The sequence below is a fragment of the Acartia tonsa genome, chromosome 1, assembly GCF_053477335.1.
Source record: "Acartia tonsa isolate MP-2025a chromosome 1, ASM5347733v1, whole genome shotgun sequence".
In the NCBI taxonomy this organism is placed as follows: domain Eukaryota; kingdom Metazoa; phylum Arthropoda; class Copepoda; order Calanoida; family Acartiidae; genus Acartia; species Acartia tonsa.
The window spans coordinates 3,570,590-3,858,947 of NC_137260.1; the positions used below are offsets into that span (position 1 = coordinate 3,570,590).

At 34.9% G+C, this 288,358-nt stretch overlaps 6 protein-coding genes and 2 long non-coding RNA genes across 17 annotated transcripts; 2 read left to right on the top strand and 6 right to left on the bottom strand.

Annotated features, from left to right (window-relative positions):
- The first annotated feature begins 1,231 nt into the window (after positions 1 to 1,231).
- Positions 1,232 to 70,557, top strand: LOC145331171 (protein NipSnap homolog 3B-like). 3 transcript variants are annotated; one of them, XM_080175893.1, is made up of 11 exons: positions 1,232 to 1,560; positions 24,825 to 24,926; positions 25,254 to 25,295; positions 25,888 to 25,933; positions 26,263 to 26,298; positions 27,033 to 27,107; positions 30,150 to 30,195; positions 67,540 to 67,677; positions 69,511 to 69,632; positions 69,890 to 69,976; positions 70,229 to 70,557. In XM_080175893.1, the coding sequence occupies exons 1-10, from the start codon at positions 1,522 to 1,524 to the stop codon at positions 69,964 to 69,966; spliced, it is 723 nt and encodes a 240-aa protein (XP_080032019.1). In that variant the 5' UTR covers positions 1,232 to 1,521; the 3' UTR covers positions 69,967 to 69,976; positions 70,229 to 70,557. The 3 variants fall into 3 exon arrangements, with proteins under 3 accessions (XP_080032019.1, XP_080032086.1, XP_080031951.1); XM_080175960.1 differs by lacking the exon at positions 70,229 to 70,557 and adding an exon at positions 68,846 to 68,892 and having other exon boundaries at positions 69,558 to 69,632; positions 69,890 to 70,221; XM_080175825.1 differs by lacking the exons at positions 30,150 to 30,195; positions 70,229 to 70,557 and adding an exon at positions 30,531 to 30,576 and having other exon boundaries at positions 69,890 to 70,221.
- Positions 3,131 to 23,483, bottom strand: LOC145331076 (uncharacterized). Its single transcript, XM_080175731.1, has 11 exons — positions 23,309 to 23,483; positions 22,511 to 22,605; positions 21,626 to 21,682; positions 19,032 to 19,123; positions 16,599 to 16,625; positions 16,001 to 16,061; positions 14,554 to 14,619; positions 13,661 to 13,736; positions 12,473 to 12,550; positions 3,796 to 3,868; positions 3,131 to 3,206 (listed from the first exon to the last, which is right to left on the bottom strand). Exons 1-11 carry the CDS (start codon positions 23,396 to 23,398, stop codon positions 3,178 to 3,180), a joined length of 744 nt encoding a protein of 247 aa, XP_080031857.1. The 5' UTR covers positions 23,399 to 23,483; the 3' UTR covers positions 3,131 to 3,177.
- Positions 41,329 to 54,726, bottom strand: LOC145330919 (uncharacterized). The gene is made up of 11 exons (XR_013883601.1): positions 54,462 to 54,726; positions 54,120 to 54,257; positions 53,117 to 53,302; positions 52,815 to 52,911; positions 52,351 to 52,480; positions 46,888 to 47,099; positions 45,109 to 45,178; positions 44,492 to 44,544; positions 43,341 to 43,414; positions 42,384 to 42,593; positions 41,329 to 41,390 (listed from the first exon to the last, which is right to left on the bottom strand). It is a non-coding gene; the product is annotated as an uncharacterized LOC145330919 (long non-coding RNA).
- Positions 54,902 to 57,639, bottom strand: LOC145331030 (uncharacterized). The gene is made up of 3 exons (XR_013883631.1): positions 57,204 to 57,639; positions 56,389 to 56,456; positions 54,902 to 55,484 (listed from the first exon to the last, which is right to left on the bottom strand). It is a non-coding gene; the product is annotated as an uncharacterized LOC145331030 (long non-coding RNA).
- Positions 70,558 to 82,145: 11,588 nt separating the features above from the next.
- Positions 82,146 to 149,544, top strand: LOC145331401 (4-trimethylaminobutyraldehyde dehydrogenase-like). 5 transcript variants are annotated; one of them, XM_080176220.1, is made up of 19 exons: positions 82,146 to 82,219; positions 85,981 to 86,052; positions 88,291 to 88,413; positions 90,482 to 90,511; positions 92,605 to 92,634; positions 93,914 to 93,967; positions 98,443 to 98,495; positions 99,011 to 99,118; positions 99,587 to 99,726; positions 113,253 to 113,292; positions 113,928 to 113,990; positions 122,580 to 122,737; positions 124,925 to 125,005; positions 127,600 to 127,661; positions 135,944 to 135,996; positions 136,716 to 136,821; positions 137,131 to 137,290; positions 148,508 to 148,573; positions 149,260 to 149,544. In XM_080176220.1, the coding sequence occupies exons 1-19, from the start codon at positions 82,188 to 82,190 to the stop codon at positions 149,371 to 149,373; spliced, it is 1,545 nt and encodes a 514-aa protein (XP_080032346.1). In that variant the 5' UTR covers positions 82,146 to 82,187; the 3' UTR covers positions 149,374 to 149,544. The 5 variants fall into 5 exon arrangements, with proteins under 5 accessions (XP_080032346.1, XP_080032272.1, XP_080032420.1 ...); XM_080176146.1 differs by lacking the exon at positions 113,253 to 113,292 and adding an exon at positions 113,345 to 113,384; XM_080176294.1 differs by lacking the exon at positions 113,253 to 113,292 and adding an exon at positions 113,705 to 113,744.
- Positions 149,545 to 153,700: 4,156 nt separating this feature from the next.
- LOC145331666 (GTP-binding protein GEM-like) lies at positions 153,701 to 204,294 on the bottom strand. 3 transcript variants are annotated; one of them, XM_080176626.1, is made up of 16 exons: positions 204,165 to 204,294; positions 201,495 to 201,608; positions 197,653 to 197,764; positions 196,618 to 196,670; positions 195,592 to 195,652; positions 194,187 to 194,252; positions 190,613 to 190,672; positions 189,927 to 189,992; positions 185,917 to 186,051; positions 176,532 to 176,623; positions 174,667 to 174,758; positions 163,883 to 163,993; positions 159,948 to 160,029; positions 158,829 to 158,872; positions 155,177 to 155,289; positions 153,701 to 154,373 (listed from the first exon to the last, which is right to left on the bottom strand). In XM_080176626.1, exons 2-16 carry the CDS (start codon positions 201,505 to 201,507, stop codon positions 154,277 to 154,279), a joined length of 1,197 nt encoding a protein of 398 aa, XP_080032752.1. In that variant the 5' UTR covers positions 201,508 to 201,608; positions 204,165 to 204,294; the 3' UTR covers positions 153,701 to 154,276. The 3 variants fall into 3 exon arrangements, with proteins under 3 accessions (XP_080032752.1, XP_080032616.1, XP_080032685.1); XM_080176490.1 differs by having other exon boundaries at positions 196,618 to 196,676; XM_080176559.1 differs by having other exon boundaries at positions 190,613 to 190,668; positions 194,186 to 194,252; positions 196,618 to 196,676.
- A 1,004-nt stretch (positions 204,295 to 205,298) lies between these two features.
- On the bottom strand, positions 205,299 to 231,772 carry LOC145321062 (uncharacterized). Its single transcript, XM_080162854.1, has 13 exons — positions 231,701 to 231,772; positions 231,036 to 231,129; positions 229,800 to 229,854; positions 227,801 to 227,859; positions 224,755 to 224,802; positions 222,828 to 222,878; positions 220,179 to 220,316; positions 219,640 to 219,773; positions 219,167 to 219,238; positions 216,564 to 216,621; positions 216,091 to 216,188; positions 205,851 to 205,898; positions 205,299 to 205,347 (listed from the first exon to the last, which is right to left on the bottom strand). Exons 1-13 carry the CDS (start codon positions 231,724 to 231,726, stop codon positions 205,299 to 205,301), a joined length of 930 nt encoding a protein of 309 aa, XP_080018980.1. The 5' UTR covers positions 231,727 to 231,772.
- Positions 231,773 to 263,418: 31,646 nt separating this feature from the next.
- LOC145331847 (uncharacterized) lies at positions 263,419 to 286,064 on the bottom strand. 2 transcript variants are annotated; one of them, XM_080176731.1, is made up of 19 exons: positions 285,909 to 286,064; positions 285,533 to 285,624; positions 284,604 to 284,682; positions 283,901 to 283,960; positions 283,084 to 283,125; positions 281,721 to 281,784; positions 281,049 to 281,106; positions 280,805 to 280,840; positions 280,570 to 280,647; positions 280,171 to 280,226; positions 279,746 to 279,823; positions 279,197 to 279,279; positions 278,856 to 278,934; positions 278,042 to 278,081; positions 276,102 to 276,181; positions 268,574 to 268,652; positions 267,067 to 267,195; positions 266,605 to 266,643; positions 263,419 to 266,212 (listed from the first exon to the last, which is right to left on the bottom strand). In XM_080176731.1, the coding sequence occupies exons 1-19, from the start codon at positions 286,027 to 286,029 to the stop codon at positions 266,150 to 266,152; spliced, it is 1,356 nt and encodes a 451-aa protein (XP_080032857.1). In that variant the 5' UTR covers positions 286,030 to 286,064; the 3' UTR covers positions 263,419 to 266,149. The 2 variants fall into 2 exon arrangements, with proteins under 2 accessions (XP_080032857.1, XP_080032927.1); XM_080176801.1 differs by lacking the exon at positions 281,721 to 281,784 and adding an exon at positions 281,835 to 281,877.
- Positions 286,065 to 288,358: the final 2,294 nt, after the last annotated feature.

The window sequence follows — 288,358 nt, forward strand, 5'->3', positions numbered from 1 at the left end:
ATCCAGCGGATATTAATCGATTTCGTAGCCGTACTGGAAATGTCATTCTTATCTTGAATATAATTTGCTGATATTATTTGTAGTTTTGTAAAAATACAACGACAAACGAAACAAGAAATTTTAGTTTTACCTTTGTGAGTTTAATCAGTGCTATAGTAATATACATATTACATATACACAGTTTTATTAATATCATCTGCTGTTATTTTCATTTTCATATATAATTTGGGATCATGAAAAGAAAACGTATTTTCAGAGTAGCCATTCTCCTATTTCTAGCCCCTTCGGAGCAATCAATAACATTTACCAAAACAAACCGCAAAGAAATCCGCTACTTCGTTTTCTTTCCATGATCCATAATTTGTAGTAATAACAAGGATGACAACATCCATAAAAGCGAAGCACTGAAACGGTAGGACAAACGGACGTTAACACTTGTATAGTTTCAGAACTGAATAATCCTAATATAAATGTATAAGAGTCAAAGCAAAATTGTGAGTAAATTTGTTAAAAAAATGCTTGATACAGGATAATGTTTATGGACATACTTACATTTTTAGGACTTGATTATAGAGTTGCTTCGGTTTTTACATTATACTTTGTTGTCCCAGGAATCAATATACCAGAAATCAGATCAATCGGATAATTAGATCACATAAAAATTTGATGTTAAAAAAGTAAAAAAATCATCATGTTTAAAATGGACGTACGGACATTTTGGTAATGATTATAGAGTTGCTACGCTTTCTAAATCGTACCTAACTGCTAAAGGAATCACCATGCAAAATTTGAAATCGATAGGATCGACAATTCTAACATGCCTAAATTAACGAAAAAAGCTATCTGTTACGGACGGACGGACCGGCCTTAATTATAGAAAAGCTTCGCTTTTAAAAATACTCAAAAATTTAAAAGTTTGTTTGTTTATAGTTTAAAAATAATATTAAACTAATGTTAGATGTTTGATTTTATTATCCCTGGATTTTTTAAAACATGTTCATTTGAAATATTTATTCATCATAAAGATAGGCTATCATTATTTTGTATTATTGTAGGGTTTAGAACTGTATTTGTATTTATCCTCTAAGGGAAGCTCTATATGGAGCATAAGCTTTAAACTTAAAAAATAAGTTAAAATAGTACCTTTAGCGGTTTCCATTAATGTGACTTCTCGAGCTCAGAACTTCCCCCCCCCTTTCTTTTTAAATAAATTGAAAAAATTGGTGGGGGGGGGGGGGGTGAAGTTAGTATTTTTCATGTTGGTGTAGGCCCCGTAGGTTTAGGACCCTCGGCATGATGGAGGCATGAATAGATATCCCACCCCAACTTTTTAAATTTCTTTTTCTCCAAATATAATAGATATAAAAAAGGTATTTAGTGTCATTCTGTCAAATTAAAGTATTTCATTGATTTTACTACTAAATTTCAACCATATCTTCTTGTATTATATATCATATTCAATAAATATAAATATAATTTCTTATTTATTATCAGTTTAGTTATCAAGTTATTTCAATAAAAATGTTAAGAAAATTGGTATCAAGCAACTTCTTAAAACAAGTAAGTTTTTAACAAGGATGATAACATGCATAAGTAGTAGCAAAGCACAAAGCAATCACGGATGGACAGACGGACAAATGAATTATATATGAAGTCTAGATACTAGCCAGCTTATACCAATAACGAAATTATTTCAGAAAAAATCACGAAACCCATACGTGTTTTTCAGCTGTCGTTGGGGGGCAACACATCGTAAAATTGACGACCTCTCCATTTGCCCCCCCAAATATTATTTTATATTTTTTTTCGCTTGTTGGTTATACCTTATACCTGGATACTAGCGGCTGCGTCGGAAGTATCTAATAGTTAGAAAGAGAAGAAAAGAAGCGAAAAAAAAACAGCCCAAAAAAATATAAAGCTTAGTCTTAAAATGGCCTTAACCTTTTACAGTCGGGCCCTTTGCCGCACATTAATCGGTCGGGGGGGGGGGGGGGGGGGCGTTCAACGCGCCCCCTATTTTCTAAGTTCCTATTAGAGCTAGAGGGCTAAATTTTTTTTGTGCAATTCCCTTGAACTTCCGACCTATTATAAGTCTAAGTCAATTTTCGCTTCCTTCACCCTTTTGTTTCAACCTTTGTTTTTAGGTCTTTTTTTACTTAAAGATTTCAAACGGCTGTAATTTTCTTATTTTTCAAGCTAGAAGAAAAATCTTTTTCCAGAAAATGTTTATCTTTATGTAAATTTTACATTAGAAATATCAAACTATAAATTTAAGCGGCCGCAGCTGTACTTGGCAGCTGCCAGAAGTTATGCTTCTTTAAAAAAAAACTTGAGTTATTCTCATGGAGATCCTAATGGAGAACAAACAAAAAATCTTACTATCGTATATGGAGTACTTTTGGGGGACAATTTTGCAATTTACAGCTTGCATAAAAGTAATCTTTATAATCCATATTTTTAACTGATCACAAATCTTATGTTGACAATGATGATAAAAAATATTTAGAACCTTTTAAAACGAAGCTTTTCTATAATAGGGTTTGGTCGTACATCTGGAACGGATGGCTCTTATTGTTAATTTAGGCATGTTAAAATTGTCCAATCGATTCCAAAAAGGCATATGGGTTTCTATGGTAGTGAGGTACGATTTATAAAGCGTAAGCAACTCTATAATCATTTCCAAAATGTCCGTACGTGAGTCCATTTTAAACACGTTGATTTTTAACTTTTTTAACAACACATTTTTAAGTGATAAAATTATCAGATTGGTCTGATATTTGGATTACTGATTTATAAAATACATTTAAATAAGCGAAGCATCTCTATAATTAAGCCCTAAAAGTGTAAGTATGTCCCTAAACAATATCCTGTATTAAAGCAGTTTTTCAACAGATTTACTTACAATTTTGTTTCGTTCGACATTTATACATTTATATTCTGATTATTCAGTTCTGACACTCTTCAAGTGTAAATGTTTGTTTGTTCTACCTTTTCAGAGCTTCGCTTTTATGGATGATGTCATCCTTGTTATTTATAGCTTTATCATAACAGTAACATAAGATATAATTTGTTGAAACATATCATTTATTTATGAATTTTAACATTCACATATATTACCGAAAAATTAATATAAGTTTAAAATTAATGTATAATCGCTCTTTTAACTAAGTTTTCTACCTAAAACTCCAATTGGGTTGGAACAGTAACTATAGATATTTTTTCATAAATCCTATTATTGAGTTCTCCGTTTAAGGGAAGCTTCACATTTGGTCCCAGGATGGTTTTAGGCTATTATTCTGCCCTTTTCTAACCCATTATAATACAGAGCCCTTAGAAGCAAAGGGCGTATTAGCTAATATTTCTTTTTATAATAATAATTTTTTTATCTTATCGGACATATGAATTTTAATGATCATATAGTGACAGCACTTTTTACATTATATTGCCTTATCTTCCAAGAAAACATCATTTTAAATCCCCCCTATTGAATGATTTTTATAGCTTGATAACTCGATGTACATATAATTACTTGGATGTTGCACTATATTTTCATTTGCCCAAATAATATGATACTCCCAGCTGGTAAAAAAACCATACCCCTCACTCAAAGTGCCTAGTCAAGCAGAAAATATGGGTTAGGGTACCGCAGGCATAAGGCCACGCAGGAGCTATGCACAAAGAAAAGAAACAACCGACCCTCTGCTCAGGGGGTTCTGTGCTCGCTAGGAATTTTAAGGGCAAGTACCGAATCTTCATTAAAGATTAATATAGATTTTTTTATGAAAAAAACTATTCCTTTGATAACCGAATCATCCTCTGGGCTGACCACTAGCTCCAAACAATCTATTTTGAACTCATTGAAGAACAACTGAAATAATGAGAATCTGGTAAGCCGAGCGTTCTCGGCCCACGGGGTAACGAGTTCGGATTCAACAAGCCCTAGCCTTTAAGTATTCTACCAAACAAACAAGCAGGATTCAATCATACAGAAATTATATATTTAAACTGAATAATATTTACAAGTTATGTTTACTATATATATACAACAAAATATAACAATGGTTAGGTTTGAAGGGGGTGTGGGGCGCTAGGGCTTAGCGCCCGACGGTAGACAGGCTGTGGGGGCAGCGGTGGTAAAAGGGGAGGCAGCGCCTCCCGATTATATAAGCGCGTGAGGGACTCGTGATAGTTGCATGTTCAAGTCCCCTCCCCACATTTAGGCAGGCTAGTTTGACCGCTGGGTGCGGGGTCAACAGCGGTCATGAGATGGATAGTGATATAATAGGATTAGTGCGGGGGGTTTGTTATCATAAGTCACAGCGAAGCAACTCTGTAAACGGCCTGTCCGTCTGGGTGTCGTATTACCACAACCTCCCCTTCAAGGGTTGCGTGGCTCCTGAGCCACCAGGCCTTGAACCTGGGGATACGACAGCCGGCTCCTGCGCCGGACAGGCAGTTCTTGGGGCACAGCTCGATGGAGTACAGCTCGGGCTACACAGGCTCCCTGGGACACTCGTTGCTCGGTCTGACTGTGGTTGGTGATCAGCATTGTCAGCTCCTGGTTGGCTTCTAGGCGTGGGTTGGCGACGGCCAGGCCTCGCCGCTGGAAATTTTGCCTCGTCTGCAGGATCAGTTCTGTCGCGGCTGGTAGCTGGACACGGAGGCCTAGGCAGACTCTGGTGGTTCCTAAGGGTGGAATGGTGATGGCAAAGGGTGCATAGAACTCCATGGGGGCGCCTGCTTGATTCAGGTTGCTTGGCCTCCTAGCTCCTACCCGGATGGGGATGGCTGTCATCAGCAGGGGGCACATGGCTTCTTCTTCTTCTTCTGGGGCGGCTTCTTCCATCGCAGTGGCTGGCTCTTCTCCTGCAGGCTCGCTGCTGGCTGGCAGGTTCTCCATGTCCGCGTCAGGGTTCCAGATGGCATCTCTGAGTGGCTCTGGAGCGGGCGGCGGCGGCGGTGGTTCGTTGGGCTGCTCCTGCAGGTTTTCCTCCACTGGGTCACGATCTTGGCCGCTAGGCTGTGGGGCGGCTGCAGCTGGCTGGTGCACTGGGAACTCTCCTGGGTTGCTAGCTGCGGGCGCCGCCACTCCAACTGGCAGCTCGGTGGCATCCTCGTCGCCGTCCATGTCAACTTGGATGTCTTCTGGGATCTGGTGGGCAGTCACATCTCCGGTGTATTTGCGCAGTCGGCCTACATGCGCGGTAACTTCTGAGATCCTGGCTACTGGAGAGGCAGGTTTAATGACATAATGGACTTCTGTAGCTTTCCTCACTACTTTCCAGGGGCCAGTCCATCTCTTGGTAATCTTGGCTGCCTTCCCTGGCACCAGGCGGGGGGCCAGGTACCAGACCAAGTCTCCAACCTCATACTTGGCCGTGCCTTCGTAAGCTGCCGCGCTCCTCCTGATGGCTCCCTCCTCCTTCTGCTGGATGGCATCATACACTGCATAGTAGCGCTGCAAGAGAGCTTGGACGTTGGCTGGAACTGAAGCATATTCGGTTTCTGGCAGCCGTAGCACCATGTCCACCGGAAGTTTGGCCTCTCTCCCAAAGAAGGCCAGGAACGGGGTCACACCAGTGGATCTGCAGGCCTTGGTGTTGTAGGCAAAGGCGATGGCAGGCAGGTGTGGCTCCCAGTTGTTATCGTCTCTGTCTAGGAACAGGCGCATGCCTGTGTTGAGCGTCCTATGAAACCTCTCCACTCGGTTGGACTGCGGGTTGTAGGGTGGTGGATGTGTTAGGCCAATCTCGAGCCTGGAGGCCAGTTCCTGGAATACCTGGCCGGTAAATTCCATTCCATTGTCGGAATGGATCTTCAGGGGGCATCCGAACGTGGCCAGGTGGCGGTGCAACAGGGCTTCAGCCACCGTGAGGGTGCGCTTGTTGGGGATGGCGTAGAGGCTGACAAACCGGCTGAATCCATCTTGGCAGGTGAGGATGTAGCGGTTCCCAGCTGGGGTTTCTGGCAGTGGCCCCACCAGGTCGATGAATAGGACTTGCTGTGGATACCCCTGGCGGGAGGGCACGTGGATCCCCTGCTTCAGCCTCTCCTTGGTAACTTTCTGGACACACTCAGGGCAGGTTTGTACCATCAGGCGGACGTCACGGGCCAGGTTGGGCCACCAGAAGTGCATGGCAACGCGGGCGATAGTTGCGTCCATCCCAAAGTGCCCAGCCATGGGGGTCCCATGGGCTAGAAAGAACGCGTCCTGCTGGAGGGCCGAAGGCAGCAGGTATCTTGTCCTCTCTCCTGTCAGAGTCTGGTCAGTGGTGGTGAGGCAGCCGTGCTCGTCAAGCCCCAGGGCTGGGAAGCGGCTGGCGTACTGCTGCTCGTCTCGTTCCTTGCCACGCAGCTCAGCCTTGGTTGGGGCCTTGCCATCAGCCACCCATTGGCGGACACGGAGCAGGAGGGGGTCCTGTGTCTGGGCTTCCAATACTCTAGCTGAATCCAGTCGGGCGGCAGGGGGCCGGCTAGCTGCGGCCTCCCCTAGCTGGCAAAGGTTGTGGATATACTCAGCCTGCTCTGCTAATTCTTCGGCGCTAGCCGTTGGCATGTTGGCATCTTCCCGGCGGCTGAGGGCGTCGGCGTTGGTATTCTGGGTGCCAGGCCTGTGGCAGACGGTAAAGTCTAAGGCCGCTAGCTCCTCCTGCCAGCGGGCCACCATCCCTGTGGATGTGTTCAGTGATTTCATCTGTAGCAGGGCAGAGGAATCAGTGTTGATCTGGAAGCTGCGGTAGGACAAGATGCCGTGGAATTTTCGGATCCCATAGATAATGGCGGCCATCTCTCCCTTCCAGGACGGGTAGCGCGTCTCAGGGTCGGTTGTCTTGCGCCCCACGGCGGCAATCAGCCTCTCCTTGCCCTCCTGGCATTGACTCAGTATGGCAGAGATGGCGCGGCTGCTGAAATCTGTGGTGAGCTGGAACACTGCTGGCAAATCAAACCTGGGCGGCGCTCGGATGGGGGCCTTGCGGAACTTGTCCTTGAGTTGCAGCAGCTGGGCTTCCATCTCAGGCGTCCAGGTTAGGGCCTTGGCCGTCTTCTGCCGATTCATCTCGTAGGTGAGGTCTGCATACTCTGGGATGAACAGGCGGTAGTATCCAAAGAAGCCCAGCAACGCCAGCAAATCCTTGGGGGTGCTAGGGGCTGGCCAGTCCAAGATGCGGTCAATATAGTCCTCTTGCATGGCTATCCCCTCACGGCTGAGGGTGTGACCCAGATAATCCACCTTGGACCGGAACAACTTGGTCTTGGCTGGCTTGAGGCGGATCCCTCCCCTACGGTGGGCTTCCAAGACCTCTCGGAGCCTGGCCAGGTGGGCCCAGGTATCCTGATGGAAGGTCAGGACGTCGTCAAGGTATGACTGGAGGTTGGCTGTGCCTAGTGGGTTTAGGACCCCTGCAATAAACCTGGAATAGACAGACGGTGCCGTAGCCAGGCCAAAGGGCATCCTTTTCCATTGATACAAGCCCCTGGGGGTGGTGAAGGCGGTGCAGGGCCGGCTATCCTCAGACACACGGATGGTGTAGTATGCGGCCACCGCGTCTAAAGCACTGTAGACACGGTGCCCGCCAGCTCGTTCCACCAACTGCTGGATCCTAGGCAGGGGGTAGCTGTCCAGCTCCAGACACTTGTTGAGGGCTCTGTAGTCGACGGCCCAGCGGGTGCTCCCGTCCTTCTTCTTGATGGGCACCAGGGGGCTGCTCCAGGCGGAGTCCGACGGCTCTATAACTCCTTCCTGTAGCCAGGTGTCCAGTTGTTTCTCCAGTTCAGCCTCTTGCCGCGGGTTCAGATCCCTAAATCTCTGGCGGATCGGCTGGGTCCCTGGCTTGAGGCGCAGCTGCAACTCAACCACATCTGTGCAGCCGGGGGTAGAATTGGAGAAGACGTCCCTGTACTCTGACAACGTAGTCCAGACCTCCTTCTTGAGCAAGGGGTCCTTGCGTAGGAACTCATTGTCTTCCATCTCCAGGGCCTCCCACAACTCCTGCATGTCTATAGGCTCAGCAGGTTCTTGGAACGAGTGGAGACGCGGGGGAGGCGTATCAGAGACCTCTAAAATGTCAGGTTTGACCAGCTCCCCTGCCACTGGGAGGCCAGCATCCAGCAAGAGGGGCACCTCCCCCTCATTGACCACCAGTACTCTAAACACAGTGGCAGAGCCAGGCCTGTGGGCATACAGGCCCTCTGGAATAACAAGGTCCTCCCCAAACCTCTGTTCTGGGGCAGCTAGTTGAATGGCATCCTTGGTGCGATGGCCTACTAGCTCAACAGGGACCGCCATAACCCCGCGGCCAGGCAGGACCACCCGCTTGGCTGTGCGGAGCTGGGGTGGTTGACCGTCAGTTGGAGTGACAGCGCTTAGCCTATACGTGGCTGGTGCGGGGTCAGCCTTGGCTCCGGAACCCACCGGCCGCGACTTGACGGGCTCGGCTTCTGGAGGGGCTGACGTGTCGGAGCCAGGCGTGGCTCCGGGGGCGTCCGGCCACGATTTGACGGGCTCGGCGCTGGGAGAGGCCAAAGTGCTGGGTCCAGCTTTGGCTCCGTGGGCGTCCGGCCGCGACTTGACGGGCACGGCGCCGGGAGAGGCTGGGGCCTGAGAGTTGAGTGTGGCTCCGGGTACATCAGACCGCGACTTGACGGGTCTGGACTCGGGCTTGGCTGGTGGACTGGCTGGAGGTCCCAGGTAGAGGGGGCCAGGTGGACACGGCTGGCCGTTGATAAAAATGTCGGCGGAGAAGATTGGTTCTGGAGGGCTGGCAATCTCAGGAAACGTTGTTGGCAGGCTCTCCCTTGGCACCTTGGGCACTGGGGGCAACCCCATGGCTAGCAGGTTAGCTCCCTTGTGTGCGTTGAGCTCAGCGTCCACCCAGTGTGTGCCTTTCTCAACCACACGCGGCTGCTCAGGCAGGGGGCCTGGCAGAGGCCCCTCATAGCTTAGCTCTCTCTCGGCTGTCTCCCGGTCAATGGGGACGCCACGGAGTGGGATAAACTCCCCACGCACCCACAAGCAAGGTGGTTGCATGTCGAAACAGAGCCTAGTTCCGAACTCCTTGAGAAAATACCCTCCTAGGTTCAGAGGGTGTGAGAGATTCCGGACCACAGTCACGTGGTATAGATGGAGTATAAGAGTGTGTGAAACTGCCATATATAACTCTTTTAATTTTCCGATTACCTGGAGGGGCTGGCCTTCCTCATTAGCAGTCAGGATCTGGGTGTTGTCCGGAATCAACATACGTTGCACACCCATCGCGTGCATGAGATGCTCAGAAATTACAGCAGACCCTGGTACACGGTTGCCAGAATCAATCATGGCATCAACCTGTACATGCTGGGCAGGGTCAGGAGTAGGAAACCTCACCCTGACATGGCAGGGGAAGTGGAGGTCCTGCCCTTGAGACAAGGGGGCCTCTCGTTCGGCTGGGGTTGGCAGAAACTTTGGTGGTGGCCGCACCGCAGCTATGGTGGTATCGCTTACCATGGTGGCTTAGACTGTAGCTTCGAATCACTAGAGCTTATTAATTATCACTTGGTCAACAATTTTATATTTATTTTTATCACTTGGTTGACATTTATACACAATGATGTGTTGTTATCACTAGGAGCTCTAGGTGTGATTCTGGAAGCACTGGCAGCAGGGAATGTCCGTCCTGCAAGGTTCAGAGGGGTGACGGCGGTAGGGAATGACCCGTCCTACAGCGCCGCTGGTTCGAATCCCGAAAAATGGCGGCAGGGAATGGCCCGTCCTGCAGCGCCTCGGGTTCGAATCCTGGGAGGCAGCGGCAGGGAATGTCCCGTCCTGCCGTGCCTGTGGCTCAAAATCTGCTATCCGTCGCAGTGGTAGGGCTTACTTGTGTGCTGAAGCTTCGCAGCCACACATTGCCTTCTTAGGGAGACCAGCACACAGCTGTCTGTCTCGTAGGTTTGGCCTGGGTGTCCTGGGGCTTGTCCCAGCTACACTTGCCAATTTAGACTCAGTTCTGTAGCCGTCTGAGCTAAATTATCCGATTGCCGTGGCTGCGCACCTAGCGCTACTCCTACACGACACGGAAAAAGCGTCTTAACTGGCGCTTTTAGCAGGCTAAATCTGCTTGCCGTAGGCCAGAGGCCCACATATTGCGTTCAAAATGATGGAAATTCGACCTAAAAAGGCCGTCTCACGGGTCAGTTGGCGGCTGATTGTCCCCTTACTTGCCAAAGGGTCCAATCAGAGGTAGAATAGGCTAGTTTCTGTAAGGCTCGATTGAAACACGCTGACACCAAGTTCTGGTAAGCCGAGCGTTCTCGGCCCACGGGGTAACGAGTTCGGATTCAACGAGCCCTAGCCTTTAAGTATTCTACCAAACAAACAAGCAGGATTCAATCATACAGAAATTATATATTTAAACTGAATAATATTTACAAGTTATGTTTACTATATATATACAACAAAATATAACAATGGTTAGGTTTGAAGGGGGTGTGGGGCGCTAGGGCTTAGCGCCCGACGGTAGACAGGCTGTGGGGGCAGCGGTGGTAAAAGGGGAGGCAGCGCCTCCCGATTATATAAGCGCGTGAGGGACTCGTGATAGTTGCATGTTCAAGTCCCCTCCCCACATTTAGGCAGGCTAGTTTGACCGCTGGGTGCGGGGTCAACAGCGGTCATGAGATGGATAGTGATATAATAGGATTAGTGCGGGGGGTTTGTTATCATAAGTCACAGCGAAGCAACTCTGTAAACGGCCTGTCCGTCTGGGTGTCGTATTACCACAAGAACGTTGTTCATTAGGATATATAAGTTGGAAGGAATTTTAATGTTAGAGGGAGATTTAAAATCTGCATAAAATTTTAAGGATTTTTTTTTATATAATTTTTTTTTGTATAATTATTTATCTAAAAGCGGAAATACAATTTAAGTTAATAAATTTTGATTAATAGGATAGGTGGATTGGAAACTACCTGCGCTCTAATTGGTTAAATGATGTGCGACACTTAAGCTTCTCCTATCAGAGCGAAGATAATTTTCAATTTAATTGTATTTCCGCTTTTAGACAAAGAATTATACAAAAAACGAATTTTATAAAAAATCCTTAAAATTTGATGCAGATTACAAATCTCCCTCTAACATTAAATTTCTTTCCAGCTTATATATCTTATTGTTCATGGATTTTTTATTACTTGGATCCTACACCAGATTACGATGTACTCTATTAAAGTAAAACTTATAGGTGGGTAAAATATCGGTTCCCCCCTTCCAACCCCTATACCCTATCCCCTCCCCTCCTACTCGATGAACGAACTGACCAATAATTGAAGTCCATATTAGCAAGCTAAATTGGCAACAAATTTTCTCCTGTCATAATATCCTCGTATATTTACCTGTATTATTTTGAATTAATAAGGAAAACTAATAGAAATCAGCTTCCTATTTACAGCTAGGTTAAAGTAAACTTTTGACAATATAATTATTTCAGTTGCTACTAATTGTCAGGGATCTAAAGGGATCAGAAAATGGCCGATAAATCAATTTACGTCCCCAATGATGATTCACAAAATTACTCATTTTGTAGATTACATTTAGTGGTTGAAACGTTTGAACACACAACTTAATGAATCAAACAATCAAAATTCAAGATAAGTCCTAAAGTTACTAAACCAACGAATAAGATAACTTTATTATAAAACTTTGGGGACTAACGTAATTAAAAGGCTAATGTCCCCTCCCTCCCTGATTAATTGCATTGTTCAAACTATTTAATTAATGTGTGTGTTTTTATAACAAAATGCATTTAAATATAAATTGAAATTTAATATTTCAACATAAACAAATATTGAAGGACAAGCCTTTTATTACTTGTTAAAGCAATGTACAAAATTTATGCAAAAAATTGATTAAATCTTAATGGTCATGAATTATTCATTATGCATTAGAAACATATAAAAAACCACGCTCATTGTTTTGTATAAACTTGCTTTTAGCTCCTTTATCTACAGAGGGACGGGGTGTAATTTTGTTTATCATAATTGGGAGTGGATATTAACTTTTTGTCCATTGTCTTATCCCTTAAGATCCCTGTGCTTTACATGAACCAATCACGCGTTTATGTATTGTTAAAGACAAAATTAAATGATTTTCTGATACAATAATATTATCATCATCGAATATTATACGTTTAATTATCTGAGAATTCGCTTGACGGAAAGGTTTGAGGCAAAATAGTTGTTATTTAGAGATCTAAAGGGATAAGACAATGGCCGATTATTTAATGTACATCCCCAATGATGATACACAAAATTACCCTTTCCGTAGATTACAATAAGCGGTTGAAACTTCTGGACACTTAACTTAATGAACCATCCAATCAAAATTATGTTCAGTTAACGAAAAACAAAAAAGGTTATTGTAAAACTTTGAGGAACCGTGTTATAAACAGCCCAATGTCCCCTCCCTCCCAGATTGTCAGTGGAGCCAGGGTTTCAATATTTTTACCTTTCCAACATCTTTAGCAGCAGGCCCTTGGACAGCTTTCAAACAGTCATAGAAGATTTTATCACACACACATAGATTCTAAAACAAAGATTTATTTAAAATGGAAGTTAAGTTTTGAAGATAATATTTTTAGATATCTAAAATACAAAGTAGAATGATGTATGTCCGTCTGTCCGTCTGAAGCTTAAAATCTCGGTAACCACTGAACCGATTGAATTATACTCTTCAGGGTATATACCTACTGGTCCTGTGGTGGTTTTAGGCTATTTTTTTTAGGGGATGGGACACCCCAAACCCCCCAAAAAAACAAAAAAATACCCCCCACCATTTTTTTTCAGAAGATTTCCTTGGTCTTTTTTTTGCAGAAGATTTCCTTGGCCCTTTTTTTCCTGAAGATTTCCCTGGTCCTTTTACGAATTTCACCTTATTTTTTTGATCACCTCTTGGGGAAAAAGCCCCTAGAGGCTAGGGGCGAAGCCGCTAGTATAATATATATCCCTTAATTTGTGTGTAAAATAAGGTTATTGTCCGTGTGTCTTGTCTGTTCGTACAATAATTTAACATTTTGACTGGTGTAGTGAGCCTTCTTATAAATACCAGAGATGGATTCTTAAAAAAATTTGTTTTCGTGAAAAATCCACCAAATTCACATTAAATATCTACAAAAATTAAACAAAATCATAGAAGGGTTATTACCATATGATTTTGTTTAATTTTTGTTTTAATGTGATATTGGTGGATTTTTCACGAAAACAATTTTGCCCCAATAAGCGATTAGTGGGGCAATTTTTTTAAGAATCCACCTAAGGACGTTTCTTTTTGTATTTGTTTCAAGGAGAAATTATCTACCCTAGGAATAGGTTTTCTATTACCTAAAGTAGTAAGGTTGTTTTTAACTGATGCCTAATACTTTAATAAAATAGTGAAATGACTAAGTTCTCCTTTTAAGGAAAGTTTGAGATAGGACCCGGGATGGTTTTAGGCTAATTTATTTTCAGATTTAAGCTTTATGAAATTTATAAAATACTACTTGGGTATAAGGAGTTGGATTTGCTCGACTAAAGGCCTTCAGCTCAATAGGACATAAATCATGTGTTACTAAATACTACCTGGGTATAAGGAGTTGGATTTGCTCGACTAAAGGCCTTCAGCTCAATAGGACAGAAATCATGTGTTACTAAATACTACCTGGGTATAAGGAGTTGGATTTGCTCGACTAAAGGCCTTCAGCTCAATAGGACAGAAATCATGCTGTCTACAACATCTAAAACATCAATCAAAGTTATTGCATACTTTAACCCACTTATCCTTCACATCGAATTTTATCATTAATATCCTATTTTCTTTATTTGCTAGGAGAGTTCTTTATCAGAAAATAATATTTCACAATGAAATTAAGCAATACTTTTGTTCCACTTAAGAAAATAAACTCTAGTTAAGACAATTATTGACGACAGAAACAAAAGTTAAAACAAGGGTTAATCTATTTCAATAGTACTTACAGAATAAAGTCTCACAATTGAAGTTCTGTATTTTATGAATCAACAAGGATGACAACATCCATAAAAGCGAAGCACTGAAGCGGTAGGACAAACGTACATTAACACTTATATAGTGTCAGAACTGAATAATCAGAATATAAATGTATAAGAGTCAAAGCAAAATTGTAAGTAAATTTGTTGAAAAACTGCTTGATACAGGATAATGGTTATGGACATACTTAAATTTTTAGGACTTTATTATAGAGTTGCTTCGCTTATAACATTATACTTTGTTGTCCCAGGAATCAATATACCAAAAATCAGATCAATTGGATGATTAGATCACATAAAAATTTATTGTTAAAAAAGAAAAATATCAACATGTTTAAAATGGACGTACGGACGTTCTGGTAAGGATTATAGAGTTGCTACGCTTTCTAAATCATACCTAGCTACTACAGGAATCACCATGCAAAGTTTGAAATCGATAGGGCAATTCTAACATGCCTAAATTAACGAATAAAAGCTATCTATCTCGAACGGACGGACCGACCCTAATTATAGAAAAGCTTCGCTTTTAAAAAGACATAAAATGCACACCTATCAACATGGTATAAAGGTCCTAAATCACTAAACATCTTGGCTTGATTTCCTCGACCACACCAACTAGATAAGTTGATACACAGTGCGTTCGAAGGTGCTTTGACTTTTGTGTCAGAACCTCAATTGGGACATAGTGCATTTCATTATCCTAGGTTAGGTAACTTAATTTCACTTTTCAATAAAATCTAAAATGAAGCCGTTTTTGAGAAAATTAGATTTGAAAATTTCAAGTTCATTTTTCATTCCCTAGGAGTTACCGCATAATAATTCCAAGAAAAGCAAAGATCATTTATTTAAAATTTTGAAAAACTTTGCTTTTATGGAGTCTTTAAAATCTAATTTTCTCAAAAACGGCTGCATTTTAGATTTTATTGAAAAGTGAAATTAAGTTACCTAACCTAGGGTAATGAAATGCACTATGTCCCAATTTAGGTTCTGATACAAAAGTCAAAGCACCTACGAACGCACTGTGGATAAGTTTTAAAAGTAAATATATGATTTCAATATTTGGGGGTTAATATTACCCCACGGGCCCACCCCATGTCAAACCCAAACCACTGAAACCAACTAAAAAAGAATGCTGGCCCTCCCCAAAATAAATAATAGTACTTATTTCTTTCATCATATTATAATTAGCTTTCCGCGGATATAGAATGTACAATTATAAGATTAAAACCAGTTTTTTAGCCCTGAGGTGCCGAAGGCACGGGCTAAAAACTGCTTTTAATCTTTTGATTGTACATTTTTATTTTCGTAGAAAGCTGGATATAATACGATGCAAGACATAGTTTTTTTTTGTATGGATGAGAACCGGTTCCTATCCACCGGATTCAAATGAATACGAGAGCTTCACTATAAATTAGAACCATATCAGTTTAGTGGTTAGCGAGATCCTTCGCTACAAACATAAAAGCTTACTACATATTATAAAAGGATAGCTTATTACAAGATGAACCTATGCTATGTTGTATTTCTATTAAGAAATCCTTATAATAAAGTAACAGGATGTTTGTGTGTTTGTCTGTGTGTTTGTACCGAAGGATCTCGCTAAACGCTGAATTGATCGGTTTCTCCTTAACAGGGTAGCATCTCATAGGTCCCGGTTTATAACTATTTTCTTGGGGGGGGGGGGGGACACCCCCAAACCCCCAAAAAATGAAAAATAAGCCCCCCAAATTTTTTTTTTACATTTTCAAACTAAAAAAAAATGAGGGGGGGGGGGTCCCAACCCAACCCCAACCCCCCAAAAAAAAAATTCCACTACCCAAATTTTTTTTTACTTTTTCTTTAAAAATCTAAAATAAGAAATTGGGTTATCAAATTCGACTCCCCCCTCCTCAAGTGCCCCTAGAGGCTTCTAGGGGCGTGATGCTAGTACAACATAAAGCATTCATTACATTCAAATGGAGAACTCAGAACACGCCTTTAAAAAAAATATACTGACAAAGTTCCCGGAACAATCATTTGACTGCCACTTCTTATAAAGTCCATGGAAAGCTTGTCCTCTACAATAAACTTTATACAAATAAATATAATAATTTAGATGTCTGTCCGTTCGTCCATCCGGATGAATGAATAGATCTCGCTTACAAGTTACGGTAAAATGAATGAAGAAGCAAACGGATAGTTGCACGAAATGCATTTGAACATGAACTTAGTGAACCGTATATTTTTCTATACATCTATAGGGCTTATATTTGAAAGAATTTTAATTTTCTACCACGTAGTATTAAAAATATCAAGATTTGAAAATGGTATTCTTGGGTTACATGCAATTTATATAGCTAACTTATTTTCACAAAAACAGCATGCGACCAATTTAGTGATGTCTAATTGTTTGTTATTTATTGTAATACAAAATTATATTTATTTGATGCTATATTTGTTTCTTATGATTGAAATAATTTTTTTGAAATGCACTTCATGCAACTATCCGTTTAAAATTTAGAGTGCAGTAACTTTTTAAATCAAGATTTTTAAGACATTAATCTTTGCCAAAAATAATATCTTCTTAAAATTTATAATTTATTTGTATAAATTTCCTATTGATGATTGCAGTCCAGTTGTATCTGTAGAAAAAAATCAAGTTTTTATTAAAATATTTATAGATAACCCGCGACCGTAGCGCATCCGCTCGTCGTCGGTGTGGTGTTAGGTTCGAATTTTGGCCTTACAAGGACGTTAAAAATGGTTCCTACTATGTCAGGTGCACGACATAAATATTTAGAATAGGGGGGAATACCTTGGCCCATAAACAGCCGCAACTCATTAGAATGCACAGTTGGAACTTCTCAGACAAAGGTTGTGCAATCAAAGGGTTGGTTGTCTGTTGGATGCTACTTAATTTAATATCCAATAGTGGGCGTTAGAGTATTGAATCCAATTACAAGGGGATGATGCCCTTGGGTTCTCTAAATAACATATCTATAGTATAGATGTATATACAGACAACTACCTCCCTTTCTTTTTCAAAGACCTCTTTCTTCGTCTGCTTCTAAATTATATTCTGCTTCTTGGCTGTGTTAATATAAGCAACACCATTGGTTGAACTTAAATGATCCAATAGAAGGGTTGCACAAGGTGGTTGCGATGGGGAGATACTGTTATTTAACCCTTTCTCCCTGATAGTTTTTTACTCTAATCTCTAGATAATCACATGAAATCGAAAGAGAATCCAATGAGGTAATAGATAGATAAAAACAATAATATAGATCTAAATATTAATTCGTGTTTTGGTTTGTTTCTTAAGAAATAAATACAATGCACGCAGACTAAAAGTTATTCTTATAAAATATTTATCAATTTTCTTCTATATTTAGTTCTGGTATAAATACTTGAAAATAAAAACATTTAGTGGAAAATGTGATTAAATATTTATTCTTTTTTTTAACAAACAATATGTTCTATAAAGATTTGGATCCCTCAAACTGTCTGTGCGTCTGTATGTCAGCTTTTATTTCATTCTAAATTGGATGTAGAATATACGTGGATATTATGACAGGGGAAAAATTGTTGTAAAAAATTTGCTTGCTATTTTCATTTATTGGTCAGGTCGTTCATCCAGTAGGAGGGGACCGGATGAGGTAAAGGGGTGATAGGGAAATTGTTTTTTTAGCCTGCTTCAAGTGTCCATTTATTAGAGTATGTGACAATAAGATGTAAGATCCAAAGTATAAAAAAACAATTCATCCAAATATCTTTTTGTTTATGGACAGAATATTTATATTATCTACTAGATCTGTTGGTCTGTAATGCAAAACATATTTAGAAATTAGACTGTAGATCCTGTATAAACTTCCAACAAGAGACCAGTAGTTTGCGGGTAAGTTCTGTAAAGGTTTGAGTTTTAAGGCTTAAAAACAGTATAAGAACGATAATATTCTCTAAATATGTGTATTCCTTATTGAATAGTACCATAGAAATTTTTTTTTTTTAAGTTAACGATGCCTGAAAATTGTAAAAAAAAACCCCTGAAATTTTTACCGAATGCTTTGTTAATGTCAAGCTGACAAACATAAATTTTAACATATAATACAAAGAATTACCATGGACAATCAAATAATGTTTTTTAAAAATTAATAACTTTTAAATAATTGGCATTATTTGTAATTTTTGATACTCTTTCCAATAATTTTTTTTATAAATGTCAATGCATTCAATGAATTTTCCATTTTTTAACAATTTTTTTTAACTTACACAATTTTTTTGACTTAAGTTCTTTTCAATAAGGAATATACATATTTAGTGAATATTATCTTTCTACTACTGTTTTTAAGCCTTAAAACTCACACCTTTACGGAATTTACCCGCAACCTACTGGTCTCTTTGTGGATCAAAGCAACTTTGTATAAATAATCAAATAATTTTAATTGCAGTCTTTGCATGTTAGGACAATTTTCGGTCTTGTTTTCTTTAAATAGAACTTTTTGTTGTCTGTAGTGTTTAATTGTTTTTTAACAATTAAAATGACAAAAATATAATTTTAAAACTATTCTTTTTTGTAGCAAAGCTATTCTGCAACTACCGTTTGTTTTTAATAAAGTTAATACAAAATATTGTTTAAAATAACAAAATAAGGACACAACATCCATAAAAGCGAAGCTCTAAAATCAGAAGGAAGGAAAAACAAACAATTTTTTTATGATTTCAAAATAGAGTAAAAATGCCTAGCTCATGATATTTTACTTTGTTGTCCTAGAAATCAATTTTCCAGAAATAACACGTTGTTGTCAAAAAAGTTAAAATCAGCATGTTTAATATGGACGTATAAACTTTCTGGTAACAATTTTATAAAGTTGCCACTCTTTCTAAGTCGTATCTAATTGTTATAGCAATCATCATGCAAAGTTTGAATGGACGGACGGACGGAACGAAAACAATTATAGTAAAGCTTCGCTTTATAAAAATCAAAGGCGATAAGAAACACACATGCAAATAGGAAAGGGTAACTGGAATTTTAAATAAAAACTTGATTCCTGTAGAAATTTTCTGGCTAGCCGGATGGTAATTACACTTCTGTATCATATCCAACATATCTTCCAATTTTAACTTAGTTATCACAACTGACCTAAATATATAAAAGTAACTTGATGTGTGTCTGTCTGTTTTTATGTTTTTACCGATAGATACTACTGGACGGATATGACTGTCCTATTCAGTGAAGCTTCTTATACCATAGGTCCCGGACCAGGTTTAATTTTGGATCTTTCGCCTCTGGAAACAAGTACCACGTTCCCTTTACTTTATTTCGTACTAAAAACGACAAATTAAAAATCATGATAAAAGGACAGCTAAATTACATAAAAATGCATGTCAAAACATCCAAATTAAAAACTTTTGAATGGAAGATGCACTTTTTTGCAACTAAAGGGTGTGCAAAAAAATGCGGACATTTTTAAAATTGAAATTGCGCGGCTTGTGTTAATAGTAGAAAAATGTTAATATAGAGCTGAACCTAACTATTTCAGGAATCAGAGTTCTAAATGAATAAGACAATTCTAAAATGCATTAACTAACGACCAGAGCTTGACTAAAAATAGGTTAAACTATACACAAACAAAAACTGTGGAAAGAAAAAAAACATTTTACGGGACAAGTGCAAGATCAACGCGTAAAACGTAAAAATAAAAAATTACCCTTTTCACTAAAAAAAGTATATTCTTATTAAAAACAACTTTACTTAAAATTACGTGTTCTCTTTTTCGGAGTCATAAATAGTTTGCTTATGACGACAAAATGTATTTTCAGTTTATTTTCTAATTTTCTAAGAGATCTTGAGTATATTTATAACATTCTAATTTATTCGGTAGATTAAAATTAAGTTTAAAGTACAAAATGCCAATTGAGCACTATTACCCCCACCCCCCCTTAGTTTTATATTACATTGAAAATAAGAAAGGGGGGCAACCCTTCGAGGTGTCTACCTTCAGTGCTCTGATCCCTAACCCTGTGAGGCTACAAAATCTAACCTCACCTAAAGTATTAACTAAAAAAAAACATCACTCCCCCCCCCCCACTAAATTTAAACTATTTCAGAAAAAAGGGTTGGGGAATTTAAGTGCTCACAAGAATACTTGAGTGAAAGTGTTATTTAGAAAAGCACTTAGTAAATATTATTAGGAATGATTTAATACTTTAATTTAAAAACCCACTCGCGTGTTTCAACTATCGCAGCCACTATATAACTTTAGTTTTTAAGATCGTATGTTTTAAAAGAACTTTATTTTCATTTTTGGTGGTTTTCAAAAGCTAATTTCTATAATACAAAGTAGCTTGATGTCTGTCCATCTGTCTGTCCGTCTGTCTGTCCCTTAAGATCTCAGTAACCACTGAACCGATCGGATTCTACTCTTCAGGGTATGTACCTACTGGTCCTGTGGTGGTTTTAAGCTATTTTCTTGGGGGGTGGGACACCCCCAACCCCCCCAAAAAACAAAAAATTCCCCCCCATTTTTTTAAAATAGAAAGTAGTGGGGGCACCTTAGTGGGGGTACTTAATTTTTTTTAATTACCTCTTGGGGCAAAGCCCCTAGAGGCTAGGGGCGAAGCCGCTAGTAGAAAAAATAGAACTAGCATCTGCGGCGCCCATAGCATCTACGGGCTCTGTTTTCGAAGGGAGAGGTTGGGGGCAGACAAATAGCCTGAAACCATCGCAAGATCTAGATTTACAAAAAAATAAGTCTAAAACCATATAAAGACTAAAAGTTGGAGAACTCAATCGGTTCTTGGTATATTTTTATGCTATTTCTTACTTCGAATACAGAATCTCTTTTTCTATCTATGTATTTATAATAGTGGATTCACCCGTAGAGGCCTCTAGGAGCACTCAAGTAAAGACAGATGATTCACCTTCCACTTGTATTTTCGTTTTAAAATGAACAAGTAAAAACTAAGGGGGGGGGGGGGGGGTTAATGCAACCATCTCGTTATCAGTGAGCAAATGGCACTTAGAATTCGAATTTCAATCTGAACTTTTGCATGGATAATCCTTGGTAGGTCTATTTTCCCTAAATCGAACAAAAAGTTGGAAAAGTAACGGCTGGCGGCTCAGCCGTTTAGCCGTTTTTTTAAAACATATTTTTGGTTTAATTCATATTAAATGATAGCAATAACCATTTTAAAAACTTCTAGTACCAACAGCTACCGTCTAGAATTGTTTGATAGCGTTTTGGAGTGGAAAAGAGTATTATGTGGAGAAAGGTTTCGTAACTGATTTACAATATAGATATTCAAAAATGGCAAAACGGCTGAGCCGCCAGCCGTTAGCTGTTACTTTTCCAACGTTTTGTTCGATTTAGAGAAAATAGACCTACCAAGGATTACTCATGCAAAATTTCAGATGGAAATTCGAATTCTAAGTGCCATTTGCTCACTGTTTACGAGATGGTTGCATTACCCCCCCCCCCCCCCCCCACTCTTATTAAACGTTCTCTGGACATATGAAAAGTTTCATTGTCATGGAGAACCATGTAAGTCAAGCAGTTAACAAGATCCTTCCGTACAAACACACAGACAACCATCCTGTTACTGTAAATAGTATATTTATGCCATGACCCGAAACATAACATACTCATCTAATTGATCGAATAAAGGTTGTTTTTCTTCCACCTCTTCGGTTTGCCACAATCTAAAACAAAGATTGTATTATGGACTGCTTTCCGCGGATTTTAAAATGAAAATTAAAGAGGATGAAGATTAAACCCAGTTTTTTTATTTTAACATTTGTGAAGAATTGATTGTCACACGCTGCTATAAAGGGTTTTTCATAATGGCCGAGAAACGGTTCTAATCCTGCGGATATTAGTCGGTTTAGAATACCATTCCACGTTTTATCTACTTTTAGGAATTTTTTTTTCAAACCCATATAGGGGGGAGGGGGCTATAGCCATACCTCCACAGGGTTACATCCATGCTGGTCTCTCTCCTACATTTTAATTGACCTTACCTAACTCAAAATGCTAATCTATAATACAAAGTAGAACGATGTCTGTTTGTTTGTTTGTTTGTCTGTCTGTCTGTTTGTAGCAAAGGATCTCACTAACCGCTGAACTGATCAGGTTCTCCTTTACAGGGTAGCTTCTCATATGTCTCGGGAAGGTTTATAACTATTTTCTTGGAGGTCTGGACACCCCCAACCTCCGCAAAAAAATTAAAAAATTACCCCCCCCCCAAATTTTTTTTTCTTTTTAAAAATAAAATTAAAATAGTGGGGTCGACTAGCCCCTCCCCCCAAAAATAAAAAAATTTCCAACTCCTAAAATTTTTTTTATATCTTTTTATTTTTCTTTTAAATCTACAATACGAAAAATTGGTTTGATTAAACCTCTTGGGGCAAAGCCCCTAGAGGCTAGGGGCGAAGCCGCTAGTAAAAGATAAAAGAAAATAATCTCATCCGTTCTTTATTCTTTTAATTGTTCAAAGTGTCTTATAGGTTTTCTTTTGTAATAAAACTAACCTACATAATACAATGTTGATAGGGTTGTTAATTTCAACCAAAACCTCCGCAATGGTCTGTCCGCAGTGGTAGATCTGCTTCTCCAATCCATCCAACTAAAATGATTAAGAGATAAGACAATGAAAAATAATTTTATATACATTCCCAATGCTCAATGAAATTACGAAATGTTTTACATATTAAGAACACAAGTTTCAAATGCAAACTGAAGGTAAACTTGGACGATTTTAACTTTAGTGTAGGATTCGCCGCCGTTTCTTCACAATTCCATATTGTACCCCAATAAATCAAAAACATAAACCTTTACGAAAGATAAGCTTAAAAAATGGCTCTCATTTTAAGGATATAACTCAGGTAACATTGAGATTTAAATTGCAATCTTATTGGAGGTCCTGATGAACTACGATCCCATTCTATAAAGCACTTGGTATTCTAATGTATATGTTTAAAATCTTGTTGAAATCATCTAACCTATGACTAACTTGAGGTTAAGGTATTGAGGGATCTAAAGGGATAGGACATTAGCCGATAAATTGATATACATTCCCAATAATTGTATACAAATTACCCCTTTAAACTTATTAAATCAGTGGTTGAAACGTTTCAACACTTGAACTAATGAACCAACCAATTAAAATTCAAAAATAAAAGTTAAGACAACGATTAAGAAATGTTATTATAACACTTTGGGGACTAGTGTAATAAACATTCCATTGTCCCCTCCCTCTCTCTGGGTTTAGATTCGCTACTTATAGATGTTGTCATCTTTGTTTACTAAATTTAACTAAACATACTTACGTCTAAAGCATTAATATTGCTACGAATATCTCTACTAATAACTGTTTCATAAAACAATAACATGCACACAATTCCTTGAATTCTAATCATACTAAAAATCACAAAATATTGATTAATTTTAGCGCAATATTTGTTTTGATTAGCTATACGTGAAGTGATAAAACAATAATAAACAAATGACAGCTGATTAATTTAAATTTTGTTTGCTTGGATAAAATGTTCAAAAAATAGACATAATACATTTAGATGTTACATCTGAGGTGGATTCTTAAAAAAACTTTGGCCTCACTAAAATTAGTGAGGCTCGCTAAAATTTTAGAGGGGATAATTTTGCCTAAAAAAGGGAAATTTTAGAAGAAAAAAAACTTTGTTTATCTTTTGTTATACACGGGGGACGCAGTTTTTTTGCGATATTATTTTTAGAAAGCTAACTTTATACTAAGAACTTTAACTAACTTATTATATGTTTTGTCATATGCTTCACATGGTATAATTTACCCAGGAAAAGCTATAACCTAAGCAATACAATTATTCATAGCTGACTCATTATGCAAACGAAATGACGGATTGCTTGTTCTCCGTTTCCCTATTGGCTGATTTAAAGAGTAAATATCTATTTTTTATCTATTTAAAAATTGGATTAACTGTACGAATTTAAATTTGTAAGCGCAGCTATTCAAAGATCTTGGTATTCTTCACTGTATGCATATTTTCGTCTAAAATTTAGGGATAAAGTATAGTAAAACATATGTTGATAAATATAAAAAAATTGAAGAATTTATTTTGTATAAATTTATATATTAAGATGCAAAGAGAAAACCAGTTAATTTTATTGTATTCTTTGCATATTGAAAAAATATTAATGTAAAGGGGTTTATAACCCCCTCAAAATTTGAAACAACTTATTTTAAGTTTAATCCATTCAAATAAAAAAAAATACATTAGATATCCTCCTTACAACTTTGAAACTATCCCCCCCCCCCTCAAAATAAAAAGCTTGGATGTCCCCCGCTCCAAGTCCTCAAATTATCAAATTAATTTACCTAATAGATTTATTATTACTTGGAGAATACACCAGATAATCATGTACTCTAATAAGTACAGCTTGTAGCTGGCTAGAATAAGGCTTTCCCACCTATCCACCCCATTTACCACATCTTTACCTTCATACTGGCTGAACAAATTGACCTTTAATTGATGTCCATGTCAGCAACCTAAATTGACAACAGTTTTTCCCCTGTCATAATATCCATGTATATTCTGTATACTTATTTATAGCATCGTATCATAAACAGCTTTCCGCGGATATACAAATGTACAATTATGAGATTTAAACCAATTTTGTTTGCCGAAGGCATTGGCTAACAAAACTGGTATTAATTTTATCTTTCATGAACTTTCAGTGTGGGTGAGAATCGGTTCTTATCCACCGGATATTAATAAATCAGTTTCGAGCCATACTGGAAATTATGCTGTATGCTAGGTCTGATGCCATACTGACAATTATTTTACCTAGAGCGGGTGCTGGAGGCAAGGGTTGCCTGTTGCTGGCATCTGTACAGAGGCCACAGACTCTAAGGTTTATGAACTCAGAACTTACAGCTTGGTTCCTCAAAAGGTAAAACTTAAAATAAAAGGTAATTTTCCTCAAAGTGCTTTGTTGAACACAGAAATTACCCCCCTCACCCTTATTTTTAAAATAAATTAAAAACAAGGGGAGGGGGGGGGGTATTTTTTCATTTGTGTGTTTCTTTAGGTAAGGTTAAGTTAGGTTAAACTGGGTATACTAGATAGGCACGCAGGGTTTAAAACAAGGGAGAAAAAAATACAACAAATGCTCTTTTTATCATTAAACTTATCATTAATTTTGCTTAAAATAGAAAAATCTTATTGATTTATACTTAAAATATTGTTTTTGTAAATTTTATATTTATTTGTTGTCAAGGTTGGAGAATTTATTAAGTTAAGCAATGAAAAATTTCATCTCAGGAAAGATTTTAATCCTTTTAGTAATAAATAGCGGCTGCGTCACTGGCGTCTAGGGACTTTGTAGTAGTAAGATTAATTAAGGAGAGGGCATATAGCCTTGAAAAACATAAATTTAGATTTTTAAATAAAATTGCAAAAACCAATGTCAAGTTGGCCTAAAGTGGTCAACTCAATTAGTTAAGTAGTTATTTGCCCAGTTCAAAATGACTTTTAGAGGTCGACTTATTTTTTCTGTAGGTCAACCTAAACAAGTACAACGAACCAATACCTGTATATAATCGATCAACCTAAAACTTCTAATGGTTGACCTAAAATTTCCATAGGTCGACCTGTGTCTTTTATGAACTAGGCAATGAAATCTTAAGTCTAAGACAAATAACCTTACTACTTTATATTTATAATCCTAACAAATTTCTAATGTAAAAACCTGGTCATTTTCCATTTTATTATTTTTGTTTTTATATCCGTAAAAATAGTCTATATGCATTACTTGATTTTTCAGTATGGCTAAGAACTGGTAATAGTACAGCGGCTATTAATCGGTTTCGAAGCAATACTGGAAAAAATAATTATGATCTTTAACTTTCAATAGAACACAGCATTCTATTCTACTTGGCTACTGGACAGCTGAATTAGGTAATATCACGTTCTGTAATTTGATGAATATAAATTTGGGGGGAAGGTTTTTATTTGACTTGTCTGTATATTTAAAGTAACTGTGTCTTTACCTTTCTAAACTACATAAAGGGTAATTTTGTTAATCATAATTTGTTAATGCTTGAGTGTAATATTGGGCTAAAGAATATTATATCTTACATAAACCTATCACTCCATCTATAATCAATATGCATCTTTATTGTGGATTCATGAAATAAATTTTAGAAAATTTTTCGCTTGAATTTACAAAACCTTTTATCTTTTTAGCAAATATTTTTAAAAATATGCACTTAAATTTCTATTTTTAGGAGGACTAAACCAAGTTGTGCACCTTTGGGAGTATGGTATGTTTTTTTCCATTATGGCATGGTTTTCATCCATACTGACAAATCATGTATAGACTCGTATTAAAAACAATTTCCTAAAATATTAAAATAAAAATCATACAATTTATACCAGTTTTGTTAACCAGGGCCTTCGGCCTCTCGAGGCTAACAAAACTGGTTTTAGTCTTAAAATTTTATAAATGCGATAATATAAATAACCACTATTGCATTGTTTTATGGAAAGTTTTCCGCGGAAGGGAAAATAAAAATATATAGTTCTCTCCTTTTTTTTGGTGGCCCCGATTTCGGAGCAAACTTGTAATTTAATCATAAGTCTTACTTCAAAACTAAAATCTAATTGAAAATCTAAAAATGTAATAACATATAATTAATATTTTCAAGAGGAAATCAACAACTTTTCAATAATAAAAATAAAGTAAAACTCAATCTGCTAGTGGTTTGCTTTAATCTTTTTAGAGTAAGTTTGGCTTAGGATTAGATTTTAGAAATCAACTGAGCCCTGGGACATCTAAGCTTTTTATTTTGAGGGGGGTAAATGAAGAGTTTCCAGGTTTATCTCTTGAACCCAACCCTTGGAAGTCTATGCCAGAGCTCAACCTGTGCCATTTAATATTTGCAAGAGTGCAAAACTTGGAATAAATCCTAGATATTTTAATATACTTGTTTAGTAGTGATCATTTAGTGGATCTAAATTGATATTAAACGAGTGAATAATTATTTATATCTTACAGGTAGTCTGAGTGAGCGGGCAGGAGTAAGGGCAAAACTTGGAGGGGATCCAGAATGGCAGGCTGAATACTTCCAGAAGGAAAAAAACATGCAACTACTTTTAATTCTTGATTGAATTTTTCTTCTTCTTGATTAAATTATCATGATGTCTGTCTGTGTGTTTGTACCTGAGGACCACGTCAACAACAGTACCTATATGATTCTTCTTTCCAGCGAAGCTTTACATAGGTCCAAGGAAAGTGTATAACTTTTTAAGGGAGAAATCGCCCCTGTTAAAAAATACACCATCTCCCATTCAAAAAATATTTTTTTACTTTTTCATTTTTAAACGTGGAGGTTCGTTCCCCCAAGTGCATCTATAGGCATATATGGGTATGATCAGTAGGCATTTTACCTGACAAGAAACGCAGGAGTCAGCGAGATCTTTACGTAGACAAACTGACAGACATTGTTGTACTTAGAAAAATGTATACTATTTTGTACAAAAGTATTTTGAAAAGCTAAGTAAGTTGATCTGTCCGTCTGTGACGGAAAGCTCTAATAATTAATTTGGGCGTAAAAGTAAGTAATCAAAGGTTTAAATAACGTTTTCTTATTCGTTGGCTCAACAACTTTGAGTTTTGATTGGTTGATTCATTAAGTTGAGTGTTCAAACGTTTCAACAACTATTTTTTTATCTATAGAAGGGCTAATTTTGTGTATCATTATTAAGGATGTACATCAATTTATCGACCATTGTCTTATCCCTTAAGATCCCTGAAATATGTAAAAGTGGCGGACAAACAAAGCTAATCCTTTAATGGATGAAGGGATAACAACCAGTGTTGTGGAGCCGGAGCCAGAAGCCGTGGAGCCGCCATATTTTGCTGGAGCCGAGCCGCAATTTTCGTAAAATAACGGCTCCGGCTCCGAACTAGATAAATAAAGATATTTTTTATAAATTATAATTTGGTAACTCTGTTTTGTCGTGTGCAAATGCCCCTATTAAGTTTTTCAAATCCATTTTTATCAAAAATTGAACTTTTAAAACCTTCAAAAGTCAAAAATAGACGTGGGAAAAAATATGTCGAGTTTTTTCTTGATTTTAGATCGGAGCCGCATCAAAATCAAACGGCTCCGCAACGCTGAGTTGTTATTAACAACAATGCATCTTTCATATCTCATGTACTTCGAATCTTTTCTACAAATTGGATATGTTAGTCTATAATTCTTCAATGAAGGTATAATCGTCCTATTGATTGTAAACATTTTATAGGGATTCATATAGCAATGAAGTAAGTTTGTTAGATTAATATCCAAAATTGAAGACTCCTAGTACAATAAGAAACAATTTTTTCAAGTCTTAAAAATAAAGTAAAATTATTATATATTCTAAGTAAACTCTTGTAGGTGGCTATTATTTATACTGTTTTGTTTTTTATACTTGAAGGAAAATTGAAAGTAATGTAGGATCAAAATTTAATTTGGTCGCTCGTATCATTGATATGCATCATATCTGACGGATTATTATGTTTGATTGACCATCTAGATTATTAAATTTATTCTATACACATTTATATTGTTGTCGTCATTATAGTGATGTAATAAAAATGGATATATAATAAGAGGAAAATTTGTAGTTGCTAATATGGACCTCATTTATTGGTTAGTTCGCACAGTTGGAGGGAAGGGTATGGGGTAAAAGGATGGATGGGGGAATTGTTATTTTAGCTAGCTGTGAGTATCAGTTTTTTAGAGTATATGAAAATCTGGTGCAACATTCAAGTAATAATATATCGATTTGCAATAAAAACATAGATTTGCATAAAAATTCTTTGAGCGCTCCTTACTCTAATTCATATTGTCCTTGTTATGTAAATGTAATAAATACATCAAATAGAAAGAAACTTTTTTATCTTTTTATTTATTCATGTCGTCATTATAGTGACGTCATACATATCCCCAATAATGATACACAGAATTATCCCCTCTGTAGATTGCAATAAGTGGTTTAAACGTTTGGACACTCAACTTAATAAATAAACCAATTAAAATTCACTAAAGGCCCCAAAATTGTTTAGCTAACAAATAAGAAAACGTTATTATAAAACTTTGCGGTCTAGTGTAATAAAGAGTCCAATGTCCCCTCCCTCCCTAAAAAAACGTGTATATCTTTTTATTTTTTCATATCGTCATTATAATGACGTCATAGAAATAGTTAAAGTTGGCAAGAATACTATTTGTTATTTTTTCAGGGAGGGTGGGGATATTGTACTGTAAATTATACTGGTACCCAAAGTTTTTAAAATTAACATTATCTTATTCGTGAGCTCAAAAATTTTGGGTACTTTTCTTGAATTTTAATTGGTTGGTTCATTGGAGTAATTTTGCTCATCATTATGGGAGATGAACATCAATTTATTGTCCATTGTCTTATCCCTTAAGGTATTTTTTTACTTCTTTGCTTTTTACTTTTGTATGATAAATTACAAACATTTTCTTTTTCTGTTTTTACTTGATAGTTAGGGTTGGGCCGGATATTGAAAATATTTGCCCAATATCCGGCAAATTACCGGATAACCGGATATCCGGCATTATAAATCAGCCGGATGTCCGACCAAACCGGACCAGATATCCGACCCAACACTATTGATATTAGTACATTGATTAGCTCAACAAACACATAACTTTATGGTGGGGTCCAAACTTTTGTAAAAGTTTTAGACTTTCAAATGATCTTTATACTGTTATTAATATTAGCGGCTTTGCCTCTAATGGCCTCTTGTGGCACTTGAGGAGGGGAAGGGGGGGGGGTGGGTTAGTTTAAAGTTTTTTGAGGGGGGTAGGTTGATTTTTTTCTAGGGGCGATTTCTCCTTGGAGGGTGTTGATACCCTCCCCCAAAAATGTTATAAACCTTGGCGGGACCTGCCTGGTTTAGGAGAACCTGATTGGTTCAGCGGTTAGCGAGATCCTTTGTTACAAATTAACGAACAAACAGAGAGACATCGTTCTACTTTGTATTATAGATATTGGCAGATTTCCATCTAAAATTTAACTTAATACTTTATTTTACTTGCTAATTATTAACACGGGCTTGTTTAACATATGAATTATAGTTGCAATGTTTAAACTTGTTGATAGATTCTACCCTGGCTACAACATCAAGATAATATTACTCTATCCAGGTAAATATATTTACATATTTACAGGAGGGAGGTGACACTGGAATATTTATTATACTAGTCCCCAAAGTTAAACTTGTTGTTATATTCTACCCTGACTACAACATCAAGATAATATTACTCTATCCAGGTAAATATATTTACATATTTACAGGAGGGAGGTGACACTGGAATATTTATTACACTAGTCCCCAAAGTTAATATTGTTGATAGATTCTACCCTGGCTATCATATCAAGATAATATTACTATATCAAGGTAAATATATTTACATATTTACAGGAGGGAGGTGACACTGGAATATTTATTACACTAGTCCCCAAATTTAATATTGTTGATAGATTCTACCCTGGCTACAACATCAAGATAATATTACTCTATCCAGGTAAATACATTTACATGGAGGGAGGTGACACTGGAATATTTATTACACTAGTCCCCAAAATATTTTGATAACATTGGAGCCTTTTTTGGGTTATGATTGGTTGATACATTAAGTGTCCAAACGTTTCAAACACTAAATGTAATCTACAGAAGACGTAATTTCGTGTATTATAATGTTATAAGCCTAAAATTTAAACCAGCTTGTGTGATAAAAAATTTCAAAAGGTTGGATTGTCTGTTTAAGAACAAAGGTATAAAGTGACAATTTCACTTGGTCTTACACGCGGCTTACGCGCAGCTGCCGAGCCCTGCTTTTTTGTTATCTATATAAGATGTATTCCAACTTTCAAATTTTCTGAATTATTATAAGAAAAAATGAAAATATTTAAAGTTTATGCATGAATACAAAAGATCAAAACTCTTCTAAATTCAAAATTTACATTTATATTTTATAGTTGAGTGGTTGAAAATAATTTAAATCTATTAATACATAATTTGATTGGTCCCTTTCGTGGCAACGCCTCTTAAAGGGCGTTTCGTCGTATTTTCACAGTAGCTTTTCCCTTATTTCTAGCCCATGTAACCAAAAATCTAGAAATTATTTCACAAGGATTTTTTTTGTGGGGAAGCCTCAATTTTTTTTGCTAAGGGCCAAAAAAGCAGCTGAAATAAAGAAATGTTGATTTCTATTTATTGTTCTTGGTTGTTATATTTATTCATAAAAACTGGCCTAAGAAAACTTGACCTTTTTCATTATGCCTTTAGTTGAACTGATTTATTTCTATATGATAGACTAGCGGCTACGCCCCTAGAGGCCTCTAGTGGCACTTTAAATGTTTTAGTTTGTTAAAGTTTACGATAATTCTTTATTTTACGGATACCTCTTAATGTTACGTTGAAGTCTCCCAGATTTTAAGAAAATTTTCAATTTTTTTGTCATTTCTTTTGGGAGGGTGGTAGTACCCTCCCCCAAAATAGTTAAAAACCTTCCCAGGACATATGAGAATCTACCCTGTTAAGGAGAACCCGATCGGTTCAGCGGTTAGCGAGATCCTTCGGTACACACAGACAGACACACAGACAGACAAACATCCTGTTACTTTAGTATAAGGATTACTGTTTCTGTTTGTATACTCCCTAGTATTAATTAGCTTTTGAGTTTCATTTTACAAATAAAATTATATTTGAATGGAGAGAAAAAACAGCAAAATAGTAATTAAAAGGCAAATACTAAAATTTTGAAATCTTTTTTTGAAGAGAAGATTTTATTTTTCAACATCCTAACTGTTTTATCTTTAAAGACATTATTTTTTCTCTCAATATGGAAGAAATTGTGTGATATTTTATACATTTTAATATATTAAATAAAATTTCTAGGTCTCAGCAGTTGCATAGTTAGAAAGCGGTTAAGTCGCAGTTGCAGATATTTCAAAATTGTGACGGCTTTTCTGTGTTAATATTTTATCTAAATGATGGGCTGCTTTTTATTTTCGGCATTCAGCTGCTATAAGCCACAATTTTATAGCTACTTTACTTTGTCAAAATTTATAGTTATTATGAAATCATAAGTCTTTTAAATAGGAACTTTGAACCATAGAGCAAAGAATCTTTTTTTAATGAGTTTCAGAGGTTATCTTTTTTAAGTGGGCGGGATGTAAAATATCCTATATTAATCCTTTTATCCCCTTCCTTGGACGTCCTATCAGCTATATCATCTTTTTATAAAAGCTATGTAGTCGACAATTTAAAGGTTAAGTCAGATATATAAATACATTGCAGTTTGTTATTGAACAGCGGCTGCTAAGCCCTAAAAATTTGTATACCTATATGTTATAAAAAAACTAATCCTTTGTAAGAACATTGTATCAAGGGATTATCCTCAAATATGAATAAAATATCAAAATAGGAAAATCACATAAGTTCGTCATAATAAAAGTTATTTATCGTATTATAGACAGCTTTCCGTGGATTTTAAAATGAAGAAAAGCTGTTTAATTAGCCCCGATGGACTAAATGCCCTAGCTTACAAAACTACTTTAATATTCGTGAAAAATTGTCTGTAATACAATGCTATAAGTAATTTTTTAGTATGGCTGAGAGTCGGTCCTAATCCAGCGGATAATCATCGGTTTCTAAGCCATACTGGAAAAGTACTTGCATACTATATTTGACTTTGGAAAAAAGATATTTGAATAAAATATGCAGCCTTTTATACTTTTAACATTTCCAGGTTTTATGTATGTAATAATATTTCCCTTAAAAGTGCAGATAATGTATCTACCACTGGCTAAAGCTTATTTGCCTCATATCTCAGTAAAGGAGGGGACATAGGGCTGTTTATTACACTAGTCATCCAAATTATATAATAACGTTTTCTTATTCATTAGCTTAACAACTTTGGGTACTTTTCTGAATTTTGATTGGTTTGTTCATAAAGTTGAGTTTCTAAACGTTTCAACCAATATCTATAAGATACAAAATGGGTAATTTTGTGCATAATAATTGGGGATGTACATCAATTTATCGGCTATTGCCTTATCCCTTTAGATCCGTGCATTTAAAATATTGTGAAATATTGTTAGTAGCGAAGCTACTCTATAATTTTAAATGTCCGTCTGTCCGTATGTTTTAGTTTAGTTTAATAACTTCAATTGATAGGATGAAAAAATGGAGATTCAAATTATTAATTAGGCAAAAAAATCCTTAGTTCTAGGAATGCCTCACTTTAAAACAAAAATGCCAGAGATCTAAATGGTCGGAAGATTTATGTACATCCCCAATGATGACACACACTATTACCATTTCTATAAATTGAAATTAGGGGTTGAAACGTTTGAACACTAAACTCAATAAACTAACTAAATTTGCTAAGTCAATGAAAAAGAAAACAATTATTTTAAAACTTTGGGGACTAGTGAAATAAACAGGCCATTGTCCCCTCTCTACTGCAAAATGCAGGATTATATAAATCATAGAACATGAATTGCGTGTAAAAATGCACAATTTTGACTGACTGCACAATAAATCTATAAATGTACAGCTACCTGGATCCGCCTGTTGGGGACCTTTTTCGTCTGCTAGCAACTTGCTGTCTGGTCGTTTGTAGCGAATTGGCTATGTTAACATTGCCGACGCTATTATTTTATTTTCAAAGACACAATTTAAAGTCGGTACAGGGTCCTCGGGGTGGGGACATACTGTTATTTAACCCCTTCCCCCTCTATTGTTTTACTCTAATGCCTGCACTGGCTATAGAAAGCAATTGAAGCCAAAAATATGACATCATGCATCTTTTTGTTGCATTACTCATCTTACAATAGTTGTTTATCGCATCGTATTATAGACAGGTTTCCGCGGATAGTAAAACGATAAATTTATAAATTAAAACCAGTTTTAATAGCCCCGCGGGGCCAAAGACCCAGGATAACAAAATTGATATTAATTCCATAAATTTTATTTTAATAATCATGGAAAATTATCTGTAATTAGAATCTATATATGATTTTTCAGTTGGGCTGAGAACTGGTTCTAATCCAGCGGATATTAATCGGTTTCGAAGCCATACTGGTAAAGCTTTTCTTTTTGCTCTCTCTCTTGCCTGATTACTGAGCATAAATCTTCAAACTTTTATCTGGAAAATAAATGAAAAGTCACAATAAAGGATCTGTTTTCTAGAAAATTAAAACTGAAGAATATTTTTAGATTAGAATCTCTTACTATCTAAAGGGATAAGACTATGGCCGATGAATAGATGTAAATCCTTAAACTGTTTTTAAACTATTTTTAAAAGGTATATTAAAAATATACTTTGACATCTGTAGAATCATACTGCAAAGCCAAAAATGAGAACAATTGCGCACATCAATTTTTATTAGGATTTTAAAGTTTAGTTTTTACTATGGATTAAATAATTTTTACTGAATCGTGATGTTTCTTCCCTTTGTAGGTAAAATACTCAGCTTTTAGAGTGTCTTGCTTCGTAAATATTGTATGATAGTATACAGTAAAGTTAGGTCTTTTGATTTTATCTATCAATACTAATTAAAAATTAATTCTTTACAATATATCAATGAATTAACATAAAAATGTTTCATGTTTATTATACATTAAAACACATAAAAATTGGCTGTAAAGGGTTAAATAAATTAAGATGACAACAAATGTTTATGCAATACAACAAATTTATTTTTGTCACATATACAAATATGATATAAAATAAGATTATTCAAACATATTTTTAAAAATATTTTTAAAAAGTATGTATCTTTTATGAGTAGGGTTTTCATTCTTTTCATTTTTATTAAATAAAATTATTTAACTACGTTTGAAATAAGTCACTTTGTGAAAACACTCTTTCGGAAATTCTAATTTCTAATTGGTTTAAATTCAGCATTATGTTTTTTATTGTATTATGTCAGATTTTTCAATGAAATTAATTGTTTTAGAAAAAAAATTATTTCCATTGAACAGAGTAATGTTTTTTTTATTGTATCAGTATAAAGTGAATTATATAAAATTGTTCAGTAAGTTACAATATTACACGAAGTAAAAAAAGACCCTTTGATCTGGTAAAAATGACCAGAGCAACAGTAAAAATTAATTTTTAAATCCCCCCCAAAAAGTTTATTGGGGACTTAATTCAAATTTGGGCTCTGCAGTCTGATTCTATAGGTGTCCTAGTATATTTTTGACCCCCCATTCAAAAATAGTTTAAAAACAGTTTAATCCGTAAACACAAAATTACCCCTTCTGTAGATTACAATTAGCGGTTAAAACGTTAGGACACTCAAATTAATGAACAAAATTCAATAAATGTCCCCAAAATTGTTAAGTCAATGAATAATAAAACGTTATTATAAAACTTTGGGGACCAGTGTTGTAAACAGCCCAATGTCCTCTATTTCTCTGGAAAAATGTGTTTTTTCCCCCAAACTTAAAATACAAAGAACCATTTGATTAGAAGACCATTTATTGTCAGTGTTAAAGGACGCCTGCAAGAAATAACACGCTTGAACTGCTGAAAGACTGCCACAAGAAGACCCAATACCCCAAATTATAAGCCTTCAGCTTCAATAACAAAAAAGTTCTAGGCATTTCAAAATAGCATTTTATGTACAATGGAATTTTTGAAAGATTTCCAATGCTCATAAAAGAAAAAACAATATTAAATTACGTTGCCTAGACATAAAATTATAACCTTATCTTTGTCAGAAACTCAGATTGCCTGTAACTGATTACACTTTTACAATAAAAACACCACATTTCATAGTCAAAATCTATGAAAAAAATTCGATTTAAATTGCATTTTTAAACGAAAATCATAGCGGAAACAAAGGGGTAAACTAATACAAGCTTTGCTGTGATTGGTTGTTAAGCTGATTCAGCCTTCTGATTGGCTACAGTACATTCGGTACAACGCAAGTAAAACTTAATTTTTTTTGATGATTTTGACTATAAAAATTGGTATTTTTATTGTAAAAATATAATTAGTTACTGGAAACCTAAATTTATGACAAAAATAAGCTTATAATTTTGTTTCTGGGCCACGTAGTTTAATTTTAAAGTTTTCAACATGAGCATTGCAATTCTTTCAAAATTTCCATTGTACATAAAATGTCATTTTAAAATGCCTAGAACTTTTTTGTTATAGAAGCTGAAGGCTTCAAATTTGGGGTATTTGGTCTACTTGTGGCAGTCTTTAAGCAGTTAAAGCGTGGTATTTCTTGCAGGATTCCTTTAAATGTTGATGGTAAGGAATCACGCCATGAAGGGGAGAGGTGTCCCACTACCATGAAAGTATGGATGGTTTTTTGGAGGATGGAGGTACCCGCCTCCAAAAATCAGATTTATTAAAAGCTTCACAATGCATATGTGGTATTTGGGGTGAAGCAGTTCAACCCTACTGAGCGAGTTCGATTCAAACGAGCCCCTAGCCTTAAAGATCCTACCAATAAATAACTACAAGGAGTTACTGATTAAAGGATATATTTTGAACTGGTTCATTACAAAAGATATACAGGTTTATATAGCAAATAGAAGTATAATAATAGATGATGAGGGGTAGCTGGTGATGGGTTCCTTTGAGCTGGGGGCTGTGTCCACAGGCGCAAAGGAAGGAGGGAAGGCTGCCTCCTTGGGGTAGGCAGGTGATGGCAGAGAAAGAGGAAGGTCCGGCTGCGGCTCACTCTAGAGGCTCCTAGAGGAGAGACAACGATGGTAGTAGGCGCGTAGAACTCCATGGGTGCGCCGGTCTTGTCCAGGTTGCTCGGCCTCTTAGCTCCTACCCGGATGGGGATGGCTGTCATCTGAAGGGGGCACATCGCTTCCGCTTCGTCCTCGGGGGCCGCTACTTCCATCTCAGTGGCTGCTTCTCGTCCTGGGGACTCGCGGTTGGCTGGCAGAGGCTCCATGTTGGCATCTGGGTTCCACATCGCGTCGGTGGGTAGCGCCGGAGGGACTGTTCCCAGTTCTGCAGGTTGGCTGGTCAGGTTCTCTTCTTCTCCTCCAGGGTGGTTGGTCCGGTCCTCAGGTATCTCAAACTCTAGTTCGTCTGTGGGATTACATATAGCGCCAGTTGGCGGTGCAGGCGCAGGTCCCAACTGCTCTCCTCCTCCTGTAGGGTTGCTGGTCAGACTCCTGTCCACAGCTGGCGGTGGCAGGACAGTGACTTCGGCTGGTTGGTACAGGGGCAGTTGGTCCGTGGTTCCAAGTTGACTGCTAGCTGGTAAGGTTGCCGCAACCGTTCCACCATTGGACTGGTCCAGGAGTATCCAGCTTCCAGGGTCTCGGACAACGCTGGCAGGTGGTGGTGGCAGTTTGGCGGCCACCTTGTCTCCCCTAGGGTTGTCGTGGACAGGGGCAGGTAGGAGTCTGGCAGTTAGATCTCCAGTGTAGGGGTAGGCCAGTTCTCTGTGTCGGGGATCAGGGCCGGTCTGGAGGTCCGGTGGGGATCTGGCCAGTATCTGGGCAGACAGCTCCCCAGTCCCTGCTGTGAGGGGACTAAAGGTATCGCATCCTGAGCTCTCTCCCCTAGCCGGGAGGTGATCTGGCACTCTGTCTCCCTCTGGGCTAGGACAAGGTCTTTGGCCGTTGGACTCGTTACTGGGTGCATCTCCTCTCTCTCCCCAGGCGGCTTCTTCCAGTTCGCTGGAGGTGGCTGATGTCAGTATTCCTGGTTCCCACACATTCTCAGCTGGAGGCGTAGGTTGTGGAAGGTCTCCCCTGGCTGGCAAGTTCTTCTTGGCTGGCCTTGGACAGGGGTGTCTGGCTAGAGGTGACCCCTCGTTGGCAGTCGAGGGTAGAATTTGTGAATCCTTCCCAGGAACAGGCAGGTTGGTTGCTACTGGGTCTGTGCAGAGGCAGGTGGCCAGTCGTCTCACAGGGGCCTCTAGGCCTCTTGGGGAGTGGTGTTCTGCTATCCCCTTGCACCTCTGACCCAGTCCACAGCTGGGGGTGGTGGCTTTAGCTAAAGTCTCCTTCGGTTCATCTGGCTGGGGCCCCAGCATCCCAGCAGGGTCTCCGACTTCCGGCAGAGCCCCATTGGCTGGTTTCCTGGGGGCAATGGTGGTCACTTCTTCTCTTGGCTCGTACGGTAGGTCTGGTCTCTCTGTGGCATCAACGTTCGTTGCCCTTCTCCTCCCCTTGGTGGTGACATGGGTCAGGGCAGGTTGAGATGCTGCAATGGCCGGCAGCTGCTTGGGGCCGGCCTGGTGCTCAACCTCTGGTGGCCTCTGGCCCGTCCTGGGGGTCTGGTACCTCTCTTGTAGGCAACCAATTCTCTGGCATGGGTTCGAACCCCCTGAGCCTTGGTCAGGGGATCTTCTGGGTCTCTGTGATGGCACCGGATATGGCAACGGGCTGGATGCCTGGACTCTCCTACGCTGCCATATACCTCCGCTGCTATACTCAATCGCTAACTTTCCAATCTGGGTGAACATTTTTAAGAATAATGAGAGATGTAGGGGTAAGAGCCAGGTACAACCACTCAACATTAACAATACGATGACCGGCAGCCAGTCGGTGGTCATTGATGCCAGGTGGTTGAGGGTCCCAAGCTGGCCATCCCTGACTTCTTGCTGCACGGTGGGACGTCTTGTTTGCCCAAGGCCGGCGATAAGCTGGGCCAGGTGACCAGGTAGTGGCAGGTCCGAGTGAAAGGACATGGTTGCAACGGGGCCTCCAGGGGCAACCCTACCGTACGGGGTTGATGTTACAGGTAGCTTCCCTGGCGGGCAGTCCTGAGGCTTGTAGTAGGGGTCCTCCCCATGCCTTGATCCTGTGGGGGCCTGGACTCTCCTCAGGGGGGTTGGCTCCCCCTTACTCCTAGTGCCGGGTGATGGCCTCTTCCTACGGCCCTGGGCTGTATCGGGCTGAAGCTTCCATCCTCCTGGGTTAAAAGGGTAGTTGATGTCCTGGCATTGTTCTGGAGCGCTTGGTCCCCCCATCTTGAGCATGGGGTCTGTCTCCCAGAATTCAGTCTTGTCCAGCTCCAGGTCCGCCTGGAGTCCTACAGGTTCTCCCCTGGCATGTAGGCGTTGGGGTAGATTGGTGGAAACCCCCAGAACATCAGGCTTGACTAGCTTCCTAGCCAGTTGGAGGTAGTGCTCCCCAACCTGCTGCGCTGGGGCAGCCAAGCGGATTTCGGCCTGAAGGTGTCAGCCAAGTAGTTGGACAGAGACCATCGTGAGGCTGCAGGCCGGTAGGGTGACTTGCTTGGCCGTGATCAGCGGGGCCGCTTGCCTGTGCAAGGGGAACACGGCGTTCAAGGTGTGCGTAGCCGGCCGCGACTTGACGGGTTTGGCTTGGTAGGAGCACTCAGGGATGGAACCGGGAGGACACGGTTGGCCGTCGATGACAGTATCCTCAGTCGGGGAGGCTTCTGGGAGGCAATCGTTCTCCGGGAAGGCTGTGGGTGATTCTACTGCGGCCGTGTCTGGTACAGGTAGAAGGGTCACAGCCGACAGGTTGGTTCCCTTGCTGGCAGTGAGGGCCGTGTCCACCCGGTGGGTTCCGCGCTCACCGACATGGGATGAGTCTGGGTTCAGGCCCGGCAGCGGCTCCTTGTGGCTCGGTTCATGTTCGGTGTCGTCACGGTTGGCCTACCGTAACTGGACGGGCTCGGCACCGGGAACATCTGGCCGTGACTTGGCAGACTCGGGCTCGGTGGTGGCCAGCCGCGACTTGACGGGCCTGGCACCAGGGGCATCCGGCCGCGATTTGATGGGCTCGGACTAGGCGGAGACCAACCGCTGCTTGGTGGGCTTGGTCTCAGTGGTGGCCAGCCGCGACTTGATGGGCCTGGCACCAGGGGCGTCCGGCCGCGATTTGATGGGCTCGGACTGGGCGGAGACCGGCCGTGGCTTGGTCTTGGGGTCAGCCGAACTTTGCTGGCCGAGCGCGGTACCAGGGGCCTCAGGCCGCGACTTGACGGGCCTGGTCCCGGACTTGGCTGACCGCGACTTGACAGGTTCGGTTCCGGGGGTGGCTGTACTCCGCTGGCCGAGCGCGGCACCAAGGGCATCAGGCCGTGACTTGACGGGCCCGGTCCCGGATTTAGCTGGGCCCCTCGTAGCTTAACTCGCTCTTGGCGGTCTCGCGGTCCACTGGGGCACCGTGGAGGGGGATAAACTCCCCACGCACCCACAGGCAGGGGGTCTGCATGTCGAAACAAAGCCTAGTTCCGAACTCACACAGAAAGACCCCCCCCTAAGCTCAGTTGGCGCGGGAGATTCCTGACCACAGTCACGCGGTACAAATGGAGGATGAGCGAGTGGCTCACCGCCATATAGAGCTTGCTTACATGTTGGAATCAGTAGCCTCTGCATGCCCATTGCGTGCATGAGGGACTCGGAAATTACTGCAGACCCGGGCATACGGTTGCCGGGATCTATCATTGCGTTGACCTGCACGTGCTGGGCAGGGTCGTGAGTGGGGAACCGCACCCTGATGTGGAAGGGTAATTCCTGGCCATGGATCGTCTTTTTCCCTTAAACCGATTCTATGAATAACTTGTAGAGTAGCTTTACTAGGGAAAAATCCAACCCATACTTTAAATTGTGTATTTCTTTCTAATGAAAATAAAAGACTATAAAAATATTATCAAAATTAGACAAATCTAAAACAATTTAATATAATTTTTAAGTAAAAAAGCATGTATAAAGACCTATTTATTAAAATGGGGAAGTAAGATTTATAAAACGAAGACCCTATAATGAAATGTTAGACAATAACCCTTTTAATAGAATGGTCATAATACAGCTAAAAAGTTATTAGCAAATTTTGTCAATAAAAATTAACATTAGTAAAACAATACAAGAATCATAAAATTAGAGGTTTCGTGATAAAAAACTATTAATAACAAAAAACTAAAAGGATGAAAATTTATAAAAATAAAAGAGGATTTTATAAAATCATTACTAGAAAAACTAATTTGAAACCAATAGTTTAATGTATTCTTGATGTAAAATAAAATAAAATGTGATCTTACTAATTTATGAAATGAATATTGTAATTTAGTTGAGATATACACACACTATTAAATGCAAAATCTTAATAATCAGGTCGCCAATTCCTAATAAAACATAAAAATCAACAAAAAAATGAAAGTCATCCTTTTTGTCTCTCTTTTTTCCTAAGGCTTCAGGCCTATAAAAGTAAACCTGGAAGAGAGAAACAATCAGTCGTTTTACGGAATTATTATATCACACAAACTCTTTTTAAAATTCTAAAAATTTAAGGGAAGACTCCCTTCTCTTGCTTTGGAATTTTCTTGAGGGTCCTGGCGGCTCAACTTAGGATTTTTCATTTAAAACACACCTAAAAAATAAAAAGTTTTTGTTAGATAAATTCATAATACTTTGTTAAATAAATTATAGAATATCATTTTGATGTTGGTCAATTGAGATAAATTTAAGGATAGGACCTTCTTAGGGCCTAAAGGCTTAGGCATCCGGACGGATAGTTATCTCCAAGTTTTCTTCTGAAGAGAACTCCTATAGCGCGGTACTAGGTACCAGCAAGTCGCAAGTCACTACGGGGCTAAATAGGAATAACACAGGGAAGATACGGTGGTGGCTCGGCTACCAACGGTTGATGATAGCTCGCTATCTGACGACCGATACTAACAACTGGATCCTCCCCCAGCTTCTGAAGTATAGGAAAGTTGGAGATCGTTATCTATTCGGACAATTTAACATTTTCGGATTAGAACTCTGAATAAGTTCACGTCTTAAAGGTAGTTTTACTTTGCTAATACTCTGGAAGATCGGTTCGGAGCTAGCCTAGTGATTTTCTTACCTGACAAAGGTACCTAACAAAGAACTTCACGCCTCACGGGGATACAGGCAGCAGAACGGAATATTGTAGTCATGTTCGCATGGCTCTAGTAATCACAATAGATACTTCCAGTCCCAAAAGTGTTGGCAAAGCTAGTTACCTAGGAATAAAAAAATTTTTCTTAGACTAAATAGCAGTATAAAGTTATCAGTAATGTTTTAATACAATTTTCGGAATAGGACTTATAGGAAAAAGACTATCCCTTAAGTATATTTGGGTTTAGGATCGGTGTAAAATAATTCCACCATTCTAAGGTTAAATATATTTGTCGAAACAGGGATTAATGCGTCGCTGATCTGGAAAGGAGACATTGGTGAGAGATTGTAGTCCTGTGATAAAGGATTACATTTGTCCCTGGAACCCGGAGGCGACCCATAAAATTGGTTCCGTTACCTACGGATAAACCCAGGTAAGATTTAACTTTTTTTTCTTTTTAGGTGGGATATTGGCTCAAGGCCACTAAATAAGTCTTACCAGTAAAGCATCCATAAAAGCACAGCTCTTCATTGACAAACAATCATTCCATGTGTAGTGCAGCAGAGCATAGGCCACGCACAATGGTGCTCCATTTATCTTTGATTTAGGCCTCATTCCATGTGTAGTACAGCAATGCATAGGCCACGCACAATGGTGCTCCATTTATCTTTGATTTAGGCCTCATTCCATGTGTAGTACAGCAATAACCTAAAATGGATGATATTATTATTGATCAATTAGAAGATGAAATATTAAATCCTCCACCTTATAATCCAGAATATGAACCTGGATTAAATAATGCAGTAAATCATTATCTAAGACTGGAGGAAATACCTAGTGTTCATGTTAGGCCTGAGATTCACTCAGCAACAGCAATGCTTGTCTTAGGCAATAGGCGACAAAATCGCATATTAAATAGGCCTCAAATACATTTACAAGACATTCCTCCCATACATGAACATGAGCCAAATATTCAAGTAATAAAACAAGAAAATAATGGCAATAAACCCCAAAATAAAAAAGTAGTCAAACCAACTTCAGATTTTTCGGGTTATGAGTCAGAATCTAGCTATTATAGTGAGGATTTTGACAGACAAAAAAGTAAAAAACATTCTAAAAAAAGGCCTGACAGAATGTATGATCCACTTAACCCATATGGCAATGAGGACCAAAGACGCCATGAACAACATCATGATAGACATGAAAATCGTTATAAACACGATAAAGACAAAACTAAGTCAAGTAAAGAAAGTCAAAATAAAAGAGACAATAGTGACAAAGAAGACAGGCATAAAGACAGACAGAACTTCTCTATGCCAAAGAGAATGAATAGACGTAGTAACAGTAGTGGCCCTAGCTCTAGTTCTAGCTCTTCAGACACGGAGTTAGATAGAAGGACTCCATCTACCAATAGAGATAACAGAAATAGAGAGACAAGACAAGAAAATAACTTACTTGGAAATATCTTATCTGAATCTCAAATGTGGCAACTTAAACTTCTCCTTCATGAAAACACATCCATCACTGACCTAAATACAGCAAAAATAATTAATCTCATACCAAATAATTTAGTGTGGGGCAGTTGTCAACACGAACGTATTCACAGACAAGTCAAAATATTGGGTAAAATCCCACCCCAATATGGAGAAAAAACTAACCCTTATACTTTTTTTAGCACTTTTAAATATTTGGAGGAATATGAGATTCCCTTTACTCATAGTTCCTACAACAATATTCTTATTCACTATTTTAATGAAGAATCAAGAAATAAACTAGATATGCTAGAAATAGATCCTAATGCCCTTAGTGCTCAGGATTTTGTAAAATCGATCCTAACTACCATAGGTGCAGAATTACTCAACGCACATGAATATGAGAAACAATTCTACACTTATAGATTCACTGCTGAAGATGAAGACAGACCAAATAAAATAATTATATATTTGGCAGCCATGTTGCAAAAAACAGGCAATAGTCATGAAAATCAAATGGCTAAACTTAGGGAAAAAATATGTACCTATTTGGTACCACCATTATTACAATCTGCATTTTTGACATCCACAAACGTTCCTAACTTCTCTAAAGAGACAATCTTAAGCTGGTTTAGCAATAACAGAAGCTTTTATAACTCAGCCATTGAGAGAAAAAGAAAATTAGACAGACAAAAAAATGCAAATGTAAACCAAGTAGAAAAGGAAAAAACTTGTGAGCATTGCCAAAAGCCTCACTATTCTAGATACTGTTTAAAACATCCAGATGAAGCAGTTAAAAAAGCAAATATGGAATGGTGGCATAAAAAGAATAAAGAAAAAGCTAACAGTATAGTTTGCCTATTGTGTAATTCTGACACCCATGGTAGTGGGGAATGTTTCACTTTCCCTAATGTCAATCCCTCCAAAGACCAATGCCCACGCTGCTTAAATTATGGTGTATCAAGACTATACCATCCATTGTCGGCGTGCAAATTCCCGCCAACAATGGAAAAAAACTAGTAGGGCAGCCGAGTATTTCTCAAGAAAGCAAAAACATACAATTACAGGTAAAAATACCACAAGTTACGGATTCTTGGGACATACCCGGCACCCCTATTCTAGAGAAAACCTCACCATTAAATCAAACTGGTCCCAAAATCAACATTTCTTTGTCCATTCAGATAAACCTGAAAAATTCGGATATTGATTATCAAAATGAAAATATAAAAATTAAGAATGTTGAAGTACTAGAATGTCCGACTATCCAAAATAATGTCAATAATAATACCCAAAATAGTGTAAATAGTAATGATACTAATAAGCTAATAGAAAATATATTAATGGAAAGTCAAACATCTAATACTTCAACATTAAACTGTTCGTCTATAAACAATGATTTAAAAATAATAGAAAACTCTATTGTTAATAATCCAATAGATAAAATTAATCCGCCAATAATTACCAATATAAAAGAAAATGTGCCTAACACAAAATTGGATAATATTAGTAAATCCCCTAATTACGCATCAAATCAAAAAATAAGTCAAAATATTGAAAAATTATCTACCAATAAAATTTCCGTTAATTCGACTAGGAAAATTTTTGAAAATTTCGAATATAATAGAAATAAACCTATAGAGGAACATTTAAATCAAACAATAGGCAAAGTCGATTTAGAAAATAGTTTGGGGCAAAAAGAGGAAATAGACGAACAGATAAACATCAGTAAAATAAAAAGCAAAGAAAATTACCCTGAGGATTTAGATGAGCAGAAAATTGACTACTGCAAAACTGTACAGTCTTCTTACAACACTGACATATCTGAAAACAATAGAATTAAAGAAAAATCAAATTTTAAAAGTGCATTGTGCATGAAAAATGGGGCCAGAAACACAAAGGCTTTATCATGGCTCCAATATCTTGAAGACTTTCCTTCTCAAAATAAATTCATGACAATCATGTTAGTTCTACTAACAAGTATGGTGATTGGTAGTACTCTTGCGTCATTTGGCTTATTATTTTTTATCATTGCATACATTAGTATGTCAAATGAGAGACTATTACTCATTGCCATGACTGAACGCGGAACCAACAGGATTGATATGAATAAGCATGAAACAAAGCCGGAGTTTAAGCCAATTAAATCGAGCAACCGTTTAATTAAAACCCTAAATAAAATAATTAATGTCTTAAATTATGTTAGGGTTTATCTAGCTAAAAAGATAAGGTATAAAATAGCCATTATCCAAACGTTTTAAGAATCTCCAGATCCCATTCTTAGAACTATACAATGAGACACAGAGTTTCATTAGTAAATTTATAGTATAAATGTATAAAGAGCATATTATCTGATTTCCAATTGCATAGACCTAGAGCGTTGCAGACGAAAAATAATTTCATTAAATTTTGCTTTCTTAGTTTAGCTGTTTAATGCTTTTTACTGCTTTTAGAAAAAGAAAGGGACAATTTTAGTGAAAAATTGTCATTCCTGTCTAAACTTATGTGAAGTATCTAAAACTGCCATTATACTCATAATCATCTTTTCTGATTTACAATACTGCATTTTTAAACCTAGTTATTTGTGATAAGACATTTTTCCAAATGATATGAATACTTTGTGGAAAATCAAAATTATCAAGTTTTTAGTGACATCTAGCGACAAATGTAGAACTAATATATTGCAGATGTTCCCAAATTTAATTTTTGCCTGTATTTACGTTGTTTTCGATTATTTTTCCATAAATGGTTGAGCTCTCCCTTGTGGGGATGACAAATTAACTATGTCCTTATTTCAAGTATTGGGTTATTTTCAGTTTCAAGAGATCAATAGATTAATTTCAAAATAATCTTTAACAAATGAACAGTATTTAAACAAAGCAAAAACGAAATTAACTAGGCAAAATGCAGAAATCATTATAACTGAAACATAGATGTCCAAGTAGAGGGGTAATGGTGTATTTATCCCTTACACCCCTTAAGTTTTTAAATATCTTACATTACTAACATATAGAAATCCTCATTTTACCCCCATGTTAAGTAAAAAGCTTGGGCGTCCTTGTGTTAACATTAGTTTGCAATTTGCTCTTGGTTCTTTTGCCAGCACCCGGCTGTATTTACATTTTTGAATGATTCAGCTTATTTCAAAGACCCAACCAAAAGTCGTGTAAAAGGTCTTTGAAAAGGGGTGGTTGTTACATATACTATTTATTGCTCTATTTACATTACTTTAATGTTTTATTTATAAAAGGCAAGAAAAAATAATAAAAAGTTTGAACAAGAATAGACATCATTATAATTATAAAGTAGGACAATTATGTGTGCTTAATAAAATAAATAAATTCAATAGAATATTAAAAAGCTCAACAGACGACAATTCTAGTTCTAGAGCAGATACGCTATCTAGTCTGTAACAAATACAGACATATCTAGTTTTGTAGCAAAAAAGAACATACAATCAAAATTATAAAATAACTCCCCACAAAACTGCAGAAAACACACAACTTAGTTATAGAATAATTTTGCTTAAAAACCTTCCTATACCTCCATTAGTATCCACAAGCCCTTCACACTTCTGCAGACAAATCCGGTACATCTGCATATTACAGGAGGCCCCAATGGAGAGTAAAACTGGTAGGAATTTCGCAATTTTCTCAGCTGCCACCAATGCCATCTTCTTTTCAGTTCACAGTTTCAGTTTTCTCAGCAAATTTCGAATCTCCAAATACAATTACAGACACAATACCTAAAAATAAAATACAAGAATTAATAACAATTAAATAGATAAAGCTATTAAGATTTTTTTTGCAGTAATAAGAAAACACCACACAATAATAAATTAATAGTTGACAAAATTTATGAACAGAAATGTGTCATCCAAAATTACAAGGCCTTATTAAATAAGCATGAACTTAATCCCAAAAGAAATAAAAATTTCCATAAGAAAAGTCTAACTAAATCCAATTTCCATAAATTATGTGTTTATGTAGCAAAATAGTCCAACAAATTTATCATCCATTGTCTTATCCCTTTAGATCCTTGTATAATTAAATCCAATTTTCATTAATTATGAGTTAATGTGTCTTAAACTTCCAACAAAATATCGTCCATTGTCTTATCCCTTAAGATCCCTGAAAATAAGCCTAATTTTAGCTAATAATTTTTATGAAAATGAATTTATAAATTCTGAGGTTTATGACCTAGTTCCGAACACATGTGTTGATTTTTAGACATGTGTGTTAAAAATCGCTCCAAAACATACATTTAATTCAACTTTTTACAAACTTTTAAATACATTAAATTGATTATCTTGAATTTTCAACTACAAATTATACAACATTATAAGACTGAACTGATTAGGCTCTCTATCTGGTATAAGTTTGATTTAAGTTTCACTTTAGACTTAAAGATTTTATCTTTTTTTTAGGCTTTACTATGATTTTAGGTTTCAGTTCTTTTATTGTATGTCCCCAGCGGGAATTTTGTAGTTTAGGCGAGCGCTAATTAACCCCTAAAAAGTTATCTCTATCCTATCTCTAAATTGATAATCTTGCAATTTTTAAATATTTTCTGCCTATACTTTTTCCTAAAAAATACAAAATAAATAATCTCCAAGTATCCTCAAACCTCATATAGTAATCTAGGAAAAAATATTATTCGTCGCATCGTATTATAGACAGTTTCCCGCTGACATTAAAATGAAAAATTGCTAAATTAATTTTTAATTAAGTATTGGTTGAAAATTATGTACAATTCGATGCTATATACTAGCTTTAACATGGCTGAGAACCGGTTAAAATCCATCGGGAAATAATTGGATTCAAAGCAATTTTTACATATCCTGCTATCCCTGAACCTATAAAATGCTAATTTTTTTTGTAGCATGTAGCTGAAAATGTTTAAATAAAGGCCTTTTTGTTATGTGTGGCAAAATAAAGGACTTTTATAGCCTTAAAACAAAGGATTTCTCATCGGATTATCAAACTTTAAAATCATCTCAACTATAATATCAAATATAGGGAAAAAAGATCTCTTGTTTCACTAAAAAACGAAATTTTCTGTTTTAATTTTAATAACCCCAAAATAGGATAACTTTTTCTAGATGTAAAGGACTTGAAACTAAAATGTCTTTTTTTTATACAAATGTAAGTAACTTAGAAATCCATAAAATAAACAATATTCAATTTCCAGTACAATAACAAAATCAAACAGGGTTTCAACAAAATATCCAAGTAACTTCAATTGGCCAATTTTTCTCCCATATAGATAAAATTGTTAAATAATAAAGGCGAAATATTTCAATTAAAACTGTCTGACAAAGACTCAAATTTAAATCTCCTACGTGGATTTCTATTGTTAAACAAAAAGTAAACTGTTTGACAGTTAATTTTTTTTTTCCTTAACTGTAAACCGATTTTAAAAACATAACCCTAGCTTTGATAAAAAGGACATTAGCATGCTACACTATCTCTGATTTTCATCTTTTATAGATAGAGGGGAAGTTTTGTCAATAATACGAAATTAAAATATGACATTTAAGATTTAAAACCCAATAAAAGTTAAAACAAATAAAATCTACAAAAGTTTTTCTATTTTTAATTCCTTTTTGCAAAGATATTTAAGACCAATTTGAATACAAGTTTTTATATTTTTGCAACTGATTTCTTGCTGATTTTTTTTTTTTTTTTCACAAAACCAAATGTCGTAGCCTTGTCAATACCTAAGCGGATAAATATGCCCAAGTTTGAGTTCCAGATTCATCATCTACTAGCACCTAACAAAGTAGCTGATTCTGATAAAAACAATCAGCCAACCATTGCTCTTGAGCTTGAAAATCAGTAGATCTACAGTCAAATACGTCAAGAAACCAGCCTTGCATCATACAGCACAAGTCATCAGACGTTTATCAGATGTGTATCCACAGTATCCTAGCAAGATCCCACCTGACTTGGACTGGAATATTCACCAACAGCCATAATACCAGAAATACCTAATAAGAAGCTACGGATCTCATAACCTGTTACAGCATTAACCTGAAGAAACTCACTGGTCTTAAACAGTAAACACCTTACTGTTGCTAACTCTACAACACCATCAAAATACATAATTTTAATGTAAATCATTACATTTTTGAGCTAAGGATTTTGACAACGGGGGTCACGCGCGCGAGGTAGAAAAATATCACAAGCAAAAGTATCAAACTCCTTGTTTACATTGTATTCAGATTTGTAAAAAATATCTTAATTTTATACTTTTTCCTAATTTTTCACACATTGATATCAGTAGTCTTATAGCAAATCTTGTCCAAATTTATACAATAGTTGGGTAGTGTTAGAGATAAAAATCATAGCTGTAGTCGATGTTAAAATAAGAGATAGCACTGTGGCAAGCTAAAATGATTAACTATTAACAACCTTTCGTTCTTCTATAAGCTAATTAAAATATTGTTCATACTTTTTACAGCACTAAGCATCTATGGCATTGTAAAAGGTTTTAAGAACCTAAATATGAGTTTAAGTTTTTCCCTAAGAATATTCTTATAGGGGCGCAGCCAATAGTTGTATCATTGTGTAAAGAATAGGGCCTTTATGCTTTGAAACATGTATTTCTTAGGATGTGTAGATAAAATGGCGAGTTTTTTTTGTATATTTCTGGCCTAAACAAAGAATATTTCTAAATGCAGTTTATTTTTTGAAATTAGTTGTTTATGGAAAGTAAATTGAATTTTTATAGTAAAATTTGAAAAACTTTATATGATAAAAACTTTTCTGAGGGTTCTAATATTATTAAACTGATAGATAGTAAATTAAGGAAATGCTTTGCTCCGAAATAATATAATTAAAATTTTTGTGTAAATGCATAAATATAGTGTTGAAAAAAATTGACACATGTCAAGATAGAAAACAGACCTCATCAAAATTATTTTAGTTTTTAATTTAAATAATGCGTATTTTGAAAGTACAACTTGCAATATTTAAACACACACACGCAAGCCTAATATAAATTAATAACAATTTCTAAGATTTAGGACAACTTAATCTTAAATTACTTTCTAACATTTCTTGAAAGCAGTTTTAAAATCGATTTGCCTTAAAAATAAATTTTTTTTCTTACTCTCTTTAAAATAGGAAGATAAAAACGCCGAATAATTTCTGTCAATTTTTGGCAAAATAATAGTCAATTATTGGAAAAATTCGTTTTCGTGCGCATAAAAACAATCAAAATTTTTGCGTAATAGAATAGGTTTTAAGCTATTTTTGTAATTTTTTCATTTCTTTACATATCCTCAGTGTTTATGGTACGATTTCCAGATTTTTTTTTAGTTGCAAAATAAAATTTCCTGTTGTTTAAAGAAAACAGACATGACGATCAGACTTCCTTTTTGCAGGTTTTTGGCTATTTCTATATTTTTTACATTTTCCCCCATATTTTTGGTATTTTTGGACCAGTCTTAAAACTCTTTAAGATATCATGATCAAAATAATTCTTCCTATAGTTATGAGCGTCCTTTATGTAAGTTACTTTGACCGACAACATTATATAAATAAAAACAAGTTTTAGTGTTTATTTTACCCAATAAATCAATTAATAAATACACTACAAATCTACTTGTAAATATTACCATCAATGACCTTTTTGTGTTTCGCTATTTATAGATGTTGTCATCCTTGTTTTGCTACATTTAAAATATTTACTTCACTTATAAATCCTCTTTCTTGTAAATTTATACATAAAAAGTTACAATTGCTAAGCCATAAAATTTTAAACTTTTAAAATGAACAAAAAAATATAAGGTCAGTTAAAAACAAATGGGAAACTACACATATATGTTTTAAAGCAGAAATTTTACACACCACAACCCAACTGTTTCCCAAGCCACCTAGGCGGAACACACACGCAGGCTATATAGCTCTAAAATACATTATTCAACATCTAATAATAGGCACACACACACACAGCCTAGTTAGCTGTAGAGTACACTTTGCTAGGCCACTAAACTACACGCACAACCAGTGCCACCTAGGCACACATACACACACAGCCTAGTTAGCTGTAGAGTACACTCTACCAGACTAAACAGCGACAAACACACATCTACCCACTTAGCTGAGAAAAAAGTACAATGAGAAAGCAGAAATCAGCTGCCTATTTTTCTTCTAACCAAATCGGTTACACACATACACTAGCCTGGATAGCTAGAAAGCTAACAGCTGAAATAAAACACAATTATTAAAACAAAACTTGCAAAAAACTCTAAATTAAGAAAATATAAAACAAACTGGATGACACATGCACATTTCACACAACATAAAAATAAAATCAACATAAATAAACTAAAACTTTACTTATCAATATTTTTTTTACACACACCTTGATTTTTCACCTTACACGACACTCCTTAATAAAAACAAAACACCAAAGCTATCAGTATAAAACAAAAAAGCGATATTAATTATTTCTCTCTTTCTGTCGACCCTTCTCTTTATCACTTTCTTTCACTCTTGTCTTAAATCTATAAGTCAAAAGGCCAATGTCTCTTATGTCAATTACTCTATAGAAAGACAGAAAATAATGCCTTATATGTTTTATACAGAATGATATTAACAAAATAAATTTAAGTTTTTAAAATATAAACCACCCTCCCAACTCCCAACAAAATGAACTGAAAAATAAAGCAGCCAATAAAAATCACTCTCAAATTTATCTCTAACTTATTTTAAAACCCCTCCAATTGAGCGAAATTTTTTTTTGCAAAGGGGGAGAAGTTATTTTGCTAAGCAAATAACTATCTAATTATAAATATATCAGTCACATATTCTGTTTACATTAATCAAAACCTAATCTTTTTGCTTCACCTAAAATAAGAATAAGCATGCATGTATCTTATCCCCCAAAAAATAATTAAGGGGTCTTTTTTTAGCTTCATGATCCTATAAAAAGGGATGGGAGCACCATAGGCCCTAAAGGACCAAAATAGAAGCAAAAGGAACACTTACCTAGAAAATCAGTGTACAGGCTACTCCGTCTGCAATCAAATATAGGGCGGTCTTTCACCAGTTACTTGATCAGCAATGCAATGTTGGAACCACAGTTGTTGTATTAAAACTGGGAGCCGAGTAGATATGACTGAAAAAACAGAAAAAATAAATATTAAATCAAGCTAAAAAATATTCTACAAAATATAAGCTGTAAATAAGATCATTTAAAAAAGAAAAGCACACAGAAAATAAGCCAAAAGAAATTCACACTTAAACATTACATCTAAAAATCTTAGGATCTAAATATCTGTACTATTCTACTCTTGTTCAGAATACTTTTTTTCTCATCATAAAATCCATTATAAATATAAACCAATTTTTTTATCATTCTATGAAAACTTATACAGCTCATAAATTACGAATAAATAAAATATTTTAAATTAATACCCATCTAAATTGAGTCTAAATGATAATATCATTACCTCATAACTGCTATCTTAAGTAAATTTTGTACACCAACAACAAAGCCCAATAAGTGAGAAAACGGCAGAACAAATAGCTAAACAGCTACATGATAATCTAAAACAAAGAAAAAATAATTGTAAAATGAGACAATAATGAATAAGACAATAGTAAAAAACCAAAAAACTTTGTAATTAAAACACCATTATTTTAAAATTAACAACAAGATAAAATTATTAGTTGTTTTGAAGAAACACAGTCTCTTATCCAATATTAAATATGAGTTCGATACTTAAAAATTCATCAAAGAATTATAACTTACCAAATAAAATAACAAAACCAAATTAGAAAGGATCTCCTACATCGTCATCCCACAAATAGCGGCAAACACCACGCTTCTTGGAACCTTGTTCCAGGACAGGAACACTCTGCTCCATGTAGGTTGTCTTGGCGGATAAATAGCGGCCCAAACAAATCCCAAAAAATCTCATCTTCTTTCTCAAAACAACTGAAAAATAAGAACAATTAAAAAATATTAAAATAGCTATACAATTTTAGAAAAATCAATCTTTTAAGTATCGGTCTAATACTCCATATATCTATTGTATCATTAAAAAAGCTATAATCTAAAAGTGAAAGAGGATGTTGCTCTTATGATGTAAAAAACTTGGCAAGGTGTCTAATCACGTTGTCGTCGGTGTGCAGTGCATAAATCTAAAAAACGTTTTATTCTTTGCTCAATAATCTTTAAAAATTGGAAGAAAAAACAGCTTTTTGGACCACAACACTACCACACCACCTCCTAAATTAAATCAAGATATCCATGTTTTTAAAAAAAAATGTAAAGCTAAGACAGATACACACTCTACTACTTTAATTGGAACAATAATAATATTTAATAATTTTATTTCAGGTTTCTAACTCTTTTATTATAGGATAACACCAGAAAAAAACAGCTAGTAATCATCAATTTCCTAGGATCCGAAAATGGAGAACCTTATCAGTCTCATACTTGAGACAAAAAACCAACGAATGACTGTTAAAAACTAAACTACTAAAGACTTCAAATATTTTGAAATGGTCCATTTTTATCTCTTCCTAACAAAAATATTCAAAAAAAAGAAGACGGCATTTAAAAGTTTCGATATTTTCAATCAACCTTTTTCTCCCCCTGCAAAGAATATTAAAAAACTTTCTTTTTTTCAACTATCAGGGAAATAGGGATAGGAAACTCAACAGAGAGCTGAAAAATTTAGGTGAAAAACACTCAAACAATATATATTTCCCATTCATAATTTACCCATTACATGCAATGATATACTTACTTTGTATGTGTATTACAACCCACTAGTTAGAGATGTAGCAATGCGGCAGGTGTCCCAGAATGAGCAGCTGCCGGTAGAACAATCAAAGAGGCTTCCAATACTCGTTTATTCAGGTGGAATACAGCGGTTCTAAACAACCTAAAATAAAATAACAAAATTAGGTTGTTATAAATGAACTACAAATAAAACAATAAAGTATAATACATAAATAAAATACTAAAGTTTGCATTGCTTTGTTAATTTCTTTTTAAAGTCTTTTTTCGATTTAGGGCTTTTCAGAATAGTGCATTTCATTAAAACAATCCAATGGTTCATTAGTCAAAGAATGAAAAACTTACTTACATAATTAGGTGATATTTGGATAGGCCGCAATCTACACTATAACTTTGATTCCAAATTTCATTAGGTAGCTAACCAATCAACAACATTTTACCTATGGTTCTTCGTGCTCAGGCTTTCCTTCTGATCCATCACGAGGGGCACCAACAAAGTCCTCCACTAGAGATGGGGAGGGCAGATCCACTCTTCTTAGGTTCAGCTAATTCCAGGCCTTAATAATATCAAATTAAGCCCAAACTTTTAATGGACTACAATGCTTTTAAAGTTAACTTGGAGGCTGTTACAGTACCCATTTATTGGTTCTTATTAAATAGGAACAGTGAATTCAATGGAATCATATCTTCAATTTTGGTTTAAATGAAATCTTTGCATGTACGGCTTCGCTGGGTAAATGAACTGACTATTTTTATATTTGTTTTACCTTGTATCTCCACAGAGACAGTTTAATATTACATTTTGAAAACTTTTTCACGATAGTTAATTTAACCAATCTTTTCTTAAAAGAAACAAAATAAGTTGTTGAAAACTACTAAAATTGGAAATAAAAAAAGTTCAAATTGTTTTTATAAATGCTTTGAATTGATTTAAATGCGTATTCTGTACTAAAAAATAACAATTTTCTTTAAGTTTTTATGTAGACTGTTTTCCCTTGCTTTTAGTAAAGATGGCCGACGGGCGACGTTAGACTGATACAACGAATATAGAGATTTGAACCTTTTGCGCGTCATAGGTTAATCACATATATAGATTGGATAATATTTTTCTCATTTTTATTTTCTACAAAATTAAATATTCTTTGCTAAAAATGAATTTGAAAATAAAAATGGCTTTTGCATTAAACAATTACATTTTAGTATAAATTTAAGTTTTGTAAGTAATTAACATTATTTCCGACACTTAATTTTTGCTCTGTGGTAAAGAAATAGGTTGCGTGACTTTACCTTGACATATTCTAAATTATTAAACTTTAGTCTTGTTAGGGAAGCCTTCTCTCAGTCTTCGTGGGGTGATTTGACTGGATTCCTCCTAAATATAAAACAGTATGGCTACCAGGGAAACTTATACTTGTATTAATAATAAAAGAATTAAGACTCTATGACAATCTCTCAATATTTAATGCCTATTTTGGGAACTTTCTGATGACTCATGACATCGAGAGATTGAAACTAATAAGTGAGAACAAAACTGGGAATATGATATTGCTTGAAATTTATGCAATAGCAACTAACTTTAGGGTCTTTTTGACTGTATAGTCGGGTTTTTAGCTATTTTTTTTATAAAAGGACTTTTTAAGAGTTTATTATTTATATCTGAAAGGATCTAAGTAATTTTTACAAAATTAGAACCGACTATGAGATAAATGTAAAATACTTCATATACCTACTAGCGGTTACGCCCTTAGAAGCCTCTAGGGGCAATTAATGTGTGAGGTCTTTTCACCCATAATAGTTTACAACCTTCCATAGACATATAAGAAGCTTCATTGTAAAGGTGAACCATATCGGTTCAGCGGTTAGCGAGATCTTTCGCTACAGACAAAAAAGGCCTACTACTTTATAAAATAGGATAAAATCAATAAAATATGTAGCTTTTGCTAACGCGTAAAAAGAACTATAACAGTTTAAATAAAACTACTCTATAACTAGCTAGATATGGAAATAAAATAAAATAACAAAAGTAATTGTTGGAAAAATATTTGGCCCATAACAAATAAACTGAAACAACCCAGCTGCTCTTTAAAACAATTTCCCAAGAAGTTGATGTGGACCTTATATTTTTTTCAACACACATAATGTTATATAATGTACAACTAGTAGAAAGGAGATGAATATGACGAGGCTATCATATTTGTCCACTTGACATTAGTTCAATATAGTAAAACTAGTGTTTTAAAGGTCAAAAATAAAAAAGTTACAAATTTGATACTTACCAAAAATTGAGAGCCCAAACTACGACTACAATCAAGAACAAAAAACAGCCAAACTACTGGAAAAGGGCCTGAAAAAATAAGAAATTCAATTTTTAGATCTAATCAAAAAAGAATAAATCCAATTTTTAAAACACATAAAATTCAATCATTGATAAATAATTATGTTCAGGTCATAATGCAGGAATATGATTGCAATTTTATGGAAAACAACATTTTAAAAATATTGTTTCTTTAAAAATACATATAAAATTTAGTCTAAAAAACATCTGTTTAGTGAGAGATAAAGGAAGGACTAAATATTATATAATAAAAACGTAGCATAAGATTAATGACCTTAAAAAACGAACTTTCGAATAAAACAGTAATAAAATGACCAAATTTGTATAAAAGATAATTAATTAATGGAATGTCTTTCTATTTTTTAACTCTTCCCGATAGGAGTGGATTAATATCTAAGAGATAAAAAATATATAGACAAATAATATAATGATGTAAGAATAATTTATCGCATCGTGTTATAGACAGGTTTTCTCTTACATTAAAATGAAAATATATAAGTGTAAAACCAGTTTTGTTGAACTCTAGGGGCTGAAGGTATTAATTTTTTTTAATATTCGTGGGAAGTTGTCTGTAATACGATGCATTTCATGACTTTTAGAATGGGTGAGAGCTGGTTCAAATACAGCGGATATTAATCGGTTTCGAAGCCGAATGTCCATTGTCTATGAAAACCTCTTGGTTTAACTTGCTAAATAGTCGACGCATGAAAAGACATTAAATTATAGCTTAAAAAACATAAACAAAATTTAGTTTACCAGTAATAGTGTGCTTATTTCTTCTTTAGTCAATTCTTTATCATTTCAAAACTAAGCACATTTTCACCATGGCAACACCCGACATAAAGCAAGATAAATCTAAAATATTCACAATGTTTATATTAAACTAAGATTTTCATATTTATCATATCACGAAGGCTCTTATTAAAATTTATCACCAATTTTTAGGGAAAATGACAAATTATAGCAACAAATGATCTAGCTTTTCTTATTACTATTTCTCACTTTAAAGTGAGCATAAAAAAGCAACTTTTAACTCGTATATTTCCTTATTTTATGGTTAAAAAATGTTTTTAGCTTGTAGTCTAAAACCTGTACAGTGTCGCCATGCGGTAAATAAGAACTACTCAAATTTTAGCGCGGCATCCATAAATTAGTGCGCTCACCAATGTAGGTAAGACGACATTAATGTTTTGGTATAAGTTTTTAAGAGCCTTCAACTTTTAATGTAGTACATAAAGATATTAATTGAAAAATAACTTAAAATCATGTCTTAAAGCCATAATATTATATAAAAAATTCGTCTGTGCCAAAAAACACAAAAAAATTATTAAAATAGTAAACAAATAATATTCTATGATTTAAAACACCTCAAAAACAAGGCTGTATGAAACACGGGTCATTTTTAGCCTCCTGAAACGTGTTATAATCGAGCTTTTCTTTTTGAGGGGGGTACATGGATCGTCTTTTTCCCTTAAACCGATTCTATGAATAACTTGTAGAGTAGCTTTACTAGGGAAAAATCCAACCCATACTTTAAATTGTGTATTTCTTTCTAATGAAAATAAAAGACTATAAAAATATTATCAAAATTAGACAAATCTAAAACAATTTAATATAATTTTTAAGTAAAAAAGCATGTATAAAGACCTATTTATTAAAATGGGGAAGTAAGATTTATAAAACGAAGACCCTATAATGAAATGTTAGACAATAACCCTTTTAATAGAATGGTCATAATACAGCTAAAAAGTTATTAGCAAATTTTGTCAATAAAAATTAACATTAGTAAAACAATACAAGAATCATAAAATTAGAGGTTTCGTGATAAAAAACTATTAATAACAAAAAACTAAAAGGATGAAAATTTATAAAAATAAAAGAGGATTTTATAAAATCATTACTAGAAAAACTAATTTGAAACCAATAGTTTAATGTATTCTTGATGTAAAATAAAATAAAATGTGATCTTACTAATTTATGAAATGAATATTGTAATTTAGTTGAGATATACACACACTATTAAATGCAAAATCTTAATAATCAGGTCGCCAATTCCTAATAAAACATAAAAATCAACAAAAAAATGAAAGTCATCCTTTTTGTCTCTCTTTTTTCCTAAGGCTTCAGGCCTATAAAAGTAAACCTGGAAGAGAGAAACAATCAGTCGTTTTACGGAATTATTATATCACACAAACTCTTTTTAAAATTCTAAAAATTTAAGGGAAGACTCCCTTCTCTTGCTTTGGAATTTTCTTGAGGGTCCTGGCGGCTCAACTTAGGATTTTTCATTTAAAACACACCTAAAAAATAAAAAGTTTTTGTTAGATAAATTCATAATACTTTGTTAAATAAATTATAGAATATCATTTTGATGTTGGTCAATTGAGATAAATTTAAGGATAGGACCTTCTTAGGGCCTAAAGGCTTAGGCATCCGGACGGATAGTTATCTCCAAGTTTTCTTCTGAAGAGAACTCCTATAGCGCGGTACTAGGTACCAGCAAGTCGCAAGTCACTACGGGGCTAAATAGGAATAACACAGGGAAGATACGGTGGTGGCTCGGCTACCAACGGTTGATGATAGCTCGCTATCTGACGGCCGATACTAACAACTGGATCCTCCCCCAGCTTCTGAAGTATAGGAAAGTTGGAGATCGTTATCTATTCGGACAATTTAACATTTTCGGATTAGAACTCTGAATAAGTTCACGTCTTAAAGGTAGTTTTACTTTGCTAATACTCTGGAAGATCGGTTCGGAGCTAGCCTAGTGATTTTCTTACCTGACAAAGGTACCTAACAAAGAACTTCACGCCTCACGGGGATACAGGCAGCAGAACGGAATATTGTAGTCATGTTCGCATGGCTCTAGTAATCACAATAGATACTTCCAGTCCCAAAAGTGTTGGCAAAGCTAGTTACCTAGGAATAAAAAAATTTTTCTTAGACTAAATAGCAGTATAAAGTTATCAGTAATGTTTTAATACAATTTTCGGAATAGGACTTATAGGAAAAAGACTATCCCTTAAGTATATTTGGGTTTAGGATCGGTGTAAAATAATTCCACCATTCTAAGGTTAAATATATTTGTCGAAACAGGGATTAATGCGTCGCTGATCTGGAAAGGAGACATTGGTGAGAGATTGTAGTCCTGTGATAAAGGATTACATTTGTCCCTGGAACCCGGAGGCGACCCAGCCACTAGACAGGGGGTTCTTGCATTCCGCTGGCGTCGGGCGGAATTTCCTCGGTGGCCGGGCCGCAGCTATGATGCCCTCTCTTTCCATGGTTGGGGCACAGAGCTCTAGAAGCTGATTCTTGAAGTGGTGGCAGCAGGGAATGTCGGTCCTGCAAGCGCCGGTAGGTTGTGTCCTGGGCTGGTTCCAGCGACAAAGTTGGGTTTTAGAAGCAGCGGCGGCAGGGAATACCCGTCTTGCTAGCGGCGGTGGTTCGTATCTGGAGTGGTGGCGGCAGGGAATGTCCCGTCCTGCAGCGCAGCGGGTTCGAATCCAGGTGGTGGCAGCAGGGAATGTCCCGTCCTGCAGCGCCGTGGGTTCGAATCCAGAGAGGTGGCAGCAGGGAATGTCCCGCCCTGCAGCGCCGTGGGTTCGAATCCAGAGAGGTGGCGGCAGGGAATGTCCCGTCCTGCCGCGCCTTGGGTTCGAATTCTGCTATCCGTTGCAGTGGTAGGCCTTACTTGTGTGCTGGAGCTTCGCAGCCACACATTGCCTTCTCAGGGAGACCAGCTACGCAGCTGTCCGTCTCGTAGGTTTGGCCTGGGTGTCCTGGGGCTTGTCCCAGCCGACACATTGCCAGTTCGCAGCTATTTGGCCGGCTTCGGCCAGTCAGTGGGCATGTTTCAGCCAGTCAGTGGGCATGTTTCAGCCGTCTAACACACGATTCTCCGTTAGAATTCGCCGCTCTCCGCGGTTCTCCGTTAGATTTTGCTGCTCTCCGCAGCTCTGGAGGCTGCTTGGTCTCGTAGATTCTCGGTGGGGTAAGACCAGTTACGCCGCACTCTATCTCATGGGTCTGGCCTACTCGTGCCCTGGGGCTTGTTCCCAGCTGCACGTGCCAAGTTAGAACCCGCTCTAATCGTATGGGCTAACACTTCCAATCACCGCGGCAGTGCCCCTATCGCAGCTACCCAGCGGTGTGGCAAATGTTGTACTAAGTGGTGTACAATTCCCCAGTAATTGCGGAAAAGTACGTGGACAACACTCCCAACACTGCGGTATCACCCCAATTGTGACTACCCAACAGTGTGGCAAATGATGGACACCTCTGTGATGCAATACTTATGCTCCTTCCTAAGCACAGTTGTTACACCCCGCAGAGGGTGCCCCACACTTCCGACAATGCGTTCATATTCTCCTTCCTAAGCGTAATCGCAAAACATTGCGGCAAATGTGGTCGTTTCTATTCAAGACTCCCCTCTAGGTTGTTTCTCGCAGGAGGCATTCTCCCTGCTTTTAGGAGTGTCGGCTAGTGTAACTGCTCGGGAATGAGGCTTTCAGCTACAGTTGTGTCTGGACCTTTAGTCCGTTGATACTCGTAGGAGGCGACTACAACTATGCTAGCATTCTCCAAGCTTTTAGGAGTGTCAGCTAGTGTAACTGCTCGGGGACGAGGCTTTCAGCTACAGTTGTGTCTAGACCTTTGGTCCTTTGAGCCCTAGAATCAGGTTGTCAGACACTTATCAAACCCGCAAAATTTGCGGAAGTGCCCCATTAGTGGGTCCTACCTTTGCTGGCCTAGACGATAAGGCGTTCAGCAAGCGTAGGATGAATCCGCAAAGCGGCTTGGACGGTCACTAAGGGTGCTGTGTGGTGCGTTCAGCAGGCAAAAATTTACCCGCAGTAGGTAAAAATACCTACGTGGTGCGTTCAAAAATGATAAAAAGTGGCCTAAAAAGGCCGTTTCTCGGGTCAGTTGGCTTCTTGACTTTTTGTTGGATGTCAGTTGACTGTCCCCTTACTTGCAAAAGGGTCCAATCTCTCGGCCAGGAGTGCTTCTAAGGTTGTCAGTTGACTGTCCCCTTACTTGCAAAAGGGTCCAATCCCTCGGCCAGAGGTAGAATCGGCTAGTTTTAGCAGGGCTCGATTGAACACGCTGACACCAAGTTGTGGTATTTGGGGTGAAGCAGTTCAACCCTACTGAGCGAGTTCGATTCAAACGAGCCCCTAGCCTTAAAGATCCTACCAATAAATAACTACAAGGAGTTACTGATTAAAGGATATATTTTGAACTGGTTCATTACAAAAGATATACAGGTTTATATAGCAAATAGAAGTATAATAATAGATGATGAGGGGTAGCTGGTGATGGGTTCCTTTGAGCTGGGGGCTGTGTCCACAGGCGCAAAGGTAGGAGGGAAGGCTGCCTCCTTGGGGTAGGCAGGTGATGGCAGAGAAAGGGGAAGGTCCGGCTGCGGCAAGGGGGGTGTAGGATGACGGGTAAATAAAATCTGAAATATAAATGACGCAATTGAGTACAAAATATATACGCATATTTTGGTCAATTTTGGTGTTTTTTAAAAAATGCTAAATATAATGATAACTATTAAAACAATTTTTAAGTATAACTTTTATCTTATTAGGATATTAATTAAAAAAGAAAAATATTTTTACTATATGCAATTCGTGTTCAAACACCTAATTGGAAAAAATAATGCAAGATATAGCTTTTATTTTAAGATAGACGAGGGGCAATGCCCCCTAGAAGCCTTTAGGTATTATTAAAGTGGGAGGGGGATAAGTCAACCGCCTTTCTACTTTTTAATTTGAGTTTTAATAAAAAATATTATAAAAAAAATTTAGGTAGGGGATTTGAAATAGGCGCATTTGTATAAACACCAGTTAATGCACAAAAATAAGGGGGGGGGGGAACAAAACAAGTTTTAAAAAATCCGAGATTTCGAACTACTGTCATCGGGTGTAGACATCTCCCGGCAAGGCAGGTAACTGGGGCTTGGGGTTGTAGAGGGGCCGCGCCCCTCCCACTATCAGAGATGTCCAATTTGACCGCTGCTTGTGATGTATCGGCAAGGCCCCGGAGGGGCAGGGTGAAATGGTGATAATAGGATTAGCGCTGGGTTGTAATTTGATAAGCCAAAGCATAGCAACTCTATGAAAGGCTTGTCCGTATGCTGCCGCCTTACCACACATACGACCAACGGGTAGCAAGATCATTTGGTACAAACGGACAGACAAACATCCTGCCCAATAATAATGTTTTCTTTTCTTATTCGTTAGCTTAACAACCTTGGGGGACTTTAATTGAATTTGGTTCATTTAGTTGAGTGTCCAAACGTTTTTACCACTAAATTTAATCCATAAAAGGGATAGTTTTGTGTATCATCATTGGGTATGTACATCAATTTATCGGCCATTGTCTTATCCCTTTAGATTCCTGCATCCTACACCACTTTCATTTAAGAATAAAGAGTAGATCTCCAAGAAATTTTGTCTCTCTCCACTGGTAAAAGTTATTAATCTAATAACAAGGAAATGATAAATGGTGGCAATTAGTTTTTCTTGTGAAGAATAGTTATTTCTCGCATCGTAACACAAACAGCTTTCCGAGGATATAAAATGTTCAATTATAAGATTAAAACCAGTTTTTTAAAGCCCCAAGATGCCGAAGGTATGCATGGCCTAAGGAAAACTTGTTTTAATCTATTTATTGTATTTTGTTATATTCGTAAAAAGCTGGACATAATACGATGTTAGACATAGTATTTTCGTTTGGACGAGAACCGGTTCTAATCCACCGGATATTAATCGGTTTCGAATGAATACGAGAAAAATTGTTCACAAACTAAGAATAGATTTATCTCTCTTAAAATTATGTTGACAAGGTTAAGAGGATGAAATTTCACATACTTTGAAAGTGGAGCACTAGGGACTTAAAAATTATCGGGACCGAGCTTTTAAACAACAAAAACGCCTTTTCTAAAAAAAAAATCATGGTATTTGAAAATGTATAAATCCTAATAATAAAGTATGAGGATGTTTGTTTGTTTGTCTGTACCGAAGGATCTCGCTAACCGCTGAACCGATCGAGCTCTCCTTAACAGGGTAGCTTCTCATAGGTTTATATCTATTTGGGGGGAGGGTACCACCACCCTCCCAAGATAAATCACAAAAAATCGAAATTTTTTAATATTCGATCGCTTTTACGTAGAGACTTAAACATAGACAAATTATTCTCAAATTAGATATTTGAAATAAAAAAACAAAAACATTTGAAGTGCCAATAGAGGCCTCTAGGGGCGTAGCCGCTAGTAAACAATAAAATATTAACAATTGTATAGATAATCTTTTGGAATGGAGTTAGTATTATAACTTGGATCTTACTCCAGAATATCATGTACTCATGTAATACTTGAAGCTGACTATAAGAACGATCTCACCTAATCACCCCCAAACCGCATCCCCTCCCCTCCAACTGGATGAACTAACTGACCTATAAATTATATACATATTAGCAACCTAAATTGACGACAATTTTTCCCTGTCAAATATCCATGTATGATTATATTTTATATCCATTAAGTGTAGCTAGGAGTTCATTTACGAATTAAGGGGTTATTCCAGTTTAAAATTAAATATTTTATGCAAATTTCACCAAATTTAAATATTTAACTTTTGTAAAGAAATGTCTGCTGAATGTAATTCGGGGATCTAAAGGGATAGCACAATGGACTATAAATTAATGTAGATCTTCAAAATTACCCTTCTGTAGATTACAATTAGTGGTTGAGCCGTTTGGGCACTTAATTTAATTAACCAACCAATCTAAAATCTAAAGTCCCCAAAGTTAACAAGCCAACAAATAATTATTCTCAAACTTTGGGGACTAGCAAAATAAACAGCCCAATGTCCTTTCCCCCCCCCCCCCCCCTGAATTTAATTAATTATGAACACAAAAGCCTAACCTTTCAAAAATCTAAGGTTTCTTTTGCGTTTTTTCGGTTTAATTTTACTGTTATTTTAACTAATCTTGGATACCAAATATGAGCTCTATTCCAGTGCAGTTCTAACAGTACGTACAATCATAAAATATTCTTTCAGTCATTGTATAGGATTGAAGATTTGGAAGCCGCATAATTGCATTTGCGGTTGCGGATCGTTAAAAATGCGGGTCACGGACCCATTATTTTGATCATCTTTTATATGTCCTCTGTTTTGCGGATTTACACAGTAAAATGTACGGCTCTTCTGCGGTTTCAAAGCCTTATTTGGCTCAATGGGAAGTGTGTAAAAAAAACCTGATGATTATTAAGTTCAATTAAACACTAATCATGGGTTAAAAATATAAATAATTAGCATAAATAAATAGTAAGGACCAACAATAGAATTCAAATTTTTGTCCATTTTTTTTGTTATTTGTTCATTTTTGTGACAATCAATGTTAAAGTAAAATAATAGAGGGGGCAGGGGTTAAATAACTATGACAACGGGTTGGGGACCATGTGCCGACTTTCAATTGGGTCTTTGAATATCAGGCAATAGCAAAGGTAATATGCACACAGCCAAGTCGTTACAAAAGAGCAGCAAACAATTTGCTAGCTGACGAAAAAGGTCCCCACCATTTGGGCCCGGTAGTTGTCTGGGTTATACATCTATACTTAAACTTAAACTTAAAGTTCCCAATTTTGAACATGAAAATAGTACGTTGTAATTTTTCTCATTGAATAATTTATAACATCGATTTAAACTTTTTTCACAGAAATAAAAACTTAGCATGAAGTTTGGAAAAAATAAGTTTCTTTGTACATAAAATTACTACGCATTTAGGCTTAATTTTTAAAAGTGAAGCTTTTCTATAATTAGGGTCTGTCCGTCCGTCCGTAACGGATAGCTATTTTCGTTGATTTAGGAATGTCAGAATTGTCCTATCGATTTCAAACTTTGTATGATGATTTCTGAAGTAGTTAGGTACGATTTAGATACCATAGCAACTATATAATCGTTACCAGAATATCCGTACATTCATTTTAAACATGTTGATTTTTTTACTTTTTTATCAACAAATTTTTATGAGATCTAATTATCCGATTGTTCTAATTTTTGGTATACTGATTCCTGGGACAACAAAGTACAATATCATAAGCTAAGCAACTCTATAATCAAGTCCTAAAAATGTAAGTATGTTATCCTGTATCAAGAAGTATTTCAACAAATTTACTCACAATTTTGCTTTGACTCTTATTCATTTATATTCTGACTAGCGGCTACGCCCCTAGAAGCATCTAGGGGCACTTGAGGAGGGAGGGTTGAATTCGACAACTCAATTTTTTATTTTAGTTTTAAAGAAATAATTTTTTGGGGGGTGGGTAATTTTTTTTCTAGGTGCGATTTCTCTTGAGAGGGTAATGGTAGTATAGTTACTTAAAAACCTCCCCAGGACCTATGAGAAGCTACCCTGTAAAGGAAAACCATATCAGTTCAGCAGTTAGCGGGATCCTTTGGTACAAACATACAAACACATCCTGTTACTTTATTATAAGGATTATTCAGTTCTGACACTACACAAGAGTTAATATCCGTTTGTCCTACCGTTTTAGTGCTTCGCTTTTAAGGGTGTTGTCATCCTTGTTTACATTATATTTTATAGTTTCCATTAAAGTATAACAGTAGACAACATCCCCCTCCCCTCTATTTTTGAAATACATTGAAAAATAGGGTTGAAGGCCGGGATACTTTTTGTAATATTAATTGTATCAGGTTAGGTTAAGTTATATTAGATACAGAACTAGCCCCGAAGGGTTAGGGGACCTTTAGGGGTTATAAAAAGTTATTTGTGGGAAAGCACCTATGTTGTATATTTCTTATCTGTAAATAAATTAAAACATTTTTTTCTCAAATTGTTTATCAAAGTTATCAGAAAGATTGATAAACTAACAGATAAATAGTTTTTAGTTAATAAATGTCTTTCAAAAGTATAATAGACAATTTTCCACGAGATTAAAAATCATGTTTTGGGACAAAGTGTCTCAAAAATCAGCTATGTGACGTCATACGAATGAGGGATATGGGAGGAGATATGCTACCATAAAATTAATAACAAAGTCACGTGCCAACCAAACTATTGGCTTTTATCTTATAATTCTTTATTTTACTAACCATGGAAAGCTGTCTATAATACGATGCGATAAATACCTATTCATTCAGGATGGCAAATGTGTCAGAACTTGACATGACGAAGCCATTGAGTGGGTATGAACTATGGCGACTGGACATGCCATGTTTAGCTGGTCATTGGTCACCAGTGGTCATGCAGCCTGCCTGTAAGCCAGTCGTTATGTCTTCCTATCCTTCCTATCTGTCATATTTATAAATTGGTTTACTTTCAGGATGGCAAATGTGTCAGAACTTGATATGACGAAGCCATTGGGCGGGTATGAGCTATGACAACTGGACATGCCATGTTTAGCTGGTCAATGGTCACCAGTGGTCATGCAGCCTGCCTGTAAGCCAGTCGTTCTGTCTTCCTATCCTTCCTATCTGTCATATTTATAAATTGGTTTACTTTCAGGATGGCAAATGTGTCAGAACTTGATATGACGAAGCCATTGGCCGGGTATGAGCTATGGCAACTGGACATGCCATGTTTACCTGACCAGAGGCCACCTTTGGTCATGCAAAGCCTCTGCACGCCACTTGTCTAAACCACTTTCAAATGATTTTTTTTGTGCCTAATTATTTTTACTTTCAGGATGGCAAATGTGTCAGAACTTGATATGACAAAGCCATTGGCCGGGTATGAGCTATGGCAACTGGACATGACAAGTTTACCTGGCCAGTGGTCACCTTTGGTCATTCAAAACCCCTCTGGCAAAATCCTTTGCACGCCACTTGTCTAAACCACTTTTAGATGTTAATTCTTTTTACTTTCAGGATGGAAAATGTGTCAGAACTTGATATGACGAAGCCATTGGGCGGTTATGAGCTCTGGCAACTGGACATGCCAAGTTTACCTGGCCAGTGGTCACCTCTGGTCATGCAAAACCTCCTAGCAAAATCCTCTGCACGCCACTTGTCTAAACCACTTTCAAATGTTTTTTGTGCCTAATTATTTTTACTTTCAGGATGGCAAATGTGTCAGAACTTGATATGACGAAACCATTGGGTGGGTATGAACTATGGCAACTGGACATGACATGTTTACCTGGCCAGTGGTCACCTCTGGTCATGCAGGCTGTCAATGCATTGGAGAACAGCGAGAGGTAATATCATAGTTTTATTAAAAGCAAAGCTTTTCTATAATTAGGGTCGGTCCGTCCGCACGTCCGTCCGTAACGGATAGCTTTTTTCGTTAATTTAGGCATATTAGAATTGTCCTATCGATTTCAAACTTTGCATGATGATTCCTGTAGTAGTTAGGTACGATTTCGAAAGCGTAGCAACTCTATAATCATTATCAAAATGTCCGTGCGTCCATTTTAAACATGTTGTTTTTAACTTTTTTAACAGCAATTTTTTATTGATATAATCATCTGATTGATCTGATTTTTGATAATGATTTCTATGACATCAAGGTACAATATTATAAGCGAAGCATCTCTATAATCAAGTCCTAAAAATGTCAATATGTCCTTAAACAGAATTCTGTATTTAAGAAGTTTAGCAACAAGTTTACGTATGATTTTGTCAAAACATATGTATTTTTATTTTGTATATTCAGTTCTGACTGTTCACAAGAGTTAATGTTCGTTTGTCATACCGTTTCAGAGCTTCGCTATTATGGACGTTGTCATCCTTGTTTTTAAAGACGTTTCATAATTTATTTATTTAATACTAGCGGCTATGCCCCAAGCATCTAGTGGCTCCTTATTTAAAGGGAAAGAAAAATAGCTTTGAATCATCCCACGACTTAAATATAAAAGCCTTAAACCATTACATAACCTATGTGAAGCCTACCTAAAACATAGAACTCAATCGGTTCAGTGGTTATCATTGTTAAACAACAAAACCTTACTATTCTGTACGATAGGATTTTTTATTTTAAACTTTGTATGATGTTTCTTTTAACAGTTAAATTAAATATTTTACGATATTAAAAGTGTGACAACTCAATATCCGTACGTCCATCTAAAGAATGTCGATCTTTAACCTATCTGACGACAATTTTTTATATGATATAATTATCCTATACATATGTTTTTATAATACTGATTACTGTTACAATGAGGAACAATGTTATAAGCATATATATAATCAAGTCCTAAAAATGTATTGTCCTTAAACAGGAGCCTCTATTAAAGCAGTTTTGTAAAAAAATTACTTACAATTCTTTTTCGACTTTCATACATTTATCTTCTGCTTATTCAGTTCTGACACTCTACAAAAGATTCGCCTTAATGGATATTTTCGTCCTTGTTTTCATTTGTTTAGACAAGTATGTGGAGTATACAAATCAGAGCTGGGTGATATGAATTCTGTTGTTGTAATATCCATAAGATCCAAGTAATAATAAATCCATTATTTAGGCAAGTATGTGGAGTCTACAAATCAGAGCTGGGTGATATGAACTCTGTTGTCGTAATATCCATAAGATCCAAGTAATAATAAATCCATTGTTTAGGCAAGTATGTGGAGTATACAAATCAGAATTGGGTGATATGAATTCTGTTGTTGTAATATCCATAAGATCCAAGTAATAATAAATCCATTGTTTAGGCAAGTATGTGGAGTATACAAATCAGAATTGGGTGATATGAATTCTGTTGTTGTAATATCCATAAGATCCAAGTAATAATAAATCCATTGTTTAGGCAAGTATGTGGAGTATACAAATCAGAATTGGGTGATATGAATTCTGTTGTTGTAATATCCATAAGATCCAAGTAATAATAAATCCATTGTTTAGGCAAGTATGTGGAGTATACAAATCAGAGTTGGGTGATATGAATTCTGTTGTTGTAATATCCATAAGATCCAAGTAATAATAAATCCATTGTTTAGGCAAGTATGTGGAGTATACAAATCAGAATTGGGTGATATGAATTCTGTTGTTGTAATATCCATAAGATCCAAGTAATAATAAATCCATTGTTTAGGCAAGTATGTGGAGTATACAAATCAGAATTGGGTGATATGAATTCTATTGTTGTAATATGGAGACACAATAATATAGATCAAGTTGCACAATTGAAATTGGATCTCTTCAACTCGAAAGAAGGTAAAACAATAGTCTTAGTCAATAATAACGTTTTCTTTGCAATCTTGAGGACTTTAATTGAAATTTGATTGGTAAGCTCCTATAGTCGAGTGTCCCAACATTTTAACCACTAATCGTCTGCTAGCATATTACTTTCTGTTCTTTTGTGGGGGCTTGGCTATGTTTATATTTTCGACTCTGTTCGCTAATTATTAAGACCCATTACAGAGTTACATATAGTTCATGTCCCCTCTATTTATTTTACTTTAATATTTCAGGAGTTGAGCTCTGGAGCCATGTCAAATCTTCCAAGTCTAAATTTCTGGCGCCAACTCAGTTTTCAAACTGGAAATAATTCCATAGTAGAATTTAGGGGTATAGTCCCTTTCGTAACATCGCACCTTATGGGGCGATTCTTCGTATTTTTCACAGTAGCTTTTCTCCTATTTCTAGCCCCTGCGGGGGGCTCTAACCCTGCGGGGCCAATTACCTAACCCTGTGGGGCAATCGCCTACCCCAATATAACCTAACCTAACCTAAAATAACCTATAAAAAGCCATTTTAAAAATATGATGAATTGCCCCTTATGGGGCGATGTTACGAAAGGGACTATTCCCGAATTTAGATTTGTTATTATTATTGATACATATGTATTAATTTGTATTAATGGTTTTCCAGTATGGCTTCGAAACCGATAAATATCCGCTGGATTCGAACCGGTTCCCAGCCATACTGAAAAATCATGTATAGCATTGTATTACAGACAATATATTAAAATACAATTTATAGAATTAAAACCTGCTTTGTTGGTCTAGGCCTTCGGCCTTTCAGGTCTAACAAAACTGGTTTTAAACTAAATTTTTCATTTTGTTATCCTAAGAAAGCTGTCTAACATACGATGCGATGAATAACCATGATTCTGTTTAAATAAACAATAAAATAATAATCTATGAATTCTTCGAAAAGGTTACTAATAGTTATTTCTCGCATCGTATTATAAACGGCTTTCCGCGGATATAGAATGTACAATTATGAGATTAAATCTAGTTTTTTTAGCCCCGAGGTGACGAAGTCACCGGCTAAAAAAACTAGTTTTAATCTTATGATTGTACATTTCTATATTCGTAGAAAGCTGGATATAATACGATGCTAGACATAGTTTTTTCGAATGGATGAGAACCGGTTCCTATACACCGGATTCGAATGAATACGAGAAAATTAGTTACAATATAAATAAAAGCATAGCTTTTCTATTTATGGGTCTGTCCGTTCGTATCGGATATCTTATAAGCTTCAATCTTTGTATTATAATTCCTGTTTCTCGTATTCATTCGAATCCGGTGAATTAGAACCGGTTCTCATCCATACGAAAAAACTATGTCTAGCATCGTATTATATCCAGTTTTCTACGAATATAGAAATGTACAATCATAAGATTAAAACCAGTTTTTTTAGCCGTGCCTTCGACACCTCGGGGCCAAAAAAACTAGTTTTAATCTTATAATTGTACATTCTATATCCGCGGAAAGCCGTTTATAATACGATACGAGAAATAACTATACTCTTAGGTATAATCATCACCAGAATAATTATGTCGGTTTCAAACAAGCACGTTGAGGCAAAATATGTATAATGTACATGATTATTGGATCATGTGAAAAAAAATGAACCCATTCCTAAAAAGAACAGAAATTGCCTTCCTGGGGAATAGGAAGAATATTTAATTTTCCTTTTAATAAGCGAAGCTTTTCTATAATTTGGGTCGGTCCGTCCGTCCGTCCGTACGTAACGGATAGCTTTTATTCGTTTGCATTGTGATTCCTGTAGTAGTTAGGTACGATTTAGAAAGCGTAGCAATTCTATAATCGTTACCAGAATGTCCGTACGTCCATTTTAAACATGTTGATTTTTTTTTACTTTTTTAATAACAAATTTTTATGTGATCTAATTATCCGTGTGATCTGATTTATGGTATATTGATTCTTGGGACAACAAAGAACAATATTATAAGCAAAGGAACTCTATAATAAAGTCCTAAATTTGTAGTATGTCCATAAACATTATCTTGTATCAAGCAGTTTTTCAACAAAGTTACTTACAATTTTGCTTCGACTTTAATACTTTTATGTTCTGATTTTTCAGTTCAGACACTATACAAGTGTCAATGTTCGTTTGTCCTACCGTTTCAGTGCTTCGTTTTTATGGATGTTGTCATCCTTGTTCTTACAAATTCTCAGTCAGGAAGTTGACTTCTGTCCACTATCTCTTTTATCAATTCTTATCCATATGAATCATTAAGGGTTCTTTGTGCTGCCACTTTTACCACTAGCAAAAATACAACCACTGTGTTTTTGACAAAAAGAAGGTGTGTTTTTGTCAATTTCGTTTTTAGCTGTATTTTTGGCAATATTTTTTTATCCACTGTCAAAATTACACCTTTACTACTGTCATATGCACAGTTTTATTGTCATTTTCACACCCATGAAATTCAACAAGGCTGTCAAATTCACAGCTTTGTATGTCCGTTATGATATCGTTAACTACTGAACCGATTTAGTTCTCAATTTTGAGGAAGCTTCGTATTGTTTTAGATTTAAGTGTCAGGATTTTTAAAGGTTAGTGACAAACAGACACACACACACACATACATACTGTTACTTTTATATAAGGATTTGTATTTTTAGTAGCGAAGTTGCTCTATAGTTCACTTTGTATGTTCGTCAGTCAGTCAGTCAGTCAGTCAATCCGTAACGCTATGGGGGAAATGGGATTTACTCAAATGGGATATTCAAATTTTTTTCAGTTATAGATATTAAAGCTAAATTTCCTGGTGCTTTAAGAAAAGAAACAATGGCGGACAGACTGCCCTTTATCAGGTTTTTTGGCTATTTTTGTATGTTTTACATATTTCCCCATATCTTTGGTATTTTTGGTCCGATTATCAATCTTTTTTTGCGATGACAGTATAACAATATTTTTTCCATTGTTACGCGCATCTAGTATGTAATTTACTTTAACCGTCGTTCTCATACAAAATAAAACAAGGTTTCGTGTTTATTTTTTCCAATAAATCTATTATTGATTTTAATAAATACACTTTGATAAATCTACTTGTATGTATTCCCATCGCTACACTTATGGATGCTGTCATCTGTGTTTTCTTAATAGATTATATTTACCATAACCATTCACAAAAATATGTTAACACATAGGAATTAGTGGATATATCCTTTTAACTATTAGTGGACCATAAACAGTATGTGAAAGAAAACCCTACTTTTATTTAGGTTAAGTAAGGTAAGAGTTAGAAGAGCCCCGCAAGGAAGATATCTCGTAGAGATAGGACTCATTAGGCTTATGTTTAAACAAGGATGTACTAAACATGTAATAAACATCAAAAGCAAAACTGCTTTAATAGAGAATACTTTTTAAGGACATACTTAAATTTTAAGACTTGATTATAGATTCCCTTATAACATGTATATTGTTGTCCTAGGAATAAGTATTCCAAAAATCAGATCAATCGGATTATTACATTACATAAAAATTTGCCGTCATAAAAGTTAAAAATCTACATACTTAAAATAGACGTACGGACGGACATTCTGGTAACGATTAGAGTTGCTATGCTTTCTAAATGTTACCTAACTATTATAGGAATCATCATGTAACGTTTGAAATCGATAGGACAATTCCAACATGTCTAAATCAACGAAAGAGCTAACTGTTACGGACTAATCTTTGCTTTTAATATGTGCAATACTTCAAAAATTAAATATTAGAGGGAGAGAAGTAATTCCTTGGTTCAATTACAGGCTGGAGTGAAGCTTCGGTTGGGTTAAGTAATTGTTAAAAACTTGTGAAGGGGGGGGGGGACCGGGGGTGTATGTGATCCACTGTTTAGTTAAAGGAATAATACCGAAATTTTTTTTTTTGGTCTGACTATGCAATACATAATATTTATAGGAAATGAAGCTACCATATAATTCATGTCCGTTTGATAGGTATTTACTTTGAATGAGAGGTTCGATTAGGTTTAGTAACATCCAACACACAACCAACCTTTGGATTGCACGACCTCTGTCTGAGATGTCCTAACTGTGCATGGTAATGAGTTGCGACTGTTTATGGGCCAAGGCATTCCCCCTACCATTTACTATTTTTGTCGCGCACCTGACAGAGCAGCAGTATGAAACATTTTTAATGTCTTGGTGTTGGTCCGAGATTCGAACCTATCACCTTCCAGACGACGAGCGGATGTACTACGTGTTGAGCCACGATCGCGGGTTAGTACGGGAACAGATCTATAGTATAGATGAAAACTACCACCCTTTCTTCAAAGACCTCTTTCGTCTGCTTCTAAATTATTTTCTGCTACTTGGCTGTGTTAATATAAGCGACACCATTGGTCAATTTTCAATGACCCAATAGAAAGGTTGCACAAGGAGGTTGCGATGGGGAGATACAGTTATTTAACCCTTTCTCCCTCTAGTGTTTTACTCTAATAGTACGGATATAACTTTAGAGCAATGCACTGTTGAATATTTGTAACTCTACCCATGAACACGATTATCCTTGTTTATTTTCCTTCAATGCCTACATAATTGTTTTTACCAGCGAAGCTATTCACAAGTTCTACATATTAGTCTACTAGAGGCGGCGTTCTAAAATTATCTCGCTAATGGCTAGATTGAATCTTAATCTTTTTCTTCCATTGGCCTATCTCTGAATATTAATCTTTTTCTTCCATTGTCCAATGACTGAATATTTATATATTTATAATTTTGTCTCTCTTTCTTTAAAATATTTTAGGATCCTAGAATTTTTTGTTTCAAATTATCGTCCTCAAAGGGTTAAAATATTTAGTTAAATGTTAAATTTTAGTTTAATATCTGAACACATTACAGACGCAGCGCTAGTATCTAATTATTTTAAAACTAAGTTTTCTTTGATTTACTATTTTATAAATTTAAATTTTCTATTTTATGAATAGAAATTTAATACTTTAGTATAATTCAAATAGCAACATGAAATTAAAAAAAGAATTTATTCTTTATAGAGTAAGATAATGGGTCTTATAGTTCTGGTCAATGAGAGTTTATTATGGATTTTTGGAGCACTATGAGTATTAAACACTCTACTATTGGAAGACTCGAGCTCATATATAGACGTTTGTTTCCTATATAGATCTGTCATGGATCTTGATGCAATAAAGCAAGCCGTTTTATAAAAAAAATCTGTCGAAAATAATTCATAAGGTAAAAAACAGAAAAAGTAATCGCTCATATAGGTATAGAATAAAAATTATTTATAAATATATGGCTAAGGGCAGGGATTTAAAGGGATAAGACAATAGCCGATAAATTAATGTACATATGATGATGCACAAAATTACCCCTTCTGTAGATTAAAATTAGTGGTTGAAACGATTGAACACGCAACTTATGAACCAACCAATCAAAATTCCCTGACTTTGGGGACTAGTGTAATAAATAGCCTTGTCCCCTCGCTCTATGGTTAAAGGTTAAAAAAATAATCGATAATAAAAACCAAATTTTGGCGAAAATCATCGGAGGAAAAGTTTAAACAATGGTACTGGACGTTTTAATTTTTAAACCTTTCCCCCAAACCTTTCTACTTATGGTAGAACTTATAAAGTTTGGGGGAAGGTTAATTATATTCTTTTCCTTAAAACTATAAGGTAATGTATTTAGATAATTTGTTTAAAAAGCTACGCGAAAAATGGACTTGATTTTTCTTGTTTCTTATGCAATAACCATACTTAATTGTTTTTTTCTTCTTATGTACTATGTTTTATATTGCATAATACAATTTATAGGTTATGTGAAAAGAATAAAAAGTATAGAAAAACCTATATAGCTATCAAAAATAAATAACTTTTTGGCATAATATACTTTTTTCCTCAATGTACAAAAATCACTCAACCCCTCCCCAACTTATGTTGAAATAGCAAGAAATAAGTTGTGGGGGGGGGGAGTGTTTAAGCACAGTAGGTATATGCCCGGCGAGGTTCAAACACCACCTAGGGGTTAAGCACTAGGAAGAAAACTATCCCACTCCCCTTATTTTAATTAATGTAAAAAGCAGTGAGATGGGGGTTAATGGAAAGCACCTACTTATACATAGTAAGAAGCCTTTATTTGCTGCAATTATTCGGACACCCAAAGATAATTTTAACAAAACAAGGATGACAACATACATAATAGCGAAGCACTGAAACGGTAGGGCAAACGGACATTACCGCTTATATAGTGTCAGAACTGAATAATCAAAATATAAATTTATAAGATTTGAAGCAAAATTGAAAGTGTAAGTTTGTTGAAAAACTGCTTGATACAGGATAATGTTTATGGACATACTTACATTTTTAGGACTTAATTATAGAGTTGATTTGCTTGAAATATTATACTTTGTTGTCCCAGGAATAAACATACCAATAATCAGATCAATCGGATGATTAGATCACAAAAAAATTGTTGTTAAAAAAGTTAAAAAAATCATCATGTTTAAAATGGACGTATGGACATTCTTGTAATGATTGTAGAGTTGCTACGCTTTCTAAATCGTACCTAACTACTAAAGGAATCACCATGCAAAGTTTGAAATCGATAGGACAATTCTAACATGCCTAAATTAACTAAAAAAGCTATCCGTTTGTGACGGACGGACGTACGGACCGACCCTAATTATAGAAAGGCTTCGCTTTTAAAAATTGGGTTGTTTATTACTCTAGCACTTAATATCTTCTAATAACGTTTTCTTATCCGTTAGCTTAACAACTTTAGGGAATTTTATTGTATTTTGATTGGTTGGTTTATTTTGTTGAGTGTACATGATCCAGAGTTGACCCCTGGTTGTTTCATACTAAATTATGCCCGCTTGGAGGAATCTACCCAGTAAATATTAGAAATCTTTTATGTCTTTTCCCAGCAAAAATTGAAATTAATGACCATAAATGATTAAATTGTACTATTTCTTTATAAAAATCATCCCACCAAATCTCTAAAGCTATCTATAGCATTCATAACATATAATTTATAAAAAAAGTCTTTTAGAATTTTTGTAGCAAAATAAAGATTGATGGATATTGGTTAATTTTATTTTCAACAAAAAATTCACAATTCATGGCCATAATGTTTAAAATGTACTATCTTTCTAAATAAAAATCATCCAATCAATTTTTGAAAAACTTGAAAACTATCTAAAACATTTATAATTTAAAATTTATATGAAACTTTTAGGATTTTTGTAGAAAAATAGAGATTGATGGGTATTGTTTGAAATATTTGATTAATTGTGATAAAATATCTGTCTTCGCTTCTATTCACTTCAAATTATTTTAAAGTTAAAAAGATACTTTTTTTGTCAAATATTGCTTCGATACCGCAGGATTAGAACTGTTTTTTTTTTAAATCATGTATCGCATCGTATTTTAGACAACCATCTAAGAATAGAATTGTTTTACTAAAGATTATAAAGGTAAAAAAGAATTTTTTTTTACAGAAGCGCATTACTTTATAAACAAGGATGACAACATCAATAAAAGCTAAGCTCTGGAACGGTATGGCAGACGAACAATAGCTCTTGTTGAGTCTCAGAACTGAATAATCAGAATATAAATGTATAAAAGTAGAAACAAAATTGTAAGTAAATTTGTAGAAAAACTACGTAACTACAGGATGTTGTTTAAGGACATACTTACATTTTAAGGACTTGATTATAGAGATGTTCGCTTATAACATAGTACTTTGTTGTCCTAGGAATCAGTATACCAAAAACCAAAACAATCGCATAATTAGGTCACTTACAAATTGTAAAAAAATCAACATAAACATCAGCCTAAATTAACGAAAAAAGCTATCTGTTACGGACGAACTGACGGCCCGACCCTAATTATAGAAAAGCTTCGCTTTTAAAAATCGTAAAATTGTTTTACTAAAGAAAAGAAAAGTTTACTTTATAAAAAAGTGTTTGTTTAGACTTTTAGATATTGTTAAACATTGAATTCGTTGTTACTTTTTTAAAACCGAAGCTTTTCTATAATTAGGGTCGGTCCGAACGTCCGTAACGATTAGCTCTTTCCGTTAATTTAGGCATATTATGATTGTTCTATCGATTTCAAACTTTGCATGGCGATTTCTTCAGTAGTTAGGTTCTTACGTCCATTTTAAATATGTTGATATTTAACTTTTTTAACAACTAATTTTTATGCATTATAATCATTCGATTGATCTGATTTTTGTAATACTGATTCCTTGGACAACAATGTACAATTTGATAAGCGAATCATATCTATAATTAAGAACTAAAAATGTAAGTATGTCCTTAAACATTATTCTGCATGTAAATTTTGTTTTTAAATATTGTTTCAAATTTTATACATTTATATTCTGATTAGGCAGTTCTGACACTCTACAATTGCTATAATCGTTCGTCTTGCCGTTTCAGAGCTTCGCTTTTATGGATGTTGTCATCCTTGTTTTGTTAATGTTCGTTTGTCAAACCATATGATTTTTTGAGTTTCGCTTATTTTATCAGAAGCAGCTTATAGTGCATAATAAAGAATGACGTCATACAATACAAATAATAAATGATAGGTCAGTAATAGTATATAATTCAGCATTGGTCATTATAAATGTATACTGGCCTATCATATTATTGGACATTTGTATTGTATGACGTTATTTTTTCTACTATCTCTATAATACAAAGTAGCTTGATGTCTGTCCGTCCGTCCGTCTGAAGCTTAAGATCTCGGTAACCACTGAACCGATCAGATTATACTCTTCAGGGAATATACCTTCTGCTCCTGTAGTGATTTTAGGCTATTTTCTCAACCCCCCTCCTTTTTTGTAGGAGATATTGTTGGTTCTTTTTTTTTTGTTGTTAAAGATTTCCTCGGTCCTTTTTTTTACGAATATTACCTTATTTTTTTTATCACCTCTTGGGGCAAAGCCCCTAGAGGCTAGGGGCGAAGCCGCTAGTGTACTATATAAGCTGCTTCATTTTATCAAGATCAGACGCCATCGAGACAATCAAAATGTTAAATTCCCTTTCATTAAACTATTTATATATTTTATTTCATAAGAATATTCCAATGTGAAACTGTTTTTAGTAGTGTAGCTACTATAAAATTAGGGTATATGTGATTGTACGATTCTTAGCCAATAGATTATGTTAGCTTTCTTTTCTATTCATTGTTAAAAGTAAATAAACTATTAAAGAAGAATAAACTATTTAATATAGTTACATTTTAAAATAGAAGTAATTTTAAAGATCTTTATATGTTGTTAGATTGTAATAGATGTGCTACAAATGGACAAAATAATGCCTTTTTCATTATGAAATTTCAGACAAATGAAAAACAAGGTTAAACCTCTAATGTCTTGCACCTCTAATGAATACTTTTATACTTGTTTTTATAAACATTTAATTTACTAAACATTCTTGTTGATTTTCAAAAGATTTATTTAATTAAAACACTTTTATTTGACATTTTTGCTTCTTTTTTTTATATAAAATACTAGACAATTATCTCCAATAATTACGTATAATATTTACGTATACGTATACTGATTACTTTCAAAGTAAAAAATATATATTGTATGTTATTGTTGCGCCACTAAAATGTATACTTTTATACTTGTTTTCTCACAGCTAAAGACGACAAGGATGACAAAATCCATAAAGCCATAAAATCGGACAGTCAATCTTTGACAGTTTTGCCCAATCGTCCTAGAAATCATCATAAATTTAGAAAACAAATTAATTTGATAGTAATTTCAAGTTTTAGCGTTGAATTGATTTTAGATATATCTCAAAATTTAATGTTTTGATTAATAACTATATGCTATTTGAATCATTATGACAAGTGTACAAACAGTGAAATGTTATTGAATAAATATGCGAGTTATCGAAATGGATATAAGATATACGGGATATATTGACAGGAGAAAATTTGCTTCCTATTATTGACTTCATCTATTGGTTAGTTCATTCATCCAGTAGATAGGGAGGGTATGAGGTAAATGGGGTGAATGAGGGGTATCGTCATTTTAGCCAGCTGCGAGTATCACTTTATTAGAGTACAAGAAAATCTGGTGCAACATCCAAGTAATAATATATCGAGTGTTATCCATTATGGGCGAATCGAGATACGCGAAATAATTGTAGAAAATCCTCGCTGTGAAAATCTTCACACATGCCTTAATATGAAAAGAATAATAAACAAGTTTAAATGATCACATTGCATTGTATTGTATCATATTAATCAGTTTCCAGTAAATACTTAAAAATTAAACAGTTACAAATACATAATAGTTATTTATCGCATCGTATTATAGACAGCTTTTCGCAGAAATGAAAATGAAAATTAGAAGATTAAAACTACTTTTGTTAGTTCCGAGGGGCTGAAGACTCAGGTTAACAAAACTGGTATTAATTTTATGATTTTTATTTTCTTATTTGTGGAAAAAAAACTGCCTATAATATGATGCTATATGATTTTTCAGTATGGCTGATTTCCAGTTCTAATCTAGCGGATATTAATCGGTTTCGAAGCCTTACTGGAAACAGTGTTACACATTATATATTTCAAATAAAGTATGTCAAAGTGACTATAAAGCGAGGATAATTTTTTTCATAAGTAGCGAAGCAATAACAATAATTCGTAAAAAATAAAATTATAAGATAAAATGATTTGTATTTTTTTTGTACGTACGAATAGCTTTTTATTAGTTTAAGCATTTTGTTATTGTCCACTTTAAACAGTTTTTAAAACTTTTTCTTAGCAACAATTGTATTCATAAAATTATTATTCATTTAAAATGTTTTTTGAAATAATAATTTCTGTGAATACAAGGTAAAGTGAAGCATTTTTATAATCACGTCCTAAATGAAAATATGATCTTAAGCATTCTGTATTTTAGCCGAAATGCTTAAGGCAGACATAGATCTTTCTGCTAGGACTCTAACTGATCTCTTTGATAAAATTTGGAGGCAAGAAAAGATACCAACGGACTGGTCTAAAGGTATAATCATAAAACTACCTAAGAAGGGAGATTTGAACAATTGTGATAATTGGAGAGGAATTATGCTGCTTTCTATCCCAAGCAAGGTCCTATGTAAAGTTATTTTAAACAGAATTGATGAGAAAATTGACAATAAACTAAGAGAAGAACAAGCTGGATTCCGTGCTGGAAAGGGCTGTGTTGACCAAATTTTCACCCTTAGGACGGTTATTGAACAATGTGTTGAATTTAACAAGCCACTCCATGTAAATTTTGTTGATTTCTCTAAGGCCTTTGACTCCATACACAGACAAACACTTTGGAAAATACTAAGAAGTTATGGTATACCTGAAAAGATGATAATTATGATAACTAAATTCTATGACAACTTCCAAGCCTGTGTTTCAGTTGGAAACAATAAGACATCTGATTTCTTTAGAATAAGCACTGGAGTTAGACAGGGATGCATTTTATCACCTATTCTATTTATATTGGTCATTGACTGGGTGATGAAGAAAACCACAGAGGACAAAAAACGTGGTCTCCAGCTGGGCATACTAGGACACCTAGAGGATCTGGACTTTGCTGATGACCTGGCACTGATTTCAGAAACAATCAAACATCTACAAGCTAAAACAGATAGACTAGTCAAATATGCAGGACAAGTCGGGCTCTTTGTCAATGTCAAGAAGACCGAAATTATGAATATACCTACAAACCCTGATCAAAATATAACAATAAATGGTGAACAATTGAAACAAAGCAACAAATTCACCTATCTGGGGAGTGTTATCAGCAGCGAAAATGGCTCAAAAGCTGATATTAAGACCAGGATTGATAAGGCTAGGGTTGCTTTCAACAGTCTACACAATGTTTGGAATTCAAAGAAACTTGCTCTGAAAACAAAAATCAGACTTTACAACAGTAATGTGAAATCAGTTCTTCTTTATGGAGCTGAATGCTGGAGAACTGTGAAAACTGAAACAAATCAACTTAATGCATTTCACAATAGCTGCCTAAGAAGAATTTGCAAAATATTCTGGCCAAACAAAATATCAAACATTGAGCTGCATGCTAAGACGAAGTGCAATAGTATTGAAGCAGAAGTGAAATATAAAAGACTAAGGTGGCTAGGACATGTGCTCAGAATGGAACAAAATAGGTTTCCAAAAAAGTGCTTAAAATGGAACCCCACCACTGGTAAACGTAAACGGGGACAACCAAAAATGACCTGGAGGCGAAGCACTGAAAAGGACCTCTTTGATTTGGAATTAACATGGGGAGAAGCTGAAGCACTTGCCAAAAAAAGAAATTCATGGAGGAACAAGGTGTCCGTATTCTCTGGACTCAACAGTCAAAAAGAGAGATGCGCCTGATGATGATGATGATTTTAGCAATTTCGCAACAAATAACATCCAATTTTGTTTAGACTTATAAGACATTTTTTAAACACGCCTCTTAGATGATAAAAGGCAAATATAAAACTTGTGTAATACACAATAATAATTTTCTTTTTAGACAAATATATTATTACATATAAATAAAAATGTTGAACACGAGACTAAGCTCAATAGTAAGGTAAGTCAGGGACAAGGGAGAACTATGATAGATTTTTTATTTATGTGGCACAGTTGTTGACCTTGGCGGCTTGATGTCGCTTTGGGTTATAGACCTCTCCACGCACCTCCAAACATACTCTGCGTCTTATAATTGCAGTGTAAAGCTTTCATTCATCCGATGGACAACCCTTTCGTTGCACAACCTTTGTCTGAAAGTCTAATCTGTGTATAGTAAAAAGTTGCGCCTGTTTAAGGTCCAAGGTATTCACCCTATCCTATTAATGTCATGCTTCAGATATAGCAGCAGTAGGTACTATTTATAGTGTCTATAGAATGACGCATTGTGGTCAAGTTTACAACCTAACAACTTCCCGACAGCAAGTTTGTCATTTCCTCTGTTTGTCCGTTAGATATGAATACAATACTTTATTGTAGGCAGGAGAAGTACATTAGGCTGTTTATTACAGTAGTCCACAAAGATTTATAATAATGTGTTTTATAATAGCACAACAACTTTTGGGACTCTTATTGAATTTTAAATTGGTTGGTTTATTAAGTTGAGTATATAAACGTTTCAACCACTAATTGTAATTTAGAGAAGGGGTGAATTTAAATCATTATTGTACATAAATTTATCAGCCATTGTCATATCTCTTTAGATCTTGACTTTATTACCCTAATGTCTAAAAGAAATTGCCCTCCTCAATATTACCACATTACCACTCCCTACTCCCTGTATAGGTGAATATAGATAACCCTAATGTTTACAACAAATTACCCCCCTCTTTATTACTACATTAACCCTCCCTACTCCCTGTATAGGTGAATATAGATAACCCTAATGTTTACAACAAATTACCCACCCTCTATATTACTACATTACCCCTACCTACTCCCTGTATAGGTGAATATAGATTACCCTAATTTTTATAACAAATTACCCACCCTCTATATTACTACATTACCCCCTCCCTACTTCCTGTATAGGTGAATATAGATTACCCTGATGTTTACAACAAATTACCCACCCTCTATATTACTAGATTACTCCTCCCTACTCCCTGTGTAGGTGAATGTAGATTACCCTAATGTTTACAACAAATTACCCACCCTATATATTACTACATTATCCCTTCCTACTCCCTGTATAGGTGAATATAGATTACCCTAATGTTTACAACAAATTACCCGTCCTCTATATTACTACATTACCCCTCTCTACTCCCTGTATAGGTGAATATAAATTACCCTAATGTTTACAACAAATTACCCCCCTCTATATTACTACATTACCCCTCCCTACTCCCTGTTAAGGTGAATATAGATTACCCTTTTATTTACAACAAATTACCCCCCTCTATATTACCACATTACCCCTCCCTACTCCCTGCATAGGTGAATATAGATTACTCTAATGTTTACAACAAATTACCCACCCGCTAACAAAAACTTTTTTCTTCAGTAATAAAGAGATACGGACATAATTTTACATAAAACATAATTTCCACGCATATACCTTTATACGCCATCTTAAATTTAAAAGAACGGTTTTATGCTATATTAGCTGCTGCGCTCTTAGAATCTAGGGGCTATGTAGTTGAAATAATAAGAAAGTAGGCAAACAGCCTAATACCAAACTTAGGTATAGCCTTAAACCAACCTGGGACCTATAAGAAGCTTCCATAAAATGGAGAACTCAATCAGTTTAGTAGTTATCGAAATCTTAAGCTTCAGAACCATTCTACTTTATATAATGGAATAGAAGATATTTGAAGAAAAAATGTATTTTTGAATATAAAATTTTCTTGAGTTTTATACAATGTACAGTTCATAATTGATCAAATCTGGCAACAAACAAAAAAGTTTTTATTTTACAAACTTACGGACATAAGAACAATCACATAAAGCCTAATTATAGAGTAGCTACGTTACTGCTATAATAAGGAATAATATTAGCAGTTTAAGTATCACTTAATTCCTGATATATTCTATTACGTCTTTATTTCTTTGGATATATATTTCTTTTTTCTTTTCTCATTTTCAGGAATTGGGATATGATCAAAAGTATAAATATAAATATTCATTATATAATATACTAATAAGACTTTGGGTAATGTCGCATAATGCCGTTATCTGTTTATTATTATGATTATTTTGCCAGAGAGAGAAGAGACAATGAACTGTTTATTACACCAGTCCCCAAAGTTTTATATTAACACTTTCTTATTTATTAGCTTAGCATCTTTGGTGTCTTTAGTGAATTTTGTATGATTGGTTCGTTTAGTTGAGTGTTCAAACGTTTCAACCACTAATCTTAATCTACAGAAGAACGGGTAATTTTGTGTATCATTATTGAAGATGTACAACAATTTATCGGCCGTTGTCTTATCCCTTTAGATCCCTGATTATTTTGCAATTTATGTTATTTATAGCTGGTCTATATTTCACTATCTACTCTATTATTGATAGTCAGCTAATTATTGAAGGCGAAGCTTTTCTATACTTGGGTTAGTTAGTCCGTACGTCTGTAAAAGTTAACTATATTTGTTAATTTAGACATGTTATAATTGTCCTATTGATTTCCAACTTTGCATGATGATTCCTGTAACAATTATGTATAATTTAGGAAGCATAGCAACTTAATAATTGTTACCAGAAAGTTCATTTGAAGCATACTGCTTTTTAACAGCTTTGACACCAAATTTTTGTATAATATAATTATCATATTCATCTGATTTTTGTAATTATAATTCCAAGGACAACAAGGTACAGTATTACAAGCGAGGCATCTAAATAATGAAATTCTAAAAACGAAAGTATGTCCTTTTTACTGTATGTTGAAAAATAAAAACTCACGAAACCTTCATTTATATATTTATTATTTACAAACTTAAGTCTTTTTTAGCATGACTGACTTACCAAGTAAATTATACACAAGATGCTAATTAGTATAGGGAATCTTTACAAAAAAGAGCAGTCTATCTTACACAGAAGTAGAGAAAATTTTATAAAAGTAGAGATGTATAACAAAGACAATTAATTGCCTGAATCCAGTATTGAGGCCATTTTTCGTCTGCTAGCAAATTGCTTTCTGCTCTTTATTTAGCGATTTGGCTGTGGTATCATTTCCAACGCTATTGGCTGATATACAAAGACCCATTTGAAAGTCGACATAAAGTCCCCTTTTCCCTCTATTGTTTTACTTTAATTTTCAGACAAGTATACAGACGAACATTTAGAGAGTAGATTCGCCACTAAAAAATATTAAACTAAATGTAATATATAACTAAATAAAACAAAATATGTATATTTCAAACTTGTCTGTAACCGGGTGAATTCAAAGGGCTTTCATTTGAAAATCTCAGCTGTTTTTTCTTCTTAGTTTAGCAGAAACCTTTTTATGGTTGTTTATTTTTGGCCGGTGGAATATAGTGATATTATTTCATTAAATAATAATTATTTATTGCATCGTATTATAGACAGCTTTCCGCGGATATTAAAATATTCTATATTAATTTTCTGTCTATGATATTTTATTATTATTAGTTATTTTATGATTATAGAAACTACAGCCGTAGTATGTCTACTTTTAATATCTGTATTAATTTTTCTTTCATTAACATATCTCTTATCTATGATATTCTATTATTATTTGTTATTTTATGATTATAGAACCTATAGCCGTAGTATGTCTATTCTTAATATCTGTATTAATTTTCTTCCATTAACATATCTCTTGTCTATGATATTCTATTACTATTTGTTATTTAATGATTATAGAAACTACAGCCGAAGTATGTCTACTACAGTTAATAACTGGATTAAACCACCTTACAACTGGATTAATGGAAGGTAAGTAATACAAGCATAAAATGCATCAATAATATAAGTAGAATGATGTCTGTTTGTCTGTCCATCATTTCTTCCTTTGAGGGTGATTTAGGGGTAGGGCTCCTCTGCCCGCTCGATAGAAATCGCCCCCAGAATATTTTATCCCCACCTAGATTGTTTTTAGTAGCGAAGCTACTCTATAATTCACAATGTCCGTCCGTCTGTCCGTCCGTCTGTCCGTCCGTCTGTCCGTCCGTCTGTCCGTCCGTCTGTCCGTCCGTAATTAATGAATTGGGGGAAACGTGATTTTTTCGGCTCATATAAAAGATAAAGAGCTGAAATTTTTTGACAACATTCCCATTATTAAGAGCACAATTAACTCTTAAACATCAATAGCGGTCTGACTGCTTTTTAGCAGGTTTTAGGCTATTTTTATATTTTCCAAATTTTACCCATATCTTTGGTGTTTATGGTCCGATTTTCAAAATTTTTTCAGTTAAAGATATCAAAATTAAATTTCCCGTCATTTTAAGAAAACAACGATGACGGCCAGACTGCCTTTTTTCAGGTTTTCGGCTATTTTTATATTTTTCACATTTTCCCCCATATCTTTGGTGTTTATGGTCCAATTTTCAAAAAGTTTTCAGTTAAAGAAATCAAAATTAAATTTCCTGTCGTTTGAAGAAAACAACAATGATGGTCAGACTGCCTTTTTGCAGGTTTTTGGCTATTTTTATATTTTTCAGATTTTCCCCCATATCTTTGGTGTTTATGGTCCAATTTTCAAAAAGTTTTCAGTTAAAGATATCAAAATTAAATTTCCTGTCGTTTGAAGAAAACAACAATGATGGTCAGACTGCCTTTTTGCAGGTTTTTGGCTATTTTTATATTTTTCAGATTTTCCCCCATATCTTTGGTGTTTATGGTCCAATTTTCAAAAAGTTTTCAGTTAAAGATATTAAAATCAAATTTCTGGCGTTTTAAGAAAAGAAACAATGGCAGCCAAACTGCCTTTTAGCAGGTTTTTGGCTATTTTTATATGTTTGACATATTTCCCCATATCTTTTTTAAATTCTAAAACTTTTTTGCATTAACAGTTTCAAAATATTTTTCCGATTGATATGTGCATCTAGTATGTAATTTACTTTAACCGTCTTCATCATACAAAATAAGACAAGGTTTCGTGTTTATTTTCTCCAATAAATCTATTCATGACTTTAATAAATACACTTTAAATCTACTTATACGTATTCATATCCTTAATTTTTTGTGCTTCGCTACTTATGGATGTTGTCATCCTTGTTTCTTTTTCTTTTTAATAGGGAAGCTTTTATATAATTAGGATATGTTCGTCTGTACGTTCGTCCGTTCGTTACAGTTAACCCTTTTCTTTAATTTAGACATGTTAGAATGTCCAATCGATTTCAAACTTTGCTGATTCCTATAACAGTTATGTTAGGAATCGTAACAACACCAAAATCGTTATAAGATTGTCCGTACGTTATTTTGATCTTTTTGAAAACAATTTCATGCTTCTAGATGCGTATACGCTAGTATAAATATAGTATATTACACCCTTATAAATTACTAGCGGCTACGCCCCTAGAAGCCTCTAGGGGCACTTAAGTTAGGAATTGGAAAAATCGACCTCATCCAATATTAAATTTGAGTTTCAAAAGAATATAAAAAAATATTTTTTGGGGGGAGGGGGGTGAAGACACCCTTCCCAAAAATAGTTTAAAACCTTCCCATGACCTATAAGAAGCTTCACTGTAAAAGAGAACAATATCGGTTCCACGGTTAGCGAGATCCTTCGGGACAGACAAAAAACGCTCACTACTTTATATAATACTAGCGGCTTCGCCCCTAGCCTCTATGGGCTTTGCCACAAGAGATGGTAAAAAAAGTGTAAGGTGAAATTTGTAAAAAAAATATTCCACAAAGGAAATCTTCTACAAAGAAAATCTTCCACAAAGGAAATTTTCTACAAAGGACCAAGGATATTTCTTACAAGAAAATAGCTTAAAACCACCACAGGACCAATAGGTATATACCCTGAAGAGTAGAATCCAATCGGTTCAGTGGTTACCGATATCTTAAGGAACAGACAGACGGACAGACATCAAGCTACTTTGTATTATAGATAATGCTTTTCTAACTTATATTTAGAAGCATAGCGTTTCTACATATTGTCTTCCTCTTAATGGATAAATAGCATTTATTTATGTGCAAAACTGTCATCCTTGTTTTTTTTTCCAGTCGCTGTGAGCCAGTGGATACTGTTGGACTATTTAAAAACCTGGAGCCCAGGACAGGACAGGTTCTGGCCACCATTCCAGCATCTGGCAAGCTGGAGGTTGACAGAGCGGTCAAATGTGCCAGGTACAACTTTTTTTTTGTCATGTACAGGAATACGCAGCAGGGATCTATAGAGATAAGACAATGGCCGATAAATTTATGTACATCCCCAATGATGATATAAAAAATTACCCAAAGAGAGAGAAGGCACATTGTGATGTTTGTTTATTACACTTTTGTGATAACGGTTTTTATTCGTTAGCTTAACAATTTCGGGAACTTGATTGAATTTTGATTGGTGGCTCTTTAAGTTGACTTTTCAAAAGTTTTAACCACTAATTATAATCTACAGAAAGGGATAATTTTGTGTACCATCATTCGGGGTATACATCAGTTTATCGGGCATTGTCCTGTTAACCCAATCCTCAAGCCCTTATGATCCCAGACTTGCTGAAACGATTAACTATTGCTTAGGTTTTACCTAACTTTTATAAAGCCCAACTAGCCCAAATTATCCTGATCTAAACCATTTGATGGTTTTTAAAATAAGAAATAGTGAGTTTTGCTGCTTTTAAAAACCAGACAATTTCATCAATTATCCAACAAAATGAAGAACAATAAAAGATTTCATTAGAGAGAATTGTTGAAAGAAAAATTCATTACATTAATGTACTTTTTTTTATCAATGGATATATTAACCCTTAACGGTCGGGGGTGGGGGGCGTTGAACGCCACCCCATCCGGTTTTTTCTATCTCATTTTCTGTGTGTGAAAGATAAAGAGCCCAAACTGCTTGACTTTTTAAGTATGGGTATGACACATAACTGAGAGTTGGAATTTTTGGAATATCTCCATCCTGGCGGGCACAGGATGCCAGCAAACCTGGCAGGGTCATCCAGGTAAAGAGCAAAAATATTTTTTTTGACTAAACCAAAGCATTTTATCATACAAAAATACTAAAAAATCCTCTAGTAGTACATCCTTATATAAAATTCAGGTGTTCAAGTCACTTTCAGGTTCCAGGTATGATCCTGCAGGTCCTGATCCTCCAGGTCTCCAGAAATCTTTAAAAGGCTCCTGTGGCCGCAATTTTTGACTCAGAGACTTCAAATTTTAAACTTAAGCTTTTCTTACATCTATGATACAAAGTAGAATGATGTCTGTCCGTCTGTGTCCGTCTGTTCCTTAAGATCTCGGTAACAACTGAACCGATCGGATTCTATTCTTCAGGGAATATACCTACTGGTCCTGTGGTGGTTTTAAGCTATTTTCTTGGGGGATGGGACACCCTCAACCCCCCAAAAAATTAAAATTTCCCCCACCCCCCAAAAAAATTCTGGGAAGACTATGGTGCGAAGCACCAGAATTTTTAATTTTTTTAAAAAAAGCCCCTAGAGGCTAGGGGCGAAACCGCTAGTGTCTACATAACGTATTAAAATTTCATGAAGATCCACCGCCGTTTTCCTGCCGACCGCCGACTGCGGCGGCTGGCAGCTGGCAGCTGAAATTTATATTTTGATATTTATAATGTAAAATTTACGTAAAGATAAATATTTTCTGGAAAAAAAATTTTCTTCTAGCTTCAAAAATAAGAAAATTACAGCCGTTTGAAATTTTTAAGTAAAAAAAGACCTAAAAACAAAGGTTGTTAAATAAAAGGGTGAAGGAAGCGAAAACTGACTTAGACTTATAACAGGTCGGAAATTCATTATCAAACAGGGGACTTGCACAAAAAAAATTAGCCCTCTAGCTCTAATAGGAACTGAGATAATAAGGGGGGGCGTTGAACGCCCCCCCCCCCCCCCCCGACCGATTAAGGTGCGGCAAGGGGCCCGACTGTAAGGTTTTGATTTAATCCAGGATGAGAGGGGACATTGCGCTGTTTATTTCACTATACATCCCCCCCCCCCAAAGTTTTTAAATAACGTTTTCTTTTTTGTTGACCCAACAACTTTGGGGAATTATCTTGAATTTTGATTGGTTGGTTCATAAGGTTGAGAGTCCAAACGTTTCAACCACTAATTGTAAACTACTTCTTTGTATCATCATTTGAGATGTACATAAATTTATTAGTTATTATCTTATCCCTTTAGATCCCTGAATTTTATCTCTATATTTTGAAATACAAAATTATATAATTATTTTTTTAAAGAGCAGCTTTTCCATCCTGGTCAAATCTCTCAGGAAAATAAATCCTATTGTTATCTTGGAATTATATTAATAACTTAATAATGTACTTTCATATATGTACAGTGTTAACTATAAAGTCGAAATAATAATTATTAATTAAGAATGACAACATCCATAAGGAGCGAACAAGACTGCCAGACTTAAATAAATTTCATAGTAAGTTGTATACTAAACGCTTTTCGGGAAAATATATCCTAAAAAAATCAGTTATCTATCTTAATTTGCAGTAGAGAAAATAAAAAATATGCGAAAAATATAAAAAGGTACTCGTACTTTAATCTATGAACACAAAAATCAACGCCCCTTAACTCCCCCCCCCCAAAAAAAAACCGACAGTTAGGGGTTAACATAATTTAGTAGTAGTATTAAGTAGCAAAAACCTATATCAGAATTGAGTAAAACTAACTTAAAAACATCCATGGCGGTCGGACTGCTTTTTAGCAGGTTTTTGGCTATTTTATATTTTCTCCCATATCTTTTGTTTTCTCCGAACTAAAATATAAATTGGTTCAATCTGCAAGAATTAGAAACGGATATCTGTATAATATCTAAGATAAAGAAAAATGACATTTTTAATATAAAACTGTCATACTCTAGTATTGATACATTTTCTCCTTTTTTTCAATAGTAAACTTTTATTTATAGCCCAAGCTTTGGGAGCAAAGTGTCGAAATACGATTTTAATGTCTTTCAATGTTTACTTAGACATTATGACCAGCATCATGTATCCCTATCAGAACTATTGGTATTGTTTCTTCAATATGCAATTTCAAGCATTTGACTTAAATAAGAATGGTCGTCGCTGTCATAATATAAACATTCTATATTTATATCGACCACATGGCAGATATTAATATTGATATTATGCAAACAAATGTTGACATAATAACGACACAATTTTTTCACATTGCATGGTATACATTTTTTTTGTTTTGGCGGGGTCATTTCTTATTGGTAAGGTGGAAATTTCCTCCTCCAAAATACTTTAAAAACATTCCCTAAGGATCTTGGACAAAGTATCTTCGGACAAAGTAGCTTCAGGACAAAGTAGCTTCAGGACAAAGTAGCTTCAGGACAAAGAAGCTTCGGACAAAGTAGCTTCGGGCAAAGAAGCCTCCACTGTTAATAAAGATCATGGCCGCAACGCTCGGCCCCCTGGCCTGCCTAGCCGCTGGCGCTCGGCCCTCTAGCCTATAACCTAACCTAACCTAACCTAAAATTTGTAAAAACATCAATTTAAAAATTGTAAAAACAATATTAAAAATTGTAAAAATCTACCAACTGCTTTTTGTAAAATCCACGAAATTCCAAACCACCTACTTTGTCCTGAAGCTACTTTGTCCGAAGCTACTTTGTCCAAGATCCTTCCCTAAACCTAAACCTATAAAAAGATTCACTGTAAAGAAGAACCATATCGGTTCAGCGGTTAGCGTGATTCTAAGCTACAGACAAAAAAGGGATTAAATGCTAGTGTATTGATGTCTTTGGTACCAGTCTTTTGTTGATTAAAAAAACTACATACGCATATAATGGTGTAAAAAACATGCTTTATTAACCCAAAGCATTATCAAGGAGCGTTTCTTTGATGTTTACTAAAGAAATGGAAGGGGCTAAGCATTAAGAGATATAAGTTTTCCGGAATTTTAATGTAGGGAGTAGATTTGAAATCTGCATCAAATTTTAAGGATTTTTTTTATAAAATTTGTTTTTTGTAAAATTCTTTATCTAAAAGCGAAAATACATTTTAAGTTAATTAATTTTGACCAATAGGATAGGTGGATTTTAAACTACCTGCGCTCTAATTGGTTGAATGATGTACAACATCCAATCAGAGCGCAGATTTTTTAAATACACTAATCACAGATGCCAAAATTAATTAACTTAATTTGTATTTCCGCTTTTAGATAAAGAATTATACAAAAAACGAATTTTATAAAAAATCCTTAAAATTTGATGCAGATTTCAAATCTACTCCCTACATTACAATTCCGGAAAACTTATATCTCTTACTAAGCATGGTCCACTAACAAAAATAAGGAATGTTCCCAAGTATTTCATGAAGGATTTATTATCGGTACTGTGGATAGGTATGGAGAGAGGCAGAATTTTAACCAGGTATAATATTATTTTTCTGGAAGATGAAGGAGACATTGGACTGTAAATTATACTTTCCCCCTAAGTTTTATAAACCTTTTCTGGGCCTTAAAGTTTAGGGACTTTTTGTTTAATCTTCACCCCTAGACTCTAGGAGCATAAATACAATTTTAGTACCTACCTCACAAATCAAAATTTTAAAAATATTTTATATATTTTCTATTAAAAATATTTTTATTTTCCTATGATATTAAATATCATGTCATCCAAATATTGGCAGTTTTCGTCATATTGCATCTGGACCTCAAAGCGCTTTATGCTTAGTTAAGGTTAGGTAAATGTTAAAAGAGCCTCGGAGGGATAGTACCCCGTAAGAATATCACCAAACAGCATTGGCTAGAATTAAGTCTTTGAAAAAAGAAATTTAGGGGGCGGGGGGTATTTCTGTGGTCAGGAAGTAAGTTTGAGTGAAAGTACCCAAATATTTGCATGTAAGGTAATCCTAAGATTTTAAAATTGGCTTTAATACATTTTTAACATTCTTTCAGAATTTAATCATTTTCCAAAGAAAATTATAAATAAATTTTTGTACAAAAACTGCGCAATTTGATATGAGCTACAGAATAGGACATACTCGAATTATTAAACAATTGTATCAGGGGAAAAAACGAAGTATCAGGTTTCGTCGTATTTTCACAGTTTATTTTAGGTTAGGTAAATGTTAATGATTTCCCCGCAGGGGCTAGAAATATGAGAAAGGCTACTTAGAAAATACAACGAAACACGCTACTTCGTTTTCTTTCCATGATCCCGAATCCGAACAATTTGATGTACCTCAAAATGCATAAGCTACAATCTTCTTCAATACTCTTCAAATATATATAACAAAGATAACAAGGATGACAACATCCATAAGTATCGAATAAAAAAAACAAAGAATGGACAAACGGACAAAGTAAGTTATAGAGCAGATATTTAATTGTAAAGACTAAGAAAAGAAAGAGTATTTACAAAATCTATCGCGAAACCTGTAATGTTTATTTCTTTTGAACGACAGACAGATGGCCAATCAATATATAGACTAGATGTGCATATGTTATAGTAATATTCACTATCTTCAATAGCAGCCGAAAAAGTAATATACACCCCCGATAGCATTACGGGCCGACTGACTGACATAAAGAGTGAATTATAGAGTAACCTCGCCTCTAGAAACCAAGTACATTTGATAATTTTTTATTATTGTAATTTTTTTTTAAATAGTAAGAAATTAAACATCCTCTGATTATAATTATTATAGAGCTGCACAATTGTTGAGAGAAAACACAGAAGATCTGGCAATATTGGATGTTAGGTAAGTCTCCAGAGTATAGAAGAGCAATGCTTCTGTAGATGTGAGATCTAAGTTTAAAATAAATTGAACAAACTTACAAGCTTTATACTTAAAAGCTATGCTCCTAAGATTTTATCAGTCTCAATTTAAATCCATGCAATTAACACAAATACATCGTCACGGACACACAAACATCGTGCAGTATCATAGCAAGAATCTTTTTAGCCTAAGACATTTTGTTATTACCATATCTTATTTAGGGAAGTAACTCTAATATCAAAGGATATAAAAGACAACCAACTCTTTATTTGCACGACATTTGTTTGCTGTTCATATTAATTGTTGCTTGTATTATGGGCAAAAACATACTTACACATACATACAAACATATTTAGAGCAGATTTGTTTTACGATCAGGGAAAAAATGGGGTAATTTTGTTTATCATAATTGATAATCAGGGGATACATTAATTTCACTTCCATCACCCAATCCCTTTAGATCTTAGAATGCGATTAACTGTGTGTTCTATGACATACAATGTTAAATTATCTGAGCTGGATCTTTAGACCATTTTAGTGGTGAGCCAGATCGGAGTGAGCCGAATTTCAGCCAATCACAGCGCGACAATTCATAAAATGCTGTGCTCTCATTGGTGGAAGTTGGCTCACCCCGATCTGGCTCACCACTAAAATGATTTAAAGATCCAGCTCTGGTTAGAAACACAGATATTTTTATTTCTTTTTTATGTGATTTTTGGCAAGATAAAAGTTTTATGTGATTTTCTGTAGGTTTGTTGAAGATTTAAAATAATATAAACAAACAACCATTAAAAATCTGAGATTTTTAGGATTAAAGGGACTGTGCACGAAAAAATTTCACATCAGATTATCAAACCTTAAACTCATCTAATTCATATAATCCCAAAGATAGGGCAAAACGGGCTCTCGTTTCCTTAATTAGCAATATTTCTTATTTAATATCAAATACAATAACAAAGCTAAAAAGAGATTTTTTATTAGTATCAAAGTAACTTCAGTTGGCCCATCTCTCATTACCTAATTACTACGTTATTAAATATGAATTGGCAATTTTATGTCATAAAATAAATCCTTAACAGAAGGTAAATTGTTTCAACTCTTTATGACAAGTTAAAAATCCCTGGAAACATTATAATAAACAAAAACATTAAGATTTTCCCTGTTTTTAATTTTTCCCTCCCAAAATACAACAAGAACATGGCATATTTTTGTTAATAGGACGTTTTTGGTTGATCAGTATTGTGAAAGGTGCTTAGAAAATGTTAGGATTTGATAATCAGATGAGAATTTTATTTTACATACACACTCCCTTTAAAGTGTAATAACTCAACCCACGCTTTTCAAAACTATTTGACAAGTTTTAGTACAAACTGTTTATTGGATGCTTTCCTTCAAATTCCTATGGGGCAACCCCCCCCGCCTCATTTATAAAAAAATATTTAAAAATAAGGTGGAGAGTATAATTTGAAATGTCTGTCTGTCCGTCTGAAACGTTTTTTGGGGAAACGTGATTTTCTCGGCCCCTTTTCAAGATAGACGCCTGGCATTTTCAAGGATTAAATAAGTTCCCATCCTCCATATTTTCACTTAGTTTCATCAAGATATGTCGATTAAGTGGGGTGCTAGATCGATTCCTAGACTTTGAAGTTTTCCTGATTTTCTCAAGTCGTATTCAAGATAGCAGTCTATAATTTTCAGGGATTAAATAAGTTTGAATTTTGCATACTTCTAAAAAGTTTCATTGAGATTTGCTTATTGTTAGGGGTGCTAGATCGATTCCTAGTTTTTTTAAGTGTTCAAGGTTTTATTCTATTCCAGATAGACGCCTGAAATTTTCAGGGATTGAATAAGTATACATTTTACATATTTCCACAAATTTTCATTAAGATATACCAATCGGTTGTGATGATATATCGATTCCTAGAATTCTACATTATAAATCATAAAAGGTTTCGTGATTTATTTTATTTAAATTTTTATTTTGTATTACACTGCTCTATAGTTCATGCCATATGTCCAACCTTAATTTTTGAGCTTCGCTACTTATGGATGTTGTCATCCTTGTTTCTTTATGCCTAACCCTTACGGGGGCCCTTACCCTGAAGGACTAATACTTGCAGCGCCCTAACCTAGTACACAATATAATCTAACCTGAGGCAAAATCACGCGAAAAATTACACCCTTTCACCCTCTCAGTTTCAATTTGTAACAAAATAAGTAGGGGGGGGGGGGGGGTGTTTCTTTGCTCAACTAAGCAGTTTTAGGAAAAACGCTGTTTATTGATGTACATTTCTATGTACAAAATGTATGGTACTTATACAATGCATTTTATGTTTCGTAAATCTACTCTACAAATTATTTGTATTGATATTTGTGTACAATCATTAGAGTAAAACACTAGTGGGAGAAAGGGTTAAATAACTGTATCTCCCCATCGCATCAACCTTGTGCAACCTTTTTATTGGGTCATTGAAAATCAACCAATGCTTGGTGTCGCTTATATTAACATAGCCAAGTAGCAGAATATAATTTAGAAGCAGACGAAAGAGGTCATTGAAAAAGAAAGAAAGGCAATTGTCTGTATATACATTTATAATAAAGATGTGTTATATTATCATAGCATAGTATGATTAAGGGTTTAAAAAATAAAAATAAACAGCCAGAAACCCATTGCATCTTTAAAATTATATTGCTTGTCGGTTTTTCCGTTTTTGGTCTGGTGCAGTTAACGGTAAAATGATCCCGGGATCAATGATCTCCAAAAATTAATGGATTTTAAAAGCTGCTAGCAGCCAAACAGCTGATGTTACATGTTTTGCCCGTACTTCGTTTTAAGCGGTATAAAAATACCTATAAATAATCCTGAAAAGATAATCATTCCTAGGATTCCAGATTCCTTATCTGGCTTATATTTTATTCTTTGCTACCCCTTCCACTTTCCATGTTTGTTTATTTACACTTATTTAGTTGCTGTATTTACTTTGCAATTAATGTTTTTTTTGTCCTCTGTGTTTGATTTTATTTGTTTTTAAAGAAATATTTGTTTAATGCATTGGGGAGATGATGTAAGAAAGAAAGAATCCTATACAAATAGGTGTTCATTCATTGACGCGACAACAGAGTAAGAAAATAGCAATTATTTTGTTCGTCACCTGTTTATTTTAGTGTACAATTTTCAGCCAAGAAAAAGAAGAATTTTAACTGTAGAAATTACTTTTTTTCTCTCGAAAAGTCGACCCCCAACTTTCAATTTTTGTTTTTAAAAGAATTTTTTAAAAGCTTCATTGTAAAAGAGAACAATATCAGTCCAATAGTTTGCAAGATTTTAAGCTGCACACACACAAATCTTGTTATTTTTATATATGGATTATACAGATATTTTCTTAGTTCTTTTGTCCAGTGCAGTGTAATTTGCGTAAATGATCGCACACAATACAAATAGGAAACCAAGAGTATTAATATTTTATTATGTTTTCTTACTTTAGTTATACAATACTTCCACCACCCAAGGGTGTCAAAGCTATTTTATTGGGGGGGGGGGGGGGGGGAGGGTAAAAATTTAAAAAAATTTGAGGCACCCACAACTTCATTTGGGGGGGTAATCTTTATATCAAATAGGCAAGGACGTCCAAGATTTTAATTTTTTTGGTGGGGGGTAATCAACCCTTTACCCCCCCATTGAACGTCCTTCCACCACCCACATATAAATTATGTATATGCACTACAAACTAAGTACTTACATGCATATAACATAATTGTATAATATCCGCACTTCTTGCTCTTGATTTAAGTTTTAATTACTTTTACTAGTAACATTTCGGTGTTAGTATATGCAGTGATAACTCACTACCCCCCCCCCCCCTTATTTTTAAAAATAAATTGAAAATAAGGCAAGCGTAGTTTTCCTGTTCCTAACCCATGTTGTGGGGGGGGGGTGGTCTTAACCCTGCAGGGTCTATACTTGCTTTGACCTAACCCTATGGGGCTACCCAGTACCTAATGCAACCTAACATAACAAGACAATAAATAACCTTAAAATAAAATATATCACAATTCTTTTAAAATCTGATTTGAAGGAATTCTATCGAAATACTTAAAAATCGATTTGGAAATATTAAATGGAAGCAAAACCTTTTAAAATCATTTTTATATTTTGCAATGCAACTGTGAGATCTATAATACTGTTAGTCTTGCTTATTAAAATCAAAATGTACTATAACACTCATTCATTCTGTTTGTAACTAGTAATAACTATACTAAATTATGTAATCAAATGGATATATAATACCTGGATATTATGACAGGGAAAATTTTGTGTTGCAACAAATTTACTTACAATTTTCCTTGGACTTTTACTTATATATTCTGCTTAAAAATTTATGATACTCTACAAGTTCGTTTTTCCTCCCGTTTCAGGGCTTCGATTTTATGAATGTTGTCATCCTCGTTTATTTTAGAGATAATGGAAAGCCAATTTGGGAAGCTAGAGCTGATATGGAAACTGTTATAGGTAAGCCAGTGATCTAGAGGGATAAGGTAATATTCGATAAATTGATTGCCATCCCCAATAATTTGATCATACACAAAATTATCCCTTCTGTAGATTACAATTAGTGATTGAAACGTTTTGACACTAAACTTAATGAACCAACCAATCAAAATTTAATTAAATGACATAGTTGGACACTATGTCATAATAATATCTTATTATTCAGCTTGTTTTGAGTATTATGGGGGGATAGCTGGTAGCATAGTTGGACACCATGGCATAATAATATCTTATTATTTCAGCTTGTTTTGAGTACTATGGACCGGGGATATCTGGTAGCATAGTTGGACACCATGGCATAAAAATATCTTATTATTTTAGCTTGTTTTGAGTATTATGGGGGGATAGCTGGTAGCATAGTTGGACACCATGGCATAATAATATCTTATCATTTCAGCTTGTTTTGAGTACTATGGGCCGGGGATATCTGGTAGCATAGTTGGACACCATGTCATAATAATATATTATTATTTCAGCTTGTTTTGAATATTATGGAGGGATAGCTGGTAGCATAGTCGGACACCATGTCAAGTTGCCTTCAGGATCTTGGGGATTTGCTTCTAGAGAACCGTTAGGGGTTGTAGGCAAGGATTTAATCTATGTTTCATATAAAGAATGATAAAGCCAATTTGACACTTTCAAAGAAAACAATTAATCGATATGACAGTATCTTTCATTTTATAAAGATACTAGCGGCTACGCCCCCTGGAGGCCTCTAGGGGCACTTGATGTGGGGAGTGAGAAAGACACTACATTTTCAACTTTAGTTTTTTTTAAAAGTAAAACTATTTTTATGGGGGGAATTATTAGGGGCTATTTCCTTTTGGAGGGTGGTGTATTCTCGCCACAAAAAAGTTATAAACCTTCCCAGGATTTATGAGAAGCTAAATTGTAAAGTGGTTCTGGGGTTAGGAACATTCGTAGTTGCAGACAGCCACACCGATGGACAGACATACATCCAGTTACTTTTAGATAAGGATAAAAAAATTTATTTTTGTGTGTGCACTTTTTACATTTATAAAAAGAAATAACAAGGATGTCCTTATTGTAAGGTGGTGTTGGAGCCTGGAATTATCCCCTGCAGACCTGCAGCTGGAAGGTTGCTCCTGCCCTGGCCTGTGGAAACACTTTTGTGTATAAGCCCAGTCCTCTAGCACCTTTGGCTGCTCTCGTTCTTGCTCAAATTCTAAAGGTAAATATTAGACTAATACAGGGTGTCCCACGTAAACTGGTTTTTTTGAAACAATTATTACTTCCTTAATATTTGAGCAATCTTAGTAAAATAAAAAGTATTTGGCAGCCTACTACTGACCATTTAATGATATAGTGATGAAAAATCCGCAAAGTTAACAGAAAAAAATCTACAAGGTAATACATAACAGGCTGATTTTAGTAAATATAAGACTAATTCACCAGAAAAATATGCCTTCGTTAACTTTAAAAGCAGCTGGTGGTCAAATGTTGGATCAAAAAGACTCACTCCAGACATTATAAGAACTGGCATTGTAGTCTAATTTAAAAATCTGGTATATTTCAGGTTCTTGCGTGCATTTGAAGCGAGCTCACATAAAAAATTAACAAAGAAAACCAATATTATGCCTATTTTCACATATTGTTCACTTATATTACACTTCAGAATCTTGAATATTGAGAATTTCTGGTATGCCATGTCAAGCCTGTTCAATTTTTGTGCTTAGAAAGTCTAAGCGACCAGCCGTTTGGACCCTAACTAATCTTAAACTTCACAAAGCAAATATTTTCTTGTGGGTTAGTCTAAATTCAATAAAATGAACCTCTTATGTAATACCTCGTAGATTTTTTCCTGTTTATTTTGTGGATTTTTCATCATTACCCCATAAAATGGTCAGTAGTAGACTGCCAAATACTTTTTATTTTACTAAGATAGCTCAAATATTAAGGGAGTAATAAGCGTTTCAAAAAAACCAGTTTACGAGGGACACCCTGTAGTTGATTACCCAAGATAAACTGAAAGCCACTAATATCATTAAAAAGTAATTTCTAGCAGACGAAAATTTTTGTTGATATTCAATCGCATTTAATTCATTGAAACAATATATCTATTATGTTAATTATTATCATTAATTTTTTTTTTCAATTTTAACCACCTGCACTTTAAACCATTTAACATTTTAACCATCTGCACTTAAAATACTAACATACTGACCGTTCACACACAATAAAGGTAAATGCAAAAGAAATTTATTATCAAAATTATGTAATCATAAGTATATATTTGCCATGATCATTTTATAATAGTGGTACATTGTCTACATAACCCCTTGAAATTTCATTGCATATCCATAAAAAACCGAACAGTTTTCAAATTATTTATCATGAGCTTTTAATACAGTACACAAAATTTAAAACTCACTTTTGCTAAAAATAAAAATCACCAATCAGAATAGTAATTAACTTAAAAATTCAACTCAAATATTCTTCCTTGATTAGTTTATTTTAGTTTGATAATAAATTTATCAATAGATATATAATTTACGTGGATATTATGACAAGATGATTATTGTCGTCAATTTAGGTTGCTATTTCCTCTGTCATTTATTAGTCAGTTCGTTCATACCATAGAAGGGAGGAGGGATTGTTATTTTAACTCACTACAAGTTATTTGAGTATATGGTAATCTAGTGTAAGATCCAATTAATAATAAATCCATAAAATTTAGCAGAGCTGGATCTTTAAATCGTTTAATGGTGCGCTGAATCGGGGCGATCCAGTTCGGCTCACCTAGATATTATTAGATTTCAATCTTTAAATTAAAATGGAATGGGCGAATCAGTGCGCCCAGTGGCTCGGTACTGGCGCGGCAATGACACTCAACGAGTGACATTGCCGCGCCAAACCGGGGTGAACTGGATCGCCCCGATTCAGCGCACCACTAAATGATTTAAAGATCCAGCTCAGTTGAAAAAAAAGAACAAAAATGAAAGTTGTTGTTTGTTGAATAAATTGAGATGATCTAGAGGTACACTCTCTAAATCAGCCAATATAAAAACAGTTGAAAACAATCCGGCCATATTAATGGTTGAAATATGTACACATTTTAATACAAAAGGGTATTTTTTTTACGTTTCATTTGCATTAACATTCGCATTTTGTTTTATGGATAAAGCTTTTCATTTGTGAATTATATTTTGTAAATATTTATTCCCATGTATAATGTTCAAATTTTAATTAATAGTTTATCACATACTAGCGGCCACGCCCCTAGAGGTCTCTAGTGGCACTATAGTGTTATTTTTTTGTGATTTCTCTTGGGAGGATGGTGGTACCCTCCCCCAAAATAGTTATAAACATTCCCGGGACCTATGAGAAACTACCCTGTTAAGGACAACTCGATCGGTTCAGCGGTTAGCGAAATCCTTCGGTACAAACAGACAGACAGCATCGTTCTACTTTGCATTATAGATAACAGCCGAAAAAAATTATATTTTCTTTAAAGATAAAAACCCCAAAGACAGACAGACGGACAGACAGACAAACGGTCAGACTATAAGACGCACATACAGACTGACAGACAGACGGACATACAGAAATACAGTCAAATGGTCAGACATTAAGAAGTATATGTAGACCGACGGACAGATAATCAGTCAAACAAACAAACACACGAATAAACAAACGTACAGACATTGATTAGTTGTAGAATATCGTAGCTTCGCTAGTAAAAATTTATAAGGGGAAAGGGTTAATATGTATGTGGCATTAAATTAAGAGACAGACAGAAGGACGGATAGACAGACGAACAGACATTGCCTAGTTATATAATAGCATAGCTTCGCTACTAAATATTGATAAGGAGAAAGAGGTAATATGCGTGTGGGATCAAAATAAGAGACAGACAGAAGGACGGACAGACAGACAGACAGATTTTGATTAGTTATAGAATAACATTGCTTCGCTAGTAAAAATGTATAAGGAGAAATAGTTAATATGAGTGTGGGATCAAATTAAGAGACAGACAGAAGGACGGATAGACAGACGTACATACATTGATTAGTTATAGAATAGCATAGCTTCGCTACTAAATATTGATAAGGAGAAATAGTTAATATGAGTGTGGGATCAAATTAGGAGACAGACAGAAGGACGGATAGACAGACGAACATACATTGGTTAGTTATAGAATAGCATAGCTTCGCTACTAAATATTGATAAGGAGAAATAGTTAATATGTGTGTGGGATCAAATTAGGAGACAGACAGAAGGACGGATAGACAGACAAACATACATTGGTTAGTTATAGAATAGCATAGCTTCGCTACTAAATATTGATAAGGAGAAATAGTTAATATGTATGTGGGATCAAATTAAGAGACAGACAGAAGGACGGATAGACAGACGTACAGACATTGATTAGTTATAGAATAGCATAGCTTCGCTACTAAATATTGATAAGGAGAAATAGTTAATATGAGTGTGGGATCAAATTAGGAGACAGACAGAAGGACGGATAGACAGACGAACATACATTGGTTAGTTATAGAATAGCATAGCTTCGCTACTAAATATTGATAAGGAGAAATAGTTAATATGTGTGTGGGATCAAATTAGGAGACAGACAGAAGGACGGATAGACAGACAAACATACATTGGTTAGTTATAGAATAGCATAGCTTCGCTACTAAATATTGATAAGGAGAAATAGTTAATATGTATGTGGGATCAAATTAAGAGACAGACAGAAGGACGGATAGACAGACGTACAGACATTGATTAGTTATACAATAACATTGCTTCGCTAGTAGAAATTTATAAGGGGAAAGGGTTAATATGTGTGCGAGATCAAATTAAGAGACAGACAGAAGGACGGATAGACAGACGTACAGACATTGATTAGTTATAGAATAGCACAGCTTCGCTACTAAATATTGATAAGGAGAAATAGTTAATATGTGTGTGGGATCAAATTAGGAGACAGACAGAAGGACGGAAAGACAGACGAACATACATTGATTAGTTATAGAATAGCATAGCTTCGCTAGTAAAAATTTATAAGGAGAAAGAGTTAATATGTGTGGGATCAAAGAATTGAGAAAATAAGCAATATTGGAAAAAAAATTACACGTTGTGGTTTTTGGAAAAAAAAATCATTCAATAGTTCATAATTGATTATATAAACAGCTTTCCGCGGATATTGAAATAAAAAACTATATGGTTAAAAACAATTTTGCATTTAAATTATTTCTGTTTTCTTACAGAGAAAAGAAACATTTTGTAGTAAAATTTTGTATTTTTCCATGAGAATCTGGGAAAAATAAAACAAAATATCTTTTAATCTTTATAACATTGGTTAATTAAAATGTATACTGGCCTATCATTTGTTATTTGAATTGTATGACGTCATTTTTTATAGGCATTATAAGTTGCTTAATATCTTTAGCTACACGGGTATTACAAAAATTGAAATTACATATAGCTTTAAATATCTATAATACAAAGTAGCTTGATGTCCGTCCGTCCGTCCGTCCGTCCGTCCGTCCGTCTGTCTGTCTGTCCTTCCGTCCGTCCGTCTGTCTGTCTGTCCTTCCGTCCGTCTGTCCCTTAAGATCTCGGTAACCGCTGAACCGTTCGGATTCTACTTTTCAGGGTATATACCTATTGGTCCTGTGGTGGTTTTAAGCTATTTCCTTGGGGGGTGGGAAAAATCCCCCCCAAAAAACCAATTTAGAGGCTAGGGGCGAAGCCGCTAGTTTTTAATATGTAATATAATTTAACTAAATTGATACGAAACATTAAAAGGATCTTTTGGAATAAGTCAATAGACGAACAAAAAAGTTACATTACCAATGAGGATAAACAAAACTGCCTCTTCTGTAAGTTCAAATTAATAGTTATAACGATTTGTCACTGATAGTTGAAACCAACCATATAATATTTAAGTCCCCAAAGTTTTTAAGTCAACGAATAAAGAAGTATTTCTAAAACTTTGGGTACCAGTACCAGTCCAATGACAATTTAACCAAAAGTCTAACTTATAATTTAGAGAGAGATGGTTCAATGGGCTGTTTATAACACTAGTAAACATATTATTTATAATAACGTTTTCTTGTCTTCTTTGTTGGCTAAAAAATTTGCTTTATTTAGTTGAGTGTCCAAAGATTCCAACCACTAATTGTAATGTACAGAAGGAGTAATTTGGGCATCATCATTGGAGATGTACATCAATTTTTCGGCCATTGTCTTATAATTCCTTTATATCACTGTAAAAGTGACACCTTACTATAAAGCTAGAGATCTGGTTTTATTATTATGAAAAAATAAGAGTATATAATATGTTTATTTTCTTGGAATTTTTATCTCAATTTTTTTGAGAAAAAATGTCGTATACAATTTATATTGTTTCTTTTACTAAATTAAATCCGAGTGCTACACAAATGTAGTCCTTAGAAATCTACATTTCAATTACATGCGAAAATAGGGATAGGCATTCAAAAAAAATATTAGAGTTGAACATCTCGTCAGGGATAAGGAAATAAGATTTTAAAAATTTCTAAATGAAAATTTCCCCATAGCTATCGTCCTTTATTTCTTTCTGTTCCAGATCCCGTTTGTTACATTAAAAAAATTTAATTGAGTATAGTCCCTTTCATGGCAACGCATCTTAAGTGGCGATTCATCGTATTTTCAATATGGCTTTTGATAATTTATTTTAGGTTAGGTTATATTAGGTGAGGTGATTGCCTCGCAGGGTTAGGCATATGGCCACGCAGGGTTAGATAATTGGCCCTGCTGGGTTAGAGCCCCCCGCAGGGGCTAAAAATAGGAGAAAATATAATGTTAAAATACGAAGAAACATTTAAATATTTAAATAGTTTTCCTTTAGATGAACCATCCTTTGATAATAAATAAACGCCTTTTTGGGGGCCAATGCACAGTATTTTTTCTAATGGAACAGAAGTATTGCTTAATTTAACCCATTTACCATTGACAGAAAATATGATATTCATTATCAATTTCTGTCAATGGTTAGGCGGATATATTAAGCAATACTTCTGTAAAAAAAACACACCGTATTTTCCATACTCCTACAATTGCTTCCATGTCCCTGTCCAAGGACGTCCAATTTGGGGGGGGGGGGTGGGGTAAAGGGGTGATTAACCCCCAAAAGTTTAAATTTCAAAAAAAAAATAAATTAAAAAGCTTGGACGTCCATTCCTATATGATATAAAGATTACCCCCCCAATAATTTTGAATTTTGAATTTTTACCCCCTCCCCCCCCCCCCAAAATGGAAAAGCTTTGACGTTCTTGTCCCTGTTATTATTTTCATTAATGCATTATATGGTTCAGACATTACATCTTATTTTTCAGAATTCATTTATTTCATACAAGTTTTCTAAGAAAAAAGAGAAATAAAAATGAAATATGTTTCTTGTACTTTTTAGAATTAATTTAAAAACAAACAAGACCTCTTTGCATAGAGAATCATGTATCTAAAGAGATAAGACAATGGCCGATAAATTGATGTACATCCCCAATGATGATACACAGATTACCCCTTCTGTAGATTATAATTAGAAGTTGAAGTGTTTGGACACTTAACCAAAAGAACCAACCAATTCAATAAAGTCCCCAAGGTTGATAAGCCATCGAATGATAAAACGATATTACAAAACTTTGAGGACTAGTTTAATAAACAGCCTATTGTCCCCTCCCTACCTGCATTTTGGTTCAGACATTACATTTAAAACTCAATAAGTCATTTTATTTTTCATAATTCATTTGTTTTACCTAAGTTTCTAAGAAAATAGAGAAATAAAAATTAAATATGTTTTTGTACTTTGCATTTGCATAAAAAATCATGTATCTAAAGGGACAATGGCCTATAAATTGACTTAAATCCCCAATGCCGATCCACAAAATTACCCCTTTTGTAGATTACAATTAGATAATAGGATAAGACAATGGCCGATAAATTGATTTACATCCCTTGTGATGATACACATAATTACCCCTTCTGTAGATTACAAAGTGATAAGAAAGTATAAAAAACAACCAATCAAATTCAATAAAAGTCCCCAAGATTGATATGTCAACGAATAAGAAATCGTTATTATAAGACATTAGGGACTAGTGTAATAAACAGCCTCTAGTTATAAAGAATTGTATTTTTGCGATGTATCATGTCTTTCATTTTGTGAGAAGGATTTCTAAAATAATCTAAATGATTTTCTTTCATAATCACACAACCTCAATTTAAAATAATTCCAACCTAATCCATATATTACAAACTTGTAACACAACTAATATTTCAACTAATTCGAACCTAGTAAAAGTATCTGACTCTGATTATGACGTAAAAAAAATTAGCCTATGAGAGGCCAGTATACACTGTAATTGATCAATGGTAAAATTTATAGTGGCCTCTCATTTAATTCAATTTGTCCGTCTCTCGGTATTAAAGGTATATAATATTTTACTTTCCCCGATTTTATTTTGATCTCCAAAGAGATAAATTTGTTTATCATAAATCATAGTCATATGACGTATCCCTTTTTCCCTGTAGAAATCAAATTTAAACAAATCAAATTTAAACATTAGATATAGTATAAATGTATAATCCAGACAGTTAACTGGCCCAAGTAGCGAAGACTCTTTACGTCTGCTAGCAATTGGAGTCTGTTCATTTATAGGGACTTTGATGATTTATATTTCCGACGCTATTAAAGACCCATTTCGGCACAAGATCCCCACCTGGTGGATAGAGTTACATATAGCTTGTGCCCCCTCTATTCTTTTACCCAAATGCTTTTCATAATTTGTTTTCCCCATATGGCTCTTCTTGATATATTAATATTTTTTATTTCTGTGATTATACTTTTGAACATTGTTATCCTTGTTTTAAACCTGAAAATTAGGTAGATCTACTTGTACCTTAAAGGAAAAAATTAATATTTTAATTGGATTATAAAAAAAGTTTTAAAAATTGTTCTAGTTTTAAAAACTTTTCCACAAAGATAACACTTATAGATTAGGGAGGGAGGGGACATTGGGCTGGGTTTTCAGTGGTCCCCAAGGTTTCATAATATCGTTTTCTTAACAACTTTTGGGACCTTTATTGAACTTTAATTTTGTTGGTTCATTAAGTTGAGTGTCAAAACGTTTCAACCACTAATTAAAATCTACATAGTGGGTAATTTTGTTTATCATTATTTGGGATGTACATTTAATTATCGGCCATTGTCTTATCCATTTAGACCCCTAAGTACCGTGTACTTTTTGTATCCAACTATTTCTTTCACAAGAAAAATAGAATGCAGAATCACATATATACATAAATATAGATCAGAAAAATATTGAATTTTTTTCATCATGCAACATATTACGTTATTAATATCATACAAAAAAGTATTAAATGCAGTGAAATTCTTACCAATCACCCCCCAAAAAATCATCACTTGAATAAAGTTTACATAAATACATGTATGTAATTTAAAGCAGCCATTTAATCTTCACCTACTTCTTCTATATGACTATTTTAATCATGTAGATATTTTGCAATACTGTTTTACGTAATTAATGTACGTAGCTGAGTTGTCCTATTAGAATGATTCATGAAATTGTGATTAAAGAATATATATATTGTCTAGTCTCAATACGTCGATATAAATCACCCTGACACATTACAATCTTTCCCGATTTTGTATTACTTTTGCGGAACATGATTCCAGTTACGTCATATTTTTCTTTCCCGAAAAAGGGAAGGGGGGAAGAAAAAAAGAGATGTGAGAAAAGGGGGTTTTCCCCATCTCTTTTGAAGAGACCTTCCCTTTTTCAGGAAAGAAAAATATGACGTAACTGGAATCATGTTCCGCAAAAGTAATACAAAATCGGAAAAGATTGTAATGTGTCAATCACCCTGTAATTAGGCTATTTAGAGAAATTTTCACATAATTTTTAGTAGCAAAGCTACTCTATAATTCACTATGTCCGTCCGTCCGTCCGTCAGTCAGTCAGTCCGTCCGTAACGCTATTGGGGAAACGTGATTTTCTCGGCTCCTATTCAAGATAGACAGCTGAAATTTTTAGTGAAGATTCATATGACATATGCCCATCTAATCTATACATTGTTTTGTCCGTCTGTCTGTTAATTGGGGTGCTAGATCGATTCCTAGATTTTTACGTTTTTGTAATTTTCTCGATTCCTGTTCAAGATAAATGGCTGGAATTTTCAGGGATTGAATAAATTTAGATTTTACATATTTCGATTAAGTTTTATTTAGATGCCTTTATTGGTTGGGGTGCTAGATCGATTTCTAGATTTTTAAGTTTTCATGATTTTTTCAATCCCTATACAAGATAGACAGTTGAAATTTTCAGGGATTGAACAAGTTTACTTCATACACAATTCCACCTATTTTTATTAAGATACCTTTATTGGTTAGGGTGCTAGATCGATTCCTAGTTTTTCAAGTTTTTGTGATTTTCTCAGCTCCTGTTCAAGATAAACGGTTGGATTTTTTAGTGATTAATTAAGTCAACATTCTTCATATTTTGACCAAGTTTTTTAAAGACTTACTTTTTTTTGGGGTGCTAAATCGAATTTTAGATTTTAACGTTTTTTCTTATTAGCTTAATGCTTCAAAAAAACATTATACAATATACATTTTAAAAGGTTTCGTGATTTTTGTTATTGAAGTTTTTTATTACATACTCTATAGATCATTTCCAGTTGTCTATTTATAGTTTTTGAGCTTCGCTACTTATGGATGTTGTCATCCTTGTTTTCCTCTTAATGTTTATTTGTCAATGTTAGTTTTTCGTTTGTAGAGCTTTTTTATGGATGTTGTAATCCGTTTTCTATAATATTGTCCATTCTTCGTCTCTTGTTACAATGGATGTAGAATATACATGGATATTATGACAGGGGAAAAAATGTTGTGAATTTAGGTTGCTTTTTCGCCTGTCATTTATGGGTTGAAGTTCATTACTTCAGTAGGAGGGGAGGCGATGGGGTTAAGGCAAGAAGGGGAAAATCGTTTAACCCACTTCACTTTATTAAAGAAAATGAAATTCTGGTGAATGATCAAAGTATTAATATATAATTGTTGTTAATTAGGCACTACACTGTTATAGAATGGCCATGCTTCTGGTAACAAATCAATACTTTTATATGACATGCACAAAATCTAACATCAGAGACTTCTAAAAAAATAATAAATATTTTACAAATATCGTAATGGTTTCTATTTGAACTTTTAAAACACCCACCTAACATAGATTTACCACTTTTTTCATCATAATATGTTTTGGTGAATTCATTTGGAAGTGTAAAATGTAATTGAACAAATACGTAAAATGAAAAATTGTGGTGTGCACTGGGTTTTGCAAGCTTCCTGATGCAAGGACGCCCAATGGGGGGGGGGGGATAAAGGGGTGATTTCCCTCTCCCCAAAAATTTTGAAGTTTGAATTTTTACACCCCCAACAATTTAAAAGCTTGGACGTCCTTGCTTATATGATATAAATATTATCTCCCTCCCCCCAAATGGAAAAGCCTGAACGTCCTTGTCCTGATGCTTTTTACAAGATGGTGTCCACTCTCCCACACAATTAATAAACTTAAAAGTTAAACGGACATTTTTATTGGTAAAATGACGCGCGAATGACACTTCTCATAAATTTATATGGGTTTTCACTTGATATGCCCCTTTGCAGTATTAGAGGTGTGTATACCCTTACCTAGAGTGTGTATGGGGGGGGGGGAGTGGTGGATACATAGGGAGGTTTTCCCACCTATCATAGTTTTGAAAGTAGAATATTTCGCACATAACCCAAATAAACCTTTTCCTTCTATAAAAAATAAATATGTCTTGAAATTATTGTACAAATAAAAAACCCAACCAAATCAACTTTTGGTTTTATAAATCTCTAGTTTCTGTGTTTACAAGAAACAGTTATTTTTTCCAGTCATAGATTTTTCCGTTTGAGAAATTGAGAGTGGTTAATACTAAAGTTCCATTTAAAATTAAGATAAACTTATCTTTTTAAAACAAACTTGGTAAAATTTCTTTTTTTGCTATAACAAAAACAACCCATTCACCCTACTTCTTTAATTAAGTATTGATTTTTAAGAGTGAACTAAGTAATGAAGAAAGGACTTAGGGCTCAAAGCATGTCTTAAAAATGCAATATAATGGGACACAGTGCGTTCGAAGGTGTTTTGACTTTTGTGTCAGAACCTAAATTGGGACATAGTGCATTGCATTACCCTAGGTTAGGTAACTTCATTTCACTTTTCAATAAAATCTAAAATGCAGCCGTTTGTAAGAAAATTAGATTTGAAAATTTCAAGTTCAATTTTCATCCCCAAGGAGTTACCACATAATCGTGACAAGAAAAGCAAAGATTATTTTTTTAAAATTTTTAACAACTTTGCTTTTATGAAGTATTTCATAAAACCTCTTTATATATTTATGATTTATTTAAGGCTGAATTTCCGTGACCTTAGCAAAGCAACTGATAAAAATAGCCATGAATCAACTTACTTCAGAAATGGTATTATGAAGAACTTTATAAAGCAAACTTGTTAAAAATTTTAAATTATTGCTTTTCTTGTCATGATTATGTGGTAACTCCTAGGGGGTGAAAATTGAAATTTTCAAATCTAATTTTCTAAAAAACGGCTGCATTTTAGATTTTATTAAAAAGTGAAATGAAGTTACCTAACCTAGGGTAATGAAATGCACTATGTCCCAATTTAGGTTTTGACACAAAAGTCAAAGCAACTTCGAATGCATTGTGGGGAGGGGGAATTATGTATCAACTGCTGAAAAAAAGAAATCCTCCAATAAAGTTTTGTGTATTGACATTAAGAGCTTGTAATTCATCTTTTTCACGAAATGTCAAATTTGCTACAAAAACTGACTTTCTACAAATCATATCTGTTATGTACAAATATTTTCTTTCTAATTGTATAATTATTTGCTGAATCTCGAATCAGTTTGTCCTAAAATAAAAACAGAAGCGCACATAAGGGGGGTGTAAGGGGACAAAGTGTCTCAAAAATCAGCCATGTGACGTCATAAAAAAATGAGGGAGATGAGAGGAGAAGTGGAAAAGAAAACCCCTAAAAAAAAGATGGATAATCCCTAATTTTTTGACGTCGCATGACTGATTTTTGAGACACTTTGTCCCCCTACGGATTGATACACCTCCTTATGTGTGCCTCTGTTTTCATTTTATGACAAACTATCATCCCTTTTACAAAATTAGGGAGCGGTTGACACCAGGAGGGGGGGGGGGGGAGTGTATACCCCACCTTACTCTTGAAATACACCCTCATTTTGGTTCAGGGGGATGTCAAAATTATTAGGGATGTCAAAATCCTCTACAAGCCACTTAATTAATGAAAACTTTTATGAAACTATTAAAAGGTGGAAACCTCCATGGAGTATGTGAATATTGAACTGTAAATTATGAACATGTTCTGTTATTCGTTGGTTCAAATTTTTGGATACTTTTTATCAAATCTTGATTAGTTGTCCAAACTTATTACAATTTAAGTCACTTTGAACTTAGCAAAGCATTTAATTTAATTATACCATTAATTAAAAGAATAAAATTTTTTTCAAAACTGTGTAGCTTCCTTACAATAGATATGTGCTTTTCATTAGCAAAGCAATCTTTACTTTAAAATGTCATCCTGTGTGCTACCTTGAGATAAAACTTAATTTTCACAGCTGCTATTTAAGATAGTTAATTTGAATATTTTGCTAGCAATTAATTATCTGTCCGTCAGACTATCAGTACTGCTCATTTACAGGAAAAATGTCTTTTTCTAAACTGTTCTTTATCAAAGATATACAGATCAAATTTTTAGTGAAGATTCATATGACAATTGCGCATCAACTCTGCGATTTATTATGTCTGTCTTTCTGTTTGTAATGATCAGTTTTTCTCCATCTAACTGTACTGTTCTTCTTTTATGTACAGCAACTTTTAAAGATCTTATAATTTTAAATTTATTTAATATAATTAATATTTAAAGTAATTTTAAGTATGGCTTCGAAATCGATTATCATCCACTGGATTAGAACTGGATCTCAGCCATGCTGAAAAATCATGTATAGCATTATAGACAATTTTTCACGAATTTTATAACATAAATTATTAAATTAATTTAAATTTCGGCCTTCAAGGGAAAAAAAACTGGATTAAGCTTTTAATTTTTATTTTGATATCCGCAAAAAAACTGTCTGTAAAAAGATGATAACTATTCTTAATAATTACCTAGGAAGCAGGGGTACCAGATGGTGTATACAATATTATCCAAGGTGAAGGAGAAACAGAGGTGCCATGTTATCTAATTTATTAATATTTAGGAAGCAGGGGTACCAGATGGTGTATACAATGTAATCCAAGGTTAAGGAGAAACAGAGGTGCCATGTTATCTAATTTATTAATATTATCCTAGGAAGCAGGGGTACCAGATGGTGTATACAATATCATCCAAGGTGAAGGAGAAACAGAGGTGCCATGTTATCTAATTTATTAATATTATCCTAAGAAGCAGGTGTACCAGATGGTGTATACAATGTTATCCAAGGTGAAGAAGAAACAGAGGTGCCATGTTATCTAATTTGTTGATATTTAGGAAGCAGGGGTACCAGATGGTGTATACAAGGTTATCCAAGTTGAAAAAGAAACAGAGGTGCCATATTATCTAATTTGTTAATATTTAGGAAGCAGGGGTACCAGATGGCGTATACAATGTTATCCAAGGTGAAGGAGAAACAGAGGTGCCATGTAATCTAATTTAATAATATTATCCTAGGAAGCAGGGGTACCAGATGGTGTATACAATGTTATCCAAGGTGAAGGAGAAACAGAGGTGCCATGTTATCTAATTTAATAATATTATCCTAGGAAGCAGGGGTACCAGATGGTATATACAATGTTATTCAAGGTGAAGGAGAAACAGAGGTGCCATGTCATCTAATTTATTAATATTTAGGAAGCAGGGGTATCAGATGGTGTATACAATGTTATCCAAGGTGAAGGAGAAACAGAGGTGCCATGCTATATAATTTATTAATATTTAGGAAGCAGGGGTACCAGATGATGTATACAATGTTATCCAAGGTGAAGGAGAAACAGAGGTGCCATGTTATCTAATTTATTGATACTATCCTAGGAAGCAGGGGTACCAGATGGTGTATACAATGTTATCCAAGGTAAAGGAGAAACAGAGAAGCATATTATCTAATTTATCAATTTCATCCTAGGAATCAGGGGTACCAGATGGTGTATACATTGTTATCCAAGTTGAAGGAGAAACAGAGGTGCCATATTATCTAATTTATTGATATTATCCTAGGAAGCAGGGGTACCAGATGGTGTATACAATGTTATTCAAGGTGAAGGTGAAACTGGTGCCCTGTTATCTAACCATCAGGATTGCGACAAATTGTCTTTTACAGGTATTATGTTCATTACTAGCGGATTCCAAGGATCTAAAGGTTCTAAGACAATGGCCGATAAATTGATGTTTATCCCCAAATGATGATAAACAATATTAACCCTTTTGTTGATTTCAATTAACACTCAACTTAATGAGCAAACAAATCAAAATTCACTGAAGTCCCAAAAGTTTTTAATCCAACGAATAAGAAAACGTTGTCGTAAAACTTGGGGACTAGTGTAAACAACAGGCCATACTGCCCTCTCTCTCTGATGTTTAATACTAGCAGATTCGCACCAAACATCTATGAACTGAATGAATGAAAAATAGCCTAAAGCAATGAAAAAAAAATCAATTATTTCAATGGTTAATAAGATCTGGGCGCAATAAGCCTTACTTCTTTAAATAGTAAAATTTTAATGAAATCAATTACTGTTGCCTTAAACTTGTTTGCAGTTTAAAGGCAATACAACAACTGAGCTGGATCTTTAAATCATTTCAATGGTGCGCTAAATCACTCCGCGCAGAATTTCAGCCAATCACAGCGTCCAATTTCGTGAAATGCGCCGCTGTGATTGGCTGAAATTCTGCGCGGGGTGATTTAGCGCACCATTGAAATGATTTAAAGATCCAGCTCTGAACATTATATTTAACTAAGAGACTCATAGCTTTAAATTAAGATAAAAATATAATGATTTTAAAATCATAATATTTCTCATTTCATTAAGGATATATTAAAATATTATAAATCTTCTATAATAAAACTAACCTCACCTTTATAAAGTTAACCAAGAAAATCTAGTGCTTTTGTGGTATCCACCGAGGATAAATGGCAGACACCGGAGTTCAATTAGATTACGGCAGTGTGACAGACGTGGACACCTTACTATAGAGAAGCTACGCTTCTCTAGCTTTCACTAGATAATGATCAACATCTATTTTCAGTTGTCACTTTATTGAAGGGTTAAGAGATACTGAAGCTATATACAACAAACAATAATTACATGGATAGGAATAAATAATCATAACATAAAAGCATAAATAATACATATACAATGGTCAGTTTGGGCAATAATGATTCCCCCATCCCTGGAAAGGGTGGGGGAGAATTAAGAATACAGTTAACCATAATAAACATGACAGATTCAATCATTAATTCTAAGCGTAGGGAGGGGGTCACTAGACCCCTTCCCCAGGACTCGGGGGAGGGCCATTGACCCTCCACCGAACCCCAGATCAGGGGTGCCATAGACATGGCTCACGGTTGCCGAATACCACAACTCTCCCCTCGGAAGGCTGGGAGGTGGTTTCCCTACCAGACTTCCGACAGTGGTTGAGGCCTTCGGCCCGCTCCTTAGGGCTAAAATATATACAAACGATAATGATTCAATGGAATCCTAGTGGTGAGTATCTTCTTAGGGTTGATGGGCTCCCAATGTGGGATAGAAGGCAGAGGCTGACTTGGGTTGGATACGTTGGTCAGCGCCGGCAGGTATCAGGTTTGCTGGTGGCACAGTTGTTGCTGGAACGGTCAGCAGTGGGGCCTGCTGGTTGTTGTTGGCAGCGGCTGGGGCACTGGCTGCCAGGTTGATTGTCTGAGCAGCGGCCTGTCCTCCTGAGGGGCCGCGGGGTCTGCCAGAGGGCGGTCCTGGCCTACCTGGGCGGTCATGCCCGCTGTCAGTTGATTTCATAGACACCATTTCCTCGGCTGCTTCCCTGCCGATGGGAATGGCATCCCAGTCCACTGAAAAGTCCCGGGACTTGGCATGGTTGAGCCTGGCTCTAGCCAGCGCTTTCCTATATAAAGCTGGATGGTACAGGAACACTTGTGATATCGCATTCAGGGCTGCCCGGACTCCTCCCTGTGCTGCTGCCAGAGAAATGATGGTTAGGTCCCCCAGCAGTTTGAGGATCAACAACAGCAAGCACAGTATGGCTGCGCCATCTCCCCACTCGTGGATGGCTTGTCTAAATCCTGCCCAGACATCCAGGGCTGCCTCTCCTTCCTCCGCCAGTCGGTCAATGTTGTAGGACACTATCCCATGGTCTCCTGTGGCCGAACAGCTGCCTTGCTGAACGCAGGAGCCATAGGATAGGCCGGTCAGCATGGCACTCTTGTATGCTGGGAACGCCAGCAGTTGTTGCCAGTCGTTCAACTCAGCCTGCGAATACAAACCACCTGAACTGAAGTCATCTAAGGGTTCTGTCAACAACTGCTTAGGCGTATCCAGCGGGGGTGGCCTCTTCTTGGGAGCAGGGGTTAACTCTATCCAGCCTTCCTCCGCGTGCACAGTCAGGGGGTAGGTGGAGGAGCAGGGAATCTTGGTGGCGTGCTCACTGTATACCCGTGTCACAGCGTCTACAAAACCTGTGGGCTCTACTGGCACTTTGTCCCAACACTCCTTGTGTTCGCGGACAACGTACTTGTGCCTTTGGCAGGTCAGCTGCAGCAGGATGTCTCCCCTCAGTACCGAGAACGTGCTCCCCTGGACACGCACCGGGTGGGCCGGATCTAGTTGCTGGAGCTTCCAGCAGTTGGCCGCTACTTCTTCTGCTGCAGTGCTTTTCATGCGCGTTTCCAGGGTAAACCCAATATAACCTGCATGGATCTGTGCTTGAAGGGGAACGTCAACATCCCTGGCCGACACTCTGGGCAGCGCAGCCGCGGCTGGGTCAGCTGCCACGAACAACGCTGGATGGTTGGTGGCATGGGCCTCGAAGTCGCAGTTCACAATCGAGGTGGGGTTGGTCATGTTGATGAAAAACTGGGCCTGATGGTCAACCAGATATGCATCCATCACCAGGCTGGGCTGGAGGCTGCGGATCAGCCTCAAGGGGCAATCTCTTCCCAGGTGGTCCCACACGTAGGTTGCTTCCCCAGTGATGCAGGACAGCTCAGAATGGGGACACTCTAGGGTCAGGTGGTCAGACTGGGACTCCACCCGTCCATCCTCCACCACATAGGTCTCCTCCTTGACCAGCAGCCGCCGCTCCTGGAGCACTAATTCGTTGCGGTAGAGCTGGCCCTCAAAGTGGACGTCCTCCCCCTCGCAACCCACCCCCTCGGGGCTGTTGACGAGGGCGCCCACCATGTCGATGGTGAAGAACAGGGGGTGGTTCAGCTGGAACGTCAGTGGCTGGGTCTTGCCTGGCAACGTGTACACTCGGTTCCTGGCCAGGTCTCGGCACGCTTCTGGGTCTATCTTGGTTGGCCTCATGAGGGTGGGGACCGAGGTCACCTTGAGGTGACCCCATACCCCACACCTGAATGTCCACTGGGACACGGTGAGCTGACAGCTGAACCCAGTGGTTTCCCTCACCTTGACTTGCTGCAGGACGTGTACTTCATGGCCCAGGGGCACCTCCTGGTGTAGGGGCTCCGTGGCACACATCTTTTCTTTATTGTAAGACGTGACATGGGTGGGGTTGGCACAGTCCCACCCCACCAGGACGTAGCTGGTTGTAGGCCACACGGCTGCCAGCAGGAGGCCCCACAGGACCATCCACCAATGGGAGAGGCTTCCAGGTAACCATCTTCCTCGTACACGCGGCTGGGGATCTTCAGCTCTGGTCACGGCTACTTCTTGGGGCTGGACACGGTTGGGCTGCTCCTGGCTAGATACAAATTTCCATTGAGCGTTATCTGTATGCGGCCGAGGCACCCCGATACCCTCCCCAATGACAGACTGGCAAGCGACTGGCACTTGCCTGGGTGTCGGCTCCCCTAGCCCTAAGTGCTCCCTTCCCTTGTCCAAGGCATGCCCAGCGGCATGGGGCTGAAGTGCATGTGGCACAGGCTCGCCCTTACTCACTGCCCTCCCCTGCCCTAGGAACTCAGGTGCATGTGGCACAGGCAAGTCCTTATTTCCCCAAATTTCAATCTCCCCAGCCTCAGGTGCAGGGGGCACAGGCAAGGCTGGGTGTTTACAATATTTTGGATACAACACATTTAACAAATTCAACTTATCCTGATGTTGAGCAGCTGGGTTCCCTTGGCTGGCAGGGGGCTCTGGATGGCATGTAGCTGGACTCTCCCTGCAGGCTGGTGGCGCTGGCTGACTGGGGGTGACGGGTGTCACCCCTTCCTCTGGGACCGCTGGCTCGTTCCAGGACTCAGGTCTCTCGGTGGCGGCGACGGTTGTCGCCCCAGACATCAGGTTGGAGGCTGGCTCGTTCCAGGATCCAGGTATCTCGGTGGCGGCGACGGTTGTCGCCCCAGGCACCAGGTGGGAGGCGCTGGATAGCACCCCCCCATCATCCCAGGTGGCGACGCCGGGTGGCGTCCCATACATCGATGCAGAGGTGCTGGCTAGCACCTCCTGCCTCTCTCGTTCAGCGGCTGCCAGGGCCTCCCCATACACCGTCTCAGGGACGCTGGGCAGCGCCCCTCCACTCTTGCTGGGTAGGCTCAGTCGGGCAGGTTCCATCATGTTGAGGCTGAAAGGCTGGGGCCTCAGCACCTCCGGCTCGGCTATGTTGTTGGGCTGTATCAGCTCTGGCCCCAGATGGTTAAGACTGAAGCCTAGGCCAACCCGGTTGGGTTCAGCCGCGCCGCCCAGTACGTTGATCCTAGCTGGGACAGTCCCAAACTGCGGCATCCCATCGGCTCGGTCCGCAGCTCTGGGGGCGGCTACTTGCTGTGGTGGTGCTGGGGGCGCGCTCCCTTCCATATGGGCCACTCTGCTGGGCTTCCCTGGAGGGGCACCCTTGTCGGCGGTGCGCCTGCGGCTGGCTACCTGAGCCCAGTCGGCTCTACAATCGGCCGCCGTGTGACCGTCATAGTGGCAACGCTCACACTTGGCAGAACGGTCACGGCGTGGCTGGGTGCGTCTCTCCTCTAGGCTAACTTCCACAGGCATTGGGCAGTCTCGAGCTCGGTGGCCTCTCCCCTGGCAGCGGTAGCAGCGGCCTGGAACCTTGTCATCTGGAGCGACCTTCCCCATCTGGTGGAGACCCGGAGCCAAGGAGCCAATCTCCATTGGCTCCGACTCGTCATATTGGGGCAACTGGATGCAGGCAGATCCAGTCAGCCCGTCGGTCGAGTCCACTAAGCACACACCTTCCTTCAGCTGCTTAGTAACCATGGTCACGGTGAACATGGCCTTACGAGTGTACTCAGGTACACTCGTAATTTCATGGTTCATCATGAGGCGTTTTACGTTGGCGTTACGAATTCCACGATTTAATTCGTCCACCAACAACTCAAGGTCCTCATGGTTGTAGGCGTCCCTATACAAGGCGCACTTAGTTGATATGTACGCTTGTATAGGTTCTGTCGAGTGTTGCTTGTAATCCCTAAACGCTTGTTTAAGCGTTTGGGATTCAAAAGCAGGGCGAAATAGCAACTCACACTCGGTCTTGACCTGTTCGTAGGTCAAGGCTTGGCCTGCCTCGCCAAACAGATGGGACGCCATTTCCGCCGCTTGCCCTACCAGTGACAGTAGTAGGGCGTTGCGGCGGTTGAGGGAATCATGAGGTGGGACGCGGTAAGCCGCCCATGACATCTCAAGTCTGCGGATATGTGCCGACCAGGATTGTTTGGGCGGCCCTCTAAACTCCGGCAGATTGCTCAGCATCAGCTTGCGGTACTCGGCTGGGGCCGGCTGAGGGTCATCCTGGAGCCATCCTGGGGCTTGGTCACCTCCTGGGGCTTGATGCTGGTCCATTGGGTCAACGGTGAAACGGCGGGCACAAAGTTATACAGTACTAAAATTGAATGGTTTGTCACTTGAGGCTTCCTAGCCTAACAGCCAACACTGTTTGTATCACTAGGTTGGGCGTTTAGTTACAAAGATATAACTTAGCTGTACTTATCACTAGTTAGGTGTTGAGGTTATAGGGTAGGCTGGTAGAGGTAGATAGATGTTGAGGGTCTGAACTGCTGTCAGGAACTGATTGGGTTTTCCATTATCACACTAGAGCTAGAAGGAAAGAAACTTGCAATTCTTTATTTGCTAAAAATACCCCTGTTAAATGCTATGGAGTAGCTCCGCTCTGGTGTGAGTGTGTGTGTGTGTGTGTGTGTGTGTGTGCGTGGAATCTCCTGTCCTTGTAACGCGCGTTCGCGCCGTCAAATCCGCGCACACGGGGAAAACGCGCTCTCACCCCTCAACTCGCTCTCTCATTGGTCCGCTTCGTCCGTTGGATTTATGATATTTTCCGCACTCTGTTGCGCTACCCGTGAATGGCGCTCTGTGTATCCGATCGCTAGTTCCACACTACAGACGGACTTAGTCTAGTGTGGGTAGGAAGGGGGAAGCGCGTGAGGGGACGGGGGTAACTCCGTCCGTTCCCCCTGTGAGGGAGGGGGGTAACTGTGTGCTGGTGTAATAGGGCCTTTTCTTCTTAATCTTAGGCTTATCTATTATATCACCCTGATTGTATTTGCCTTCAATGGAGAGGGGCCCCTCCCCTTCCCTTGGAATAAGGGGTGTATTGTTGTTGTGCTGTGGGCTTGAGATTGTTTTGATTATATTACATCTAGCTTCTATTTTTGTCCTTATCACAATTGCATAACAGATTTGTTTACCAACTCTGTTCTATTTTTAGCTGTTATCACAATACACAGTAATCCAAGCCTGTTCTATTCTTAGATTTATCACAACACAACAATTTGTTTGCCAAGCTTTGCTCATAAATCTATTGTTTGGCCATCACACTAGGGTGGTAATCCCTGCAAATGTGATATAATATCTGTTTTCTAGATGGGTGGCTGCGTTGTAGCTTCTCAGGATACTCGGGGTTGACGTAGTTTTTCTCTGTTCTGGTGCACTACACTCGTATGTTAGCTCGCAGCTTGCAGCTATGTGGCATGTTTCAGCCTATCGGCGGCAGGGAATGTCCCGTCCTGCTAGCGCCGCTGATCCAAATCCGGCTGATGGCGGCAGGGAATGTCCCGTCCTGCTAGCGCCACTGGTTCGGATCCTGCTATTTCTTGCAGTAAAGTTGGCCTATTTTCAGCCGTTTACACTTATTTGGCTTGTTTCAGCCGGTCCGCAGGCCTGTTTCAGCCCTTTTGGCGCTCAATTCTCCGTTAGATATCAGCGCTGCTCGCGGTTATTCGTCAGATTTCGCTGTCTCGCTTCCACAACTGCCGGATGCAGAGTTAAACTTTGCTGTCCAGGGTGGGTAATTCAGGTTGCTTGCGTCAGTTTTGCCAGATTCACTGCTGGGAGTACCTTAGCCTCAGATGCGCGTCTGCTCTACACTTGTGGTTCGCCGTAATCTCACACAGCTGTCACCAAAGTTGTGGTATCCACCGAGGATAAATGGCAGACACCGGAGTTCAATTAGATTACGGCAGTGTGACAGACGTGGACACCTTACTATAGAGAAGTTACGCTTGGTAAAATTATTTCAATGGTTAATAAGATCTGGGCGCAATAAGCCTTACTTCTTTAAATAGTAAAATTTTAATGAAATCAATTACTGTTGCCTTAAACTTGTTTGCAGTTTAAAGGCAATACAACAACTGAGCTGGATCTTTAAATCATTTCAATGGTGCGCTAAATCACTCCGCGCAGAATTTCAGCCAATCACAGCGTCCAATTTCGTGAAATGCGCCGCTGTGATTGGCTGAAATTCTGCGCGGGGTGATTTAGCGCACCATTGAAATGATTTAAAGATCCAGCTCTGAACATTATATTTAACTAAGAGACTCATAGCTTTAAATTAAGATAAAAATATAATGATTTTAAAATCATAATATTTCTCATTTCATTAAGGATATATTAAAATATTATAAATCTTCTATAATAAAACTAACCTCACCTTTATAAAGTTAACCAAGAAAATCTAGTGCTTTTGTGGTATCCACCGAGGATAAATGGCAGACACCGGAGTTCAATTAGATTACGGCAGTGTGACAGACGTGGACACCTTACTATAGAGAAGCTACGCTTCTCTAGCTTTCACTAGATAATGATCAACATCTATTTTCAGTTGTCACTTTATTGAAGGGTTAAGAGATACTGAAGCTATATACAACAAACAATAATTACATGGATAGGAATAAATAATCATAACATAAAAGCATAAATAATACATATACAATGGTCAGTTTGGGCAATAATGATTCCCCCATCCCTGGAAAGGGTGGGGGAGAATTAAGAATACAGTTAACCATAATAAACATGACAGATTCAATCATTAATTCTAAGCGTAGGGAGGGGGTCACTAGACCCCTTCCCCAGGACTCGGGGGAGGGCCATTGACCCTCCACCGAACCCCAGATCAGGGGTGCCATAGACATGGCTCACGGTTGCCGAATACCACACTTTCCCTTAGCGAGCACACAACACCCCACCCTCCGTTATCTTTAAAATAAATTTAAAATATATGGTATGGGTAATGTTTTCCGGAGCCTAACCCCTTCAGGAGACCCTAAGTCTTCAACTATTATGTTTGTGGTGCATAACACTGTTGAGCTACCCTGTGCCCAATTTAACCTAACCTAACCTTACCTTAAATAAACGTACTAAAAAATTACCCATACCCTCTATTTTCAATTTATTTCAAACTAGGAGGGGTGGGGGTGGTGGTATTATGTGCTCACCAGGCACTTTGATGGAAACTACCAAAAATTGTTATAAAAAATATTATGTGTCAGGAAGTGTGCAGACAGGCGTAAAAATCATGGAGGCCGGAGCTAAGGGAATTAAGAATGTCACCCTGGAATTGGGGGGGAAATCTCCCCTGATAGTGTTTGATGATGCTAATCTTAAAAATGCTGTCAAAGGAGCTTTGATGGCTAACTTTTTAACCCAGGTAAAACTTAGATAGAGATAGTTATTATGTTTAAAAAGTTTAAAGGTGAAACTACTGTTTTGATTAACTTATACAATCTTTTTTTTCAATCCTGATACATTTGTAATTTTTAAATGCATGTGTTTAAAAATATGAAACATTTCAAGCTATATTTTTTCTAAAAGTAACAGGAAGTTTGTGTTTGTCTGCTGTATAAAGCAAGGATCCAGTAAACCTCTTATCTGTCTCCTTTAGAGTGAAGCAAGCTCCTTTTGGGTCCAGGGAGGCCTATAACTATTAAGGGGAAGGGTACCTTCTCCCTCCGAAAAGAAATCTGCAGCCGCCAATGCAAACTTGATAGTAGTAAGTTTTTTTTTCTGAAGCTTAAGATCTCAATATTTAATGTTCTGGATTGGGTTCTCTATTTCATTTTCAGATTTAAGTCTTGGGATGGTTTTATGCTATTTTTTGAGGAGCCCCTTTCTGCACTTTGAATATAAAGCCCCTATGTGCTAGAGGCGACAGCGATAGTAAGTTTTAAAATGACATTAACATATTTGTATCACCAAAAGCCTATTGGTATGTTCTTAAATAACAATCTGTTAGTTTTTAGGCGTTTTTTATATACAAAGAAATATGCATTATTATAAAGAAAATACATTTATAAAAGAATATTTGGGAATAGTCCCTTTCGTGGCAACTCCCCTTAAGGAGCGATTCGTTGTACTTTTTAAATTGCTTTTTTTAGGTTGTTTTATGTTAGGTTAGGTTATATTGGGTTAGTTGATTGCCCCACAGGGTTAGAGCCCCCCGCAGGGGCTAGAAATAAAAGAAAACATGCTGTGAAAAATAAGAAGAATCGCCCCTTAAGGTGCGTTGCCACGAAAGGGACTTTACCCGAATATTTTAGTTTCTAGAAGGGTTAGAGTTGTAAAATATTTTGATATTTGGGAATTGAATTATTTATTTTTGTTTTAACCTAAACCAAGTGTTTGGTAATATAAACTTATGTTTATATATACATTCTACATATAAAAAAGCAAGAATATTATAGTACAAAATTAGCGCAACAAAGCTGTTAAGAGGGCCAATTAAACATGGATGCATATGTTTATTTAAAACGAAAAAAAAGCTTTAGAATTAACAATTAAGTATTTTTAAAAGCGAAGCTTTTCTATAATTATTAAAAGCGAAGCTTTTCTATAATTAGGGTCGGTCCGTCCGTACGTCCGTCCGTCCGTCCGTCCGTCACGGATAGCTTTTTTCGTTAATTTAGACATGTTAGAATTGTCCTATCGATTTCAAATTTTGCATGGTGATTCCTTTAGTAGTTAGGTACGATTTAGAAAGCGTAGCAACTCTATAATCATTACCAAAATGTCCGTACGTCCATTTTAAACATGTTGACTTTTTTACTTTTTTAAATAGCTTTTTTCGTTAATTTAGGCATGTTAGAATTGTCCTATCGATTTCAAATTTTGCATGGTGATTCCTGTAATATTGAGGTACGAGTTAGAAAGCGTAGCAACTTTATAATCACTACCAGAATGTCCGTACGTACATTTTAAACATGTTGATTTATTTTACATTTTTAACAACAAATTTGTATGTGACCTAATTATCCGATTGGTCTGATTTTTGGTATACTGATTCCTGGGACAACAAGGTACAATATTATAAGCGAAGCAACTCTATAATCAGGCCCTAAAAATGTAAGTATTTCCATAATCATTATCCTGTATCAAGCAGTTTTTTAACAAATTTACTTACAATTTTGCTTTGACTCTTATACATTCGCATTCTGATTATTCAGTTCTGACATTATACAAGTGTTAATGTCCGTTTGTCCTACTGTTTCAGAGCTTCGCTTTTATGGATGTTGTCATCCTTGTTTTATTCAAATCTAGGGGCATGCAACCATATTGCTAAAGTTATTCCCCATTGCAGTGGGGTTCTTTATAATATCTTTGATTTGAGGGGAATTTTGATAATGATATTTATTTAGTGACTATGTTCTAAAGTAGCATCGCTTTCAAAAGTACGAACGTCTACAATTCAAAATTGTAATGTAACATCTTAATCCCCTACTGTTTTTTTTTACAATGTACATGACTTAGAACCCAAATTCACACACACACACACTCACATACATACACACACACAGACACACATACATAAAATAGACTTAATGAACTGTTGATGTTTCAGGGGGAGGTGTGTTCGAATGGAACCCGTATATTTGTCCAGAGTGGAATCTATCAAGACTTTGTCAAATGCTTTGTGGATCAGGTTACAAAGTTTTTACATCTGCTTTTTCTCGTCGTCGTGGAGGTTATGGGATCGAATCTTGGCCCAAAATACGTCATAAGATGCTCGATATTAATTGTAAGAGTGAGAGGAATGCCTAGACCTAAAACAGGTGCAACTTTTTACCTTAAAGAGTCAGGACTTCCAGACAAAGGTTGTGCAATAAAATGGTTTGTTTTAACACATTTAATGCCAGATAACTGCTTAGAAAATTGTTTAAAACCTGCCAGGGAATAATTAATGCTTTCCTTAAAATTATACGTAGACATATAAATTGAATGGTTACCAAAATTGTACTAGACATAGACAGAGAGACAAGTATTCAGATTTTACCTTTTTTGGAATTAGTAAATCTAATAAAATGAAGGATTATTGTTTTTTTTCGCACTCACCATTAGAGCATATACTAGCGGTTGTGCACTTAGCGTCTTGGGGTATATTGATTTTTTGAAAAAAAATAGTTAAAACCCTGCCCAAGATCTTACATATATAAAGCATTCTGTTATGAATCAATTTAGTCATTATTGAGATACAAAATGAACTTTAATACTTAAATTTTATATATCTTATTACAAATAGATGTAATACGTTGGTAAATTAATACACCAAAGTTTATCTATATATATTTTAAAATCTGTTAAACATATTTTTTTACCATTTTACTTATCTGGATATAAAGAAAAATCAACATTACAGAATTTTTATTTCTTCCTCTTTATTTGAAGAATAACAAGGATGACAATATCCATAAAATCGAAGCTCAGCAATTAAAAGAAGGACAAACGGACAATTACTCTTGTAGAGTGTCAGAACAATAATAATCCAGACATTAATTTGCAAGTCTAAACAAAAATGAATTTGTTGCCAAAAAATCAGCATGTTTTAAATGAACGTACGAACTCTAGTAACAATTATAGAGTTTTTTAAAGCGTACCTAATTTCTACAGGAATCATCATGCAACGTTTGAATTCCATAGGACAATATTAACATGCCCAAATGAACGAACAGAGCTAACCGTTGTATAAGGACGTACAGGCCCTAATTATAGAAAAGCTTCGCTTTACCAAATGGAAAACAAATATAGCGGAAAGACGCAAACAAACAAATATTTGGGTAATTTCCCTTATACCTGATCAATACCTCTGGGGATAGTTGATACCAACAATGCCTGTTTTTGGCCAAGTCATTCCCCCCTAATTTTACAGTGTCGCACCTCTGACTTAGAAGCAGTGGGTACAATTTTTAACATCTTTATGACGCGGTTTGGCGGCAGTTTACAACTCTTTTAAAGGGACTTAAAGATAAATTAGGGGGTGGGGGCGGGGGGTGATTTTGTGGTTCCCTTGTTGGCTAAAGGGATATAATCTATTGTATTGGCAAAACAAATAAAGGTTCCTTGATTGGTTATTTATTGACAATTATAATTGCAATCTCATATATAGTCTACAATTTTTTTTTAGTAGCGCAGGTACTCTATTTTTGAGTATGTCTGTTCATCCGCCCGTACGGCCGTAAGCTATAACGTTATCAGGTTATCAGTGAAGCTATAACGTTAAAGTAATTTAGATTACTCGCCGTTTCAATCATTCTGCAATTTGTCGTTTTTTAACCAGTATTTTTCTTTTTATAGTGTATTAAGGTTTTTTTAACAGTTAATTGTTCTCATTTCATCAAAAATATTCTTCAATTATTTGGTTTTGATTGTCCTTGATAGTATAGAATGAATAATGTACTATGTGTTTCAAAATGAAATATAAACAAGGATGAGAGCATTCATAAAGCTCAACCCATAAAATCTATGAAATTTAGAGTGTCAACACTTTTGATATTAAGAAACAGAATTGTAATTTTTAACCTTATACATTGTTTCTTAGTGTTGCTTCGCTTCTTGAAAGTTGAGTAGAGCTCAACCATGATTGTAATCACCATTTAAGATCAATTCTAGACATAATTAAAATGTTATGTAGTTTTTACGGAAGTATGGTGCAAGGTTTAATATGAATAGGACGATTATAACAGGATTAAAATGAGCTGATTATTACCAAATCTAAATTTGATATTTATTTATCGCATCGTATTATAGACAGCTTTCCTAAGATGTTAAAATGAAAAATTATAAGATTAAGAACAGTTTTGTTAGCCCCGAGGGGCCGAAAGCCCTAACAAACTAAAGTAGTATTTATTTTAGGATTATTATTTTCATGTTTGTGGATAATTGTCTGTAATTCTATGCTATACATGAATTTAAAGTATGTCTGAGAAACGGTTCTAATCCGGCGTATATTAATTGGTTTCGAAGCCATGCAGGAATAGTTATTTCTTTCATCGTATTATAAACGGCTTTCCGCAGATAAAGAATGTACAAATATAAGATTAAAACTAGTTTTTTTTAGCCCCGAGGTGCCGAAGGAACCGGCTAAAAAACTGGTTTTAATCTTATGATTGTACATTTTTATAATCGTTGAAAGCTGGATATAATATGATGCTAGACATATTTTTTTTCATATGAATGAGAACCGGTTCCTATCCACCGGATTCGAATGAATACGAGAAATTGTATTATTGACTTTTGCAGGCTAAGAAAATGAAGGTAGGAGATCCTATGAATGAAGATACTACAGTAGGAGCTACTATAAGGTATTATCCTTATGTAAAAGTAACAGGATGTCTTATCTGTGTGTAACGAAAAAAAAACCTAGAAAAACCTCAAAATTTATTTATTTAAAACCAACCACCTAAAGTGCTTCCAGAGGCGGCATCTAGGGGCGTAGACACGAATTCATAACATGGATAGGCAATCTGATGAAAAATCAATCTTTCCCCCAGTTCAAAGTATTTTTCCGTCCTCCCTTGTTTTTTTTAATTTTTATTCGTTGGGTTTAAAAACTCTAAGAACTTCAATGAAATTCTAGTTGTAAAAAAAAGAAGTGTCCAAACTTTTTCATCAATATTTTAATCCACAGAAGTATTTTTCTTCTCGTCATTAAGATTGTGCACCATTTAATTGTCCAATGTCTTATCCCTTCAAATCCCTGGCTACATTAAAATGCATTTATCTTCGATTATTGTATTTTTGGTATTTCTAAACCAATACTGGCATTTATCATATTTTTATAATTTTCTTAAAGAGAAGTCATTAGATATTAATAGTCTTTGTAAAATATTTTTTTTTCAAAATCATTACTGCTCTATAATTCTCTCTGGCTGTCTGTCGGTCTGACTGGTTGTAAGAATCTGCGTGGGAGATATATGATATTCTCGGCAACTGTTAAAGATAGACGGCTGAGATTTTTAAAATAATTTCCCATATGCATCTATCTTCTTGAATCCGTTAGTCTTTAGGTAATTTTATATACATACAGGAGTCCTATATTAATATGACAATTACTCAGCTGATTTTAGAGATAAATAGCTGAAATTTTTTTCTTATAAAAGTTATCTATTATTAGCTGAAAATTAAAATTTCCATATCCATGAATATAAAATAACTCCTTTGAAGTTTCCAAGTTTAAAACCTGTGTTTATAAAATAGCGAGTATGAAAGTTGGAAAGAATATGGTAAAACTGTATGTATGTATATGTGGTAATACGACACCCATACGGACAGGCCGAATACAGAGTTGCTTCGCTGTGACTTATGATAACAAACCCACCGCACTAATCCTATTATATCACTATCCATCTCATGACCGCTGTTAACCCCGCACCCGGCGGTCAAACTAAGCCTGCCTAAATGTGGGGAGGGGACTTGAACATGCAACTATCACGAGTCCATCATGCACTTATATAATCGGGAGGCACTGCCTCCCCTTTTACCACCGCTGCCCCCACAGCCTGTCTACCGTCGGGCGCTAAGCCCTAGCGCCCCACACCCCCTTCAAACCTAACTATTGTCATATTTTTGTTGTATATATATAGTAAACATAACTTGTAAATATTATTCAGTTTAAATATATAATTCTGTATGATTGAATCCTGCTTGTTTGTTTGGTAGAATACTTAAAGGCTAGGGCCCGTTGAATCCGAACTCGTTACCCCGTGGGCCGAGTACGCTCGGCTTACCAGAACTTGGTGTCAGCGTGTTTCAATCGAGCCTTACAGAAACTAGCCTATTCTACCTCTGATTGGACCCTTTGGCAAGTAAGGGGACAATCAGCCGCCAACTGACCCGTGAGACGGCCTTTTTAGGTCGAATTTCCATCAATTTGAACGCAATATGTGGGCCTCTGGCCTACGGCAAGCAGATTTAGCCTGCTAAAAGCGCCAGTTAAGACGCTTTTTCCGTGTCGTGTAGGAGTAGCGCTAGGTGCGCAGCCACGGCAACCGGATAATTTAGCTCAGACGGCTACAAAACTGAGTCTAAATTGGCAAGTGTAGCTGGGACAAGCCCCAGGACACCCAGGCCAAACCTACGAGACAGACAGCTGTGTGCTGGTCTCCCTAAGAAGGCAATGTGTGGCTGCGAAGCTTCAGCACACAAGTAAGCCCTACCACTGCGACGGATAGCAGATTTTGAGCCACAGGCACGGCAGGACGGGACATTCCCTGCCGCTGCCCCCCAGGATTCGAACCCGAGGCGCTGTAGGACGGGCCATTCCCTGCCGCCATTTGTCGGGATTCGAACCAGCGGCGCTGTAGGACGGGTCATTCCCTACCGCCGTCACCCCTCTGAACCTTGCAGGACGGACATTCCCTGCTGCCAGTGCTTCCAGAATCACACCTAGAGCTCCTAGTGATAACAACACATCATTGTGTATAAAAAGTCAACCAAGTGATAAAAATAAATATAAAATTGTTGACCAAGTGATAATTAATAAGCTCTAGTGATTCGAAGCTACAGTCTAAGCCACCATGGTAAGCGATACCACCATAGCTGCGGTGCGACCACCACCAAAGTTTCTGCCAACCCCAGCCGAACGAGAGGCCCCCTTGTCTCAAGGGCAGGACCTCCACTTCCCCTGCCATATCAGGGTGAGGTTTCCTACTCCTGACCCTGCCCAGCATGTACAGGTTGATGCCATGGTTGATTCTGGCAACCGTGTACCAGGGTCTGCTGTAATTTCTGAGCACCTCATGCACGCGATGGGCGTGCAACGCATGTTGATTCCGGACAACACCCAGATCCTGACTGCTAATGAGGAAGGCCAGCCCCTCCAGGTAATTGGAAAATTAAAAGAGTTATATATGGCAGTTTCACACACTCTTATACTCCATCTATACCACGTGACTGTGGTCCGAAATCTCTCCCACCCTCTGAACTTAGGAGGGTATTTTCTCAAGGAGTTCGGAACTAGGCTCTGTTTCGACATGCAACCACCTTGCTTGTGGGCGCGTGGGGAGTTTATCCCACTCCGTGGCGTCCCCATTGACCGGGAGACAGCCGAGAGAGAGCTAAGCTATGAGGGGCCTCTGCCAGGCCCCCTGCCTGAGCAGCCGCGTGTGGTTGAGAAAGGCACACACTGGGTGGACGCTGAGCTCAACGCACACAAGGGCGCTAACCTGCTAGCCATGGGGTTGCCCCCAGTGCCCAAGGTGCCAAGGGAGAGCCTGCCAACAACGTTTCCTGAGATTGCCAGCCCTCCAGAACCAATCTTCTCCTCCGACATTTTTATCAACGGCCAGCCGTGTCCACCTGGCCCCCTCTACCTGGGACCTCCAGCCAGTCCACCAGCCAAGCCCGAGTCCAGACCCGTCAAGTCGCGGTCTGATGTACCCGGAGCCACACTCAACTCTCAGGCCCCAGCCTCTCCCGGCGCCGTGCCCGTCAAGTCGCGGCCGGACGCCCACGGAGCCAAAGCTGGACCCAGCATTTTGGCCTCTCCCAGCGCCGAGCCCGTCAAATCGTGGCCGGACGCCCCCGGAGCCAAGCCTGGCTCCGACCCGTCAGCCTCTCCAGAAGCCGAGCCCGTCAAGTCGCGGCCGGTGGGTCCCGGAGCCAAGGCTGACCCCTCACCAGCCACGTATAGGCTGAGCGCTGTCACTCCAACTGACGGTCAACCACCCCAGCTCCGCACAGCCAAGCGGGTGGTCCTGCCTGGCCGCGGGGTTATGGCAGTCCCTGTTGAGCTAGTAGGCCATCGCACCAAGGATGCCATTCAACTAGCTGCCCCAGAACAGAGGTTTGGGGAGGACCTTGTTATTCCAGAGGGCCTGTATGCCCACAGGCCTGGCTCTGCCACTGTGTTTAGAGTACTGGTGGTCAATGAGGGGGAGGTGCCCCTCTTGCTGGATGCTGGCCTCCCAGTGGCAGGGGAGCTGGTCAAACCTGACATTCTGGAGGTCTCTGATACGCCTCCCCCGCGTCTTCGCTCGGTCCAAGAACCTGCTGAGCCTATAGACATGCAAGAGTTGTGGGAGGCCTTGGAGATGGAAGACAATGAGTTCCTACGCAAGGACCCCTTGCTCAAGAAGGAGGTCTGGACTACGTTGTCAGAGTACAGGGACGTCTTCTCCAATTCTACCCCCGGCTGCACAGATGTGGTTGAATTGCAGCTGCGCCTCAAGCCAGGGACCCAGCCGATCCGCCAGAGATTTAGGGATCTGAACCCGCGGCAAGAGGCTGAACTGGAGAAACAACTGGACACTTGGCTGCAGGAAGGAGTCATAGAGCCGTCGGACTCCGCCTGGAGCAGCCCCCTGGTGCCCATCAAGAAGAAGGACGGGAGCACCCGCTGGGCCGTCGACTACAGGGCCCTCAACAAGTGTCTGGAGCTGGACAGCTACCCCCTGCCTAGGATCCAGCAATTGGTGGAACGAGCTGGCGGGCACCGTGTCTACAGTGCTCTAGACGCGGTGGCCGCATACTACACCATCCGTGTGTCCGAAGATAGCCGGCCCTGCACCGCCTTCACCACCCCCAGGGGCTTGTATCAATGGAAAAGGATGCCCTTTGGCCTGGCTACGGCACCGTCTGTCTATTCCAGGTTTATTGCAGGGGTCCTAAACCCACTAGGCACCGCCAACCTCCAGTCATACCTTGACGACGTCCTGACCTTCCACCAGGATACCTGGGCCCACCTGGCCAGGCTCCGAGAGGTCTTGGAAGCCCACCGCAGGGGAGGGATCCGCCTCAAGCCAGCCAAGACCAAGCTGTTCCGGTCCAAGGTGGATTATCTGGGTCACACCCTCAGCCGAGAGGGGATAGCCATGCAAGAGGACTATATTGACCGCATCTTGGACTGGCCAGCCCCTAGCACCCCCAAGGATTTGCTGGCGTTGCTGGGCTTCTTTGGATACTACCGCCTGTTCATCCCAGAGTATGCAGACCTCACCTACGAGATGAATCGGCAGAAGACGGCCAAGGCCCTAACCTGGACGCCTGAGATGGAAGCCCAGCTGCTGCAACTCAAGGACAAGTTCCGACAGGCCCCCATCCGAGCGCCGCCCAGGTTTGATTTACCAGCAGTGTTCCAGCTCACCACAGATTTCAGCAGCCGCGCCATCTCTGCCATACTGAGTCAGTGCCAGGAGGGCAAGGAGAGGCTGATTGCCGCCGTGGGGCGCAAGACAACCGACCCTGAGACGCGCTACCCGTCCTGGAAGGGAGAGATGGCCGCCATTATCTATGGGATCCGAAAATTCCACGGCATCTTGTCCTACCGCAGCTTCCAGATCAACACTGATTCCTCTGCCCTGCTACAGATGAAATCACTGAACACATCCACAGGGATGGTGGCCCGCTGGCAGGAGGAGCTAGCGGCCTTAGACTTTACCGTCTGCCACAGGCCTGGCACCCAGAATACCAACGCCGACGCCCTCAGCCGCCGGGAAGATGCCAACATGCCAACGGCTAGCGCCGAAGAATTAGCAGAGCAGGCTGAGTATATCCACAACCTGGCCCAGCTAGGGGAGCCCGCAGCTAGCCGGCCTCCTGCCGCCCGACTGGATTCAGCTAGAGTATTGGAAGCCCAGACACAGGACCCCCTCCTGCTCCGTGTCCGCCAATGGGTGGCTGATGGCAAGGCCCCAACCAAGGCTGAGCTGCGAGGCAAGGAACGAGACGAGCAGCAGTACGCCAGCCGCTTCTCAGCCCTGGGGCTCGACGAGCATGGCTGCCTCACCACCACTGACCAGACTCTGACAGGAGAGAGGACAAGATACCTGCTGCCTTCGGCCCTCCAGCAGGATGCGTTCTTTCTAGCCCATGGGACCCCCATGGCTGGGCACTTTGGGATGGACGCAACTATCGCCCGCGTTGCCATGCACTTCTGGTGGCCCAACCTGGCCCGTGACGTCCGCCTGATGGTACAAACCTGCCCTGAGTGTGTCCAGAAAGTTACCAAGGAGAGGCTGAAGCAGGGGATCCACGTGCCCTCCCGCCAGGGGTATCCACAGCAAGTCCTATTCATCGACCTGGTGGGGCCACTGCCAGAGACCCCAGCTGGGAACCGCTACATCCTCACCTGCCAAGATGGATTTAGCCGGTTTGTCAGCCTCTACGCCATCCCCAACAAGCGCACCCTCACGGTGGCTGAAGCCCTGTTGCACCGCCACCTGGCCACGTTCGGATGCCCCCTGAAGATCCATTCCGACAATGGAATGGAATTTACCGGCCAGGTATTCCAGGAACTGGCCTCCCGGCTCGAGATTGGCCTGACACATCCACCACCCTACAATCCGCAGTCCAACCGAGTGGAGAGGTTTCATAGGACGCTCAACACAGGCATGCGCCTGTTCCTAGATAGAGACGATAACAACTGGGAGCCCCACCTGCCTGCCATCGCCTTTGCCTACAACACCAAGGCCTGTAGATCCACTGGTGTGACCCCGTTCCTGGCCTTCTTTGGGAGAGAGGCCAAACTTCCGGTGGACATGGTGCTACGGCTGCCAGAGACCGAATATGCTTCAGTTCCAGCCAACGTCCAAGCTCTGTTGCAGCGCTACTATGCAGTTTATGATGCCATCCAGCAGAAGGAGGAGGGAGCCATCAGGAGGAGCGCGGCAGCTTACGAAGGCACGGCCAAGTATGAGGTTGGAGACTTGGTCTGGTACCTGGCCCCTCGCCTGGTGCCAGGAAAAGCAGCCAAGATTACCAAGAGATGGACTGGCCCCTGGAAAGTAGTGAGGAAAGCTACAGAAGTCCATTATGTCATCAAACCTGCCTCTCCAGTAGCCAGGATCTCAGAAGTTACCGCGCATGTAGGCCGACTGCGCAAATACACTGGAGATGTGACTGCCCACCAGATCCCAGAAGACATCCAAGTTGACGTGGACGGCGACGAGGATGCCACCGAGCTGCCAGTTGGAGCGGCGGCGCCCGCAGCTAGCAACCCAGGAGAGTTCCCAGTGCACCAGCCAGCCGCAGCCGCCCCACAGCCTAGCGGCCAAGATCGTGACCCAGTGGAGGAAAACCTGCAGGAGCAACCCAACGAACCACCGCCGCCGCCGCCCGCTCCAGAGCCACTCAGAGATGCCATCTGGAACCCTGACGCAGACATGGAGAACCTGCCAGCCAGCAGCGGACCTGTAGGAGAAGAGCCAGCCACTGCGATGGAAGAAGCCGCCCCAGAAGAAGAAGAAGAAGCCATGTGCCCCCTGCTGATGACAGCCATCCCCATCCGGGTAGGAGCTAGGAGGCCAAGCAACCTGAACCAAGCAGGCGCCCCCATGGAATTCTATGCGCCCTTTGCCATCACCATTCCACCCTTAGGAACCACCAGAATCTGCCTAGGCCTCCGTGTCCAGTTACCAGCCGAGACAGAACTGATCCTGCAGACGAGGCAAAATTTCCAGCGGCGAGGCCTGGCCGTGGCCAACCCACGCCTAGAAGCCAACCAGGAGCTGACAATGCTGATCACCAACCACAGTCAGACCGAGCAACGAGTGTCCCAAGGAGCCTGTGTAGCCCGAGCTGTCCTCCATCGAGCTGTGCCCCAGGAACTGCCTGTCCGGCGCAGGAGCCGGCTGTCGTATCCCCAGGTTCAAGGCCTGGTGGCTCAGGAGCCACGCAACCCTTGAAGGGGAGGTTGTGGTAATACGACACCCATACGGACAGGCCGAATACAGAGTTGCTTCGCTGTGACTTATGATAACAAACCCACCGCACTAATCCTATTATATCACTATCCATCTCATGACCGCTGTTAACCCCGCACCCGGCGGTCAAACTAAGCCTGCCTAAATGTGGGGAGGGGACTTGAACATGCAACTATCACGAGTCCATCATGCACTTATATAATCGGGAGGCACTGCCTCCCCTTTTACCACCGCTGCCCCCACAGCCTGTCTACCGTCGGGCGCTAAGCCCTAGCGCCCCACACCCCCTTCAAACCTAACTATTGTCATATTTTTGTTGTATATATATAGTAAACATAACTTGTAAATATTATTCAGTTTAAATATATAATTCTGTATGATTGAATCCTGCTTGTTTGTTTGGTAGAATACTTAAAGGCTAGGGCCCGTTGAATCCGAACTCGTTACCCCGTGGGCCGAGTACGCTCGGCTTACCAGATATACAGTGGATGTCAAATTAAACTTTTCTTAATTTTTGGAAGCACCGTTACTTTATAATTATAGCATGTCTGTCAGTACATATAATGAAAGTATTTAAAAACTCCAAGCTTCAGACTGAAACAATTACTCAATAAATAAAAACGGTTTAATTTTAAAACCGTACAAAGGAAGTTTGTATAGGTGTAATAATTATACACTAAAATTATTTAAATTAGATCATAATCTCATATCCTAATTGTATATATTAGGTAGAAGGAGGGGGGCTTTAGTTATGGGTGCAAAATATTTAAAAATTCGAAGAATCATTTATTGAACATACCGAAATAAAATACAAATATGAAGAATTATTATTATGAAAAGGAAGTCCAAGTTTTTTGTTTAGGGGAGGGGGAGGGGGAGGGGGGGGGGTTAATCTAATGTTTTTCAAAAATTATAAATGAATGCATAAATAAATATCCTTTTAGTGAGGATCATGCTAAGAAAGTTCTGGGCTATGTCTCATCTGCAGTTTCTGAAGGTAAATCATATTTTTTTAAATTCATAAGCAACAGTTTTCCCAAGTAGGAAGATGTTATTAGATTGTAGATAATAATAGTTTTCAAAGTTATGAGCCATTGAACACGCCCAGAGTCTTTAAAACTTTGAGTTGCGCTTTAAACTGGTCAACTGAATTTGAGTTGCCGATTGTGTACATAGTTTCCTCGGTGTTTCCTCATCCTATCTTAATATTTACTACTAGCTAAAAAAGCTTCAAACTTCCAAAAAAATAATATTTTAAACATTAAAATTTAGATTTTTTTTTTGAAGCTTGAAGTCCCCAAAGTTGTTAAGCCAACGAATAAGGAAACGTTATTTTAAAACTTTGGGGACTAGTGTAATAAACAGTCTATTGTACCCTCTCTCTTTATGGGAACCTAACATTATGATTTTTGTTATATATCAGAAGCCAAGAGTGTGGTGGAGAGAGAGTAATTATACCTGGAGACTGCCAGGATGGATGGTTCCTTACACCTGCAGTTATTATTATTTAATTATCAGGAGCCAAGCTGAAGTGTGGTGGAGAGAGAGGAATTATACCTGGAGACTGCCAGGATGGATGGTTCATTACCCCTGCAGTTATTATTATTTAATTATCAGGTGCCAAGCTGGAGTGTGGTAAAGAGAGAGTTATTGTACCTGGAGACTGCCAGGATGGATGGTTCCTTACCCCTGCAGTTATTATAATTTGATTATCAGGTGCCAAGCTGGAGTGTGGTGGAGAGAGAGTTATTGTACCTGGAGACTGCCAGGATGGATGGTTCCTTACCCCAGCAGTTATTACACAGTGCAATGATCAAATGAAGTAAGAATTTAAATTATTTGAAGACAACATAATTATTGGCGGTTTCCATTAAAGTGCCTAATCGAACATAGATCCCCTTAACCCTTATTTGAAATTAAAAACAAACAAGGGAGGAAGTGTAGTTTTTCGTGTGTCTGTGGTCTATTTTAGGTCAGGTTATGTTATATTGTGTTAGCCCCGCAGGGCAGGGTCAAGGCACCGCAGTATAGTCCATACAGGATTTGGGTATCTCGCAAAGAAAAAAATACTTCCCCACCTGATTTTAAAAAAAAATAAGATTCAATATTAAATAACATTTTCTCTCAACAGGGCAGTAAAAGAGGAAATCTTTGGGTCAGTGGCGGCCATTTTGAAATTTGACACGGAGGAAGAAGTGATTTCCCGCGCTAACGACACAGAGTTTGGTTTGGCAGGCGGTGTATTTACAAACGATCTTACAAGAGCTCACAGAGTGGTTGATAAATTGCAGGTAATTTAATTAATTGATTAGCATTAGATACTCCATTGATTGATTGATTTGTCATAAAGGGTGTGCAAAAAAAATGCGGACATTTTTAAAATTGAAATTGCGCGGCTTGTGTTAATAGTAGAAAAATGTTACGCATATCGTTAGAACCGTTAGGAGGTTTTTTTGGAAATATAAAAACGATTCCTGTGCTACGTATAGTTTAGGAGCGATGTGGTAAAATGTCCCAACTGCCTTAAAATTTGACTTGCGAGTAAATCATTAAAGATTAAAGTATATAAAAAAATATGTACCTTTTTAAAATTCAAATTGCTTGGCTTGTGTTAATAGTCGAAAAATGTTACGCATATTGTTAGAACCGTAAGGAAGTCTATTTTTTGGAAATATAAGAACGATTTCTCTGCTACGTATAGTTACGGAGCGATGTGGTAAAATGTCCCAACTGACTTAAAACTTGACTTGCGAGTAAATCATTAAAGATAAAAAAAGGTGTGCAAAAATGCGGACATTTTTAAAATTCAAACTGCTCGGCTTGTGTGAATAGTAGAAAAATGCTATGTATATCGTTAGAACCGTCATAAGCTCTATTTTTTGGAAATATATGCAAAACATTTTTCTACCATTAACACAAGCCGAGCAATTAGAATTTTAAAAATGTACGTATTTTTACTTGCATACCCTTTAATTTAATCTTTAATGATTTACTCGCAAGTCAAGTTTAACATCAGTTGGGACATTTTAACAATTAGCTCCGTAACTATACGTAGCAGAGGAATCGTTCTTATATTTCCAAAAAATAGACTTCCTAGCGGTTCTAACGATATGCGTAACATTTTTCTACTATTAACACAAGCCGCGCAATTTCAATTTTAAAAATGTCCGCATTTTTTTTTGCACACCCTTTAGTTTCTCAGTGTTTGGACCTATATCTTCAATTTTATATACCACTAGGGCTATCCAGCTCCACGTTAAAGCACATTATGACTTGACCCGTTATCTTACGAGAGCTACCATAATTTTTTTTTCCAATATGGCTTTGATTAGAATCGGTTCTCAGCCATAATGCAAAATCAAGCATCGTATTACAGATAAGTTTCCACAAATAATAAACGAATAACTGTCTATTTTACTAAAAGTTTTGCTTTTCAAGAGTAATTTTGATTAAATTAAATGTTCTAATCTTACTCTTTATTTGAAAATGAAAAAAATATGTTATGAAAAAAGTTGTAAAAAACTTGTAAAATATAAAGTTTAAATATTTGATGGATATATGTTCAGGCTACCAGGGTAACAAGGATACATAACGGGAAGGAAATTTGTTTCTGCTAGGTCTTACTTACTGTTACGGGGGGTTAGACTATAGCTTTCCCTAAAAGTGCCAAGCGAGCACAGAACCCCCCTTCCCCCCCCGTTTACAAATTTTGGAAATAGATTTTAAGAAGGAGAGAGGAGGTTAGGTTTTTTTCTTGTGGGGCCTATGCTGACGGGGTTACCTGCAGGACTACCCTGTACTCAACATAATCTAACTCAAAGTAAAACACAAACAAATGAAATCTAACTCTTCGCCCCTTTATTCTATTTTAGATGTTCGTCTATCTAATGATATAATATAAATGGTCTGTTTATTACACAAGTATCAAAGTTTTATAATATAATAACGTTTTCTTATTCGTTTCAACTTAGGGGATTTTAGTGAATTTTGATTGATTGATTCATTAGGTTGAGTGTTCAAACCTTTCAACCACTAATTTTAATCTACAGAAGGGATAATTTTGTGTATCATCATATGGGATGTACATTGTACATCAATTCATCGGCCAGTATCCTATCCCTTTAGATCACTGGGTTTAGTTCATCCTTGTACCAATGTACATGACACAGAATAAATACTATCTTTCATTTACCTATCTCTTCATCCCTGTGAGAAGATCCCAACTTTATTTAACCAAAATATCTCAGGGATTTACAACTTTATCATTTTAACTTTTACAAAAAAAAGTATGGTTGTACTCTGTATCTTCAACTAGCGGCTACGCCCCTAGAGGCCTCTAGGTACACTAGAGGAGGTGGAAGTTGAATTGGATAACCCAATTTCTTATTTTAGATTTTAAAAGAAAAAATTTTTTTTGGGTGGGGGGAAATTTTAAGGAGAACCCGATCGGTACAGCGATTAGCGAGATCCTTCGGTACAGACAGACAAACATCCTTTTACTTTATTATAAGTATGGATAAATAATAAACGTGGATATGACAGGGTTAAAATTGTAGTCAATTTAGGTTACTAACATAGACATCACTTATTGGTTAGTTCGTTCATACAGTAGGAGGGAAGAGGATGGGATAAAGGGGGTGGATGGGAGGGATAGTTATTTTAGCCAGCTACAAGTTTAACCATATTAGAGAACATGATAATCTGGTAAAAGATCCAAGTAATAATAAACCCATTGTACCTACATAAATTTGAAAAAGCTTTTTAAAGAAATTAGTACATTTTTTTCACCCATTAATTTTGCCAGGGGTGGAAATACCCACCTACACACTCCCCATCTGAACGCTTATGATTAGGAAAAAGTCTATGATTTTGTCAGTTTAATCAAAAGATTATACTTTTTATGTCAAATTCTTGTACAAATATTGATTTTTTAGAAACTTTTTCCATAAAACTTTAAGAATGTTAAAGGCATACTCTTAAGTCAAGTTTTCATAAAGTTTATCAAAGCAAATCTTGTCTTCATTTAGGGTTTGTCAGTTTAAACAGTCACCCATAACGGATAGCACTCATTGTTTAATTGATTTAAACCGTGGAAATCCTATTATTTAAAGTAGTAAGGTTTTTTTAGTCTGTAGGGAAGAATCTCGCACACCGCTGAACACATATGGTCCTCCTTTATATGGAAGCTTCCTATAGTCCCTGGATGGTTTTAGGCTATTACATTCTTATACTAAAAAAATCTCTGTATTCTTTTAGGCTATTTTTGTGCCCTTCCATTTTCCTAGATGCTGGGGGCGCAGCCGCTAGTATTTTAATATAGTAAAGATAATATTTTTATTACCAGAAAGTCGGACTTTTTTTAACATGTTTATATATTAGCGATATTTTAAAAATGCCCAAAATGGCGATTGCAAGGATGACAGGGAACAATGATACAACCTTAGAAGTTAGCATTTATATAATCATTTTAAAAAAAATGTAAATGTTTCCAAAGAAAGCGTATTTAATCATTCTTAAAACTGATTTTTCTATCGAAAAAACAAAATAAAAGTGTTGTCATTGTTGTTACTGGCGGCTACGCCCCTAGAATCCCTAAAAGCACTTTAGGGGAGGAAGGCCCTTTTTGAGGGTACTCACGTACCTCACCCCCCCCCCCACCATAAAAAAATAAACATCCAAGGGCCAATGAAAAGCTATATTATAAAGGAGAACCATATCAGTTCAGCGGTTGTAGATCCTGTTATTTTTATATAAGGCTTGTTCGGTTTTTGAGGTTCGCTACTTATGGATGTTGTCATCCTAGTTTATATTTTTAATTAATGAAGGAAAACAAAGACATTAAAAAGTTGAAATTTTAGTGATTAATAAAGTCAATATATATTATGAAAAATCATTGTGTATAAAGTGTTTAAAAGATTTATAAAGTAATTTTTAATTCGATTTAACTTTTTGTCTCTTTTGTCTTAAAGGCTTTGTTCTAAAATGATATTCAATTTGATCCATTACATTCAAGATTGTATATGATTAAACTTGCATAAAAAAAGCAAAGATAACGGATCTACTGCAGTTCACGGTAAAATATTGCTGGTAAGCAATATTTCCAAAAATCTATGAATTTTAAAGGCTGCTAGCTGCCAAACGGCTGAACGTACAGATCATGCCCGCACACTGTTTTAAGCGGCATAAGAAGGCCTACAAATAATCTGGAATGGCAATAAATCAATAATACATAACTATCTCGCAGTGCAGAGAAATGCGCAAAAAATTCCTATTTTACGCGTTTTTTCTTCAGTGAAGCTTTCCCTGTGCATAATTGGCTATTCCAGATTATTTGTAAGCCTTCTTATGTCGCCTTAAATGGTGTGCGGGTATGATCTGTACATTTAGCCGTTTGGCAGCTAGCAAACAAATAGATTTTTTGAAATATTTCTTACCAGCAATATTTTACCGTAAACTGCAGTAGATCCAAGATAACAAAAAGGATATATTAAAGATTGTTTGTCAATTGCATTGCTAAAGTCTAAGTAACATTATTTTGTTTCTAAATATTGTAAGCTCTACTTAAGATTAGAGGTGCTTAACCCTTAACAGTCGGGCCCCTTGCCGCATCTTAATCAGTCGGGGGGGGGATTTTTTAAGTCTAAGTCAATTTTCGCTTCCTTCACCCTTTTATTTAACAACCTTTTTTTTTAGGTCCTTTTTTACTTAAAAATTTCAAACGGCTGTAATTTTTTTTATTTTTAAAGCTAGAAGAACAATTTTTTTGCAAAAAATGTTTATTTTTATGTAAATTTTATATTTGAAATATCAAAATATAAATTTCAGCGGCCGCAGCTGTACTTGGCAGCTGCCAGCCGCCGCAGTCGGCGGTCGGCGGGAAAACGGCGGCGGATCTTTATGAAATTTTAATACATTATCTAGACATATAAGAAAAGCTTAAGTTTAAAATTTCAATCTCTAAGTCAAAAATTGCGGCCACAGAAGCCTTTTAAAGATTTCTGGAGACCTGGAGGATCAGGACCTGCAGGATCATACCTGGAACCTGAAATTGACTTGAACACCTGTATTTAAGATGAGGATGTACTACTAAAGGATATTTTAGTAATTTGGTAAGATAAAATGCTTTGTTTAAGTCAAAAAAATATTTTTGTTCTTTACCTGGATGACCCTGCCAGGTTTGCTGGCATTCTGTGCCCGCCAGGATGGAGATTTTCAAAAAATTCTAACTCTCAGTTATGTGTCATACCCATACTTAAAAAGTCAAGCAGTTTGGGCTCTTTATCTTTCACACACAGAAAATGAGATAGAAAAAACCGGATGGGGGGGCGTTCAACGCCCCCCCCCTCCGACCATTAAGGGTTAATTAATGTCATAATAAATGTGTTTCAAAAGTTATTTGTTATTCCTATTATGTGTAGTGAGTTCAACGTTGCCCCTGTTTCTAGACTATGATATTACTCATTTTTAAAAGCGAAGCTTTTCTATAATTAGGGTCGGTACGTCCGTCCGTCCTTAACGGATAGCTTTTTTCACTAATTTAGGCATGTTATAATTGTCCTATTGATTTCAAACTTTGCATGGTGATTCCTGTAGTAGTTAGGTACGATTTAGAAAGCGTAGCAACTCAATAATCATTACCAGAATGTCCGTACGTCCATTTTAAACATGTTGATTTTTTTACTTTTTTAACAAAAATTTTTTATGTGATCTAATAATCTGATTGATCTAATTTTTGGTATACTGATTCCTGGGACAACAATGGTAGTGCGAATGGGGCGCTTGTCCAATATTATGGTATGGAGATCGCTCTTCTATGAGTACTACTTAAAATCCTACTTTTACTGCAATACACATAGACATTCTCATCGTCGGCTCGTCAGTGTAGAATGCTTTTCCTTTTATTCCCAAAAGTATAATACGAATTTTGTTGAACCCTTGGTAGCTCAACAAATACCCAAGCAAAGTATTATATTGCTTTAATCTAAGAATAAATGGCTGGTTAAGATGTTCGATCTATATCATATAAGTATATTAAGTTCTTAAGAAGGAAGATGGTTTTATAAAGTGTATTTACATTACAAGTGAATCAGTTAAGTATGAAAATATTTACAGGATAGGTGATAATAAACATAAGTAGTGTAGGACAGAAAATGCCCTAAGTCCAAAGCATTTAATTGTACATAGTGTTAGATCTCTAGCATAAGACCTAGGCACAATTGATGCTAAGTACTAAGGGACCTAAATTTAAACTACAATGCATGCTAAAACAACTAAGTCATTACCTTTAAGCCAGGAGAACTTGATAGTTTGAGAGTTAATGAATAACTGAGATATTTAACAGGTGCAAGCTATAACAACAACTATTTACCAGGATCTAAGCCCTTGTCTGTTTAATAAAGTGTTTGTGTGTTAAACTTGTGACGTAAATGAAGCTATGGCTGTAGGCATACTTAGTAGTACAAAATGGTTACATGGTTACTTTAACAATAGATATAATGTTTTTTATAAGCATATAACAATATTCAATCACATACAGATTACCATGATTAGGATAGTATTACCCATATAAGGTATTATATTGGTAAGAATAGACTAATAAATACATAAAAACATATAAAAAGTGCCTAAGGGCTAGCCAGAGTAATTGTATCTTGTGCCTGAGTTACGTGCGATAATTACCATGGCCTGTCAATCATTATTTAGATCAGAGTTTTATATGGTGTAAAATTTATAGAGAATATAAGTAAGTGGACTAGATGCGAAGCATTTCTGTAAGAGTCTTGTACGTTCAAAGAATTTTGAAATTTGGAGGTCGCATCTCCAACAAAGTACAATATTATTAGCAAAGCAACTCTATAATCAAGTCCTAAAAATGTAAGTATGTCCATAAACATTATTCTGTATCAAGCAGTTTTTCAAAAATTTTACTTACAATTTTGCTTTGACATTTATACGGGGCTATAGCACTTACACATCCAGCAAATTTACAGTTGATGTATTTTTGGCAAAATGTTTTCTTCCTTTTTCTCATGCCATAAATACATCCAACACTGCCAAAAATACATCCAATATTTTAATACATATGTCAAAAATACATCTGACACTGGCATTTACACATCCATACTTTTTCAATTATATGTCATAAATACATCCAACACTGGCAAATATACATCTAGATTAAATTATATGAATATTTATTTACAATTGATTAGGTTTTGTACAGTATGTATAGGTTTTAATTTTTGCCCTATTTTAGTTACTCTCCCCCCCTATTTACTTCCCTTTTTCTCAAGATGCTCCCTACAAAACATCAATACATTGGCACAGGTGATCAAATTATTGTGGATAAAACCACTGAAGTACATTCCCATCTATTTAATTTTTAGGATTTTTGGGAAACATACAAAAGGAATAGAGATATCACTCTAGAGAGATATTGTCTAATGTGAAATTCTTCATAAGGATGACAGAACTTTAATGACTTGTCATTGGTTAAATTAAACTGAAATTTTCTAGTTTTACACATTAGAGTTATTTAGAGCTGTTCTTTGAACTTTTACTCGAATCAAGTCCATCACATGAAGTACTGCCTTCATATTGTGGTTTCACATCTATGTTTTATCTGTGCATTAATAATAAATATGCTTTATCTATTGCAATCGTTATAAAATAATAAAAATCCCCTTATGAATTTAAGTTAATAAAATCATAATTTTTTCTTGAGTTTCTATTAAAACAAAAAAATAATATCTCGGACTTCAAATGTACATGATTTATATTCTTTAATTGTAATTTGTATCTATTAAAAACATTTAAAATACATAAATTCATATTTTGTTTCATGTTTACCTCGAAATAAATTAAATAAAAATAAAATAACAACAAATAGCAATACAACATTACGTTCGTTACGTTTTCAACAGGACCTAGCGTTGTACTGTGTATACACTGTACACATATGGGTAAAGGGAAAGGCATTAATTTTTTCATTTTATTCATGTAAAGAGTCAGCTGTAAATAGTCGCATTTCTTAAGATAAAGCTTTTCTCACGTAAATTATATCAAGTACATATTTATTGTCTAGTAAAGTGTAAAGCATATTACAAATCTTTTAATAACTCAGCTATGAATGGTTGAATTCCTTAATATAAAGTTAGCTTTCTAGAAATTATATACTCGAAAATTTTAAGGTGTTTTGTCAGCTGGAGGAGTTTACATTTACAGCTTCTGTAGAAAGACAAAAACTCTTCTATCTGCTAGAAATGTTCCTTCATAGATTTGACGAGAAAAGGGTTCAGATTATTTTTCTATTCTAATATTTCTATTACAAAAGGTTTTAATCTTTTCCACCAATAAATATTCAATTATTTTCGATTGATTCATGTTTAAAAGTTTGTTTATGTTTACTTTAAATATCTACTACATCCTTCTTTCCTTTTTAGTTATAAAAACAAGATGAACAACTATATTGAAGTATTGTTCTTTATTAGGTTTAGCTTAAAGCATTTTAAGATTTAAATTTATCAAGTTATGCTTTTCTACATTATAAGTTCTTAGTTTCATTAAATTATAATTCAGTTAAATAACTAAAGATGAAATAACAGCTTTCATTGTTTCAATAAATAAAATACAAACATTTGATAAATTAAACCTTAATTAAAATGTTGTAGATACGACTAAGCCTTGTAAATTTTCTAGAAAAATTCTAAAATAGGGTTGTGAGACTTGGGTAGGGTAAGGTTTAAGAAAGGGATAAATAGTTTGGAAAACAAAAAAAAATATTATGTTTAGAAGAATATATGTATAATATATTAAAATATAACTCTGCAGTGTATTTTAAACACAAGGAGTAATAAATAATTGTTTAAATTGAGTTTATCCTATATTCCCGCTTATTTTGATTAGATTCAAAATGATGTGCTTTTTGAATGAGCCTTAATACACCCATTCCCCAATTACTCTTCCAATATTTTTCTCCTATCTCCAATTTTTCTATAAATTCAAACTATCTTAATTCTCTTAATTTAGAATCTACTCTTTAGTTTACAACTTTATCCATCTTTGTACATAGTTTATTTACTGGTTGATTTATTAACTGTTTATTTGTATTTAAAAAAAGATACCATAAAGAACATGTCCTTATAAAAAAAAGACAACCTGACATATATATTATAATTTAAATCTTTATGATGCTTTTTATTTTAACCTGACAAATAAATTATAACTCAAATAATATACAAGTTGTTTTCTTATTATTCTAAATTAAATTTCTATGGATGTATAAATGCCAGTGTTGGATGTATTTATGACATATAACTGAAAAAGTATGGATGTGTAAATTCCAGTGTCAGATGTATTTTTGACATATGCATAAAAATATTGGATGTATTTTTGCCAGTGTTGGATGTCAGGGAGTAAGGGAGGGGACAATGGATCAAATATTCAATCTTTAGGAGTCTCAGACTTTGGGGACTGGCTTAAAGGGAATGTGCAAGAATTTAGCAGTTTTTGACTGAGTTTGGGGACTTGCGCAAGAGATGCCGTTACTCGCTATGTTAGTTTTGAATATATATAGTTTTGCAGACAGAGAGTAGTTCAAATATAAATACATGGCCCCCCTCCCATACTATATTTCACTCCCTTCATCCCCACCTCCTTTTTAAAAGTAGACGAGAAAGGGAAATGGAGAAGGGAGGTGGGGGAAATAAACAGGATAAAAAGGGGCAGGAAAGCGTGCGGGTCATATACTTGCCCATCCAGCTACACGCCTGCCTGCCCCTTTTTTCCGTGTTCACATCACTTGCCCCCAAATCTCTTTTCTCTTTCCCTGTCATCTGAAGAGATCCAGGGAGATATTTCTAGTAATTAATTACAGAATGGTTATGTCAGTCTGTAATACTGGTAATCTTATTTTCAAATGATTGCTTTTTTTCTTGGAACTTTTTTCTTAGTTTATGGTTTTCTAGATTTAATTAACAATCACTTTACAATTTCCACCATATTTTCGGGATTATTCTGATTTTCATGGCCTTTCTTCAAAAACTCTTAAATTGAATTAATTGCCCATTGTCCCCTCCCTTACTCCCTGGTTGGATGTATTTATGGCATGAGAATCGATTTTACTGTCATTTATACAGTAAAAATTCAGTTTGTCATAAATACATCCATTGCACTGGCGAAAACACATCCACTGAAAATTTGCTGGATGTGAAAATGGCAGTCCCCCATTTATACATTTATATTCTGATTATTCAGTTCTGACACTATACACGTGTTAGTGTCTGTTTGTCCTACTGTTTCAGTGCTTCGCTTTTATGGATGTTGTCATCCTTGTTTTAATGTACACATCACACATAAGACATTACAGAAATAATAAAACTTTCTTTGGGTCCTGGAATATCAATGACTAAAGTAGAAAAAAAGAATTTCTTGAATAGAGAAACGGACAAAATTAGTCATAGAGCCGATGTTAGGTTGTCATAAAAGGAAAAAATTAATTTTTTCATAGAAAATAACAAAACCCTATTAAACATTAATGACACAGTTAAATGTTTTTCTTTAGCCAAATATTTTAAATATTATTATTAAGAAAACTTGATATCCTATTATATACAGTAATACATTTGTTTTGTCTGAAGCTTAAGATTTTAATTTCAACTACTGAAATATTTTTCATCTCCTTTACAGGAAAGCTTAAAATAGGTCCGATGATGGTTTTAGGCTACTCTAATTTTAGATCTGTTTTCCTGCCTCTTTCTTTCCCCTTTGGATGCATAACCATAGTTAAAATTTAGGCTAGAATTACTGGAAAAAATACATTTAATTTGTGATCAGACAGACTGACTGACGGCCTATGTTAATTAAAGAGTAGCTCCCTACCAAAAAAAATTAACATAAATTAAAATTTAGGCTGGAACTACCTGAATTAATACATTCAATTTGTGATCAGACGGACTGACGGACATCCAATGTGAATTATAGAGTAACTCCCTACTAAAAAAAGTATTAACATAAATTTAAATTTAGGCTGGAACTACCTGGATTAATACATTTGATTTGTCACCATACAGACAGACGGACGGACAAAGTGAATCATAGAGTAGCTCACTACTAAAAATACTATTAAAATAAATTAAAATTTAGGCTGGAACTACCTGGATTAATACATTTAATTTGTCACCAGACAGACTGACAGACGGACAATATGAATTATAGAGTAGTCCCTACTAAAAGTAATATTACCATAAATTAAAATTTAGGCTGGAACTACCTGGATTAATACATTTAATTTATCACTCTATATCCATACAGACAGACGGACGGACATAGTAAATTATAGAGTAGCTTCCCACTAAAAATACTATTAACATAAATTAAAATTTAGGCTGGAAATACCTGGATTGATACATTTAATTTGTCACCATATACCCATACAGACGGACGGACAGACATTGTGAATTATAGAGTAGCTCACTACTAAAATTCCATTAACATAAATTTAAATTTAGGCTGGAACAACCTGGATTAATACATTCAATTTGTCACCAGCAGAATTACCCTTTGGAGGATATAAGGTAAGAGAGAAGATTTTTGAAAATTACTAATAATAATAGAAATAATAGAAATGAAAACCTACATTTATTTGAATTTACTTATATAAAGTAATATGGGATATTGGACAAAATAGCCTCAGAAAAAAATAGCCGCAGGACATTTACTTTAGAAAAATACTCAACATAGGTGGTTTATAAATTTTACAAAAAGTGGTTGGTAGATTTTTACAATTTTTAGTATTGTTTTTACAATTTTTGGTTAGGTTAGATTATATGGCTAGGGTGCCAAGCGCCTGCGGCTAGGCAGGCCAGGGGGCCGAGCGCTGCGGCCATGATCATTATTATCAGTTGAGGCTATTTTCTTTGAGAGGCTATTTTGTCCTGAGGCTATATTATCCGCTATTGAGCATTACACTAGTACCCAAAAATTTATAATAAAGTTTTTTATTCGTTGGCATAACAACTTTGGGGTATTTTATTGAACTTTGATTGGTTGGTTCATTAAGTTGAGTGTCTAACCGTTTCACACACTAATTGTAATCTACATAAGGGGTAATTTTGTTTATCATCACACTTGTTGAACTTTTTGGTTGGTTCATTAAGTTGAGTGTCCAAATTTTTCAACCACTAATTGTTATCTACAGAAAGAGTATTTTTTTTTTTTGAAAAATCATCATAGTGTACATAAATATTGTTATTTTTTTCAGACAAGCGGAATAGGAAGAGAGAATGGATTGGCCGCGATTGAGCATTACACCCAGTACAAGACTGTCTATGTCGAGATGAATGACGTCGATTGTGGACCTTTATGGCAAGATTAATATGTTGTGAATCATTTTTTTAATGTAAATAAAACTAATTTTATTTGTTAATGTTATTATTTTAGAATTTCTTTATTTTATGTATAATTTATATTTTTATAAATCTTATTAATTTTAATTATGTATTATTATAAAATAATAAATTTGTTGATTAACTAGATGAAACAAAAATTTAACAGTTTAAAAAATACCCTTAAAAATCAATATTGGTATTATTATAATGTGCTATTTCAAAGGTTTAAAAATGGAAAAACTCAATCGGTTCAGTGGTTATAAAAAAAACATTAACAGACAATAAAAAAAACACAACGGGAAAAAAATGAAATCTAATTCTATTTTCATATTTAAACCAAAATCTTTGAAGTAATCTTTCATCTTAAACAGATTTAGAAATATACAGGGATCTCAAGGGATAAGACTATGGCCAATTAAATGTTGTACATACCCAATGTTAATAAACAAAATTATTACTTCTGTAGATTACAATTAGTGGTCTTGACTTTTAATGAAGCAACCAATCAAAATTCAGCAGAAGTTCCCAAAGTTGTTGAGCCAACGAATAAGACATAATTATCTTTAAACTTTGGGAACTAGTGTAATGAACAGCCCAATGTCCTCTCCCTCTCTGGAAATATATCAAAGAAATATTTTCTTAGATTTTTAATTTTTGAAGATATGATGTAAAACATTTTTTACATTTCATTCTTACGTGAGATATCTACATTATATTATAGATCTTTTAAAAAATATAAAATATGTACTTAAAAATACCTAATCCTATTAAAAATAGTATAGTGGTAGGGCTTTTTTAAAGTTTAAATCTTGCCGATTAAGTTCGATCTATATTGCAATGAGAAATTAAATGCAACCAGAGATGATGATGGATGATGTCATTTTAAATTGGTCTTGGTATGGATTTAAGCTATTTTCATGCCTCCTACATTTTTACAGAGACTGCTAAAGAATTAAAAAGGAAGGTTATTTGAATGTTTTCTAAAAACATGGGTGGGACAATTTTGGCGATAAGAATTATATATTTTATAATTCAGAAAGTATGTGGGTTTGTCTCGAAGGATCTCGTGAATAGCTGAACAGGTCACAATTGCCCCAAGAGGTAATTTAAAAAAAAGTATTACTGGTGCTGCCATTTTATGTTAAGTAACTGCCTAAAAACAATTTTTTTTTGGGGGGGGGGGTTTCATTTTTTTTAGGGGTTGGAGGTGTCCCAACCCTCAAGAAAATAGCTTAAAACAACCACAGGACCAGAAGGTATATTCCCTGAAGAGTAGAATACGATCGGTTCAAAGGTTACCGAAATCTCAAGGGACGGACGGACAGACAGACAGACAGACATTAAACTACTTTGTATTATAGATGACAAAAAGGTTTAACCCTTAACGTTCGGGCCATTCGCATATGTCATTTAGACATGTTAGGAAAGCATTTCAAAGATTTCTGGAGACTAGGAGGATCAGGACCTGGAGGATCATACCTGGAGCCTGGAATTTACGTAAACACATGTAGCAGCTGAAAAAATGTACTTTACTGTGAGTTTTTTTTAAAGAGATAAACATACGGAAATGCTCTTGCTATAGAGTAGCTTTAATATTAATTAAAACATTTATTTTATTTAATAATTATATATTTCACGTGATAACATGAAGATTTTGTTAAAAACTAAATTATAATTTTATTTTACAAAGGTATTTAATTACATATGGAATATAAAATAATAATAATATTAATAATAAGGGTATTCCGGTATTTTAGTAGGTATGCATCATCAGTTATTTATATTACATCTTTGCAAGGAAACAATCATTTTTTTGGAAGAATTTTTAACATAAATCTTAATGGATTTTTGTTTTTGCTAACATATTTTAAATGTTAGTTGGATTAAAGAATCTTCAACTAGTTTTTTTCATATTATTTAAAATTTTTTGCATATAATAAAGTTTTTAATCATATAATTTGAATTAAGGAATCTAGTATAGTTCACGATGTCACCTAATTCGAAAATCTATAAACTTCAAAGACTTCTGACGGCCAAACGGCGGCATGTATAGAATTCGTTCGCATATAATTTTAACTAAGAAAATAATCTGGAATAGTCATTACATAATAATGCACAGTTATCCTGCAGCGCAAATAAATGCGCGAAAAAAAAACATCATTTGATCTTGGCTGATTCAAATTATTTATAGGCCTTCTTATGGCGCTTAACACAGTATGCGGGCATAACGTCTCCGTTGAGCCGTTTAGAAGCCTTTAAAGTTCATTTGTTTTTTTGTATATAATCGTTACCGGGAAATTTTAACGTGAACTGCACTAGATGCAAATTAAGTCTTTAAATTAAGGCGAACACATACAATTTGAGGGCAAATCAACACAATAGAATATAAATATAATCTTATAAGCCTTTTTTCCTTATATTTTTGTGCTAAAAATGTATTATCTTATTCTTTATAATGCATTATTGAGATTCCAGTTCAATCAGAACATTTTTTAAAATATTTTTGAAAAATTATAAAAGCCGTCACAAAATAAGTGTTATTCTTTGATAGTAGATTCGTGTATGGGACATTAAAAATTGTCTTTTCCCTTAAAATACATCTAGTAATTTACATTTACATCTATAATCCAAAATTTTTTTAGTAATACCCCCCTAAAATAAGGAAACTTCCCCCCCCCCCCTCAAAAAAAATTTGCAAATTTTTTTTTCTCTTTCCCCCTAAAAAAATTTGAAACATGAATTACATTGTAACACTCTTCCCCTGCCCCCCCCCCCCCATCTTAAAAAAATAAGCTTCGACGTCCTTTATTCACAACCCTCTTAATTAATACTAGATAAAAGAAGTTAAAAAGAAGTAAAAATTTTCGGCACGCTTCGCGCCCACCCCTGAATATTATCATTTTAGTTTGAATTTGTGTAGTTTTGACTTTACAACAGTGTTTGATTAAACAAATTTCCCCCGTCGTTTTTGCCCTCGCTTCTTTACGATGACCCCAATCTGTCCTACTTTGAGAAAGACGATTCCAGTGACGTCATATACGTTTCGGGAAAGAAAAAGGGAAGGGGGGAAGAAAAATCTCTTCAAAAGAGATGGGAGAAAAGGGAAGAGATTTTCTTCCCCCCTTCCCTAAACGTATATGGGGTTCGTCTTCTTTACTTCCTATTCAATTGAAAAAGAAATTGAGTAAAATATAAACTTGTAAATATGCTAAAGTGAACTTACATAATTGCACTGAAAAGATCAAATAATGATTTAGCAAGAATAGATATTTTTAAAGGAGTATTTGTATTTGAATTTTAATTAAAAGATACCATACAATTTTAAAACAAATTTGCAGTAATTGAAGTTATAAAATGGTTATCAAATTATTTTGATTTTACACTACACTTCGAAGATCTTTAATAGTTAATTCTCGCACCGTACTACAAACAGCTTTCCGTGGATATAAAATGTACAATAACAAGATTAAATCTAGTTTTTTAGCCCCGAGATGATTAAGGCTCGGGCTTAAAAACTTGTTTTAATCTTATGTTTATACATTTCTATATTAGTAAAAAACTGGTTATAAAATAATGCTAGACATAGTTTTTTCGTATGGATGAGAACGGTTCTAATCCACTGGATAATAATTGGTTTCGAAAGAATACGAGAAAAAATAAAAGGTACAAAAATGATTTCTATAAAAATTGTATTTCTGGAAATTGGAAAAAATCTGAATGTTTTTTATAATACTTATAACTTGATCAAAATCTAATTATTAAACAACAACAAAAGAGTTTTTGTATCTATTTATTAGCTTAACCCTCTAAAAGAAATTTAAGAAAAACAAATTAATTAACAATTTGAAGGACAGGTTTAAGGGCACATATTAGAATAATAGTACATACAAGTTATAAAATAAAATACATCTAACATTTAAGAAATAAATTTAAATTTGATAGCGATTAAAATTCTGTGAAAAATATTTAGTAGAAAGAGCGCAAGTAATTAAATAAATATTAAAGTATAGGAATAGAGGGGGCATTAGCTATATGTAACCTTACTCTGTTTTGTATAGGGTCTCTGAAATAAGCTGAGAGCGTCTGAAATATAAACACAGCCGAGTTCCTACAAAAGAACAGAAAGCAATTTGCTAGCAGACGTAAAGGGTCTCCACCATGTAGTTGTCTGGATTATACTACACCTGTACTTATACAAAGATCTTTTGACAAAGAACAGTAAAATTTTGTATATTTCCAATGATAATTCACAAAATTACCCCTATGTAGATTTAAATTATTTGTGGACACAAATCACTTAAGAAAAATTACCCAAAGTTTTTAAGCCAACAAATAAGATAAAAACGGTTATACAAATTTGGGTACCAGTAGTCCAAAGTGATAGGACAATAGCCGATAAATGAAATGTACATTTATAATGATTATACACAAAATTACTACTTCTGTAGAGTACAATTAAAGGTTGAAACTTAACTTGATGAACCAACCAATCAAAATTAAATAATTGTCCCCAAAGTTGTACAGATTAAGATAACGTGGTTATAAAACTTTGGGTACCAGTATTCCAATGTCCACTCCCTCCCTGTTTAGTCTTTTCTACAAAATACTTTTCCGAATGTTAATCCCTGGGATTGTATACACTGCATAAAAGGATTATGGTTTAGTCCCTTTTGTGACAACGCCCCTTAAGGGGTGATTCGTCGTATTTTTAAAATGGCTTTTAATAGGTTATTTTAGGCTAGATTAGGTTATATTGAATTAGGTGATTGCTCCGCAAGGTTAGAGCCCCCCGCAGGGGCTAGAAATAGGAGAAAAGCACTGTGAAAATACGATGAATCGTCGTCCTTAAGGGGCGTTGCCACGAAAGGAACTATACCACCCAAGGATTATTTAAAGCACATGAAGATCATCACAAGACTTGGATTTAGGTTCAGTTCCCAGCACTTTGTCGATTATGCCTCGCATCCGCACACCCGCAGATTTCCGCCTAAATAATAAGATTGTTTGTTATTTCAGTGGCGTATAAGTTTTGACACCTCTCTTAAAAGTTAAATCTAGGGCGAATTGATATAGAATATAAGTGGATATATTGACAGAAGAAAATATGTTGTCAATTTAGGTTGCTGTAATGGACCTCATTTATTGGTCAATTCGTTCATCTAGTAGGGGGGGGGGAGTAGTTGGATGGAGGGTATCTTTATTTTATACAGCTGCGAGCACCACTTGATTAGAGTACATGAAAATCTGATGCAACATCCAAGTAATTATATGTCGATTAATCAGGGATCTAAAAGGATAAGACAATTGTCGTTATATTGATGTATGTACATCCCCAATGATGATACAAACATTACCATTCTGTACATTAAAACGTTTAGACACTCAACCTAATGAACAAACCATTAAAAATTCAAAGAAAGTACTCAAAGTTGTTAAGCCAATGAATAAGAAGACATTATCATAAAACTTTGGGGAATATTGTGATAAACAGTTGGAATAAATGGATCCAGCTACAAGCTATACCTTATTAGAGTACATGATAATCTGGTGTAAGATCCAAGTAATAATAAATCCATTGGTACCAACTAGGGTTGGACCAGATATTTTTTTGCCGAATACCGGATATCCGGCTGATTTCTTATTCCGGATATCTGGTATACGGCCGGATATCTGGCCAACGTTCGATATCCGGTAAATCACCGGATATCCAGCATTATAAATCAGGCGGATATCTGGTATCCGGCCGGATATTAAAAATGGCCAGATATCCGGCCCAACCCTACTACCAACCTTGCAAAATGATTGTTTCTGTTTCTCTTATTCTGAGCTTGAAGTTTGAGATGGATTTGCTTGACAATGCCCACAAGTAGGTTGTCCACGTTGTGATCCAGGGCGGCACTCACCTTAACAGGGTGTGTTCCATTGATTAAAAAGGTCCAGAGATCTAAAGGGAAAAGACAATGCCCGATAAATTGATGTGCATCTCCAAAAATTACCCCTTCTGTAGATTAGAATTAGCCAGTTGAAAAGTTTGAACACTCAACTTAATTGTTCAACCAATCAAAAGTCCCCAAAGTTATTAATCCAACGAATATATAAGGAATCGTTATTATAAAACTTTGGGGACCAGAGTAATCATTCAAAATCAATTGATAAGGAAAAACAATAAGACAAGAAAAACAAAAAACAATAATAGATATTAAGAAAACATTTGATGTTAGGCAGAAATTTCCTTTATAATTAAAATAGTTTGTCAATGCTTAAATAGCTAGTGGATGTACCTCCAACATCTTGGGCTTTACATAAAAGTGATAAAATAAGCCAAATACAGCCTTGAACCATCTCAAGACTTAAATCTCAAAATTAAGACCAACTCAAGACCAATGTGAATAAAATGGAAAACTTAATCAAAATATTACTCTATAAATATAAAAAAAACCTTACTATCTTTTAAAACACACCCTTGTCAATTTAGCTGTTAAAATATTAAGCTATAGACGGACAGATAGACAGACATCGTTCTACTTTACATATTAGGATAAGTTAAAAAATGCTGAACTTTCCAATATATAAAAAATCCTTTTACTTCTGACTTATAATGCCCATTCAGACAATTATTTATGTAACTCTACACTAAATACAATTTTTGTGTGCAAATAACGCATCAATGAAAACACACACACACACACACACACAATCACACACATACATTAAAAATAAACAACCAATATCCAAATAGCAAACATATAAAAAGGTCAAAACCTTACTTAACATATTGGCAATATTTCTTATCTTAAAATTGGACTACCCTTGTCGACTATACATATAGCAGTCAATGAAAGGGGTTATCCTTATAATAAAGTAATAGGATGTGTGTTTGTTTGTTTGTTTGTCTGTCTGTCTGTCTGTCTGTCTGTCTGTCTGTTTGTCTGTTTGTTTGTACCGAGGGATCTTGCTAACCGCTGAACCGATCGGGTCCGTTCTCCTTAACAGGGTAGCTTCTCATAGGTTCTGAGAAGGTTTATAACTATTTAGGGGGAGGGTACCACCACCATCCCAAGAAAAATTTAGAAAAAATAGAAATTTTGTTTACACAAATAAATATGGAATTTTATTTTTATAATTCAAAGATTTTTTAAATTAAAAAATATTCAAATTTTGCCTAAAAAACATGTTTAAAAAAACCAAATACCAACAAAGACAAAAAAGCATTGAAGAATATGGTAAAACTATAAGCTTTCAGTCATAGGGCACGAATTGGCCTTTTTTTGGGGGGGGGGGGGTAAGGTGTGATTCATAGGCTAGAGGGTTATGTGGGGTAAAAGAGGATAAATGATAAAAATAATTTTTTTGGGGAATGGGGGGGTTATTGGCCATTCTCCACCCCCACCCCCCCTCTCTTGAAAGACGTCTTTTATGGAGGAGGTGCTGATAAGTGGAACATTAGCAAAATAAGTGATTCTCCTATTTTATTTGATAAAAATCATGTAGTAATTCTTTATGGGAATTAGATTCATGACTTAATGTACTTTCAACTGATCAACTGAAAATTAATTACACATTTGTTCCCTAATTTCCAAAGTTGTACGAAAGATAACCCAACTATTGCAAAAGCTATTTTCAGCTACTCCGGTCAAAGGGAAAGGCTGAAACAAAACAAAGCGATTTATGCATTATACATTCAAATTTTTATTTTTTTGGAAGTTTGAAGTTTTTTTTAGCTAGTAGTAAATATTGAGATATGATGAGGGTGATATATACAAAATTGGAAACTAAGATTCAGCTGACCTTCCAACTGCAGGCTATGTATGGAATAAAGGATTGAGAATTCCCAAAATATGTTTTAATTAATAATAAAGAAATCAATCAAAATTAAATAAGAAATTTTAATTCATAATGTAAGATGACTGTTTAAATTTTAACTTCAATACATTTTTATGTTTTGCAGTTATATGTCATTAACAAATTAGCGTTAAATTACTTGAATTAATAGAATGTAGATATATGTTTCAAAATATAATATATATCATATCAAGAATTTAAGTTTTATAACAACAACGCCATGTCTATAATAGTTCAAATAGTCAGGCAAAACCGTATTCCTTTATTTTTGAGACTAATTTCTATATAATCCATTATTGCAAAGGAAAAATACGATTTAGATTTATACATTATTAATAATCATAGAGAGAAGGAGAGAGAGAGAGAGAGAGAGAGAGAGAGAGAGAGAGAGAGAGAGAGAGAGAGAGAGAGAGAGAGAGAGAGAGAGAGAGAGAGAGAGAGAGAGAGAGAGATAAAGAGAGATAATTGAATAATCCTAATATTGCATGAGATTAATCCTGTTATGTAACTTTACTTAAAGGATTAGAATATTTAGCATAAAAAAGGCTGATATAATTTTATGTCAATTTTACTTTACTAGCGACTACCCCCCTAGCCTCTAGGGGCTCTGTATTCAAAGCGTCATAGGGGAGCTAGAGTAATGGCTGAAAACCTTTCTAAAACTATCTGAAAAAAAAAGAAAAAAGTGGCCTAAAACCTTCAAAAAAGTTATGTGAAGTTACCTAAAAAAAGAGAACTCAATCGGTTCAGTAGTTATTGAGCTCTTAAGTTTCAGACAAAAAAAACCTTACTACTTTGATTGATAGGATAAAGATGAAAGCTATTTTAAGTTATGAAATAACTAGCGGCTACGCCCCTAGAGGCCTCTAGGGGCACTTGAGGAGGGGAAAGTTGAATTTGATAACCCAATTTATTTTTTTAGATTTTTAAAAGAAAAAGATATATTTTTTGGGGGGGGGAATTGTTTTTTTTGGGAAAGGGTGCCCCCTCTCATTTTTTATTTTAGTTAAAAAAATTTCTCTTAGTAGGGTGGTGGTACCCTCTCCCAAAATAGTTATAAACCTTCCCGGGACCTATGAGAAGCTAACCTGTAAAGGAGAACCCTATATTTTTAGCGGTTAGCGAGATCCTTCGGTACAGACAAACAGACACACAGACAGACAAACTTTTAAGATGCTTAATTGACTTACTTTGTTATTTAATTAAAAAAAGTAATAGGGTGTTTGTCTGACTAAAGAATCATCCTTACCGATAAGTTCTTCTTTATATGTAGCCTCTTTAGAAAAAAATAAACCCCAATTTTTTTTTTCTTTTTCCGTAGCTGGACAAAGTGTCTCATAAATCAGCCATGTTACGTCATACAAATTAGGGAGATGAGCGGAGAAGTGGGAAAGAAACCCCATAATAAAAGAGATGGATACTCTCTCATTTTTATGACGTTACAAGGCTGATATTTTTGAGACACTTTGTCCAGCTACTTTTTATCAAACTAAATTTGAAAATAGGGGAGTGGGCGACTTCCACCTCAAGTGCCACTAGAGGCCTCTAGGGGTGTAGCTAGATTATAAAGTATCTGTGCTACTAAAAAAATGTTATTTACCTCACAATACTTGCAGTCATGACTTGTTGCTACAGATCTAGCTTCTGAAATATTAGATTCATGTAATCATCCTATTATATAAAGAAGAATCTCGCTAACCGCTGAACCGATATGGTTCTTCATTACAGTGAAGCTTCTTAAAGGTCCAGGTGAGGTTTTTAACTGTATCTCTACCCTCCCTATTTCCCCTCTTACCCTAAGTCCTCCTAATGATTTTTAGGGACGTAGCCGCTAGTTACATAGCAGAGAGGGAGAGACATTTAACTGTAAACTATATATACTATTTAGTAGTAAGTATGTTGGGTACCCTATTTAATAAATCTTTATTGGTTGGAGGTACAAATTAGCAGTGACCAAACTTTTCCACCATTTCTTACAGACGGACATTCATAGATTATCTTAAACAGTTTTTTCAGCATTTTCTAAAGGGGTATCAAAAATATACTCTGGCACCTGAGGTGAATTCTTAAAAAAACTTTTGCCTCACTAAAATCAGTTTGCCCCACTAAAATCAGTGAGGCTCGCTAAAAATTTAGATGGGATAATTTTGCTTCACAAAAATATTAGTGGGGCAAACTGATTTTAGTAAGGCAAAAGTTGAACCTCGTAAAAGTGTCGAACTATGACGTCAGAAAAAAATAACAATTAACCAATGAGAAGCTAGTATTCACTGTAATTGACCAATGGTAAAATATATAGCGGTCTCTTATTGGTTAATTATTATTTTTTTCTGACGTCATAGTCAGACACTTTTACTGGGTTCCAAAAGTTTTTTTTTAAGAATTCACCTCTGTATACTAGAATACACTATTTATGAAGCAAAACACTCAAAAAGCTGAGAATTTTACCCAAAAAGGAAAGAGACATAAACTTTTAGCCGAACACAGTAATAGTGTCTGACTGATTATGACGTAACAAAAAAAAATAGCCAATGAGAGGCCGTTATTGACCAATGGTAAAATTTATAGTGGCCTCTCATTGGCTAATTTTTTTTGTTACGTCATAATCAGTCAGACACTATTACTGTGTTCCTCTGCAATATGATTCTATATGTGTCAGTGTAATAGCCCTTCAAAGATGCTTTTAAAACAGCTCAACAACCAATAAAAAATTGCTTACTATCAATGGGAACAGTTCTGGTTCTGACAAGATCAGTTTTATTTCCAACCACTATTGCTGCGTTACACGCCAAATTACCTCCCTGAAATAAAAAAAACTTTTAAAAGTGAGGCTTTTCTATAATTAGGGTCGGTCCGTCCGTCCGTAACGGATAGCGTTTTTCGTTAATTTAGGCATGTTAGAATTGTCCTATCGATTTCAAACTTTGCATGATGGTTCCTGTAGTAAATAGGTACGATTTAGAAAGCATAGCAACTCTATAATCGTTACCAGAATGTCCGTACGTTCATTTTAAACATGTTGATTTTTTTACTTTTTTTAATAACAAATTTTTATGTGATCTAATCATCCGATTGGTCTGATTTTTGGTACAACAAAGTACAATATTATAAGCGAAGCAACTTAATCAATCAAGTCCTAAAAATGTAAGTATGTCCAAAAACATTGTCCTGTATCAAGCAGTTTTTCAACAAATTTCAACAAATACACTTATATTCTGATTATTCAGTCCTGACATTATACAAGTGTTAATGTCCGCTTGTCCTACCGTTTCAGTGCTTCGCTTTTATGGATGTTGTCATCCGTGTTATATTAATAACAATATTGGTTTTATTCCGCTTTTTAGGAATTACTAAGTATTTGTGTCTCTTTGTCTGTAGCGGGATCTAGTTACAATTAGTGGTTGTACTGTTTGGACACTCAGCCTAACCAATTGGGGATATACATCAATTTATGGGCCATTGTCTTATCCCTTTAGATCTCTGCAAATGTTAACCTTTTAGCACAATAACACATTACACTTTACATCTAAAGGGTCGGTAATATTAAATATTTATGCTATTTCAATTGTACATAATTATAATTGACATTGTACTTTATATAGTACAAAAGTACAAGGATAAGAACTTTCAAAGGGCTAAGAATAAATGAATAAAATGATCAAATGAATGTTGGAACTTTGAAACAACATGACCAAGTTGTAGACAACACAAAAACGTACCATTTAATAATATATCCTTTGTATGAAAGTTCAAATTTTATCAAAGATTGAGTTGCGCCTGTTTATACGCTAGGGCATTCCTAGTAAGTACTCTTACTATTTAGGTCTTAGATACGTCTGACATAGCAGCAGTATTATTAAGCTGTTTTTTTAAAAGCTTCGATATCTTCAAGACATCTTGCACTCGGTATAATGGTTTATTTCCTGAATTTGAATATCTTTATGGTTAGTTAATAGTTTAATATGTTTATAGTTATAGGCTATCCGTAACATAGAGACGTCCAAGCTTATTCTAGAAAAAAATTTATTAAAAATTTAACAAACACAATTAATAAATTAAAAGTGGTGGAAAAACCCCAACTATTTGATCTTTTAAAATCTAAATTATAAAATACTCAAATATTTTAACAAATCTTAATTAATGTAACTTGATCAGTCTTTAAATTTTTAGAAGCGCAGCTACTCTGTAAATATGGAATGTCAAGACGTTTATCCGTCCGTTATTGAGAGTTATACATTAGCAGACGGAACACGTCAACTTTTTAATTAAGATTCATTGTTGGGGCGGAATGGGGGGGGAGGGGTGATGGGAATTTGACCTATTTTCATTTATAGCTTTAAAAATAAAAAAAAATATTTTTTAAAGAGGGAGGTCTTCTAAGGTTGATTTACCTTGAAAGGGTGGTGGTACCCTCTCCTAAAATAGTAATAAAACATCACAGGACCCATAAGAAGCTACACTGTAAAGAAGAACCATATCGGTTCAGCGGTTAGAGAGTCCTTTGATATAGACAGACAGAAACAAACAGATCCTGTTACTTTATTATAAGGATTTTTTATATTTTTAATCTAGAATATTGTTATTGCTTTACTAGAAATGATATTGTTCTTGTTAATTTTGGTACACATTCTAAATAATTTACAAAATTAAAAAATTTTTCATCTATCATTTTATTAGTCTGAATTCTATAGGAACATGATGTATACATTTATCTCCGCTAAGATCACGAAAACGGCTGAACTGATCATTCCATTATTTTTAGTTTTGTAATAGCTCAGAAAGGTTTTAGGCTTTTTCGAATGTTGGGTTACAGCACCCTCCTTGTGGAGATATGGCCCTGAGAAAACGTTTTTCTTCGGTGGATTATAACCTCTTCTTACATAAATTTTTCGCGAATTTTAAAATACAAATCATAAATTAATTCCACCTTTGTCCCTCTGGGCATCCAAAACTGGTTTTAATCGTATATTTTTTTATTTTAATATCCGCGGATTTTGTTTTAAAATATCTTTTGTAAAAAATTAAATATTCTTTTTTAAAATAGGTGATAAAACCCAGAGAGAAAAAAAACAGTTGTAAAAAATATGTACTGTACAAAAACAGGCTTAGAAATATCTTTTATCTTCCAAATAATATAAAAGTTGTGACATTTTGATAAACTGGAACCTAGCTGGAAAAATCTGCCTGTCTTTTAAACACAACATTTTAAAGTTTGATAAAATTTGGGAACAAATACAGTACATTGATAAAACTTCTTTATTGTTGTTTCAAAAGTAGCTTAAAAATATACCAAGATTTAAATCAATAATAAAAATAGTCTAAAACCATCACGGGACCTTGTGAAGTTTCCATAAAATTGAGACCTAAAACGGTTCAGTAGTTATTGAAATCTTAATCTACAGCCCAGTAATGTATCAAAATGTTTTTCAACTAGCCTTTTCTTCTTTTAACAACGTATTACTTATTAAATTACCTGGTTAAAAGCAATAGAAATTGTTTCCCTAAAAGGAATATTCAATATTTATTTAACCTTTTAAAACTTTTGTATGAGACCTGGAAAAAAACATGATTTTACCATTTTGGAAGGATTTGCCCACAGCCACTAAATACCAAATACGAATATGATAGGCTATATATGAAGGGACTAGTTTAGATACAACAAATATTATATCTTAGTATTAAGTTTTGGATCTACTGCAGTTCACGGTAAAATATTGCTGGTAACGAATATTCAAAAAATCTATGAATTTTAAAGGCTGCTAGCTGCCAAATGGCTGAACGTACAGATCATACCCGCACACCATTTTAAGCGGTATAAGAAGGCCTACAAATAATCTGGAATAGCCAAGATCCAATGATGCACAGGGAAAGCTTCACTAAAGAAAAAACGCGTAACATAGGTCTTTTTTCGCGCATTTCTCTGCACTGCGAAAAAATAATGCATTATTGAATTATGGCTATTCCAGATTATTTGTAGGCCTTCTTATGCCGCCTAAAACAGTGTGCGGGCATGATCTGTACGTTTAGCCGTTTGGCAGCTAGCAGCCTTTTAAATTCATAAATTTTTGGCAATAATCGTTACTAGCAATATTTTACCGTGAATTGCAGTAGATCCTAAGTTTTTTATACTCAAGTTTCAGTATCATTAAGAACTGATCTTTTTAGGGAAGCTTCACATAGGTCAGGTGATGGTTTAAGACTATTTTATTTTATTATCAGGTTTAAAGCTTATGATGGTTTTAAGCTATTTTTAAGCTCCCTCTCTGTCCCATTGAATACAGAGCCTTCAGATGCTAGGAGCTTAGTAACTATTAATAAAAAATATTGTGTTAATATTAATGCGTTGAATTAATGTATCTTTGACCTCTAAATAGCTTTTAATGCAAATGCAAAGATGGTAGAAATAGAGAAAATAACCATTTTTTTTCTCGTATTCATTCGAATCCGGTGGATAGGAACCGGTTCTCATCCATACAAAAAAAACTATGTCTAGCATCTTATTATATGTATTATTATCCTTCGGCACCTCGGGGCTAAAAAAACTAGTTTTAATCTCATAATTGTACATTCTATATCCGCGGAAAGCTGTTTGTAACACGATGCGAGAAATAACTATTCTTTATCTGAGAGTCTGAATAATTGTAATGCCTTTACCTGCCACAGTTGTTGAAGAATGTCGTCAGCTTCGTGTAAACTCTCCTCTTCAGTCACAGAGAAAACTATGAGGGAACAGGATCCATTGTGGATAGATATCAACTCTTCAGCCTGAAATATAATATTTATATAGTAATTTATCTATCTATCTATCTCTCCTCCTCTGTAAAAGAGAAAACTGTGAGGGAACAGGATCCATTGTGGATTGATATCAACTCTTCAGCCTGAAATATAATATTTATATAGTAATTTATCTATCTATCTATCTCTCCTCTTCTGTGACAGAGAAAACTATGAGGGAACAGGATCCATTGTGGATAGATATCAACTCTTCAGCCTGAAATATAATATTTATATAGTAATTTATCTATCTATCTATCTATCTATCTATCCTCTTCAGTCACAGAGAAAACTATGAGGGAACAGGATCCATTGTGGATTGATATCAACTCTTCAGCCTGAAATATAATATTTATATAGTAATTTATCTATCTATCTATCTATCTATCTATCCTCTTCAGTCACAGAGAAAACTATGAGGGAACAGGATCCATTGTGGATTGATATCAACTCTTCAGCCTGAAATATAATATTTATATAGTAATTTATCTATCTATCTATCTATCTCTCCTCCTCTGTAAAAGAGAAAACTATGAGGGAACAGGATCAATTAAGGATTAATATCAACTCTTCTGCCTAAAATATAATATTTATATAGTAATCTATCTATCTATCTATCTATCTATCTATCTATCTATCTATCTATCTATCTATCTATCTATCTATCTATCTATCTAACTATCTATCTATCTATCTATCTATCTATCTATCTATCTATCTATCTATCTGTCTATCTATCTATCTATCTATCTATCTATCTATCTATCTATCTATCTATCTATCTATCTATCTATCTATCTATCTATCTATCTATCTATCTATCTATCTATCTATATATCTATCTATCTATCTATCTATCATGCTACTATGATCTATGAAAGATATGATAATATTGGTTAAGTTTTCCAAGAACTTTTATCAATTATTCAAAATTTCTTTCATGGTTTTCAGGGATAGGGAAATGTATTGTGAAATGCAGGACAATTATGCTCATAAGTAGCACAGCAACAAAAAGCTGATATATATAGAAACAATTGCACAGCCACTGTAAGCGTTGATAATAAATATTTCATCATGACTTTAAACTTTAAAGACATGTTTTGTATATAATTATAGTCAGTTTTCTACGAATATCAAAATAGAATCATAATATTTTTTTTCCCAGGCCTTCATTTTAATATCCGCGTAAAACTGTCTTAATACGATGCGATAAACTACTATTTGGCTACATGTAGAGCAGCTATAAAAAAATTATCTATAATAACAAAGTAGAATGATGTCTGTCTGTCCGTCCCTTAAGATCTCGGTAACCACTGAACCGATCAAATTCTACTCTTCAGGGAATATACCTACTGGCCCTGTGGTGTTTTTAGGCTATTTTCTTGGGGGGTGGGACACCCCCAACCCTCCCTAAAACAAAAATATCCCTCCCATTTTTTTTTGCTGAAGATTTCCTTAGTCCTTTACGAATTTCGCCAAAAAATTTTTTTAGATCACCTCTTGGGGCAAAGCCTCTAGAGGCTAGGGGCGAATCCGGTAGTTTTTTAATAAACTATTATACAATAAGCACGAATAAATAGAGTAAAATATAAATATAAGATCTTTAGAAATATAACTACTTCTTCCCTCCCCCCCCTCATTTTATTTTCAATTAATTTCAAAATATGGAAGGGGAGGAGGTTTCTGTGCTCGACTTAGCATTTTCAAGAAAACTACCGGCAATACTTTATTGTAATTTAGAAATAAAGAATAAATTTTAATTTATCGTATGTAGGACGAAGCCCAATCTGTACCACTTTTGACGTCGTATTTCCATCTCTTTTTTTCGGGGTTTTCTTTCCCACTTCTCCTCTCCCCTCACTCAGTTTTATGACGTCACATGGCTGACTTTTGAGACACTTTGTCCAGAGCTGGATCTTTAAATCATTTTAGTGGTGAGCCAGATTGGCATGAGTCGAATTTCAGCCAATCACAGCGCGGCATTTCATAAAATGCTGTGCTCTCATTGGTGGAAAGTTGGCTCACCCCGATCTGGCTCACCACTAAAATGATATAAAGATCCAGCTCAGGTACTAAATGTTTTTACTAAGGCATCTTCCTATTTCTTAACAGATATATATTGGCCTGGACTTCTTCAAGGGATAGGATAATGGAAGATAAACTTATATTTCGCCTAATTCAATCAGGGATGAAGGGATATGATAACTGACAATAAAAAGTAAAGGGGACATTAGGCTGTTTATTAGACAAGTACCCAAAGTTTTTTTATTCGTTGGCTTTACAACTTTGGGTACTTTTATTGAATTTGGATTAGTTGTTTCATTAAGTTTAGTGTTCAAACGTTTCAATCACTAATTTTAATCTGGAGAAGGGGTATTTATGTATATCATCATTAGGGATGAATATCAATTTATCGGACATTATCTTATCAATTTAGATTCCTGCTTTCCACTAATTCTTTGTAGTCTACTAGCGGCTACGCCCCTAGAAGCCTCTAGGCACGTAAAATTGTTTCTTTTCAATCTATTTTAAAATACCCTATTACCAAAAATATATTTCACCGTTAGATGGTGTTAGTTATGTTTTTAGCTAATTGCAAAAATGTCCGCAAGGCGTCGTTTTTAAATTAATTTTTTATTTTTGTCGATTTCCCTTTGGAGGGTGGTGGTACCCGCCCCAAAAATAGTATAAACCTTCCTGAAACCTATTAGAAGCTACCAGGTTATGGAGAACCCAATCGGTTCAGCGGCTAGCGAGATCCTTCTACTTTGTATTATAGATAAATTAATCTGTACTTTAAATAAGAAAAGTACTAATATAAAAACTCATTCATAAATTATTACTTTAAGATAAAACAACTTTATCTATTAGTTAAGAAAAAGCCATTAAAAATATCAAAAATCATCATATTAATTTTTATCTCTAGGCATTAAAAACTTTTTACTTAAGATTTTTAATTACTTGTAGGTAAAACTTAAAATTAGAAAATAAGTTATTACTTTGATGTTTAAAGGTGTAGCTACTTTATAAATAAGAAGATGTCCGTAAGTTTGACACAACGACCCTTGTAAATCTTAATTTAAACAGTCTTTCACACTAGACTATATCTATAATACAAAGTAGAATTATGTCTGTCCGTCCCTTAAGATCTCGGTAATCACTGAACCGATTGGATAGGATTAAAACCAGTATTGAATTTTGTCAATATTCGTAAAAATTTTCTGTAATGCGATGCTTTACAAGATTTTTGCAGTATGGCTGAGAACCGGTTCTAATCCAGCGGATATTAATCCGTTCCGAAGCTATACTTGAAATGCTATTCCTTTATCTGATAATTCTAATTTCATTGTCGATATTCCAATATCCCAATTTAATGTCTAATGTTTTTGTACAGAAATTGGAATGTTTCCCTTTTATAGCATTTGGACCACTTTATAAAATACTTTATTCTGGTGATTAATATAGTTTGGGTTAGGTTAAGTAAAGGTTAAAGAGCCCCGATCGATAAGTCCCCACAGGGGCTCGAAATAAAAAAAAAAAATGGGGAGGAGGGGTGGAGACTGGTTGGCGGTTAAGAAATAAGTTTTAGTGAAATCAACGAACCAGTACTTCTATAGTTCGTACTATCTAAATAATATAAATTATTGAAATGAGATAATAATCATTTGTAATATATCGAGTAAATTTGTTGAAGCCAGGAAGAAAGGGGACATTGGACTGTTATTTAAGCTGGTACCAAAGTTTTATAACTCATTCGTGGATCAAAAACATTGATCAAATTTTCAAGCTAGACTAAATCAGCCATGTGACGTCATAAAAATGAGGGAGATGAGAGGAGAAGTGGGAAAGAAAACCCACAAAAAAGAGATGGATAATCTCTCTTTTTTATGACGTCACATGTCTGATTTTTCAGCGACTTTCTCTATTTACACTCTCTTTTAACTAACCAATCGTTGCTGGACAAAGTGTCTCAAAAATCAGCCATGTCACGTTATAAAAATGAGGGAGATGAGAGAAGTGGGAAAGAAAACCCACAAAAAAGAGATGGATAATCTCTCTTTTTTATGACGTCATATGTCTGATTTTTCAGCGAATTTCTCTATTTACACTCTCTTTTAACTAACCAATCGTTGCTGGACAAAGTGTCTCAAAAATCAGCCATGTGACGTCATAAAAATGATGGAGATGAGAGGAGAAGTGGGAAAGAAAAACCCCCAAAAATATATTGACAATCCTTCATTTTTATGAAGTCACATGGTTGATTTTTTGAGACACTTTGTCCAGCTACGATTGGTTAATTAAAAGCTGGGAGTGACTAATCCATTAATTTTAATCTATAAAAGGTATAATCTTGTTTATCATCATTGGGGGGGATGTATCATCAATTTAACGTCCATTTACTTGTTCCTAAAGATATCTGGTTAGGGCAGAATAGTTATTTCTCGCATCGTATTATAACTGCTTTCCGCGGATAAAGAATGTACAATTATAAGATTAAAACCATTTTTTTAGTCCCGAGGTGCCGAAGGCACAGGTTAAACAAACTGGTTTTAATCTTATGATTGTACATTTTTATATTCGTAGAAAGCTGGATATTATACGATGCTAGACATAGTTTTTTCGTATGGATGAGAACCAGTTCCTATCCACCGGATTCGAATGAATACGAGAAAGGTATTATATCTATATGTTCGTTTACATGTTCTTTCCTAAATATTTGCGTCAATTTAAGTTTTTATTGATGATCGGTTGGGAACGAAGAAAGTCCCTCAATGACGTCATAAAAATGAGGGATAAGGAGAGGAGGAGTGGGAAAGAAAACCCCTTAAAAAGGAGATAGATAATCCCTCGTTTTTATGAACTGACATGGTTTTGTTTACGGACTTTCTTCATCTTCGTCGGTTGGTCATACCAGGGATCTAAAGGGATAAGACAATAGCCGATAAATTGATGTACATCCCTAATGTTAATACACAAAATCACCCTTACTGTAGATTACAATTCGTGGTTGAAACGTTTGGACACTTGGCTTAATAAACCAACCAATCCAAATTTATTAAAAGTCCCCAAAGTTGTAAAGCCAACGGATAACAACGTTATAATTAAACTTTGGGAACTTTGTGTAATAAACAGCCCAGTGTCCCCTCCTTCTCTGAGTAGCACCACTTGAAATGGATAGAGTTTAACTTAAAGTCAAGAAGATAAAACATTATGATAACCGGTTCTACCCCATCCCTTATTCTCTCCCCCACTTTCAGATTTTAAGGGTGACGCAAATTTCAGACCCCAGATTTGGCGATTTGATAAAAATTTATCTATATATTATAGCGAATTAGATAATCTAGCAAAAATAGTATATACAACGGCGAAAACTGAGATCTGAAATTTGCGTCACCCTGCCAATATGACGCAAGACGCATGACCGCTACGACCGTGGCTTTGTTTTCAACCCAATCTTGAAATGAATGAATGATACTCTTTCTCTCCTACTCATATATTCTGTTTGTTTGGCTTCTTGTCCATTTATATTATATTAGAATATTATGTTCATGTGTTTTAGCTGAATTTTATATTCTTTTATATAATCAACTAGCGGCTACGCCCCTAGAGGCATAAGGTAGAATAAGAAATAGAATATACGCCTTTTGAAGAAAACAAACTGACCACCAGACCAAGAAAGTTGAATACTGAATAATCTTTGGAATTGAATATCTTCACATAAAAAATCAGCAGCCTATCTTCAATATCAGCCTAGCAAACCAATGCGTTTCAGAATCGCGGAAGGGCAGTAAATTTTAGAGTAGCTTCACTACTAAGGGGTAATGTTTCAAGTTTATACTAGCGGCTACGCCCCTAGAGGTCTATATGGGCACTTAAGGTGGGGGTGGGTGTGTCGACCCGAACCTATGAATTGTTAATTTATGATTTAAGAAGAAAAAGTAAAAAAAAAAAGATTTCTTGATGTGATTTATCTTGAGAGTGTGATACTAACCTACAAAATAGAATAGTTATAAACTATCCCTGGACCTAGTTTCACTGGATATGAGAAGAACCATATCAGTTCAGCGGTTAGTGAGATCCTTTGCTGCAAACAAAAACCTTGCTACTTTATATAATAGGATACATCAATATTATTTACAGTTTTGAAGAAATATAATGAGAATAAAGGAATAAACATATAAATATTTAATAAGCTAAGAGTAGATAAATATTGACCGCTGCGCCAATAGCATCTAGGGAGAAAGAGGGGATAGAAAAATAGCTTAAAACCATCCCAAGACTTTATTCTAAAAATATAATACCTCAAAATCATTACATAGCCTATGTTAAGTTTACCCTAAAGTAGAGAACACAATCGGTATGGTAGTTGTTGAGATCTTAAGCTTTAGACAAAAATCCTTACTACTTTATATGATTGGATATACATCTGAGAAGCAGGAAACAATGGACTGTTAGTTATACTGAGGTGGATCTTTAAATCATTTTAGTGGTGAGCCAAATCGGGGTGCGCCGAATTTCAGCTAATCACACTGCGGCATATCATAAAATGCTGTGCTCTCATTGGTGGAAAGTTGGCGCACCACTAAAATGATTTAAAGATCCAGCTCTGGTACCCAAAGTTTTATGGACATTATCTCTCATTTATTAGCTTAACAACTTTGGGTATTATCATTATATCCTAGTTGGTTGGTTCAAACAATTATCGTAGCTGGACAAAGTGTCTCAAAAATCAGCCAAGTGACGTCATAAAAATGAGGGAGATGAGAGGAGAAGTGTGAAAGAAAACCCCTAAAAGAGACATGGATAAGTCCTCATTGTTATGACGTCACAAGGCTGATTTTTTGAGACACTTTGTCCAGCTACTAATTATCTAATCCTACAGAAGAAATAATTTTGTTTGATATCATTGAAAATGTACATAAATTCATCGTCCATTGTCTTATCCCTTCGTTTAACAGATTTAATCAATGCAAAAAGATAATTAAATATTTTTAAACCTTGTGGCCCTTTTCATTTGGGGTATTTTAAGTGTAAGTATTTGAAATGAATTATGTTTAAAAAGGATAATTAATGTAGCCTGGACTTTGAAAGAGCATTTAAGAATAAAAATAAAACAGAGGTGGATTCTTTAAAAAAAAACTAGGGTCGCTGCTCGCTGGTGAGGCAAAATTGTTTTTGAAAAAATATTCCAAAATCACATAAAAAATCTACAAAAATTAAACTAAATCTTATGTTATGATTTTATTTAACTTTTGTGTATTTTTTATGATTCTCTGAAATGGTGGAATAATTGGATTCTGCTAATTTCAAAAAGAGATATAGATTTTGTATTACTTGGATCTTACACCAGATTATCATATACTCTAATAAGTGAAACTTGTATCGGGCTAAAATAAAGATTCACTCATCCCCTTCCTTCCTACTGGATCAACGAACTGACCAATAAATGACAAGGGAAATAGCAACATAAATTGACGATATTTTTTATCCGTGTTTATTTCACGAAGACGGAGAAAGTCGCTCAATAAGACGTCATAAAAAAGTATCCATCTCCCTTTTGGCGGCTTTCTATCCCACTCCTACTCCCCTCATCTCTCATTTTTATTACGTCACTTCAGTACTTCAATATTACCAAAAACCAACCTGTTTTTCATTTATTTTAATGGCTATCAATCAAAAAAAGTCTTGACATATATTTGTTTCATTTCTCAGAATTTTTTTCTCTCATATTTTGTTTTTATACTCTTATATCATAATTTTTGTTTCTTTGTGATCTTTTCCAGAGATCCAAAGGGCCCATACATTGATGTACATCCCCAATGATGATAAACAAAATTACCCCTTCTGTGAATTACAATTAGTGGTTGAAATATTTTGACACAAACAATTAAAATTTAATGAAAGTCTCCAAAATTGATCAGCCAATGAATAAGACAACGTTATTATAAAACTTTGGGGACTTGTTTAACAAACAGACTCCATCCATGAATCCCATGGACCCATATAATTGCATAATATTAAAACGTTTTAAACCAATGAAACTATGTTACAACATAAAAACATGGAATTCGTAAATTTTTGTTAGAAAAACATGAAAAAGTCTTCCTAAATAAAATGATTTTCTATAACCGCTAAACTAATATTTTTTTTCTTTTTTATTAATATTTTTTGTATGGAATATTTATATAAGGAGAAAAATATAATTATCATAAGACGAGTAAAGTTTTCAGACAGAGATATTTCCTCTGAGAACTTTTCTGTCTTTAATTTCAATTTTAAACAATTTTTATAGTACTTTAAAATATTTAACAGAAATATTTAAGGCAAGAAACCATTTGATTGCACTACACTTGTCTCTAAGTCTTAACTGTAAATTGCAATAAATAGGTCTTAGCAGCTGCGAGTCAGTTACCCGTAAGCCTAAGGGAAATCAATCTTTAACAATTTTAAAAATCCGCTGGAAGTCTAAGCATCACCCTAATAAAACAGCATTTTCTTATTTGTTGGCTTAACAACCTTGGGGACTTTAGTGAACTTTGATTGGTTGGTTAATTAATTGAGTGTTTAAAAGTTTCAACCATCCATTTTAATCAACAGAAGGGGTAATTTTGTGTATCATCATTGGGGATGTACATCAATTTATCGGCCATTGTCTTATCCCTTTAGATCCCTGGTAAAGTTTGTGAGTAATCCATTGGTGGTGTATTAATAATGTATGAGGTATACAATCAAACTGTCAAGGAGAAGATAAATATCAATATAGAATTCTCTAGTCAGCTAGTCGGATATAAACAGGTCAATTAGAAAGATAAGTTTTATTCAAATGTAAGAAAGGATGACAATATCCATAAAAGCAAAGCTCTAAATGTTTACTACAATTTAGAAAGTCATACAATAAATACTGGAAGGTAATAAAATTAACATTTTGAAAATCCTTTCATCGCAGGATCTTGCTAACCATTGAACCGATATGGTTCTTCTTTACAGGGTAGCTTCACATAGGTCCTGGAAAGGATTATAACTATTTTGGGGGACCAACCTCCCAAGAAAAAGCGCCCTTAGAAAAAAAACCTCCCCTCACAATTTAAAAAAACAATTTTAAAGGACGGGAGTCAATTCACCCCCTATTTCAAAGGTTCTAGAGGCCTCTTTGGCCATAGCCGCTAGTTAATAAATATTGAGGAAAAAATATATGTTTATGGGTGCTGCTTATATTACCCCCCACAATCCCCCGTATAAATTAGAATTATAAATAGTTAACCTACCGCGATTTGGCTGAAAATAAGTTCATATTCATTCTAGAAGCTTTATTTTCATGCCGCAGGGTTTATAGAAGGTGTGTGTTAGGGGGGGGGGGAGTCTAATATTGCCCCTCCCCCCTTTGCTAACCGCAGAAATATAGTTAACTTACCGAGTGTGGATCAATGGAAAAAAGTTAGTTCAATATCTTTAAGCTATATCTCTTTTCTGCAGGGTTTATAGAAGACTGTGTGTTTGGGGGGGGGGGGGTTTCATATTGCCCCAACTCCACCCGCAAAAATATAGTTAACTTACCGTGATATTGGCTGAGTGTTGATCAATGAAAATAAGTTCACATTCAATAGTTATAAGCTGTATCTAGATGAGTGTGTGTGGAGGGTGTTACAATGCCCCCCCCCCCCACCCTCCACCCGCATAAATATAGTTAACTTACCGAGATGTTAGCTGAGTGCTGATCAATGAAAAAAAGTTAGTTCAATACACCTCTTTTTTAGGGTTTATAGAAGACTGTGTGTGTGGTTGGGGGGTACTCATATTGCCCTCCACTACCCCCCGCAGAAATATAGTTACCTTACCGAGATGTTAGCTGAGTGCTGATCAATACAAATACGTTCACATTTAATAATTATAAGCTGTATCTACATGAGTGTGTGTGGAGGGTGTTACAATGCCCCCCCCCCCCCCCCCCCTCCACCCGCAAAAAAATAGTTAACTTACTGAGATATTGGCTGAGTGTTGATCAATAACAATAAGTTCACATTCAATAATTATAAGCTGTATCTACATGAGTGTGTGTGGAGGGTGTTACAATGCCACCCCCCCTCTCCACCCGCAAAAATATAGTTAACTTACCGAGATATTGGCTGAGTGTTGATCAATAAAAAATAAGTTCACATTCAATAACTATAAGCTGTATCTACACGAGTGTGTGTAGAGGGTGTTACAATGCCCCCCCCCCCCCCTCCTTTCCACCCGCAGAAATATAGTTAACTTACCGAGATGTTAGCTGAGTGCTGATCGATGAAAATAAGTTCACATTCAATAATTATAAGCTGTATCTACATGAGTGTGTGTAGAGGGTGTTACAATGCCCCCCCCCCCTCTCCACCCGCATAAATATAGTTAACTTACCGAGATATTGGCTGAGTGTTGATCAATAACAATAAGTTCACATTCAATAATTATAAGCTGTATCTACATGAGTGTGTGTGGAGGGTGTTACAATGCCCCCCCCCCCCCTCCACCCGCATAAATATAGTTAACTTACCGAGATATTGGCTGAGTGTTGATCATTGAAAATAAGTTCACATTCAATAATTATAAGCTGTATCTACATGAGTGTGTGTGGAGGGTGTTACAATGCCCCCCCCCCCTCTCCACCCGCATAAATATAGTTAACTTACTGAGATATTGGCTGAGTGTTGATCAATGAAAATAAGTTCACATTCAATATCCTCAAGTTGTATAACAACTCGTTTCTCTTCTTGGTCGTTTTCTAAAATAAAAGTTAAAATTAAACATCAGTTTGGTAATTTTCTTCAAAGTTACTTGTTGAGCAGAGAGCCCAAGAAATGAATTGAGAATCGTGAGGGGGGGGGGGGTTGGCTCCGGAGAGTTAGGAAAAATACCCCTTCTCTCCGAATTTTTTTAAAAACCATGGGGAGGGGGATTTCTGTACGATAGGCACTGAGAGGGAAAGTACCGTTTTTTCCCATATAAGAAGGCTAGCGACAGCAAAAAGTGTCATGTGTGACGTCATAAAATACGTCTAAAAAGGAAAGTTAAGTGTGTAAGTGGTAAAGGAAACCCCCGATCTGGCTCACCACTAAAATGATTCAAAGATCCAGCTCTGTTTTTTTTGTCGTTTTAGTGATATTTTTCTTTTTCATTTTTCCATGCTACATAATATAGTTAAACATGGAAATTTCTATATATAAAAATTCTAAAAAGATGTGTATTGTATATTCTTTATTTGGGAAAATCCTGTATGTACGTTTTGCTCTTTGTAGTAAAAACAGAGATAAAGGGAAAATTAAATGTCAGAAAGTATGCGGATTTTAAAAATTGTGTCGCTAATATTATTCACATGTACTATATAATTAAAATTCTTCTGCTAAGTAAACAGACAACGCAGTGAAAAGCTAAGTATAGCATTCCTACGAATCTCAAATGCCAAGATAACAAATTTCATTTACCATCCCTATACCAATGGATAGAGAATATATGGATACTGGACAGGAGAATTTTTTAGTTTGCTAATATAGTCCTCAGATATTGGTCAATACGTTTCTCTATGGTCTGGGGAGGGGAAGGAATAAAGTTATGAAATGGGGCGGGGGTATCGTTATAGCCAGCTGTGAGATAAATTTTATCAGAGCTGGATCTTTAAATCATTTTAGTGGTGAGCCAGATCAGGGTGAGCCAACTTTCCACTAATGAGAGCACATCATTTTATGAAATGCCGCGCTGTGATTGGCTGAAATTCTGCTCACCCCGATCTGGCTCACCACTAAAATGATTTAAAAATCCAGCTCAGGGTATGCGAGAGTCTGTCACAATATCCACGTAATATATTTCTATTCTTACACCCCTGTGATACGGAAAGTGTCATGTGTGACATCATAAAACTACGCCTAAAAAGGAAGGATGAAAAGAGAAGCGGAGAAGGAAACCTCTAGGTTTAGGCCGGATATCCGGTTTGGCCGGTTATCCGGCTATTCTCAATATCCGGCCGGATACCGGATATTAAAACTATCCGGTTACAGGATATCCTGCTGATTTTTGACGCCGGATATCCGGTAATTTGCCGGATATAGAACGTTGGCCAGATATCCGGCCGGAAACGGGTATCCGGCATTAGAAATCAGCCAGATATCCGGTATCCGGCCAAAAAAGTATCCGGCCCAACCCTAGAAACCCCTAAACCAGATATAGACATATTTTTATGACATCCCACATCACACTTTCCGTATTTCCCTACACCCCTGCCAAAAAATGTCCTTGATTTTACACGGTGGAACACATTTTACTGTCCCATAAAATAGAGAACCTATCAAAATAATTCTTTTAGCATACACGTGAAAAAAACCTTCATTCTAAGTTATACAAAAAAATAATATATCAAACATCAATGGTTCAGTGAGAAATATTTAGAAATGTTCAGTCTAGCTTGAAGTATATGGGTAAAGTTTGAAAACCCCTCATTTTATCCCCTTAAATTAAAAAAAAACATTATTAAAAGCTTAGACGTCACTAAAATATAACTTACCAAAAGTTTCTGTTGTTCCACCAAAGTTGGCTGAGAGAAATTTATTGACAAGGCTTGTTTTCCCTACCCCCGCAGCCCCTAGCACGACCACACTGAAATAGATAGATAGATATATTGGATATAATAATTTGTAGATGGATGGATAGATATATTTATTGACAAGGCTTGTTTTCCCTACCCCCGCAGCCCCCAGTACAACCACACTGAAATAGATAGATAGATATATTGGATATAATAATAGATAGATAGATAAATATAGATAGATAGATTGATTTATTGACAAAGCTTGTTTTCCCTACCCCTGCAGCCCCTAGCACAACCACACTGAAATAGATAGATAGATAAAAAGAAGATAGATAATGAGATATACAGATAGATAGATTTATTGACAAGGCTTGTTTTCCCTACCCCTGCAGCCCCCAGAACAACCACACTGAAATAGATAGATAGATAAAAAGAAGATAAATAATGAGATAGATAGATAGATAGATTTATTGAATAGGCTTGTTTTCCCTACCCTCGCAGCCCCTAGCACTACCATACTGAAATAGATAAATGAATATAGTGGATAGATGGATAGATAGATGGATAGATATAATGGATATAATAATAGATGGATAGATAAAGATTTAGACAAATAAATAGATTTGTATGGGTATACTAAAGTTAGATATATATTAGATAGATTAATCGATAGATGATAGATATATAGTTAAAGATAGATACTAAATCTCAAAACCTTCAAGCACACAAACTGTGCTAAAATTAGATTAAAAATTGAGCCGTTTTTTTTTCTGCAGTAAAAATTAGATAATCCATGCCGTTCAGAGTTGTGAAAAATCAGCAAAAAAACATTTTATGTCATAAAAACTGTTCAACATTACTGCTGTGTGTTTATAAGGACAGTCAAAGTGAATTATAGAGAATCTTCGCTACTAAAAAGGCTTTACTAAGACTTAAATAAAGATATTTTTCATATTTTGATCTACTGCAGTTCACGGTAAATATTGCTGGTAAGCAATATTTCAAAAAATCTATGAATTTTAAAGGCTGCTAGCTGCCAAATGGCTGAACGTACAGATCATACCCGCATATTTGTAGGCCTTCTTATGCCGCTTAAAACAATGTGCGGGCATGATCTGTACGTTCAGCCGTTTGGCAACTAGCAGCCTTTAAAATTCATAGATTTTTGGAAATATTGCTTACCAGCAATATTTTACCGTAAACTGCAGTAGATCCCATATTTCTTTTGTAAAAGAAAAACATTTGGGCAAGTCTCGCTGATTTATTAATTATATATTCAGAAAAATATAAAATATTAAAATCTTTCTAAATGCACTAAAAGCATTTCAACTCTCTCTGGGTTCTCTGTGGATTTTAAAATAAAATAAATTCTTGAAATTTATCATTCTTTCTTTCTTTGACTATATGGGTATGGGTCTTAGTAACATAGCTACTCTATAAGTCCCTATTGGAAGTCTGTCCAGCTTGAAAAAAAAGGATTTATTGACAAATTCTCAAATAAATATAGTAATAGCCACTTTAAAATATTTTTTTGGGGGGAGGGGGGGGAATGATAGCAAGGCTGTCGGGTTCGAATCTGGTTCAAACCAAATCATACTAGAGACGTTAAAAATTGTATCCACTGCTGCTATGTCTGGCACATGACACTATTAATGAGATGAGAGGGAATGCCTTGGCTCAATAAACAGTCGCAACTCATGCACTGACAATTAGGTCTTCTAGCACAAAGGTCGTGCAATTAAAGGATTGGTTTGTCTGTTGGATGTTACTTAACCTTGGGTGTTAGAGTATCGTATCCTATTACAAGCGTATGATGATCTAAACAGATTCTGTAGACGATAACTAAAAATCGAAGGAAAATCCCGCACTAACGAGGTGTTTCGCCTGCCTGAATTGCTTTGCAGCTAAAGGACGCAATCGTTCCTGTTCATGTTCTTCTTTCATCTTGATTTTTAAGATTTTTTAACAATAAAGGGAGAGGTCATTTTCTAGTAAATCCCGTAAAGGTGTGTGTTATAAGGCCTAAAAATAGTAGTAGAACGATAAGGTGCTCTATATATTTGTATTTCCTATTGAATAGAACAATAGGGAAGAAATTTTTTTTTTTTTTTTTTGATAACCGTACCTGGAATATCTGAAATTTCTATCAAACGCTTTGTTTGGCTCAAACTGACACAAATAAAAAAAAATATAATTATAATAAATCAACCTGTAAAGAATGACTTCTTCCTTTGTTTAATGGTATAGATCGTTCTTAACTTTTACCTTGTACCTATAGAAAACATTATTATTATAATTATATTTTTTTTTAATTTTTGTCAGTTTGAGCCAAACAAAGCGTTTGATAGAAATTTCGTATTTTTTTTAGATAATCCAGGTACGGTTATCAAAAAAAAAAAAAAAATTTCCCTATTGTTCTATTCAATAGGGAATACATATATCTAGAGCACCTTATCGTTCTACTACTATTTTTAGGCCTTATAACACACACCTTTACGGGATTTACTAGAAAATGACCTCTCCCTTTATAACAAAAATTTTTTTTTTTATATGAATTCAAAAATAATGAATAAAACTAGTGGGTTTGATGTACATGTATGTAAAAATTGATATAAAATACGTGGATATATTGACAGGGGAAAATTTGTCGTCAATTTAGGTTGCTACATTAGTAATGAGTATGACTTTGTTTACATTTTAATGTCCAAATAAACATGTTTATGTCAATTTATTGTTCAGTTCGTTCAACCAGTAGAAGGGAAGGGTATGGGGTAAAGGTAACCAAATAAAATTACAAATGTAAAAAATATTTATTTCAAACTTTAACAAAATATAGAATAACATTTTGTAGTTGTATGGTTTTTACTTTAGATATTTTCTTTAAAAGTCTATACATTTTGAAATTGTATTCTTAAGAAGGAGACGCTTTGACATCATTATTTAAAATATTTTCTTTTAAAATTCAAAATACGCGTATTTGAATTGAAACAAATTCTAATGTTTGAAATTTTAGTTTTAGAAATGAGGTTGTTATATAAAAAGTTTTTAATTTTTGGTTCAAAGATATGAAAAATATTCTAGTTATTGAATAAGGATGTCCAAGCTTTCTTTTTTAAATGGCATTAAAGGTGAAGTAGGAAAAGTTTTTTTTGTTGTTGAGGGAAATTATTTTCTCCCCCCGCCCCAAAAAAATACTCATGTGTTAAAATTTATACGAGGGGAGGTAATTATATCCTTATTCTTTTTTTAAAGGAGGGGGGGGGGGTTATACCCCCTTTACTCCTCTTTTGCGTACTTGTAAGATAAGAGTGTCATATTTTACCGAGTAAAGATTCATATTATTCTCTCCTATACTATTAACAGTGTCTCAAAAATAATGGTGTAAGAATTTGTAGCATAATTTATCACTCCTTATTCAAATAGCCCAATAACCATTCTATAGTTAAGCATATGCAAAGTAGACAACCTTATAAATTACCTGTCATGGAACTATCCTTGTTATGTTAAACTGTAAATATTTATGTTATAATCCCTAAATCATGCAACAAACGTCCTTCTTTTTGCAAAGTTTTTGCACACTCGCAGATTCTTTACAGGTATCTAAAGGGATAAGACAATGGCCGATAAATTGATGAACATCCTTATTTGTGACATAAAAAATTACACCCTTTTAAAGATTAAAGCAAGTATTTGAAATTTTTGGACACTGAACTTCAATAAAAAATTCAATAAAATTATGATACACAACAGGGGCGTCCAAGCTTTTTATTTTGGGGGGGGGTAAAATTTTTTTAAGGGGGGGGTAATTTGGTTTTGGGGGGGGTAAAATGGCGCGCGAAGCGCGCCGCAAATTTTTTTTACCCCCCCCAAAATTTTTACCCCGGGGGTAAAATTTGCTTGGGGGGGGTAATTACCCCCCCTGAAATCTGTTGGCAGGGGTAAAATTTGTTTACCCCCCCCAAAATTTACCCCCGGGGTAAAATTTTTGGGGGGGGTAATTTAAAATTTATAAAAAATTTAGTATTAAAAATGCGCGCGAAGCGCGCAAAAATTTTTTTTGTTAGAGATTTTCTATTTTGGGGGGAGTATTTACCCCCCCAAATTGGTTTGGGGGGGGTAAATACCCCCCCCAAAATCGTTGGGGGTGCCTACGGCACCCCCAAGGTAGGGGTAATTTTTTTTTTGGGGGGGTATTGTTCACAAAATTTTGGGGGTGCCAAATGGCCCATTACCCCCCCCCTTGGACGCCTATGATACACAACATTACCCCTTCTGTATATTATAATTATTGGGGGAAACATTTGAACACTCAACTTAGTGAACCAACTAATCAAAATTCATTAAATGTCTCCAATGATGTTGAGCCAACGAATAAAAAAAAACGTTATTATAAAACTTTGAGGACTAGTGTAATAAACAGCCCAGTGTCCCCTCCCTCCCTGGTTTGTTTAAATCAATTCTGCCCACACTTTAGATTAGCGGTTTTTCACACTTACAACTATTTATAGTTAATCATCTTGAAGATGCTACGTAACTAATTTTCTCATTAAAGCGCAATATTTAACTTAACTTGAATGAAAAAAAGGGGTGGGAGTTAAAGATCCGACCACGTAAAGAAATTAAAAAGATTCGCTCTCCCCCCAAAAAAAGAAATAAATGAACAATTAAGAGCTTCTGAAGGAGGAAAGGAGGGGAGGGAGGTGGAGTCGACCTTGAACATTTCATTTAAGAGGATTTTCTGGGGATGGGGGAGGTTCACTCCCCAGAAATAGTTATAAACCTTCCCTGAACCTATGAGAAGCACTGAAAAGGAGCACCATATCAGTCCAGCAGATATCATGATATCGTTTGATATAAACACAGAGACAGGTAGACTTTTATATCAAGAGATCAATATTAATATTTTCAAGCTAGGAATGTTGTTATTCTTGTGTGATAAATAAACCCAAATATTTAAGAAGTTTCTTTTAAAGAATCTATCTAATACTGAAAAAAAAGCTGCTTTATAATAAAAATTAATCTAAAACTCTACTCAAAATGCATAATTTGGAGGAAAAAAATTCAAAATTATTTTACAATTAACTTATTGTTTTCCTGTTAGGAAGAAAAAAATTATTTGATAACAAGGATGAAACCTAACACAAGTAACAAAGCACAAAAATAAAGAATAATATAATCCTTATACTAAAGTAACAGGATGTTTGTCTGTTTGTCTGTGTGTCTGTACCGAAAGATCTCGCTAACTGCTGAACCGATCGGGTTCTCCTTAGGGTAGCTTCTCATTGGTCCCGGGAAGGTTTATAACTATTTTCTTGGGGGATGGGACACCCTCAACCCCCCAAAAAATGAAAAATACCCCCCCCCCAAAAAAAATTCTTTTTAAATTTTTTAACTAAAATTAAAAATTATGGGGGGAGGGGGATCAACCCCGCCCCCCCCCAAAAAAAAATTTTTTCACCCCCCAAAATATTTTTTTTACTTTTTCTTTTAAAATCTAAAATAAGAAATTGGTTTATCAAATTCAACTCCCCTTTCCTCAAGTGGCCCTAGAGGACTCTAGGGGCGTAGTTGCTAGTCTATTTATATGGTAACAAAAAGATATTTTCAAAGACCTTAACTATCTTTTGAGACCTTATTACAACATTGGCCTGGTAAATAAATTTTTTTTAGAAAACTTATGTTCACAGATTTTCAACTCACATAATGAATGGCAGGGATCTCAAGAGATAAGACAATGACCCATAAATTGATGTACATCCCCAATGATGACAACTAAATTACCCCATCTATAGAGTAAAATTAGTGGCTGAAACGTTTGAACACTCAACTTAATAAACCAACCAAATAAAATTCAGTAAAAGTCTCCACAGTTGTTAAGCCAACGAATAAGAAAACGTTATATTAAAACTTTAGGGACTAGTGTAATGAATAGTTCATTAGCCATTGTCCCCTCTCTTTTTGAGTGAATGGCGTCTATATTGCGAGAAGAACATTCCCAAAAAAAACAGGCGTGTACAAGAAATTAATGTTAACCCTTTGCCGCAATAACCAAGTTATTGAGGAGCTTCACCATAAATAAGAATTGTAATTCTCTAATATTGAAGAAAACAAATTGGCAGAAAAAAAAACAATTGTCGGTGCAGAAAATAAAGAATTATATGAGTTTATAAATTTGTTAGACAAATACAATATATTTCAAATACATTTACAGGTTGTCCAGAGAAAAAATGGATTAGATCCATGATTTATTGGTCCTTGGAGTAAAAAGACTAATGTTTAGTACTCAAAAATAGAAAATTAAAACAAAGGGGGGAGGGTCTGAGAAAGCCCAAAGTGTCATGTGTGACGTCATAAAAATACGTCTATAAAGGAGGGATGAGAGGAAAAGTGGGATAGGACACCCCTAAAAAGAAATGGATTTTTATGACGTCACACATGACACTTTGAGCTTACTCGGGGTTCTCAGTTTTTCTGCAGGTTACGTTAGATTAAATTGGGTTGCCCCGCAGGGTAAGTGCAACTTAGGTATAAGCACCGCAGGATTATGGGGCTTGACAGGGGTTAGGTACAAGAAAAAAATACATCTCCTTCTTTTTTTCAATATATTTCAAAAAAGTTAGATAGATAGACAATTTTAGAGAATTTGAAGAAATTCACAAAAAAAATAACAGGATGAAAAACCAATTTTTCTGTAAAGGTTTTACGAGAATCGTATTTAGCTAGAGACCAAATGATTCCGTAAATGGCATACAGTATAAATTTATATAAACAATTCGCTATGGCATTCCCCCTCTAGCTTTATAATAACAACATTACAAACTATTTTATGCAGAGATTTAAAGGGATAACACAATGACCGATAAAGTGATGTACATCTCCAACTATGATACACAAAATTACCCCCTTCTGTAGATTACAATTAGTGGTTGAAACGTTTAAACACTCATCATAATGAATCAGCCATTCAAAAAAATCGTTATTGTAAAACTTTGGGGACTATTGTATAAAACAGCCCAATATCCCCTCCCTCCCTAATTTTATGGCTTATCTATTAGGCTCAAAATGTATGACAAATAAAAACCCTCAAACAATATAAAATTTTAGACAAATTTTAAATGAAAACAAATTTCAATTGATGTATAATGTATATACATACATTTAGTATAATATAAACAAAATAAATTGAAAAGAGAAACACTAAATATTTAGAAACAAATTTTCTTTTAAAATTTCTTGAGAAAGTTTTCAACATTTATCCCACAAATTCTATTAATTTTTTGTTTCATTTTAGTTATAAAAGCAAATTCAATTTGTGGATTTTTCTTTTATTTTTATGGACGTACGTAACATGCAGCAGACGTTTCCCATTTCTAACAAGGATGGCAATAAAAGCAAAGCTTTGAAATGGAAGGACAAACGAACAGTAAAACTTGTAGAGTATCAGAACTTAATAAGCAGAATATTAATGCATAAGTACAATGAATATTGTAAGTAAATTTGTTGCAAAACTGAATAAATATATGATAATGTTTAAGGACATGCTTACATTTTTAGGACTTGATTATAGAGATGCTTTGCTTGTAACATTGTACCTTGTTGTAATAGGAATCAATATTTAAAAAATCAGATGAATCGGATAAATTTAACATACATACATTTGTTGTCAAAAAGGTAAAAAGTTAGCATGGTTTAAATGAATTTTTATACTTTTTTATTATAGAGTTTCTTCCCTTTCTAAATCGTACCTAACTGTTATAGGAATCATCATGAAAAGTTTGAAATTGATAGGACAATTCTTACCTGTTAAAATTACCTAAAAGAGCTAACCGTTACGGACATTCGGACGTACGGACCGATCCTAATTATAGAAAAGCTTCTCTTTTAAAAAGCACATTTACCAAGTAAATATCAATTACAACTTCAATAATTTAATATGTGGTAATTCTTTTTGGGTTAAAGTCATTAAATTGTAAAGAGCAAACCTATTAATATAAAGTGCATATTTACAAAGAAGGTGTCGGATTCAAGTCTGCTTAAACTACTGAAAATGCAAGCTAACCTGTAGGTAGGTACTTGATTATCAGAGCTATGTTGTGTATTATAGCTGTATTGTATACTAACCTGTAGGTAGGTACTTGATTATCAGAGCTATGTTGTGTATTACAGCTGAACTGTATACTAACCTGTATGTAGGTACTTGATTATCAGAGCTATGTTGTGTATTATAGCTGTACTGTATACTAACCTGTAGGTAGGTACTTGATTATCAGAGCTATGTTGTGTATTATAGCAGTATTGTATACTAACCTGTATGTAGGTACTTGATTATCAGAGCTATGTTGTATATTATAGCAGTATTGTATACTAACCTGTAGGTAGGTACTTGATTATCAGAGCTATGTTGTGTATTATAGCAGTATTGTATACTAACCTGTAGGTATGTTCTTGATTATCAGAGCTATGTTGTGTATTATAGCAGTATTGTATACTAACCTGTAGGTAGGTACTTGATTATCAGAGCTATGTTGTGTATTACAGCTGTACTGTATACTAACCTGTATGTAGGTACTTGATTATCAGAGCTATGTTGTGTATTATATCTGTACTGTATACTAACCTGTAGGTAGGTACTTGATTATCAGAGCTATGTTGTGTATTATATCTGTACTGTATACTAACCTGTAGGTATGTACTTGATTATCAGAGCTATGTTGTGTATTACAGCTGAACTGTATACTAACCTGTATGTAGGTACTTGATTATCAGAGCTATGTTGTGTATTACAGCTGTACTGTATACTAACCTGTAGGTAGGTACTTGATTATCAGAGCTATGTTGTATATTATAGCAGTATTGTATACTAACCTGTAGGTAGGTACTTGATTATCAGAGCTATGTTGTGTATTATAGCTGTACTGTATACTAACCTGTATGTAGGTACTTGATTATCAGAGCTATGTTGTGTATTATAGCAGTATTGTATACTAACCTGTAGGTAGGTACTTGATTATCAGAGCTATGTTGTGTATTATATCTGTACTGTATACTAACCTGTAGGTATGTACTTGATTATCAGAGCTATGTTGTGTATTACAGCTGAACTGTATACTAACCTGTATGTAGGTACTTGATTATCAGAGCTATGTTGTGTATTACAGCTGTACTGTATACTAACCTGTAGGTAGGTACTTGATTATCAGAGCTATGTTGTATATTATAGCAGTATTGTATACTAACCTGTAGGTAGGTACTTGATTATCAGAGCTATGTTGTGTATTATAGCACTATTGTATACTAACCTGTAGGTAGGTACTTGATTATCAGAGCTATGTTGTATATTATAGCAGTATTGTATACTAACCTGTAGGTAGGTACTTGATTATCAGAGCTATGTTGTGTATTGTAGCTGTACTGTTCATCATCTGTACTGCTATAGTTCTCTATACTAGATCTTCCTGACCCAGGCCGTGAGAAACTTGAGTGACCACTCTGCATCCTAAATAGATATATAGATAGATAGAAAGATTGACAGACAGACAGACAAACAGACAGATAGATAGACAGACATACAGACTGACAGATAGATAGAAAGACATACAGACAGGCAGACAGACAGACAAACAAACACACAGAAACCCAGACAGATACATAGATAGCCAGATAGATATATGGATGGATAGATAGATAGATATATACAGCATGACCCTCAAAAAAGTATTTTTAAGCATCTGCAGCCCATATTTCTCAATGAATTATCAAAAAATGTATATGTCCTTATTCTCTGTAGATTTCCACATAAGTAGATATAAAAATATTTTTTTTACATCAATTAACAGCTGAGATTTTTAGAGCCAAAGTTTTGAAAAAGTGGCTGAGGAAAAAGTACTTTTCAAGAAAAATGTTTTTTTTTAAAGTGAAATGATGTGTTTTCCTCATAATTTCAATACTTTTTATAAAACTTATATAAAGATGTTTCTAAGAAATTTATTTCATGCTAAAAGCACTTTTTTCACTTGCTCTAAAAGGCATTTTTAGATTAGTGTAAATTGCAAAAACACCCTTACAGAAAGAAATCCTATAAAAAATAGTAGCAAATTGAAAGTTTACATAAACAGAAATCAAACACTTTTTATTTTATCAAAATAAGTTAAAAAACAAAAAAGTTACAGCTACAAACTTTTATTAAACATTTAACAATTTAAATGATTTTTATGTGTCTTAGATTAATTTGATGAGTGGGCGTGAATTTATTGGTAAAGGTGGCGCTAATTCTTCCGGTAATAAGCATAAATTTGGGAGGGGTTTATTTAAGGTCATATTAATAAGTGGGAGATATTATAAGATTTGAGGGAAAATGGTTATAAGAAAAATGTATTCAGTAAAATTTGAAAAGTAGTTTTTTATATGTAAAAGTAACGTTTTTTAATGCAATAAAAAAATGTATCAATTGTAAACTTGCTCTTCTTTCTTATTTGTTTTTTAACTGGTTAATAAAAAGTAATATACTAATAAAAACTAAGAAATATTTAGCAATATCCAGTTTCTCAAGCACTTTTTCCAAACTTTGGCTTTAAAAATCTCGGCTGTTAATTGATGTAAAAAAAATATTTTGATATCCTTTGATGTAGAAAATTATAGAGAACAAGTACATATGAATCTTTTAATATTTTATTGAGAAATATAGGCTGCAGATGCTTAAAAATACTTTTTCGAGGGTCATGCTGTAGATAGTTAGATAGATAGATAGATAGATAGAAAGATAGATTGATAGATAGATAGATAGATAGATACATAGATAGATACATAGATAAAAAGATAAATAAATAGATATATAGACAAGCAGACAGACATACAAACACACAGAAACACAGACATATAGATAGACAGACAGACAGACAGGCAGATTGATAGATAGATAGACAAATAGATAAATAGATTGAAAGTAATATCCAGATAGATAAATTGATCTTTATATAAATTAATAGGTAAATATTTTTCGATAAATAAATACTATAGATAGATAGATAGAATACAGACAGGTGGACAAACAGACAGACAGACAGAGAGACAGACAAACACACACACAGAAACACAGAAAGATAGATAGAAAGACAGAAAGACTGAAATACAGACAGACAGATAAATAGATTGAAAGTAATATTCAGATAGATAAATTGATCTTTATATAAATTAATAGGTAAATATTTATAGATAAATGAATACTATAGATAGATAGATTTGTCATACAGACAGACATACATACAGACATACAGACAGATAGACAGACATACATACAGACATACAGTCAGATATACAGACATACGGACAGACATACAGACAGACAGATAGACAGACAGACAGACAGACAGATAGATATATAGATAGATAGATTGAAAGTAATTGTCAGATAGATAAATTGATCTTCATTTATATTGATAGTTAAATACTTATAGATAAATGAATAGATAGATAGATTAATGAATAATATATGATAGGATGAACTTTAAAATTGATAAAAGTAGAGTTGAATGTACAATTTTCAGGAAAAATCTCAGATGATAAAAACTCTTCAAGTTGGAAATTAGATATTTAAGGTTGCTGCATTTTGTTGAGGGCCGATTTAAAAAGACATTTTTAGAACAAGTTTTACTTACTAAAATAATTGAAAATTAGACCTGAATCTTGATGTAATTCTGTGATAAAGTTTTAAATTAGTAAGCTTTGACGTAAATGTAATTTATATTGAACGAGTTAGAAAATTGAGCTTATAATCAACATTAAAAAAGTCTAAAATTCTATGAGTTTTGGTTTAGAAGGTTTAAATCAATCGGATGATTCATTCTTTGTGCTTTGATTGAACAGCCTAGGACAAAAAATAACGACAATAATAGAAAATTTCAAAGTTTTTTTTTATAATGGGAGGCATTACCGCTAAAGTGAGTTTTAGAGTAACCGCGCCACTAAAAATGTGCGAAGGGAGGAGGGGGAAAAAAATGCAATTTTATCTTTTTAATCTGTAACTGGATAACTAAATGGATTTATTTAAAGCGAAGCCTTTCTATAATTAGGCTATGTCCGTCCGTACGTACGTCCGTCCGAGATAGTTAGCTTTTATTCGTTAATTTAGGCATGTTAGAATTGTCCTATCGATTTCAAACTTTGCATGATGATTCCTGTAGTAGTTAGGTACGATTTAGAAAGCGTAGCAACTCTATAATCATTACCAGAATGTCCGTACGTCCATCTTAAACATGTTGATTTTTCTACTTTTTTAACAACAAATTTTTATGTGATCTAATTATCCGTTTGATCTGATTTTTAGTATATTGATTACTGGGACAACAAAGAACAATATCATAAGCGAAGCAACTCTATAATCAAGTAATAAAAATGTAAGTATGTCCAAAAACATTATCCTGTATCAAGCAGTTTTTCAACAAATTTACTTACAATTTTGCTTCGACTCTTATACTTTTATATTCTGATTATTCAGTTTAGACACTATACAAGTGTCCTACCGTTTGTCCGTTTGTCCTACCGTTTCAGTGCTTCGCTTTTATGGATGTTGTCATCCTTGTTTTTTTTTACATTTACTTACGTCCAATACATACTAATTAATAATTATACTCAGGGATCTGAAGGGATAAGACAATGGATGATAAATTAATATAAATCCCAAATGATAAGAAACAAAAAAAGACTCTTTCCAGTATGGCTTTGAAACCGATCAATATCCGCTGGAATAGAACCTGTTCATAGCCATACTGGAAAATCATAAATCTTATCGTATTATAGACAATTTTCTACAAATGATAAAATCAATTTACTATCCGCGGAAAGTTGTCAATAAAACGATGAGACAAATAAATATTCTAAAGATTTTATCAGATTATATAAATCATTAGTTGTACTGTTTTTAACTACTAGTTTGAACCTTCCAATCAAGATTTAATAATTACCCAAAGATTTTAAACTGTGAACCAAAAAAATAGGCAAATCCAAATTTTCAGTATAGCAGCTTTATTATTCATTTGAGATGAGTTTACTGTAAATATAAAATGTAGATGCATCTTTTGTTTACATGTTTCAACTGTTAAATTTTTATAAATCAGCACCATTGAAGCACGAGATCTCAAAAACAGCATTAAGGGAAATTCTGGTGAACCAAAAAGATATGCAAATCCAAAACAAATTAATAGAAAAACGATTTTTGGCACTTTTCTCCTTTTTTAAAGATTGATTCAACAAACAAGTTATATAACTGTGGGTACCAGTATAATTTATATAGTTCATATTCACCTGAATTATACCCCAACATGAAAAAGTGAAGCAACTCTATAAATAGAGTATGTCCGTATGCTAAAAACTTACCCTGAGTAGGCTGAATATCCTGATTGCCACGAGTAAGCTGAGTTAACACTAGAGTTGCTTCGATTTCTAAAAATAGTAAATGCGTAAATGTTAATTTTGGAACGACTTATAGTCAATAAATTGAAAATCAGAGAAATACAGGCAGATACACATACAAACATCCTACTGCTTTGGAAAATAGACAGACATCCAAATACTGCATATTACGGCTTGAGATAAAACAAATTTTGTTGGAAAGTAAAAACTACCTTTAGACATAACAAGTTGCAGTTAAATTAGCTCACAAAAATTACAGGTTTAAAATGGACGCACGGACTTTCTAATTGTTACTAAAAATCACGTTGTAAAGTTTGAAGTCGATATGACGATTCTAATATGTACATAAGAGCTATCCATCAAATGAACGTAAGTACCAACAAATTTAAGAAATACTTTGCTTTTGAAATTATTTTTTTTCCAGTATGGCTTCGAAACCAATTAAATACCGCTGGCTTAGAACCAGTTCTCTGTCATACTGAAAAAAAAACATGTATAGCCTTGTATTAGAGACAATTTTTCACGAATAATAAAATAAAAAATATGAAATTAATACCAGTTAGCTTCGGCCTAAGGCTAGATTTAATTTTTTATTTCAATATCCGCGGAAAGCTGTCTATAATACGATGCGACAAATAACTATTCCCTACCTTTGTTGATATTTATCCCCAATATGAACCACCTTCTTCCCGCGGATGTTAAACTGCCTACTAGTGGGATACAACATTTATATTGGATTTAATGAATATTTGTCATCCGAAGACTTAAGTCTTAAAATAAAATAGCCTAAAACCATCACAGGGCCTATATGAAGCATATCTGATATAGAGAACCCAGTCGGTTCACTAGTTATTGAGATCTTAATCTTCAGACAAAAAACCTTACTACTTTATATAACGGGATAGGATTATAACAAACGGTCATAACACAATGAGTTTTAATAAAAAACATTTAATTGATATACGCCTAGCGGCTACGCCCCTAGAGGCCTGTAGGTGCACTTTAGGAGGATGGAGGATTTCTTCTAAAATAGTTATAAACCCTCCAGTAACGTATAAGAGGCTTTACTGTAAATGAGAACTATGTCGACCCAGCCGTAACGAGAGTTTAACTGCAGATATATAGAAATCCAGTTACTTTTATAAAAGGATTAATTGTTATACAAAATTAATAAAAACCTTAGATTTAAAACTTTTTAAAACATGTAAATATTCAAAAGGAAGGGAAATAAATTTTAAAAAGCAAAATACAAGGAAATGATGCCAAATTTTAGATTTTTCATAAACAAGAATTCAATACCAGCTGAGAAAAGCACCCTTTAGAAATTTGATATCCTTTGATAAGAGCATTACAGAAACAATGCTGGACCATTTAGACGTTCAGAAGTCAGTAGAATCATTCTTTACAACCTTCTTTCTTTATCAGGGAGTAATGGAGGGGACAATAGGCAATAAATCTTTGCTGAAAGGCAATGGAATCCCGATTTATTCAAAAAATTTGAAGAAAATAGTAAAGTGTTCATGGTAATCTAATTTAGAAATTTTTTTAAAAAGAAAATAAGCATTTATTTGAAAATTAGGTTACCAGTACATCGCAATGTAGAAAAAATTCTGTAATTAATCACTTGTCCTTAGAACTTCGTCAACCATTAAATTTTTTTGTCTGCTGGAAATTGTGAAAAATTTTTGTCTGCGAGGATCATAACAAATTTAGCGGCAAATGCGCGTTGGTACCTAAAGTCCCCAAAATCTTGCTAAATCATTCATGAACAATTTGGGCTGGTACCCAAGGTACCCATGAAAAAAAATATCGCTTTGTTTGGGCATACAATGTAAATTATACACTAAGTTCGATATTTTGTTTATTTTCTTTATATGTTTAAAACTGTTTTTTTATTCTTTCTTTTTTATCCTTCGCCAGATTTATAGTCATGAAATGGTTTTGGGCTATTTTTCTGATACCTTTCCTCTCCAATTCAGGCTCCTAGAATCTAGGGGAGATGATACTTTAAAAGCTAACTATACATTTATAAATCTAAATATATATATTTTCATAAGAGGAGTTTTAGCGAGGCAGAGATTGATCGTTCGCCCATATTTGGCTTTCAAGGGATAAGGAAAAGATTTTGGAAAAATACTTTACTTTTAAATCAAAGTTTTAAGTTAAGGATAAGTAGGAAGGGAAGCGACATTGGATTATAAATTCTTTTTTTTAAAAAACGTTCTTTACTTAGTTAACTTAAAATCTTTGGGGACTTTTATTCAATCTTGATTTGATGTTTCAAATCAGCAGTGTCCAAAAGTTTTCAAAAATGATTTTAATGAGACCCCTAATAATTGAATATTAAATCCATTGTCCCCTGCCTTACTCCCTAATCTTTATTGTTTAAAATACAGTTATTAAAGTAAGAATATATTTTACAATGAAACTAAATTAATTTTCAAGTATCTTGTACTGGAAAGTATTATTATAAAACCCTAGTCGAGGACAGTATATATTATTATGAAAATAATTTACAGTGCAGCTGCTATGAGGTTACAGAATATCCTCAAGTATAAACCATGGAGTAAGGGAGGGGACAATGGACAATTAATTCAATTTAAGAGTTTTTGCTGAAAAGCAAGGAAAACCAGATTTATCCAGAAAATTTGACCAAAATTGTAAAGGGATCATGGTAACATAATTTAGAACAAAATGCCAACTAAATTCAAGGGGTTCTTACATAAATATCACAGTACAGTTTCTATACATGAAATGACATTTTCTTGGGAAAAATATTTGTTAAAACCAGCCATCTAATAACAAATTTTTCTGTCTGCTATATTCAAAACTAACTCAGCTAGTTAGCGGAGCATTGATGCGCTAGTACTCAAAGTCAGGCAGAACCTGCTGAATTCTTGCACATTCCCTTTAAGCCAGTACCCAAAGTCTGAGACTCTTAAAAATTGAATATTCGATCCATGGTCCCCTCCTTTACTCCCTGGTATAAACGCTTCCCTAAAAATGCCTTCTCGAGCACAGAATACTCCATCCTCCCCTTAGTTTTAAAATAAATTTGAAATATGTGGGATTGGTGGCTTTTCGTTTGTTTGTCTATTACCATAGACCAGATAAGGTGAGAAAAAGCTTGGATGACCTTGATCATTTTGTATTATTTTTTTAATTCGAATATTGTTATCTTTCTTTAACAAAAACCTACGTAAAAGTCAAATAATGAGGCTTTAAACGACAAAAGAAATTCAAGTTTAATTTTCTAATTTTTATTTAATGACATTTTAACTTCACAAATTATTATCAGGGCTTAAAATTAGGGCGCCGCGGTTTGTCTGTGAATGTTTTGAATCAAGTCAGTCTCGGCCGCAGCTTCGTTCTTAAGGCTGCAATGACCGGCGGCTGCCGATTAGTATTATATGAAATTTCCCTGTAAAACTAAGTAGTATTATAGCAACATACAAATTAATGGATTGAAATGGTCATGGTCTACCTACTATCGACATTATTTATTTTTCGCATCGTATTATAGGCATAGTTCAGCAGATAATAAAATAAAAATTATAAGATTAAAACCAGTTTTGTTAGCCACGAGGGCCGAAGGCCCGGGCTAACAAAACTGCTATTATTATTATGATTTTTAATTTAGTTATTTGTCAAAAATTTCTTTAATACGATGCTAAACATTATTTTTCAGTATGGTTGAGAACATGTTTTAATCCTGTGGATATTAATCGGTTTCGAAGCCACACTAGAATTTTTTTTCAGATGCCAAAATGGATAAAATATTTTGTTGACAATATAAGAATAAGATAAGTGAATATATTTAATACACTTTAAAAGAAAAGGTTATTATTATTATATTAAATGCTAAATATTTAATTCCTTATAAAACATTCATGATAATAACATTTTTCATTAATAAATGCTCTTTAAGTTAACAATCGATATATTATTACTTGGATGTCGCACCAGATTTTCATACACTCTAATAAAGTAATACTAGCAGCTGGCTAAAATAACGATACACCCATTCAACCAAGACGGGTCTAGCTGGGCAGTGTCTTTAGAATGGAAGGACTGATCGAGAAAGTACCCCTTTCACCCATCCCCTGGATGAGTGAACTATCCAATAAGCCATGTTAGCAACCTAAATTGACGATAACTCTTCCCCTGTCATAATATCCACATATATTATATAACCGTTGTTTTCTATATAAATGTATAATTTTCCTGAGTAGATAAAGGTTGTTGCTTATATTTGGATCCATTGATTCAGGCAGGGAACTACCTCGGGTCCTGAAAATAATCTTATTATATACAGTTGTAAGTAGTTTCCTAGTCTGAAGCTTAAGATTTCGATAAATGCTCAACTGATTAAGTTCTCCCTTGTAGGAAAGCTTCGCAGAGGTCCAGTCATGGGTTAGGGTATTTTCATTTTAGATTTAAGCCTTGTGATGGTTTTAGACTATTTTTCTGCCCTCATACAGAGTCCCTTTATGCAAGGATCACTTCCGCTACTAGTAATCAATAAGGATGTAGGGATCTTAAGGGATAAGACAATGGTCAATTAATTAATGTAAATCCCCAATATTGTTGGTGATATAAAGGGTCCATTGATTCAGGCAGATTTCTACCTCGGGTCTTAAAATAATATTTAACAAGAATGCAGGGATCTTAAGGGATAAGACAATGGACAATAAATTGATGTACATTCCCAATATTGTTGATGATATTAGGATCCATTGATTCAGGCAGAGAGCTACCTCGGGTCCTGAAAATAATCTTATTATATACAGTGGTAAGTAGTTTTCTAGTCTGAAGCTTAAGATTTCGATAAATGCTCAACTAATTAAATTTGCCCTTGTAGGAAAGCTTCACAGAGGTCCTGTCATGGATTAGTTATAGGTATTGAGCCTTGTGATGGTTTTAGACTATTTTTCTGCCCTCATACAGAGTCCCTTAATATGCTAGGAGCACAGCCGTAACTAGTAATCAATAAGGATGTAGGGATCTTAATGGATAAGACAATGGTCAATTAATTGATGTAAATCCCCAATATTGTTGGTGATATAAAGGGTCCATTGATTCAGGCAGAGAACTACCTCAGTTACCTGAAAATAATATTTAACAAGAATGCAGGGATCTTAAGGGATAAGACAATGGCCGATAAATTAATGTAAATCACCAATGATGATTCATAAAACTACCCCTTATTAAGATTACATTTACGTTGATACGTTTGGACACTGAACTTAATTAACCAATCGATCAAAATCCAATAAATGTCCCCAAAGTTTTGAAGTCAATGAATAAGAAAACCTCATATAAAAAACTGGGTATAGTCCCTTTCGTGGCAACGCCCCTTAAGGGGCGATTCGTCGTATTTTTAAAATGGCTTTAATAGGTTATTTTAGGTTATATTGGGTTAGGTGATTGCACGCAGGGTTAAAGCCCCCCGCAGTGGCTAAAAATAGGAGAAAAGCTATTGTGAAAAATACGAAGAATCGCCCCTTAAGGAGCGTTGCCACGAAAGGGACTATACCTAAAAAACGTTGGGGACTTGTGTAATAAACAGGCCAATGTCCACTCCCTCCCTGATCAACCTTACATCAAGGAATTTAATATTTGTTAATACCTGACATACGGAACCTTCAGGTATGATTCATCACTTGGAGTTCTTGAAGGGGATCTGGACATCCTGTTCCAGTAATCATACTTTATTTATCACTAGCAGCTACTCCCCTAGACTCGAAGCCACCAGGGACACGTAAAAATGTTTTTTTTTCTTTATTATTTATTTTAAATTCAGCTATTTATCAAAAATATTTTTTCCCTGTTTGATGGTTTTATACATGTTTTTAGCTAATTGCAAAAATGTTCGGAGGGCGTCGTTTTTTTTATTTAATTTATTTTTGTCGATATCTCTGGGGAGAGTGGTGGTACCCTCCACCAAAATAGTTATAAACCTTTCCGGGACCTATGAGAAGCTACCCTGTTAAGGAGAACCCGATCGGTTCAACGATTATCGAGATCCTGTTACTTTTTTATAAGGATGTTCACAGTCAGCTATGTCAGTTGTGTGACAATATCATTCCAAGTTCTTTATAGTGCCACTAAAAAATGTGATACATATAAAATCTTGGCAAAATTAACCCCGAATGACTTCATATTAGAATTAGTCCATTACTCAAATATGAAGTTTTTAGATTTATCCCCTTATTTATAGGCACTATAAAAAGCTTCATGTTATTCGAATTTACTTCTTCAATTACAAAGCTCATTGTGGACATTTGTAACAAGTAGGCTAAAACTCTAAAATATTAAAAGCTAAATAAGACAGAGAGAGCTAAACTTATTAGTGAGTAGTCAGCAAGATAATTTAGCTTTTATATATCAGGCAAATTAGTCCAGTATGGCTTCGAAACCGATTAATATCCGCTGGTTTAGAACGGCTTCTCAGTCATACCAATAAATCAAAAACAATTTTCTACGAATAATGAAATAAATCTTATAAATTTTCATTTAATATCCTCGTAATGCTGTCTATAATACGATGCGAAAAATAACTATTATATATCTAGTTTCCTACTTCATATTAAGCCTAGTGAATTAGTTGATTTTAGTTGATAACTAAACCGCCAGGTGATGTAAAAGTATGATTTCCTTGTGTTTAGACTTGCACTGGTATGATTACTCGGGGTGCCAGGAGCAGATCTGTAACTTTAGTATTGTTAACAAAGTGAACTTTTTTTATGGTATTTTAAATTTTAAAGAGTCTGGCAAAATGCCTTTAAAATAATGACGTCTTACAATACAAATGACCAATGATAGGTCAATATACAGACTAAATTACCAATGACAGGCCAGTACACATATTTATTTACCAACAATAGGCCAGTATGACGCCATTTTTTATAGGCTTTACAAAAAGCTTCGGCAAAATCGGTAAGTTGCCCTTTTTAAATCGTTAACATCATTTGTATCCCCCCCCCCTCTTATTTAAGATAAACAAAATTTCTTTTTTTGTAGTTTATGATTATTGAAGAAAAAGTTTAAATATTGTAGCACTTCTCAAGTCTTTAAAGATTCTAAGCCAAAGGATAAGATATTGTGTTAATAAAACTTTAGGGACCAGTATACCTTTTTAAAAGCGAAGCTTTTCTATAAATAGGGTCGGTCCGTCCGTACGTCCGTAACGGATAGCTTTTTCGTTAATTTAGGCATGTTAGAATTGTCCTATCGTATGTTAGAATTGTATGGTGATCCCTGTAGTAGTTAGGTACAATTTAGAAAGCGTAGCAACTCTATAATCGTTACCGGAATGTCCGTACGTCAATTTTCAACATGTTGATATTTTACTTTTTTTAACAACAAATTTTTATATGATCTAATTATCTGATTGATCTGATTTTTGGTATACTGATTCCTGGGACAACAAAGTACAATATTATAAGCGAAGCAACTCTATAATCAAGTCCTAAAAATGTAAGTATGTCCTTAAACATTATCCTGCATCAAGCAATTTTTCAACTTTACTTACAATTAATATGCTTAGACATTTATATTCTGATTCTTCAGTTCTGACACTAAACAAGTGTTAATGTCCGTTTGTCCTACCGTTTCAGTGCTTCGCTTTTATGGATGTTGTCATCCTTGTTTTCCAATGTCCACTCACTTCCTAAATTGAATATTTTACCTGTGAAGGGGGGGCCTGGCCCTGTACTGTCCCCTTGTATTGTGTGTATAACCCAGGCATCTAGAGGAGGGGATCTCCATCCCTCGCTGCCCTAGGGATTTCTGTCGGCTCACTAAAACATATATTAACAATTGAAATTTTGACCTGTACAAAGCTATTAACGTATATTTGAAAGTAAAAATTATAGATAATCTTTATTATAAAGGCAATTTTTTCCATATTTTACAGGGACTAAGAGAGATATGACAATAGAAGATTTAATAAAAGTACACAATGTTTAAGCAAGTGCATAAGATATGTTGGTTATAAAACTTTGGGTACTAGTTTAATTTACATTGCAATATCCCCTTTCCCCATTTAGGTAAGCTAGTGGAGGGTATTCCCATCCCTCGCTGCTCTAGGGATTTCTGTCGACTCACTAAAATAATATATTTATCATTTCTTGGATCTTTCACCAGATTATCATGTACTTTAATAAAGTGGTACTTGTAGCTGGCTAAAATAACGATCTCTCCACCACCCCCCCCCCCCCAGCAACCTCCTACTGGATGGCGAACTTGCCTATTATCAACCTAAATTGAAGAAAAGTTTTCCTATTTCCAATACATACTATATCTAAATCCATTTACTAAAACATTGGGATTAATGTCATTTTGACCTGTACAAAGCATTTGATTCCATACTAAATACATTTTCAGTTGAAAATGATCTTTTCAAAGTAACTTTTTAATTTATGTTAATGAAAATTCTGATCTTTTGATTTATTTTGATTTGATCATTTAGGTAATCCTTATATAAAAGTAACAGGATGTCTATTCTAGTCTATCTTAGTGTCTTTCTGTATGTGTAAGAAGCTTGCTAACCGCTGAACCGATATAGTTCTTCTTTACAGTTTAGCTACTCATAGGTCCTGGGAAGAATTTGAATATTTTAGGGAAGAGTACCTCCATCCTCCCAAAATAAACCGATCATACTTTTTTTACTTCTTCTTATTAAATCTAAAATTAAAAATCCCATTATCTCCCAACCCCTTCTCCCTCTAGCTTAATTGCCTTAAAAGCCTTTTAAGGCGTTTTCGCGACTTAAAAATAAATTATAAACTTGTAAAGAACTAGGCTCAAAGTTTTTATATCCGCTTATGCCAATTATAATTATAACAATTATAAGATACTAATGAAATGTTTAGAATCAGGGTTTGGCCGGATATCCGCCAATTTTCAATATCCGCCCGGATACCGGATATTGAAACTATCTGAATACCGAATATCCGGCTGATTTATAATCCCGGATATTGGGCCATTATTAATATCTTGCTGGATACCGGATATCCGGCATTATATTAAGCAAATAAGCCGGAGAACCGGCTTCAGGCTAAAAAAGTATCCGACCCAACCCTAATTAGAACAACTCTTTGTTCTATCTTGCTGGTCTACTGATGAATCTAACTGTGCTTGTTTATTTATGTTTGTTTCTCCCACCAGGAATAGATGGATAGGTCAATGAAAGAAAAAATAACTTGAACACAAATTTAACCGCGACTGTGACTTAACGCGTAGCGCACCCGCTCGTGGTTGGGGAGATGAAACCGATATATAACTAAAGACGTTAAATTGGTTCCTAATGCTGCTATGTAAGGTTAACGACATAAATAGTTAGAGTTGTGGGAATGCCTTGGCCCATAAACAGACGTAACCCGTGCACGGACTTCTCAAACAAAGTTTGTACAATCAAATGGTTGGTTGTCTGATGGATGTTACTTAACCTAATGTCCTTTGGCATTAGAGTATTGCATCTCATTACAAGCAAATGATGTCCTTGGGTTCTTTAGATGATCACTTGAAATCGAAGGAGAATCCCGCCCAAATTAAGTCATAGGTAACAACACAAATTGTTTTTCTTCTTTTGTCCTATCCCTGGTTTCCCTGTGTGTTTACAAAGCTAGAAAACAGACAACTTTTACTTAGGACAAGAGATATATATTTAATAATTCTAATGATTTAAAAGTTTCTTGTTAAACTTAAAGGAAGAGAAAATTCGACTGTAGATTATTCTTGTACCAAACGTTTTATGAACATGCTCTCTTATTAGTTGGCTCATACACTTTAGGTGGACAGTTTTATTATATTTTGATTGGTTGGTTCAAACTAGAAGTGTTCAAACTTTTAACTGATTTTTGGAACATTGATTCCTATGACAACAAGGTACAATATTTTAAGCAATTTATATCTACAATAAAATAAGTACATACAAAAATCTTTTCCTTTTAAGTTTTAACACTCTACAAGTGGTAATGTTCGCTTTACTTTTAAGGATGTGTCATACTTTTTTTTTAAAGATAAAACTCATTACATGACGTAACAAATTAAATAATATCTTTCCCTTTGCCTTATCCTAATATTGCATTGAAAGTAGATACAACTATGTTTACTTTTAAGCTATCAATTTCCATCTTTTTATCTTTCATCTTAATTTAAGAATAAAGCTATTATGTAACTTACTATAACTCTTTAATGAATATAATTTCTAAATAAAAGTAACAGGATGTTTATCTGTCTTCCTGTCTGTCTGTGTGTGTAGTTTTAGATCTAACTAATTGCTGGAACGATATGGTTATTCGATCTACTGCAGTTCACGGTAAAATATTGCTGGTAAGCAATATTTCTAAAATCTATGAATTTTAAAGGCTGCTAGCTTCCAAACGGCTAAACGTACAGATCATACCCGCACACCATTTTAAGCGGCATAAAAAGGACCACAAATAATCTGAAATAGCCAAGATCCAATTATGCACAGGGAAAGCTTCACTGAAGAAAAAACGAGTAAAATAGGTCTTTTTCGCGCATTTCTCTGCACTGCGAGATAATTATGCATGACTAATTTATGGCTATTTCAGATTATGTGTAGGCCTTCTTATGCCGCTTCAAACAGTATGTGGGCATGATCTGTACGTTTAGCCGTTTGGCAGCTAGCAGCCTTCAAAATTCATAGATTTTTGGAAATATTGCTTACCAGCAATATTTTACCGTGAACTGCAGTAGATCCGGTTATTCTTTACAGTAAAATTCTATAGGTCCAGGAAAGGTGCAGAACTATTTTAGGGTAATAATCGGCACTGTAAAAAAAATCCTTCTTTCCTCAAGTGTTTCACTGGTGACACGAAAAGTTATTAATCCTATAGTATTATAGGCAGATTTCCGCGAATAGTATAATAAAAAAATATAAGATTAATTTAATTTTAGTTGGTCCCGTGGGGCCAAAGGCCTATACCAACTTAACTGGTATTTATTTTATCATTTGTTGAACATTTCTATACAATACGATATTATTTTAAAGCGTGTTCTAATCCATCAGATAAATATCTTTAAAAATATTGTTATCTATTTATCTTATCATTTGTTGAACATTTCTATACAATACGATACATGACTTTTCATAATTGGTTCTAAGATATATAGATTTTAAAAAAATAATAAGTTTAATTAAAATTATTTATATTTGTCTATTAATGTTTTTATCCTTGTATTTTAAAGCAAACAAATTTGATACTTGTTCATAAAAGTAAAAAATTTCAGTATAGCATCGAAACCGATTTATATCCGCTGGATACGCCCCTAGAGGCCTCTAGTGGCACTTTAAATGTTTGATTTTTATGTAAAAAAAAAATTCTCGATTTTTTGTCATTTAAAATAGTTATAAACCTCCCCGGTACCTTATGAGAAGCTACCCTGTTAAGAAGAACCCAATCGGTTCAGCGGTTAGCGAGATCCTTCGGAACAAACATACAAACACACAAACAGACATCCTGTTACTTTGTATTATAGATTAAATAGGTCAAAACTTACCACTTTCCGGCATAACATCCCCATCCTCGACAATTTCTTGTGCAGATTCTCTTCTCAGCCTGGGCCGGGGAGAACAAGGACGAGATCCACTTGGTGATAAGGGCGCAGCACACCCTAGAATAAAATATATTTGAATATTGGAATTAAGCAAATTAGTACTTTGTTTTTATTTCAATTTATAAAATGAATAATTTATCGCATCAAAGTAAAGAAAACTTGCTTATAAAGCTTTTTATAGTGCCTCATACTGATCTACCATTGGTAAATTAGCCTGTGTATTGACTTATCATTGGTCATTTGTATTGTATGACGTCATTTTTTAAGTACTATAAAATGCTTCCTGGTTTGAATTTTATTATTTTTATTTAATATTTGTAGAAAATTGTCTGTAATACTATGCATGAATTTTCAGTATGAATGGGGTATTCCTGTCCAGTTTTTTGTTTAGGAATGAATATTTCTTACCCGAGGGAATAAATGATGGACCGATAGGCCATCATTTATTCACGAGGGTAAGAAATATTCATTCCTAAACAAAAAACTGGACAGGAATATCATTCTCATTTTAACAAAAAACTAATTTTTTATGCTAAAATATATATTGAAAATAAGTGTTCTTTTCAAAAAAAATATTATAAATATGAAAAAAGGAGATTATTTTCTTTCTTTTAGTAATTAATAAAAATTATAAAATCTTCAAAAAAAAATTTAAAATCTTCTAAAATCATACCAGGGATATAAATGAGATACCAGGGAAATAAATGAATATTTACATCCACTATTTAAGGGGTTGTTTATATGGGAATGAGAAATGGTTTCGAAGGTCCTACCCCAAAAGTAGGAGTCCCAAACGTCGGAGTGGAAAAACTTAGGAGTGGGACAAACGTCGGAGTGGACAAACGTTGGAATGGACAATGCTTAAGTAAAACCTAGGAGTGTCCGCTATTTTAATAATATGACAAATAATTGACAGCGCTCGGCCCCCTAGCCTGTTTAGCCGCAGCGCTCGGCCCCCTTGCCTATAACCTAACCTAACCTAACTAAGAAAAATAACGGGACCGAGGGGGGAGTGGGGAGGTTTGTATAAAAAATTCAAAATTGAAAAAAAAAATTGGGACTCCTGTGTTTGTCCACTCCGACGTTTGTCCCACTCCTGCGTTTGTCCCCCTCCGACGTTTGGGACTCCTGCGTTTATCCACTCCAACGTTTGGGACTCCTACGTTTGGCGTGGAACCGTTTCGAAGCCATAATAGATATTTCTTTTTAAAAAGTATTTATATAGGTCATTGGAAAATAGTCATTTTTTATTGTCTTGTAATATCTTTTCTCGTATTCATTTGAATCCGGTGGATAGGAACCGGTTCTCATCCATACGAAAAAACTTTGTCTAGCATCGTATTATATCCAGTTTTCTACGAATATAGAAATGTACAATCATAAGATTAAAACCATTTTTTTAACCGGTGATTTCAGGCTTTCAGCACCTCGGGACTAAAAAACTAGTTTTAATCTTATAATTGTACATTCTATATCCGCGGAAAGCCGTTTATAATACGATGCGAGATATAACTATTATTGACCTATCGCTGTAACTAGTTAAAAAGTTAAAGTTTCTCTTAGAGAATTAAATATTAATGCAAGTTAATACTTTTTCCAGACAGACGGAAAATTTTTGTCTTATTTTTCTCAGTCATATTTAAAAATATATACATATAGTTAACAATTAACAGGAATTAATTTTTAAAAAATATTTTTCCTCCAACTTATAAGTCTTTGAGAGATAACTTCTAAAATAGGAAAACCTAATAAAAAATTATACTCTTATGAATATTAAAAAAAATAAAGAACATAATTTATGCTTAATTTATTAAGGTTAGGTTAAGTTGTATTGGGCGCTAGATAGCCCCGCAGGGTTAAGACCCACGCAGGCATAAAAAAACACCGGGGTGTAGAGCCCATGCTCGTTAGGCACATTGATGGAAAGCCAAAAGGATAGGACAATGGCCGATAAATTTATGTACATTCCCAATGATGATACAAGAATTACCTCATCTAAAGATTAACATTAGTTGTTAAAAAGTTTGAACAATCAACTTAATGAACTAACCAATCAAAATTCGCCAAAGTTTTGAAGCCAGCAAATAAGAAAGCGTTATTTTAGAACTTTGGTGACTATTGTAATGAACAGTTCCCCCTCTCTCTCTAGGGAAAGGACTGTTCGTTATTTGGATTTACTGCAGTTCACGGTAAAATATTGCTGGTAACAATTATTGCTAAAAATCTATGAATTTTAAAGGCTGCTAGCTGCCAAACAGCTGAACGTACAGATCATACCCGCACACCATTTTAAGCGGTATAAGAAGACCTACAAATAATCTTGAATAGTCAAGATCCAATTATGCACAGGGAAAGCTTCACTAAAGAAAAAACGCGTAAAATAGGCCTTTTTCGCGCATTTCTCTGCACTGCGAGATAATCATGCATTATTGATTTATGGCTATTCCAGATTATTTGTAGGCCTTCTTATGCAGCTTAAAACAGTGTGCGGGCATGATCTGTACGTTCAGCCGTTTGGCAGCTAGCAGCCTTTAAAATTCATAGATTTTTGGCAATATTTGTTACCAGCAATATTTTACCGTGAACTGCAGTAGATCCCGTTATTTTACTAACCTGGCGAGGTTGCAGCAGTTGTATGTGGAGAAATAGGTCCAAAGGATCGCTGTGTTGATAATGATTGTCGGGATGTGTGCGGCGAACTGTTCCAAAGATATTAATCATCACATTTTCAAACAAATATGTATATACCCATTTGTCAGAAGCTTTTGTAGTGCCTATGACGTCATACTGGCCTATTATTGGTCATTTAAAATGTATACTGGCCTGCCATTGGAAATTTCGTCTGTTTATTGGCCTATCATTAGTCTTTGTATTGTATGACGTCATATGTATAGGCACTATAAAATGCTTCATTTATCATACTTTTTTTTTGCGAATCATCGGCTTAATATATTTAAGTATTTTCCCACCCTAATTTTTTTTTACATTATATCCAGACAGACAAGTAAATAATTGTTTTTTTTGTGGCAAGGATGGCTACATTCATAAAAGCGAAGCTTGCAAAATTGTTAAGATTTAAGACATACATACATACATACTACTACATATAGATATCCCATTACTCCATAGATTGAAACTATTTTCTAACTTGACCGAAGATAAATTGAAACCCAATGAAAATTTGACAGATAAACGCACAAAAAACTTTTTGAGACGATTGTTTTAGAGGTCTTTAAGGCATAAAAAGCATTTATAACAATCAGAGTCGTATTCTTTAAGAAAATCGAAGAATCGGATATGGTAGCCTGATTATTAGATTTCATTTTCTACTATTTGAACACAGTAATAGTGTCTGACTGATTATGACGTAACAAAAAAATAGCCAATGACAGGCCGTTATTGACTAATGGTAAAATTTATAGTGGCCTCTCATTGGCTAATTTTTTTGTTACGTCATAATCAGTCAGACACTATTACTGTGTTCCTACTTTTTATATAAATATTTTTGGTAGATTTTTTTATTGAATTTGGTAGATTTTTTATTTATAGAAATACTTTTTGTGATTTTGGCTGCTATAGCCTATTCACCGATACTTTAAAGGAATTTATTTTCGATACCTGCACATTATAAATCAAGACACTATGACGTCAATCCCTATCTATTGAAAAGCTTCGATTCTTTTTACAAAATGACAGAGTAAATATATTTTTCTTAGTACAGGATATATTTCAACTCTTCGCGGAATTTTAAATTTTAAAAAGAAAATGTGAATCATCTTTCCTAACAGATTTAGATCTGAAAAAAAAGAAAATAAACATTGGATTCGTAGTTTCTATTTCTAAAGAAATAAAAATGAAATTCATGTGTTCTAATTTTTAATTCTATTTTTGATTTAAGGAAGTTATATTTTAAATCCTGTAAGTTATCAATTTATCTAAATAACTAGCGGCTACGCCCCTATGGCCCCTACTGGCTTTTTAGTAAAAAAATATTTTTGGGGGAGTCATTTTTTCTGAGGGCGATTTCCCTTTGGAGGGTGTTGGCAACCACCCCCAAAATAGTCAAAAACTTCCCATGTCCTATAAGAAGCTTCATGATAACCATTTTGGTTCAGTGGTTAATGAGATCCTTCACTGCAAACCAAAAAAAACTTACTACTTTATATGGAATGTAAATTATGCTGGTACCCAAAGCTTAATAATTACTTTCTCCTATTTGTAGGCTTAATATTATAGCTACTTTAATCAAATCTTAATTAATCAACAATGCCTGTTTTATATTTTTAAAAAAAATCTTACCGTTTATACTTCTTGTTGATATTTGATGCGTTGTTATCCACTATATTTCTAAAATAAAAACATCATTAAGATTATTTATATTTTTTGTAGTACATTAGCTACCGCGCCCTAGTAGTTAAATAGCAATCATCCCGGGATCTACGTATTGTTTTCCTAGAATTGGTTCAGTGGTTATCGAATTTTTAAACGAGTGAAACCTTAATACTTCATGAAATAGGTTAAAACAGCGCGGTCAAACTAATAGTTATTTATCAACTAAAATAAAAAATTAAAAGATTAAAACTAGTTTTGGTAGCCCCGAAATGCCAAAGGCACGGGCTAGCAAAACTGGTTTTAATATTATGATTGTGCATTTTTATATTCGTAGTTATCTGAATGCACTATAATACGATACATGATTTTTCAGTATGCCGTAGAACCGATTCTAATCCAGTGGATATTAATAGGTTTCAGAGCCATACTTGAAAAATATTTTTAATTATATTACATAATACCCTTTTAATTCAAATTTAAAAACTGTAAATTTCTCATAATAAAATACTTTAAAATAAATCAGCCTAGTTTACTTTTATACCTATGCGTAATTTAAAAATTTTAAAAATGTGCTATATTTTTAAGCAATGATTTTTAATATCTTTTAAACATCTTAAACAATTAAAAATATTATTTGACGTGGTTAATTTTTCACTTTTAGAATGGTGGTGTTAACCTCCCCCTAAGTAGTTATAAATATTCGCAGGACCTCTGAAAAGCTTCATTGTAAAGGAGAACCATATCGGTAAGTGGTTGGCAAGATCCTTCGCTACAGACAGATCCTGTTACTTTTTTCTCAAAGGATAATATTCGTTATATCATCTTAAATATTTTGTAAGTTACTAGCGGCTACGCCCCCTAGAAGCCTCTAGTGGCACTTAAGGTAGAAGGGAGAAAAGTCGACCTCATCCCATTTTAAATTTGAGTTTCAAAAGAGTAAAAAAAATATTTTTTTGGGGGGAGAGGGTGAAGACACCCTACTCAAAAATAGTTTAAAACCTTCCCAGAACCTAAAAGAAGATTAGTTGTAAAGGAGAACAATATCGGTTCAGCGTTTAGCGAGATCTTTCGGGACATACAAAAAACGCTTACTACTTTATATAATAGGATGGCTCTTTGTGTCTTTTAACAAGTAATTTAAGTAGCTTTGACTTCATCAAAACATTTGACGTATGCCCTATTCTTAAGTAAAAGTATCAGGATGTGTGTCTGCCTGTGTGTACTGAAAGATATAGCTAACCACTGAACAGATATGGTTCTCCTTTAAAGTATAGTTTCCCATAGATCATGAGAAGTTTTATAAATATTTATTAAATTTACCATATCTGTAAGAAAAATGACTCCCTTAAAAATTGTATTTTTTTTAGATTTTTTAAATTGAAAGCTATTGAGCAAAATTTAGTATGAAATTAATCATTTTTTAAAAAAATTATAAAAAAAACAACTATATTTTAATGTCTGCTATTTCTGATAATGTCAAATAATCGAAACCATATTTTGTTGAGAAGAAAAATAAATTGATTTGCAGATCCAATTTTCCAGACAGATACAATTTCTTCACTTCATTGACTCACACATGTCAGAGCTAAAGAGATTTAGAACTTTCAAGTATTGTTGGTTTCGTGATATCGACTCTGAAAGGGCGTTTCTTTAGAAAAGGTAAATGATAATGATTGCCCCGCAGAATTAGGGCCTCAAGCTGGTTCTATAAAAAGGAGAAAAGCTACTGTGAAAATAGTTGTATAGTTGTATTTTTGTCAGGGAACTGTGGATTTGACAGCCAAATTGAATATATAAGTGTTAAAATGACATTAAAACTGCATTTGTCCCAGTGGCCATGCAGAGGTATAATTTTGCCTGTTCTTAAAAATATTACCAAAAATACAACAGCGAAATTGACAAAATCACTCCAACTTCTTTTGTCAAAACATCAGTGACTTTTTTGTAGTTGTGTTAATTGCTTCACCCCAATATCTATGATTTAGCAAACCAAAAGAACGAATAAAATATATACACTTATTATCTTAAGGATAGTGATAGAGATAGATAAAATATGTGCATATTAAAGAATAGATTCGCTACTTATAAATCAAAAGTATGATACCTAATACTTTTATGAATATTAGTTTTCTAAAACCATCTTAAGGCAAAAGTACTTAGGTTAAGTGTTTTGTTTATATGAAATAAAAAACTGGAAATTACTAGTTATTAATTCCTGTGCAGTTAAAGATCATATGATACAACCCTGCAGGGCGAACCCGCGACCGTGGCTCAACACGTAGCGCATCCGCTCGTCGTCGGGAAGGTGATAGGTTCGAATCTCGGGCCGACACCGCGTCATAACTAAAGACGTTAAAAATGTTTCCTACTGCTGCTATGTCAGATGTGCGACATAAATAGTTAGAGTAGGGGGAATGCCTTGGCCCAAAACAGGCGCAACTCGTTACCATGCACAGTTGGGACTTCTCAGACAAAGGTCGTGCATCACAGAGAGTTGGTTGTCTGTTGGATGTTCCTTAACCTAATATCCTTGGGTGTTTGGACAGAGAAGGGTGCGCAACAGTCATCCTTAGTTCTCCTGGATTGCTGGACCAGGACCTAGACAGTACACCAAGTCGAAAAGGTCCTGGACTGTAATCCCGCCTGTACGAGGTAATCTAAAAAAGTGTCTAACTGATTATGACGTACAAAAATTAGCCAATGAGAGGTCAGTATACACTGTTATTGACCAATGGTAAAAAATTTATAGTGGCCTCTGATTTGCTATTTTTTTACGTCATAATCAGAGTCAGACACTTTTACTAGGTTCCTGCGGGGCCTTAAATTCTTAAGTATTAACTTTAGCCGTATGAAATTTTATACAAACAGAAAATTAGAATATTTATTTATCGCATCTTATTATTTCAACTTTCCGCGGATATTAAAATAAAAATATTTAAGATTGAAACCAGTTTTGTTGGATCCGATGGGTGAATTTTATTTTATTATTTGTTAAAAATTGTCTGCAATACGATGCAAGTATTATTTTTTAGTATGGCTCTAATCCACCGGATGTTAATCGGTTTCGAAGCCATACTTAAAAACACAAAAAAAGTTTTTGAAATACTTATTCTTTTTTTTCTGAACAGAAAATGAAAAGTTCAGCAAAAAACCTTCAACACCAATCATATATGTACAAGATTCCGGGGATGGAGGAGGCATTGGGCTGTTTATTACACTATTCTCCAAAGTTTTAAAATAACGTTTTCTTATTCATTGGCTTGACAACTTTGGAGGCTTTTATTGAGGAGTACAAAGGAGTAATATTGTGTATCAGCATTGGGGATGTACATCAATTTATCGACCATTGTCTTATCCCTTAAATCCCTGACAAGATTTATTCACAATATTGTATAATATACATTTCCTAACCCTCCCCCCCCCCCCCCCTCCTCTTCAAAAACATATATTCTTAGTTTTTATCAAAAACAAGGATGACAACATCCATAAAAGCGAAGCGCAGAAACGGTAGGACAAACGGACATTAACACTTGTATAGTGTCAGAACTGAATAATCAGAATATAAATGTATAAGAGTCGAAGCAAAACTGTAAGAAAATTTGTTGAAAGACTGCTTGATACAGAATAATGTTTATGGACATATTTACATTTTTATGGGTTTATTATTATAATGTTTATTGACATACTTACATTTTTGGGACTTGATTATAAAGTTGCTTCGCTTATAATATTGTACTTTGTTGTCCTAGGAAACAGTATACCCAAAAAAGATTAATCGGATAATTAGATCACATAGAAATTTGTTGTTAAAAAAGTAAAAAAATCAACATCTTTAAAATGGACGTACGGACATTCTGGTGATGATTATAGAGTTGCTGCGATTTCTAAATCGTACCTAACTACTACAGGAATCACCATGCAAAGTCGATAAGACAATTCTAACATGCCAAAGTTTACGAAAAAAGTTATCCGTTCAGGACGGCGTTAATTATAGCTTCACTTTTAAATATTATTTAGGGGAATTAATCATGGAACAGCAACCGCGCGTAGGGAAATTCAATCTTTAGAATTTACAAAAAAAAATCAGCTGGAAGTGTAAACCTTATGCAAATATGAATACCCCTTTTTGAAATAAAAAAAACCCGAAAGGGTTTAAATTTTCAAGCCTAATCGCGGCTATCGCGCGGCTGCCGAGATCTGAAAGAAACCCTTGGTTTTAAGTCCCTTGAGGAAGGAGCATTAGCCACATGTTTAAAAATGGACAATATTGTAATTATGGATGGGCCGGATATCCGGCTATATAATCTTTTGTATACTGCTAATCCCTAGTTTTTAAATCTTAAATGGCTGAAATTTTCTTATTTTTAAAGGTAGAAGACATTTTTTTTTCAAAAAATGTTATTTTGAGAATTTTTTTTGTTAGAAATCTCAAACATGATTTTTGGCGGCAGCAGGTGTACTTGGTAGCTACCAGCTGCCACAGCCAGTAGTTGGATGCTAAAGGGCAGCCGATGTTTATGAAGAAATTTTTTTTGCTTCTTCAATATCCGGTTATCCGGCCTAATGTCTGGTAATTGGCCGGATATACGGCGTTGTCCGGATATCCGGTATCCGGCAAAAACGTATCTGGCCCAACCCTAATTGTAATATATTAAATTTCTTTGGTATTTGTTTGGAAATTTTCCAACTGAATATTTCAAGATTTTTTATTATTAAAATATTAATAATCTAACTATGACGATATAACTCTTTTTCTTATATAAACAAATATGTTCCACAAGGATGACAGCATCCATAAAGAAGCGAAGCATTACATAGAGTATTAAAAGAATCAACAAATGGTATAGATTGTAATTAATCAGAAGGATCGTCTAGGATCAGATGGATAGCAATAAACCTGCCACCTTTAATAACAAATAAGCAACTCTAGAAACAACTAGAAATTATAGATATTTTAAAAATACAAAAAACGGCTAAGATATGAAAAAGCTACTTGTTCATTATTCTATGCTTACTAAAATCCCATAGAAAGCAATTTAATTTTGACACTTTTTTTTACAAAATTTTGAAAACTAGACAAAAATATTATTGCTGTAAAAATTAATTTTGAAAATTTTAAAATCTGTCTAAAATGATACAAACTTTGACAAGAAAAGTCACTAATCAGAGGTCTAGCTTTAATAGCAGCTGAGTAAATCCCATTTCCTACATAGCGTAACCGACTAACAGACAAAGTGAATTATAGATTAGCTTCGCTATCACAACGAGAGTTAATTAAAAGGAGCACATATTTAAAGTGTAAGATAAGTGGAATGACGTACGTACATTCAATTTATAATATTCTCTCTCAGTAGGAGCGAAGCTACTCTATAATTCACTATGTATTTTCGTCTGTTTTCCAGTCTATCAATCCGTAAAGAAAACTAGCCTCTGTTAGGCTGTTTTTTCTTCAAAAGATAGACTGCTGTTTTTTTAGTGTGGAGGTATATGTAGGAAAAATGAGTATTTTCTTTATAATACATTTTGTCTGTGATAAGTCAATCCTATAATATAAAGTAGAACGATGTCTGTCTGTCTGTTTGTACCGAAGGATCTCGCTAACCGCAGAACCGATCGGGTTCTCCTTTACAGGGTAGCTCATAAGTCCCGGGAAGGTTTATAGCTATTTTCTTGGGGGGTGGGACACTCTAACCCTCCCCCAAAAAAAATAAAATAATTGAAATTTTTTTTTTTAAATCTAAAATATGAAAAATTAGGTTGATCAAACCTTTTCGGGAAAAGCCCCTTAATATAAAGTTGTAAGGTTTATATATCTGAAGCTGAAGATCTCGAACATGGCTGGTCTGGAGGGATTCTTCAGTAAAGCTTTACAAATGTCCTTGGGTGGTTTAAGCTATTTTCCTGACCTAGAGGCTAAGGTAGTAGCAACTAGTATAATAATCCTATTATATAAAGTAGTAAGCGTTTTTTGTCTGTCCCGAAGGATCTCGCTAACCGCTGAACCGATATTGTTCTCCTTTACAGTGAAGCTTCTTATAGGTCCTGGTAAGGTTTTAAACTATTTTTGGGGAGGGTGTCTTCCCCCTCCCCCCAAAAAATATTTTTTTTTACACTTTTGAAACCAAAATTTAAATTGGATGAGGTCGACTTTCCCCCGAACCCGGTATTAGTGTCTTAGAAATTATCTTAGTGACGTAACTAAAAACGAGGGATTAGAGGGGAGGTGGGAAAGGTAACCCCTAAAAAAGAGATGGATAATAGAGGTGATTGATAATTGATAATTGATAAAGAAAATGTAGGAAATAATTTATACTCTCTGTACTTTCTACCATAGATTAATTAATTTGTATTTTCTAGACAAGGATGACAACATCCATAAAAACGAAGCACAATAATCAGAAGGTAGAACAAACGCACAATAGCTAGAGTGTCAGAACTTAATAAGCAGAATATTAATTTTGAAGTCTAAATGAAATTGCACATAAATTTGTTGCAAAATTGCGTAAATATAGCATACAGTAAAAGGACATACTTCCGTGCAAAATTTGAAATCAATAGTATAATTCTAATATGTCTAATAAATGTTGTCAAAAAAAGGTTGAAAAAAGTCCGCATATTTGATTAAATTTTTCTTAAAATCCGCATATTATGTTGATATAAACTATAATATATTATCACTAGCAGTAACATCACTAGAAGCTTTTAGGGTGGTAAGGGGGAAAGTTCATTCTTCCAATTTTCAATTTAAGTTTTAAAACAAAAAAGTAAAATTGCGGAGATGGTACTTTTTTTCTAGGTGTTATTTTTTTTGGAGAGTGGAGAGCCCTCTTCCTAAATAGTTATAAACTTCTCTATACCTATAATAAGCTTCACTGTAAAGAAGAACCCTTTAGGTTCAGGGGTTAACAAGATCCGTTGCTACAGTCAAAAAAAGCTTAGCTTACTAATTTATATAATAGGATATAATAAAGTCTCTTTGTTTGTTTGTTTGTCTTTTCCTTTTAAAATCTAGAAAAATAAATTGGTTTATTAAATTGGACTCTCTCCTCCTCAAGTGCCCCAAGAGGCCTCTAAGGCGTAGCCGCTAGTAATAGGATACAGTAACAAAATGCTAATCCTTATATCAAAGTAAAAGAATGTTTGTGTGTGTGTGTCTATTTATATGGAAGGATCTTCCTAACTAATATGCTTCTCCTTTGCAGGGACATAGGTCATAGGTCATGGGAAGGTTTATAACTATTTTAGGATAGGGTACCTGCACCCTCACGCGCTTAGAAAAAAAACCACCAACATTTTTTAAATTTTTTTCTTTTAAAACTAAATTGTCCTTTTAAGTATATCTGTCAGACAGACAGACAATAAATATATGGAGCAGATCTGTATAAATATAAGGTATCTAGACTAAAACTTACAGCTGGCTATCTAAAAAAGCAGTCGTGAAAATAACATTTCTCCAACAATAAGGTTTTTTAAGCATGACCGACAGTCAGACAGACAAAATAATGTATAGAGTAGATGCAGGGGGGGGGAAGGGGTGATTACTTGAGGGCACCCTCAAATTTTGGAAGTCGTTAAGTAGATGCACATATATCTTGGGTATAGTCCCTTTCATGACAATGCCTCTTAAGGGACGTTTCTTGGTATTTTCACAGTAGATTTTATCCTATTTCTAGCCACTGCGGGGGGGGGGGCTCTATCCATGCGGGGCCATTTTCCTAACCCTGCAGGGCAATCACCTAACCTAACCTAAAATAATCCATCAAAAGCTACTGTAAAAAAAAATACATTAAAACACCTCTTAAAAGACCTTTTCACTTAAAATTTCAGTTGTCTTTCTTCAATAGCAGCCAAAAAACACACAAAGCATGTTTTAAATGGACGTACTGACTTTCTGTTAACAATGATAGAGTTGCTTTCTAAATTATACCTAACTGTCATAGGAATCATCATGAAGAGTTTGAAATTGATAGGATAATTCTAACATGTCTTGTTTAATAATCTAAAATCAATTAATAATTTTATCTAATTTCAATTTCAATTTATCTATGAAATAAATGTAAAGCTGTACAGGTTAAGGCTACTATCTGACTCAATACATTTCTTTTTCTCCTCTTTTTAGCAACCGAATGAAAGTAATTCTTTTCAATTCCAGATAATTATAAGAATTGGTAACATTTGCTTAGATATTTATTTTATAAAAACATAGCAAAAAAATAATAACCGTATTATAATACAGGTATTAAATATTTATATACAAACAATAAAATTGAATATGAATAAAAATTAAGGATAGATCAATCAAATAATAATTATGTACAGTGTCAAAGGACTAAACAATCTTGTGAGAGGTAATATAACTTATGCATTTTAAAAAGATATTTGTTAAATAGACTGATTATTTAAAGACATATTTGTTAAATATGTTGCTCTACTGGATATCATTACCCTTGTTAGAATGTACCATTCATAAAGAAGGTTATTTTTTAATGGCAAAACTGTTTAAGCTAGCTTTTTTAACAATTACGTTCAAATTCCGTTAAATTTATTGATATAAATAATCTAATAATTGATTGTTTTGTTTTTATTCGTAATTGTCTTTTTTATATATACATTATTATGCTTAATTAAAAATTTCTGATAAACATCTCATTATATTTAAAGAAAAATTAGCTGTCTCTAAATTTAATATAGAAATAAAATTATTATGGAAAATCAATTGATTCTTCATGGTAACAGTTATAAGTTATAAAATACAGACGAATTTATAGATGTAATCTTGAAAAGATAGCTTTAATTTAAAATGATAAATATGCGTTATTTTTACCAAAAACTAGACAAAACCCTTTTTTGTTGTTGTTGATAGCAATATCTTATTTCTTTACTCTCGTTTATATATAGTTTTAACCTAATATCTTTTGATTTAATTGTTATTGGTTTGAAATTTTGACTAAAAAGCTGGCTTAAAAAATAGCTCATATGTGATAAAATATATAGCATTTTGCGCTAACTTATGAGATGTTTATACAATAAGTATAATTATAAAAGCAAATATTTGAAAATTATTTAAAATCATTCAATGTTTAATGTAAGATTAAGCCAATTATTAATCACGAAATTACATATAGTTTTTTTATTATTTTGCTAAATAATCTATAAAATATTTACACATTGTAAGTCAACTCTTGAGTTATGTAAGAAGTACAATATCAGATGATAGATCTTATTTCAATTTTGAAAGATAATTTTATAAAAAAAAATAAAAAAAAGTTGATTTTGTTTTTTAAAAGTGAGCAAAAATAATGTAGAATTTTTAGAAATATTTTTAATATTTTTTAAAAGCACAAAAAACCTTGATTTCAGGCCTATATTAACAATTCTTAAAAATCCTAGTATTATCGACACATCCTATTTTTTTTACGTCACTAAGATAATTTCTAAGACACTAATACCGGGTTCCTTTCCCCCCTCCTAACTTAAGTGCCCCTAGAGGCTTCTAGGGGGCGTAGCCGCTAGTATAATGATAAAGGAACAATGTATTTTTTTGTTTTTTTTATTTCTCTGCTTCGCTACTCACGGATGTTTCCATATATGTTTCTTATGTAATGGGTTTTTATTGAATGAATTAAAAATAGGGTTTCAAAGTGTTTTAAAATTTAAATAATTTACTTAGAAAAATGAAATATTCATCTATTTTTAAACCTTCATTAAAAATTTACAAAAATATTATGTTATTAGTGTAGGAAGTATGTGTCATGGACAGTGATTTATTTACAATATCTGCCTAACATATTTAGAACAATGGATATATTATATATGTAGATATTATAACAGGGGAAAAATTGTTAACAATTATTAACAATAATGAGCACCTACCTATTCTGGGAGGGAAGGATCCGTATAGCATCTGGGAACACTGAGCTAATTAGATGTCATAGACAGTGATTTATTGGCAATACCTGCCTATAGAATAAGAACAAGCACCTACCTATTCTGGGGGGAAGGATCCAGATAGCATCTGGGAACACTGCGCTAATTATATGTCATAGATAGTGATTTATTGACAATACCTGCCTATATAACAAGAACGAGCACCTACCTATTCTGGGGGGAAGGATCCGGATAGTATCTGGGAACACTGAGCAAATTAGATGTCATAGATAGTGATTTATTGACAATACCTGCCTATACAACAAGAACGAGCACCTACCTATTCTGGGGGGAAGGGTCCGGATAGCATCTGGGAACACTGAGCTCGTTGGGGGGATGGATGGAAGCTTTCACAAATATTGCAAATTCATCCTCAACCTTAGATAAATAAGGATGACAACATCCATAAAAGAGAAGCTCTGAAATCAGAAGAAAGGACAAACGAACAATAACTCTTGTAGGGTTTCAGAACTTAATAAGCAGAACATCAATTTGTAAGTCTAAACAAAATTGTACACAAATTGTATACCTATTTGTAAATTAAATTTTTTTGGGTGGGAAATGATGTTTTCAAGAGGGTCAATCTCTGTAGACGGTGGAGGTACCATTTTCTAAAAGAGATACATACCTTCTATGGGCCTTCCAGAAGCTTCAATTTAACGGAGAACCATATCGGTTCATCGGTTAGCGTGATCTTAGGATACAAACACACATCCTATTACTTTTATAAACGGATAATAATAATAATGTTACCACGTCTGTAGAAGGTGATTGAGCCGGTGATTCTGCGTAATCTACACTACATACAAAACTACAACAAAAAGAGGATTTTACATTGCAAATTTTTTTAATATATTGATTTTTTGTTGGGTTGGTGGGGTTGGAAGGGTGGTTTTACCATGGAGAATGGGGGAGAAAATATTTAAAAATATTTTAAAATTTTTGGGGATAACTTTGGACGTCCTTGATTAATAAGCTTTAATTATATATACTTATATATTGTTTTAGAATAAAATCTAATTGATGCCAATAAACATCACTTAAAGGAACCCTGCAAGAAATACACCGTCTTAACCGCTGAAAGACTGTCACGAGTAGACCCAATACCCAAAATTTGAAGCCTCCGACTTCAATAACAAAAAAAGTTTTAGACATTTCAAAATGTTTTTTTTTTTAGTTCAATGAAAACTTTAAAAGATTTTTATTGCTTATGATAGAAATTTCAATATTAAACTACGTCGTCTAGAAGCAAAATTAAAAGCATATTTTTGTCAGAAACTTAGGCTGCCAGTAACTGATAACATTTTTACAATAAAAACACCCCTTTTCATAGTCAAAATCTCTTTTAAATTTCGGTTTGAGTTACTTTTGTAAGCGTAAAATATAGCATGAAAAAATGAAACTAATTTAAGTAATACAGTTGCTCAGCTGTAATTTGTTGTTCAGCGGACTTAGCACGGACTCAGCCCTCTGATTAGCCTGAAATCCTAAATGCTGGCATTCTCACACTACAGTAATCTCACTACAACACAAATTAAACTGAATTTTTTTGAATGATTTTGACTATAAAGAAGGGTGTTTTTGGTTTTATTGTAAAAATGTTATCAGTTACTGGCATCCTAAGTTTCTGCCAAAAATAAGCTTATAATTTTCTTTCTAGGCGACGTATTTTAATAATAAAATTTTTAAAATTAGCAATGAAAAACTTTCAAAATTTGCATTGTACTAAAAATATCATTTTGTTATTTTTGTTATTGAAGCTGGAGGCTTCAAATTTGGGCATTGGGTCTACTTGTGGCAGTCTTTCAGTAGTTAAAGCGGTATATTTCTTGCAGGGTTCCTTTAAAATTATTTATCCTTAGTTTATAATTTTATTTTGATTGGGTCAAAGTTGGCTAAGAAAAAAGGTTTTTAAGGAAAGATTTTTGCTACGTTCTAAGCGACCAATTACATTTCTTATATGGTTTGTCCACGTTCAGCTTCTTGGATTTTCAACCCGAAAAAGTCTCGGTCGCGTGCAAATATTTTTTCAGAATGATTTATGTGAAATGTGATGGTGACAAGAATATTGTTTTTCAGGGATTTTAATGGATAAGACAATGGCCGATTATAAATTGATGTACATTCCTTATGATAATACACAAAATTATGCATTCTATAGATTATAATTAGTGGTTGAAACGTTTGGACACTCAACTTAATGAACTAACCAATCAAAATTCTATAAAAGTCCCCAAATTTTATTTAAAGCGTTAGGAGCTAGAGTAATGAACAGCCCAATGATCCCTTACTCCAATATTGTTTATATTAAATTTATATTTTTAGAAGCAAATATATGTCACTTGGTAGGCTAGACTAATGGATATAGGATATATGTGGATATATTGACAGGGGAATATTTGTCGTCAATTTAGGTTGCTAATAAGGACCTCATTTACTGGTTAAATCGTTCTTCCAGTAAAAAGAGAAGGGATGGGGTAAAGGGGTTGGACAGGGGGTATCGCTATTTTAACCAGCTGCTGGTATTATTAGAGTGCATAAAAATCTGGTGCAACATCCAAGTAATAATATATCCATTGCTCTACCTATCCATCTATCTATCATTATACATGTCTTTTAGTGTATTCTAGTTTTTGATTTTTTAACTTTTTTGTCTATCTATATACTGTATGTCTGTCTGTCTGCTAGCCTGTCTTTTTTATGTTTGTTTGTCTGTCTGACTCTCTGTATGTCTGTCTGTCTGACTGTCTTTGTGTCTGTCTGTTTGTCTGTCAGTCCGTTTGTCAGTCTGTCAGTCTGTCAGTCTGTCAGTCTGTCAGTCTGTCAGTCTGTCAGTCTGTCAGTCTGTCAGTCTGTCAGTCTGTCAGTCTGTCAGTCTGTCAGTCTGTCAGTCTGTCAGTCTATCAGTCTGTCAGTCTATCAGTCTATCAGTCTGTCAGTCTGTCAGTCTGTCTGTCTGTCTGTCTGTATGTATGTATGTCTGTCTGTGTGTCTATATGTCTGTCCTTCCGTCAGTTAGTCTGTATGTCTATCAGTCTATCAGTCTGTCAGTCTATCAGTCTATCAGTCTATCAGTCTGTCAGTCTGTCAGTCTGTCAGTCTGTCTGTATGTATGTATGTCTGTCTGTGTGTCTATATGTCTGTCCTTCCGTCAGTTAGTCTGTATGTCTTTTTGACAGTCTGTCTTTCTGTCTGTTGTTTTGCATGTCTGTCTGTTTTCCTGTTTGTTTGTTTGTCTGTCTATATGATTATATGTATATCTGACTAACTGTCTATCTATGTCTGTCTGTCTGCCTGACTATCTTTTCGCCTGTCTGTCTGGCTATCTGTTTGTTTGTCTGTCTATCTGTTCAAACCTGGGTTGTGAGGTCCCAGAACTATTAGAAGTTATTGAGTATGATGTGTTCAGATTGTTTGTATTTCGCAATCTAGAAACAAAAATTACAAGAATGCAACATCCATAAGTAAGTACTGAAGAATTCGCCAGTTTAAAAGAAGGAGGACAAATAAAATATCTTAAAAAACATATTTTAAACACAATGTAAAGAATGAGCATAAAATCAAAATAAACTCTAGATTAGATGTTCATTGGTCAGGAATATCTTTGATAGTAGGCGAGAAATACACGTTCCCCCTAACAAGCTAGTTAAACGTAAAATACTTTAATCAAACTAGGGTTTACTATTCGGAAGGTAATATATAGGGAGAAAACTAACCCTTAGACCAATCTGAAACTTTCCTTTATGGAAACTCACTCGTTTAAGTAGTTATCGAAATCTAAAGCTACAAACAAAGTAATCTTACTTCTTTACATAATAGGATGAATTACCTATTGGCAGGGGAACTGCCCAAAGGGTTCAGTGGTTCAATGATTTGTACACGAGTGTCAAAAGAGGAGGATCTGTTAGGCACCGGACACACAGGTAAACTATTTCCAGACATTGAATTCTGGTCTGACAGACTCTAAAAATAATTGGTTATACAGATTTATTTTTGATAGTCAATCGCGAAAAGGATTTTATTATTTCAAATTTTGTCAATACATGTGGGCTTTTAAAAGCGCTGTCAGGATAAATGGATGTTTCTTAACTTCAGTATGTTAAGTGGGCGTGGCATAAGATTAATTATGCAAGGACAGATTGGTATTTTTTTAATCTTTAGTATGTTAGGTGGGCGTAGCTTAAGATTGAATCTTTCAGGTTGCATATGACTGTCTTACCTTTAGTATGTTAAGTGGGTCGTGGCTATCAGGATTTATGGGCGTGGCTTAAGATTAATTCTGTTACGATAACTGTTGTTTATCACCATGAGTATGTTAAGTGGGCGTGGCCAAAGAAAACTTTCTTATGATAAATAGATGTGTCCTACCTTCAGTATGTTAGGTGGGCGTGGCTTAAGATTAATTCTGTCAGGATGAATGGGCGTGTCTTGTCTCTGGAACCTGGATCGTCTGTTACGAGGCGGAGATGTGTTTTCTACAGCTACGATTTGAACTTGCTTCTTCTCCTAAATAAATATTCATAAATAAAAATGACATGATGTATGTCTGTGCAAAGCTTAAGATCCCGCTAACCACTAGACCTAAATGAAACAGCGTGAAGTGCCGCCAAAAAATGACGTCATACAATACAAGTGACCAATAAGAGGCCAGTATAAATTTTACTATTGGTCAATTACAATTTCTACTGGCCTATCATTGGTACTTTGTATTGTATGACGTCGTTTTTTGGAGGCACTTTGCACTGTTTCGACCTATAAGGGTATTTACACTGCCAAAACTAAACTTATAATAGTGTTGCTTTTAAAAAGGGAATTAAAATTAAGTTCAAGTTTCTTTACTAATTTTAATTCTTTACAAAAAATGTGAGCATGGATTGCGTGGGTGTTTTCTAAAAGCGAAGCTTTTCTGTAATTAGGGTTGGTTTGTCCGTCCGTCTGGAACGGATAGGATGCTGCGCAAAATGGTACAAAAAAATTGACGTCATATGATAAAATAACCAATGAGAGGCGAGTATATATTTTACCATTGGTCAATTACAATGTATACTGGCCTCTCATTGGACAACTTTATAGTATGACGTCATTTTTTTGTACAATTTTGCGCAGCTTTTTTCGTAAATTTAGGCATGTTAGAATTTTTAGAATCGATGTCACACTTTGCATGGTGATTCCTGTAGTAGTTAGGCACTATTTAGAAAGCGTAGCAACTCGTTACCAGAATGTCCGTACTCCATTTTAAAGATTTTGATTTTTAACTTTTTTAACAACAAAATTCTATGTGGTATAATAATCTGATTAATATGCTTTTTGGAATACGGATTCTTGAGACAACAAAGTACAATATCATAAGCAAAGCATCTCTTTAATTAATGCCTGATTATATAATTATAAGTTTTCACAAATTTACTTACAATTTTGTTCCGACTTCTTTTATTCTGTTTATTCAGTTCTGACACTCTATAAGTGTTAATGTTCGTTTGTTCTACCGTTTCAGAGCTTCGCTTTTATGGATGTTGTCATCATTGTTTAGTTAGCAAAATGAATCTTAAATGCATAACTGATTACATAATTGTAACTATATTAATAAAATATAAATATTTCAAATGGCAAAAAGATAAATTTAAAATACATATTTAAAAAGGAAAAGTTTAAATTTACAAATTTAGATAGAAAAAGTTGTCTTAAAAGGTTGAAAGGGTTTGGAAAAGTTGGTTTGACTTGTTTTTATTGTTCAATATTCACGGTGAATACAAATTTTTGCACAAAAGAACTGCTGAATTTTTAAAAATTGTTTTTTTCCTTTAAAAAAAAATATATAGTATGTAAAAATTTATTTTTGCGTGTATTTTTCTTATCCATTGATGTAGAACAGTAAGGTTCTGGGTTAAGCTAAAGATCAATAGTCCCAAACAGTTGTTCTTTTAAGGTAAACTTTATAAATATCTTTAGCTGGTTTTAAGCTATTTTCCTGACCCTTCAGTCACCCGTAGAAGATATGGAAGAAGCAATTATTTCAAATTAAGTTGTACAGTTGATTTAAAAATTTAAATGATATATAAAATATGAAAAATTAAATACAATTATATAAAAAGCTATACTTTAATTAGAGTAACTTTTGTGTAAATTAAATATTAACATATAAACAAGATTTTATAGGATTTGTAAAAAAATACTGCCTAAATACTAGACTTATTCCCCTATATGGGCTGTTATACGATATAATTTCCCAAAAGCTAGCTTTATCTTAAAATATTTTATTCTTGATGAAAAAAATGAAATAAAAAAAAACCTGCCATTTTGGACCAAAATATGTACACGTTCTGAACAATAATATGGTCAGCTTGTTACTACACTGTGTATTTATTGGTACAATTTACTGATTAGAGATCTAGATTTACTATATTTATTTCCTGAAGAAATAATGGTATTATCCTCTTAGAATTTTTTTTTAATTTTGAAAATTTGAGTACTCCTCACCCCCTTGACAGCGAACTATGAACTATGGAAGCAGCGCTCGGCTCCCTAGCCTGCCTAGCCACAGCGCTCGGCCCCCTTGCCTGCCTAGCCGCAGCGCTCGGCTCTCTAGCCTAAAACCTAACCTAACCTAAAATAGTTGTTTGTCGTTGTCGGGGAGGGAGGGGGTGGGTACTCAAATTTTCAAAATTGAAAACAAAATTTCTAAGGGGATAACGCTGAAATAGTTACAGAGCCATTCGTTATTGATTGACTTATAAAAAAACCTGAATATAGAAAAGCTTCACTTTTAAAAATTAGAAGATGACTTTCGAGCATTCAAATCTTCCCACTTTATTTTGAAGAAAAAATTAAAGAAGTTTTGCTTAACCCCTGCGGGGCACCTCAATCAAATATACAATATAATCTAACCTAACATATAGCAAAGAAATAAACAATCAAATTAAAAACTAAACCTTAACCCCTTATTTTCAAATTATTTAAAAAAGGGTAGGAGGTTCCATTCTAGACAAGGAACTTTATTATTGATATTGTTAATATAACCTGTGTCGTTGTGTTTCCCAGGGCATCAGCTTCCAGCAGTGCAACCTTCTCCTAGATAATAAATGTATTAGTATAGATGTATAATTGTGTCGTTGTGTTTCCCTGGGCATCAGCTTCCAGCAGTGCAACCTTTTCCTAGATAATAAATGTATTATTATAGATGTATAATTGTGTCGTTGTGTTTCCCAGGGCATCAGCTTCCAGCAGTGCAACCTTTTCCTATATAATAAATGTATTATTATAGATGTATAATTGTGTCGTTGTGTTTCCCTGGGCATCAGCTTCCAGCAGTGCAACCTTTTCCTATATAATAAATGTATTAGTATAGATGTATAATTGTGTTGTTGTGTTTCCCAGGGCATCAGCTTCCAGCAGTGCAACCTTCTCCTAGATAATAAATGTATAAGTATTGCTATATATGCTAGCAAATGGCTTTCTATTCTTTTGTAGGTTTATATTTTGGACCCAATACAAAATCGTGACAAGGGCCTTTTTCGAAAACTTTTATTTACAGTATATGTTTAGTTCAATGAATACAGAATATACTTGACAGGGGAATAAAAATCGCCAATTTAGGTTGCCTACATTGAACTCATTTATTGATCAGTTCGTTCATCCAATAAGAGGAAATGGGGTGGGGTAAACGGGTTGGATGGGGAGTTTTGTTATTTAAGGTCTCTGCGATTTTCACTTTATCAGAGAAAATGAAAATCTGTTGTAACATCCAAGTAATAAATTATAATAATTAATAATTAAAGAGAGTTATTAGTGACAGGTACCAAATGCACTGAATATGTACACAGAAGTCAGAATAAGTACAATTGTAACTAGCTACTAAAATACTATAGCTACTATAGAAAGGTAAGTATTTTTTAAAAATCTTTTTGTAAATGGACCTTCTAGAAATATTTCCAAAACATGAAGACAAAACTTTTATGTACAGAAAAAGTTCTATTAAAATTTGTCCACTTTAAACTAAATAAATCTTGCAAGTATAGTAATTTATATAATTTACAATTTATATTGTATGTAGATCTATTAAAAATCAAAGAATCAAATATATAAATGTTATCTATCATAATTCAAGTTTAGGATGTGTAATTTATTTCAAAACAAATCTTAACTTGATTTTAGCAACGGAGATGGTCATTCAATGATTAAATTATCAATCTTTTAATAAAACTTGCTGCTGCGCTCCTAGCATTTAGAAGCCCTTTATTGGAAGGGATAGAAAAAAGAAGAAAATAGCCTCAAACCAAATAGGGACCAATGTGAAGCTTCCCAAAAATGAAGAACTCAATCGATTCAGCAGTTGTCGAAATCTTAAGCTACAGACAAAAAAACTTACCACTTTTTATAGGATATTTTTTCATGACCTGAACTAAAGTTAGATTCATTTTGTGGGGAATTATTTTATTTTTTTTACGTTCCTTACATGATTCAAATTAATTCAAATTTTAGAATGATTGTTCAGATCTTTATATATGTATCACTTTCAAAATTACAAAATATCCAAAAATATATATTTAAAATTTTCTAAAATTATCAAGTAACTTGAAATTAGAGAGATTTTAAAAATATCTTTTTTTATTTATAGAGGCCTTTTTGAAGTGAAACTAAAATTCAGAGAGAGAGAGAGAGAGAGAGAGAGAGAGAGAGAGAGAGAGAGAGAGAGGGGGGGGGGGACAATGGGCTGTTTATTACACTAGTCCTCAAAGTTTTATAATAACGTTTTCTTATTAGTTAAGTTAATAACTTTGGGGACTTTACTTAATTTTGATTGGTTGTTTAATTAAGTTGCGTGTTTAAAAGTTCCAACCACTAATTTCAATCTACGAAAGGGATAATTTTGTGTACCATCATTAAGGATCTACATTAATTTATCGGCCACTGTCTTATCCCTTAATACCCCTGGTTATTATTATACCTGATCGAGAGGGGAGGTTAGTCCAGGACTCATTATGCGGCCAGATTCCTTAACAAATAGTTTATTAATTAATATATTTATTACTAGCGGCTAGGGTCAACCACCCCCAATTTTAATTTTAGTAATTGAGGGGGGTGGGTGGATGGTAATTTTGTTTTTATGGCCCATATCTCTTTGGAGGGTGGTCGTACCCTCCACAAAATTACCTTCCCTATGGAAGCTACCCTGTAAAGGAGAAACTTATCGGAGGTTAGCAAGACACACAGACTGCTACTTTTATATAAGGATTTGGAGCCTTTCTTTTATCCTAACTTCCTATCTTATAGATATATTCACATAAAAAAAAATAAAATATAAAAATGTGTTTGTCTATCTGTACCAAAAGATCTTGCAAACGGCTGAACCTAAATGGTTCTCCTTTACAACAAAGACCTTCAATAAAACCAGTATTTATTTAGTATCTAGTTCAAGCAGGGATCTAAAGAAATAAGACAATGGTCAATAAATTGATGTACATCCCCAATGATGATAAACAAAATTACCACTACTGTATATTGAATTAGTAGTTGAAACGCTTGAACACTCTACTTAATTAACCAACCAACCAAGTCCACAATGTTGTTATGGCAACGAATAAGAAACGTTATTATAGGACTTTGGGGACTAGTGTACTAAACAGCCCATTGTCCCCTCTCTCTGAATTAAGTAAGAACACCTCTAGGGGCAAAAGTAATACATTTTTTTTATGGAAAATCGCTAGTTTTGATGATATAGTCCTTGTATAAATAAGAGTCTATCATGCATATTTTATTCCTTTTTCTACAACTGGAAATTCTTTTTTCCCCATAGGATTTTTATTACATGCATATTACACCAGATTGTTATCTATAATACAAAGTAGCTTGATGTCTGTCTGTCCGTCCGTCTGAAGCTTAAGATCTCGGTAACCACTGAACCGATCGGATTCTACTTTTCAGGGAATATACCTGCTGGTCCTGTGGCGGTTTTAGGCTATTTTCTTGGGGGGTGGGACAACCCCAACCCCAAAAAACAAAAAAATCCCCCCCCCCATTTTTTTTTCAGAACATTTCCTTGGTCCTTTTTTTGCTAAAGATTTCCCTAGTCCTTTTACGAATTTTGGAACCCAGTAAAAAAAATAATTAGCCAATTGTAGGTCACTATGAATTTTACCATATTGGTCAATAATGGCCTCTCATTGGCTAATTTTTTTTTACGTCATAATCAGTCCGACACTACTACTGGGTTCCGAATTTTGCCTTAATTTTTTTTATTACCTCTTGGGGCTAGGGTCGAAGCCGCTAGTGATCTCTAATAAAGTGAAACTTGTAGCTAACTAAAATAATCACACCCCTTTACCCCAACCCCTCCCCTTCTACTGGATGAATGAACGAATGTCCATGATAGCAACCTAAATTGACGAAAAATTTTCCTCTGTCATAATATCTAGGTATATTCTATATCCATTTTTAATATAAACTTCACCCCTAGAATGTGGGCTGCTTCTTGGTGAGGTTTATTCAGTTTTAGAAAAGTTTGCAAGACTTAGACCCTGCAAATCATGGGCTTGGCGGATTTTAAACTTGCCTAAAGGGATTTTGGATGATCCAATACCAAAATAAAGTATCTAACCCATGTAAATTTATTCATTTTATGCATAAAAATGATAAACTCTATAGACATGTGGGAGAGAAAATTTAAATGCATTAGAATGAGCTCAGGAGATGATTATGATATGACCCCTGGGAGCCATCATCAAATAATACCTGGCAGGTTTTCATTTTTTTTTCTAGGTCTGTGTTTTGTTAACCAAGACTTTGCTATTATGATCATTGTCTCTTGAATATGTTAGATAATATACAATACCAGCGGCTACGCCCCTAGAAGCCTCTAGTGTCACGTTAAGTGTTTTTTTTTTTTAAATAATACAATACCTAGTTATGTTGCTTTCAAGTTTCTACTATACTGAGCTATGTTGCGTAGGAGTCTCTTTTCGAAGAAAATTTTTTTTTCTCAATTTTTGTGATTTGGTATCCTCCCCCAAAATAGTTATAAACCTTCTGGGGCCTATGAGAAGCTACCCTGTTAAGCGGTTAGCGACATCCTTCGGTACAGACAAACAGACACACACATCCTGTTACTTTACTATAAGGATATTCATGGAAAAACTAAGAAATCTTAAGGGATAAGACAAAGAACATTATGTTATTTCACAATGATGATAAGTTGATTTGAACCAACTTATCAAGATGAAATAAGGATAAGATATTGTGTCTATAAAACTTTATAATTTATGTTGTTTTGACTCTAACAACGCCTTTAGTATGTGCAATCTCTTTTAATAAAAATGGTTTTAAGACAACAAAAATTATTAAAAAACCTTTTTTAATCTTGAAGAAACAAAAGATAGGGAGGGGAATGTAAATTATACTGTTCCCCATACGATAAATTATTCGCATTCATTTTGCTAACACAAACTAGAACTTTTTTTTGTCGATTATTCAATCTACAACAAAGGTGATTTGTTTATCGTGATTGGGAATGTATTTAAAATTTCCGTGGATAATAAAATAAAAAATAAAAGATTTAAAAACCAGCTTTGTTAATTCCGATTGGCGGAATGTCAGGGCTAACAAAACTATTATTTTTTTATTCAAATTTTCGTGGAACATTGTTTTTAATATGATTCTATACATGCTTTTTTTTAGTATGGTTGTGAAGTGGTTCTAATCCAACGGCTTCGATGCCATTCTTGAAACATATTTGTTACCCAGGAAGGAAGGGGACAGACAATGGGCTGTTTATTACACTAGTCCCTAAAGTTTTATAATAACATTTTCTTATTCGTTGGCTTAAAAACTTTGGGAACTTTTATTGAAATTTAATTAGTTCGTTTATTAAGTTAATTGTCTAAACGTTTCAACCACTAATTGTAATCTACATAAGGGGGTAATTTTGTGTATATCATTGGAGATACACACCAATTTATCGGCCACTGTCCTAGCCCTTTATTCCCTGTATTTGTTACCTGTGTTGATAAGTTTCTGATGTTTTGTTCACTCATTGAACACGGCACTGATTCAAATTCTAAAACAAATATTAGAATAATTATTTATCGCATCGTATTATAAATAACTTTGCGCGGATAATAATGTATAAGCATATGATTAAAATCAGTTTTTTAGCCCTGAGTTGCCGAAATATGTTAATATGGTCCTGGAAAACTTAAAAGTTGATATGTTTCACAAGTGGTATGTTTTATGCTATTTTTGAGGCACACCTCTTAATTATTGTATATACGTAAGCATATCTAATAAAAGAAAAGGGTTAATTAATGATTAAATCAGAAACATGTATTACAAAAAGGAGTAATGGTTTGTTAAGATCGTGCTTTTCCTAAGATCCGTAATAGGTTTAGACTGGTTAATTTTTAAGGTTTATCCTTGAAATGGTTTTTCTTTTCTTTTTCCAAAGACAAAAATAAAAAAGAACTTAATATAATTTGTAGAGTAAACTTAAACTCAAATATTCAAATATTTCGATCTACTGCAGTTCAAGGTAAAATAGGCTGGTAAGCGGCATAAGAAGGCCCACAAATAATCTGGAATAGCCATGTAAATCAATAATGCATAATTATCTCGCAGTGCAGAGAAATGCGCGTAAAAGACCTATTTTACGCGTTTTTTCTTCAGTGAAGCTTCCCCTGTGCATAATTGGATCTTGACTATTCTAGATTATTTGTAGGCCTTCTTATGCCGCCCAAAATGGTGTGCGGGTATGATCTGTACGTTCAGCCGTTTGGCAGCTAGCAGCCTTTAAAATTCATAGATGTTTGGAAATATTGCTTACACGCAATATTTTACCGTGAACTGCAGTAGATCCAAATATTTTACTAAAAGCACAGAAATTTTGATTCATTGTTTTTTTAGAAAACTTATCTATTTTCATGAGAGACACTTAAATGGTTCTATACAACTACTTTATTCTTAACAATTTACCAAGAAAAATTCTTATCAGAAAACAAGTACAATTAAGCCCATAAGAAGCGAAGCAATAAAAAAAAGGAATGTATTGTTGAATTATTTATTACTATTGGTAGAAAAAAAGCATAAGTAAATAGCATAAAACCATCCTGGAATCTATGTGAAGCTACCCATTTTTTATTCTAAATTTAAAAAGTAAATATTTTATATTTTTTTTTTTTTGGGGGGGGGAGATTTTTTCCTGGGGCCATTTCTCTTGGTACCCTCCCCCAAAATAGTTATAAACTTTCCTGGGGATGCTGTACGTATTGGTGCAAAAAATGGGGACAATTTTTAAATTGATTTGACGGGGCTGTTTATTTACGTCACAAGTGAGGGGAAAGAAAAGGGAAGGAGGAAAGAAATCCCCTAGAAAAGAGATGGGGGTATGACGTCACACGCCAAAACAATTTAAAATTTGTCCCCATTTTTTGCACCAATACGTACAGCATCCCTAATGATCAATACAAGTTTAGAAAAATGTGATATTATTGTCTTTGAACTACTATGTTAAAAAGCTTTAAAAAACAAAAAAAAATATTTATGTAATGCTTGACAGATGATGACCTTTATAGAACGACCCAAGGCACTACCATCCCATATATTTTAAATAACCAAACATTGAAGACGAAGAAAGTCTCTCAAAAAATCAGTCTGTGACGTCATAAAAATGAGGGATTATCCATCTCTTTTTAAGGGGTTTTCTTTCCAACTCCTCCTCTCCTAATCCCTCATTTTTATGACGTCAGAATTTTTTTAAGGGACTTTCTTCGTCTTCCAAACATTTAATTGGACGAACTTTGTGCGTAACTGTGCATGCTTATGAATGGAGCATATTTTAGGTCTGGGCATTCCCTATATTCTTAGTATTAATATCGCATATCAATACTGACGGAGTATTGATAATGCAGCAGCAAGTACAACTTGTAACGTCTTTAATTATGACGCAGTTGGGTTGGGATTTGAACCCATCACCTCCACAACGATGCAGTAAATTAATCTAACCTGAATAATCTGTAGTTGAATCTTGTGATAATTGTCTAGAGTCTTTTCTAACTTCCTACACAAAGAAATAATGCACAATTTAAATTGAAAAGGATCCACTAACCGCTGAACCGATATGGTTCTTCTTTACAGGGAATATATTCATGGGTTATGGGAAGGTGTATAGCTATTTGAAGGAGGATACCACAACCCTAGCTCCCAAGAGAAATCGCGAAAAAAACGTAACTAACACTATATAGCGAAGAAAAAATATTTGTCATAGATTTAGATTTTCCTAAATATTTTTAAAAGCGAAGCTTTTCTATAATTAGGGTCGGTCCGTCCGTAACGGATAGCTTTTTTCGTTAATTTAGAAATGTTAGAATTGTCCTATCGATTTCAAACTTTGCATGGTGATTCCTGTAGTAGTTAGGTACGATTAGTAAGCGTAGCAACTCTTTAATCATTACCAGAATGTCCGTACGTCCATTTTAAACAAGTTGATTTTTTAACTTTTATAACAACTAATTTTTATGTGATCTAATTTTCCGATTGATCTGATTTTTGGTATACTAATTTAATTCTGTGATAACAAAGTACAATATTATAAGCGAAGCAACTTTATAATCAAGTCCTAAAAATGTAAGTATGTCTATAAACATTATCCTGTATCGAGCAGTTTTTCAACAAATTTCAACAAAAACATTTATATTCTTATTATTTAGTCCTGATGCTATACAAGTGTTAATGTCCGTTTGTCCTACCGTTTCAGTGCTTTGCTTTTATGGATGTTGTAATCCTTGTTTTTATTAAATAGAAGTTTTGCTTCAAACACTAAATTCACCTGGTTATATTCTTGTTCTGATAGTCTTGTATCTGTGTATTGGAAAGAACTAGATTTACCTGGTTATACTCTTGTTCTGATAGTCTTGTATCTGTGTATTGGAAAAAATTAAATTAACCTGGTTATATTCTTGTTCTGATAGTCTTGTATCTGTGTATTGGAAAGAACTAGATTTACCTGGTTATACTCTTGTTCTGATAGTCTTGTATCTGTGTATTGGAAAGAACTAAATTTACCTGGTTATATTCTTGTTCTGATAGTCTTGTATCTGTGTATTGGAAAGAACTAAATTCACCTGGTTATACTCTTGTTCTGATAGTCTTGTATCTGTGTATTGGAAAGAACTAAATTTACCTGGTTATATTCTTGTTCTGATAGTCTTGTATCTGTGTATTGGAAAGAACTAAATTTACCTGGTTATATTCTTGTTCTGATAGTCTTGTATCTGTGTATTGGAAAGAACTGAAATTATGAACAGCAGCTAGATCTCCCAGAGTAGCGTCAACTCTGACAAATAACAATTTTATATATTTAAAAAATGGACATACTGACATTTAGGCTTTCAATAATGAAGTTGCTATGCTTTGTAATAATTGCCTTAATGTTTCAGAAACCATCATGAAAAGTTTGTAATTGATAGAACGATTCTAGCATGTATAAATTTTCGATAAGAGCTGTACATACACATTGACGGACTAACGACTGACGCTAATTGTAGAAAATTAATTAGTCCAGCGACATTTTTAAATTTAAACACACATTAAATTAGAATTCGGTAGGTTTATTATTTTGCAAGCCGTGGAGTGCACAGCGATTATCCAGGGTGGATTGGGGGGGGGGGGGAGGAGGTAAGCCATAGGGGCTGAATAATATAGATATGTTCCTAACAACTTGTTTCAGGGGAGTGTTAAAACCCCCTTTCCGCACGCAGAGAGATTATGCAGAGGTGTTTAAAGCCCGGCGGGGGGTGAAACATATCCTAACATTTTATTGTAGGGGAGTGTTGAACCCCCATCCGCACGCCACGGTTTGTAAGTTACTTTCGGCTGAAAAGTTTTGAATTTGAAAAATTGTTTTCCTTTGTCTTGTGTTTTGATTTCCCATGGACCTCGCCGAGAAGACTGGGCCTGCACAGTCCAATACTTAAACTAAATATTGTTGTACAGTATAAAGAAACCAATACTTAAACTAAATATTTATATAATGTCTAAAAAGTTCAATACTTAAACTAAATATATATATAATGTCTAAAGAGTTCAATACTTAAACTAAATATTATCTAAGGTCTAAAGAGACCAATACTTAAACTAGATATTTATATGGGGTCTAAAGAGTTCAATACTTAAACTAGATATTTATATATTTATATAGAGACCAATCCTTAAACTGTACACTAATTTGAGGTGTACAAAGAACAAGACTAGATATTTATATAAGGTCTGCAGAGTCCGATACTTTACCTAAATATTTATATAAGGTCTAAAGAGACCAATACTTAAACTAAATATTTATATAATGTCTAAAGAGACCAATACTTAAACTAGATATCTATATGGGGTCTAAAGAGACCAATACTTAAACTAGATATTTATATGGGGTCTAAAGAGTTCAATACTTAAACTAGATATTTATATATTTATATAGAGACCAATCCTTAAACTGTACACTAATTTGAGGTGTACAAAGAACAAGACTAGATATTTATATAAGGTCTGCAGAGTCCGATACTTTACCTAAATATTTATAAAAGGTCTAAAGAGACCAATACTTAAACTAAATTTTATGTAATATCTACATCGTTCAATACTTAAAATAAATATTTTTAGTTTCTAGTGGCTGTGTCCCAAGCATCTAATGAATATGTATTCAAAGAGTGAAAAATAGCCTAAAACCATCTAAAGATTGATATCTAAAAATAGAAAAGCTTAAAACCAGACTTAGACCTATGTGCAGCTCCTCTAAAATGGAGAACTCAATCAGTTCAGTAGTTCCTGCAATTAGAGGCTTCAGACAAACAAGAGGATTAGAGTAATTAAATTCTCCATGGTTTTCTCTGGGAAAACTGTACAATAATATAAAAATTTGAAAGTAAAAATATTTTTTAAGGATTGACTAAAATTTTTAGTTTTTTTAAGTATTGGTCCCTGGGCTGGTAATATTTATTTGATGTCAGGTCACACAAATTTTCCTGAAATATAAATAATGTTATACATGCTATACAGATATATATCTTCATAATGGATTTATTATTACTTGGATAGCACACAAGAAAATTATATACTCTAAAAAAGTAAAAATTTTAGCAGGCTAAAATAATCAAACCCCCCAACCACCCCTTTATCCCATCTCCTCTCATTATACTGAATGTACGAACTGACGAATAAACTATGTCCAAGTTAGCAACCTAAATTGACGACAATTTTTCCCCTGTCATAATATCCACGCATATTCTATATCCATTATATTGATATATGTTCTAAAATTTATATTTTATTTCATCTTTCTTGCAGAACATAGTTACGTAATTTTTATATTTTTCCAGTATAGCTTCGATACCGATTAATATCCGCTGGATTAGAACCTGTTTCTCAGCCCTATTAATAAAGCGTGTATAGCATCGTTTTACAGACAATTTTCCACGAATAGAAGAAAAAAATCATAAAATTAAAACCAGTTTTGTTAGTTTTGGCTTAGAACTTTTGGCTTTCAAAACTGCTTTAAATCTTATAATGTTTTCATTTTAATATTCGCAGAAAGCTGTTTTTTTCTGTCTTTAATATAAAGTGATCTTAGGGTACAAGACACTGTATGAAAAATGTATTAACACCCCCATTGAATATAGTTTGAATTAAGATGAAACAAAAGTACCCAAAGTTTTAAAGGCAAATAATGAGAACAAGGATGACAACATCCATAAAAGCGGAGCACTGAAACAGTAGGACAAACGGACATTAACACTTGTATAGTGTCAGAACTGAATAATCAGAATATAAATGTATAAGAGTCGAAGCAAAGTTGTAAGTAAATTTGTTGAAAAACTGCTTTATACAGGATTATGTTTATGGATATACTTACATTTTTAGGACTTGATTATAGAGTTGCTTCGCTAATAACATTACACTTTGTTGTCCCAGAAATCAATATACCAAAAATCAGATCAATCGGATGATTAGATCACATAAAAATTTGTTGTTAAAAAAGTAAAAAAATCAACATGTTTAAAATGGACGTAAGGACATTTTGGTAATGATTATAGAGTTGCTACGCTTTCTAAATCGTACCTAATTACTAAAGGAATCACCATGCAAAATATTTGAAATCGATAGGACAATTCTAACATGCCTAAATTAACGAAAAAAGCTATCAGTTACGGACGGACGTGCGGACGGACAGACTGGCCCTAAGTATAGAAAAGCTTCGCTTTTAAAAATGTTTATAAAAATGTATATTTTTAAGTCAAATGTCCCCTCTCTCCTCCATAAATAAAAATTCTAAATTTTAAACAATGTTTCTTCCAATTCACTTCCTTTAATCCTGCATTCCCACCTCCCTCAATTTAATAATGATATACTTGGATATATTGACAGGATAAAATTATTTGCCAATTTAGCTTGCTAATATGAACCTCATAAAATGGTCAGTTCGTCCATCCATGATCCAGTAGCAGAGGAGGGGATGGGATAAAGAGGATATAAGAGGGGTATCGTTATTTTAGAAGGCTGCGAGAATCATTTTGCCAGAGTATATGAAAATATAATGGAACGTCCAAGTATTAATTTATCTATTCTTAATTTATTGCATCCCAAAAAAAATTTAAACCCCTAGTTTACCTCGACAAAATATTCAAATTTTAGTTTGATTTATCAAAATTTTAAAGTAAAAGAATAGAGGGGACAGGGTTAAATAACAGCATGTTCACAGATTGGGTCTTTTAATATCAGCCAATAGCTTCGGGAATATTAACACAGCCAAGTCTCTACAAAAGACCAAAAAGCAAATGCTAGCAGACAAAAAGATTCCAACTACTGGATCAAAGTAGTTGTCTTGTTTATACATCTATACTATTACATTTATTATCTGAATCACAGTCCCTGTCTGACGAAAAAAAAAGAGTGGGAAGTCCAATAATTATCTGTTTTCTTCTTCTTTGAAATGTAATACAACAAAAAATAAGAAATTAATGTTGAGCTTCTCTATTATTATTTTGTCTAACGCATTGTTATTGTAATCCCACATTATATCAAATAAAATTACCCCCTATATTCGTTGATTGAAATTATCGGTGAAAAAGTTAAAACTATGTTTCTTTTTGAATGCAAATAAAAAAATATGCCATGATCCCAGAAATTATTGAGCAAAAAAATATATTTTTTTAATAAAGGGGGAGGTAGGTTGTGCTAAAATTCCATAAAATTGAGAGTTTTAAGGCTTAAAAACAGTAGTAGAACGATAATATTCATTAAATATATGTATTCCTTATTGAAAAGAAAAAAAATAAGGAATACACATTAAGAGATATAAGTTTTCCGGAATTGTAATGTAGGGAGTAGATTTGAAATCTGCATCAAATTTTAAGGATTTTTTATAAAATTCGTTTTTTGTATAATTCTTTATCTTAAAGCGGAAATACAGATTAAGTTAATTAATTTTGGCATCTGTGATTGGTGGATTTAAAAAATCTGCGCTCTGATTGGATGTCGTACATCATTCAACCAATTAGAGCGCAGGTAGTTTAAAATCCACCTATCCAATTGGTCAAAATTAATTAACTTAAAATGTATTTTCGCTTTTAGATAAAGAATTTTACAAAAAACGAATTTTATAAAAAATCCTTAAAATTTGATGCTGATTTTAAATCTACTCCCTACATTAAAATTCCGGAAAACTTATATCTCTTAATACACATATTTAGTGAATATTAACGTTTTACTACTGTATTAAGCCTCAAAACCCACACACCTTTACGGAATTTTAGCACAACCTACCTCCACCTTTGTTGTCTGAACTTTGAATATTAGTCTCCTTGTTATTATTAATAAATCTCATTCCAATGATACTATTCCTAAATTCTTATAATTGAAGAGGAAGGAGATAATAAATTGCAAATTACACTAGTACCCATAGTTTTTTAACCATGTCATCTTGTTCTGCAGGTACTTTCCTTAGGGACGGTAACTATTTTATTCCAGTATGGCTTCCAAACCGATTATTATCCACTGGTTTTCAGATATACTGAAAAATCATGTATAATATCGTATTAAAGATAATTTACCAAGTATATTAAAATAATAATCATAAAATTACTTCCAGTTTGTTAGATCGGGCCTTCGGCTAACTAAACTAGTTTTTATTTTATATTGTTCATTTAAATATCCGAGGAAAGCTGTCTATAATACTATGTGATAAATATTCCCACATCCCTTCATCCCTGACTCTATAGTATATCTTAGATAATTTAATCAATTACTTGTTATTACAAATATACAAAACAAATATTTATCATACGAAGTAGGATAATGTTTTGGAAAAATGGATTTATTATTACTTGGATCTTACACTACATTATCATGTACCTTAAAAAGTGAAACCTGTAGCTGGCTAAAATAACATCCAACCTCTCTACCCCATTCACTTATCTCCTATTGAATGAATGAATTGACTAATAAGTGATGCCCAGTCCTTGTTAGGAACTTAAATTAACGACAGTTTTTCCCCTGCCATAATATCCAAGTACATTCTATGTATATCCATTTTTAAAAGCGAAGATTTTCTATAATTAGGGTCGGTCGGTCCGTCCGTCCGTCTGAGACAGATAGCTTTTTTGTTGTTGTTATTTTAGGCATGTATGAATAGTCCTATCTATTTCAAACTTTGCATGGTGATTCCTGTAATAATTAGGTACGATTTAGAAAGTAGCAACTCTATAACCATTACTAGAATATCCGTAGGTCCATTTTAAACATGTTGATTTTTACTTTTTTAACAACAAATTTTTATGTGATCTAATCATCCGATTATTCTGATTTTTGGAATACTGATTCGTGGGACAACAAAGTACAATATTATAAGCAAAGCAACTTTATAATAAAGTCCTAAAATGTAAGTATGTCCATTAACATTATCCTGTATTAAGAAGTTTTTCAACAAATTTACTCACAATTTTGCTTTGTCTCTTATTCATTTATATTTTGATTATTCACTATACAAGTGTTAATGTCCGTTTGTCCTACCCTTTTTAGAGCTTCGCTTTTATGGATGTTTTCATCCTTGTTTGAAATACATATGTACACTACACATTACTTCAGATCTATTGAATTGCTAGACATGGAGGAATTGTTCGATCATTTTGAAATTAGACATATTTGACTTTTTTTTTACTTATTATGTTTCATAATTAATATGATTTTAATTATATAAAAAAGTCTTATTATGATGAAAGTTTGTTAATGCTAAAATTTTCATTTAGTGCAGCTTAACTTATTCATAGCATTAATCTCAAGTAAATCAAGCACCTTATAGTGCCTATTAAAGATGACGTCATACAATACAAAAGGCCAATGATAGGCCAGTATACATTTTACCATTGGTCAATATAAATGTATACTGGCCAATCATTGGTCATTTGTATAGTATGACGTCATTTTAATTTGCTTCATCTAAGGGCTTCGAAATGATAGAAAGAAAATAGTCTAAAACCAACCCAAGGCTTAATTTCGTTTAAATTGCCTATACTAACACAAGACCGACGTGAACCTTCCCGGAAATTGAGAACCCCGATCGATTCAGTGGTTAGCAAGACCACAAATAAATTATAAAAGTTTGTTTTGGTAGCTAAAATTTTTTGCATTGTCAAAAAAATATAAGACAGAACTTACTTTATAATGTTAATAAGCGATTTTTGCTCTTCCAAAGAATTGAAAATAGTTTGTTAATAATAATACTATAAATTTATTTTGATATATATAAATCAAAATGAAAATGTTTAAATTTTGAAGAAAACTGGTCAACCTGACATAATATAGGAACTTGAACCATTTTAGTTTACAGGAAATAGAAAATTGAAAAAATTATATTGAAAAATATCTTAAAACATTTTTATTCTACAGGGTCATTCAAGAGAAATGATTTTAAAAAAAATGCACAGAAAAAAAACAATAATGTAAAATACTTTATATGTATATTTTGAATACCTTTTATGGGACATTTTTGTTTCAAACATTTAAAAATTATTAATTCAACAAATTATGCCCTAATTAGGCCTTATGTTCGAAGATTTGTTTATTTAAAGATAATGCAAAAAATACGAACATTTTTAAAATTCAAATTACTTGGCTTGTGTTAATAGTTAAATGTTATGCATACCGTTAGAATTGTCAAATGCTCTAGTTTTTGAAAATATAATTACTATTTTTGTGATATTTGTAGTTCACGTAGCTCCTATACTATAGAGCAACAATGGTTTTTATCTATTAAAAAACTAGAGCTTATGAAGATTCTAAAGGTATGCATAACATACTTTCTATTAACAGAAGCTGCGCAATTTTAATTTTAAAAATGTGCGAATTTTTCAACAACCATTCGAATCCGGTGGATAGGAACCGGTTCTCATCCATACGAAAAAACAATGTCTAGCATCGTATTATATCCAGTTTTCTACGAATATAGAAATGTACAATCATAAGATTAAAACCAGTTTTTTTAGCCCATGCCTTCGTCATCTCGGGGCTAAAAACTGGTTTTAATCTTATAATTGTACATTCTATATCCGCGGAAAACCGTTTATAATACGATGAAAGAAATAACTATTCCAAATTTATAAAGCATTTTACATGATTGTTTTTTTTCTATGCATATTTAAGTTTTAAAAAATTATTTCTCTTGAATTTCATTGTAGGACAAACCTGTATGACAACAGACATAAATAATAAAAGTTCGGCATTAAAACAACTTAAGGCAATTTTTTTGATATTTTTCTCAAGTAAATCAAGAAAAAACAAGAAAAATCTTCTAATCAAAAAAATTTACTCAACAAATGAAAAGTAAATTGTCTAAATTTAGAAGATTTAGATAAATTAAGAGAAGGATTAACTCCTACTAAACTAATCTAGACAAAATCTTAAGAATTCCAAAAATATTTTAGTATTTATATGATTATTAAATGTTAAAGAAATGAAATCATTCATGCTAAATTGTGATACTCTGTAGAATTCGTAAAAGAAATATTAGAGGTTTAGTTGTCTGTTACGAAAGATCTCGCCAACTTCCGAATCAATATGACATTCTTTTCCAGTAAAACTTCTTAGATAAGATAAGATAAGATAAGATTTTATTTCCTCTAAGGTGCATATAATTAGGGCGAGTTACTAATAAAAGTTTACAATTTTTTTAACTATAGGTTTCTTCCTGAAAAAGATTGCATGTTAATTAAGATACTAGGTTTCTTCCTGAAAGAGATTGCAGGCAAGATAATAAATAAATTATTACATATTATAGTGAATAAATAATCAATCAAATTGTAATTTATTAGCAATTTTAAGATCCTGTAGTACATTTACTATTTATGTACCTAGCTCAGGGTTGTAGTGAACTTCTCCTTCCCCGTTCACCTACATTTTACATTTTACTATACAATTATTATATAACTGAACACTGAGCAAGCTGTGAAGCGAGTGGATGGCTTAACCCCGGCCGGGGTTGTTGAACCGCAGTTCTTCGCGGCGCTTACCAAATCGTTTCATAGCTTTAGAAAATAGTTGTAACAATTTGTTTTAGTTACAATATTGACATATATAAAACATATATAAGACTACTATACTACGGTATGCTGAATATACCATCCGACAATCATTCCACTAGAATCCATAAGGGGTTTCCAAAAATAAGACCAATACAATTATGTTATCGGTGCCATGGAAGTTAGCCATGTTTTTTTTCCCGTTATAAACTGCGACTCCCACCGCCCTAACGTTCCCGGATTAAAAGATTATAAGAACTGAGTAATTTAAAATCCTGTGGGATTTTAATCCCACACTTCTTTGATACCTGTAATTTATTTCCGAACCCGTCACTATATTCCTACATCCCTGATGGCGTTTATTAAATAAGAATAAGTTTACATATTTGAGTTTTTTGTTGGGTAAAAACTAGAGGGCTTGATGGATTTTAGCCACATTTAAACATTTAACATTGAACATTGCAATAACAAGGAATACATATGCGTGGTAGGCGCGCATATGTACCTAGTACGTTAAGTAAAAAACTTAAATAAAACCAAAATAAAACTAAAAAAGATATAAAATCTGAAAACTTATAAGTTTTTTAGAGAAAAACTGGTTTTATTTGGAATTTTGTCAGGCGTTTTAGGTGGCGATGTACTTAGGTATCCTAATTTGAAAGTGTATTCAATATCGGCTATGCTAGTTGTAGAGTGGCTTTGTAGTTTTGAAATTAAAATCTTGTTAAGTTTGATATTAAGAAATTGTTTTTGCTAGATTCAATTTAAGAAGGATAGAAATCATTTTTTGAAACACATCAGTTTACTAGCATTGTTCTTCAAGTGAAGGTTCTTTTTGTAAAGATTAATAAGACGTTAAGACGTTAAGACGTTAAGACGTTAAGACTTAAGGAGAAAAGATTTGACTGAGGTGAGGATTTGACGACAAGGACTGGACTAGAGATAAAGAAGAATTAAAGAAAGAGAGAGATGGCAGGTTTGGTGTCCGAGTGGCTGCGCACCAGAGTTCTGACCGCGGCGGCCGGTCCCTGGAATAACTTATCTGAGCGTTTAACAAACGCTTCCTTGTTGGCAGAGTTTTACCTCTGGGAGGTTCCAATTGAGGACGCTGTTTACCTCGAAATGATTGGGATTTATGACGAGATAAATGAGCTGCGCTCATTTATTTTTGTCAGGCAACCCCGCAGCTTGACAGGCCACCTGTCCGGGTTGCGCTCTTTGCGGCGCACACAAGCCGCCGTCCCTATCATCGAGGAACGGCTCCTGGCGTGCGCGGAAAGATGCGCTCAGACTCTTAGTGGGCGGCGTCGGTCACCTTACCTGCCAGAAATTGTTGACGCTAATGAGGATTGAATGACTGAGTGATCTGATCTGAGGAGGAACTGACCGACGGTATGGCTGATTGTGAATAGAGATAGAGAGGAGTGTGAGGAGAGTGGGCTACAGACTAAAGACTAAAAGACTGAGTGATGGATTTAATTTTGGTTGAACCCTGTAATATTGACGCCTAATTTGTAGTGATGAATGTATACGTGAAAAAGTATGTATCAACCTATCGTTTATATATTTAGATGAGTCTGCTAGAGCCACCCTGCTCCGGCGCTTAATAACCTGTAACTGCAGCAACATATAAAATAAATAAAAAGTGCTTGAAGAAAAGTTAGTTTTGTTTGTAAGAATTGTTAAAATAAATAATTTCTCCAATTTAATGGATTAATTTTCATGTCAACAACCTTACTGTTGTTGCAGTTGTCAGTAACTTGTATCGCTGTGTCCCAACCTCACGCCTAAGCTTAATGCTCAACGACTTAATAACGCCAACGCTGCTCTATAATTGGATGTTTCCGTGCGTTCAAATATAAGACTTTCCGGCCACGACAAAAAAACTAATAAATTGTAGAATGGATGACAATGGAATTGGTGAAATTATGGTTGATGGAAAAAAGATTTTTGGTGAATTTAATGATATTTGATGAATATAATGAGTACGAAAACATAATTAAATTTGAAGTTAGAATGTTAGAATGCAAGAATTTGGTGAAGTTTTGTAGGAAGCACTACATACCCCCTCCCCCCCCTCCTTAGTTACCCGGGTGAGAGTTCGGATCTTACAGATCCTATTTTTGGATTTTTGAGTATAAGACATGGAAAAATATTATTAGAACACTTACCATTTTTAAAAAAGGGGTCTTTGTTTGTTAGTTATAGGTACCTATGTAAAATCAATTTGGTTAAGAAAGTGGGTAAAACATTTTCTATTGAATTCTTTTTCATTTACTATTTGCTTTATATTGTTGGGGAGACTGTTAAAAATTGTGGGAAAAGAATGAAGGGGAGAGTTTAGTAAAAAAGTTCTGTTTACTCCATTTGCATATGCAAAATTATTTACATTTCTTGTATTATACCTGTGGCGATCACGGGAGATCTCCCAGGTATTATTAAAAATTTCTGGCTGTAAGCCATGTAGGTACCTATACATAAATTTACAAACGTTAAATTTAATTAATAAATTAATGGGCAATATCCCATTACTTTTAAAATATTCTGCTGTGTGTGCTCTGCTAGGTAAGTTTTCTATGATTCTTACTGCCGCCTTCTGTATCTTCAAAATGGGATCTAAAAGATAGGCTGGACAGGCTGTGAACAGAAGGCAGCAGTATTCCACATTAGATTTAATATAGCTTGTATATAAAATCTTTAAGTGTTTCTTATCGAGCAAGTGGCGCATGACGCGCATAGAGTAAATAATCTTTGAAATTTTTGCATGTACTTTTTTAAGGTGATAAGAAAACTTTAATTTTGTATCCAAGCTGATTCCTAAGTGCTTTACAAAACCCTCATTATTATCATCTACAAGGTTTAACTTTGTGATCTTTTCAGGGATGCTTTCACCTACGTTGTTCATGTCTATGAAGACATTAAATTCCGTTTTTAATTGAATTTCTTCAGGGGTAAGATTTTCTTTAGGGGAAGTAAAGACCATAACTTTGGTCTTGAGGGGATGGATTAAGAGTTCATTTGCGTTATACCAGGCGGTCAGTTTAGGGATGGTTACTTTTGCAAGTTCAATCAATTCTGCTAATGAGTTTCTTTCCATGAAGGTTAGGGCATCATCAGCGAAAAGATTAATAAAAACTTCTGGGCTGCAATTTGCAAGGTCATTTATGAAAATCAAAAACAATATTGGGCCAAGGACTGACCCCTGTAATACGCCTATGATAATCTCTTCCAACGTAGATGAAAACAGCCCCTTAAAATACACCTTTTGACGTCTATTACTATAATAAGAACGGAACCATTGTAATGGTAATCCCCTTATCCCTGCATTCTTTAACTTTTCAAACAACAAATTCCTAGGGATCATGTCGAAACACTTCCGTATGTCCAAAAATATGGACATACAGGAATTGTTTCGACCTAGACACTGAGTGATCATATTTGAGAGGTCAAGGACATTATGGTAAGTTGAGATGTTTTTCCTAAATCCAAACTGTCTGCAGTTAAAAAAGTTTTTTTCATCCAAAAAATTTACCAAGCTATCGCATACGTACTTTTCCAGGGGCTTGCTTAGGTTATCAATCAATGATATACCACGGTGGTTATCCATTTGATTGAGTGAACCTGATTTGTGGAGGACAAGAATTTTGCTTACTTTCATACCGTCAGGAAAGACGCCAGATTGGAGGGAAAGGTTATAGACGTGGCAAAGGGGGTGTGCGATAACATCCGCACAGCGGGAAATTAAGAACATGCTGACATCATTGATGTCTGTGGACCTTTTGGGCCTGATGTTTCTAATCAAATTTATTACTTTGAAGGGGTAAAGGGGTTCAAAAAAGATTGAGTCTTGAATGGGGGGGGGTAAAAATTCTGCAAAGTTTTTTTCTGTTGTTGGGATCTCAGGTTTAAGGGAGGTTCCAATCTGGCTAAAATAGGAATTTAATTCGTTAGCGATAGCTTGGTCACCCTCTACTTTCCTATCCCCGACCTCTAAGTATGAGCACTCAGCACTCTTTTGATCGAATCCTAGCATATCTTTTAAACAACGCCATAATTTTTTACTATCTCTGCCGCAATTTCTTATACTTGACCTATAGTATTCTAGTTTTGCACGACGTACATTCCTATTATAAGAGTTTCTATAAGAGTTATACAACAGCTCACTTTCCCTTGTTCTTTCCCTAAGAAAATTGTCGTGGAGGGTGTGTTTGTGTTCCCTCATTCTCAAGAGGTACTCGTTCATGAAGGGCTGCTGGGGTTGGACCCTAGAGTTTTTTTTGACTTTTACAATGGGGCATGAGATGTTATATAACTCAAGAAACTTAGCTATGAAATTACTATAGGCAACGTTGACGTCATTTTGGTTAAGTACATTTGACCAATCGGTACTGAAAAGTGCGTCATTTAGTGAATTAATGTTATCATCGCCTAGCAATCTTTTTTCATACGTATCAGGTTGTTTTGGTTTTTTGTTAGCATTAATTCTATACGCATTTATCAGCAACAAGTGGTCACTTATTTGTGATGTTAGGACACAAGACAACATAAGATTTGGAATAAAATTACCAACGCCGAAAATGTCAATCAATGTTGAAGTATTTTTTGTAATCCTGGTGGCCTTGGTAATTGTATTCAAAATGCCATTGAAATTTAGCGACTCTAGCAGACGCATACTAGGGCTGTTGTTTTCATTAATCCTGAACAAGTCAAGATTAATGTCTCCAACAATAAAAAACGGTAGGTTGAGTGACATAATCCTATCCAATAATTCAAGGTAAATTTCAAAAAATTCATCAAGTTCAGCACTACTTTGATTAGGGGGTCTATAGGTATTCAACACTAAGAATTTAAATCCATTAAACGAACATTTGAGACAGATAGATTCGCATATACGTTCTTTAAAGGAGATATTGTCAAACATTCTTACTACTTTATAATGTTTTTGCACGAGTAATCCCACCCCTCCCCCCCTTTGTGCTTTCCTAAGGTTGACATGCCAGTTATAGCCTTCAATATTATACACGTCAAAATTTGCATTGGAATTTGCCCAGAGCTCTTGACACGCAAGAACGCTGGGCCGTATTCCTTTGCAATTAAATTTATCTATACACGCCACCAATTCATCAAACTTAGAATTTATCGATTGACAGTTTAAAGAAAATAAAATTATCAGTTGTTCTCTAAAAGATTTTAATTTTGTTATTGCTTCATTTTCTGACATGTATTGACAGTTAATACCAAATTCTTCGTTAAATCCATCAAAATGTTGGCCATATATAGGGTTTAGGAGGTCTAGTGTAGGGTTAAGATTTAAATTAGCAGGTACCTGTTCATTTAATCCATTAGGGAGGCTTGTAGGGTACTGGTGTGGAGTCTAGGTTTATCGCAGGAGGATTAGCACGTATATCATCCAGTGGGAACGACTGAAAAACAATATATATCAGCATACATAAAACATGAACATATTTACAATAGTAATAATAGTGAAATAGATAAAACATTTAGTTAGGAGGTGATGTGCCTCCGCTCTTTACTTTCCCCCCCCCCCCCCGTGGTATATTAGCTAGATACAAAAAATCTTTTAATCAATATTTTTTATCTAAAAGTTGGCATAGGGGGTAGGTAGGTAAAATAGAGTTAAATTCTGTACGTTTTTTAATCTTTGACAGACGATGACATGACATTATATGACAAGAAAAAAACGGATTAATTTAGTAATTAATCAATAATAATAAGGACAGTAAGTATTTGTTATCTGCTAAAAAGTACTATCTAATCATTTTATCTTACTGTCGTTGGTTTTCTTTGCAGTTCTTGCAGGCATAGATTTCAGTTGTGGTAGCGGCTGCAGTTTAGGTGGTTCCGCTTCTGGCTCCCTGGCTGCTGGGCGGGCTGCTGTTGTGGCAGGGGCTGGAGCTGCTGCTACGCTGGGTGCAGTTGTTGGAGCTGGCATCGGCTCGGCTGGGGCAGCTGCGTTCTCATCCTCGGCCTCGGGGACATCGGCGGCTGCCGTGTCAGAGGTGGTGGCGGACTCCAAGGGTGGGAACTCGTCCATGTTGGCAGCGTTGGGAGGAGGTTCAAAGCTATCCTCAAAATCATCCTCTGTGATGAGGGGATTGCAGAACTTTGAGTTGGGGAAGAATGATCCTCTGTCTGCATAGGGCACGCTGTTGTATTTGATCAGGGGGGGCTCCATTGATGTGCTGAACAGCTTCTCGGTGCCAGGTATTGGTCTTGTCATACCAATTAATGTGTCGGCAAATGGATTCAGAACTTTTTGCCATCTGGATCCTGACTTGATCTGAAAGGCCACAGTTTCCCCCATTATTTTCGTGCGGGAGATCAGCTTAGTTGAATGCAAAAATGTCTGGACGTTTTTATTCAAACGCGTTGCATCGTATTGCATTTTTATCATTCTACCTGGATAATAGGGTGCAGGGGACACACTCTGGCTGGCTGCCTTGTACTGGTTCAACTTAACTGTGTATTCCTCGAGGACAGGGCGCTTGGATATCATTACCGCTTGGAGGTGGACGCGGGAATGAAACCTGAAGATGGCCTGTGGGACTTCCTTCTTCTTGGGGTTGAACGGCAAGTGATGCGCGTACTCGATGACGTCCCCCCAGTACTGGGGGACGAAATCGAGTAGGCCGTTACGGTGGGCTATTTTCAGTGAGGGCAGAATGAGTGTGTTGTATATCATCAGCATGGTGATCTTCTCACGGCTGTGCGGCGACTGGAAATTCGTCACCCTCAGGCTCCACGCCCTACTACGCTGCTCGCGGCAGGAGTTCTGAAAAAACGAATAGCGTTTAAAATTGTCATCGTTTTTTGCATTATTTTCGAACTTACTCTGGAGGACCGCAATACTATCCTTTATCGCTTTTAGAGTTTCTGCCGATATTTGGGCATCCTTAAAATTGTCAATTTGTTCAAGAACAGAGATTTTATCACTAAGTTCGGAAAATTGTTTTTTTACCGCATCTATTTCTTTTTTATGGCTAGAGATAGTATTAAAAACTTCTTCATGTCTTACCTTGGCTTTTTTGTTATCGTATTCCTCAAATTTTTTGTCGAAAATCACTTCCATTTTTTCCCAAAATGCAGGAGATGATTGTTCCGGCAACATTTTCAAGCGAGTGAAGCCGTGTGGCTAAGATGGAGGTGATTTTGAGTGCAGCTAGCCAATAGGAAGCGAGGAGAATTGATAACAGCCAATAGCGTGGTTTGTTGTGGACGCTACTTACTATCTAGCCAATGAGAGAGCGACACTGATTTGGCCCTCGTGTGACGTGGCCAAGTTTTAAAAATAGAAATAGATAAAATATTGCGGATTTTTATTTCACTTGATTAGGCGATTTTTCACAAGGATAGTATTAACGGTTTTACACCGGCGATTTTGCCTAGACGGCGGTGTAAAATATGGTGCCAAAACTATATACGAGTTTGCCCATGGCTACCATATCTTCCCAGTACCAACACGCGGAGGGACCACGGACGTGGGGTAAAGGGGAATTAGTAAAGAGCGGGGGGTGTGCTGTACAGACTAGTACATACACATGGGCTAGAGAGAGAGAGATGTTGTTCGCTCCACGCTCTGAACTAAACTGCTTAAAGGTGTCAAAGGGTTTAGAAATATTTTTAAAAACAAAAATTGAAAATAGTTTCAAAAAAGTGAAATCGCATGTTATCAGAAAGCTCATTGTGCTACTTAAAGAACAAAGTTGAAGTTAAAACTAGAAATAAACACAGTGCTATATTAGTCCGCTATAAAAACTTTAAATAATTATCCATACAGTTTACTAAAATAATGGATATGGGAAATACGTGGATATATGAACAGGGGAAAATTTGTCATGAGCATGAACCTCATTTATTGGTAAGTTCGTTCATCCAGTAGAAGGGATGGGGGTTGATGAGGGGTTTCATTATTTTAGCCAGCTGCAAGCATCACTTTATCAGAGAATGTGAAAATCTAATGCAACATCCAAGTAATAAAATATCGAGTGTTAAAATCAACAGGTGAAATATAATTCTAACATAAAGAGCATTCAAATAAATTGTTTATGTTATTTGTTTCTTTTTGACAGTAATGTAAAGAGAAATAGAATCGGCGTTCATCCATTCAAGCATAAAGTAAAAGAAATCTATAGACAGACAGACAGACATACAGACAGATACATAGATAGATAGCTTAGATAGAACGATAAAAACCTTAAATCAAACAGACAGACATAAAGACTGACAGTGAGACAGAGAGACAGTCTTTCAGACAGCCAGACAGCCAGACATACAGACAGATACATAGATAGATAGGTTAGATAGATCGAAATAAAACTTAAATCAAACAGACAGACATACAGACTGACAGTGAGACAGAGAGACAGACAGACAGACACACAGACAGATACATAGATAGATAGGTTAGATAGATAGAAAACTTAAATCAAACAGACAGACATACAGACTGACAGTGAGACAGAGAGACAGTCAGACATACAGACAGACATACAGACAGATACATAGATAGATAGATTAGATAGATCGATAGAAAACTTAAATCAAACAGACACACATACATACTGACAATGAGACAGACAGACAGACAGATACATAGATAGATAGAGATAGGTTAGATAGATAGAAAACTTAAATCAAACAGACAGACATACAGACTGACAGTTGCACCAGATTTTCATGTGCTCTAATAAAGAGTATACTTGCCGTTGGCTAAAATAACGATACCCCCATCCAACCGCTTTACCCCAATTCCCTCCCCTTCAAATGGATGCACGAACTGACCAGTTAATAGGGTCCATGTTAGCAACCTGATTTTCATCTTTGTTTTGGGTAATGTAAAATGAGACGAAGCCCAATCTGTCCCACTGTGAGGAAGACGATTCCTATATGGCGTCATATAAAGGGAAAAGAAAAAGGGAAGGGGGGAAAGAAAATCTCTTCAAAAGAGATGGGAGAAAAGGGAATCGTCTTTATCACAGTGCAGTGGGACAGATTGGGCTTCGTCGTAAAATGAGAAATTATCTGAGTTCTTAGTGATAGAGGATAAAAAAGTGCACAGCCCCAATTATGATTAATAAACCACTCTTTAAACTACCTAAAATTAATCAAGATTAAAATGATTTTAAAATGAAACATTACAAGGGTAAATCATTTTTTTTAGGCCCGAAGGGCCAAAGACCAGGGTTAACAAAACTGGTATTAATTTTAGAATTTTTATTTCAATTTTTGTTGAAAATTGTCTGTAATTTGATGTTATACATGATTTTTCAGTATGGCTGATAACCGGTTCTAATCTACTAGTTATTAATCAGTTTTGAAGCAATACTGGACAATATCTATGCATCTTTTTCAAAGTAAATAATTTCAAACGCCTAATTTTCTTACATTCAAAGTTGGTTGAATTAAAGAAACACCAAAGTGCGTAAGTTTATATGTTTACAAGTTAGGAATCTATTTCAATGATTTAAGATTATATCATATGTATGCAATGATTGATATAAAAAAGAATTCTTTTAAAAGTATCTGGATGTTTGTCTGTCTGTCTGTGTGTTTGTACCGAAGGGTTCACTAACCACTGGACCGATATGGTTCTAATTTACAGTGAAGCTACTCATACCTCCACTCTCCAAAGTTAAACCGCTCATGAAACATTATCCCACCCCCTAGTTTTTTTCCTTTTCTTTTTCTATGAAAATAATATATAAAGGGGAGGGCTGACTCCACCATAAGAGAGACTAGATTAGAAAATTACTCTACAGATACGTAAATATATTAAGATTTGTCTGTCTATTAATTGTTCATATTATTTATCAGCTCACCTGTTAAATGAATTTTACAAAGAAAACAGAATCAACCATTTTTTTTACAGTTATGTTTTTCTGAAACTTGAATAATCATTTACAAAGTTACTAAAATGCAGATATCTAAAGGTATAAGACAATTGTCGATAAATTGATGTATATCCCTCAAGATGATACCAAAATTACCCTTTTTGTAGATTATATTTAGTGGTTGAAGCGTTTAAACACTAAACTTAATTAATCAACCAATCAGAATTCATTAAAAGTCTCCAAAGTTGTTAAGCCAACGAATTAGAAAACGTTATTATAAAACTTTGGGGACTAGTGTCATAAACAGCCCAATGTTCCCTCCCTCCCCGACTAAAATGTATGTTATACAATAAATTTATAGTATAGATGTATAAAGAGCTTACTATTTGATTTCCGAAGGCAAAGACCTAAAGCTCAGCAGACGAGAAATAATTTTGTTAAACTTTGCTTTCTAAATTCAGCTGTTTAATGCTTTCTTCTGCTTTTTGAAAAAGAAAGGGACAATTTTTGTGAAAAATTGCCATATCTGTCTAAACTTAGGTGAAGTATTTAAAACTGCCATTATCAATTTCTCACAACTAGGCTTCTGACTATACAATTATATTCATAATCATCTTTTCCGATTTACAATACTGCATTTTTAAACCTAGTTATTTGTGATTAATAAGACATTTTTCCTAATGATGTGAATACTTTGTTGCAAATCAAAATTATTAAGTTTTTAGTGACATCTAGCGACAAATGTAGAACTAATATATTGCAGATGTTCCCAAATTTATTTTTTGCCTGAATTTACGTTGTTTTCAATTATTTTTCCATAAAGGGTTGAGCTCTCTCTCAGGTGGTGGCAAATTAACTATGTCCTTATTTTAAGTAATTGGGATATTGTCAGTTTTTTGAGATCAGTAGATATTTTTCAAAATATTTTTCAACAATTGAACAGTATTTAGACAATGCAAAACGAATTTAACTAGGATGAATGCAAATATCATTGCAGCTCATACATAGAGGTCCAAGAAAAGGGGTAAAGGGGTGTTCACCCCTTTAGACTTTGAAATCTCTTATTTTACACCCCACAAGTTTTTTAAAAATACGTTAGATTACTCCCCTTAAACGTATGGAACCCCTCATTCAAAGTAAAAAGCTTGGGCGTCCTTGTGTTCACATTAGTTTCCAATATGCTTTTTGTTCTTTTGCCAGCACCCGGTTGTATTTACATTTTTGAAAGATTCAGCTGATTTGAAAGACCCAACCCACAGACGGTACAAGGCCTTTGAGAAAGGAACAGGGTTACAAATACTATTTATCACTCTATATATATTACTTTAATTGTTATACAATATCTAAAGGCATTAGGAAATTGATCTTTTAAGCAGACAACCAACCCCCAAATAAAATACTATCAAAATAAATGAGTAAAAATTATATGTTTTGTTATTATTCTTCAACTGAACTTAAAAAACTCATATATTATTACTTGGTAGTTGCACAAGAATTTCATGTACTGTAATAAAGTGATACTCGCAGCTGGCTAAAATAATGATAACCAATCCCCTCCCCTCATATTGGATGTACGAACTGACCAATAAATTAGATCCACATTGACTAAATATCCATTCTTTTAAGGTTCTTACTAACGCCTAAATTAGGTTTTCTTGTAGCTTTGATACACAGATATCAATATGTTGTACTTTTTTTACTTTATTTAAACTTTTATTAACTTTATTTGTCGAAATTTTTGGTCAATTAACTTTTCTCCTTAGCCATCTTCTCAAATCCAATATTTAAATTTGCAAGCAAATTCAATTTCTCCCCCCCCCCCATTTCTTCTCTTTTAAAAGAAAAGATTTTCTTTCATTTTTTCTTGTCCGTATGTCTGTAAAAATTTTTTTTTTAACTTAAGAGGCGTTTCATCATATTTTCACAGTAGCTTTTCCCCTATTTCTAGCCCCTGCGGGGCCAATTGCTTAACTCTGTGGGGCCAATTACTCAACCTAACTTAACCTATCAAAAGCTACTGTAAAAATACGTCGAAACGCCCCTTACGAGGCGTTGCTATGTAAGGGACTGTACCAAAAAATTATATTACCATTAGGTAGTAGAACCCAAACTAAATAAAAGCTCTTTTATACACTTGTATGTGGTCCCTATTGTCGGCAATGAAATTAAGGTGAATCCTAAGCTAATCTGACATTATAATAACCTATCTAAATACTAAAAAGGAACGAAAATGTGTCTTAAATTTTACCAATTTTATAATTATGGGCTAACGTTCATTTTCGCATTTATAAACAGTGTCATCCTTGTTTCCTTTCTATTTCTATTTTAAGTCTTGATCCTTTTTTCAATAAACCTTTTATGGAAGAGCTAAAAGGTTTAACATGCTCTTAAACATGTGAAATAGTCATTTCAGCCGTAGCAAAGCTTTTATATACACTATGGAAGTATGTTCCAAAAGAAGTTTTTAAATATTCGGATTTTGTATTTCTCGTATTCATTCGAATCCGGTGGAATGGAACCGGTTCTCCATCATACGAAAAAACTATGTCCAGCATCGTATTATATCCAGCTTTCTACGAATATAAAAATGTACAATTATAAGATTAAAACCAGTTTTTATAGCCCGTGCCTTCGGCACCTCGGGGCTACAAAACTGGTTTTAATCTTGTAATTGCACATTCTATATCCGCGGAAAGCCGTTTATAATACGATGAAAGGAATAACTATTATTATCTTTATTATGATCTTTTTAAAAGAGAAGTTTTTCTATAATTAGGGTCGGTCCATCCGTCTGCTAGTCAGCCCTTTGATTCTATGAACAACAAACTACAATGTTCTAGGATATAATCAAGTCTTCAAGATGTAAGCATGTCCATAAACAGTATCCCGTATTTTTAGCAGTTTTGCAACACAGTTCTGCTTATTAAGTTATGTTGTCATCCTTACTAGCAATATCGCCCCTAGCCTCTAGGGGCTTTGCCCCAAGTGGTAATTTAAAAAAATTAAATTAAAAATATAAAAATAACAAAATTTAAGCTGTAACCACTAATTTAAAAATAATTATTTAAAAATTAAAATAATTGAGGGGGATTTTTTTTTTTTGGGGGGGGGGGGGGTTGGGGGTGTGCCACCTTTCAATAAAATAGCCTAAAACTACCACAGGACCAGTAGGTATATTCCCTGAAGATTAGAATCCAATCAGTTTAGTGGTTACCGAGATCTTAAGGGACAGACAGACGGACGGACAGAAGGACATATTTCATTCTGCTTTGTATTATAGATTAGAATTCAATGTTATACAATTAATTTCTATCCAATTGAGTTAATGAACTATCTCATTATGACCTAAAATATTGTCTATTTTGTTAATTGATTGATATAAATAATTCTTATTTATTGCAATTTGAAGGATACTTTTTTGAGAGAAAAAATACTTGTTAAGTGCTGTAATTAAAGAGGCACTTTACATTGATAAAAATCTTAACCTATCTATAATACAAAGTAGAACGATGTCTGTCCGTCTGTCCGTCTGTCTGTCCCTTAAGATCTCGGTAACCACTGAACCGATCGGATTCTACTCTTCAGGGTATCTACCTATTGGTCCTGTGGTGGTTTTAAGCTATTTTCTTGGAGGGTGGGACACCCCCCACCCCCCCAAAAACAAAAAAAATCCCCCCCATTTTTTTTTTTTTACTTTGGAAGAAATATCCTTGGTCCTTTGTAGAAGATTTCCTTTGTGGAATATTTCCTTTGTTGAAGATTTCCTTGGTCCTTCTTATTATTTTTTTTTTTACAAATTTCACCTTACACTTTTTTTACCATCTCTTGGGGCAAAGCCCCTAGAGGCTAGGGGCGAAGCCGCTAGTTTAACTGAAATAAAAGTATAGCAGCTACTTCATAGCTGACGAGTGTCCGTACGTTATTTTTTCCATTGGGAAATAGAGGATCTTAATTTGTTTTGATAAAATTGTTCGTAAATTTGTTACAAAACTGTTAAATGCAGGATACTGTGTAAAGGACATACTTACCTGACTTAGGACTTGATTATAGAGATGTTAAATATAATAATTTATTGTCCTGGGATTTATAAATCATACCCCACTGTTAGAGGAATCATCATGTAAAGTTTCAAATCAATAGGACAATACTAAATTAACGAAAAGAGCTACCATTATGGACGAACGGACCTACCCTAATTATAGAAAAGCTTTGCTTATAAAAATACTCTAAAGAGAAATAATAGTTATTTCTCTCATCGTATTATAAACCGCTTTCCGCGGATAAAGAATGTACAGTTAAAAGATTAAAACTAGTTTTTTTTAGCCACGAGGTGCCGAAGGCACGGGCTAAAAAAACTGATTTTAATCTTATGATTGTACATTTCTATATTCGTAGAAAGCTGGATATAATACGATGCTAGACATAGTTTTTTCGTATGGATGAGAACCGGTTCCTATCCACCGGATTCGAATGAATACGAGAAAAATAATTATTTACTTTAGTTACAGTTTGACATAAGAAAAGCATTTGATGTCAATTAAGAATACACTTTCTCGTATTCATTCGAATCCGGTGGATAGGAACCGGTTCTCATCCATACGAAAAAACTATGTCTAGCATCGTATTATATCCAGCTTTCTACGAATATAGAAATGTACAATCATAAGATTAAAAACCAGTTTTTTTAGCCGGTGTCTTCGTCACCTCTGGGCTAAAAAAATAGTTTTAATCTCTTTCTATATCCGCGGAAATCCTTTTTTAATACGATGCGAGAAATAACTATTCCTCCAATAAAGAATATACATTAATCTTCAAATAAGGAAAACAGCGTCAATAGAATCAGAGTTTAACAAATAAGACATATAGACAAAGGTACATTTATATTGTTATAGTGACTGCACTTGTAGAAACAGAATATTATTTAGAAATTCTCTAAATCTAGACATTGCATATCCTTATACTAAAGTTACAGAATGTCTGTTTGTGTGTCGGTGTGTTTGTTTGTACCGAAGGATCTCGCTAACCGGTGAACAGATCGGGTTCTTCTTCACAGGGTAGCTTCTCATAGGTCCCGGGAGGGTTTATAACTATTTTCTTGAGGGGTGGGAACCCCCCCCCCTAAAAATGAAAAATCCTCTTCCCCAAAAATAGTGGGGTCGACCCCCCCCCAAAAAAAAAAAAAAATTACCCCCGCAAAATTTTTTTAAAAATCTAAAATACGAAAAATTAGTTTGATATAACCTCATGGGGCAAAGCCCCTAAAGGCTAGGGGCGAAGCCGCTAGTCCTTATAATAAAGGAACAAGTTCTATCTGTCTGGGTGTCTATTTGTACCGAAGGAACTTTATAACCGCTGAACCAATATGGTTCTCCTTTACAGGGTAACTTCTCAAAGGTCCTGAGAAGGTCTACAATTATATTGGGGGAAGGTTAACACCACCCTCCCAAGAGAAATCGCTCCGTAACTAAATAACATAACCAAATTAACGAAAAATTTAGTAAAGGGAAAGACCGACCCTAAATCAAAAAAAGCTTTTACCTTTAATATTAGACATGATTAAGCAATCATTTCTTATTGATAAGTTATACACAAAAAGATGCAAAATAAGATTACTTTTATTGTATTTTTAATTAAACATCATTATTATATAATTTTTCCATTTGTATTAAGATTATTGTACATTATATTTTAGATTTTATAAGCATTGCTTTTTTATACATAATGCTTACAGTTTGAAGCATAAGATAAAGCAAATAGAAGGTTTGTTTGGATTAGGCTTTCAGGGAAGCTTTATATCTTTATATGGTCGGTTTTAGGTTATATTATTAAGTCGGATGCGCCCCTAGCACTAAGCCCCTGAAGATTAAATGAAGATAATACGAGTAAATGAAAAATAATAATTGTATAATTTACAAAATATTTTAAATGTTTTCTTTTGGTTTGCGACAATATTATCAACAACGAGTTTATTTTTAGATTGTTATTGCTGTGTCAGATAAAGGAATAACTATTCTTGTTAGAAGCGAAGCTTTTCTAAAATTAAAGTATGTCCTTGCGTCCGTCTATACGTAACAGATAGCTCTTATTTATAATTTAGACATGTTAAAATTGTCCTATCGATTTCAATATTTGCATGATGATTTCTGTAATTTAGAAATTGAAGTAACTTTATAATCTTTACTAAAAAAAAACATGTTTATTTTTTAACTTTTTTCTTGTATGATATAATCATCCTATTCTTCTGATTCCTGGAACAATAAATTCTAGGACAACAAGGTATAATATTTTCTCGTATTTATTCAAATCCGGTAGATAAGAACTGGTTCTCATCCATACGAAAAAACTATGTCTAGCATCGTATCATATCCAGCTTTCTACGAATATAGAAATGGACAATCATAAGATTAAAACCAGTTTTTTTAGCCCGTGCCTTCGGCACCTCCGGGCTAAAAAAACTGGTTTTAATTTTATAATTGTACATTCTATATCCGCGGAAAGCTGTCTATAATACGATGCGAGAAATAACTATTAATTAAGTCCTAAAACTGTAAATAGTTTCTTAAACAGTATCTTCTTTATACCAAATTTTTCAACAAAACATACAATGTTGAACATAATTAAATTCATAGAAACAATATTCTGCTTATTAAGTTCTTAAAGAGTTAATATTCAATTGAGAGCTTCGATTTCATGAATATTGTCATCCTTGTTAATTTCATGGTACAAAAGTCATACATTATTAAATTACTTACCTTTATATTTTATAAATTTTTGACATAAGTTATATTTGTATTAAAAAGGCGTTATGACGACTAAAAAGTTAATTTTGAAAAGCTAAAAGAGACTTTTCATAAAATAATACAGTAAAATTAGAAAATGTTAAACTACTTTTGATTCAAAAACTTTTAAAACACGTTTTATTAGGAAAGTTTCTGACAACCACTTGTGGGTGAATCAGATAACAAACTGCTGCGATTTATTTAATGAGAAAATCGAGAGACACAGAGAGAGAGAGAGAAATATGGGGGTGAGTGTGTGTGTGTGCGGGCGTGTGTGTGTGTGTGTGTGTGTGCCTGGATAAAGAATCAACATATTGTACCCCCCTTTTTACATCCACGCCCAAGGGACTTTGGAATATTTTTAGGATTACCATATAGCATAAAATCACAGAACAAATTGGACCCTATATAATTAAAACCACACTGTGACATTTGTATATAAATTGATTTTGGAACTAACCACTTTGACAAGGCCTCAGTGCTCTTAAGATCTATCCATATGTATCTACAGAGTGGCTGACAATATCCTTAAGATCTATCCATATGTATCTACAGATTGGCTGACAATATCCTTAAGATCTATCCATATGTATTTACAGTGTGGCTGACAATATCCTTAAGATCTATCCATATGTATCTACAGAGTGGCTGACAATATCCTTAACGTGAACATCACACATGGTTCACTTAGTTCATGAGATTAAGCATTTTAGGGATAGAATGTGTTTAATAAAACAATGTTTCAAAAGAAATCTCCCACAAAGAACAGGTGAAATATAATTTTAAGGATTTTTTTAAAATCTCAAAACCACTTATTACCACGGCTGGGAGAGGACATTCAACAAAGTTTCACAAACCTGTTATATCATTCGTTGGATAAAAATATGTTGGTTTAATTTGTCTTCCATTGTCATATCCCATGAGATCGCATGAGTTTTAAAAGAATATTAGTTATTTATGTGTTCCTAACACCAGCGTTGCGGAGTCGTTTGATTTTGGTGTGACTCTGGCTCCAGCTCCGGCTCCGAACTAAAATCTAGAAAAACTCAACATGTTTTTTTCCCCACGTGTATTTTTGACTTTTGAAGATTTTAAAGGTTCAATTTTTGATAAAATGGACTTGAAAAACTTAAAAAGGGCATTTGCACAGACAAAACAGAGTTACCAAATTATAATCTATAAAAAAATCTCTTTATTTATCTAGTCCAGAGCCGGAGCCGTTTTTTAAAGAAAATTACGGCTCTATTATATATACTAGCGGCGGCGCCCATAGCATCTAGGGGCTTTTTATTTGAAGGGTTATGGAAGGGCAGGAAAATAGCCTAAATCCATACTCAGACTTATTTATATTAGCCTAAATCCAACTCCGAAACTATAAGAAGATCCACTGTAAAGAAGAACCAAATCGGTTCAGCGGTTAGCGAGATCCTTCGCTATGACAAAAAACTTACTACTAAAAAAATAGGATTTAATAGGGGGGATGGTTGGGGAGGGATACTCAAAAATTTTAGGGGGGGGGGATAAACATTCCATTACCTTTCTCCTTAGGACGTTCTTGATTCATATGTTATTTTCTTATTCCAAATACTGATTATCCTGATTTAAAAAGTATAATAAATAATAAGGATACACTACACCACAGTGCAAATGAAGGTGCTTTGACTTTTGTGTCAGAACCTAAATTGGGACATAGTGCATTTCATTACCCTAGGTTAGGTAACTTCATTTCACTTTTCAATAAAATCTAAAATGCAGCGGTTTTTCAGAAAATTAAATTTGAAAATTTCAAGTTCAATTTTCCTGAAGTGAGTTAATTAATGGCCATTTTTATCAATTGCTTTGCTAAGGTCACGGAAATTCAGTCTTAAATAAATCATATATAGAGAGGTTTTATGACTGACTTTATAAAAGCAAAGTTGTTTAAAATTTTCAATAAATAATCTTTGCTTTTCTTGTCATGATTATGCGGTAACTCCTAGTGGGTGAAAATGGAACTTGAAATTTTTCAATCTAATTTTCTCAAAAACCGCTGCATTTTAGATTTTATTGAAAAGTGAAATGAAGTTACCTAACCTAGGGTAATGAAATGCACTATGTCCCAATTTAGGTTCTGACACTAAAGTCAAAGCACCTTCGAAGGCACTGTGACACATAATAATTGAAAAAATAAAATATTTTTTGGCCAACCGTTCTACACATGTATAACTCTTAAAGAAGATGTATTTCATCAGATAAAATTTCTATAGACTTTCCCTTTTTATAATAACAGTTGAGCATTTATCTGTTACAGTATGCAAATGTTGTGTGATTGTATTACACAAAATGTCTGAGGAACAGGTTCAGGTGAACTTGAAAGAGAACCGCGAGTTCCTCCGAGATAAAGAACACCCACAACAAGAGAGGAAGTGGGTGTATTTGTAGAAACAAATGATAACGGGAGTAAGTTTGGGAGTAATGGGGGGGGGGGGGGAATTGAATTATATAAAGAAGGGTTGAGAGGAATTCTCCAGGTGGCTGAAATTTTCTGGTACTGCCAGGTGCTGCAAGATTGGGTGGTGGTGGGTGTAAAAAGACACCTGTAGCTGGGTGCTAAACACAGCAGGGAGGAAGGGGCCATTGTGCGGTTTATTACACTAGTCTCTAAAGTTTTATGATAATGATTTCTTAATGTTGGCTTATCGACATTGGTAAATTATTGGATTTTGATTTGTTGGTTCAATAAGTTAAGTGTCAAAACTTTTCAGCAATAATTAAAACCTACGAAAGGGTAATTTGTGTATCATAATTTGGGGTGTACATAAATTTATCGGTCATTGTCTTATCTCTTTAGATCCCTGTAAACACAAAGAGAGAGATAATAAAGTGGGAGCTACTCAGAGTTTGTGGAGTATCTAGGATATAAAGGGATTAGACAATGGTTGATAGATTAATGCACATCCCCAATGATGACACACACAATTACCCGTTCTGTAGATTACAATTAGAAGTTGAAAGATTTGGACAATAAACTTCCTGAACCAACCAATCAAAATTCAATTAACGTCCCCAAAGTTGTGAAGCCAACGAATAGGAAAATAATTTTATAAAACTTTGGAGACTAGTGTAATAAAACAGCTTCCTATATTCCCTTTCTCCCTGGTAGAGTATACAAAACCAAAGCTTACTTGATGCTCATATATTGCTACAAAATAAAATATTCCATATACCATATAAAAATAGTCATAAAAATAGAACATGACTTCGAAACTGATTTACATCCGCTACATACCCGTTTCTCAGTCATACCGAAAAATCATGTCCAGCATCGTATTACAGACAATTTTCCACTAATATCAAAATAAAAATCATAAAATTAAAACCAGTTTTGACAGCCCCTATTTGATTAGATCTTAATATTTTTCATTTGAATATCTGCGAAAATCTGTCTGTATTACATTGTGATAAATAACTATTATCGTTCTGTTTAAGGCGACGCATGACAGTATATAAAAGTCATGTTGTCTGACATATTGTTAGTATAATGTTTCTCGGAATAATTTAGTTAATATGATTATGAATTTAAGAACCAAAAATAGCCTAAAACTTTCCCAAAGTGTACAAATGCAGTGTATATTTACTGTTTTATGGATTAGTTTTCATACAGAGAGCACTTTCAATTAAAAATTAAATTAGTTTATTTCATGTCCGCTCACACAGATATCTTTATACATGAGAAGATATGATGAAAAAAATAAGGCAGCCGGATTTTAATATTTATATTTGGCTTGGAAACCGATTAATATCCGCTGGATTAAAACCGGGTCTTAGTCATACTGAAAAATCATGTAAAGCATCGTGTATCATACAATTTTCCACGAAAATTAAAGTAAAAATCACAGAATTAATACCTGTTTTCTAATAATATTTATTTTAATATCCGTGGAAAACTGAATATAATACGATGCGATGAATTTTGAATTAATCAGTATTTTTGTTTTCATGCCATTTACGAGATATTTTTGGACATGCACAGCGTACTTGTACTTTAGCATATAAGCTAAATTTTAACAAGGATGATAACATCCATAAAAGTTAAGCACTCAAATGTGAGTAATGAATATTAACACATGTAGAGTGTCAGAACTTATCAAGCAAAATTTATGTATTAGTCTAAAAAATTATATAAATTTTATTGTTTAAATACAGTAAACTGTTTAATGACATACTTACACTTGCTAGCAGACAAAAATGGTCTCCACCATTTGGGCCAGGTAGTTGTCTAGATTACACATCTATAACTGATACATGACACTGCTCGGGGAGGGAGGAGACATTGGGCTTTTTTTTACACTAGTCGCCAAAGTTTTATAATAACGTTTTCTTATTCATTGGCTTAACAACTTTGGGGACTTTTATTGAATTTTGAAAGGTTCATCATTCATAAAGTATCCAGACTTTTCAACAACTAATTGTAATCTACAAAAGGGATAATTTTGTGTATTGTCATTGGGGATGGTTATTATTGTTTCGGCCATTGTCTTATCCCTTCAGATTCCTGGACACTGCTGCAATTGTATGACTTTACATTTCTGGTCCAAAATTTCTTTGATGTTGATGAAACACGGTACGAAAATTTGAAGGGCGTTCTCGTCTTCTAGCAAAATATTGTAAAAAATAGCAAAAGTGTGTTAAATATTGGATAATGTTGATAACATGGTACATATATACATTTTTATCTATCGATTTATCGCTTGTTCTTTTAGCAAATTATAAAGATATTGAGTTTCTAGATTTATAAATGTATTTTTAGTAGCAAAGCTACAATATAATACACTTTGTCTGCAAAATGTGATTTTCTCGTCTGCTAGATAAACGGCTGAAATTTTTGGTGATGATTGCCTGTATCATTAAGCATCCAGTATATAATTTACTAGGTCGGCCTGTCTTTTGTTCAAGCTACAACAGACAAAAAAACTTTTTAATATAAAGGTTTCGTGATGATTATATGATTGTTTACACATTCTCACTATTTCTAAACACCTGCTCTATAACTTAGTTTGTCCGTTTGTTTATCCATGACTTTTGTTGCACAGCTCACCTAGACTTGTTGCTTCGCCCCCAGCCTTTATGATTACAGACTTAGGGAAGGATAGTAGCAGTATCTGATTTTATTAGCCTATGTTAAAAAACACCATTTTAATTATTTTGCTTCACAGCTCCAGTTCAGGGTGGGAGGGGACAGTTTATTACACTAGTACCCAAAGTTTTATAATAACGTTTTCTAATTCCTAGGCTTTGGAGACTTTTATCGAATTTTAATTGGTTAGGTCAATAAGTGCCCAAATGTTTCAACCACAAATTGTAATCTACAGTAGTTGTATCATCATTTGGGATGTACATCAATTTATTGACTATTGTCCTATCCCTTTAGATCCCTGGCTCCAGCTAGCGAGCTATCCCTTTCATCTTAAATTATTTTTACAACACAGATTTTTTGAAATGTAAATTCTAAAAAAGAAATTCGCTTTTAGTTAATGTCTGTTTGTGTATAATTTAACCTAAACTAAAGAAATAATATACTACAAACCAACCCCCGCCACCCTCTTTTTATATTTTTTTTTCAAAAACAATGGGGGGGGGGGCAGTTCTCAATGGGTGTGAAACCGCTGAAATTACTAAGTGTAGCGCAGTTCAACTGAAATAATCGATCTATTATTTTCATTTACTCTGAATAAATGATTGTAGCTGGCTAAAATAATAATCCCCCATTCAACCCTTCCTTCCTACCGGATGAACGAACTGACAATAAATGAGGTCAATATTAGCAACCTAAATTGACACCAAATTTTCCCCTGTAAATATATCCTGCACGTATATTCTATGTCCATTGCTAGAATCTCTATCCAGTTTTCTACGAATATAAAAATGCACAATCAAAAGATTAAAACCAGTACATTTCATATCCGCGGAAAGCTGTTTATAATACGATGCGAGAAATAACTATTCTTTATCCCTGAAAGTCAAGATTTGAGGAAAAGTTTATAATTTCATTCTCATTTTAATTTTACTCTCATTATAATTATAAAGGGTGAGCAAAAAAAAATGCGTAGAATTTTTAAATTAAAATTGCGCAGCTTGTGGTAATAGTAGAAAAATGTTATGCATACCGTTAGAACCGCTAAGAAGTCTATTTTTAGGAAATATAAAAACGATTCCTGTGCTACGCATAGTTTAGGAGCTACGTGTTAAAATGTCCCAACTGACTTAAAACTTGACTTGCGAGTAAATTTTGGAACATTTTACCACCTAGCTCGTAGATTATTTGTAGCACAGGATTTCTTCTTATATTTCCAAAAAATACAGCTCATAGCGGTTTTAACGGTATGCGTAACATTTTTCTACTATTAACACAAGCCGCGCAATTTGAAATTAAAAAATGTAGGTATCTCTTTTTGCAAAATATCTTCTCTAATTTTTAGTTATATTTTAAAATTTACTCGCAAGTCAAGTTTTACATCAGTTTGGACATTTTAACACGTAGCTCCTAAACTATGCGTAGCATAGGAATCGTTTTTATATTTCCTGAAAATAGACTTCTCAGCGGTTCTAACAGCATGCGTGTCTTTTTTCTACCATTAACACAAGCCGCGCAATTAAAATTTTAAAAATCTACGCATTTTTTTGCTCACCCTTTAATACGTATGTAGTTAAGAAATAAGAAACCTAATCCATCTCATATTTGAAATATCATTGTCAATATAATCGAATTTTAGGGGATGTGCTGAAAATGGATTGCCTATTTCTTCTCTAATTTCCAAAGTTGTACAGCAAATACCCAAATTATTGCAAACGCTATTTTCAGCTACTCAGATCTAAGGGAAAAACGATATAATGTATAAACGATTTATACATTCAAAATTTTAATTTTTAAAATTTTGATTTTTTTTGGAAGTTTGAAGCTTTTTTAGCTTATAGTAAATATTGAGATAAAACTCGGAAGCTAGGTACACTTTCGGAAACTAAAATTCAGTACATCTTTTAGGGGCGTGTAGAAGGGGGGTGTAAATCACCACCTGCAAAAATTATTGGGTTGATTACACCCTCCTCAGATGTCCACCATCTAGCCCCCATTGACAAGGCTCTACAACACCCCCCAGTTATTGCTATTTATTTTGGGGGGTTAAATACCCCCTCCTAAATAGTTGGGGGTGCCTACGGCACCTCCAGGGTAGGGGTAAATTTTAAATGGGGGGAGTAAAACAGAAAAAAAAATTGGGGTGCCTATGGCACCCCCAAATCCGTTTGGGGAGGGTAATCACCACTTTACCCCCCCTCCTTGGACGTCCTTGATCTGAGTCTTTGAATACAGAGCCCAAAGGAGCTAGGGATGTAGCCGCTAGATCAGAAATATGCTAGACTTATATAGTAGCTATGCTAATAGATATAAAAAATATAGTTAAAAATACTTTATTTAATGGTCATAATAACAAGGTTTTATTGAAAAAGGGAATAGAAGCTTTTGCAATATTAAGTAGAATTGTGAGCAAGCTTCCGGTCAAATGCGCTTATTAAGTCTAACTGTTCTTAATGTTGACCAAACCCATAGTATAATTAAAGCATATTTAAAAACAGTTTGACCTAATGAGCGCATTTGACTGGAATCTTACAGTCAAGTTTGCGAAAGCTACTATTCACTTTGATTTTTATTACAAGAATAAAATAGGAAAAATAAATATTATAAATCATTTTGAAAATAGTTAACATTATTGTATATTTGTGATTATATATCTTTGGTTATTATATTTTTGTAGGCTTATATATGTTTCAAAATTAGGTTATTTAATGGTTAGGTATTTTTGATCTAGTGCAGTTCACGGTAAAATACTCCTGGTATCAATTATCTAAAAAAATCTATGGACTTAAAGGGCAACTAGCGGCCAAACGGCTAAACGTAAATATTATGTATGCACCAAATTTTAACCAATAAAAGAAGGTCTACAATTAATCGGGAATAGCTATTACTCAACAATGCACAGTAATCTCGCAGCGCACATAAATGCGCGAAAAATACTCTTTCAGTCAAGCTTTACTTTTGCACCATTAGATCTTGGCTATTCCAGATCATTTATAGGACTTCTCGTAATGTGTGGGTATTACATGTATGTTCAGCCGATTGGCAACTAGCAGAAGCTTTTTATAGTGCCTATGAGAAAATGACGTCATACTGGCATACCATTAGTCAATTCAAATGTATACTGGCCTGCCATTGGTAATTTAGTCTGTGTATTAGCCTATCATTGTTCATATGTATTTATACATTTTTTATACACTGTAAACAGCTTCCAATTAGCAGCCTTAGATTTTTCGAGATACTCGATACTAGGAATATTTATCGTAAACTGCAATAGATTCGGTAATTTACAAAGACACTGGTTTCCAAAGGGGGATAAGACAATGGATGATGCATTATTTATCTTCCCACAACAATAAGTGTAATAAATTTGGAGGGAGATTATTTTATCTTCCATTATCTAATCCCTGTAACGCTGTTGATTTCAGACTTATATTAAGGTTTACATACAACAATATTTAGTTATTTATAGCATCGTATTATAGACAGGTTTACACGGATGTTAAAATGAAAACCAATTTTGTTAACCCCTTGAGGCTGAAGGCCCCGGCTAACAAAACTGTCATCAATTCTATGTATTTTAATTGTAGAAAATTGTCTGTTCAACGATGCTACACAGGATTTTTCAGTAACTAATTCTAATCCAGCGGATATTAATCGGTTTTGAAGCAATTCTAGAATAGTTATTTCTCGCATCGTATTATAAACGGCTTTCCGCGGATATAGAATGTACAATTATAAGATTAAAACCAGTTTTTTTTACATTTTTATATTCGTAGAAAACTGGATATAATACGATTCTAGACATAGTTTTTTCGTATGGATAAGAACCGGTTCCTATCCACCGGATTCGAATTAATACGAGAATAGTTATTTCTCGTATCGTATTATAAACGGCTTTCCGCGGATATAGAATGTACAATTATAAGATTAAAACTAGTTTTTTTAGCCCCGAGGTGCCAAAGGCACCGGCTAAAAAAACTGGTTTTAATCTTATGATTGTACATTTTTATATTCGTAGAAAGCTGGATATAATTCGATGCTAGACATAGTTTTTTCGTATGGATGAGAACCGGTTCCTATCCACCGGATTGGAATGAATACGAGAAAATACATTAAGCATTAGATTGACATAAAATGGTAAATTTTAAAATTAATTTTTAAGACATTTGTACAAAACAAGGAATTAATAACACTAAATAAGTAGCAAAGTCTTTAATAATAGGACAAGAACAATAAGATCCCCTAAACATTATTTTAACATAATGTTTGTTAGATTGTTTCCTTAAAAGTGTCAAGAACCCCTATTTTTAAAAAAAATTGAAAATAAGAGGGAGGATAGTTTTTTGCTTGTTTTTTTGTTACTTTAGTTCAGGTTAGGTTAGATTGAGTAATGGGAAGCCTCGCAGGATAGGACACCGCAGGAATAGGCAACACAAAATAGGGCTTATAGAGGTTAGACAAAGCAAAAAGAAACCCACTCCCTCTTATTTTCAATTCAATTTAATAACAAGGGGGAGGGTTCCTGTGCTTGATAGACACTTTGTGGGAAAGCACCGGGCCTTGTGCTATGTCACGTGTAACATGTGACGTCATTTGTAGCTTGCAGACTATCTATATGACTGGCCACCAAGACTTAAAGAGCATCTTCTCTACAAAAAATAATTCACCAGAACTTGTTTTGGTTCTAATATACAAACAAGGATGACAACATTCATAAATAGCAAAGCACAACAAAAATTAAGGATGGAAAACAAGGTTAACTGTAATGTTCGTGGTCACAGTAAAAGAAAGCATAGTAAAATATTAGAAGAAAGATAGAAAATCACGAAACCTTTCAAATATAGTTCTATGTCTTTAGATGCATCACCGACTAACCGATGGACCAATTTAGTTGTATATCAGCAATATACCTTGAATAGCAGCCAAGAAAATCACATTACCTCCATAGCGATACAGACTGACAAAGTGAAATATAGAGTAGCTTCTCTACTTGAAAAAAACAGCAATGATTTTAAAATGCCAAAAAATATTTCCAAATTTTCTGTCGGATTTATTTTAATCTTGAGTAATTTCTAGATTCTTTGTCGTCTATGGCTGCCTGATGGTTGGCTCTCTGAAATATTTTTAAACTATAATCATTCAGCAAAAAATTAAAACGATTTAAAATAGATAATCTAGAGGCACACACTTTCAATCAGCCAATAATAGGATGGCAGTGGAAGAACAATCCAGTCAAGTTATTTGTTGAAAGGGCAAATTCTTTTGATTTTGTTCGCATAATGAGTCAGCTAAAAAAGCAGCATTTTTCAAGATAAACATTTTCTTGGATAAATTATATTGGGTAGAAAAACAAAAATTTTCCTCGGGTATTATCAATTCCATAATTAATTATTATCATTCGTGGAAAAATTTCCAGTTATACGATGCTATACATGATTTTTCAGCATGGCTGAGAACCAGTTCTAATCCAGCGGATATTACTCGGTTTCAAAGCATTGATTATACCTGTCTAGAAACGTGAACAATAGCTTCTCCTGACTCAAGCTAAACACAAATTAAATTAATAAGATTTTTAAAAAAACAAGGTGACAACATATAAATGCGAAGCTCAAAAATCAGAAGGAAGGACAAACGAACAATAACTCTAGTAGAGTGTCAGAACTTAATAAGCAGAAAATGAATTTGTAAGCCTAAACAAAATTGAGATGTATATCTTATGATACCATACCATGTTGTTATAGGAATCATCCTTTCTTGCCGGAATATAAACCGCAGTTGTGTCAAGCTGTTGCGAGTCAGCACAGCAACAACAACAACACATGTGACAGACAAGGGTACCCAAAGTTTTACAGCTCAAACCCTTTGGGTACTTTTAACCAATAATCTTAATTCTAATTTCATCATATTTAGGGATTTTTATCAATTTATCATCCATTGTCTTATCCCTTAAGATCCCTAAGTTTTCACCTTTCTTGCGGGAATGTACACCGCAGTTGTGTCAAGCTGTTGCGAGGCAGCGCAGCAACAACAACACACGTGACACACAAGCCCGGCTGTTGTCAACAGGATCACTACTTCCAACAGTGCTAAGATCAACTGAAAATAATGATAGTTATTTATTGCATCGTATCATAATCAGCTTTTCAAGGATTACAATGAAAAATGATGAAATTCCGTGGGGCCAAAGTCCCAGGCTAATATTGGAAATATATTTTCACTTTTATTCTGAATTATTTATTTTGAACTAGCGGCTACGCCCCCCTAGAAGCCTCTAGGGGCACTTAAGGTAGGAGGGGGGAAAAGTCGACCTGATCCCATTTTAAATTTGTGTTCAAAAGAGTAAAAAGAATAGTTTTTTTGGGGGGAGGGGGTGAAAACACCCTCCCTGAAAATAGTTCAAAACCTTTCCAGGACCTAAAAGAAGCTTCACCGTAAAGGAGAACAATATCGGTTCAGCGGTTAGCGAGATCCTTCGGGACAAACAAAAAAACACTTACTACTTTATATAATACTAGCGGCTACGCCCCTAGAGGCCTCTAGTGGCACTTTAAATGTTTTTGTTTGTTAAAGTTAATTTTTTGTGTACGATACCACCTTATTTGACGCTGAAGTCTCCCAGATTTTAAGAAAATTTTCAATTTTTTTGTCATTTCTTTTGGGAGGGTGGAAGTACCCTCCCCCAAAATAGTTAAAAACCTTCCCAGGACATATGAGAATCTACCTTGTTAAGGAGAACCCGATCGGTTTAGCGGTTAGCGAGATCCTTCAGTACACACAGACAGACAGACACACAGACAAACATCCTGTTACTTTAGTATAAGGACTAGCGGCTACGCCCAAAGAGGCCTCTAGTGGCACTTTAAATGTTGTTGTTTGTTAAAGTTAATTTTTTATGTACGATACCACCTTATTTGACGTTGAAGTCTCCTCTAAATTTGAAATTTTTTTGATTTTTTGTCATTTCTCTTGGGAGGGTGGTGGTACCCTCCCCCAAAATAGTTATAAACCTTCCCGGGACTTATGAGAAGCTATCCTGTTCAGGAGAACCCGATCGGTTCAGCGGTTAGCGAGATCCTTCGGTACAGACACACAGACAGACACATAGACATCCTGTTACTTTAGTATAAGGATTACCAGGTAGATCTCTTTTTTTGCACAAAAATTTAAAAACAAATATTAAATTATATCAAGATTATGATCATGTACTATAGAAAATTTCAATTTATTTAAACTACTTAAAGTATCAATTGTATTTGAAACATTGTAATCACACTTATCTTTATCATGATAGAAAAAAAAATATTTGTGAAATGTATTTTTTATAATAAGATACGATACATTTTTTTCAGTATGGATAAGAATCGGTTCTAATCCAGTGGATTTATCCATTTCATCTGTTTCAAATTTTCAGTTTGGCTTCGGATATTACATATTATATCGGCTTTAAAGTCATACTGACATAAAAATTAATCACCTGAACTACTAAAATTGTGTAGTAGTCATCAAATTTGGTTCCATGTTCTCTGATTCCATTCAATGTCTCCTCTAGCCCTCTAAATATATTGTATTAGAGTAAATATTACTAGAATAATAATCTTCATATTTTGTTCCATGTTCTCTTATTATTTTATTCAATGTCTCCTCTAACCCTCTAAATATATTGTATTAGAGTAAATATTAACCCATTCGTGACAATTCGTGCAATAATGCACGATTTAAAAAACCATAAAAAACACATGAAATTTGAAGGTTTAGGTCCTTTTCGGCTTAATGAATATTATAGAGTCAGGATATGGGCAAAACATTCTATTATATAAGTTTGGTATTGGTCAACCATAAATTAGTACAAAACCATTTGTTATGGCTTCACCATCAAATTCGAAAAAAATATTTTTAAGAAGGTAAAAAATACTTATTTGATTTAAATATTTTTAAAAAGGTAGACTTATCTTCTAGTATTTTTTATATATTTTACAACAAAAAAAGAATTTTAGACATAGGTGTTTTTTTAATGCGCTTTTTTTCACATTTAATTGTCGTACAATAATGAACGATTCGGAACGTGCACTATTGAACGATCTATAAATTCGTGTAATATAGATCGATTGGGATCGTACACTATAGAACGATAATTTTTAAATATATTTAACCCATTAATGACAATAGGGTCTTAAACGACGCACAAATTCAAACCTATACTATCACTCTATTTTTTTATGCTGTCCTTTGTAAATGTTTGTAAATAACTGAATAGAGCTTCAAGTTTTGCCCTCTACATTGCTTGGCCTCTCACTTCATTCGATGACCAGATGAAATCATATTTTCATGGCAGAAGTGGAAAAAATAGGAAAAAATTTCCACACCAGGTCTAACTTTTTTCTTTTAAAGAATTAAAACATACTTATTTATAATTAATTATAGCATTTGTTATATATTTTTAGTTTCTGCTAAGTTTTCTTTAATTTTTGTTAGTTTACATACTTTTTTTTGATAAATTATTGTGCGTCGTATTCGACGCCTTCGGACTAATCATTTTAGCCATTGCGTCCTTTTTGACCTTATAGGACAAATCATTTTAGGATTTTACTGTATAATCTCATATAATCTACTAGTTGCTACGCCCCTAACCTCTAGGACGTGTGGGGGATGTCAGGAAAATAGCTTAAAACCATCCCAAGGTATTTATAAAGCTTCCCTGATAAGTAAAACCAATTCAGACCTTCAATTTCTGTAATCTTTGGCTTGAGCCAAAAAACCTTACTACTTTATAGTATGGAATACAATACAAGCAGCGGCTACGCCCCTAGAGGCATCTAGGGCCCCTTAGATTGCAGGGGGAGTCAAATCCCCTCTTTCAATTACAATTTTTTAAAGAAAAAGTTTTTTTTAATTTTTATTTTTTTTTTATTTTCTAGGGATGATTTCTCTTAAGGGATGGTGGTGGTACCCTCCTTCAAAATAGTTATAAACCTTACCAGGACCTAGTAGAAGCTACCATGTAACGGAGCACCATATAGGTTCAGTGGTTAGCAAGGTCCTTTGGTACACACACAAAGACATACAATAACATGTTACTTTATTTTAAGGATATAAAAGTAGTAGCGCAGATAATCTACAACTAGGGTCTGTCTGTACGTCCACCTGTCTGTATTTCCATAATTGCATCCAAATAAATAATAGCTACCTTACAACTAGGGAATGTATGTATGTCTGTCTATATATCCAAAATTACAGCCAATTAAAGACTGTAAATATGTTTATACTTCCGTAATTTTTATTGAAGCCTAGCTGTTAATATATTCATAAAAATAGCGCAAATACTCTACAATTATGGTCTGTCTGTACATCCTTCCGTCTGTATATATATAATTGCATCCAAATAATTAACAACTACGCTACAACTAAGAAATGTATTGGTTAGGGATCTAAAATAATAGGTCAATGGCCGATAAATTGATGTACTTACTCAGGGATATTATACATTACATATTACAATAAACTAACCAATCAAAATACAAATACAATTCCCCACAGTTGGTAAGAAAACAAATAAGAAAAAGTTATTATAAAACTTTAAGGATTAACAGGGGCTGGGGGGGGGGGGGTTGAGGGGTTGTCATGTATTGGGTTGTTCAATATAATTGTCGACAAAATCATATTTCTTTACTAAACATTGTATTAAAGTGAAAGGGTATCTATCTGTGTATCTGCTTAACTGATATGCTTCTTTTTTTACTTTGTAGCTTCTCATAGGTCCTAGGAAGGTTTACAACTATTTTTGGGGAGGTTACCTCCACCCTCCAAAGAGAAATCGCCCCTTGAAAAAGACCCCCTAAAAAATAGAATTAACTTAATGAAATTAATTCTTTTTAAATAAAAAATATTGTTGTTGAATTCAATGACCTCTCCCCATCTCAAGTGCTCCTAAAGGCCTCTAGGGGCGAGGCGTAGCCACTAGTACTAAATAATTATATTCTGAATTGTTTCATACAGACGAATGGACGTACAGACCGACACTGATTGTAGAGTATCTGTGTTATGTATCCTTTTAATAAAGTAACAGGATATACTTTCTACATGTGGCTGTGTGTTGTGTACCAAGGGATCTCACTAACCACTGAACCGATATGGTTCTCCTTTACATGGTAGCTTCTCATAGAACCTGGTAAGGTTTATAAATATTTTGGGGGAGAGTACCACCACCCTCCAAAGAGAAATCGCCACTTAAAAAAGACCCCCACCACAAGAAAAAATAGAATGAACTTAATGAAATTAATTCTTTTTAAATCTAAAATAAAAAATATTGTTGTAGAATTCAATGACCTTTCCCCATCCCAAGTGCCCCTAAAGGCCTCTAGGGGCGTAGCCACTAGTACCAAATAATTATATTCTGAATTGTTTTATACAGACAAATGGACGTACAGACAGACACTTATTGTAGAGTATCTGTGTTATGTATCCTTTTAATTAAGTAACAGGATCTAAATACATTCTACATACATGTGTCTGTGTGTACTAAGGGATCTCACTAACCACTGAATCGATATGGTTCTCCTTTATATTTTAGCTTCTCATAGGACCTGGTAAGGTTTATAATTATTTTGGGGGAGAGTACCACAACCGCTCTAGGAGAAATCACCCCTAGAAAATAATAAACCCCTCTCATTATTTTTTTAAAATTTTTCTTTAAAAACTGTAATTGAAAGAGGGGGTTTGACTCCCCCCAAACCCAAGGGTCCCTGGATGCCTCTAGGGGCGAAGCCGCTGCTAGTATAGTGTTCCATACTATAAAGTAGTAAGGTTTTTGTCTGAAGCTAAAGATTATAGAAATTTCGGGTCTGAATTGGTTTTACTTATCAGGAAAGCTTTATAAATATCTTGGGATGGTTTTATGCTATTTTTCTGACATTCCCCACCCACCCTAGAGGTTAGGGGCGAAGCAACTAATAGATTATACAGTAAAAGCCTAAGAAGATTAGTCCGATATGGTACATAATAGACGCATTGGAAAAATGATTAGTCCGAATGCGTCGGAAACGACGCAAAAAAAAAACTTCTTTGGTATGCCACAAATCAAAAAATCTAAAAATACAAATGTCTTACAATCCCTTAAGGAAGCTGTGTTTAAAATTTCAAGTGATTCTGACGACAGGGGGGAAGTTCGGCACTAATGGGTTAATGTTCCAAAAAATCAACTTTTAGCAATGTTTCATAGATGAAAATCTTCCCAGGACCTATGAGAAGCTTCACTGTAAAGGATAACCGAACAGATTCAGCAGTTAGCGAGGTCCTTTGGTATACACAGACAGACAGACTATAGATATTCTGTTAATTTTCGTATCTATCTATCTATGTTTAAAAAAACTTGCTATACCTTAACAACAACTATAAAACGTCCTTGTCTTGTCTAGTAGCAAAAAAGACAATTTCTCAAATTTTCTCCTGTTCTCTTTCTTTTTCAATGTATCTCTCTCTCTCTATGTCATTTTCTTTCTCTGCTATCGGCTGGGCCATTGTTATCTAATGGAGGGAGAAGTAAAATAGCCTAAAACTAACCAAAGACTTACATATATATGACATATGTTATAGCCTTAAACAATCCCGTGAAGCTTCCTAAAATGGAGAACTCAATCGGTTCAGTGGTTGGCAAGATATTGACACACAAACATAAAAAAACTAAAAGCTTTCTATAATAGGATGGACAGATCAAAATCTATAGAAGTAAATTTTTTCTTTCAATATATCAAAATGTAATGGATATCTGTATGTCTATCTATCTTTCCATGTGTTTTCTAAAATTCATTTTTATCAAAAAGCATTTAAATCTATCTATATCCATATAATTTTTTCATATATGCAATAAGTATTCTTAAATAAATACACCTCTAAATAGCCTAAAACCGACTGACAAAGTAAAACTCGATGCTTATTGCTTTTAGAAATCTTCATATTTAAGATTTTTCTTCTATCAGAATAAGCTGACGTATAATACAAAAAACTTTTTAGACATAGCCACATTTAGAACTATAAATTAGCTTCGCTACTAAATTTAATTGATACAAATTTTTAGCCCTCTCACAGCAAATAAACAAGGATAAACATATTTAAAAGTAGCGCCGCAATAATAGGGTAATAAGTTTTTTGGAGGGTAAAAGGGTTGTATTAAAATTATACAATTATTAAAGACATTTTTAATTGTTAAGTTTATGAAAGTTGAGTTTTTTAAGTCTAGTTCCCTTATAGAAATATCCTACAAATAATCAACTTCTTTCTTTACATCAAAATTCTAAAGTAGAAAGTACTGTTTCACGTCTTTCGAATGTGATAGGTACTCTCAACGCTAAAGTTTCTAAAATATCCAAATAACTATTTGTCATTATTATTCTAAAGGAAAATAAATAATGAAAACAACAACCACACCACAATCCCCTCTTGCTACTTATATTCAAAATCTTCAACAGTTGAATCCAACAGGGAGTTGAATCCATTTTTATAGAAGCAGAAATATAATCTATGATTACGGTTTTGACCCTCTAAAAAACGTAATCTACCAATCCCCTTTCCCCTCTCTTGGTGATGATATCATCAACGCCGATACGATTTTTGAAATGTACCATTCCACTTTCAATAGAGGCGAAACTGGAATAGTACATTTATGTTTACATATCAGCATATTCATAAACATTGATTTCCTTATTTAAATCGACATAATAGTAATGGTATATTCTATTTATTATTTTTATTTTACATAAAAAATTTTTAATTATAAATAGTATTTTAAACATTCCTACAATTAACATAATTTGAAAATAGTTCGTATGATTTCAATTATGTCGATGTTAAAAGTGTAAACCACCATTCCAGTTTGGCCTCTCTTTAAAGTGGAATGGGACATTTCTTAAATCGTACCGGCATTGATGATATCATCACCAAGAGAGGCAAAATTGGATTGGTAGATTACAAAAATCATATCGTCGTTGATGATATCATCACCAAGAGAGGGGAAAGTGGAATGGTAGATTACGTTTTTTAGAGGGTCAAAACTGTAATCATAGATTATATTTCTGCTTCTATAAAAATGGATTCAACCCCCTAACTGTTCAACCCTTTCTTTCAGCTGATTTTTTTGTTTGTTTTGTATTGGTTAGACCACTATTAAAAATGTAGCGCAAGTGTAAATATGTTTAAAATGTCAAAAAATTGTATAGGTATGTGTTTTTACTATTATAAATTATAAAGATTTAATTTTAATCAGCAGTTTTACCTACCCAACATTTTATAATGATGCGATGCATCTCTACGATTCATTAAATCAAAGAAAAAAAGAAATATTAAATATCTGAATCAGATTTTTCAAAAATATACTTTTTTCCTTTACAGGACGATTGAGAATGAAAACTTTTGTTTTTGAAATATATATTTGGCCTGTACAAAGATGTTAGTTTGATAAGGTAGTCTTTGGTTAAGATGGATTCATAGACGTCCAAGGGGGGGGGGGGGTAATGGGGCGATTACCCCCCCCCCCCAAATTTAACCAATTTTTACGTACCCTAAAAATATTTAATATCCTTTTGGGGGCATATTAAGCCCTCCCCCCCCCACCAATCTGTAAGGGTTAAGCTTTAAAATTTTGCTATAATTAGGGTTGGTCTGTCCGTCTGTTGTGGGACAGTTAACTCTTTTCATTAATTTAAACAGGTTAGAATTGAATACTGATTCCTATTACCACAAGGAATAATGTTATTAGCAAAGCATATCTATATTCAAGTCCTAAAAATGTAAGTATGTCCTTATACAGTATCCTGTATTTAAGAAGTTTGAACAAATTTGCTTCCAATTTTGTTTAGACTTATATATTAATTTTCTGCTTATTCAGTTCTGACACTCTACAAGTGTTAATTTTTGTTTGCCTTACTATTTCAAGGTTTCGCTTTTATGGATGATGTTATCCTTAAATGAAAATTGATTAGAAATGAAGCAGCTTATTTTTTGTTCTACTTTATACATACCCCCCCCCCCCCAATGTGTGATCAAGATGCCTCTGGAGATATATATAAGCCAACTTATTTTAGCATAATATTCCCCTTCCCCCACCTCCCCCATCCCCTCAATAATTATGGTTTATTTGTGCATTTGTGTTTCAATTTTTAGTGTCGTGCAGTAGTGTTCGATCCGAATCGTGCAGTACTGAACGAAAAAAAAAACTTTTTTGTCTTACATATTATCAAAAAACTTATTTCGAGACTTGTTTAAGTTTGATAAAAACTAAGAAACCCTGAAAATTTCACAAAAATCGGATCACGGGAAGTAGAATTGTCACTAATGGGTTAATAGGATAATAATCATCAAATTTTGTTCCATGTTCTCTTATTTTATTCAATGTTTCCTCTAGCCCTCTAAATAAATAATATAGTTGATATTACTAGAGTAATAATCATCATGTTTTGTTCTATGTTCTCTTATTTCATTCAATGTCTCCTCTAGCCCTCTAAATATATTGTATTAGAGTAAATATTACTCATAATAATAATCATCATGTTTTGTACGATGTTTTTCTCATACTGAATCTTAATTACTTATATAGTTAGTTAGGTTTGGTTGTATTTGGTACTAGGTAGCCCTGTAGAGTTAGTGCACCTAAAATATAGGCCTAGCAGAGTTAGGGCCGCCAGCAGATATTTGAAATATGGAGTGTGCTAAACTCTTTAAGGAAAATTTTCCACTTGGTAACACATAAATGATTAAGATTTAATGATCAAACTTCAGAGAAAGGGGGACAATAGACTGTTTATTACACTAGTCCCCAACGTTTCCTATTCGTTGGCATAACAACTTTGAGGACTTTAGTAAAACTTTAAAGGTTAGTTTATCAAGTTGATTGTTCAAACGGTTCAACCACTAATTTTAATCTACTGAAGGGGTAACTTTGTGTATCATCATTTAGGTTGTACATCAATTTATCGGCCATTGTCTTATCCCTTTAGATTCCTTACTTAACTTACTTTATTTTCTCAACTCTGTCATCCTCGCATTTCCTGATATTTTCTTCAATTGGCGGCCTATCCAGAGGATCTATCTCAAACTAGAATAATATAAGATTAAAATAAAGCAGAAGTAAACAATAAGAAGGCAGTTTTTAAACAAAATTACAAGAAATTCTGTTTAGACTTTATAATTTTATATTCTGATATCAGAGTAAATGCTGATTAACTTATAGCAATGAAGTTTGGTGATTTTTATTAATTAGTAAAGACCTTCCAACCTTATTCCAATTACAAATTATTTGTTTTCTAACAGATAACTTAGAAAGCACAAATTTCTAAAGGCAAACAACTTTCTGCATTTTCTTAGATTCCTGTTTTTATGTTTGGAATATAAATCTATACTGGCTCTCTGTATGTCTCTCTGTATGTCTGTCTGTCTGTCTGTCTGTGTGTCTGTCTGTGTTTCTCTCTGTATGTCTGTCTGTGTGTCTGTATGTGTGTCTGTCTGTATGTCTGTCTGTGTGTCTGTCTGTGTGTCTGTCTGTGTGTCTGTCTGTGTGTCTGTCTGTGTGTCTGTCTGTGTGTCTGTCTGTGTGTCTGTCTGTATGTCTGTCTGTGTGTCTGTCTGTGTGTCTGTATGTATGTCTGTCTGTGTGTCTGTCTGTGTGTCTGTCTGTGTGTCTGTCTGTGTGTATGTCTGTGTGTCTGTCTGTGTGTCTGTCTGTTTGTCTGTCTGTGTGTTTCTCTGTATGTCTGTCTGTGTGTCTGTCTGTGTGTCTGTCTGTGTGTCTCTCTGTATGTATGTCTGTGTGTCTGTCTGTCTGTGTGTCTGTCTGTATGTCTGTCTGTGTGTCTGTCTGTGTGTCTGTCTGTGTGTCTGTCTGTGTGTCTGTCTGTGTGTCTGTCTGTGTGTCTCCCTGTATGTCTGTCTGTGTGTCTGTCTGTGTGTCTGTCTGTATGTCTGTCTGTGTGTCTCTCTGTGTGTCTCTCTGTATGTCTGTCTGTGTGTCTGTCTGTATGTCTGTCTGTGTGTCTGTCTGTGTGTCTGTCTGTGTGTCTGTCTGTGTGTCTGTCTGTGTGTCTCTCTGTATGTATGTCTGTGTGACTGTCTGTATGTCTGTCTGTGTGTCTATCTGTGTGTCTGTCTGTGTGTCTGTCTGTGTGTGTGTTTGTGTGTCTGTGTGTGTGTCTGTCTGTGTGTCTCTCTGTATGTCTGTCTGTGTGTTTGTCTGTGTGTCTGTCTGTGTGTCTCTCTGTATGTCTGTCTGTGTGTTTGTCTGTGTGTCTCTCTGTGTGAAAATCTGTGTGTCTGTCTGTGTGTCTGTCTGTGTGTCTGCCTGTGTGTCTATCTGTATGTGTGTCTGTGTGTCTGTGTGTCTCTTTGTATGTCTGTCTGTGTGTCTGTCTGTGTGTCTGTCTGTGTGTCTGTCTGTATGTCTGTCTGTGTGTACCGAAGGATCTTGCTTTTATTCACTCTTACAGTGAAGCTTCTCTTAGGTCATGGGAAATTTTATAACTATTTTGGAAAGGGGTTTATACCCTCTAAAGATACCTTCCTTTTTTTAAAACTAAAATTGAAAGTGGCGGAGGTTTGAATCTCCCCCTTTAGAGGCATATAAGGCCTCTAGTAGCCGCTAGTATTAAAGAGAGTTTGAATAGTATGATATTAAATAATGAAACATTCCTGTTCCCAATTGTCCGAATTTTGTCTCAGACTATAGCTAGCCAAAATCTTCTAACTGTGTTTGACCGCGGGACGGAGCCAAAACAACGCGCATATGCCGCGTTGAACAGCGACCGGAGGGAAAAAGAAATTGTCGTCTTTACTGCATTGGGAAAAGGAATAGACGCCATATAAGATTTCACACAGAGCATGACAAAAAAAAATCAAGGAAAGCCTTGATGGCGATACAAACTGGATTCCTATCTATACTTTATTTTCTATGAATATTACTTACCTTAAAGTCTCTGGCTTGTGAAGTGCAGTTATAATGTTCACTGCAGTTCAAAAATTAATGAAAAATAAGCACTAAAAATTAATTTTTCTGAAGGAAATCTATTTTGCATTTTTTCTGGTCAAAAATGATCATTCCATTGCAAAAAAGGCGATATTTGGTTTAAGTAAATATTCATTTATATAGCCTTTTTCAAACATTGTAAACTTAACATCGGTATTAAATGATGAGCTAACTCTCGATCAATTATTACCTTGGGATTTAAATATTCATTCCATTGCAAAAAACGCGATCTTTGGTTTGTTTAAATGTCCATTTATTTAGCATTTTTCAAGAATGTCAAGCGTGGGAAAATTTTTAGAACACTCGATCATTTAATACCTTGGGATTTAAATATCCATTTATGCTAAATTTTGTTTGCTTAAATAACTCATTTATGCTAAATTTTGTTTGATTAAATAACTCATTTATTAGCTCTGAAATGAATTGTATTATATACAGATAGTATACAATTTTGTGTAATAATGTTTTTCAAATAATAAAACTGTATTTTGAGGCTTTTTTTTCCTGATACAAAAATCACAAAGCCAATGGAGAAAATAAGATATTATTTATTAATTTTTGTCAATGGTAAGCGGGTTAAATTAAAAATACTTTTTATTCGTTAAAGAAAGCACACTGCATATTCACAATTCAAAAAAATATGCTATGTTTCATGGGAAAATCGCTTATTTGTTCTGTTTTATAGCACTTTTTAGCCCTTTTTAAATCAAAACTAATAACTATTATCTGCTGATTATATTATTAATTAATTTTCCTTCTAAGAAACTGCAGATCATCTTTGTATTGTCTAATCTGATAATATTCACTATTGTTCATATCAGACATGCGGAATCCTAAAAAATAATTGGATTTATGATATACGTGGATAATGTGACAGAGGAAAATTGGCGTAAACTTAAGTTGCTAACATTATTAGTCAGTTTGGTAGGAGGAGAGGGGGTGGGGAAATGGGTTGGAAGGGGGAATCTTTTTTTTTTAGCCCGCTGTGTGTTAAACTTAATTACAGAACATAGAATTCTGGTGTAAAATCTTATCCAAGTAATAATACATCCATTTGTAGACTAGCTTTGATTTTACAAATATACAAGGAACTACCTGTTAGTGTTATGACTACTACAGCAAACAAACAGCCAATAATGTTGAGCATCAGGAACGGTGTTACAAGCTTGTAGAAGCGACTAGAATGAAAAAAATAACTATAATTATCATTAATAAATAGGATTAAAAAGTTCGTATACATACATATTTGATTTTCTCAATTTCAAATGCATTTTATTTTTTCTAATTTGTTTTATAAAATTGGATGATATAATTTTCAGAAAATTTGCACATGCTCTAACCAATAATATAAACGGATGTTCCAAAAACGTATTTTTTTGGGTCCAATTTAATTATTAGAAATCTAGCTCAACTAAATTTAATATTACGCCTTTTAATAGAAAAAGACATTCTCCATTTGATAAATGTAAAAGTATAGATATATAACCCATATAACTAGTTGGCTTAAGTGGTACTGACCTTTTTTGTCTGCTAACAAATTGCTTTTTGCTATTTTGTAGCGACTGTGTTAATTTCTGCGTCGCTATTGGCTGATATTCAATGACGCACTTAAAAGTTGGAATATACGTCTAAATGGTAACTTACTTAACTGACAGTAGACCAATTGAACCAATAACGATGAAAACAATTCCACACCAGATCTCATCGTATATACTTATGGTTCTAAAAAAGAATAATATAATAATTATATCAAAGTAGCAGGATCTTTGTCTATAGGTCAGTTAGTAACTTGCTAACCGCTAAATTGGCTTTAGAAAAATTTACTTCAACACTAAATCTTATTTGTACATTTCAAAAGTTAAAGATCGTCTATACCTTCCATTTAGTGCCATTATAGACCTCTAGGGGCGTATGTGCTAGTAAAAATTATATTGCAAATATAGTTTAAATTGACGTATTTTGTGCATTTTAGACTATAAAATAGCGTTTGACGAACAAGCTACAAAATTTTATTCGGAAAGAATCTTTTGAAAAATATTCTATAAGTTGATACTGGAAATTATGATTACCTTATAAGGAAATGGTTGAGGAAAAAGCAGAGAAAAAATATTATACCAATTCCAATCTAAAAATAGATAAATAAGGATTAAAAACTAATAATTTAAGGGTCTAGTAATCACAGAATTCTTCACAACCCCCCCCCCCCCCCCCCCACCCTAACATCTTATTAGCCATTTAAATAATTGAGTTTTCCATTTTAGTAAAGCCCCACAAAGGGTTTGAGATGTTGTTAGGATATTAGTGCTGTTATTTTGCCTTTCTTTTTGGAATAAAGAGTTCACTAGGATCACAGCGTTAGTAGAGTTGAACTGGAAGACAATCTTTTATTCTTTTTAAAGTTGACTGTTTCAGAGAAAAAGGTATACATATTATGTACAATCTAATAGTTTTAATAAAAATATAGTTACCTGGCAACCAGAAAGGACCTGGATTGTCCTGTCTTTGTAGTGTGCACGTCTGGGAGAATTACCGATACAACAGTATACCTAAATGTTTGAATAAATAGTAGTTATAATATTTTGCGTTTATTACACTATTATATTTTGGAGTGCGATTATAAAGCGCCCTAAATAGTGTTCAGAGTTCTTTTTTAATGGGAGGCGAAATTATTGTATGTCAAAAAATATATTTTGTTATCTATACCTTACAGCAAATTGTTGATCCTGTTATGCTTGTAACTCCTACATTTAACAATATTTTTGTTGTTTTTACCATAAATTATACGAAAAATTTCAAATATAATCTCAGTTTTACTTAAATCTGTCCACTCATTATATACTATCATTGCAATCCTTTTTGCATGTTTCTTTTAGACCGTTTTTCTTAGCTCACTTAGATCTCTTAGCTCACATGTACTCAGATAATTTGCATAACAAAAAAAATTGTTTCCTTGAACTAGTGATATTATGATCTCTAGGCAGGCCAGGGTTTTAAATATAGCATCACTGAAACGAAAAAAAATATTAATATTTGATTTGTCTATATCTTAAGTAATAAACTTAATGGATTTTTAGAAAGATTTCTTAACTTGCTTGATCTCTCCTAACCTATTTTAGTTGTAAAAAAAACTTTTAAATTCAGCTGGATGTCTAAACATGTTCTTTTCCATTTTTTTCCTCGCACACAACCGGTTTTTTTTATTTAATGCTTATGAGCGGTTGTGGCGCAATTTGCAAAGCCCTGGTTGTAACTTTTAGAAAAATAATTAATTCATACGAATAAAAAAATATTTAGTTACATTTTTTGCAATACGGAGAAGAAATATGGGAGGGAGTAGACATTGGGCTGTTTGTTACACTAGTCCCCAAAGGTTTCATTAAATTTTTATCGATTGGTTCATTAGGTTGAGTGTACAATAGTTTCAACCACTAATTGTAATCTACAGAAGAAGTATTTTTGTGTATCATCATTAGGGATGTACTTTAATTTATTGGCTATTGTCTTACCCCTGAGCGAGGCTGCTTATTAAATAAGAATAATTCTGATAAAAATCTTACGCGTGTGATTTCAACGTTGACAAAGGAATAATCCCTGAAAAGAAAAATACTGAAACACTTACTAGCTATAGTTTGTATTATATGCACTTAGGAAGATAGTTTGACTGACTCTTATTGAAGCAAAAGCTAAAATAGAAACATATTGTATGACGTCATTTTTTTACTAAAATACTTACTGGCTTATATAGATGGTTTGAAAAACTCTAATTGAAGCAAAAGCTAAAACAAAAATATATTTGGTTATTCATTTTATGCTTGTAGTAGCGAGGGTACTCTATACTACAAAATTATGTACGTCTATCTATCAGAAAAGGTAAAATAAATTCAAAATTTTCTCAGCTACTATTCAAGATAGGCGGCTACTCATTTTGTGAACCTTCCCATAACCTTAGGCATCCAGTTTATAACTCTCATGATGGGAATTTCTGGGAATAGAATATTGAAACCTCTGATAATGTGCATAACTTAATTTGTCTGTCTGTTTGATTGTAATCAATATTTTATTTATTTTTATTTCTATGCTTTGTTGCTTATGGTTGTAGTTTTCCTTGTTTGAATAGTTTTAGAATTTATAAATTAAACTAAGAAAGTAGTCTATAATACAAAGTAGAACGATGTCTGTCTGTTTGTCTGTCTGTTTGTCTGTCTGTTTGTCTGTCTGTTTGTCTGTCTGTTTGTCTGTCTGTTTGTCTCTCTGTTTGTTTGTCTGTCTGTCTGTTTGTTTCTAGCGAAGGATTTCACTAACCGCTGAACCGATCGGGTTCTTCTTTACAGGGTAGCTTCTCATAGGTCCCGGGAAGGTTTATAACTATTTTCTTGGGGGGTGGGACACCCCTAACCCCCCCTAAAAAATGAGAAATACCCCCCACCCGAAAAAAAAAGATTTTTAAAAAAAATTTCTTTAAAATCTAAAACAATTAGTTTGATAAAACCTCTTAGAACAAAGCCCCTAGAGGCTAGGGGCGAAGCCGCTAGTTCAAGTTAAAAAGTAACAAGTATAGGGAATTGATGTTAGAATAATAGATAGATAATTTGTCATTTGATAAAAAATGTCTTTAATTAACCTGGCAATAATAATCTTACATGTACCTTTTCCTATTTTATTAATACATAAAATCCTTATAATCCTTTTTGACACTTGAAAAATGAAATCAGTTACATGTACATCAATTCAACAGGGGGGTGACGTGAAAAAAAGGAATGCAGGCCTTCCAAATTTTAGGAGTAGAGGTGGAAGGAAGTCAAAGCTTTTTTATTTGGGGGTGGTAAAAACTTTTGGATGGAGGTATAATTCCTTTTTGGGACCCTAAAATTCGTGTGAGGTGGAAACACACCTTTACGGCCCCCTGAACGTACATGCGGTGGGAGGGGATCACCTCCAAAACACCCTCGTACCGCACGCCACTGAAAGAAATATAAACTCACCTAGAAGAACTACACAAGCCAAAGCGTCAAAAATGCTCAAAACTAAAAAAAAACATATTTTTTTTTATTGATTTTATGATTTTTCAATTTACTCTATAATTTACTTTGTCTGTCCGCCTGTCCGTTATGGTATGAGGCCAATACATTTAACTGGCTGTTTTTTCAGACTGCTTTTTTTTTGACGATACCACTTGCAATACTGCCTTCTAGTATTCAGCAATGGATGTATAATACAGAGGAAGTTTTGTCGTCAATTTAGGTTGCTACAATGGTCCTTATTTATTGGTCAGTAGTGTTAAATTTTGGGTATAGTTTCGGCGTATTTTCACAAGCTTTTGATAGGTTAGACTAGGTTCAGTTTGGTTGGGTGATTGCCCCGCAGGGTTAGAGCCCCCGCAAGGCCTAGAAATAGGGGAAGAGCTACTGTGAAACTATGACAAAACGCCCCTTAAGATTACTTTCCACGATAGGGACTATACCCCAAATTTTTAATTAAAATTGCAGAGAAAATTACAACTTGAGGGATAAAATACATGATTTTGCATGTTAAATACCTATTCCAGTATGGCTTCGAAACCGATTAATATCCGCTGGATTAGAACTGGTTCTCATCCACAATAAAAAAATCATGTAAAATATCGTATTACAGAAATTTTTCCGATATATTAAACTAAAAATCATAAACATAAAACCAGTTTTGTTGTCTGTAGCCTTCGGCCCCAGAAGGTAAACACAACTGGTTTAAATCTTATAATTTCTCATTTTTAAACCGCGGAATGCTGTATATAATACGATACGATAAATAACTAATACTTACTTAAGAAAAAAGTTAAACAAGTATTTTTCTTCTTTTTCAGGTAATACAAGCCAACACAACCTTAAACAGGAAAAAATATTATTTGGACTTTCCCTTAAAATGTATGTCGAGCACTTAACCCCCCCCCCTCCCCTCCTAATATTCATATTAATTAAAAATAAGTGGAAGAGGATTGTTTTAACCCTGTTAGGCCTATTTACCTGTACTGCTTTAACTCTGAAGGGTTACCCAGTCCCCAATATTACCCAACCTAACCTTACTTACAGTATTAAACAATTTTCGATTTGAAAATTTTGTATGACTATAGAAATCAACTTTATTAAGCAGAAACTAGAGTAAAACATTAAAGAGAGAAAGGATTAAATAACTGTATCTCCCCATCGCAACCGCCTTGTGCAAACTTTCTATTTTTTCATTGAAAATCAACCGATGGTGTCGCTTATATTAACACAGCCAAGTAGCAGAAAATAATTTATAAGCAGACGAAATAGGTCTTTGAAAAAGGAAGGGAGGTAGTTGTCTGTATATACATCTATACTATAGATATGTTTGCATAATATATTGCTAGGTTTTCTTACAATATGCTAAATGTATTAAATGCAATTTTTGGTCTTATTATGAAATGGGTTGTTACATGTATATCGTTTGTTTCACTATTTTGAATGTTGTACGTCATCCTTGTTTTTAACGCAAATTGTCTAACCTGTTAGAATAAATAGGAAACCCGTAACAACTCCTTCAAATACTACATACATTAATCTTGTACCTATAACTGTAGCTATCTGAAAATAAAATATTATTCTCTAACAACTCCTACAAATACTACATACATTAATCTTGTACCTATAACTGTAGCTATCTGAAAATAAAATATTATTCTATAACAACTCCTACAAATACTACATACATTAATCTTGTACCTATAACTGTAGCTATCTGAAAATAAAATATTATTCTATAACAACTCCTACAAATACTACATACATTAATCTTGTACCTATAATTGTAGCTATCTAAAAGTAAAATATTATTCTATAACAACTCCTACAAATACTACATACATTAATCTTGTACCTATAACTGTAGCTATCTGAAAATAAAATATTATCCTGTAACAACTCCTACAAATACTACATACATTAATCTTGTACCTATAACTGCATGTAGCTATCTGAAAATAAAATATTATTCTCTAACAACTCCTACAAATACTACATACATTAATCTTGTACCTATAACTATAGCTATCTAAAATTAAAAGGAAAATAAACAATTTTTATCATCCTATTTGAATACAAAACTCAATATTGGGTTCCATGTACTATTTTTCCTACTAACGGCTACGCCCCTAGAGGCCTATAGGGAAACTGTAGGGGAATTTATGGTAGAGTAAGTCGACCTTCACTTTCAATTTTAGTGATGAAACGAAAAAAAAGGTTTTTTTAAATTTTTTTTTTTTTGGGGGGGGGAGAGAGGTTCCTTTTTTTTCTTTAGAATTTGGCATTTTTTAATTTGTGCACGTGTTTTTGTTCCCAGGTTCATTTATTTAGCCATTTCTGAGCTCTAACTGGAAACATACTTAACTTACATACATATATATGTATTTAACTGTTTTAATATAAATAAGTTTACCTGTAGCAAAATAGTGAGACATCCAGTTATAATATGACATGAAGAAATGTTTCTCATATTTTCTTCATCTTTCTCGTCTAAGCTAGTTTTCTCTAAAAAGTTTTTGATAGGATTGCAATAAAGTTTTTTTGTATTTTTTATATTCATATGAAGCTTAAGACATTAAAAAAAATTTAGTGCTTTTTCAATTATTATACCTACAATTTACCCCTTGGTTTTATACTATTTTTCTGAAAGTGGGACACCAAAATATGCTTTTTACAATGTTTGCGAATGTTAGACAGTGTCAAATGCTTGCTGTAAATCCAAAAATATAAATCTTAGTCTTTAGTGAAATCAGTTTATGAGCAGAGTAATTACTGTCACTTTTAATTACCTTGTTTTTCATGAATAATAATGGTAACTCCATCTGTATCTACTTCATCATTATCTTCAGACAACCTCTCCCTCCCATTGGAGTCAGGCTTGTCCCTACCATTTAAGTCTAACGACGCCATTTTTCTGAAAATGTTTTTGGTTTACAAAATATGAATTTTTACTTTTTTTACTCTGGAGTTATTGATTCTTAATAAAAGATCATTTTTAAAAAAATATATGGGAATTCATTGCAAATAAGTATACCTATAATCTATTCAAGTAATTTATTGTATTAGATAGTAATACCTAACATTGGAAATTTAATTTACATTTGATTTTTTGTCAAACGTTTTATGGTTGAGCTTTCACTGCAATATACTTATTTTCGTGGATTTTTAGAATTATAATCGGTAGATTTTTAAGAATGAAACTTTTCTACATTTTTTAGGTCGATTATGCAAAATTTTTATAGCAGAAACATATCATTAAAAGTTTTTAAATGCGTTGCTACTCTATAGTTGTTGATGTCAGTTTGTCTGGAAAATTAATTTAAAGAAAAGTAAAATTTAAATAATGCGTAATATATTCTTACTAGGGATCTAAAGGGATAAGACAAAGGCCGAAAAAATGATGTAAATCCCAAATGATGATTCACAAAATTACTACTTCTGTAGATTAAAATTAGTGGCTGGAACGTTTGAACAATCAACTTAATAAATCTTTATAAATCTTTGGGGTCTAGTGTAACTAACACCCCATTGTCTCCTATCTCTCTGATTTTTTAACTTGATTAAATGTATTTGGTCATAATTTGCAATTTTAAACATAGAAACATATTACATAATCATTTTAGAATTTTAATTTAGATTAAGTATAAAACATAAATGTATTTCACATACGTTTTCATCTTAAAGATATTTTATTAGATATATCTTTTTTTATTAGATATAGGTATATATCTAACTTTTGTGTGATTTAATTTAATATAACTCTTTCAGCACTGTGTAGAGCTACTGTAGAGATGTCAATATTTACAAAATATCTCTCTGTGTACATGTTTAGGTGTGTGTGTGTGTGTGTGTGTGAGAGTGTGTGTGGGTGTTTGTGTGTGTGTGTGAGTGTGTGTGGGTGTTTGTGTGTGAGAGTGTGTGTGGGTGTTTGTGTGTGTGTGAGAGTGTGTGTGGGTGTTTGTGTGTGTGTTGTTTTGCCCAACAACCAAACAGAGAACTTTCTGACTTTCTTTTGCAGACTTTCTCGAAAGCTTTCAAAATATTATATGTAAACAGACAACAATATTTCAGGGAGAAGGGGGGCAAAGGGCTGTTTATTACACTAGTCCCCAAAGTTTTATAATAGCTTTTTTTATTTTTCATTGGCTTAACTACTTTTAGGACTTGTATTGATTATTTGGTTCATTATGTTGAGTGTTCAAATGTTTCGACCACTAAATGTACATTACAGAAGGGTGAATTATGTGTAGCAGCATTGGGGATGTACATATATTAATCGGCCATTGTCTTATCCCTTTAGATCCCGGAAACATTTAACTTTTTTGTGCAGATTCATTTGCTCACGCTCTATACCTAGCGAAATATGATGGGTGATTATCTGATATTAGTATTACTGATACAGATTTTACTATGATTAAGTAACTACTTTATAACTTACTTTGTCCGTTCGTTTATGATTTCAATAACATCTACTTAATTTTTCTGTCCTCTTGAATAGAAAAATTATTTTAAAATTTTTTTTGTGTATTATCTACTCTACCTATGAATGTCGGCATCCTTTTTACTTATCTGAAATGCCATAAATATTTATTTAAAAATGCATTTTTTTGGGGTCTTAAGGAAACTATTTACTGCGAATTCCAACAAAATTCGCAATTCCTAGGAGGGGTTTAATTAATAAAAAAAAAATATTTTTATACTAAATTTAAAAGTAACAGGATATCTGTCTTTGTATACTATGTTTGTATGTAGCTCAAGATCTCGCTAACCGCTAGCTCTCGGAATGATTCTCCTTTATAGGTCTAAAGAAGGTTTATAATTTTTTTTGAAGTAGGATACCTCCAGCCTCCCAAGAGAAATCGCCCCTGAAAAAATATTCCATCCCCATTTTTTTAGTAGCGAAGCTACTCTATAATTCACTTTGTCCGTCTGTCTGTCCGTCTGTCCGTCCGTCTGAGACAAAGGGGGGGGAACGTGATTTTCTCGGCTCCTATAAAAGATAGACAGCTGAAACTTTTAGTGAACATTCTCATAACATATGCCCATCTAATCTATACATTGTTTTGTCCACCTGTCTGTTATTTGAGGAGCTAGATCGATTCCTAGATTTCATGTTTTCTTGATTTTCTCAACTCCTTTCTAAGATAATTGGCTGAAATTTTCGGGGATTGCTTAGATTTACATTCTACATAAGTTCCTTAAGCTTTATTGTGATTTATTTGTTTATTAGGGTGCTAGA

What these genes read in the sequence shown, in the direction of transcription:
- LOC145321062 (XM_080162854.1), bottom strand. Translation starts at nt 231,726, where the DNA reads ATGGGAAATCAAAACACAAGACAAAG. An exon ending in AATCAAAACACAAGACAAAG is followed by an intron (nt 231,130 to 231,700) that starts GAAAACAATTTT and finishes GTTATTTGTCAG; the next exon opens with AGTTGACGCTACTCTGGGAG. An exon ending in GGCAGTTCCCCTGCCAATAG is followed by an intron (nt 219,239 to 219,639) that starts GTAATTCATCCT and finishes TTTTGTTTCTAG; the next exon opens with ATTGCGAAATACAAACAATC.
- LOC145331666 (XM_080176490.1), bottom strand. An exon ending in GGGGATAAATATCAACAAAG is followed by an intron (nt 189,993 to 190,612) that starts GTAGGGAATAGT and finishes TACTATTTTTAG; the next exon opens with AAATCGAAGCAACTCTAGTG. An exon ending in AGAAACAATCATTTTGCAAG is followed by an intron (nt 154,374 to 155,176) that starts GTTGGTAGTAGG and finishes CTTATTATTTAG; the next exon opens with GCGGAAATCTGCGGGTGTGC.
- LOC145331171 (XM_080175893.1), top strand. Translation starts at nt 1,522, where the DNA reads ATGTTAAGAAAATTGGTATCAAGCAACTTCTTAAAACAA. An exon ending in GCAATGAAAAATTTCATCTC is followed by an intron (nt 25,296 to 25,887) that starts AGGAAAGATTTT and finishes TTAACTTTCAAT; the next exon opens with AGAACACAGCATTCTATTCT. An exon ending in GCATTGGAGAACAGCGAGAG is followed by an intron (nt 67,678 to 69,510) that starts GTAATATCATAG and finishes TCCATTGTTTAG; the next exon opens with GCAAGTATGTGGAGTATACA.
- LOC145331401 (XM_080176220.1), top strand. Translation starts at nt 82,188, where the DNA reads ATGTTGAACACGAGACTAAGCTCAATAGTAAG. An exon ending in CGACAAATTGTCTTTTACAG is followed by an intron (nt 113,991 to 122,579) that starts GTATTATGTTCA and finishes ATTATGTGTCAG; the next exon opens with GAAGTGTGCAGACAGGCGTA. An exon ending in TGGCTAACTTTTTAACCCAG is followed by an intron (nt 122,738 to 124,924) that starts GTAAAACTTAGA and finishes TTGATGTTTCAG; the next exon opens with GGGGAGGTGTGTTCGAATGG.
- LOC145331076 (XM_080175731.1), bottom strand. Translation starts at nt 23,398, where the DNA reads ATGATTAGAATTCAAGGAATTGTGTGCATGTTATTGTTTTATGAAACA. An exon ending in TTATTCGATCAATTAGATGA is followed by an intron (nt 19,124 to 21,625) that starts GTATGTTATGTT and finishes TTATATATTTAG; the next exon opens with GTCAGTTGTGATAACTAAGT. An exon ending in ATGATTGTTCCGGGAACTTT is followed by an intron (nt 14,620 to 16,000) that starts GTCAGTATATTT and finishes CAACTTATCTAG; the next exon opens with TTGGTGTGGTCGAGGAAATC.
- LOC145331847 (XM_080176731.1), bottom strand. Translation starts at nt 286,029, where the DNA reads ATGGCGTCGTTAGACTTAAATGGTAGGGACAAGCCTGACTCCAATGGG. An exon ending in TTTCCTATTTATTCTAACAG is followed by an intron (nt 283,961 to 284,603) that starts GTTAGACAATTT and finishes TTCCTGTTTAAG; the next exon opens with GTTGTGTTGGCTTGTATTAC. An exon ending in TAATATCACTAGTTCAAGGA is followed by an intron (nt 280,841 to 281,048) that starts AACAATTTTTTT and finishes TTAAATGTAGGA; the next exon opens with GTTACAAGCATAACAGGATC.